This window comes from Zonotrichia leucophrys, chromosome 4A (genome assembly GCF_028769735.1).
Source record: "Zonotrichia leucophrys gambelii isolate GWCS_2022_RI chromosome 4A, RI_Zleu_2.0, whole genome shotgun sequence".
Lineage (NCBI taxonomy): Eukaryota > Metazoa > Chordata > Aves > Passeriformes > Passerellidae > Zonotrichia > Zonotrichia leucophrys.
The window spans coordinates 10,740,772-11,017,380 of NC_088174.1; the positions used below are offsets into that span (position 1 = coordinate 10,740,772).

At 45.7% G+C, this 276,609-nt stretch overlaps 20 protein-coding genes and 1 non-coding gene across 43 annotated transcripts in view; 11 read left to right on the forward strand and 10 right to left on the reverse strand.

Moving 5' to 3' along the window:
- The first annotated feature begins 1,292 nt into the window (after positions 1-1,292).
- On the forward strand, positions 1,293-13,194 carry LAMP2 (lysosomal associated membrane protein 2). 2 transcript variants are annotated; one of them, XM_064712482.1, is made up of 9 exons: positions 1,293-1,479; positions 2,518-2,636; positions 3,140-3,353; positions 3,993-4,154; positions 4,819-5,033; positions 5,540-5,659; positions 5,934-6,012; positions 6,781-6,948; positions 12,736-13,194. In XM_064712482.1, the coding sequence occupies exons 1-9, from the start codon at positions 1,305-1,307 to the stop codon at positions 12,876-12,878; spliced, it is 1,395 nt and encodes a 464-aa protein (XP_064568552.1). In that variant the 5' UTR covers positions 1,293-1,304; the 3' UTR covers positions 12,879-13,194. The 2 variants fall into 2 exon arrangements, with proteins under 2 accessions (XP_064568552.1, XP_064568554.1); XM_064712484.1 differs by lacking the exon at positions 12,736-13,194 and adding an exon at positions 8,099-8,381 and having other exon boundaries at positions 6,781-6,942.
- Positions 13,195-17,082: 3,888 nt separating this feature from the next.
- On the reverse strand, positions 17,083-26,439 carry ATP1B4 (ATPase Na+/K+ transporting family member beta 4). The gene is made up of 9 exons (XM_064712869.1): positions 26,348-26,439; positions 24,501-24,828; positions 23,654-23,816; positions 20,959-21,087; positions 20,035-20,139; positions 19,229-19,425; positions 18,549-18,605; positions 17,789-17,884; positions 17,083-17,329 (listed from the first exon to the last, which is right to left on the reverse strand). Exons 1-9 carry the CDS (start codon positions 26,437-26,439, stop codon positions 17,168-17,170), a joined length of 1,329 nt encoding a protein of 442 aa, XP_064568939.1. The 3' UTR covers positions 17,083-17,167.
- A 2,059-nt stretch (positions 26,440-28,498) lies between these two features.
- TMEM255A (transmembrane protein 255A) lies at positions 28,499-52,733 on the forward strand. 2 transcript variants are annotated; one of them, XM_064712488.1, is made up of 9 exons: positions 28,499-28,711; positions 32,683-32,825; positions 37,246-37,308; positions 41,053-41,142; positions 42,908-42,970; positions 43,954-44,042; positions 46,629-46,788; positions 47,985-48,128; positions 50,039-52,733. In XM_064712488.1, the coding sequence occupies exons 1-9, from the start codon at positions 28,654-28,656 to the stop codon at positions 50,195-50,197; spliced, it is 969 nt and encodes a 322-aa protein (XP_064568558.1). In that variant the 5' UTR covers positions 28,499-28,653; the 3' UTR covers positions 50,198-52,733. The 2 variants fall into 2 exon arrangements, with proteins under 2 accessions (XP_064568558.1, XP_064568557.1); XM_064712487.1 differs by having other exon boundaries at positions 28,506-28,711; positions 46,626-46,788.
- Positions 52,734-53,733: 1,000 nt separating this feature from the next.
- ZBTB33 (zinc finger and BTB domain containing 33) lies at positions 53,734-63,728 on the reverse strand. 2 transcript variants are annotated; one of them, XM_064712485.1, is made up of 2 exons: positions 63,601-63,728; positions 53,734-58,736 (listed from the first exon to the last, which is right to left on the reverse strand). In XM_064712485.1, exons 1-2 carry the CDS (start codon positions 63,626-63,628, stop codon positions 56,695-56,697), a joined length of 2,070 nt encoding a protein of 689 aa, XP_064568555.1. In that variant the 5' UTR covers positions 63,629-63,728; the 3' UTR covers positions 53,734-56,694. The 2 variants fall into 2 exon arrangements, with proteins under 2 accessions (XP_064568555.1, XP_064568556.1); XM_064712486.1 differs by lacking the exon at positions 63,601-63,728 and adding an exon at positions 59,823-59,970.
- On the forward strand, positions 63,671-69,861 carry NKAP (NFKB activating protein). Its single transcript, XM_064712489.1, has 9 exons — positions 63,671-64,052; positions 64,427-64,507; positions 64,870-64,943; positions 65,160-65,279; positions 65,883-65,928; positions 66,317-66,432; positions 66,582-66,657; positions 67,135-67,284; positions 68,546-69,861. Exons 1-9 carry the CDS (start codon positions 63,805-63,807, stop codon positions 68,718-68,720), a joined length of 1,086 nt encoding a protein of 361 aa, XP_064568559.1. The 5' UTR covers positions 63,671-63,804; the 3' UTR covers positions 68,721-69,861.
- Positions 69,862-70,093: 232 nt separating this feature from the next.
- Positions 70,094-72,486, reverse strand: AKAP14 (A-kinase anchoring protein 14). Its single transcript, XM_064712819.1, has 6 exons — positions 72,338-72,486; positions 72,088-72,202; positions 71,924-72,015; positions 71,588-71,767; positions 70,566-70,618; positions 70,094-70,235 (listed from the first exon to the last, which is right to left on the reverse strand). Exons 2-6 carry the CDS (start codon positions 72,191-72,193, stop codon positions 70,148-70,150), a joined length of 519 nt encoding a protein of 172 aa, XP_064568889.1. The 5' UTR covers positions 72,194-72,202; positions 72,338-72,486; the 3' UTR covers positions 70,094-70,147.
- A 1,283-nt stretch (positions 72,487-73,769) lies between these two features.
- NDUFA1 (NADH:ubiquinone oxidoreductase subunit A1) lies at positions 73,770-74,639 on the reverse strand. Its single transcript, XM_064712492.1, has 3 exons — positions 74,403-74,639; positions 74,146-74,235; positions 73,770-73,865 (listed from the first exon to the last, which is right to left on the reverse strand). Exons 1-3 carry the CDS (start codon positions 74,502-74,504, stop codon positions 73,845-73,847), a joined length of 213 nt encoding a protein of 70 aa, XP_064568562.1. The 5' UTR covers positions 74,505-74,639; the 3' UTR covers positions 73,770-73,844.
- A 171-nt stretch (positions 74,640-74,810) lies between these two features.
- On the forward strand, positions 74,811-81,947 carry UPF3B (UPF3B regulator of nonsense mediated mRNA decay). The gene is made up of 10 exons (XM_064712490.1): positions 74,811-75,064; positions 75,274-75,380; positions 75,493-75,599; positions 76,330-76,428; positions 76,776-76,886; positions 77,583-77,626; positions 78,205-78,393; positions 78,887-79,038; positions 79,730-80,042; positions 80,866-81,947. Exons 1-10 carry the CDS (start codon positions 74,885-74,887, stop codon positions 81,010-81,012), a joined length of 1,449 nt encoding a protein of 482 aa, XP_064568560.1. The 5' UTR covers positions 74,811-74,884; the 3' UTR covers positions 81,013-81,947.
- RPL39 (ribosomal protein L39) lies at positions 81,947-83,885 on the forward strand. Its single transcript, XM_064712493.1, has 3 exons — positions 81,947-82,086; positions 82,285-82,388; positions 83,582-83,885. The coding sequence occupies exons 1-3, from the start codon at positions 82,084-82,086 to the stop codon at positions 83,628-83,630; spliced, it is 156 nt and encodes a 51-aa protein (XP_064568563.1). The 5' UTR covers positions 81,947-82,083; the 3' UTR covers positions 83,631-83,885.
- On the forward strand, positions 83,334-83,465 carry LOC135448008 (small nucleolar RNA SNORA69). Its single transcript, XR_010440376.1, has one exon. It is a non-coding gene; the product is annotated as a small nucleolar RNA SNORA69 (small nucleolar RNA).
- A 3,289-nt stretch (positions 83,886-87,174) lies between the features above and the next one.
- Positions 87,175-89,176, reverse strand: SOWAHD (sosondowah ankyrin repeat domain family member D). Its single transcript, XM_064712820.1, has one exon. It carries the CDS (start codon positions 89,040-89,042, stop codon positions 88,038-88,040), a length of 1,005 nt encoding a protein of 334 aa, XP_064568890.1. The 5' UTR covers positions 89,043-89,176; the 3' UTR covers positions 87,175-88,037.
- Positions 89,177-91,768: 2,592 nt separating this feature from the next.
- Positions 91,769-118,418, forward strand: SEPTIN6 (septin 6). 7 transcript variants are annotated; one of them, XM_064712500.1, is made up of 11 exons: positions 91,769-91,872; positions 97,957-98,071; positions 104,949-105,144; positions 106,280-106,466; positions 106,696-106,857; positions 109,207-109,303; positions 109,559-109,727; positions 110,643-110,775; positions 111,298-111,488; positions 113,397-113,440; positions 116,161-116,279. In XM_064712500.1, the coding sequence occupies exons 1-10, from the start codon at positions 91,846-91,848 to the stop codon at positions 113,398-113,400; spliced, it is 1,281 nt and encodes a 426-aa protein (XP_064568570.1). In that variant the 5' UTR covers positions 91,769-91,845; the 3' UTR covers positions 113,401-113,440; positions 116,161-116,279. The 7 variants fall into 7 exon arrangements, with proteins under 7 accessions (XP_064568570.1, XP_064568569.1, XP_064568567.1 ...); XM_064712499.1 differs by lacking the exon at positions 116,161-116,279 and adding an exon at positions 115,149-116,120; XM_064712498.1 differs by lacking the exons at positions 91,769-91,872; positions 116,161-116,279 and adding exons at positions 95,915-95,959; positions 115,149-116,105.
- Positions 118,419-119,479: 1,061 nt separating this feature from the next.
- On the forward strand, positions 119,480-129,636 carry NKRF (NFKB repressing factor). Its single transcript, XM_064712502.1, has 3 exons — positions 119,480-119,943; positions 124,212-124,333; positions 126,320-129,636. The coding sequence occupies exons 1-3, from the start codon at positions 119,741-119,743 to the stop codon at positions 128,308-128,310; spliced, it is 2,316 nt and encodes a 771-aa protein (XP_064568572.1). The 5' UTR covers positions 119,480-119,740; the 3' UTR covers positions 128,311-129,636.
- Positions 129,637-130,875: 1,239 nt separating this feature from the next.
- Positions 130,876-139,665, reverse strand: UBE2A (ubiquitin conjugating enzyme E2 A). Its single transcript, XM_064712506.1, has 6 exons — positions 139,361-139,665; positions 138,959-139,039; positions 138,824-138,849; positions 133,767-133,856; positions 132,695-132,783; positions 130,876-132,320 (listed from the first exon to the last, which is right to left on the reverse strand). The coding sequence occupies exons 1-6, from the start codon at positions 139,402-139,404 to the stop codon at positions 132,192-132,194; spliced, it is 459 nt and encodes a 152-aa protein (XP_064568576.1). The 5' UTR covers positions 139,405-139,665; the 3' UTR covers positions 130,876-132,191.
- Positions 139,666-140,583: 918 nt separating this feature from the next.
- On the forward strand, positions 140,584-144,130 carry STEEP1 (STING1 ER exit protein 1). Its single transcript, XM_064712505.1, has 7 exons — positions 140,584-140,746; positions 141,047-141,164; positions 141,281-141,322; positions 141,433-141,571; positions 142,086-142,175; positions 142,285-142,377; positions 143,092-144,130. The coding sequence occupies exons 1-7, from the start codon at positions 140,623-140,625 to the stop codon at positions 143,152-143,154; spliced, it is 669 nt and encodes a 222-aa protein (XP_064568575.1). The 5' UTR covers positions 140,584-140,622; the 3' UTR covers positions 143,155-144,130.
- Positions 144,131-149,268: 5,138 nt separating this feature from the next.
- On the reverse strand, positions 149,269-151,302 carry SLC25A5 (solute carrier family 25 member 5). The gene is made up of 4 exons (XM_064712504.1): positions 151,110-151,302; positions 150,511-150,997; positions 150,258-150,398; positions 149,269-149,664 (listed from the first exon to the last, which is right to left on the reverse strand). Exons 1-4 carry the CDS (start codon positions 151,218-151,220, stop codon positions 149,507-149,509), a joined length of 897 nt encoding a protein of 298 aa, XP_064568574.1. The 5' UTR covers positions 151,221-151,302; the 3' UTR covers positions 149,269-149,506.
- Positions 151,303-153,377: 2,075 nt separating this feature from the next.
- On the reverse strand, positions 153,378-169,077 carry SLC25A43 (solute carrier family 25 member 43). Its single transcript, XM_064712503.1, has 5 exons — positions 168,701-169,077; positions 166,044-166,285; positions 164,961-165,133; positions 155,512-155,646; positions 153,378-154,472 (listed from the first exon to the last, which is right to left on the reverse strand). Exons 1-5 carry the CDS (start codon positions 168,970-168,972, stop codon positions 154,269-154,271), a joined length of 1,026 nt encoding a protein of 341 aa, XP_064568573.1. The 5' UTR covers positions 168,973-169,077; the 3' UTR covers positions 153,378-154,268.
- Positions 169,078-171,031: 1,954 nt separating this feature from the next.
- Positions 171,032-178,222, forward strand: LOC135447570 (A-kinase anchor protein 17B-like). Of its 6 annotated transcripts, XM_064712507.1 has the most exons (6): positions 171,163-171,830; positions 172,413-172,501; positions 174,984-175,220; positions 176,036-177,024; positions 177,360-177,524; positions 178,002-178,222. In XM_064712507.1, exons 3-5 carry the CDS (start codon positions 175,131-175,133, stop codon positions 177,412-177,414), a joined length of 1,134 nt encoding a protein of 377 aa, XP_064568577.1. In that variant the 5' UTR covers positions 171,163-171,830; positions 172,413-172,501; positions 174,984-175,130; the 3' UTR covers positions 177,415-177,524; positions 178,002-178,222. The 6 variants fall into 6 exon arrangements, 1 of the variants encoding a protein (XP_064568577.1); XR_010440207.1 differs by lacking the exons at positions 171,163-171,830; positions 172,413-172,501 and adding an exon at positions 171,032-171,109; XR_010440206.1 differs by having other exon boundaries at positions 171,156-171,830; positions 176,036-177,557.
- A 3,712-nt stretch (positions 178,223-181,934) lies between these two features.
- PGRMC1 (progesterone receptor membrane component 1) lies at positions 181,935-187,488 on the reverse strand. The gene is made up of 3 exons (XM_064712509.1): positions 187,072-187,488; positions 185,109-185,264; positions 181,935-183,865 (listed from the first exon to the last, which is right to left on the reverse strand). The coding sequence occupies exons 1-3, from the start codon at positions 187,388-187,390 to the stop codon at positions 183,765-183,767; spliced, it is 576 nt and encodes a 191-aa protein (XP_064568579.1). The 5' UTR covers positions 187,391-187,488; the 3' UTR covers positions 181,935-183,764.
- A 5,398-nt stretch (positions 187,489-192,886) lies between these two features.
- Positions 192,887-243,499, forward strand: KIAA1210 (KIAA1210 ortholog). 8 transcript variants are annotated; one of them, XM_064712514.1, is made up of 13 exons: positions 193,066-193,290; positions 198,296-198,472; positions 220,918-220,988; positions 225,820-225,988; positions 228,691-228,820; positions 231,253-231,411; positions 231,958-232,023; positions 233,852-234,055; positions 234,534-234,651; positions 235,389-236,975; positions 237,725-237,873; positions 238,368-238,467; positions 241,263-243,499. In XM_064712514.1, exons 3-13 carry the CDS (start codon positions 220,928-220,930, stop codon positions 241,433-241,435), a joined length of 2,916 nt encoding a protein of 971 aa, XP_064568584.1. In that variant the 5' UTR covers positions 193,066-193,290; positions 198,296-198,472; positions 220,918-220,927; the 3' UTR covers positions 241,436-243,499. The 8 variants fall into 8 exon arrangements, with proteins under 8 accessions (XP_064568585.1, XP_064568584.1, XP_064568582.1 ...); XM_064712515.1 differs by lacking the exons at positions 193,066-193,290; positions 198,296-198,472 and adding an exon at positions 192,887-192,960; XM_064712512.1 differs by lacking the exon at positions 198,296-198,472.
- Positions 243,500-257,926: 14,427 nt separating this feature from the next.
- LONRF3 (LON peptidase N-terminal domain and ring finger 3) overlaps positions 257,927-276,609 on the reverse strand; it is a 22,838-nt gene continuing 4,155 nt past the window's right edge. The window contains exons 4-12 of one of the 2 annotated variants that reach the window (XM_064712518.1): positions 275,757-275,912; positions 274,123-274,366; positions 273,385-273,475; positions 270,121-270,235; positions 269,594-269,715; positions 268,741-268,899; positions 267,572-267,734; positions 266,639-266,788; positions 257,927-265,190 (exon numbers count right to left, since the gene is read on the reverse strand). In XM_064712518.1, coding sequence (XP_064568588.1) covers positions 265,032-265,190; positions 266,639-266,788; positions 267,572-267,734; positions 268,741-268,899; positions 269,594-269,715; positions 270,121-270,235; positions 273,385-273,475; positions 274,123-274,366; positions 275,757-275,912 — 1,359 coding nt within the window. In that variant the 3' untranslated portion in view covers positions 257,927-265,031. Of the gene's footprint in view, positions 265,191-265,780; positions 265,900-266,638; positions 266,789-267,571; positions 267,735-268,740; positions 268,900-269,593; positions 269,716-270,120; positions 270,236-273,384; positions 273,476-274,122; positions 274,367-275,756; positions 275,913-276,609 lie in introns of those variants that run through there. The other variant, XM_064712519.1, reaches the window with a different exon arrangement.

The window sequence follows — 276,609 nt, forward strand, 5'->3', positions numbered from 1 at the left end:
AAGAAGCAGTGAACATCTCTGAGCACAAAAGCCCTTATGTGGGACCCTCATTTGATCGATGTCCTGGTTTCTGTGGTGGCCCTGACATGACAGCTTTGGTTCTGTGACACTCTATGGGAAAGTACCGGATTGCAAGCACACAGCTGAGAGAAATTAACTGCCCTGTGATAACAAATTATTTCCACTTCCTCCAGACTGCATAACTGCTTTCCTATCAACCATCTACACTCCAACTGTCCCATTATCAGGTCAATGTGTTTTATTGTCTTCTTCAGACTTCATCTTCTCCCCCTATAGCTAGGGGTGTCTCTTAGAGCCCGACCATTGAAAATCCTCAGTTCTTCCACGGCATCACAGGCAGGAATATTGCATTCCATGAGGCCCTTCCCTGCTGGGCAGAGCTCCTGTCTCCTCAGGCCATCTCCCAGCCTCAATGCCTTCTTCATTTCCCCTTTCTCTACTAAGCCAGCCTTTCTGACTTGTTTTCGTGGGGTATGGGGTTTTGGGGTTTTTCCCCCTAATCGATAGTGTCAGGGTGCAATCCAGCATCCCTCACACTTTATTCCACCTTCCAGACCCAAATCCACCGAATTTCTTGTCCAGCCGCCTTCTCCCCACTTCGCACCTCAGGCTCTTCTCTCCCTCATTGCACCAAACTCCTGTCGCCTCCCATCGTTTCCTGCCCCACTTTCTGCCTTTCAGCACCAGCAGAAAACGCATTAAAGCTCGGGGTGCAGGTGCCAATCCCTCCCGCAGCAGGGGCCGTGTCTGGAGGGGGTTCTGACCGATCACCGGAGGCACTGAGCCCCGGGAGCCCCGGGCCGGCCCTCATGGGAGAGTGGATGGACAGCACCGACAGCCGGCCCAGGGGCACCGACAGCCATGGCAGGACCGGGGCACTGAGAGCCCCCCAACCCTTTGTATTTACTGCAAACATGGGCAATATCTTTATTCTTTATTTATTTGTTCTCAGTGAAAGCCTCTGTATTAAACTTCTCTGGACGTGCACCGCTTGTAAGGTACCCCTTCCCAGACTGGAGCAGCGCCAGGGCACACCGCAAACACTGCCGAGGGCCAGAACAAGCTGCCGCTACCCTGCCCCTGCAGAGGCCACCGCCGCTGTCCCCGCTGCTGTCCCCGCTGCCGGTGCCGCCGCCGGACCGGGACTGGGACAGGAGCGGATCAAACCAGACCCGCCCGCCCGAGGCGGCGCGCGGCGAGCGGCCCGTCCGCGATCCACGGAATCGAGCGGCGGCGCCGAGCGGCGATTGGCGGCGCGCGGGCGGCCCCGCCCCGCCCCTCACATGACCGCTAGCGAGGTTTTTGTCGCGCCCGCTCGCCCCGGCCGCTCGCCGTGCCCCGGTGTCCCCGCCGCCGCCGGCAGCAGCAGCAGCACCGCCGCCGCCATGGGCCCGCGCCGCTCCGCCGCCTCCTCCCGCGGCCGCCTCCTCCTGCCGCTGCTGCTGCTCGGCGTCTCTGGTGAGCGGGGCAGCGCCGGGGCCCGGGGGAGGGGAGCGGGTCTCGGGTGTCCCCGCGGGCTCGCGCCGCTCCCCGCCCCGTCACGCGCGGGCACCGGGGGTCCCGGGGGGTCCCGGGGCCGCCTCGGCCCCGCGGCGCCTTCAGGGGGCGGCCCCGGGGCGGAGGCGCCGCCGCTGCCGCCCCCCCGCGCCGCCACCCACGGGAGGGGAGGGGACAGCGGCGGGGCCGGGGAGGCCGGGAGCCTCGGGGCGCTTCCGCCCAGGGCCGGGGCCCGGCGGCCGGCACCGCGGGCCCACCCGCGCGGCCCGGCCCGGCCCGGCCGTTCTGCCAGCGCCCCTCGGCGTGGGGCCGCGGGCACGGCAGCGTCCGTGCCGGGAGTCACCGCGTCGGGAGCACAACAGCTGGGGAAAGTTCTCCTAAAAGGCAGAGGGGATTTAACGCCCGTGTGTCTCGAGCTGGGAATGGTGGAAGCGCAATGAAGGCACTGCCGAACCTGTCTCTTGGGGGTCAGCTTGAGCCGCAATCCCTGATACAACACATAAAATAATAAAAATAATAGACCCTGGTCTACAAGCAGCGCATTGTTTAAATGCTGTGTTCATGCCCTTTGGTTTACCCACTGTGTCACCAGAAAGCTGATGCTTATTTCAGAGAGTCAGAATTCTAGGTGGAAAGGGACCTCAAGGTTCAGCTGGTCCAGCCTTTCTTGGCAAAGACATGGTCTAGACGAGATGGCCCAACACCCTGTACAGCCAAATCTTAAAAGTGCCCAGTGTTGGGCAGTCAATGCTTTGTGATTATTAGTTTGTCAAGTAAACAGACTATAAAACATTCTCTTAATTTTTGACAGCTTTGACAGCTTTGTGGTGTGCTTCCTATTTTTGATGCTTTTTAGAAATCTATCTATTCTTTGAACCGTCTGGTAAATTGATTATGGTCCTGACATAATTTACTGCTTTGTGATGAGCTGTCCTCTTAAATGGTTCTAGAAAATTAAGAAAAATCAACGTCTTAATAGCTGATAATCATATCTTACAGGTTTTTTCCAGTCCTATGCAGTTGAAGTAGATATAAAGGATGCTTCCAATGCTACATGCCTGTATGCAAATTGGATGATGAGGTTCTTGATAACATATGAATCAAACAATGGTGATTATGTAAGTATTTAGGAGTAACTCTTGCTAAGAATTGGATTTTGACCTGGATTAAAATTTAAGCTCTTTTACCTAGGGTGTTTGATTTCTTACTTTTTTTTTTTACTAAGTCACTTGAGAGGAATATTCCTATATAGTCCTTATAAAGTAAAGAATAAGTTCTCAGTCATACAAATTACTGAAAGTACTCTGTTGCTCTTACTTAAATGATGTACACAAAACTCACCATGTCTAACCAGTACAAGTGTAGTTATGTTCTTAACCCAAGCAGTAAATGTAATTGCAGCTCAGCATGATCAGGGTTTACAGCCAGGTTAGAGTTGTACTTTTGTACTTGAATCTGATACAGCTCCTTTCTCAGGCAGGTGTCAAGGAGCCTTTACCATAATTTTCCAGAGCAACCTAAAATAATCTCAGCAAGGTTTCAGCTAACTCCAGCAAGTTTCTAATGTTGTCATGGGGAAGAGCTGCATGTGAATGCATTTTAAATTCCCCTTTTCTTCTAGAAAACCACAACCATGAATTTGTCATCCAGTGCGACACACAATGGAAGCGTCTGTGGCAATGACACACAGGCTGCCCTTGTGGCAGTGCAGTTTGGAGAAGGTCATTCTTGGAGCATTAACATCACAAAAAACAATGAAACTTACCAGGGAGACTTCATGACACTGACCTACAACACCAATGACACAGCTGTATTTCCTGATGCTAAGAGAAAAGGTAACATTCAGTTCAGAATCTGACTTGCAAAGCAATCTCAGCCAGAAGTGTCAGACCTCATCTACCTGACCTGGCTTGGCTCCTTCGAAGTAAGGAGCAATCCAGGAGTTAGTAATGAATGTAATGAGTTCTGAACCACGTGCTGCCAACTGCTGCTCCTTGTACCTGCCTGCTGGGTAACAGTGCAGGCCAAATGGCTTCACTGGATGTGTAATTCCTGTAAGTGGAAGAGAAAGGGAAGGACAAACAGCTTTGATCAGTGAGCTGGACAGCAGGCACATGGAAGATTAATTTTAGTGGGCACTGCTTGACCTTCTACCTTGCTAAGCAATACAGTGTTAGGCTGTCTGTGTACTAATGCCTACTAATAATAGAATTGTTTTCTCCTTACAAACTTAAGTAAAAGGGTTCACCTTTCTTATGGCTTGTATAGTTCTGAAAACTTGGTTACTCCTGGCTTTACTCCTAGCATTACCTATCACTTCAGGTCAGGACATACAGGGAGAACATTCAGGAGAGCTGAAGATTGTTAAGCTTAATTATCGCTTAGTCTTTGTCTTATGAAATGATATAAAATGTAACACTACCTCTAAGTTCTTGTAGTTCATAAGGCATTAAAATATTTATGCTTATTTGTAGGACCAGTTACTATTTTTATGAAGGATCCTGCAGGTCCAGTTCAGCTGAACACTGTCTTCGTGTGTCACAATTCCTTCGTTATTGAAGCAGAAAATATAACGCAGATTTTCTGGAATGTTACTGTGCAGGCTTTTGTTCAGAATGGCACAGTCAGTAAAAAAGGTGAGCATTTCAGTTTGTGATAGAGCTTTTTTGTCTTGCACCTTAGTGCAGGGAGCAAAGTCCCATAATAAAAAATCCACCAATTCTAAGATGTGTTGTATTTAATAATATCCATGTAAATATCCTCTAGCTTTTCTTTCCTTGTTCCTGGAAAAATAGCTTAGGAGAACGGATTTAGTAGTGTGCTGTACTATTGGTTGTTTGCCTGCCAAGGTGGGATTCTTCTCAAGTGTGTATTCCAGTAATTGGGGTATTAAAAATAAGCACTTCAGAGCTACTGTTGCTGAGTAAATCATTTGGGTTTGAGGGGTTTTAGCTGACTGCCTTCCACTTGCAGTGGTGGCCTCTGCTGTTGCATTTGAGTAGTCCAGAGCCTGTTGTCTCATCTCCTAGCTCAGGAAAGATACAAGCACAGCATCCTGCTGCATGTAGCCTAATAGGGCCACTAACTTGGCTGACAGCAAATACATGCCACACTTGTTTTAAAACAACTTAATGTCTTTGTGTGTTTTGCTTCCCTGTGTCAGAGGCAAGTGGTACTGAGTGTGGGTTTAAAACTGAGTGTTATAGGATTTCTGAGAATAAGTGGCAATTGTACTTTGTCTGAGTAATGAGACTTCAATAAAATTTCAGTAATGAGATAGTGATTAAAATGTCTTTTCAGAGACTAGATGTCCTGCTGATAGACCTACTTCTGCACCTACTGTTCCACCTACTAGTGCCAATGCAACTACTGCACCTACCACTGCTGCACCTCCTGCTCCAACTCCTCCCAAGCCTGTGGAGAATCCAGACACAGGAAACTATTCTCTTAAAAGTGGAAATAAAACGTGTTTCCTGGCATCTGTGGGGCTGCAACTGAATGTTTCCCAAGACAAGGTGCTTCTTTTTTCTTTTGAAGAGTAAAAGTTGCTGTAGTTATTCGGTGTGAAGTCTGAATGCAGAGTATTGCTGTGTACATGCTGGCTGTCCAGAACTGCTTCTAAGTATTATATGTAGCACCTCTCTGACATCAGAATGGTTTTGTTGCATAATACAGGTCTTCAAAAACCTATGGATTCAACAGATCTTTTTATTGGGAATACTTCTAACATGATTGAAAGTCTGGAACTTTCTTAGCTTTTACGGCTGTTGGTTCCCTACTTTCCCCTCGGAGGGTAGCTTGTTGTGTTAGGGAACAAAGTAACACTTCTCAAGGAATTTGTTTGTTTCAGTACTGCCAGCGTGTAAATTTAACTCAAACAGCCTTGGTTCCATAGCAGCCAAGCTCAGCTCTCCCTGCTGTCATATTTATGACAAGCTCTTCTAACCCAAGACTGTTCCTGACTGAGACAATGTATTCCAAAGCAGCTGAATGTCTTTGATGTGCTTTGTGTGTATTTCAGCCTCTTCTGATCAACATCAATCCAAATACAACTGTCGCAGATGGTGCCTGTGGTAACACAACAGCCACTCTGAAATTGAATGATGGAAATAGCACACTGATTGGTTTCACATTTGCTGTTGTAAGTAACTTCTTTTATTTTAAACTGAATTTATCATTTAACAGCATGCATGGTGATCACTTACAGTAAAATCCTCCTGTTGCTTGCTGGTGGTCGGCAGTTCCTGTATGGGAAGTGGAACTGGCCAGCTGAGTGCCTGAGGACAAATGGAGAACTGGGTTAAAGTGGTAGAAAATATAAGACTGGTAAATGTGTTGGCTTTTGTAAAGCATGTGTTCTTAAATTGACAAATGCAAAATTGCACACTGACACTTGGTTCTTGCTTCTTGAACAGAAAAATGCGAGTGCAAGTGTACAGAAATTTTATCTGAGAGAGGTGAATGTTACTCTGCTCAACCGTCTGAATGGTTCTGGTAAGAAACAGTATCTGTCTTAAACAAGGGTAATACTTTATTCAGTGTCTGCATCAAATAATTCTGGCTTTTCTTTTGTGTTGTTCATGCTTACTGTTAGCTCCTACTCTGTCTAGAAGTTGGTATGAACAAAAATAATAAGCAGAAATGTCTGTAAGAGTTATTTAAACAGTGTGGGACCACTCTACAATTCCTGAAACTTCTGCTAATGGAATCACTGTAAATCAGAAGGGCTTCTTGATAACTCTTTTCAGTAATGTAATTTTTTGTGGTGTGAAATCTAATTGTACCAACCTTGAAGCTTTTTTCCTAAACCAGTTGTTGTCTTCTTTGTTTGAAAATGCTGCTGTATCTTCCAACCACTTGTACTCTCACTAAAAAAAGGCCAGTCCTTCAGAAGCTAAAGTATACTTTTTTCCCAACAAACATATGTTTTCTTTTTTTTTTTAATTGCTTGTCATAGCTACAGCAGTTAAAGAGCATTAAAGCTAAAGCACTTGCAACTCTGCAGCACTGAGATGAGTGGAGGTATAAGGAAAGCCTGATGTCATGTACATGTGAAAGAGAGGTTACTGTAATAACTTCAGTTTCTGATTTCTGATTAAGCTGATCAATCCCACTTTGCACTACTTTGTTTTTCAGACTAGTTAGTGTTGAAGTGTTGGCCCCTCTAGATGCAGCAACTCAGTCTTACTGTATTAGCAACTGTCTTACATTTTAAGTGAACATGCAAATTCTTTCTTTTTTTTTTTTTCCTTCTTTGTTTAGTCATTTCAAGTGCAGATAACAACAACTTAAGCAAGTGGGATGCTTTCCTTGGTAGCTCTTACATGTGCCGAAAAGAGCAAACCCTTCAGATTAATGAAAATGTTCAAGTTCATACTTTTAATCTCAGGATTCAGCCATTCCTTGTGGAGGCAAATAAGTTTGCTACAGGTAAGAGTTATGTTTTTGTTTTTTAGTGATACTTGCAAAATTCTCACTTGCTAAAAAGCACCACCATTAGGTGCAAGCACTTTATCTCAGAAGCTCTTGTTCCAATTTTTTAAACTATGTTTAGATATACATGGAATGAAGAGAAGTTCTGAGAGTGACATTCAAGTTCAAGCAAAGCTTTGTTCTCGCTTAAAAAATGTCTGCTAAGTGTGTGGTTCTTCACAAAACTTGAATGAACAAGAGACACTGAATAGGGACTTAAGGGTTGCTGTGCAGAATAGGTTAGAAGTTACTTGATAACATCTTGACTTGCAGAATTTGTAGCTCAGAACTTTTGCAGAAGTTCACTTTGGGAATACTGTTAGGTGTTTTGTTTCTTTTTACCTGTCAGTCTGAGGAATAGGAGTGTTGGGGAAGAATGAACTGTCAGGGTTTCCTTCAGAGGCAGTCTTGAATATCCAGAACAAAAGAGATTCTGAAATGTTTGTTTGCTGCAATATCTTGATCTTGTCTGGAGAAAACTGAAATGTCTTAAATTACCTCTTAATATTTAGTGCAAACTGGTCTTTGTGCTTAATGCTAATACTTGCAGCACAGTCTTACTGGACTAGACTGATCTGTAGACACATGGATTGAAAAGTTCTGGTTTTAGACAAAAGTAAGATAAACAGTTTAGTCTTTCTAAAGAGTTATGGACCCATTTCACTCTGTAGTTAAAGTTGCAGCTAGCTTTCTTCTAATTATAGTTATTTTATCTGTGTAGCATGTCTTTGTTCTGGATAGATTCTTGATACCAAATCTAGGTCACTTTTTATCCTTAATGAGTGAAAGTACCAACCAGACTTGCTTTAATTATGAAATAGATAAGCCTGGTTTATGAATGTAGAAAAATGGCTTCTCCCTTCCCTAGTGCAGATCTTGTGCACAGGAAAACTTGTACACCCTTAATTTGCTATAGGTTATTAATGCTTATATTAATTAAAATGCTTAAATATGCTAAATGTATTGATGAGACCTCTGCAGTTCTTTCTCACTTAGTTTAAATAATACTTGATTTTTTAATACCTTCATATTAAGGAAAACAGATTTTTATACCACACTTGGGAAGTGTTCTGTCTTTATTTATTCCTTATTGCAACCTTTTTCTCACCTACAGCCCAGGAGTGTTCGCTGGATGATGACAGCATTCTAATCCCAATTGTAGTTGGTGCTGCACTTGCTGTCTTGATTGCCATTATAGTGGTTGCTTACATAATTGGCAGAAGAAAAAGCTATGCTGGATATCAAACTTTGTGAATCTAAGCGTGATTCCTGTTACGATTTCACTCTAAACAAAGCAAGTGCAAGTTCTGAAGTCCAAAAAAGACCCAAAACTTAGGAGTAATTACTAGCCACAGCTAATTGGAGTTGAGAATAAAGGGAGAATGTTTATCTCAGATGAAGCAGAATTACACTTTATTTTCCTGCCCTAAGAAGACCATGTGGGTTTCATAGCTGTCTTGAAGATGTCAAATCCTGGATGAATTGCTAGGCTAAGGATTTTTTCTTGCAAAAGTCCTAAAGCATTTAGGATTTATTTCTGCTTTTTACAAATACTAGCCTGAAACAATAACACGTTCTGAACTGATGTGCATTGGGCATCTCCCAGATTAGCATAGAATTTGTACTTGCTTCTCTCCTCTGCGTTCCTTAGTTGTTGTTGTAATTGTGGGTTAAGCTGGCAGCATTAGTCACCCTGTTGACTTGTACAGTATTTAACAAGGATTGTCTAATGCCCAATAGCAACTTTGTTTTCCATAGGATTGAACTTCAGGCTGGTAATTAAGTGATCTCTGGAAGTGGCAGCAGTAACTTACTTGCCTTTGTTAGGATTTCAGTAATTTACTCCTGCCTTGGTGTAATTTCAGGAATCATTCCTATACCGTGGCTGTACAAACAAAATGGGTAATTTGCCAAATGGTGAATATATGGGAAGACTTCAGTGCCGTTTCCAGATGCTTTCAACAAAAAACCTGTTAGGCACTGAATTCTTTATTATACCTTGGCAATCATCTAAAATACTCACCTAAGGCAGACTTCTGCTAAATTAATGCAAGCTTTTTTTTGCTGGCATCAGTTTAAAGGGAATAACCTTTCTAAATATTCCAGAACTTTAAAGTGCACTTAACTTCATACCATACTCTGCACAGAACTGGTCTGTCTTGTTGCTTTGAATGACCTTGTTTAAAGATGCTTTCATTTAATGAGCCAGTATCTGTTGTTGCAGCTTGAGCTGTTTTTAAATCTTCATCTTGAATGGTTCTCTGCCAGTCAAAGTTCACCTTTAACTGCCCGCCATTGGCACTCTGAATGTTGAATGTTTGTGTTGGGTTGTTTGCGGTGTAGCATTTATTGATGTTAAGAATGCAAAAGCCAAACAAGAGATGGACCCACAACACCTGTTTTTCCTTGCTGTATGAAAAGAATAAGTAGGTTAAAAAAGTGCAGTGCAACTGGACTGTTCTTTAACTGCAGCTCTGTAGAGACTAACCCTTGATGCACAACTTTGCTCTGGGCTCTTTGTGCATATTCTTACTGCATGGAAAAAAAAAAGTCTTTTAGACTTCTAGATAATTGTGGCTTTTTTGCATATGTCATAACATGAGCTGCCTAAGCTAGTTATTTAATGAACATAACATTGTCTCCCCATTTAGAATGAGTTTAGCCTGCATCAAAGCTTCTCTAGTGTTTTATTAGTGTTCTCTAGGGTTGTAGAGATGTCTGTGGCATGTTTGTATACAAATCATAAAATACACTTCTTTCAGTAATGGTTTGGTTTGGTTTTTTCTTTTGTTAAGACAGTTTACTCTTGACACTAGCCAAGGAAGCATGTATGGGTGGATAATGCTTACTATAGCTTGTAGTCTACAGCTTGAATTTTGCATCAGTTACTGAAATGCATTTTAATGAAAGTGGGGAACTGCTATAAGTTTAATCATGAAACAAGCTTCAAGACTTACCATTTTAATTTTAAAAAATGGATCTAATGACTTTAATATATCCTCAAATGCAGAAGTTCATATAGATTTTTTAGCTTTTTTTTTTTTTTTTTTTTTTTGTGAGTGATGTTCAGTGGCACCAGTTAAACATGCATCTCTGTTAAGGAGTATTCATCACACTATTCTTCTGACCTTGCAAATTTTTGAACTGTACACAGTTTCCAAATGATAAAATAGAAGGTTCATGCAAACTTCTTCCTAAAATCAGCACTAGAAATACCATTGCAAAAACCTGTAAGTACATTGGCTCAGAGTTTTAAGTACTCCTAGACTGATGTGCAGGTAACTGGTTCAAAAAACATCAGTTTCACCTGACTTCCTGTTGTTATAAAACCACTAGTTTTCCTGTATGTATTGCTCCGTAGGGAACTGTCAATCTGTTTAACCTGTGCTCTAAAAAAATAAAGATTGTTCTATTTCTTAAGGAAACTTGTTCACATTTTTTAACTGATTTGAAAACAGACGTCTTGTATTGTCTTTTTTTAAAGAAAATAAACTCAATGAGTAAGGTGAACTCTAATCAGTCTGTATCTGAGATTCTGTTACATAGCTGGTTTTGTTCTGGTCTGTGGAAATAACATTTAAATTGTGAATTTATTTAACACCTGTGGATGTGGAATATTAATGTGTATAACCTATTATTGAGTGTGGTTGGTTTAGTACCTTATACACAGTTTACTAAATATTGTATTCTAATGTCCAGGTTTCTGATATTTTAGGTTAAAGATTTCATGCTAATCGTCCTCAAAAGTACCATTTCTAGCCAGTGAATGATGGGATTTGGGTTTTGGAAGGGGCATTTTGTTTGGTCATTTGTTCCTTGTTTTGGTTTTTTCTTTGGCTGGTTTTTAATTTTTTTTTATTTACCACAGTGTTCTCTCTTCCTTAGCATATGTTAATAAAACACAAACATTGGGGCTGTTGGTTGAATCTCATGATTGGAATTAAAAGGGAGGGCAGCTTTTATAGTGGGGCTAAAGAAACTTTGGGCCAAAAATTTCTGACTTTTTTGAATGGAGACACATTCAGCCGCATCAGTGGAAAAAGCTGATCCTGCTGGCCCTGCTGTGTTGGGCTGTAGTTACCAATTCTGCACTTGAAGACACCTCTGGAGCTTCTAAGCACTGTACAGTAGCCATACCTGGATAGATGTGTGCCAGCAAGGATGGAATGTTCCTGGTATGAAACCTTGACCCCTTTTTCACCCTGGGAGTTGCCTGTAACGGTGCCACAGTGTGATGTGTGCTGCAGCCATCTCCTTCCTTTGAAGAAGAGAGGGAATTTCTGTCACTGCCTGCTGGACACCTTCATCCTTAGCAAATCCATTCATATTTAGTGTTAGTGTTTAGTGACCCATTACCCAGCACCTAGCAAATTGTCTGTGTTAGTATTTAGTGAACAGTATTACTAAATATCAAATGTATGTCTCTCTTTAAGATGTTTAAATATTTTCTCAATCAGAATGTTTTGAAATAGCTGTATAAGATGCATAGTTCCTTTCCTCTTGTTTTTTTTTCTTTTCCTTCCAAGTGTTGCTCTGCTTGGCAGTATGTGCCCTCAGATAATCCGAGTTCAGCATTTTCAGCTGTTGAGCCTCCACGTGTTGTTCTCCTTGCTCTTAGTGAAAGGCTTTGTGTGGTATTTCAGGGAGGGGCCATGGCAAGTGTGTGCTGGACAATCATAAACTAAAGCAGGACAATACATTTCCCATACATAATGCTGATTCTGTGAAAAAAACAGCAGCCAACTTTTGAGGAAGCGTTGACTCAGTGTGTAATGCTGTGTCCTAATTAAAAACTCGAACAAGATAGTTGTACCAGGAGTGCTGCCTTATGAAATGCATCTCAAGCAGGCACTGTTCCAGTGCTGGAGAGCCCGGCACGGCCTCCTGCCTCACCCCGGCCCTCCTGCACAGGCAGGTGGAGCTCTGCTCTCCTCGCTAACAGCTTGGAATGCCAAGCCCTGCCCCCGAGTTTGAAACCAGTTCCCAGCGCGGTTTGCTAATCATTGATGGGTGTTTGTACCAGCAGGGAGCTCCTCACCTTTTACAAGCTGTGTTAAAAACCTCTGTAGTGTTACAGATGTCTCTTCCATTTTCCCCTCTGATGTGAATTTCAGTGAGGTCTGTGTAGTTCTCAAGTGAAACTAATAACCTTTTCACAGGGAAAATAAAGTTCCCCACCCCAACAGAGCCTTTCAGTGTTTTCCATGCAGTGCCCAGAGGCACATTTATCTTGGCTGTCTCTTGCAGCTCTCAGTAAGTTTCTGCTTTGTTACTTGGATTGTCCCTTATGCCTTCATGTCTAGAACCCAGGGGAGTGCTGGTGACTCCAGGGTTGGGAAGACCCCTGGGCAAGGCAGCACTACAGCAGTGTGGGGTTTCTGTTGCTTTATTGCTGCTAACTCTGAGGTGTGATCAGCTAATGCATGCTCAGACTGCTGGTTTGTCCTCACATTTCTAATCTATCCTCTGCTTGCTAGAGGAAGCTGAAATTAAATGTACAAATCAGAAGTATATTACCAATATAAAGGATGTGTGCAGTAAATGTGTTTAAAGAAATCAATCTTTCCATCAATTCTTTACTCAATACTGATTTTACTTTACATGTATTATTGTATCTAATACAATGTAATTTCTCAGAAATGCCTGTTTGCTCCTTGCTTTCTTTGGTTTCTAATGCTTGATTTCCCTTACTAATTTATTCTCCCTTGCTTTTTTTTTTTTTTTTTTTTTTTCCTCTTTCTGCAGCTGAAGAATGCCTTGCTGATTCTGACCTGAACTTTCTTATTCCCATCGCAGTGGGCGTGGCACTTGGATTCCTTATCATTCTTGTCTTTATCTCTTACATCATTGGAAGAAGAAAAAGTCGTACTGGCTATCAGTCTGTATAATCTCTTCATTCCATCTCTGTTGCCCACCTTCCCTGTTCTTTTCCCTTTCCCAGACTTCCTGGCCTGCTCCTTAAAAAAAAAAAGAAACAAATTAATTCAAGGTTTCTTTGTTTAAAAAAGTTCAAGTCACTTCATGGCAGAATAACAATAACAATAACTTCATGATAGAATAACATGCCATGAATCTGAAGATGCATTGCAAAAGCTACTGTATGACTTTGGAGAAAGTAAGTGTTCTGAGGACCAGAGAATTGAACAGAGTTGGTGTGTCCCTGTGGGAAATGTGATTATTTTTAGTAAAGAAGACATCTACAAAACTTTCTGTTGTTTAATCTTTTTGTACAAGACAATTTCTAGATGCCTACAGCTTGTCTTGGTTAATGCTACAGCTAAAACTATAATTAAAAGTGTGAATGCTGTGTCAAAAGGGACTGTACATGCAGTGGGAAAATGAATACCCAGCTCTCGACAGACTTCTGTTGGGAGCTTGGCATATGGCTGTTCTTGTGAATCAGCCTGAATTTCCTATTCCTTCTGAATGTAAAAGTAGTACCTGATCTCACTAATAGCCTGACATAATATGAGAAGAACATCTGATTCTTCTAGTGAATTAATCTGTTTAACATCATACAGAGAAGCTGGCTGCTAATGTAGGTTGAACAGTTTTGCACTACCCTGGTGTCTAATTTGCCAAGATAAGGTTCAGGTCTGGAGAACTTCAGCTACTCAGAAAAGGCAACAGTCTGCTGAAGGAAATGTCTCCTGTGCTATTTTGTTGAACTGCATTTTCCTTTTGTTCTGAGCTCAATTGTGAGATGAGGGTGGGAGGCTGGAATTTCACTGGCTGCAGTTTCTCTCAGCTTTGATTCTGAACATAAAAGAAACTACACAGCGTTGGTCCATGTGAGGACCAAAAGTATTTTGAGAGCACTCAGGCTGACTGAGAACACAGGTTGCTCAGATCTTCCTGCAGTTCCTTTGGACAGCTTGCATAGGTGAACAGGGCATCACTGAAAAGCTGTGATCTCTGAAAGCAAGTGGAGATATGAAAGCTTTCAGGTTTGATAGAATTAATCTGCTTTTAACCTCCTCATTATTGCTGTCTCAGTGTAAGAGCACAAAATTTCTAGCATGAGGAATGCTGATCATAAAGCAGGAATGAATATATGTGTAGTGAAGAAAGTGACTTCCAAAGGAATAAGAGCATCTTTCCTGTTTGAAGATGCTTTCTTTGTTATTAGCCATACCTTTGCAATCCTGTGTTCCATATCTAAACTGTATCAAAATTGAATTTAGTCATTGTGGTTGTGTTCTGCTTCGTTCCCATCAGGTCCATGTTGATGGAATGAAAGAAGCCTCTTGCTCTTCGGACCTTTTTGGTCCATCTTGGCAAAAGCCTTTTGCAGCCAATAACCCCTGGGGGCACACAAAGTTTTGTCCTCTGCAGCAAGTGTTTACTAAAGCTGCTTCAATATTTAATCTCCCTGTACATTGACCCTGTATCCGTGCTGTGGGGGAAGCACTTTGAGTAATTCACACACACAAAGGTGACAGTCAGCACTGATGTTTAAGTAATTCACAATAGCTGTGTATTCAGGAAAGGGAGTTTTCCAAAGAGTTAGTTCTGATGTTTGAGAAATGCCTGTATATTCAATTATTCTTGTCCTCACAGTGACCAAAGATACACTCTACCTGATTCTGACAAAAGTGATTCCATAGTACAAATGGGCTCTTGGAACAAGTTGTCCTATTTTTTTTCTTTTTTATTTTTAGGAATGTAAATCAATGCTGCTGAACTGTATGCTTTAGGTTTGGTTGTCTTGGTCTCTTGTATCGTACCTTTGCTCTTGCAATACTTGATTTCCCTACCAGTGTTAAATGGAATTATTTCAAGTGGCATTTTATGAGTACACCCACTTGCCAGTGTGGTGCTTCTCTGCCACCAGCAGATGGATCACAGCTATGTTCTCATGCTGAGATTGCAGACTGAAGTATTTAATATCACTTTTGCAAGGCTATCTTAGTGAAATGTGGTCATTTCCTAGATGCAAACACATACATACATATATATATATTTATTGTATATACATAGAAAGTATTATTTTGAGCTTCAACAGAAGTCAGAAATGGATCCAGCACTTTAAGGTTGTTGCAGCATGAAGAGTGGTATGTACAATTTTCCAGATCTTAAATTACTGTACAAATATGCTGACAGCAGAATATGTGTATGGAAAATAAAGTTAATTATTGTGTTTATTAAGCTTTGTTTCAGTGTAAGTAGACATGAATGCCATTTCTGAGTGCTTTTCCAGAGGGATTGTCAATGTACTTGGATCTGGATGTTTGTGGGGAAACACAAGCTTTTGCTTCTAAGCTGTTCACACATTTACATCCAAATCAGTTGATTTTTGTGTTGATTTGGTCAAAGCATGGGTCCAGCATCTGCTAAAGGACCTCCTCTTTCATCAGAATCCTTCCAACCGACAGACAGGGAATAAATATTAAATAAAGTTTTATCTTGGTGCTAGTGTGAATGCTGTTAATTTGATAGCATGAGACACAGTGAGTTTGGTTTCCTTTCAAGACCCCACAAATTCAAATGCTTTAAAAGAGCTAAAGCAATTGGCAGACAGAGAAATGCTTGTGGGTTTAAATTATTTCTGATATCAAAAGCAGAGCCACTCCCCCAGCAGCATCCTCCTTGGCAGAAGGCAGTTTCTGCTGGTCAGAAGATGCCCTTGCAGATAATTTGTGCAGGCATAATGAATACACTGCCCTGGTTCTATCAGTGCCATCTGGATAATGACAACTGAGCAGAATTAGTTCCTAAACTGCCTCTGGTTCAGGTATTTAATAGTTCTTAAAAAATCCTTTTTGCCAGATAGTTGTGATGCTTGGTGAAGAGTGAGTCTTACTGTACTGAACTCTTTGGCCTGGGGAAGTTTATCAAGTGCTCAGAATTCCAGGATGTTGTTACATGCTGCTTGGAAATTCAGTCCCTAACTGACAGCACAAACTGCATCTCTTAACACCAGTGTTTCAAGAATGCCACCATAGAGTTAACTTTACTGTAGTCACTTTATTTTAAATAGAAAAAAATCACTTCTTAGAGACTGATATAGATCAGGAAATGACAGCAGATGAAGTTCCTTGGCTATGGATGTAGGACAAACATACCCTAATGCCCCTGCTCAGGCAGTAATTTTAGTAAGAGTGCTTTCCCAGTGGTGCTGTACCCCACGGTGCCCTGTCCTGCTGTGGCTGTAGCTCCCAGCAAGCAGAGTGCAGCTGCTCTGTCCCTTCCAGGGAGGCTCGGGCTGCTCAGGGCAGTGCTCCCTGTGCTTCACCAGCCTTCGAGGTGACACACTGATGCCTTCACTCACCCCAGCACTGACCCCTTAACTGTGAGGGGACTGAGCAGTTCCCTGCATTTTGCTGTAGCATTACAGCTGGAACCCCTCTGGAACGGGGAAGAGCAGGTCTGAGAGCTTTGGGCACTTCTGTGCCCGGTCAGGAGGCGCTGCCAACCTGTGAGGTGTGACAGGAGAGCTCCTCTCACTCATCCCTGCCCAAGAGGCTGGGTGAGCATCCCTGGGGCAGAGAGGAGTACTGGAGTGAGAAGGAGAGAGGGAGAAATGCATTCATCTTCCCACTTCAGAAAGGAACAGCTGGAAGGGTTCAAGGGCAAACAATTTTCTGTGGCCCTTGCTCAACACCTTGGGTGTGATCACCAAGCTGTGTAAAATGCTGCGCTCAATATGCTTCTGGGGCTGGAGATCCTAGAAAGCATTTTGAGAGCTGCCATTTTCACTTTTCCACTCTGTTATTGCAGGAATAATCCAGAATGTTTGCTGTTTATTATTTTAACAAGAATAGTGCTAATAAACTACCTCCTTTTTAGCTTTTGCCTGAGAAATGCATATAAAACTATTCTAAAAAAATAAAATTTAAAGCCAGGAAAGATGCATTCCACAGGGATCACTCATAAAAGGCCTTATGAAAATAACATTTGGATACCAGAGGTTTTTTTCAATCAAAAGTGAAATCTTCTGCAAGTTCTGTCCCCAGGGGAAAGCTTCTAATATTTCCTAATAATGATTTACATCAGAAGATGAAAAATGTGGATCCACGCTCCATTTTATCTCATTGGTTTCCTAACTATGAACAAAAATAAATTAACAATAATCTCCATGTGCCTGCTTTTCCTAGCAGAAAAAATGCTGGCTTGATGCTTTAAAAAGGAAAAAGCCTCTGATTGACTTATCCTAAGTGCCTGGAGTTGGCAGGGGCTACTTCCCAATGCTGAGTGTGAAGATGATCCGGCCCAGGAAGCGATCGCTGTTCAGGTCGTTGATAATTCCTTTCCCATGCAGACTGCACTGGATGGGGACCAAGTGATTCCTCTGCACGTCTGTAAAGTGCATAGCCACCAGTGGGGAGGTGTAGTTGACCTGGAAAGAAAGGAGATTTAATTGTCATTTTTGAGGGAGCAGAAAAGCAAGCAGGGCTTTTGTGTTCAGTGAAATAATTTGTAAATGGTTCATGGTTCCAGCATGCTGAGCCTTTCTGTGCCTGTGCCTTAGCAAGATGGATCACTGCACTTTGCCTCTGGGGTCATTGCCCAGGACAGCACCACACCATGGGACTCAAAATGCTTTCTGCTGTCCTAAAAACCACACACACACAGACACACTCACTCACACTCACTCACACACAGTTACACACTCACACACTGTTACACACAAACAGTTTGTCAGAGACAGAAACAGAGCTCTGTAATCCCATAGCCCGTGGCCTCTGTCCTGCCCACATCTGCCCAAAATAGCCTGACAGCACATCTGGAGCCTGTGCAGCAGCTCCTGCCCTCCCATTCCCAAGGAAGCAGAAAGAGATGCCAGCCCTTCACTCACGTGGGTGAATTTGCCATAGTAGGGATAATACATGAGGTCAAATGTCCCGTTCCCAGGGTAGAAATCCACCGACCTGAGGTGACTCTCATTGCCTTTCTGTGAACAGAAAAAAACAGAGGCACACACACAAATACACAGGACATGGGACACAAAATACAGCTCCCCTCAGAGCTCGTCTCAGAGCAAATGTCCCTTGGCAGCCCCTGGCTGAGCTCAGCTGTGCTGTGTTTGTTGTGAACACAGTCACTGCCCTGCTTCCAGCCAGGGGAGAGTGGAGCTGTGGAGCCATGGGCAGGGTTGCAGTTTGCTGTCTGCTGATTCCCTGCTGCACCTTTGCTCTCCAAGGGTGTGATCCAGCAACTGCCTGAGCAGTGGGAACCCTTCCTTCACCCCATTGCTGTTGGCTTGCAGGGTGCCCCCAGGACTGAGGATGCTGCAGAGCAGCTGGAGATGGAAATGAGGAGTTCCTACATCTTCCCACTGAGCTCCAGGCTCCAGCTGGGAGCTGGCACCCAGCCCACAGGCTGCCCCATGGTGGTGCCCATGAGGCTGCAGGAGCAGGGTGGGAAGCAGGAGAGTGGTGCCTCTGTCACTCTCAGCAGATTGGCCTCCAGTTGTGCCCAGACACACGAGCCGCTCTGGGTCCTCTGAGTGTTTGGGGCTAATATGAGGACAAGCTGTGCTGAGCTGAGGTCCCTCAGAAGGAGGAGAGGTTTGTCCTTGTCCCCAGCACCCTGCGGGGCTCAGAGGAAAGCAGTACCTGCACTTTGCACTCCACGCTCACGGGGACCCCGGCGCCAGGGCGGTAGCCAATGATCTGCAACAGCAAAACCATCCATGCTGGTGTGAAATGCAGTGCCAAGCACGTGCTGCCTCCCTTCTCCAGGCTCAAACCTTTCTGGGTGCCAGCCACATTGCTCAGGACAGGACTGTGTGTCCCTGCAGCCACCCCACACCGTGCAACCTGCCCATGGCTGAGGGCCAGGTTGCTGCCTGACAGCACGGGCAGAGCAGAGGATACAGAGAGGGTTCAGACCCCCTGGAGTAACACAGCCTCTCCCCCACATAGTTCACATCCCCCTATGCTTATTTTCCCAGCAGTGAGCACTGAACCACCATGCTATTACTCTTCAACTAAATTCTAAGAAAACTCCCATTATAAAGCATCTGGGGTCTGGGGTGTTCCCCTAAAGCTCAGTTCCTCATGAAGAAGGGCCTGGCAGAAGGCCTCCCAAGCACTAAGGCCTCAGCAAATCAAACGGAACAAATTTTATAGTGGGTTTTAAAAATGTTTTCTGGCAGATATGGCCTGCAGGTTTGGGCTTTCTCGTTCCCTTTTCCCCTGGGCCTGAGAAGTGAAGGAGTTTCAGTCCCTGTTTGGTGTTCATCACACTGGGATGCCCCAAAGGAAGGAATGAAAAGAAGCAGCTTTCTCTGTACCCTGTTCATCTTCAGCAGGATGCAGGGCTGGCCTCTGGAGTAGCCAAACGTTGGGTCCTGGATGCCAGAGCAGTTCTGCAGCAGCGAGCGCTTGAACTGGCACGCCTTCTTCTCCTCACTGTCACTCCCCCCTTGGATGAAGTACTGGCCTGGGACACACTCAATGTTCTTCTCCTCCTGAACTTTGTCATCATAAGCTGGTGGAGACCAACAGTGTTGTATTTGTTGGGTTCCCAGACAAAGGAAGGAATGATGAATCTGACTCCATGTTCTTAGAAGTCTAATTTATTATTTTGAGATACTACATTATATAAAAGAATACTATACTAAACTGTACTAAAGAATAGACAAAGGATACTTACAGAAGGCTAAAGGATAATAATGAAAAACTCATGACTCTGTCTTCAGAGTCTGACACAGCTTGGCCCTGATTGGCCATTAAGTAAAAACAATTCACATGAAACCAATTAAACAACCACCTGCTGGTAAACAATGTCCAAATACATTCCAAAGCGGCAAAACACAGGAGAAGCAAATCAGATAATAATTGTTTTCATTTTTCTCTCAGGCTTCTCACCTTCCCAGGAGCAAATCCTGGGCAAAGAAATTTTTCATAAAATATGGCAGTGACACAACAGACTTGTTAAAACCCCCTGAGGCCTGCACAGACCCAAACTCTCAGAGAACATCCACATGTCAAGGGCATTAAGAAATCACACCTGGAAAGGCTAAGCTCCCTGCACTGCATGCATGTATCCATGGATAAAACCCCCTCCCCATGGCTCCCAGGGTGACAGAGAGCTCACCTGCTAGGAAGTGGTGCATGCTGTCCACGTAGGGCTGCCACGTGTTGGGCTGGGACACGTTGAAGGCAATGGTGAAGCCATTCAAGTATGGTCTGATCATCACTCCTGAAGGAGACAGACCCTGGTAAGGCAGGTGTAGGTGCAGCGTTCATGGGCTTGGGCTGTGTGCTGCAGGGCTGGTTCATGGCACTGGGCTGGGCTGGGCTGGGCACAGGCATGAGAGAGGCAGCACCAGCTCACATCAACTCTGTCCTCAACCTGCTGATCACTCACCTTCATTTCACCCCCAGAGAACTCCATACACATCAAAATATCCCAGGAAACCTGGGAGATATGGAGAGCCTCAGCAGTGCTGTGGGTTAGTGACTGGGGTTGCACAGAGTGGCTGCAGGTCCCCTGTGTCCCCAGCTGTGTGGGCAGTTCCAGCCAAGAGTAGGGCAAGGGGCCCTTCTGTTCCCCACCAACACAAAAACAGGGAAAATGCTGTGTCTGACACAGGGAGAGGATTTTCTCAACACGCTCTTAACAGAACTCCCCCAAATAATAATGCATCAAAGCAACTCTTGATTTACATTTTATTTTGAAGGCATGAGGTATAAAGGGCCAGCAGCTGAAATGCATCAGCATCACCTATGAAATACCTAAACTTGGCTTTTGCCTTGAGAATAATGATAACAGTAAGCAGTGCAATGAGAATAACAATTACTATCATCAGGGTGATTGCTTCTCATGGGGCTTTTTAAGATGTCTGCTCCTGTGCAGAGAGCCTGCAGCTCTGCCAGTGCCCTGAGGTGAGAACGCCCTGTGCTAGCAGGGCTGGGTGACTGTAGGAGGGCACAGCTCCTGCAGGGCTTTGCCTGAGGAGCTGGCCATGCCATTTTGGTGGGACACTGGTGGCAGAGGTGCCTCTGGCTGGGTACATACCTGGCGGGGACACACGGTCCCGGTACCTGGGCGTGTAGGGGCTCAGCGTGAGCAGCATCACATACAGGCAGAAGGCAAACATTCCCGCCAGGCACGTGTAGAAGATGAAGTAAAACAGTAAGATCAAGCCTGCAAAACAGACAGGCACGTTGCTGTTAAGGCAAGCAGAGCACATCCCCTGGGATGTGTCCCACAGGGATGCACAGACGTGCTCAGCACGGCGTCCTCGGCAGCCCTGAGTCCGTGCTGGAGGTGGGAGCTGCAGCCCAGCCCTGCACACACACACTGCTGTCTGTGCCTGCAGGAATTCCAGCTGCTCCAGAGCTGGGGCAGCTGCTCTTTGGCTCTGTGTCCCTTTTGCTGCATGGCCCTTCCCAGAGCTGTGTCAGGAGCAGGTCTGTGTGCCCGCCTGCCTCAGCTGTCTCCAACAGATGGACCCAACATTCCCTCCTGCCCTTCCCACCCCCTCCTGGCATGGCAACATGCAAAGGTACCCCGTGGCTTCAGCCAAACTCCTGCTGGGGCTGTGGGGTGATGCTCCTGCCCTGATTCCTGTCCCCTGGTGCTGGGGCTGAGCAGGCAGCCTGGCTCAGGGCTGCAGCACCACTGACTGTTTCATGGCCCAGACATTCAGGGAATGGGTTTGTTTTTCCTCTGGACCAGGCTGTTGGCTGAGGATGTCTCAAGAGGCCAGAGCCTATGAATAAAACCCAGCAGCTCAGAAAGCAAAGCGAAGCCCTAACCCAAATATTTCCCAGGAGAAACGTTCCGGCAGCTTGGAGGGAGCCCTGGGAACACAGATGTGCTCTCCTGCAGTGCCTCTGCCAGGGCCACCATGCTGGGAACTGCTGGGGCTGTGTCCTGCTGGGGCTGAGCTGGGCCAGATGGGCCAGCACTGTGCTGGTGGCACAGAGGGGACAATGTCCAGCCCTGCCAGAGCGATGCTGGATGGTGCCTCTGCCCCAGCCTGGCAGCAGAGCTGGTGCTTGTTGGGTATCTTCCCACTGCTGCTCCCATTTTTGTGTTTCCTGCAGTGCAGCAGGGAGTGTTTCACCTGCAGAGAGGGAGTGCAGTCCTTCCAGGGGCTGGGGCCTGCAGTGATGACCTTGTGGCCATTATCTCCCTGCAGTTGGTGAGTGCAAGTCCCCTGAGGCCCCCATTCCAGGGGACACCTTTAGAGCCAGCACAGGGGGGCAAATTCCCTCCTCCCCAGCCATGAGCTGAGAGTGGGAAAGTTCAGCTCCACTCACCTCCAAATGCTCTCACTTTAAAATAAGTGTTGATTTTGGTAGTAGCTTCTCCTGCCCCCGTGTAGAGACAAGTGAGCAATGTGTGTGCACCAAGGGCACATGGGGGGTCACATAGCACAGCACAGTGACCCCAGGGGACAGGAGGATGCTGCACCCACCCCAGTGCTGCCAGCACTGCCAGGGTCACATCCCCACCACACTGAGCAAATCCTCTCACAAGGAGCTTCTCAGGACCTGGAGGAGCCTCCAGAAAACCAAACCTACATCACCAAGGACTCACCCTACTGCTCCCACACTTTGGTCTGTGCCTTCCCATGCAGCAAAGAAGCAGAAAAGCTGCTCTGCCTCTGTGGCCAGCAAAGGGCACAGGGGTGCAAACATGAACGTCAAGGTCTCTGTCCCAGACTCATGCTGGCAGGTTTTCAGACTCCTCTGGTGTTGCTGGGCAGCTTCCTTTGTTCTCCCAGCTGCCACCACAGGCTTTGCATAAGACCCAGAGCTCTTGGCAGGGGCATGGGATTGTGTGGGGCTTGTGGTGCATTGCCAGAGCCAGCCAAGGGCTGCAAACACCCAGCAGCAGCCCCTGATAGTTCAGCCTTACACTGATGGATGTGCAGGTGCCTCTGGATCAGGCTGGGATTTTCACTCTGCCAAGGGGGCTGGGTGCTGGCAGAACAGGGCTGCAAAGATGGGTGGCACCCCGTGTGCTTGTGGCACCTTGATTTTGGGCCAAGCCTGCAGCAGCACTCACCCCACAGGCTGCTCTTAACCCCCCTGGGCACCTCCAGACTCAGCAATAAATTTTGCAGGGCACATGGATGTGGATAAAGCAGTCAGGGCACTCAGAACCACCAGAGCTGGCACATCCCAGTGCACTGGCTCTGGCAGCACTGTGGGCCCTGCTGTGGGCGCCCTGGAAGCTGTGGGGTGAGAGTGCTGACCAGCCCTTCCCTTCTCTTCCCAGAGCCAGGCTGATCCAGGCAGGGAGGGCTGCTCTGCCCCAGGGTGTGCCCCTGCACACAACACCTGCCACAGCCCGGGCACCTTCCCCACCAACCTGATGGCACCAGAGCCACTGTCCCAGGGGTTACACAGGCAGGGCAGGAGTGCTGGTGGCAGCAGGGTGCACAGCTGCAGCACACTGACCTGCAGCTCCCATGCTTGCTCAGGCTCTACACTTCTGTCTGGGACACAGTCTGGGCAGCCTGAAATCTCTGCCTTCAAACTCTCCCTCAACATTAACCTCCAGACCAAGGGTACCTTCTGCATGGTTTTCTGCTTGTCCTCCTCACTGGTTATTTATTGAACTAGTTAGAAACATTAGTACTAAAGAAATGGGCAGGGGTGGTCAGTCCAGGCTATCAAGGACAATCACAGGCAGGTGAATCTGTTGTGAAGCAGAAAAGGCAACAACCCCCAAAAGTGGGGCTTGAGCAAGGACCTACCCCAGCTCTTGGCTGTTCTCCCCATGCATGTTCTCTCCTCCGGGTTCCACAAGAATATCTTCATCTCCCCAGCCAGGTCTGCCCAGGTTTTGCTCCCCATGTCTGCCTTGGGCTCGTGCTTCTCTCTGTCAGGATCCTGGACCTTCTCCTCATGCTTATTTTCCTGGAAGAGTTGCAGAACACAACCCCCACAGGCAAGCTGAACTTCTCATTGGCCAAAAATAAATGCAAAAGCACTTAATATCTGGAAAAGTTTCAAATTTCCATTTTCCCATCATCACTCTTGAGTTAAAGAGAGGCAGTTTTGGCTGTTCCAACTTAAGATCACTCAGAACCCAGCATCCATTTTTCCATTACATGTACGTCACTGCTGTCACACTGGGCACTGTCTCCTTGTGCTGGCACTTACAGAAACTCATCTTTTTCCACCTGCATGAACATGACCAGAGAAAACCTGTGGTCTGGGAAGGCTGGGACTGTTCCCACACTTCTGCAACATCTCTGAGTTCAAGTGCACATTCTCTGTGCTGCCACAGACGATAGCAGGCAGCAGTATTAAAGAGATCAACCAGCTTGTTTTCCTTGGCGTGCGAGCAAGAATTCAGCCTTTGAAGAAATCCCTGTGTTGTTACTCTTTTAATTACACCGAGTTCCAGGGAAAAGCATCTCCCCAGGTTGCAAGACTTTGTATTTTGCCTAAGGGGTGAAAACTTGTTTGTCCAGAACTCGGGAACACAAATCCTGTGCCTGGGCCAGAGCCTCTTGAGACACGGAAGCCGTCCCTAAATTCCCCTGGATCCGGGCAGGTCTCCAAAGGCAGGATGAGGGGAGAAGGTGCTGACCTTGCTCTCAGCCCGGGCAGGGCCGGGGAGAGGGCGATGCTGTCCCCGGGATGGCCTCGGCACCTCCGGTATTTCAGTGCGTTCTGCGGCCAGCGGAGCTCAGCCCTCGGGCCGGTCCCGGCCGGACCTGCGGGCTGCTGACCGAGCACGGAGCCGCTCGGGCACGGCCGGAGCCGCCGCTCCGCGGGACCGCCCCGGGTCTGCGCTCCGGGACCGGCACCGGGCACCTCCCGGAGCCGGGACACACGGGTGCGCGATATTTGCAAGCCGCGGGTCCTCCCGGGAGAGCCGGGATGTGGCCGAGGGCTCAGCGAAAGCATTGCTTGGAAACGCCTTTGAATTGGGGACGAAAAATTGAACTCTGCTCATGCACACAAATAGTGCAGCACAGTGAGAATGGGGGACAATACTGACCCCAAAGGCTGAGCGTGTCCCCTGGGGAGCCTGGGGGTTGTAAACCCTCCCCATGCCGCTGGCTGCCCTGATGGGCTGAGTGAAGCTCTGTGGGGCTCTCCGGGAGCGCTGCTGGCAGAAAATGCCCCCGGTGCTGGCAGGGCCGGGGCGGCGTTTGGCACAGACCCAGAGCCCGGGCTGGAGCCCGACCCGAGCAGCTCTGCCTGGCCTGAGGGGCAGGGAACGCAGGGAACTCAGGGAACAGGGCACAGAGCAGCAGGGTTTGGAGCCGGGGAGCAGCAGCCCCAGCATGGTCAGAGAGGGACTGGGACAGGAGCTGCGGGGGCTGTATCTGCCAGGACATGCACAAGGGGAAGAGTGACCAGCAAAGAGGGGGAAGAGGAGGTGTTCTTCTTCCCACTCTCCCCATTAGATAAAAGAGCTACCAGGAGATATTTTGGAAACATTTCCTCAGACTGCCAGGGCAGGGGACACTGCCCAGATGAAGCCCACACTGGTGCCTAGTGCTGCACTGGGAAAAGGCCTTTGAGTCTCATGCCAGCTTCTCCTGGAGGCAGCAAGAGCCCACACTCAGGAGCTGCTGCCAATGCTCAGGGCTGTGGGGGGATATGGGGACAGATTCCCCCGTCATGGGGCCTCACCCTGGGAACTGAAGGAGGCTTCTGTAAGGAGAGAAGTTTCCAGCTTCTAGCTCTCCTGGCTCTGTGCTGTGTGACCCTTCACCAAGTCCTGTCCTGCTGGCTGGGAAAGGCCACAGGGCTCCATGGCAGCCCAGGCAGGCTGAGGAAGCCCCAGGCTCACCCCGTGGGTCTCTGTGGGGTGGCTGGGCAGGATGGGATGATCCCAGCACCAGGTTCCTGGCAGATATCTCTCAGCTCAGGAGCTAGGTCAGGTCTGGAATGGAGCACAGGTGGTGTGCACAGGTTCTCTTTGCAGCCCAGGACAGAGATGGTTTTGGAACAGTCCCTTGCACCTGGACAAGGGGCAGAAGGAGTGGCAAGAGCTGGGACAGGGGTGCAGTGGGGCAGGGAGAAGGCAGAGCCACAGCAGGGACACTGGACAGCCCTGAGTCACTGCTTGCTGTGGGAAGGGGAAGCAAATCTGGGGCTCATCTCTGGCAAAATCATTCTGTGCTGGCTGTTGTGTGTGGCCTGGGGGAGGCCAGGAGCTTTCCCCCATTCTCAGTTCAGAGCAGGTCAGCTCTCAGTGTTGGATTCCTCCTGCTGAAATCCAGGTATGCAGAGGGTCACCCTGCCCGGTGTTCCTGTCCCTTCCAGTCCCCCTCACCACCCAGCATCACTGGCCAGACCTGGCACAGCCCTTTACCCCCCTCCCATACAAAGTGCTTTGCCTAAAAGACAAATCAGTATTTCCCAAAGCAAAGTAGTTATAAATCTATCAGCCACAAAGCAGGTCCTTGCAGCAGCTCCCACCTCACCTGGTGAAATAAGGCCCCAAAATACTCACCACCTTCTGGCTGGGGCTCCTGAGCTGACCCTCCACATCACTGGTGCTGGCATTGCTGGCCATTCTTGGGTGGGAAACAAAAAATTGTGAGTGTTAGCACAGCAGCACTGTGGGTGTGGGTGCTGTGTTGTGCTGGCTCTGAGAGGCTCACAGACAGAGCGAACCCCCTCCCCAGCACTGCTCCCCAGCCCTACAGCACCCCTAAAACAGCAGCTGTGCCGAGGCTGAGGGGAGCAACCCTGCTTTCTCTCCCTACCCTGCAGAACCTTGCTGTCCAGGAGTGGATCAAAAAATAACTTGTTTTCCTAAGGGGGGTAAGCTCCAGGCAGCAGGATCCTATCTTGAGTGCTCTGGCATCTGGTGCCCTTTGCAGCACCCTCACTGCATCCTGCCTCACATTTGAGCTCCCATCTCTGCCAGCCAGCGCCCTACATGGGGAAGCCAGGCTGTTCCCCCAGGAGACCGAGGAGCTGTGAATAAACATTAACAAATCGCTGGGGCTTCCGATGGGAGAAGCGTCAATGTGTGCCTGTCAGTCACAGCGGGGCCGGGGTTAAATTGCGAAATCTCTTTCGCGGTGGAAGGGGTATGAGAGGGGCAGGCGGGTCTATATTTATCCCCGAGAGCAGACAGTAGTTCACAGCCCCCGATTTGAGAGCTGCCCACAGCGTGTCAGACACAATCCAGAGGCACACCTTGCCGTGCCACGCTCGGGCCGGGGCTGGGGATGCTCGGGTTTTCCTCCATCAGTGAATCAAGGGCAGGAGATGATGCACTGGGGGTCGGGGTGGGCGCTGCGCTCCTGCTGCTGGAGCAGCTCCGGCGTGCGGGGCCGCCCGTCCCTGGCCGTGTCCACGCAGCTGTCGAGGAACACTGGGGCTCGTTTTACACCTCTGTCCCAGCCTCAGCTCGGCACCATCCGCCTGCTGAATCTCCTGGCCCCTTTCCAATGGGAGCGGTGACCCTTCCTTTAGCCAGAGAGCCAGGCCCTGTTCCAGGGTGGGGAAAGGCTGCCTTGCCCCGGGCTGGGACCGTGCCCGAAGCACGGGGACAGGGGGACATGTGTGCCAGCCCCCGCAGGGCTGCACGGTGGCAAGGCACCGTTCCTCCCTGTCCTCTCCCGAGCGTGGCTGAAAGCCGCTCACCGGCTGTGCTGATAAACGGGCGCAGCGGGACGCAGAGAGCTCTGGCAGCTGCCCCGGGCTGGCCGGGGCCGCCGCTCGGTGCCCGCAGCCAGCCCGCCGGCAGGAGGGCACGCCGCCAGCTGTGCCCACAGCTGTGCCCACAGCTGGATCTGCCGGCCAGGCTGGCGCCCTGGGGCAAGGGTTGTCTTCCCGAAGCTCGGCAGGTGGAATGGGATGCAGGCTCTCAAATCGCTGTTAGTGCTCACTTTCCCTTTCTCCAGGGAGAAGCTGGTCATTATCCAGTGAAAGTGTGGGGGGTTTAAAGCAGAGATAGTGTCGTTTCTTTTAAGTTGATGAAATATGCTTGAAAGAATTACATGATCTGTACTTAGCACCTCTCAGCCCAGGGCATTAGAGTGATTTACAAGCAATTACGGAGCCTGCTGGGAAGATGCTTTTATCCCCATTTTGCGGATAGGATGTGGAAAACAGAGGTTGAGGGCCTGTTCTTGCTCCTTGGCCATGGACACGGAGATTGCAGATGATTGCTGCCTCCATGGAATAGGGCACAGACAGCAACAGGCATTGCCCTCGGAACGGAGATCCCGGAGTGCCGAGAAATGCAGCGCTGGGCCGGGGCGGTGTCGGGGCGGCTGCCCGGGGCTGTCACTTGCACCTTAGGGAGGAGGGAGATGGGGACAACGGGGCAACAGAGAGGTGCCAGGGAGATTTTGGCGAAGGACAGAATGTGCTGGAGCAGCTGGACTGGAGGAGGGTGGGAGTTGCTGAAGGCAAGGGGATGGGGAGAGGTGGGGAGAGAGGTGGTGAGCGGCTCTGGCCGAGCTGCCGGTGCGTGTGCCGGATCTCCCAGAGGCGGGACGGGACCTCTGCCCTCCCGGAGTCGGGGCGGGAGCTCGGTCTGTCCCTCCCCGAGCCCCCTGGGGACCGGGCTCTGCGCTGGTCCCGGCGGCGGCCCCGGCTCTCGCAGCCGCTCCGGCCAGAGCCGCCCCTCGCTGCTCGCTCGCTCCCGGGGAGCCGGGGCGGCCGCGGGCGGAGCGGAGCGAGGCGCAGGCGCGGCGGGGCCGGTGCCGGTGCCGGTGCCGGGGCTCTGCCGCCGCCGTGGCCCGCGGGCTGCGGCGGGAGCGGCGGCAGCATGCGGCAGTCCCTGACTCAGCAGCGGCCGGCCGGCGTGGCCCTGCCCGACTCCGTGGGTGAGTGCGGGACCGGGGGGATCCCGGGGGACGCGGGGTTGGCCGCGGGGCCGAGCGGGGCTCCGGGGACGATCCGGGGCTGCGGCGGCCGGGCCGGCCCCGCCGTTCCCCCGCCCGCCCCGCCGTTCCCGCCGGCCGAGCTCGGCTCCGGCCGTGTCCCCGCAGCCCCGGGCGCTGCGGCAGGACCCGGACCCGCGGCGGGGCATCCCGCACGGAGCATCCTCCGGAGCGCGGCCGCTGCCCCCGCAGCCCCAGCGGGGTCGGGGACCCCCCGGCCCTCCCCGCGATTTCCCCTCGCTCCCTCCCTGCGGCCCCGAGCCCGCAGCCCCCGCCCGGGCCGGCCGGGCCGCAGCCGGAGCCGGGGGTCACAGCGAGCCGAGGGACGCGTTTGTGGCAGAAAAATGGGACGAAAGGAGAGGGGCTGGGAAGGGGGAGGCTCGGTGCCATCTGCCCCCGGCTCTCCCGGGGTAAAAGTTGGAGCTGGTTTCTTCCTTGAGCTGCTACTCTGTGTCCATTCTTCGCTTCTGGCTTTTCCCCCAAAGAACAAGATGGAGAAGTCGGTCGTGTTTCTGTGCCATCTTGTCCATTTTCTTCTAATAATCGTGGGGAAAAAAATAAAAAAGTGAATCAAGGGCAGTTCAAAGATATGCATTATTGCAAAGTTTTAAAGTAATCTGGAAAAACCTGCTACAGCCTTGTCTTTAGAGTGGCTTATAGGGCAAATATAACAAGAGCATGTTTCTGATGCTTAAAAGAAAAACAATCATTCTAAAACCAGTGCCCGTTTGGAGTGCCATGTTAGCAAAAGCAATAGCCAGGCTATGGATGGCATAAATTTCTTTACAGCTCCCTAACAGAGTTCAGCACAGTGTTTTGGATCACCTTGTCTACTTATATTGTGGTAAGCACTGCAAGTTTTGGGGTATCTGTTTGGGATAAATCCCAGAGAAAAGGCTATTGCTGTCTCTTAAAAGCAGAGATGGCAAAGCTGCCGTAGCTCAGCTTCTGTGCATAAACTGTACCAAGCTCAGGAGCACACAGGAAAATGATCTGGTGGGGGATACTTTCAGCAGAAATTAATGTTGAGGGAGAGGATTTTGTCAGAGCAGCCCTACAGCAGCTATTTGAGAGATACTGGGTATGAGTCTGTATGCTGGAGCAGCTGCAGGCGTACTTACAGAAGTACAAAACCACTTTCTCTCTACACACATAGCAAGGTGTTTTCTGAGAAGGAAAAAATGTAACTAATATCCCAATTTAGAGCTGAAGTGGAAGTAGTCATATTATCTGCTCAGTTTCACATCTCTTTTCAATATCAGTTTAGAAGATTATGGCTGATTTTGTCTGAACTTGAAATAAAAGGTTTTAAGTATTTTTTTTTAATCTTATGAGGAATATTGAAAAGCTTTGAGAAAACTTCCAGTTGAAACCTTATGTTTATGTTCTCTATTGAATGTTGGTGTGTGGCAGTCCGAAGCTGGGAAACAGCACAGAAATTGAGTGAAAACCACGATGGTGCTGAAACAAATACAGCCTCTGTACATGGTGTTTCAAGATGCTCCTTGTAGAGTGGTTTTCGTGGTAACTTTTTGCAGCAGTTGTGATGGCACTGCAGGAGCTCTGGCTGGGGTGTGTGAGTGCCCACAGCACCCCCAGCCATGCCCTGCAGACATCTGCACCCCCAGAGCTGGGTGAGGAACACTGGCTGGGCTCATTTACCCTCTGCTCCTCTGCCACCCCAACCACAAGTTTGGTAATTCTGTGGAAGCAAGATGGATTCGTCCTTTCTCACTTTTCAGAACTCATCTGTGTAATAAACAGCAAATTTTCTCCAGTTTTGGTGCCACTGTTATGGATTTGTAAGATGTTTATGGGACACTTGCATTTAAGTGGTTACATTGAAACTGAAGGGTGGCAAAATGATGGTATTTGTGAGGCAGTACATAAAGAATGGCTTCATATCTTAATGATTTTTGAGTGATTTAGAAGCCTAGATTTTCTATTATTAACTTATTTGGCAGATGTAGGAGAGTAACCCCAAATGTGACCTGCAGCAAACAGTCACATACCTTTATCTCCAGACTGTAAAACATGGCTTGAAAGACTAAGAATCATTGATAAAATATCCAGCCTGAGTCTTGGGGTGCTCGAGCAGTTATTTAATATTTTTTGTTTGAAATTAGCAACTATCTAGCTATTTAATTTAGCTATTAGCAACTATCTAGCTTTTTTGTTTGTTTGTTTGTTTGAAATTCACAACTATCTAGCCAGTTGTTAGGCTCCTTGCTCTTAGGACCAGTGATGTCCCGGTGGTGCAGTCAGACCTGTGCTCTGGGATACGAGCAGAAGGGTTGTGGGTAGAGAGATTTCCTTCCAGAGACAGCAGGTCAGTCAGAAAGGATGGTGCTTTATTTTGTTTTATAAACCTCTCTTGCCTTTTGGGTAGGGCAGGCAGGTTGGACTAGATGACCTCCAGTGGTCTTTTCCAACCTTACCCTTCTGTGATTTTGTGCTCTCCATCTGTTGGGTTTTTAAGCCCCAGGTTTGGCCCTTGTCTGTGATTTCAAGCTCATCAGTGGGTGAAATGACCCAGCCCTGTGCCCGTGGCAGCCCAGAGCATGGAGAGGGAGCCCTGCTGCCACCAGCACAGCCCCTGGAGCTGGAGGTGGTGTGGAGGAGCAGGGGAGCTGCTGGGCTTTCCCTGGGGAGGAAGGGAGATCATTGCTAGCAGCCTGTGTGGGTTGTTGTGGCTGCATCATCGCTGGGTGAAAGGATCTGCTGGGCACAAATACACAGAGCCTACAGAAGGGCCTGGGGCACCTGGGTGTGTGTCTGTGAGACAAAGCTGCCCAGCAGGGCCTGCTGTGCTCCTCTTTCTGGAGAGCTTGGACAAGGACGTTGTGCTTGGCTGGGCCAAGTTTTCCCCCAGGGCCTTTCTGCAGGTGTTTCACCTTCACCTCGCTGTGCCCAGGCTGCAGGGAGCCCATGGGGATTTGCTTCAGGGAATGCACTCTGCAGTGGTGAAAGCTGCTCCTTGTCCCTGGAACACGTTCCTGCCCTTCTCTGAAACCCCCAGAGAAGTGCTGGGAGCTGGGAATACCCTTCCCTGCTCCCAGGGCCTGCTGGAGAGCCCCAGGCTCTGGGAATGGGATTCAGGGTGGCCCAGCTGCCCAGAGGGATTCAGACAGGGGCCCCTATAATCCATTATCCTCTCAGCCATTTTGCAGGTGCTGGGTTGTATCTACATAATATATGGAATATGATCAAAAGGATTGTTCTACAAAGTGACACAAAGATGGCAAAGCACATGCAGACCAAACACACCCTGAAGATGTTGCTGAGTGTAGTGTCACAGCCAGCTTTCCTCTTGGCTGGTGGAATCACTCTTTTATGTTTATGCTCATTTGGGAGATCTATAAATATAGAAAAGAAAAAAAAAAACCCTCATCATTAGGCAGCTGTAGATGAGTTTTACTAATCCACAAATTCATTATTCAAGCATCTAAAAATACCTGGTCCTTGCTGAAAGTAGAGGAGAAGTGGCTGTTACTGGTGATGTCTTATTTGCATGGAAAACTGTGGATGCCTTATGATTACAGTCAAAATTCCCCTCTCAGAACAAGCAGCATGCAGAGGGGTTATTTAGCCTGATGCAAGTAGACAGATCAGAAAGTATATAAATGTCTAATGTGAATATTTCTCATTAGCTCAATTGCTCCAGGCTAGAGGGGCTGGGAGACTCCAGTGTATCTAAATGAGCTTTGCAGAGCTGCAGCTCTTAAGGCTCTCTCCATCTACGTCAGAGCAATGTTAGTGAAGGTGAAAAGTGACAGGCAAACCCAAAAATATTCTCAAGCCAGTAGAAGGGAAATTCACCGTGGCGTGATTGGCAGTGGGAGGAGAAATTTGTGGTGCTGTGACTCTCCCCAGATGGAATCAGCAAATTCTGTTGTGTGTGTGTGTGTTTTTAGGGTCGTTCAATAGAAGAAAAAGAAATTCCCTCTACGTAACTGTGACTCTCCTCATTGTGTCAGTGTTAATTCTAACGGTGGGCCTAGCTGCTACAACAAGAACCCAAAATGTGACTGTTGGAGGTTATTACCCAGGGGTTATTGTAAGTATAGAACTCCTAGGTAGGTCTAGAAAACTTATTGCCTACAAAGTCCCTTGTAATGCTGAAAATGTTGTCAAGGGTGATTTTGTCCTGAATATTTTGCTCAGCTACTTCATTACCATCTGATTTATTTGTTTTGTTATTATTTTGCACCTGCTGCACATTGCCATGCAAAAATCCCATCCAAGTGCCAGCTTCCCCTGAGCTTAGGTAATAACTTGATTTTGAGCTAGTGGGGAGACAGATAAATATATTTTATGTCAGCTGAAGCAACTTTAGAACTTCTTTGTTTACATAGATCACACTAAGCCCAGGCAGAAGTAAGGCAAAGAAGGACCTTACTGGGAAAAGCAGTTGAGAGACCAGGTTTTGAAATACTGGTAACATGAACTTGTTGTCATAAAGTTTCCTTGCAGAAGTGTTTAGCAAATTGGAGTCCCTGGAGGAGGAGCTGTGGCAGCTTGCCAGGGGAGCATGTACCTCAAAGCCATGAGCACATCCATTTCTTCTTTTTTGTTACCAGCAGCTGAAAATGGGAAAGAAACATCTTTTAGCTTCACATGGCTTAATTTAGAGAAGACCACAGGTGTCCAGCCTTCTTTCCTGCCATTAGATGTATGCTCTCTTACAGAAGCACGAGGGCCAGGTATGTCACAACCCTCCTGGCATGAGCAGAGCTCTAACAGGAGCCGGACAGCAAGTGCTGCTCTGTTCCTGTGCACATCTAGGATATGCTGAAAAAGAAGCACTGAACTGCAATCAAATTAGGTGTCTCAGCAGATTAAATGCAGCCAGTAGCCCCAGCTAGAGGCTCCTGGTGTAACAGCTGTAGGATGCTGCACATTTGATTTGGAGCCTTGAATTTGGAGGCTTGAAACCATTCCAGAAAACCAGGTGGGGACTTGTTCTTGTCTTATTGCTGTTTGGCTTATTTGCCATGCATTGCTGGTCTCAGGGAGGTTTATACCTTCTGTGCCCAAGTTCTTCTAAAGCCCCTTTACAGCCATTGCAATGTGGAACAAGGTTACAGGTCATGTTTGCTCTCTTTGGTTTAGGTTTTCTGGCTTGTCCCAGTATCTCCTGCATTTAGGCTGATCTCTTTTGAAGAGAAGTATGGAAGGAAGGTGTTGGGAAGGATGACAGACTGGCTCCAGACTCTCCCCACCTACTCTGCACTGTGCCAGCCTGAGCTGAGCCTCGTGCTCCAGAGCAGGTCCTGCAGATGATGCAAATGGGCAGAGTCTGCTGCTCACGTCCCCCTGACATCTCTGCGCTATTTATGGCCCAGGAACGTCAGCATCCCTTTCGCTTTTCTGAGGCTTTGTCTGCTCAAGGAATTAATGAAGTCCTGGGCTTGGGAAGGGCGTTGAGTTTCTTTATTCAGAGGCACCCTGGCAATTTGTGTTTGTCACCAAATTCCCCACCTGGGTTCATTAATCTGCTCTGTGGAAATGTGTGATGACCTCACCTGTCTCGCTGCACAGGGAAACATTGCAGTGTGCTGCTGGGTGCTTCAGAAGGTGCTTAAAATAGCTGATGTTTCATAACAAGCTGGGATTTCTCCCTTTACTGGGGAAAAAGGGCTGGCTGCAGTGAATGAGTGTTCCATGAGCTGTCCCCAAGCAGATAGAGCCAGAAGTCTCTTTGTAGGCTGGGTGACTTCTCTGTGTGGAGCATTTCCATGGCTGGAATCATCTTATGGAGCACATAAAGAATCATAAAGTCACAGGATACTCTGAGCTGGAAGACATCCATCAGAATCATCAATCCCAACTCCAGGACAGCCCCAGGAATCACACCATGTGCTTCAGGCATTGTCCAAATTCTTCTTGAGCTCAGACATCAGATGTCTCATTGCTGCCATGCCTAAACCACCCTTCCTTCTTTCCTCCTTCAGCTTGTGTTTCTTGGGCAAGCACCTCTTGTGAGAGGAGGAAGATGCAAAGATGTTTGCTTCAATGCAGGGGATTATCTTCCAGGCCTCTGCTTCCGAGGAAGGACAGAACCAGGCACTGGAGACCTTCCACATATCAGTAGGATTTTGTTTGATTGGGTTTTTTGAGGGTTTGAAGTTGTTTTTTTTCCTCTAGCAGCACTGTTCCTCATTGATAGAACTGGAGTAGCTGAAGCAGAGGGTTCAGTAACACCCTGTAGCCAGGGTGCCTTCACCCTCCTCCATGACCACCCACACCTTCCCAGCTGCATCAGGGAATCCCTGAGCTGTGTCTGTGGGAAATGTCCTCACCTGTGCCTGGATGACTGCGCTGGACAGGGGAGCCCAGAGCACAGCAGTGATGTTCAGCAGACAAGAGCGATGCCCAGGTGCAGAAAACAAGGAGCCCTGTGGAAGTGAGACTGTGAGATCTGTTGCTGTCTCTAAGTTCCAGCAGCTGCCAGAATCTGTGTGAATTACTGACCTTTCCTGGGCTTGCTCTGGCAAAGCTCCTCTGTGATGGTTCCTTGCCAAGGATGTTGGCTTGGGGCTTTACTCTGGAAAAGCACATTCACTTTGTGTCCTGTCCTCCTTTCAGACAGATATCTCAGGGGATCACTTCCACCAGCAAATAAATGATGTATCTGAGGAACATTACTGAGATCTCTTTGTCCCATCCATGGAAGAATGAGTAGTTCTTCCATTAGTGCAATGAGAATTCCTGTTAATGAGAATCCACCAATTTATTTGGTCCTCACCTGCTGGATGTACAGACTTGCTCTAATTTCTTTTTTTTGAATTATCTTAAATCATCCAAAACATTTCACCTTTTGTTTTGAGGCTGCTCTGAAACACCATGTGGATATTTCTCTTAAAGCTTAAAGGACACAAAACATTTTTCTTGAGCATTTGCCTTGGGTGTGTGTTACCACACAAGTTCCTTTGCTAAATATCACCGGATTGAAAATTACACCTGGATCTCCCAATTTTTTTTTGCTTGGACTTGAACTATAAATCTGTTACTTGAGGAAGGTGGGGGTGTTGTTTGCCTGAGCTAAATAATAATCCCAGAAGCACTGGCAGGTCAGTGTGGGGCAGTTCAGCAGTGCCCTGGGACTCTGCCCTGCCTGTTTGCCCCCCCAGGGGTGAGCAGACCCTGGCTTTGCTGTGCCAGGTGTGGGGACAGGGCTCTGCAGGGGCTCAGAGTGCCAGCCAGGCAGTGGGGGAGCAGCAGCCTCATCAGCTGCTCCACTTTAATCCCTGCTGCTCCGCCAGCTGCCCTCCCTGCCCGCAGCACTGCTCCAGAGGCTGCTGGGCTCAAACAGGGCAAGGGGAGACTGAAGCCCAGGTTTACATCTCATCTGAGTCTGCTGATCTCTGCACGTGCCTCTGCCTGTTAGCACTGGATTCACCAAACCTTTGTTTTCTGTTCCTGCATCTCAAAGTACTGATTCCAGGTTAGTTGGCTCATTTTTGAATCTCTACAGCTTGTCTCACGCCTTGTTTTTCCTCCTGGGGAGTTGGCCAATTACTGGGCATTCTCACAGGGATCTTCACTGGCCCTTGCTCTGTTGTCTGGATTTGCCTCTCTTTAGTATGACAGATCCAGCTGTAGGACTTTTCCAGTGCTTCTCATTTTGCCAACCCATGGAAGTGGGGTTGAATGTGCTTTACACCAACCAAAGCCCTTTCTCAGTGTGACACAATTCTATATTTGCATCTCCCCTCTTAGTCCATGGTTCCTGCTTGAAGTCCCTATTTCTGTCCTGGCTGAGGTGTGCTCTGTCCTAGAAACTTCTTCTTAGTGTAGATTAAGGCTATGGAGAAGGGAGGTGGGGAATTGCTCTCCTGGCTGACTTCAGTGAGCTGAAATGAATGTTGTGAGTTACAGAACAGATGATGCTTTAGCTGCAGAGCCTTATTCTGTTGGGCCAGTGTGAGCTCTTCTGGTAGAACAGCCTGGTTGATGCATCCTCACCCCTGGAAATGAGGGAGGAGTGAGAGAAGACAGGAAACTGCTGAATCTTCCAAAGTACAAATTTCCTTTATTTCATGCTTCACATTGAGGAATTCTGAGTTGAAAACTGAGGTGGTTGCTCACAAGCTCAGTGAGCTCACAGAATCCTGGTCCTGCAGGTTTTAGTGCACTGTTCCTGCTCGGTTTGCACACGGAGGCTCCTGGATGTTTGTAGGGTTGCTCCAAGACACCAATGCACATCCTCATCCACCAGCCATTCCTCAGCACCACTGGGGGCATGGAATTCAGAACTCATCCTTTTGGTTTTACACACGCTTTTAGTGTCATGTGTGGCTACACCTGATAGCTCCTGCTAGTGAGAGACTCCACTGATTTCTTGCTGAAGGAAAAGAGCTCACACATCAGCAGAAAGTTCTTTTGCTGCTTCTGGATTTAATTGTGTTCTGTCTGTCTGAAAAATATGTTGAGTATCATCCTGAACTAAATGCTAACACTACATTGTTTTTCAGCTTGGCTTTGGGTCGTTCCTTGGAATAATTGGATCAAACTTGATAGAAAACAAAAGACAAATGGTAAGTTCTTTATAAAAACTTTTCTAAAAAAAATGACAGTAACTCAAATACCGCATGTAAAGAGTATTATTTTAGGTTTTCCTGACTCTTCCAGGGTGGTGTTGCATATCTCCTGAGAGCTGGGGCTGGTTCCTGGCAGCCCAGGAGCAGTGAGGTGCCTGCCCCAGGCCCTGGCAGTGAGATCCCTCCAGCCTTGCTGCCCTGGGGCTGCAGAGGGGCTGGGCTGTCCCTGCAGCCTGTCCTGCTGCCTGCTGGGGCAGGGCTGGAGGGGCTCAGGGCTCAGGTTAGCCCCGTGTGCTGCTGAACGAGGCCGAGGCAGGTTCTGCAAGGGCAGATGGGAGAAATTCCTGTCCAAACCCAGAGTCTGCCTCTGTGCTGCTTTGCTTTGCACACAGCAGGCTCCCTGCATGGAGGAGGGGGTGAGGCAGACCCTGCAGGAGATGACATTTGCCTGTCCCCCAGTCAGACAGGGTGCAGGGGAGCTGGGTTTCCCAGTGGATATTTGTGTTGTTTTCACCCTGGCTCTGCAAGAGCAACACATTCCTTTTCTTTCTGCCCTAGCAGGGTTTCAGCCTCTTGCTCATCATGTATTAGCAGCATGTCAGTGTCTGCTTGAGCAATGACCATAGTGTGATATTGTGCCAGTCCTGGGCTCTTCACAGGAGTGGCCACAAGTGACAGTGTGGCTCTGGCTTGTTTGATTATTCTGAAGAGCCCTGGGTGGCCTGAGCTTATTCTTTTCATCTCTCTGTCATTTTGTGTCCTAAAAAACATTCATGACCCAGCTTTGCAGGGATTGCATCACTGCTGCCTGGGCTGGCAGCGAGCTGTCTCCACTCTGATGGCAGAGAGGACACGCAGTAGCTGTCACTTATTGTCCCTGTGCTTTAGTCACATGTCCTCCTTACCCAGGAGCACTTCACAGTGGCAGCTTTGTCCATTGCATGTTTCCATGATACTGCTGGCCGTGGAGGATTTCTTTTTTTTCAACCTCTCTGCACTTCCCCTGTGTCCTGCTTTGCTAAAGGCAGCCTTTGCCTGGCTTGCTGTGCAGCTGAAGGCAGAAAAGCCACAAGCAGCTTGTGCAGCTGTGTTCTGGTACTGTTCCTGTCCTGTAACTTTATTGAATAAAGGAAGAGGCCATGGGTCATTTCCCCTGGGGTCTCTCAAAATGTTTAGGGGACACAGCCTCTTTTTTATCCTCATTTCCCAGCCTCATTTCCTTCTCTCTTTCCCCATTGGCTGAGGTACATGAGAGGTGTTAGACTTCACCTAATACCCCCTTCTAATGTATACCCTGGATATTCTGTATATACAATGTATATTCTTTTTCTTGTGTCTCTGTTCTTTCTCTCTGAATCCAAAGACTTAGCACAGTCTCCAGTAACAGTCTGTGTCAATTAGTGGAATTCCTATGGAATTTATGGCTCCCCCATTGCTTCTTTCTCCTCTCCATATCCGGCCTTATTAACCATCAGGCCCACAGTTTGTTTGTAAAGACATTCTTCTTAAAGATATTTTTTCTTTTTCATTCCTTTCCATTTGTATGTTTCTATTTGCTGTTTGATTTTTTCCTCTACCATAAATTCACAGTGTTTGGTTTTCAGGCTTTTCTTTCTTCTTTCTACATCTGAGAAGGAGAAAACTGTATGTAAATAAAGTGAGCATCATATACTTATCTCTTGGTAGGGCTGTTATGAAAGTATCGTTAACTTTGTATTTATTTTAAACTACCATATTAGCAGCTCCTGTCCTGAGCAGAGATGACTGACAAATTCCCTAATTGTATATATTTAGTGTTTGGCTCACTTCCCATCTCTAAGGCTCATGCTATTTAGGGCAAATATCCTCTTTCATGTGTGTATGAAACAAAAGACAGCAAACCCCATGTTTTCCACCAAAAGTGGACTTTCTGTGCCTGTGTGGTTTCCCTGGTTTGGTAGTGAGACAGTGACCCTGTAATGGATGGTGTGAGTTGGGATCCAGGCATGCCAAGGGTGGGGCTGAGTGGGGCAGAAACGCAGGAGTTCACAGCTGACAGAAACAGGGTCACTCTGGGATCTGGCCCTGGAAAACTTGTCACCTGCTGCCATCTGCAAGCACTCTGTGGCACGGCATCCAATATTGCAGTGGCAGCCTGGTGTGGTCGTGGCACCTTCAGGTGGTGCCTGGGATCCTTCCACAGCCTGCTCTCTCTGCTGCTGCCGTCCAGTGAATGCTGTGCCTTGAATGCTTGCCTCGTCTAGAAAACCACTTTATTTTCTCTCATTTTTAAGTAAACCATTTCCACTGCCTCAAGTGAGCCCTCTGGCATCTCCAGTCGTTGTTCAAGCTGATCTGGTCTGTACATGAGGTTACTGGAACAAAATCTGTTCTCACCTAGGGAGATGTAGATAACAGTGTGATTAACCTAAAAATCCTTAAAAACACACATAGGATCCTTCTGGATTGTATTTGTCTGGGGGGTTGGCTTGTCTCTCTGAGAGCTGGAGCCTTGGGCAGTGGCAGGAGCCAAGGTTTTCAAGCAAACTTAGCACCTGGATCTTTAAAACAAACATCCCCAAGTCAGGAGACCTGAAGTATCTGTCAGTGCTGGCCAGACTAACTCTTAGCTTTGTATTTGGGCTGTAGAGATTTTTACTATTGCTTGCAGTCCCCCATGACCAGAGTCACCTTTGTACTCATGGAGAAATAGTTCTTACAGCTGCCAGCAGCTGACATTTGAAGGTTTCAGTCACCAGAGCTGGAAAGCCACCAGGGAGCTTCCTGTTCTTTACACTGAAATACTGTCAATATATTGAAATAACATGTTTCAATATATGTGAAGTGGCATTGAAAGCTGTCCCCAAGCTGCATTTGGTGACCCTGGCTGTGTGAGTGCTGTGCTTGCCCTCCCCCTGCAGCCCAGGTGTGGCAGGGGCTGTGTCAGCCCTGCTGCAGGCTCCCCCAGCTGAGCAGGGCTCTTGGCAGAGGTGGTGTTTGGAGTGGCATTGTGGGAATAGACACTGCTTCTCATACCTGGACTGGAAATTATTTCTGCTTTACCTGCTGAATGCTTTCACCCTAATGTTAATGGGCAGGATGGGACCAGTGGGAAAGGATCGTGCCTGTGTGATTGCCCTTGTCAAGCTGCAGGTGGAGGGAAGGGTCTCTCCAGGAGCTGGATGGACGGTGCTTGGCACAGCCTGGCACCAGGAGCCCAGCCAGGCTGGGAGGGTGTGCAGAACCCATGGCATGGGCTGGGTGGGCTCTGCCCTCTGCTCTCATGGCTCTGTGCCTGTGCCTGCAGCCAGGGGCTGCTCCCTGAGGGCACAGTCCCAGCAGAGAGGCTCACACTCTGCAGTCTCTGCATCCTCACAGCTCAGAAGTGCTCACAGGAGCAGCTCCCCACGGCCCTGCAGGGTGAGGAGAGGAGAAATCCTCTGTCTCTCATGGGGAGAGTTAAGGACAGCAGCAGCCAGAAGAGGAGGTGTATCCTCAGCCCCAGTTTATCCTATTGGAGTGATGAAAAACCTGCATTACTCTATCAAGTCCCCAGAGAGCCAGTCTGGCACAATGCTCCTATTCCTGCCAGAGCAGACACACACCCAGTGCCTTCAGCCAGGGCAGGATGTCTGGCCGGGCCAGCATCTGGGTCACTGCTTGCTGAGGGCTCATCACTCTGCTTTCCACAGCCCTGTGGAAGGGCGCTGATCTCTCGGTTGTGGGAGGCAGGTGACTCTTTGCTTTGTTTTCCTTTCTCAGCTGGTTGCATCGATCGTGTTCATCAGCTTTGGTGTGATCGCCGCGTTCTGCTGTGCCATTGTGGACGGCGTCTTTGCTGCCAGACACATCGTAAGTGCTGCCAGGGAAACACGGCCCTGCAGTGCTTGCACTCTGAGAAAACAACTGATGGGTCTGCGAGCCTCTGTCAGCCCACATCCAACCCTGTAAATGTGTGTCATGTGCTGAGTGCTGCTTTAAATCACAAGCTTTAGAAAAAATGTATCATTATTTAAAAAATATTTTAAAATGAGTGGAAAGCACTAAGATCTTAAAGCTTTGCTTTGGGTTTTTTCTTTTTTTTGCTTTATGTGTTTATTGAGTATGAGAACACTTAAGATGTAATGTGAATTACAGCTCTTGCCAAGGGACAAGATATGAGCAGTAGCATTTATTTTGTTTTAAATGTTGGCAGAGCTGGTTCTTAATGCAGAGGGAATCACTGGATGTTGTAGTAGAATGAAGCAATTTGATATGAAGCTCACTGAAGCATTACAGTATAAACAGGAAACATTTGCAGTAGGTTCTCAGTTTCCATTTGGTGACTTAAAAAATTATGAGCTACTGCTGTCATGACCAATCCCTAGTACAGTGGAATGTGCAGAAGCTTTAGTTATTAGTATAGAAATAAAGACACAATTCCATTTCAGCTTTTTGATTGAAATTTGTAACTACAAACAGATTTTTGTCCTGCAACTCTGCAGTTTGATGACTTTTTTTTTAAATTTTTGGCAAAAACGGATTAAAAAGACAGATTTGGAGTTTATTTGTATGAGAATGGAAAGGCATCTCAGAAGGTCAGAATTACCCATGAAATGGAAACTCCCTGTGTCAGCTGGCTGGCTATGCTCCTTGTGAAGCTGGCCCGTCTTTCCTGCCCCTGAGTATTCCAGTGTGGAATGGTGGTTGGAGGCAGGATTTGCTGGCAGAGCAAAGAGCAGCTCCTCTCACGTGTGTGATGGGTGTCCGTCCGTCTGTCTGGATGAAACCAGCAAGTCTGGGCCATGTCTGACCCCCTTTGGGAGGGTGTGACCTTGTGGGTTGGGCTGTGGCATGAGCTGGCAGCTCCTCCTGGCTGGCTCTGGGGGCGGCTGAGGCACCCAGAGCTGAGCAGCTGTGGTGACAGAGAGAGGCTTTGGTTTGTGCCTCTTGATGAGCAGATGGGCTGTTGGCCTCACTTTACCACCTGACAGTCCAAAAATGTGACCACCTTGCTGAAACGTGCCCCTGCCATGCCAGCCCAAGGGATTGTTCCTGCTGCCAGCTGCCGCCACTGCCCTGCCAGCCCAGGTTTTGGCTCAGGCACCTGGAGAGCCGGTCTGGCTGCTCCTGGGAAGGGCTCACTGATGTGGATACAGGTCTGGCATTGCTTTCCATGGGGCTTTGCCTTGGAGATACAGCTGCCACAAAGGGAGCCATTAATGCCTGCTTGCAGGCTGGAATGTTGATGATCCTCTAGAGCCTTCCCACAAGACACTGAAGAGCACAGGAAGGACAAATTTGTGAACAATTAATGGAAAATTGCTATGATTCAGCAAGAAGAGCCCTCAGAAATAGGTCAAGCAGACCTGGGATGTGTCTGTTCAGGTCAGGATGGCCATTGTCACCCAAAGAGCCCAGCTCAAGAGACTGCTCCTCCCATGCTGGCTGTAACAATTCCATGGCTCCAAGGACCAGGGTTAAACATCACCCAGGGCACTGGGGTGGGGGCTGTACAGCTCTGGCTGCACTGGGGTGCTGGTGTGAGATCGGGGTCTCCTAAAGCGTGTTCCCTTGCCCAGCCCCTTTGGTGAGTTTGGTTTTCTGCAGGGCTGAGCCTGGTGCTTTCTCCCCGCAGGACCTGCGGCCGCTGTACGCGGGGCGCTGCCAGTACTACTCCAAGAGCACCACCCCACCCGAGGTGAGAGCAGCTCCTGCTGCGCCCTGCCAAGGGCCAGAGGCTTGGAGCAGGGGCAGGAACCTGCTCTGGTGTCCTGGAGGGGATGGGAGCCTGGGCCTGGGGTGGGAGCAGGGTGCTGGAGCACTCGGGAGGGGGGTTCTCCATGTAGAGAACAGAGCAGATGGACAGAAGGGGGTGTAGGATAGGAAAATTCACCAGTTTCTCTAGGTCTTCAGCTGTGCACTAACAGGAGCTGGGTGGTGGGTTAAGGTTTCAGACAGCAATAATTTCTGTGTACTTGAGCAATGAATACCAGCCTCTGCACTTCTCCTGTTGTCTTCTCGAAAGAGAAACCTGTTGGGGATGATCCTGCCACATACTGGTGGTGTATATCAATGTCTGCTGCCTTTGCTGAGCACTGATTGTCTCTCGGAGCTTTCCTCTCAAGCCCACAGGTAGTTAGGTAGTTCTGAATAACCATTATATACCAAATTAGAAGGCCTGCTCGAGGGTGCAAAGTTAAATGCCACACAGCGGTGTGGGAGTGTTCCACTCTCTTTTCAGGCCGAGGACTGTCCATGTGTGTTACCACCCACAGACATGCACAATTAATACTTTGGTCAGTTCTGCACCACTGTTGGGATCTGCTCTCAGTTTGGGCCATGCTGTTGACAGCTCTCTGCTCTGCCTTGCCCTGGGGTGAGGTGGGTTGGTTCAGCAAGGCCCTGGCTGCTGGCAGGAGTTGCAGAACCTCCTTCCTCTGTGGGCACTTGCTGTCTGTGAGCTCCCCACAGAGAGAGGAAACTGTTCTGCTCCAGCCGAGCGCATCTCTGTTCCCACAGGAGGGCTTTGTGGGAGCAAGATAAGGAAGAAAAAATCTGCCTGGGGCTGATGTGGAGATCACTGAGAGTTCTACATGTAGAGCAGGCCAGACAGCAGCAGGAACTGTCTTTGGGGATGGTGTCGTTCTGTGCTTTATGTGGTTTTTTTCTGTGTTCACGCAGGCAGTCTGTCACCCACAGCGCCGTGCCCCCTGCACGCCGAAAATAAAAACCAACACCTGCTTCTGCTGTGACCTGTACAACTGTGGGAAGTAAGCCAAAAATGCCACTCCTGGCCCTGGGAGGGGAGCAGTGGTCATGCTCCTTGCAATAGCTTGCATCTCGTTTGCAGGATAGCATCAGTTAATGGCAGATGTGGGAAGGGACCTTGAGGTGTGTTTGTTAGCAAGGAGGAGTCCCAGACAAAAGCTAATCAAGTAAAAATGGGTGTGAAATACACCAAGGCCATCCCAGCTATGGGTGAGCCCAGCTGGAAAAATGAGAGCACAGGGATTTCCATTACTTTGGTGCTTGGTGTCCTCCTCAGGTTTTCCACCTATTGAGTGTTGCTTAACACCTCCCTTCTCTGTTGGCATTGGGTGTTGTTTTTTAATTTCACAATATCAAAGGTGCAAAAAACCTGGGACACTGTTCTTCTTTGCCTTGCCTCCATTCCATTCCCTGCTAGCAGAGAGGAGAGTTGGCAGCCTGGTGCCGTCTGTGCCTTCATGAGCCAGCGTCCCCTCTGCCCAGTGAGTGTCTGTCATGCTCTCAGGGGATGGAAGGTGAGCCAGCTCTGTGCACTGAGGCAGAAGGTGGTTCCCAATCGAGAGCCACTGCAGAGCAATCACACCACTGAGATCTGGCCACTGTGCCTAAGCCAGCCTAATTTACAGCATGTGCTGCTTATACCTTGTGGAGTATCCAGTGTGTGTTAGCAAGGCATTAATAAATTGATTTTTTTACTGCTGGCTCTTGCCTAGGGCTGTTTCAGGCTTAGGATTTCTCTCAGTACTTAGTTGGGCTGGCCTCCACTTAAATCATTGATTGTGGTGGAGGAAGATCAGAAGCTGCTGCTGGGAGAGGGTGTGTGGTTCCCTGTGCTGGGAAGCGTGATCCTGGTCTCTGTAGGATTTTGTGTGTGTGAAAGAGGAGTGAAGCTCTTGCTTTCCTTGGGTAATTCACAGATCATAATCCCTTTTTACTGGCTGAAGGGAGGATACTGGTTAGAGAGAGAACTGATTGGAATGGAATGGAAAAGCTTGAAACACTTCTGTATTTCTTTTTCTTTTGTTTTTGTTGGTATTTTGTTTTTTCCACAGTCCCGGTTCTGGGACCCGCCCCTGACCCATTTTCCCCTCTCTGATGAAAGATAATCAGTTGTTGTTATTTTAATCTTGCTTAGTACCACACAAACATCCCGCACAGAGGAGGTGCTGGATGGTGTCTCAGTAAGAGAGGCACGGACACTCCAGACTGGTTGGTGCACATGTAAAAGATGGAAATCATGGCAAACGTGACAGCAATCCTGCATTGTTCCTGATGTGGGATCCCTGGCTCTGGCAGCAGGACAAGCCCCTTCCCACTGCCCAGGACACGCTGAACAACGCAGGATGCTCTCACTGAGGGATCCCTGCTCTCACAATCTCCATAGGAGCAGCACTTGCAAACAGCACACACAGGTTTTGTGAGAGGGTCACGGAGAGCTCAGGTTACACAGAAGTTGTGCCAGCCAGCACACCGGTTTTTGTGACCTGTGGTGCCTCGATTCTGATTGAAATCCTCATCTCCTGCAGTGGGCTCCTTAAATGAAATGCGGGAGTAAAAAGGGTAAAGAGGCAGAAGTTGAGTAATCAGCAGAGGAGGGTGACTCTTGTGCAAGGGGCAGTTTCCTACAGGCCTTGTGGAGCCTGCTGAGGAGCTGAACCTGGATCTCCTGCTTCTTGACCTTCAATATGAGCCAGCTCTTCCCCCTTTCCTCAAAGCTCTCATGGGCTCTGCGCCTAACCCTGCATGTGAGCTGGGAGATAAGCCATTCATAAGCTCTTGGTGCTGTTTGTCCCTGATAAATATGTTTTCTGAAGGGCTATTTGCTGCAGGCCACTACATCTGATAAGCTGTGCTGAAGGCCAGCCTGTTCCCTACCCGGCAGTCAGAGAGGTCATTCCTGAAGAATTCTGCTGCAAGACTCCAGCCCACAAACTGCAGGAGTTGCTTTTCCTTTTCCAAAATAATGACCTAACCAGATTTGACCAAGTTTCTCTCTCTTTTCTGTGCGTGGAAAAGGTTCAGAGTGTGAGCAGAAGGATGAGGTGCCAGGCTCCAGCCAGCCCAGGCTGCTGTAGAGCAGTGAGGGGCTGGAGCTGGAGCAGGGCATGGAGCTGGGGCTGCTTGCTGGCCAAGCCCTGTGAGCCAGGCAGGAGCTGTGCTGGCCCTGCATCCCAGCCAGCTGCCCCTTTCTGGGGCTCTGGGGAGCAGCCAGCACTGCCTGGGGGCAGCCCCTGCTCCTCGGGCACGCTCTGGTTTCCCAAGGTAATTCCAGGACCTCTTTGTCCTTGGGAAGCCTCCAGGACCTCTGTGGAGATTTCAGATGAAATAAATAACAGGCAGGTTCAGACACAAAGTCATTTGTTTCAGAACAGAGCAAGTAATTTGTTTCAGAGCTCCCTTTGTGCAGGGAGATTGTGGATGCCACAAGCACGGGATCCAGGAGGGTTTATCCCCATTCCCTCAGCAGTAAGGCCCAGGTTATCACTGAAATGCAGAACGCATTTTACTGTCCAGCAGTACTGCTTAGGTTTTATGATATGTTGTGCATTTTTTTATCATTACTGTTGTTTTTTTCCCTAATCTAGCAGAGTAGAGATTTCTGGAGGGTACTATGAGTACATTGATGTCAGCAGCTGCCAGGACATCATCCACCTTTACCACTTGCTCTGGTCAGCAACAATTCTGAACATCGTGGGGCTGTTCCTAGGGATCATCACAGCAGCAATACTTGGAGGCTTTAAAGACATGGTAAGAGGATATCAATTTCTCAGTGCATTAAAGAAAACAAATCAGGCAAATTGCTTTTAAAAATGATAATGGAAACTATTGGTGTTTCAATGCAAATGATCTATGCATTACATCAGTCAGGGTGGGAAGAAGGGCAAGAAATAACTATAATGAAAAAGTGGAAGTGATTCACTTTTTTGATCTTGTCACCATCTGAGCACAGTTAGAAAATATTAACAGAATTGGGAGACTGTATTTTCAAAAGGAACCACCAGAGAGGCATTGGCAATACCAGGATGATTGAAAATAAGCTCTCTCTTAAAAATTGATCCTTTTCATAGTGTTCACATTCTACAAGGAAAAGTGTGGTGGTTGCTCATTAATTGTTGATTTTGTAGTAGCAGTCTGAGCTTTACAGACTGTGTTAGGCTGAAACTCTCCATCTAATTTCATCACGGTGCAGAACCTGAGAGGGTGAACTGGGGATCAAAACAAATTTCAGATAATGAAGAAAATACTGTTCTAACAATGTGAAATTTGATATATCTTCACTTAACCAGGATGCCCGTTACCTTCCATATGGTTTTGTTCTAAACAGCCCAAAATGAAGGGGTAGAACTGAATGTTCAACAGATACATTTGGGGCTTTTTCAGTCACTTGTGACTCATTTGGAATAACACAAAAACATTCACACAGAAAACAAATTTGTTGTCCTGGCTATATGTTTTTCTTACAAAGAAATCTTGGGCTCTGCACTAAGGGTACCTTGTTTCAGAACTCTGAACTCTTTTCAGACTCACCAATATCTTCCCAAGTAAAACACGAGACACATTCCCAGCTGTGCATCACAGCCCTCTGAGATTTGATCCACACCAGAGAGCCTCTGCAAACAAAGATGTATGGAAATGAACAGCAATGCATCAAATAACAGAGTAATTTTGAAGTAATGAATAATTTCTCGTACTTGTGAAGAAGTAAATCTGTTTTGTGTGAGTACTGGTGTGCACTGAGCTACTGCCAGCTTGTTTGGAATCTGAAACTATCAGTGGCTGTGGAACGAGGTGATCTTGGAGTGTAGCTGCTGCCTGAGAGGGAACTGGATTGCCAGTTCCTAAAGACACACAGTGCTCCTTTGAATAATTTCTGCTTTCATTCAGCTCTCAGCTTTCTGTGACTGGGTTTGCAGCCTCATACTCTCTTCTTTTTGTTTTGACAGACTCCTTCCCTGCCTACGCTGAACTGCAGTGTTGAGGATGCACACCCTTCAGTGACCTACTACTCCAGGCCACAGGTGACATCCTACAACTCCTACTACCACAGCACTCCTCACCTGCCTCCCTACTCTGCTTATGACTTTCAGGTGGGCAACTTTACAGGATGTTTCCTTGTTCAGCAGCAAGGTTAAATCCAGGCAGTCTGCAGGACTCTGGGGGCCTGTCTTCCTGTCATTCACACAGTTTCATTTTCTTGGTCCTGCAGAAAATACCAAATTTTTCCTATTAGGCATTGGTCCATGGCAGTGCTCTCTCTTACTAAGGCAGTGTTTTCCTGAAATCTGTCCTTGAAGTGAAGGCAAGAGGGAGGGCCTGCTGCCTGCCTGCCTGCCCATCACTCACTAGTAGAGATCACATTAAAAACAGGCACTGCCTCTGGCTCTGCAGTGTTTTGGGAGAGAGGCAAAGCCAGGTGCTCAGGTACTAGATTTTATTAGGCCAACTGCTGTGTCTGAGAGAAATAGAAGAGCTTTTGGAAACAAGGTTTTTGAGCTCCTGAAGACTCATGATGCCTGAGAAGCTGATTTGTTGTGGTTATTTTCCACATGCTTCACTGGCCTAAGAGGGGTCCCTGCAAACATCCCCTCTGCTGTAATGCATCCCTTCCTCTTTGAGCTATGGAGCTGTGCAGTTGGAAATGGGGATTTCATGTGAACCTTGCTGTCAACATCAGCTTTCACTTGTTGAAGCAGATGAGGACATTTCCTCCCCTGCTCTTCTGGCGGGTGGATGTTACAACAGGGGTGATGTGAATTAACACATGCACAACCACCACAACAGGAGACTTTTTTTTTTTTTAATTAACAAGAGTTTAAGATTTTGGTTATCAACAAAGAGGTGTTCTCTGTGACAGCCACCATGTCCCTCATCTGAGCCATGCATTAGAGGTAACACAGATTTAAACCTTCCTGGGTCTGCTGCTACTGCCACGGGACAATGCTGTTGTCAGGACTCCTAAATATAATTGAACACTTAAGTCAGAACTTTTAGGATGTATTTGTGAGTAATTTTTAAGATTTAATGAAACCTGGGTCGGTCACTGGTGCTGTATAACTTCCTGCAGTTACAAAAATGCCAACCTCAGTGCATGCCAAACCAAGCTCTGCTACAAAGTCCTTTTCTCAGTTTCTCAGCAGTGCCAAGCTCTGTCTGACCCAGAGCTTGCCAGTGTGGCAGCACCCAGCACAGCTCAGCAGACAGATCAGAGTGTCTGGGTCTCACTGCTGTGAGCACAGGTGCTGGCTCAGGAGATGGCACAGCTGGGCATAAATTCAGCTCATCTAAATTTAATACAGCCAAATCCCTTTTTAACATGAAATTCCAAGTCTGAGCCTTGCATATCTTGCAGGGAACTTGGGGCCTGCATGGGAGCATTAGCTGAGCCTCTGCTGTGCCGACTCCCTGCTCTGAGCCCCACTCTGCTCCAAGCAGTGACTGAACCACCCTGGCCCCTCTCCCCTGACAGCACGTGGAGCAAGCCCTGCCTCTCAAAGCCCTTCCAAAGGATGCACTCCCTCTGGTGCAAGAATGCTTCCCACTCATTCCACACATTTTTCACAGGACAAAAACAACACACCAGAATTCCTAAGGAAGTCTGGGCCTTTAAAAACCTGGCTTTTACACACAAATCTAAAATGGCAGACCCATTTCTCTGGTTTTTGGAGCAGCTCATTCACTATTGCTACTGGCTGGTGTGTGACACCCAAGATTTGAGAGGAACTCATCAGTTGTCCAGTCTTTGTGAAATGCAGCAGGCACACGGAAGTGATGAGAATTTTTTTAAAAATATCTTCAGTTTTGGATCTAAGGAGCCTCATTTTTCAAAACTGTTACTTACAGGCAGTGCTTACTTTGAATACAAGTTTTCTGAAGTGTTATTTGTGTGTGGTGAACCTTGACATATTAATTTTGAACTGTTTGGTAATGCAGTATCACATTGATACAACAATTTCCATTAGGAAATGGTTACATTGCAGCCTTTGCTGTCTCCCTGCAGCATTCCAGCGTGTTTCCAGCCTCCACTCCCTCTGGCCTCTCGGATGACCCCCAGTCCCTGTCACCATCCCCCAGCTATATGTGGGCCTCCAATGCACCCCCGCGTTACTCACCGCCCTATTTCCCACCTTTTGAGAAGCCACCACCTTACACGCCATAAAGAACGTGGGAAAGAAGAAACAAACATATTTGCCATCGAAATAAGTGTGAACATTTTGTATTTATATTTTACTGTGGGAGGGAGCAGGAGAATCCAGAAGATAAATAATAAAAATATTAGATTGGACTGTCCTTTTTTGCGAGACTTATTTCAGAAGTTTTAACGATGGCCTGTGACAAAGACTTCTGATGTTTTAATGAGTCACTGAGCAGCAGGTGACCTAAATTTCAGCCTCTTTGGTTCATGTAGTCCTTGATTCTTAATCAAGTGATCCAACACAGATGACAGATTCTGGTCTGCCTTACTCCATCTTGTGCCAAGCTGAAGTAAGGGTAGCCAAGATCAGTAGTTGCTGGAGATTATCAGTCTGTGTGAGCTGAGGGTGCTTGCAGACAGCACCACTCAACACTGGTTTTGTTTGGCCTTTGGGCTCCAGTTGCTGGGATCCTGGCTGGGAGGACACAGGACCCAGCTCACATCACTTGGTGGCCCAACACACTGGAAAAATTTTGGGGGGAACCATGACAGTGCCTCAAAATGTAACCTTGTTGAAAAGGATAACGTCATAGGATAGCTTCATGCATGTGTAGCAAAATAATCAGAATATTGCTTTTTTGAGGGGGGGGCAAGCTGGTTTTATTTCAGGTTGCTTCTTAAGATAAAAGATGAAATGGAGTTGTCTCTGTCTGAATTCTGTGTAAGTAATGCCGAAGTCAAACAGTTTGGGTGGTTGCACTGCCTAAATTTTCCTTGTATTCCTATAAAAAACATCAGGAACCGTCTACAAGTCACTGAAACAGTGCAGTAAAAATATTATTTATTTATTTGTTTGTTTGTTTATGTTTTCTGTGGTTGGGAATTTCTTTTTAAGCCTGTACTTTTAACTTTTTTAATGGACTGAATCAGCACTCTGAATAAGCACTGGTTTAGTAGCTGTATTATGGGCTGCACATAAGGAATATCCACTACTAGTTCTCCAAGATATAAGTCTCACACAGATGAAATTCAACACCCTGTAATATAGGACAAAACTGAGGAATTTGCAATTACTGTTGTGACTTTCATTTAATCTTCAGCTGATGACTGTGCTGATTGATCTAGATTCCAGCAGATTTTGCATGCATCTTGCATAACAAAAGGTCAGCTTTGATATGTGACACACTGACCTCTAAAGTGTGGTTCTACTGCAGGAAGTGATTTCAGATGACAGTGTTCGGATCTGACCTGCTCAACCTGAGCGTTCTCAACTGCTCACTTCAGGGATAAAAGCAACATTAACATTTTACTCCTTATTTCCTAAAGGTATCATTTCCTTGGCATCAGTTTGTTGACCCTAATCCTCAGTTGCCTTCCTGTACTTGCAACTGATGCAAACAAAAAGGTGCCTAAAAGTTAAATCTGGCTTTCAGAATCAAAATGGAATACATGCTGGTGGGTTGGGGGAGAATCCAGTTGGATTTTAAGCTGTGGCACCTACTTTTATTCTATAAAATAAATTCAAATGCTGTCAACATGAAAAACAAACACTGAAGTCTCTGATCTCACTTTTCAAAGTACACCCACACTTTATAATGCTGTTTTTAATCCTATGCATTTGCAAAGCCTTTAGGCTAGACTATGTATTAACTTTATCATCTCCACTGTCAAATGCTAATCAGTATATTAGTTCATTAAAGGATGACACTTTATCCAGAAGCAAGCGTGACTTTTCTCCAGTAAGGAGGGAAATGAACAGCTGGAGAAAGGAAGGCAGCTCACAGGATTTAAAGCAGTAGTGTATCATATCCTGGTGGCATTTTGTTTTACTACAGAATGTTGAAGTGCAGCTCCTATAAATTTGTGTACTGGAACTAAATTTATATACTGGGGCATCCTCCATTTTATATTATATTTCATGAAATTAAAGAAATGTAAAGAATCTCTTGATGAAGAGCTCGTGGGCAATTTCAAAACAGACAGTACTTCTCTTGATAAAGCTCCCCACAAAACTAGAATCAGAAGGGCACATTAATTTAGTATCAGAAAACATTTTATTGCTTTATCTTTGAAATAAAAGCCAACAGTCCTGTCCCACTTCTGACAAACACTGTACCATTTGTGCCTGTCAACTAAATAGGGCTAGAAGGACCTAGGGACACCACAGGACAGGACTGAACATCCTGAAAAGAACATAACTTAGTGGCAGAGAAACAATCAGGAGATTAATTGTGTCGCTGGTTTTGAGTTGAAAAATACTAACCTTAGGAAGTTATCCAAATTCTCTTTTTTTTCTAAGGAATATTTTAGCAAAAATTACATTGCTGCTTTAAATTCACTATAAAAGGACAAGTACATTTTCACATTTAAAAACTTACTGGTGGTATTTTCTGTTGAATTACCTGTTTCATTCTGCTTGAGTAAAACAAAGCATTTAATGTAACTGCAACATCCTGCACTGTATTTGTCATTTCTTATGAGAATGTCAAGTTTGTGACTCATATGTACCCTTTTATTACTTTGCCAAAGTAAATAAAATTGTGTGACTTTTGTAAACATTTACCAATTCTATTTTACATTTTAGCAGCCTGTTTTACAAGCACCTTTAAGGTTATTTTTTAAAAGTGAGTAAAATTTACATTTAAAGAAATCAAAGGGAAAAAAAGCCCAACGAACAAACAAACAAACAAACAAAAAAAAACCAAAAAAACCAAAACCCATCTCTGTTCTCTGTATTTGAGACATATTTCTACCAGGATTAGCAAAAAATTCCTTAAGTTCTGTTTTTGAAGGCGCTCATGCCCCTGCACTCGATAATTCTGCAGTTTTACCATAACATGGTGCCCTGACCTGAAGCCCTCTAATGTTATTACTGCTGATTTTTCACTTAACACAGATGTGAGTAACCCAACCACTGCAGTCTTGGTGTGTCCTCTGCTTACTTTGGGCATATTCTGTGCTGGTGATGTCAGCAGAGCGAGGCAGAAGCCCTATGCCAAAGAGAAAAAGGCATCTAGAACATAATTTGGTATGTTACTTCTTAAATTGCATTCCCACATGCAATAAGAAGTCTACACAAAGTAACTGAGTATTTCCTGTTGGCCCCAGGTCACCAACAATGGAACTCTCACAAATCACAAGCAGTCAGCAGCTGGAAAGGAGAGCCCAAACCACGAGTGAGCTGGAAGCACAGCACTGGTCACAATGTACAATTTACTGGTCCCTAGGTAGGGGTTTGTTGACTTTGAGCCCATTTGCAGCACCACAGTTGGTCAGAATGTTGCACAGCCTCAGAGCTCCCATCCACCCCATCTATCACAGCACTCAGCTCACAGCACACTGGGGCTGTTGAGCTGATTTGCTTTCTTGGAAAGTGTTCAACAAAACCAATTAAACAGCATCAAAACAAACAAACAAAACTAAAGCCCAAATAAAACCACCTTGCCCGTCCCCCCCACACTGGGTTCCCTGCTATTCCCCAAGACATGCAAAAGGAAGCTACAAATGTGTTAGACTACAGAAACTGAGTTGCCACCAAAAAGAAACATACCGTGCTCACCTTGAGAATTAAACTTTTTTATTTTTGCCATAGAAAGCTCTAAAAACTAATATCACGTGTTGATTAATGAAAAGTAGAACACAACTTTAAAAAGTATGTTAAGGAAAGACTGTACAACTATATACACCACAGACTGGGGAAGCCAAGGAATGTTCACACAGAACATTTCCTAGGCAACCGCTGTAGATCTCAGAACTCAATGTATATAGTTGTCAGCTTCTGCATCTTTTCATAAGCTGCATGCCTTAACAGAACAAAATAAATAAGCAGTAGATGTTATTCAATATTCATTTAGTTCACAGAGTGGAATGTTATGGTATGTATCCCCAAAGAAACCAGACAGTGAGGATGCAGTCACCATTACCATATTCTGCAGCAGATCTGTAAATGGTTTTATATGCATAACAAACGACTGTGAGGTTTGCTACCTTAGTCTGTTGAAATTTTTCATTTCTATATAAATGCTTTGTCAGATTCAACCATTTTCTTCCATCATCCCAAAGCCAATTTCTTAATATTTACATAAGTTTTTTCATTAAGTTAAACTGGAAGTTAAATGCTTACAAAAACAAACAAAAACACAAATGTGAGTGCAATAGCCAGAAATCTAAATATAAAAGCTTACTCATGGCCCCATAAAAAGTTTTCAAAGAATGAATTTAACATGTTTCCAAACCAATAAATACTGGAAGTGAAATTAAAGAAATGCTTTACATACCTCTGGACTTTGGATATCAAAATCACTTCCAAGGAAAACTGAAGACCCTGAGACACATGCAAGCACGAGTCTTCTAGCAAAAATAGTTACAAAGCCCTAATTTTCCAGTTTTCCTCCAAAAAGAGACCTTTACTAGGCACAGTTTAATTTAAGGTTTTAAATATATCAGCAGCAAATAGTGATAGCCATTATGTTTAATTCTGCACTCTGTAATGTATGCTTAATTCCAGATCCCAACACAGGCCATTTACTTAACAGTTGGGCTCAATGATCCTTGTGGGTCCCTTCCAACTCAAGACTATTCTGTGATTAAACATGTGTCATGTCAATAACAAAAATAACATTGCATTTGTCTCCACAAAGTTGAGGAAGTGCCACCACAGCACCAGCCAGCTGTGCAACACAGGCAATCCACACTCACATCCATGAGGAAAATGTGTGCCTGCAGAAGTGCCACCTCAGTTACACCCCACATTCAAAGCATGACCCATCATATTCAAAGGGGTCAGCAATGTGATCTGGAAATAATCAGGTATATCATGTTCTTGGCTGGCAAAGAAATGCTGAGCATCACATGCACCACACAAACAAATCCTCCTCCCAGCAGTGCTCACGTGGATTTCTGGTATTGTTTTGGTAGCTCAACTTAGATTTGAACTGTTTCCCATTCAAGTGCCTTTCTGTGAAGAGTGCTGTATGTCTAAAACCTTTGAGAGTCATAAAATCAAGATACTAACTTAAAACATGAAAAAGAAAAGAGAAACCTGTAACTGCAATTTAAGCAATTGAAGGTTTCCATAACTAGTACTATGCACAATAGTCTTTCCCAGTCACCTCTAGAACTTGAGGATTTTCATATTACCATTTACAAAAATTCAACAAGTCACTAACTCTGAAATGCTAAACTAGGACTCCAGCAAACAGCTGTTTTTCTCTACCATTTCCTGATCAATGTGGACATCTAATTCATCTTTTAACTGTTGTAACAGGCACCAAATGAAAGGAGAGTAAAATGGCAACATAATAAACCCAAACCTGGAGACACCTGACAACTAGACAATTGCAAAGAAATTATACTTTGGGTCATGGTGAAAAAAGGGTATTTTCTGGTTGTTGGTTTAGTCCTCATCTTCCAAAATGTATAAATGGGGGCAAGTGTGGGGTGAAATCCAAATCCCTGTTACACTTGAAGATCTAGCCAAACAGGCATACAGGATCTACAGCAGCCTCAGTGCTAAACCAATACAGCACTTACATGATTTCATAGATTTGAGAAGTCTCCAGCTAAAAACAAATAATATTTTTATAATTTCAAAATTCTGGACTGAAGCCCTTCTTCTTGAAGTGAAAAAAAAAAAAAAGGAACAGCACTTTATATCAAACTAATTACTGGCATTTTTTCCAGCAGTAAGAAAATGCAACAATATTTCTCAAGCTGTAAGAAGGTAAAATTATCTCCTTCCTAAGTGTTCTAAGCTTCTTCACTATTCAGCTTTGTGGGGTTTGGTTTTTTCCCATTGCAAAAAGAGTAAAATAACAAGGTCCAGGACACTGAATACTTAGCTCACCACACTGCCAAGTGTAAGTAAAGTTTGTTCAAGTTAGCCCTAAATGAGTATTGCTTGTAGACAAGACTTTTTGCATGAAGACAGATGATTCATAATATTTATAAAAGCAGAATTAGGATGCTAGCTCAAAAACAGACTACTCCAGTGTAGTAGGGGATCATGTATTTTGGCCCCTTGTTCACAAATGTGAGTTGTGGGATTATTTTTTTTAAATGGTTCCATGACCAAGAGACAACGATGAAAAAATCTTACTGTTTTCTTGGTTAACATCTAAACAGAATTCAGCATTAAAGTGCTAACATGAAAGAAAGGGCTTACATGGTAAATATGGGTACAGGAAATACCTCAATTAGTTTAGAAATATTTCTAGCTCTTTAGAAGGAATTGTACATTTTCAAGCCACAAGTCCTCATGTTTTGATCAAATTTAACATATCTGAAAACTCTGATAGTGCCTTAGAATGTCTCACTCTCTATTCAAGTAAATTTTCTGATTAATTGCTTCCACAAAGCACTGCAGTTAACATGGTCCATCTAAGTGTTACCATTTGGTTACTTGGTAGTACAAGTTAACTTCTTTTGACTTTAACCTTTGATTTTACAGCAATTTCAACAGTTCAGTTAAAACAGCTGCAATGCTCCTGCACGGAACCCTTTTTTCCAGCATTTCAAACATTTCAGTAAGATTCTGGTATCACAAACTCAAATTCAGTACTTCCTTCTGACGGGTTTTGTTTAAAAATCGTTTCATTTCCCTGCGGAACGAAAATGTCATCCCAGGTGATTTGTTTGGCTGGAGAGTTGGAGGCCGCTCCCTCAGTGCCATCCTTCCCTGAGCCCACACGGTACACAACTCCCCCCTGGCTGATGCCCGGCACGCTGCTGGGCCGGTCGCTGATGTAGGCGTACTGCCGGATCTGCAGGGACCGGCAGGGGTGCAGCCGGTACAGCTTGGTGTCCCCGGAGGGGTCCTGGCTGTGCACGGACCTGATGTGGGAGATGGTGATCTGGTAGTTGATGAAGGATTTGCCGCACGTCAAGCACTGGTACCTGCGCTCCCCGGTGTGGTGCAGTTCGTGCTTGGTGCGATACTCTGCCAGGGCAAAGACTTTGTCACAGTAGCGACAGGGGTACTTCTTCTCCCAGGAGTGCACGTTGAAATGTCTCCGCAGGCTGGTCAGGCACGCGTAGGACCTCTTGCACACGATGCAGATGTAGTAGACTCTGCCATCCACTATGAGCTCGTAGTGGTCGTCGTGCTTCACTTTCATGCGTTTCCCCTTTGGAGATTCATCGTTGGACTTTTTGGGTGTGTCATCGGGCTTGGCTTCCCCTTCCTCAGAGTCGCCCTTCACAGGGATGACTATGTCATAGGTGTCCTCACCGATATTTGCGTACACCTTACAGCCTGTGGATAAGCCTCCTATTTCAGTTGCTGTATCCAATGTTATGATTTTCTGCCCATCTGCCACGTTCTTCGATGTTAGACCCGAACTTAATTCCTTGTTGTTTCCAGAAAGGACATCTGAGATTTTTATTTTCAGTTCTCCAGCTTTAGTAGATGGCTCTTGGGAAAATGTAACAACCTGTTTTTTCTGTACACCTGATCCTTCAGTGCTCCCTGCCTTAGGAACAGAAGATTGCTGAACCAAAGAGCTGCTGCTGACCACACCAGGACTAGAGGAGCTAATGATATCAACATCATCTTCAACAACCTCTTCATCATCAACAGCAGTTGCTTCCACTTCAGTTACAGAGCCATTATTGGATGGCTGCTGGTTCTCCTCAAGTAAATTAATTGTAGGAGTCACATGTGTTTGATGCAAGGAGCTGGCACCAAGTGAGGAGTTAAGCAGAGGCTTGTTCAGCACGATGATATTAGGAGTAAAATGCTGCGGCGTTGCTGAGGCGAATGGTTCAGCTCCTGCCTGTGTCTGGCTCGGGCTCAGCTGAGTGGCAGACAAAGTGAGGTTCTGAGGTGCTGTGCTGTTCGTCACATGGGGAGAGCCACCACTGCCACAGGATTTTTGGTCAGAAGCTCCAGCTGGACTTGAGCAAGGCTGGCTCTGGCTTGCAGCGTTTTTGTCTTTAGTACATTCTTTTGGAGGAACAATCTCAGAACAAAAAATGACATCATCATCCTCCTCGTCCGAATCACTCACTGTAATTTTTGTAGTCTCATATTCTATGCCATGTAAGGAGAATGACTGTGTTATAACAGGCATCCCATCTGCTGCCTCCTGGCCCTCTGGCCTGATTACAGTCACCTGTGTTTCAGCATCTCTTTGATTTGGACTAGAAGCTGAAGTTTTTGAAGCACTGTCTTTGACCTCGCTGGGCACATTCTTGCCTTCGGCCGGAGGGATGCCCAGATCAGCTATGAATTTAACACCCAGCTCCTGCCCTGATTTAATCAGTTCATCAAGTAAATCAGATCGGACGCTGATTATTTTGGAACTATAAATATAATTAAGAATTTCTGCAAAAATTTCTGCTCTTACAAAGCTCAGTTCAACCACTTGACCAGCCACTGAGAAAAGCTGGTGAAAATATGTGCTTGAGGCTGAAAGGATGTTTCTGTGAGCTCGAAATTTCCGGTCCTCCACAATGACTGTAACATCACAAAAAAGTCCATGGCCACGTTGTTCATTCAAAGACTGAAGGAGCACGCTAGAATATTGTGTGTCTGTTGCAGAAATAAGTTTTTTTTCCTCCATTCCTACAAAAGGAAAGCAAAAGATATCAAATCAGTAAAAATGCAGATTTACAGTTTTAGCCGCATTACAACACTCACATATTTACTGTCTACTCCTCCTTTAGGAAAAAACAAATCTGAGATACTGTTCAGAAGATTATGTGCCACTGCACCCCGCAAATTTGTTTCTTATCATTGTTTGTCCTTTCCTCTTTCTCCACAAGGTAAGTGGAATTCTGAATATATCCTCTGCTCTTACAAGGTGAGGAACAAAGAAGCAACACCTCACCCTAAGCAACAGCAAGTAAGGTTAATTGTAAAACCAAGAAGATGGAAGTTTTGGGCCCCAAAAGCAGCTTTAAACATTATTAGTAATTTGTTTTTAATTGTGAAATATTCCATAGATTGTTATGAGAAAGCCCAATAGTGTGAAGTTATTTACAGCCAGACACAGGAATCTGTGTGTCTGCATATTACCAGTTAACTGAGTTAATGAAAACACTATGGATAGTGCACTTCCTTCCCCAGAAAAATAAACCTTTCCTTCCCCAAAAACAAACTTTTTTGAGCCCTATATCGTATATTTGCAAGGCTACGTAAGTCAAACTGAGACACTGAAGCAGCACCATAGCAAAACAGATCTGCTAAGTCAAAGTAACCTATCTGCCATCACTGCACAATCAAAGCCCCCAGTAAGCCGCAGAAAGCAACATCAAAATATAGAACAACGAGCCACGGGCTCTAATTTTACCCGTAAAACTTGGATTTCCGCAGGCCGGGCCGGGCCGGGCCGGGCCGGATGAGACACCGATGCCGCCGCTCGCCAGCCCGGGGAGCGCGTCCCGCCCGGCTGCGCCGCGACCCCGGGGCCCGGCCGGGAGAGCCCCGCTCCGAGCGGAGCCGCCGCCGGGGCAGCAACGACCGGTCCGCGGCCGGAGGCCGAGCGGGAGCGGCGGCGCTGACAACGGCAGGCCCGGGGAGCGGCCTGGCAGCACCGGGCCCGGGCTGACGGGCGGCCCCTCCGCCGCTCTCCGCTCGCTGAGCCGTGCTGAGCCCCCAGCGGGGCGATAGGGGCAGCCGAGCCCGCCGTGCCCGCCGAGCCCACGTTACCTGCGCCGCGCTCCGGCCGCGGCCCCGCCGCCTCTCGCACCTCCGGACCCTCCGCACCGCCGCTGGGGGGCGCTGCCGCCGCTGCCCTCGGCTCTGACCCGAGCGGCCTCGGGAACCTTCGGGCCGGGGCGGGGCCGGGCCGCGCTCCCGCCGCTCCGGGCCCACCCCGCGCTCCCGCCGCCGGTAGCAGCCCCGAGGCCGTGGGGCTCCGGACGCCGCCCGGGACGCACCGCCCGCACGCCGCGCCCCGCCTGCTGAGGTGCCGGGCGTGCGGCCCCGAGCCCGCTCCAGCGCAGGCCGTGGGACGCCCCGGCTCCCGCACACGGGCCTTGCTGCGGCCTCGGCAACTCCCGCCGGGCTTCCCCGCGTCCCGGCGGAGGCAAAGGCCGGCACCTGCCCTACGGATAGCGCCGTGCAGACGCTATTTCCCGCCGAGTGTCATTTCCTTCCCGGGGGCACCGGTGCTGCTCTGCCAGCGCTGACGCAGCCGGCACCGAGGGCAGCTCACAGCCACACCTGAGCCCACACCCGGCCCTGCTCCTCCTCCGGGAGCGGTTGTTTGGAATCCTCTGCGCCACAGGGACACGTGTTAGACTCTGCCAGCAGCTGCACAGACATGCACGGCTGTGACACAAAGTGCCTTTGACCAAAATGACTCAAATGCACATTCGACATGTGGCCACCAAAGTGACACATCCACAGCGCGGCCTCTTGGAAACTCTTGCTGTTCAGGAATGCTCAAAGAACACCGAGATCATAAAAGACACTTTGTGTCCTTGGTTACTGATCTGTTCCTTTCCCCCCCCCCCCCCCATGCATTCTGTGGACTTGAACCACAGGGGTTCCTGATTTTAAGATTTTTTAAGATTCAAAAACTTTGACAAGAAGAAATGGCCTGTCAAGTTCAATGAAAACGTAACAGGCCACAGCCACCAGCAGACATGACTGCAATCCTTCACCTCATAAATCAGCAATGAAATGGTCCTGCCCAGGTTTATGAGCAAGAAATACATAATAATCTTTCTTCTAGCAAGAAAATCACCTGCCAGGCTCCCTGTATTTGTATAGTTAGTAACAAAAGTTCCTTTTTGAAGTGAGCCTTCAGATTTTAAATGTTAGAAAAGCAGTTTCTGTTTATTTATAGGCTTTACCAGAGAGTCAATTGAATGAGGATAAATAATAGAAAACACTCATCAGGGAAAACATGGGCTTTTCTTCCTCATATGACCCTTCAATTCTTTTCTCCTTTGATACAGGTTCTTCATTATTTTTACACAGGAGCCTATATTAAATGAAAACAATACTGTAGTTGTTTTAATATTTAATCCAGTGCTTTTTTTCTCCTCCAAAAATGTGTGATGGCCCAAATTAAACAATTTCTTAGCCTTTCATCCTCCAGCTTTAAGGACTTGTCTCCTCACTAACTCTTCCAATACGCAATAACTAACAGGAAAATTTACAGCTACAGATGAGCACTGACTTGGAAGGATCCCTGCTCCTGAGGCATCACCAGATCTCAAAAATCAGGTTTGAACCACTTATTCTGAGGCACAGAAATGCTGCCTGATTTAAAAGCTGCTGGGAGAGCAGCACCATCTCCTTGGCTTTTACCTTTCTCACAGCAGCTTTTCTCTATGGCAACTCCTTCTGTCAGATATAAAATCTGAACCCTGTCACATTGCTGCACAGATAATGCTCTCCCCAGCTCAGCGGGTTTCACTGAAGCTGTCACCATCTTGCTGCACCCAAAAACTGAATTTCAATGTGCCTATTTTTTTTCTTTTTGTCAGCATGCATCTCCTATTTTAGAGGTTGTTTTTTCCACTTTTATGTTTAGATAAGCCAAGAAAGTGTTTGATGATTCAAGGCACATAAAACCTTACAATATAAATACCAGTATAAAAGAACCATTTTATCTAAGATATTGATAAGAAACATCTAGAATACAGAACTACATGTGGTCTTCTTGGAACTGAAAAAATACGCAAGAGACGCAATAGCAACTTTTATCTTATTGTTGAGAAGTGATCAAAAAAACTTTGGGATGGCTTTGGGAGGCTCTGAAAATATGAAGTACAAATTTAAAGAAATTTATGTGCAGGCTTTTGCCAGAAGACAAAAACGAATGCAATTCAGTAACAAGTTTTCAATTAAGCAATTTGAGATGCTCTTTTGGTTTTAAAAAATCCACTTTGTGAGAACAGAAAATTCTTTTAAAGAGCTGACAAATTTAAGAGACAAAGTAACATAGTAATATTCTTCATCATGAAAACATGTATTTTACATTAAAGTAAATTAAATTTTATAAGCAGAACAGTTAAGGGTTTTCAATAAAATTGAAATTCAATATTATCCTACCTAAGACTACCTTAAAGGACAGAAATATTCTTCCACAGTGGGAATTTCAAATAAAACATCACTGCTTCTGAATTACTCTAAAATACAAATTTCCACTGTTTGTGCCTTGAAGAAATCTCTGAGAGTATTTCTCCTGCCAATCCCATTATATAAAGCCTCATATAACTGAATTAAGGGTCCAGTTATCCTTTTTATTGACATTAGTAGTTGTTGTAGATGCTGTTATGTACTGCATGACATTATAACTTGCGCACTTCAAGTCACCTAACAATATTAGCTAACACAGGTGCAGAGTGCTCCTGAGGCAGATGTTTTAGTCACCATTTAGTCAGATTTAAAATAATTTAAAATTATTTGTCAAAATAATCCAAAGAAGGGAGAAACTGTGCTGTCCTCACACAGACACAGGCGACAGTAACGCCACACACATGGGCAATCTCTGGGAAATCTTTTCCCTCCCTGTTCTGCATGAGGATCCTTGCACCCAAAAAAATACACAATTTAAATAGGCTTCTTCCATCTTGCAGAATTTTTTATGCTGCTTATGGTAGGTTTGAGAGCTAAAATACTGTTTCATTTGTGAAAAAGAACTGGCATACCCTGACATAATTTCTAGACAGCATAAACCAGCATGGGTTTCCCAGGATGGAGCAGCTGTCCAGAATGTCCCATTTACCCAGAGCCGGCCAGACCCGCCGTGTTACAGTGCACTGCCAGAGCTGAGCACAAACTCGGGGCTCATTTAAGAAAGCTCCGTGGCAACGTGGTCAAAGCTGAGGGGGAAGGGCGCTCACAGAAGAGTGGGTGTCTTATCTGAATACATAATTTGTATCGTCTTTATAGATAAAGGTTAAGGAAAAGACTTAAGATCATTAACTCCAACCGTGAGCTCAGCGCCAGCACACTGTTCACCATCAAACCGTGTCCTCAAGTGCCATCTCCGAGGGGTTTTTAACATTTCCGGGGATGCTGACTCCACCACTTCGCCGGGCAGCCTATTCCTGCGCCTGATAACCTTTCCCATGAATAAATATTTCCTAATACTCAACCTAAACCTCCCCTGACGCAACTCGGGGCCGTTTCCCCTCGTCCCGTCAGCTTTGCCCCGAGCCGCCGCAGCGGAGCGGCGCCAGCGCCGTGTCAGGCAGGCCGCGCTGGGAGGCGCCGGGCGCCCCAACACCGAGACCGGGCCTTGCCGGGCCGGGCCGTGTCAGGCGGCGCCGGGCGCGGGCAGGAACGGGGAACCCCGCCTGGCACGGTGAGCTGTCCGCGGGGCGGTGCTGCTGCCGGCCCGCCCTGGACAGCTCCCGGGGCCGCGGCCCCGCGCCGGTGCCCGCGGAGCGGGGCGGAGCCGGAGCCGGAGCCGGGCCCGCGCCGCCACCGCCCCCCCACCGCGGCTCGCGCCCCGCCGGTGCCTCACCTTCCGCCGCCGCCGTGCGCGCGTCCATCGCTGCCGGGCGGCCGCCGCGGGGCACAAAAGGAGCCGCCGCCGCCGCCACCGCCGCCGCGTTGCCGGCCGGGCGGGTGGGGCGGTGACCCCGCGGGCGGGGCCGCCCCGCTCCCGCCCCGCTCCCGCCCGGCCGGGAGGGCGCCGGAAGCCGCCGGAAGCGCCTCCGCTTCCGTCATGGCGCCCGCGTCCCGCTCCCGCTCCCCGCCCGCCGCCAGCTCGGAGCGCCGCGGCCGCCGCAGCCGGTCCCGCTCCCGGTCCCGGTCCCGCGAGCGCAATGGCTCGAGGCGCCTGAGCCACCGGCGGAGCCGCAGCCGCTCCCGCAGCCCCGGCGCGCCGCGCTCCTCCGCGCACCACGGGCACCACCACCACGGCAAATGGCCCGAGTACTACGAGAAGGAGAAGGAGGAGATCCTGCGACAGAGGTGAGAGCGGGTCGGGCCTGCCCTGCCGGGCCCCGCTCCCGGGATGGGCGGGTGCCGCCGGGCCTGGTTCCGTACGGCCCCGTCACGGGCTCTCGGCCCCGTCACGGGCTCTCGGTGCGTTCCCCGCGGGCAGGGCCGCCCGGGGGGACGGGACGGAGCCCGGCTGGAAGGGGTAACAGCGGCTGCCGCCGATCCTCTGCAGTGCGGGGAGCTCTGCTGCCAGACTGCCCTGCGAGCTTGCTCCTTGCTCCGAGTTGTTTCTTATCCTTCCTGCAGCTGACTCAGGCCATTAGAAACACTGACGTGTAGGACTGAAAATGTTTGTGTACTGGGGGTTGCAAACTAGGCGTCAGTGACAGTGTTTTCCTTTACAGGAGACTCAATGAGAGAGAGAGAATTGGAGAACTGGGGGCACCTGAAGTCTGGGGACTGTCACCAAAAGTTCCTGACCCAGAGTAAGACATATTCTTTCTTCATGTTCTTTATAATATTAATTACATATCAGTTCAGTTTATAAAAATGCTTTATCCCTGCGTTAGTCATGGTATCACAATATTTATTGTATCAGTTCCTTTCTGAAGCAGCATAATGAGATTAGTATTTTTTCAACCAATAATACCAATTATGCAGTATGTGATTTATTGTAGATCAGGTGACTGTTGTGTTGTGGTTCTGACAGCAGTTCCCAGGCTAAATTAGCTCTTTAATATTTTACTCTCTTGCAAGGATTGACTCAAAATGTCTTTGGCCATATGTATACCTTTGATCTTGAGTACAGCAAAACAGATTTTAAGTAGGAAACTGTTATTTTATTCAGTTCCGATGAGCACACACCGGTAGAAGATGAAGAGGCAAAATCTAAGAGTAGCTCTTCGGATTCCAGCTCAGAAGGTATTTTGTTTGGCTTGCACGGCTTTTTTGAAAATGGGAAGCTACTGTGGTTTAGAATCTGCTGCTGCTGCTTGCAGGAGGTTCCCTGGCTTAGATGGGTGGAAGTGGCTGGGGTGGGCTCCAGCTCAAAGGAGAGCATTGCTTGGGGAAGATTAGGGAATATATATGGAACTAGATGCTCTTTGTTCTCTAATGTTATGTTTGAAAACATTCCAGAGGAAAAGAAGAAAAAGAAGAAGAAAAAACAAAAGAAGAAACGTAAAGCATCCAAAAGAAAGCGCAGGAAACATTCTGAGGACAGTGACAGTGACTCAGAGTCTGAGCAGAACTCCAGTGGTAAGACAAGAGGGTTTCAGCTTGCAGTCTGGCCTCAGGAAAGGAAGTTTCTGACTTTAGCATCCACTGAGCCTCTCATGCCGGAGATGTGTTTGATATGTTCTCTTATGACCAGTACTGCAGGGAGCTTTCTACTAACGCTTCCCAGTATAAACAAGTCCCATCAGGGGTGTACTGGGGCATTCTGGTGGAGGCAGTCAGTGCTGGGAATGGGCTCAGGGTTAGGGTAGTGCTTAGGTTAATTGGTAGAGGTAGTGGTTAGTGTAATTTTTAGCAGTAGGGTTAGAGGAGTGGTTAGGCTTAGCATTGAGAGAGTAAAAGAGCCTATGGCTCCAGGAGCACTGGGACTGGAAAAGGCATGCCAAGGCAATCCCAGCAAGGCCCCAACATTGCTGTTCCTACATCTTTCTGACCTGGAAAACCCATTATTATTGAATTTGGGTTAGGGCTAGGGCTTAGGGTTAGGGTTGAGAGAGTCAAAGAGCCCACAGCTCTGTGAACACTGGGGCTGTAAAAGGCATGACATGTTATTCACAGGGCAGTAAGCTACTTAGTTATAACTAATCATTTATTTTTGATAATATATACACTTTCTTGTTTCAGATGAAGATAAAAAGAAAAGCAAGAAGAGGAAAAAGAAGAACAAAAAGTAAGCGTCATGGTTGCTGTGTCATTTTGGCTGCTGTTGGCTGGAGGGCAGCTCAGTTTTCTTTGCAGGCCCTGAGGGAGCCTGAGGACCTTGGGTAATTTGCAAGAGCTGGCAAATAATATTAATTTGATGGATTTTAGTTAAATCTACACAATTGTGCAGCACAAACAACTCCCTGTAGAGCTACTTTCTAACACTCTATGAAAGTCAAAACAGAACATATATATTGTCTTGGCTTTGCTGTAAAGTGTTTTATATGAAACAGCAGACAGCCATTCTTCCTATGGGTGGAAGTTGCCTTCAGAAACTAATTATTTGAGTATGATTCCATGCACCTTCTTTAATCTTAAATTTTGATAAATAGCATGTCTGTCTGGCTTTATCAAAGGAAGAAGTATAAGAAAAAGAAAGCTAAGAAGAGCAGGAGGGAATCAAGTGATTCAAGCAGCGAAGATTCCGATGATGAAATGCTTCAAGGGGATGATCTCTGGATAGAGAGGTCAAGTAAGTTCACCTCACTTCAAACTTGGGTGGAAACTTCTTGGTGTCGTTTTTGTGAATTCGTTGTTAGGTGTTGCTGACCTGTGTAACCCTTCTGATAACAAAGAACAATGGACACACGATTAATCTTCCTCATTATTTGATTGTTGCAGAAAATACTGAAGCTGACAGTTTGATTGGACCAGAGGCTCCCAAAACTCACGCATCTCAGGATGATAGGCCTTTGAAGTGAGTAGCCAGTTCTAATGGTACTTTGATCAAATCAAGTAAATCAGGTGTGAAAGTTACTGTTAAAAAGGGCTGTTGCAACAATAATGCATGCAGAGGGAAAAATGCTGTGTCAGAAACTCACAGACAGAAGTTCTAATGGTGCTAGGCTTTCCCCTGGCTTGAATTTGGGTAGAAGAGTCTATGCTTTTTAGGGTTGATGCTTTTTAGCCTTGATTCCTATAAAAATCAATTGTAAGTGCCTTTATTCTAAAGATCTGTAGTATTGTGACTTTGTAGTGTCATCAGAATGAACTCAGCTGATAATGTAAGATGTTGTTGCTGGTGTTGCCATAAGGAAGAAAGAGGCCAACAGGTGGGAGAAAATAAGAAGGTGTTTAAAAATGCAGCTGTATATAGTAGTGAAGAGGGAAGTTGGGTGTTTAGCACAGGCTCTCTCTGTCTGAAGCTACTGACATCACCACTTTTGTTTTTTAGCTATGGCCATGCCCTCCTGCCCGGGGAAGGGGCAGCCATGGCAGAGTACGTCAAAGCAGGGAAGCGCATTCCCCGCAGAGGCGAAATCGGCCTGACCAGTGAGGAGATCGCTTCGTTTGAGAGCTCTGGTTATGTCATGAGTGGCAGCAGGTATGGCTTTGATGATGGCAGTGGTTCAGTGGAATTTTCAAGAGCTGCTTTCTCTGCTGGCTGAACAGAAGACTGCTTCAAAGCTCTACTTGCAAGCATGGAGGTGCTCTGCTTGCAATAATCTACACTAAGCTCCCCATTGCTAGGGATGGATAGTGAGTTTTTCAAGGACACTTTGTCCTCAAGAGCAGTTCTTCACAGGCAATACTCTTCTAATTATTTCAGATGAAGAGGTGCTTGTGTCAGGTGGCTCAGAGGTGCTCTGTTTGGACAGCCCAGGGGATGTGCTGGCCCTTTGTCTCCAGCAGGAGACAAATCAATGTGTGAGAGGTTGGCTGCACCATTTTCTCTATGACCAGCAGGAATCTCACTTAAATTGTAGTGAGCCCGCAGCTGACACCCTGGGTGTAGGGGAGGCTTGTGGCTGACTGCCTGAGAACAGACATCCCCAGAAATCAGTTCCTTGCTCTGCCACACTCTTTCCTGGGAAGGTTAGTGTGCAGTTTGGATTATCTAGTTTAGATATCTGTTTTGCCAGTTGGCAGGGTAAGCACAAAAAATTCAGATACCAACTTCAAGGACTAAGTATAATTTGCTACAGTGCAAAAGTGCAAAGAATTACAAAGGATAAGCTAAGTAATGCACCTAACCATTACTGCAAAAGATTGCCTAGAGTGATTAAAAAAGATACATCACCAGTTACCCTATACTTTACCGACATCCAGATCTGCACATGAGCTGGGAGCCCCAGTCACAGTGAGGGATTGGAGAAGCATTCCTGGGAATTCCTACATGGTGTGTCCACCTGTAGGCAAGGCTTCCATCTTCACTGTGGGAGGGCTCAGCTTTTAGACTGTAGAATAAACAAGCTTACACAACTTCTAGTGCAGGAACATTTGGTTTCATCGTCCTCTTGGGTTCCACCCAAAGCCTGGGCAGGGCTCGAGGAGGAACCAAGGGAGGTGGCTTTGATCATATACCTTCAAACAAGGCCAGATGCCTGATTTCATGCCTTTCTCTGGCTCTAAATGCAGAAAGACAAGTATATTCTTACCACTCCATGTTTCACTAATGATCATGGATATTACCTTAGTGAGTGGATACAAATATAACATTTTGTTGGAAGGTTCATCTAGAGCCCAACTGTTGTTCAGGCCTTGGTACTTCAGTACCTTTATTTAAAGCCCCTGAAGACATTCAGGGCTGTTGATGGCTGGAAGCTGTGCCAGGGCACTGCTGATGTACCCCTGTCCCCCCACAGGCACCGGCGCATGGAGGCTGTGCGGCTGCGGAAGGAGAACCAGATCTACAGCGCAGATGAAAAGAGAGCTCTGGCATCCTTCAACCAGGAGGAGAGGAGGAAACGAGAGAATAAGATCCTTGCAAGCTTTCGAGAGATGGTCTACAGAAAGACTAAAGGCAAAGAGGAGAAATAATGCTTCATGTGAGCTGTACACCATAGCTTGCACTGCGTGGCAGCTAGTGCAGTCCAGCTGTGACTTGAAGAGCTGCAGGTGCTGCAGCACCTTTCACCCAACAGGGCCAAGCTCAGGAGTGGATTACTTGTGTCAAGGAAACAGAGTTATTTTCATCAGATTTTCTTGGATGGTTTGTTTACCATCTACAAGGAATCCCTGCAAAGAGAAAGGCTGCAAGGCAGGAACTGGTGGTGAAGATTAGAGGTGTCAGTGATCTGCACTCACTTTGAATCCAACAAGCCAAAGGATCCCATGGGAAGGTTTTGTTACCTAAAGTCAATAAGTGTGATTTTTTTATTCCATTTATTTTTATTAATCGTAAGATCATTTAGCGTGGGAAAGACCTTTAACAAGCTACTAGCACCAGTAGCAAAAATGAAGGAACTCCTGAGTTCCTGTTTTAAGATCCAGGACAGTCCACTATTTTTTCACAAGTCTTTTAAATTTAGGTTTTTCCTCAAAACAGTTGAGTTTGGTTTGTGATTCAAACCAGACATGTACATATATGTAAATTTCATTTGTAATTTAATACAGATGGGCTTCAGTTACTTTAGAGCAAGCAGATGGCAACTGAGGTGTAAAGCAGCAGTAGTAGGAGGCTCTGATATTCAATCACTGAAACACATGGGGAAGAACTGAGTTGCTTGCTTCTTTTTCTCCTATGTTATACATAGGCATCAGTGCAGTGGGGTGCAGTGATTGGAACCCCTGGATGTACACAGGTGGGAACAAGGATGTATCTTTCAATTTATTTGAAATGTTTTCATTTATGGAAGTGTTCTAGATTAAACCCTTGTTTTAACTCCTGTAGTATTTTACTTTGGTCTGTTTCAGCAGTATTACATGGCTTGCTTTAAACTCTCTCCTTGAAGGCTTTGCTCAGGCTGTGCTTATGTGGTGGTTATCTTTGATTCAACTGCATATTTCCAAACATCTCTCCTAGAACTTCTTTTTCTCAAATGTTTTTAAAACAAAATGGTTTTGAGAGATGGGTTGTTCCTTTTTTGTTCTCCTAATTTATTTTTTTTTCCTCTAAGTCTAGCAACAGAGATGTCTTGTATATTTATATGAGGAAAATAAAAGTCCTAAAGTCCTATAATGTTTTCCCTGGAGTTCCATAAACCTGGCATTCACAAACAGCAAATCCTGCCCAGCTACCTCTTCCTATTCACACTCTGGAACCTGGTTCCATCCTGCTGTCCCCACCTGCCAGGGACTGTCACCCACAGCCAGCTGCCATGGCAGGGCGTAGATGATTTTGCACAAGTTCAATGCTTCTTATCTATCCACAAAGTAGAAATACTGCTAAGGAAGAGGTTTTTTTTTCCCATCATGTTTATTTGGTTCTCCACAAGAGAGGACTGGTAATGGTGAGTTGGAGCTGCTCATCGGGAAGCAAGTCTTTCTGCACACAGTACTTTATTTTCAATTATGTCATGAAGCCACTTTTCTCTAAACTCACACTGTTCTGGCCTGGAGAAGGGAATAAAAAAAAAGGTAGATTGTAAGCATAATATTGAATCCAAGTTTGGCCAAGTAAGAGCTGGCCTTTATCCACCATGTAAGGCTATCTGTTGCAATAAAAACCATGTAAAGCAGGGCAAATTTCTGAGAATACAGATGCCCACAGGGTGGCAATTCGTGCCTCTGGGGGTGAGGCTAGTGATAAGCAGGGTCATTTCATGAAGCAAGATTTTGGCAGTTTCCACTCCTCTGCTATTATTGCAAACTTATTTACATCGAGCTCCCTGTTTGGTTTTGGAATGGAAAAGCTTGCTAAAACAGAAGAGTAATAACATTTACCTCCGAATCAGCCTGCTGGACTCCAGTCTGTAGAACACCTCCACAGGTGCAGTCTGCAACACAGCAGAGACAGGGCAGAGGCCAGGTACAGCCCCTCAAAATACAGACATTGTAATTAAGTGAGAGCTACTGTTTACTTTAAAAATAACCTGGATATTTGGTTGGGGCAGAAGGGAAGATGCTGCTCAGGGACTGGACATTATTGGTGAGTGGTGAGTAATTGTTTTTATTTGCACCACTTGTCTTTAATAGTGTTTTTTTCTTTGTTTTTATTTCCCCCAATTTGTTACTATTACTCTATTTATTTTTTAATATTATTACACTTTTTTACACTTACAATTCTCTCCTCCATCCCATGGTGGTGGGGAAGGAGTGAGCAAGCAGCTCTGATGCTTAGTTGCCAGCTGGGGTTAAGCCACAGAATATTATTTGGGGATCCATAGGTGTTAAGTAGAAACACTAAGGTTCAGTATGACTTAAGCCTGGAGGTAAGAAGTCTACTCTGCAATTTATTTCATTTTTTTTTTCTTGAGTTGCAAGAGTTCATTGTACAGGTGCAAACTTCAGGCTGATCAGGAAACGGATTCTGAAACAGCTTGAAGAGTGAAGTGCCACTCCCTCTCTACTGAGCCCTCATTCTGTAACTCACCTCTACTCAGCCCTTCTTACAGCTGCCCAGAACAATTGTGACTTGGAAAGGGAAGATGGTAAGAGCAGGAAGGCAGATGTAGGATCCTGCCAGATTCTGTTTGCCAAGTTCTGTCAGTCAATGATTTGGGAACTAACCCAGCCTCCTGCTCTGTGCCTTGCTCCCCTTGCCAACCAATGCCATGTTTCTATTAGGCCACATCTAAATCTCCTGCCATTGTTCTGGCAATGTCCAGGCCTTGTCAGCGTCTTCACAAGAGCTGCTGGCTCCTTGCCAGCCTCTCCACTGTCCTGGCACTTCCCTGCCTCAGGAATGCCACTGTACTCTTGTCCCTTAAAGGACTAGTGCATCCCCACCATTGCTGAGTACTTACGTCAGGTTTGAGTTTGGAGATCACTATAACGAAGTAGACACTCGCTGTTGCTCGTGGGATGGGTTTTCTGCGTGTTGGGAGGCCCCAGCAAGCTCTGTAATGGTACCTCTTGCTGTCCTTCAGTTCTTCTTCCTCGAGAAATTCTGAGTGGTGAAGCCAGCTTTCATGAATGTCCCATGTCTGTTGAACAAACACATCACACTAAGACTCCCTATGTCGAGTAGAGCTGACTTGTGTATGGTGCTAAAAAGGAACAGAGGTGCTTTGCTTTTATTTTTCATACTTCTTAACAGTGAGAAAGTGTGGCCTTCCTGAGTGGATGGAATTGTGACTCACAGAAATCAGTTCTTCAATTTGCTGCTGTCCTATCTCCACTGTGAAGTTCTTAGCTGTAGTCCATGGGATATTTTTGATAACATGCTTGCTCTCTGAAACAGATAAAATGCTAAAAAATCCTCCTGAAAAGATTCCAGCACGTTCTAGTAGACCAAACACAATACCTTTCTCTTTTTCCTCGTCCTCTGGGAGACATTCCTCTGTACTGCTGCTCTCATCTTCCGGGGGGATGTGATCTTTTTCCTCACTGCCTTCCTTTTCCTCCTCCATTGGTTTCACCTTTAGAGAGATAAACGCGCAAACATGGAGGGAGCGCTGCTCTGAGAGCTGCAGGCCCCGTGTGAGGCAGCGGCGGGCAGTCCCTCACCGCGGGCAGTCCCTCACGGCCCCGCTTCGCACCCCGGCCCCGCTCACCCCGCTTGGCGCTCCCGGGCCGGCGGCTGCTTCTCCCCCGCTTCCCCGGCCAGGCCGGGGGTCCCCAGGCGCGGCGGGGGCCGGGCCCCGGGGCGCTGCGGTCCCGGGGTGGATGTGGGAGCCCGGGCCCGGCGCTGTCCCCGCCGCTGAGCGCGGCCCCGCGGGCACGGGCGGCGCGCGGTCACCATGGCGAGGCCGGGCCTGCCCCGCGGAAACCGCCCGGAGCCGCTGTCCCCGGGGAGGGAGGGCGGTGTGAGCAAGAAAACAGCTCTGGGATCCCGGCAGCTTCTCTGCCTGTCGTATTTTTGCCACTTGGGACGATTCGGGAGCTCAAGCAGCCTCCAGTCTGTGCTCTATCCAGCCCGGTGCGCTGAGGCGCTGCAGGCTCCCAACACCAGCGCTGGCAGCACAGAGCCCTTCAGAGGGAAAGGATCACCGGGACTGTGCGGGAGAAACCAGAAATGTTTTAGCAGATCAGAACTCCCAGCAGCTCCTCTTCCAGAATGACAAGAGGCCGTAGGGCAGGGGGTCGGAACAGAGATTGCCCTGCAGCCCGTGTTACCAGACCACAGTGAGCTGTGTGCCGGCAGGTCCATGAGGGAGCAGAGATCCGCCTGCACCCCAGGAACGAGCCACGCTGGAGCAGGGGGATGTCCCCAGGCTGTGACCCCGTGGGGAGCTCATGCTGGAGCAGAGGGATGTCCCCAAGCTGTGATGCCCTGGAAGCTCATGCTGGAGCAGAGGGGTGTACTCAGGCTGTGAGCCCCTGGAAGCTCATGCTGGAGCAGGCTCTGGCAGGACCCTTTGTGCCCATGGAGAGAGAAGCCCACTGGAGCAGGTTTGCTGGCAGGAAATGTGACCCTGCTGCAGCAGCTGGTTCCTGAAGGACTGCACATTATGGGACTGTGTGGGAACTGTGCTGGAGCAGTTCATGAAGAACTGCAGCCCATGGGAAGCACTCACACTGGAGAAGTTAGTGAAGGAGTCTCTCATGGGAAGGACCCCATGCTGGAGCAGGGGAAGAGTTCTCGCCAGAGGAGGAAAGAGCAACAGAGACATGGGATGACATTGACCACAACCCCCATTCCCCATCACCCTGTGCAGCTCAGCAGGGAGGAGGGAGAAAATATCATGAGTGAGACTGAACCCAGGAAGAAGGAGGAGTGAGGGGAAGGTGTTCTATGATTTGTTTTAACTTCTCATTATCCTGCTGTTATCGGACAATTCATTAAATGAATTTCTTTAAGTCAAGTCTCATTTGCCTGTGACAGTAACCGATGAATGGTCTCTCCCTCTCCTTGTCTCAACTCACAAGCCTTTCAATGTATTTTCTCTCCCCTGTCCAGCTGAGGACAGGAGTGACAGAGTGGCTTTGGTGAGCACCTGGTGTCCAGCAAAGGTCACCCCACCACAGTAACACAAATACAAGGGCTGAACACATGTATAGCTTTATTTAAGAATTAAATCATTTTCTATAGATAGATGAATTTTTCAAAGTGTTGACACCTTAGTTTATGTTCTCCAGACCCTGAAAAAGAAAAAATAACAGCTATATTTATGTCATTCTTGCCACTAATGTGCAATAGGGCATATCTGAAAATTCAGATTTTCAAACTATATTTAATTACCCAGCTTTTAATTAGAACAAAATGAAAATGCACATCCCCAGAGGCAGGCAAGCTGCAGGCACCGAGATCTGACAAGAGCGACCAGCGCCCATCTCAGCGGCCATGCCAGAGCTCGGGGATGGGGGAGCAGCCCCAGGGCCCCGCTCCCCCCGCGGTACCTGCCCAGCGCCCCAGACCTGCCTTGGACACGTAGTGCTTGTTGACACCCGACAGCCTCCGGTCCCTTTCCAGCAGCGTCCACTCGTAGGGATAGCGGGCGATCCTCTTCTCCTGCAGGCACAGAACTTCCCGTTGAGGGTCGGGCAGGGGCTCCCGAGGGAAGGCGGGGTAAGGGATCCCACAGGGCTGCAGGGACTGGGGGATCAGGGTGGCCCCGGAGGGGAAGCGGAGCCCCAGGGTCCCCGATCCCGGGACGGGCCGCCCCGCCCCACGCTGACCTTGCCGCCGTTACACAAGCGGTGCATGAAGATGGTGGCCATGCCGGGGATGGTGAGGCAGACGCCCATGATGGCCATGCCGGGCAGGATCTCGTACCACATCCCGCCGCTGTCGGTGTCGGTGTCGGTACCGCTGCCCCTCGCCGAGTGCCGGGGCACTCCCGGCCTGCCCCGCGCCCTTCCCGGCCTGCCCCGCGCCCCCCCACAACCTAGCGGGCCCGAGCGGGCAGCGGGAGCGACGGCACTGCCCGGGAGCAGTCCCTGGCAATAAATGAGGCCGTGTTCGTGTCCCGGTTCGCTCTCGGTCCCAGTCGCGGGCGGCTGACCCCGCCGGTACCAGCGGCGGCGGGCGCGGTGCACGCTGGGAGTGGTAGTCCGGCGAACGCAGCGGCGCCTTTAAGGCGCAGTCTCGCGAGAGACGGCGGTGACTGGGTGCGCGCGGCGCAGCCCGGGCCGGAGTCAGGATCGGGATCGGGATCGGGATGAAGGAGGACAAGGAGAACGCCAGGCCCAAGGAGCGGCGCGGGGCCTCCGCCGGGCCGAGCGTTCTGCTGCCCGCGGGACCGGGCTCGGGCCCCGCCGCCGGCACGGACGGCAGAGCCGGTACGGCCGAGCTCGATCGCCTGGAGCGGCCCAAGGACAAGAAGGAGACGCTCAGCAAGGTGGGGCCTGCGCGCTGCCGGGAACGGCGCCCTCCCCGGTAACGGGGCTCACCCTCTGTAACGGGCCCCTCCTCCCTCTGTAACGGGACCTTGCCCCGCTAACGGGCCGCTTGCGGGGCCCTCCTGGGACGGGACGTGTCGGGGAGGCGCGGTAATGACTCGTCCCGGGCGCTGCCGCCGCCCTGAGCGCCGCTCCTGCCGTGCCGCAGGTGGTGATCCGCCGGCTGCCGCCCAGCCTGACGAAGGAGCAGCTGGAGGAGCACCTGCAGCCTCTGCCCGAGCACGACTACTTCGAGTTCTTCGCCAACGACTCCAGGTACGGCCGCCTGCCCGGTCCGGGCGCTGCCGGGAGCCGCCGCTACCGCCAGCCGGGCCGCAGTGGCGCCGCCGCCTCGTCAGCGCAGCGCTCTCGGTTTGTGTCTCTGCAGCTTGTACCCGCACATGTTCTCCAGAGCCTACATCAACTTCAAGAACCAGGAGGACATCGTCCTCTTCAGGGATCGCTTCGACGGCTACGTTTTTGTCGATCACAAAGGTAAGTGAACGGCTCTCGATGGATGCTGCTGCTTCCCTGCTGTCTGTGCTGTGCGCTGCCTGAGTTTTGGAGGGGTGGGTGTGAGCAGCCACAGTCTGACTTGTTTGGGTTTAGTGCCTCCAAAACAGTTCCACTACCTCTAGAAATACGTGCATACATAGATCTGATAACATCTAAGTCCTTTAAATGAGCTGGTTTGCAGTGTAACAGCACACTGTGTTTGCCATACCCAGCTGCATTCATGCAGCCATAAATGTAGTGTTCTTGTCAGAAGATAAAGTTTTAAAGCCTGCTTGTAATATGTTGCATTGTACTATACTTTGTCAAAAATTGAGATTTGCCTCAGTTGTATTAACTTAAAATATTCTTTCTTGCACAATGAATGTAGAGGCTGTAGGATGAGGCCATTACATAGTGTGGTGCTGCTGAGGTGTGGAACTGACAGTCATGGGCAATCTTAAATCTAGTATGTCCTTCTTGTCAGCCTGTGAGTTTGCTGGTTTATTAGTATAGTGACAGTGTTAAGGTAATGAATTCTGCTCTCTGTAGAGTGGTTTATTTTTTTATTAAATTGTTTTCTAAATACAATAATGTTTTTATGCTGTGTAAGTAGTCTCTTCTAGTATTGCATATTTCTTGTGAGACTTACCTTTCTGCTTTAGATATGGACAATATAATCGAATTTATATCTGTTTCATCTTTATTTTAATGTATTTTTTTCTCTCAACAGGTCAGGAATATGCTGCCATAGTTGAGTTTGCACCTTTCCAAAAAGCTGCAAAAAAGAAGAGTAAGAAAAAGGATGCCAAAACTGGAACTATTGAAGATGGTATAACAGCAAGCTAGTTTGTTTTTGCATGTGTAGACTTGTAACTCTTAGCAGTAATTTAAATGTAATGTTTTTAGTGTGACACTATAGTTCCACCAATAGAATGTTTGCTTAATTATATGTGAAGTTTATGAGCACTGCTTTGTCAGCTAGAAATCTATTAAATATGATTGTCCCAAACAAACATAATACAGCAGCTCATTTGAGCTGCTAACTTATGCAAAGGTGGCATATAAACAACCCAGCTGAAGTAAATGTAACTGAGCAGTGCATCATGTAAATACTTTTCATGCTACAGTATCTCTTCTTTTTTTCCCCTCCCCTTTTTTCCCTTCTCTTCTGTGTAGATCCAGAATACAAGAAGTTTTTGGAAAGTTACAGTGCAGATGATGAAAAATTAACCTCCACTCCTGAAACTTTGTTGGAGGAAATAGAGGCAAGAAACAAAGAGCTAATAGGTATGGAAATCTATGTACTATAGTTACATTTTCCTAGATCACAAAGAAACAAATATGTTTTGTAATTTGAAGCTCAGCCTGGAGGAGACTGAATTCTTTTGTGTGCCTTCTTACTATTTGTTAAACATTTAGGCTAGTGTTACTGTGTATTTTGTTTTGTTCCCATGCTCTAAATTCTTCTGTAGTCATAGGGTTTAGATGACAAAGTTCTTTCCTGTTGCAGATGTTTGTTAGGCAGAGCAGGCTGTGGAGTGGCTGCATTTCAGTGAGATGCAGTGGTGTTTAATGCACAGTGCTGTGATCAGTGGTGTTCCATGCAGGCACAAGTTAAGAGATAGTGTGGTTGGGTAAAATACCACCAAAAAATGACCAGGTTGCTCTTTTTAAGTATCTTACAGGGATCTCTTTAAAAATGAGAGTGTCTGGAAAAAGCCTAATGCAGACTGAATGTAGAGATAGATGTAAGGGATATCCTATCAATATCCTAAAGAAATTTATAGAATCCTAATAGTTGCCACTGTTTGGAGATAGGTTTGGAATATTTGTGTCACTGCTGTGTTGCTGTGTATGAGAGAAGGGGAATGTAGATGACAGGCAGGGCAATGTGTAAGGCTGCTTCTCTATATAGAGCTCTGTTGTAGGTATTGCAGTATTGGATAAGGCAAGATGTTTATATTTGTTTTATCTGTTCTCCAGCTAAAAAGACTACTCCTTTATTGAACTTCTTGAAAAATAAACAGGTAAGACTTACCTCCAGAATTTTCTTGTTATTTGCAAGTACAATTTGCTCATTGTATGTTGATACATTTCTGCCCTTCCTTTTGAAGAAGGAGCTTTTGACCCAACTTGTCAACTTCTGGTTCATATATTTTAAAGGAGTAGAGTGTTGGAATGGTGGTGCTTTGTGTACATTCTGGTCACAGCAAAACACCTCTTTTTGCATTGGCAAAACAGATTCCATTGTAGTGCTTCCATTTTTAGTGCAATATGGCTGAGGTCCTTGTAGATGATCTTTCTCCTAGCACATAATGTTATTTGATCTTCTAGCAATGGAGAAACTCAGAGGTGGGGCAGATTTAATTAAAATTTTAATGATAAAGGCTGAGCCTAGTGATGTATTTGAGTTTTTTAAGACAGTACAAATTAAGGCTCATGAGTGAAAAAAAATACTGCTGCAACATGTTCAGGTTCACAACAACAGACATGACAGGACTTTTTTTTTATAATAGAGGCAGCATTGAGGTGTGAGTTGTTTGATGGCTTAAAGAGATGTTTTCTGCTGTGGAGGGACACTTTGTCTTTGTTTTTGCATACACAGAGACTGAGAGAAGAAAAAAGAGAGGAGAGGAGGAGGAGAGAATTAGAAAGAAAAAGACAAAGAGAAGAAGAAAGAAGAAAATGGAAAGAAGAGGAGAGAAGGAAGAGAAAAGAAGCAGAAAAATTGAAGAAAGTAGACAGATGCCCAGAAAAAGAAAGAGACAGATCAAAAGAAGAACCAAAGATTAAGGTCTAGAACAGTTCTTTATTATAAACTGTTACACTCCCTTTCCCCTATTATTTGTATATCAGTCTCAAAATGTACTTTGGGTATTGTGTGAAGAATCATATGAGTTTGGTGTTAGTAAATGACCAATTTTTTGTAATATTCAGTAGCAGGCATTGTAAAGGTTTACATGCTGTAATGTTTCATAGTAATATTTAAAGTTTTTGTCATGTGACTGTTGTACATGCTGCGGTAAACAGGATTGTGAATTCACTATGGAATGGAGACTATTTTTAAGCTTTCTAAAACAGCCTGGTTTAGGAGAAAAATCCTAGTCTGCTCTGTGAATAATGCTTACTCATACACTCCAGCTTTTAGAAATACTGTGATTTGCAGTAATATTTCTTTAATGTTTACTTCTTACTGGCCTGTGGTTCCTTTGATGCAATTTCGGTGTTGTGCCAGACAATATGTGTTAGAGTGAGCTTTTTAGTTGAGACTTCTGTTTCCTTTGTAGCTACTTAAGAAGCCTGAAAAAGATGAAAAAGACTTGGAGAGAAAAGAAAAGTCCAAGAAACTGGAAAGAGAGACTCTGAGGGAGGAAAAAAATGCGAGTAGTGCATCTGCCAAACGATCTGATGGGGAGACAAAAGAAGAGAAGGCAAAAAAGTATTCTAGTACTTGCTATAAATATATATGTATCTATAACTTGTTTCCTGATTGTACTGAGGCTTAGGCTGCTCTGCCATGACCATATTTTGAAATTCCTTTCAAATGCTTTTTCTCATATAAGGCATGAGCTGTGTTCTCTGTGCCAGTGCACATCCTCATGATTACAGAAAGCTCTGTGATTTACCTGGAAATTCTTCATTAGTGGACAGATTTTAATGTTTTTACAACTTATTATAGGAACTCCACTAAGGAAGCCTGTGTGTAGGTGAATGCAGCAGGCTGTGAGCACTCTCCTTGCAGTGAGATAATTATTATAACCATGGCAAGAGGAGAGGTGTTCTCCAGTTACCAGTTCCTCTAACTCTTGTAAAAAGTCAAAGTGGAAAATGTAATTCTCAACAGCTCCATGATCTGTTTGAGGTTCAGTTCTGCCATGTGAGAAATACAGATAAGACAGACAAATTCAGATGTTTTTTCAAAGCCAGAAGAGACTAGGCTGGGAAGCTCTAGTGGTCAGTGTCCTCTCTGGCTGTCGTGCATGACTTGGGCTATCACAGCCTCCCAAGAGCTCCCTAGTACCTGCCAGTGTGTCATCTTCCTATTGCACATTTACACCACTATTACATTGATCTCCCAGCTCTGTTTGATGAATCTTTTGAGCTTAATTTTCAGTTTTGTTTTCATACAGATCAGAAGATGAGTGTGTAAAGGACTACAGGGACCGAGATAGAGATTTTGACAGAGACAGAGAATATGAGAGAGCACAGAGAGAGAGACTGAGGCGCCAAGAAGAGGAGCGTCGGAGGCAGAAAGAGCGCTATGAGAAAGAGAAGGTTTTTAGAAGAAAAGAGGAAGAGGTGAAAAAGGAGAGAGACTTACTCAGAGAAAAGGGAAAGAAAAGTGATCTTACAGACTTTACCAGCAGCACGGACAAATCTGAGAAAGTAACCAAAGACGATAAAAAAGAGGATACAATTAAGAGGGATCGTATCAGAAACAAGGTGCTGGATTTCTTTAAATTCATGTGTTGATTCTTAGGGGTCTGTGGTTTTTAGGATAAAAGCACTTTAAGGAAATAACCATATGGTTTCTCTGTTGAAACTTCTCCCAGTTCTGCAGCAAATGCTGCCATTGCTAGAAATGTGCACTAAAATTTGCTTAACAGTGGTATTTCTTATCACTATATAAGAACTAATTCAAGAAAACATGGGTTAAGTTGTAAGACACTGATCCCTTTTTTATTTGCTGACTTGTGCCATAGGCTATCTCTTTAAGGTGTTGGCAGAGTATCAGTAATCTGTGTCTGCTGATCTTATGATGCCTGAAAATGCATCTCAGAGTGGGAGTGTGATTGAACAGGTTCCTTAAAATAGGAAACTGCAACTTGCAGAATATGACATGTGCTCTAGGTTCAGGAAATAATGTCTTGAGTGTAATTTCATGTACTCTACAAACTCTGTTTTTGAAATATCTCTGTGCTTGTTTTCTGTATCACTTAAGACATTGTCAGGTCCAAACGAAACTCAAGGTTTTGAAACTTTGGCCTCTCTGCTGAGAGGATATGAGCTGAACTCAACAGGAAACTCGTTACAAATAACCTCAACTCTGAGCAGTGTTCATTGTGGTTTGAACAGGGATGTTGCTTTTCAACAGAGACAACCTTGATTTGGGACAATTGAAGTTACTTTGCCACCACTGTGGCATAATTAAACTTAGCCTGAAAAGTTTGAATTTGAGCCATTTCTAATACCATAGAAATGATGCCATAATAACCCTGAGAGCAGGGAGTTCTGAAAGAATCTAAATAGTTTTGATTTATTTCAGGATCGCCCAGCAATGCAGCTGTACCAGCCCGGAGCCCGAAGCCGGAGCAGATTGTGTCAGTATGAAGACAATGCTGCAAAACCCCCAGATCAGGGAGTGGAAAAGAAACAAGAGGGTGAGAGCAGTCACACGAAGGAAGAGGAGTGACTGATGTGCCAGCCTTATGTGTTCTGACTGTCTGTGCAGCCAAAGAGCATGTACTACGCAATCCAGAAGTGCCTTCGGAGCGAACAAGGAACAAAGGAAGAAAAGGGGGCATTGTGCTGTTGGATGTTTCTGGTTAAAGAAACTCAGTTGTAGATTCCAAATTTGAAATGTGTTCTCATTGTAATATTTTCAGTTATTTGAACTTATTTTCCCAGCATCTAACTACAGCAGAGAAGAGAATCTTTGCGAAATAGAAAGACTTTTGGCCTTAAGTTTGATAATAAATCAGTTGTGGTCAGGAGGGAATGACACCTGGATCAAAAGCCAGAGCTCTACTCTAAGGCAATTAGAGCCAGTGTTGGATGCACTTAAGCAGAGCAAGCTCGGAGTTGCCTGGAGTTAACACAGGTGTTGCTGTGTCCTGTGGCGCTCCTGCAGGAGGCAGTGAAAGCTGAAGTGTGTCAGTCTAGCACTGAGACACAAACACAGGCTGGGGCTGTTGAGGTACCAGTGGGTAGGAGCCTTTTGGCACGCAAGGAGCAGAACATAGTAACCATGTTAGGGAGGGAGAGACCGTCCTCTTCAGTGGTTCTCTTTATAAAGTAACTTAAGTTGGAGTGTATGAATAAGCTGGCTTAATAGTTGAATATGACTTGAAAAATTTTCATGTAAAGTCTCCCTACATTGAAATGCTTATTTTTCATCAAATGTAGCTGGTTTGGGCATCCTGTTCTTTTCCAGCATCTTCCCTTCACTCAAGTCTGAAAAGTTTCTGAACTCCTGCCCTCTTGGAACTGCTGCCTCTTCCCTCATAACTTGAAGTATTGTTTTACAGCCCAGAACGGGACTTCGCCAGTAGCAGGTCCTCCCAAGCTAGCGAATTTTAGCCATAGCTGTTTTTTGTACTAAATCCAAATAAACTCGCACAAACTTGCTGGGCCGCCGCCGTCCCTCTGTGCGTGCGGGGCCGCCGGGCCGGTAGGGGGCGCTGCGTCCGCGCCGCCGCCGCCGCTCCGCCCTTTCCGCCTCCTCGGACGCCGCCATCGCCGGGACGCTGCATCGCTCCGCGCCATGGTGAGACATCCACCGCCATCCGCGCCCTCCCGCCGCGCCCCGAGCCCTCTCCCCGAGGCCGCTGCGCTCGGGGGTCCCGGCGGGCGGGCCGCGGGGTGGAGGGAGCGGGAGGGAGCCGGGGGCGGCGTTCCCGGCTGGCCGAGGCCTGGCGGCTGGGCCGGGGCTGGGTGAGGCACTGACCGCTGCGCTCTCTTGCAGTCGTCGCACAAGACGTTCAAGATCAAGCGCTTCCTCGCCAAGAAGCAGAAGCAGAACCGGCCCATCCCGCAGTGGATTCGCATGAAAACCGGCAATAAGATCAGGTGAGGAGCTCGGCCGTGCAGCCGGGCGGCCTGGGCGGGCCGGGCCGAGGGCGGGAGCTGCTGGCGCTTGTGCCGGCCAAGGCGCTGTTTGTGCCCGGGAGGCCCTGCAGGGATGGGAGGACAGCCGAGGCTTCCGTGCCATTTTTTTCTGTAGTGGTTTTGCACCGGTGCTCTGCAGGTATCTACACACGTTCAGCAGTGGTATATGTAAAGTGAAAAGCTGAACTGTACGTGTGGATGATTTATTCCAGATTTTGTTCCCTGATAGCTTCTCTGTTCCTGACGTTCCCCTTCCCAGTTCCTGTTTTCTCTCATAGCTGCCCCTCTGGGCTCCTGCATTTTCAAGGAATGGGTCCTGAGCATGGGTGCTCTGAGATTCAGGGAGCAACAAAGGAAGCAAAGGACTTGTTGGGTGTATGGGAAGTCAGATTGATAGTATGAAATGCTTGGCACCTGACTGTAGAATTAATTTGTCTTAGTTCTTTGCTTTCCTGTTGTGTTTGTTCTCGAGTGCTTAGGGAAATGCTGAGTGCTGTGACACACTGGGTGCACATGTGGCATGCATGGTCATGCCTGTCCAAGCCCTCTGGTTGAAAACTGCAGCATATTTTTATTTCACACACACCTTCATGTGGGCTTTTGAAGGCAGCAGAATTCCCTCTTTCTCTCTTAGTCCTAAGCAGTGAGGAGAACAGCAGCAGCAGCACTGGCTGGCACAGGCAGTGACCCAGCACAATTGCTAGTTTCTGTTCTGTAGCTGCTCCCAGCTTGTTTCTAGGTGGGATCAGTGGTTCTTGCACTCAGATGGATGCTTGTCTGCCACGTGCCAGGTTCTGTTTCAGCTGAATTGCAGTTCTCTGAAATACTTGACCATAGGAAAAAATCATGGATTTTTGTCTCCTGGCTTGAGCAGCTGGGCCATGGGTTCTGTCCAAGCTTTGTGTTAAAGCAGGCTGCAATTGCAGTGCTTCCTGCTGTGGGAGTGCTGCCATTTTCCTGCTGAGAGCAACTGTGTTAACACTGTCTGTGCTTTCACCCACACAGTGGTGAAAGCATTTGTTCTTAACATGGACAAGTACATGCTCAGAAATTAATGTGCTTTCATGAAGAAGACTTCTTCCATGTGCTGTTCTGCTTTCATGTTTAACTAATGTGTATGTGCACTTTGCTAATTCACTCTGCTTTTGTTTTAGGTACAACTCCAAAAGGAGGCACTGGAGGAGGACCAAACTGGGCTTGTAAGAGAGACTGTCCCAGGAGCTCTAATGAACATTGGTCTTTCTGTGTCAGATCCATAACAGCCTCAAGTCATTCCTTCTGTGGTGCTGGAGTGCAGTCCCCAGTGTGGGGTTTTTATAAGCTGGTCTGGGATTTGGATGTTAACTGGGAAAATCTTTGTATCTGAAACATGGAGACTGTGTTCTATTAGTGTTCTTTCAGGCATCACCATGAGCATTGGCACTGCACAGGCTTACTAATAAATATGGACCTGAATTACTTTGGTTTTGGAAATTATTTCACGAGGATGTAGTGGGATTGTAACAATCAAATTAATGGTAATATTGGTTATTTTCTCACTTAATATGAGGAACCTTGGTAGCTGTTCAGGTAGAGTAAGCTCTGTCTTCCTTTTCACTGACTGTAAACCTTCAGGAGCAAAGTACCAATTTTTAAAAAAGTCAAAATCAGACCTGAAGAAAATCTCTTGCAAAATGCAGTACTGTAGAGTGCAGTGCATAATGTCTGTGTACTCCCTAGAATATTAAATAATATGAGTTTTGTTGGGGAGTCTGTGTTGGTTTGATAAATCAACACCAACCACAAGTGCACCTTAGTATGAAACATTCTCAGCAGACAGGTAGAAATTTAAGATGGGGCGCAAAAGGAAAGTTTGCAGCTGTTTAAAAAAAGTGAGAGGAAAAAGGGGATTAAAGGTCTCTGGCACTCCAGCTCCCCTGTGCTGGTATTCTCTGCTGGGGCCTGTGAAATCAATTTACTGCAGGGAGGTGGAGGAGGAGCTGTGGCTCTGCACCCAGTCCTCTCTGTTCACTGCTCTGAGCTGGGGTGGCTGCTCTGCTCAGCAGGAAATCCCTGCTGCTGTGAGCCTGTCCTGGGCTGTGGCCAAGCCCATCCTGACACTGGGGGCTGCCCAGGTGCTGCTTCATTCCTGCCTTCAGCCTCAGCCCGTGGGTCCATCCTGAGAGGCAGTTCCTGAGGAAGCTTCAGGCTGCCATGCCTGCTGGGTTGCTGCTTTTCACACTGAGGGTAAATAGATTTATGTCTTTTGTATTGCAACTCTGAGCAAATAACTGGGTGCAGCATGTGCCAAACAGGAAAATGCTCAGAGAAATACACATCTCACTCAGAGGTCATGAGGTGCCTCCTTCCTAAGGGGTGCTGCAGGGTTCTGTAAGTCAGGGTGAGCAAGGCTGGGATTTTTACCAACTTCAGGATACTTCAGCGGTATCCTCCAGCTCCTTATCCTGTCTGGAAAGAGTCTGGGCTCCATCATCAGGGGGAAGCAGTAAGTCATGCAGCAGGAAAGCAGCAAACAGCAGTGCCAGAGGTGTTGGAACAGAGGCTCGTGTGCTGCAGCCGCTCTGACCTCAATGATTTTTAAAGCTTTCCTGCACTCTTTGAAGTGAGCGTTCAGGAAATAACAGCACTGCTGAGGACTGGAGTTCTGCCTTGGCATCCAGCTTACCTCCTCCAGCCTCCACATCACTGCTGGCAGGCAAAGCTGCTCACAGAGTTTCTCTGCAATTGTGTCTATGGGGATCTGGCTGAGGAGGAAAACAGCAATTTTATGGGCTTGAGAATGGAAAGAGACAGTTTTTTCCATGGCATTTGTGGGAAAACTTTCCTGAGCAACAGACTGGACAATTTATTACTATTTATTAGAAAGTTTCCCTGTTACTATCATGACTAATATTCTTATTAGGTGGAAGTAGCTTCTACTAAGGAACTGTTTTGGAAAATAACTCCTTGTATTATTTTCCCTATTTGAATCTGCTTTTAAAGCTGGACATTAAGGGATAACACAAAGTTAATTTAGTACAAATTGAACTTGGGTTAAAATCAATTCTCTGCAGAACCTTAACCAAACAAATATCTCTGGGTTTGAATGTTTTCTGTTGTCTGTGGCAGCTCTCTTTGCCCTCTCCTCCCTGTGAGAGGGGATCAGGAATCTCTGCAGAACTGAGCTAACACATGAAAACAGACATCAACAGAAGCTTTAAAGAGAAAAAAAAATTTGGATATTGTAGTCCATTGATTTTGGTGGATATGCTTTGTTTTCCGAGTGAAAAGCAAAGTTGGAGCTGATTGTATACTTGAGGAATATTTTTCTAAACATGTCTATGTATCCAAATCAGCTGCCTTTCTGTAGGTGTGAAAATGAACCGAGTGAGACAAAGGGGTGGCTCACTGGAAGGAGATTTTTTTTTTTTGCTCAGTGGAAAGGGACCCACCCAGGGCAGGGGGTGACATGGTGAGGATGTTGTAACACATCTAGAGAAGCAGAGTTCTGGTTCTGCTCTGAAGTCCCCACCTAATTTGTCTCAGCACAGAATACTGGGTCAAACCCATGACCAAAGGATGAGGGCAAAAGCTTTCTTTAGGGGGTTTTGGTTATCTCTCAACAGGAGGTAATAACTGAAAATCATGTTGTGGTATTTAGGTGCAGCATTTGTCAGCCAAATTTCACTTGCAAATGGAACATTTAAGTCTGTGTTTCTGGGTGGAGCATGACTAAGCCACAGGTACTATTGCCAAGGAAATGGCTCCTTCAAGGAAATTTTCAATTCCACTGTTTACTCTGTGCCTTACTCAGAGGAGGATGTAAGAGCCATCCTGTGCCCCTTCCCTGACAGCTGTTAAAGGGTAACAGAAGACTAATAGGCAAAAAAATATTTTATCAGTCCTGTCTTATCAACAGCACTTTGGTTACCAGAGCTTGACACTCACCAGTGCTGTTCATGGAGTTTATGCTGGCATGAGCACACTGGTGAGAAGCCAGCCTGCTCTCCCATGGCATGGACATGGCCACAGCAGTTCCAGAAGGAGCTGCATTGCCAATATCTTCAATCTATTAGAGCTAAAGCATTGTAGATTGGGCATTAAATCTAGTTCTAATGTGTTTTGTATGTATCTGCTACTGACCTCAGGGATTAACATGTCCAGACACATCTATAAATCCACCCAGGCACCTGGCTGGGCATTATCCAGTCACTAGATCCCTGCTCACTCATGTGGAGGCTGCTCTTCCACATGTCATTACTGTGGACTGGGTTAGTTTGATGTCCAAGCAGCATTTCAAAACACAGTCTGAATATAACTGGACTTTGCTCAGGATCTGTGAAAGCCCCCAGCTCTAATTCCCCAGAGGAAGTCACCTGTGTGTCTTTCTGCATCAAGATGCAAATGCACCTGTGTAGCCAGCCCAGATCACCTTGAGTCTCTCTGTCACCCCTGCAGGCCCCCTGACAAGCAGCTGGAAAGAAAAGCACAACTGCCCCCCTAAAGGAGTTGTCCCTGCAAGGGCTGCCCTGGGGAACAGAAACTCCCCAGTTCCTGTCTGAGAACCACTTCTCAAACACAACTGCTATTTCAGGGTGTAGGAATAGTCCTGTGCTGGTTAGAAAGAGGAAGGGGCTGTTGTTTTTCTGAAGATATTTTGAAGCAGTACTGGCCTTTGAGAATGTAAAAAGCAACTTGAAATCATCAGGGCAGAACTTCACTTGGTGAACAAAACACAAACAGGCGAGCAGAGGCTTTGCCCTTTTAATGCAGTGACAGACATACATGCACTGTTATGCTGCTGCAGCAATGTTCATCAGTTTCATTTTTGAGCATGACCTCAGTAGCAATAAAAATAATCTCAATCTCACAGACTTCACATACCTTTTCCACAGTTTCTGAGGATGAATCATCTTTGCAGAGCTGTTCCTGAACTCTAATCCCCACAGGGGCCACCACGTGCAGCCTCCCTTGTGTCCTTCCTGCCTCCTTTGCTCTGGCCCCCATTCCTAATGAGGATGAGCATTTCAGGCTTCCTGGGATGGGATCTCAAGGGAAGGGTTGCCAGTGTGAGTTGTTTTGCATTTTGAAAGGCTTTTCTTGGCCTGGACTCTTCTAACAGGGCCCTTAGCCCTTACTCCACTGAGAATCACCTTTATAATCAGCTGTCATAAACAAACATCAACCTAGAGAAGGTGCATATGGCAGAGATCAGGAGATCTCAGAGGAAGCTGGAAGGTGTTTGCAGCGTGAAATCCACACATGGTGGGTCAGCATCCTCCTGACCATCCATGGTGGGCAAGCAGGGTGTTGGAGCAGCTCCCCACAGCACAGCTGACACGTGAGCCCTGACCATGGTGATCTGTTAGGATGCAGCAAGGAGTCCCCATCCATGGGGGCACAGACAGGCAGTTTTTTGGAAGGGCTGTCCCAAGGTACTGCTCCCAATGGCCATGGTGCTCCACACAGCCACTGGAATAGCCCCAAAAGACCACAAGACCCAGGGCGGCCATGGTGCCATGGCTTAACCCTCACTTGGGCAGGATTTTGAGTAGCCAAGTTCCCAGCTCCCTGCAGGCTTTTCCAGCTGCTATCCAGCATGGGTTATTGGTGAATGGAGGCAGGAGAGCTTCAGCGCTCATGGAAGAAAGCAAAGGCCTGTCTAACAAAGCCTCGCAGGGTCGACAGGCCCCAGGAGTGCTGGGCAGCTTTTCCCTCAGCCCCAGAGTCCACACAGTCCTGCCCTGCCCCAGCCTCTCTGGATGACTTACAGTTGTTGTTGGTGTTGTGGGAGTGCAGCTGGACCAAATCTTCCTCCAAGGCCCCTGCCAGCTCCTTCAGGTCCCTGGAGGTGTGTGCTGGCAGGTACTGCCAAGCCTTGCGCCCATTGTGGTCCCTGCAGGTGGTGTCTGCCCCGTAAGCTCCCACCAGCACCTTGATGAGCACCTCATGTCCCTGCAAGGCAGCCAGGTGCAAAGGGGTGAGCCCGCCGCTGGCTGTGGGGATGTTCATGTTCACAGGGTAGCCTTTCTTCTGGGCGTGGGAGATGACCTGGATGAAGCTCTCATGGTGGCCATGCTTGGCAAGCCAGTGGAGAGCGGTGAAGCCTGTCACAAAGTCTCTCCTGGTCAGCAGGCTGGGATCCAGGTCCAGCAGCTTGATGATGCTGTCTGCATCGCCCTCGGCCACCGTCAGCAGCCACGCGTGCTCCAGGGGATCAAGGACAAGAGGCAGCAGATCAGGGCTCTGCTCAGGCTTCTGCTCTTGGTGCAGCCCTGCAGGAACACTGCTGCTGCTGGATGTCTTCTGGGCAGTGGCAAACCGCAAGGTGCTGCCAGAGCTGTTGCTCTGCAGGAGGATTTCCTTCAGCTCCTTCCTCCGGGTACTGCTGGGGCTAACGGAGAACCTGCCTGAAGTCCTACCCCAGCTCCCCAGGCTGTGCCTGCTCCAGTTAGTGCTTTTGTTGGTGTCCGTGTTCTGCGGCGTATGGAAACGCTCCAGCGCGGCGGGCCAGAGATGGGAGCCGCGGGCCGGGCCGCCCGCTCGGGGCTGGGCGCCATCCAGGAAGGTGAACCTCCGGGAGATGCCAGCTACCTTCTGCTCTGCCTCGCCCCTGTCCCGCTCCTGCCGGGCCATGGCGGTGCCTCTCGCAGGGCTGTCCCCAGCTCCCCAGCCTGGCACGGCTCACGCTGCCCGGCACTCACCCCGCACTTCCCCTGCCGGTCCCGGGCGAAGGAGGAACCGATCCGCACGGCGGCGGGGCATGGCGGCGGCGGGCACGGCGGCGGCGGGGCGGTGCGGTGACCTTTGCCCGCTCACGCTGTGTCCGTGAGGCACGGCTCGAACACGGCTGGCTCTGCCCACACGGACCGACACGCTCCCCTGAGCCGGCACCGAGCGAGCGCGGCCGGGCTGCGGGAACGGGTACGAATAGAGGGAAAATGCGGGAATACAGAGAAAGTGTGGGAATACAGGGAACATGCGGAAATACAGGGAGTGTGCGGGAATACAGGGAGCGTGTGGGAATACAGGGAGCGTGCAGAACCGCAGGACCAGACGGAGGCACGGGGGTCCCGGGCAGCTCAGTGCTGACGCTACAGCAGAAATTGCTGAACTGTATTCTCCTGCCTGAACAGTCTCCTTTAGCACTGCTGGCTCAGCATTAGCACCTGAAGCAGCCAAAGCTTTAGGCCGTAAGAGCTGACCAAACATAAACTTTTGATAAAATGATGCTGCTAACACAACAGCCTTGGAATTCAGCAGATATGAGCAGAACGGAGGTGATAAGGGCCAAGGAGACAATCCCAGGAGAATAAGGGAACATCAGAAGGCAGCCAGCCCAGCTCCAGTGAATCCCAGCAAGAAACCAAGATACTGCCAACCAGAATTTAGTGATTGACTTGGGTTGGGTGATGAGTGTCAGGGGTACAACTGAGAGGTGTGAATTGGGGTAGGGGTCCCTCTCTGGAAACACCAGCCTGAGCTGTAACCAAAGAACTAACAAAAAACTCATTGGAAACATTCACTTGAACCCAGCATTCTTAGCAGGGTCAGACTGTGTTACATTGTCTGGTGTCTGTAAATCCACGACACTGGTCCCAGGACACTTCCTCTGACCCCAGCAGCACCCCAAGGTTGTCTCACTGAAGCAATTCCCTTACAGCTCCCCTGAAACAACCCCCATGGCTGCAATGCTTGTCCTCGATGTTGTGCTCAGGAAGGCCCAGGTTACTGCCCCCAGAGCCCATGTTCCAGCGGCTGGTGGGTTTCTCTGATGTAAGGGAAGTGCCTGGGACACTCTTTGGCTCTTTGCCACCCAATGTTTCATCCCACTGGGAATTTGGCCTTTCCCTCTTGCCATAATCCCCTTTGTAGTACAGCCCATGCCTGGCGTTGCTGGCAGCTGCGGCCAGTAGTCTGTACCCTAATTTTGTTATAAATCAGGAATAGTTCTTCTGCTGCAAATTCTTCCCAGTCGTCTTTCTCTCCAGAAGTTTCTTATCCATGACTGCTCTGACACCCGTGGCTGAACTGTCACCAGGTGGTTTTGCAGCTGGTCAGGCAGCTAAAAGCCACAACAGCCCCTTGAAGCTTTTTTCTTTGCCTTCCCTAAGCTTTAGCCCTGCTCTGACTTGCCCTGAGCTGGTCGTCAGCCTTGAGGGCCTTTGCCTTTTTCCAACCACTTGGACCAGTTTTTCTGGGATGTGTGGGGAGTTGGCATAGTCTCAAACCCCAAACAACTGGTGGTAAAAGCGTAATTGCCCCCTTGTTCCCTTTCTGGAGCTGCCTGATTTTGTCACTGGGTTTTGGTGGCTTCTGTGGGCTCAGGGAGGCAGAGAACTTGAACCATACAGCCATGAGATCCTGGTGAACAGTTGAAAACACTTGGGCGGCATCCGGGGAAAACAAGGAGGGAAATAAGGAGCTGCTCTTGGGAATGAATGCATTAATGGCTCAAAGCAAGCCTCCCATTCAGGGCCACCGTGGCCATGGCTGCATTAGGGACTGACTGGACACACTGGTGAGCTCTGACCATGACAAAATCAGGGTGACAACCTCGGGGACTTCACTCGGGAGTCCAGGGGCCCGGACAGTTACTCTGGGGAAGGACTGAGTTACCCTCAGCCTCGTTTGGTGCTTGTGCTGCCATCACATGAAGGGAAACCCAAGCGGCACCAGCTTTGTGCGGCAGCAGTGCTCAGACAGGCCGGGAGCTGAGGCTGCACCGGGGCCGGGCAGGAGCGGCGGTGCCACACGAGGGAACCGGGCACAACCGCGCTCAGCCGGGGCCCGGGCGGGCCCGAACCGTCCAGCGAACCTGGGGCAGGGCAAGTGCGAATCGCACGGACATTGCGCTTGAAACAGCAACCCATGTGCTGAGCCCGGGGAACCCGAACGGACCCGAACCGCGAATCCCAGCCCAGCCTCGGGGCTGCCCGGCTCGGCCCTGGCCCGTGCTACCGTAGGGGCCGCAGGGCACCGGGATGGGTCCCCCTGGGCCCTCCCGAGGAGGCGGCGGGGAACAGCTCCCCGCGCTGGGAGCGGGCAGGGCCCGGGGTGCGGCGGAAGCGGCCGGGCAGCCCGCGGGGCAGGCGGGGGACCCGGTGGGCCGGAGCTCGGTACCCCCTGGCCGGGGCTCGCCTGGCCCCTCAGCCGCCGCCCCGAACCTCCGCCCGCCCCGCCCGCAGCCCGGGCTGCACCATCGCGGGCTGCTGCGGGGAGGGACCGGCGGCCCCGCTCCTCACGGAACGCGGCGGCGGCGGCGGCAAGACCGGCCGGGACCGGTGGGGCCGAGCAGGGCGGGGAGGCGGCGGGGCGGGGCGGGCAGCGCGGGCAGGGCGGGCTCGGGGGCGCGGCGGGGCCCCCCCGCGCGGTGCCGCGGTGGGCGCGCCCGGAGCCGCCCGCAGGCCGGGGCGGAACGTGCGGCGGGCGGGCAGCGATGGCGGCGGCCGAGGTGGCGCGGCAGGTGCGGGTGGCGCGGGGCCGCCGAACTGCGGGGGCCGGGCGGCACCGGGGCGGCGGGCCGGGAGCGGGGGCCGGGAGCGGGCAGCGCCGGGGCGGCGGGCGGGAGAGCCAGGCATGGCTGCGGCGGCGGGGCCGGATCGGGGGCGCCGGGCGGGCTGTGAGGGCACTGGCCTGGGCCTGCCGCGGGTTCCGAGACTCGGTTCGGAGCGGCGGCGGCGGCTCCCAGAGGGTCGGGCTTTGGCGGCCCACCCGAGGGGAGCTGGGGTCGCCTGGGGTAGAGGATGTTGGGATCCCCCCGCTGCAGCCCGGCCCGGCGACCTTGGGCTGCCCGCAGCGCGGCGGGCCGGGGGTCCTGCCCCCCGGTGCCCCCCGGGCCACGGCCGGAGCTGCCGCGCTGCGCGGGGCTGCAGCGCTGGGGAGGCCGGGCCGTGCATCCCTTGCCCAGGGCTGGGTGCCCTCGGCATGGCAATGGCATCCCTGCCTCTCCGGGATGCTGCTCTCCTCCCTGAGAAACCCTCGGGCTCGGTGATGCGGGAAAGGGAGCTCTCCGGTCAGGCACCGTGTGCCGCGGAGGAGCTGCGGGAGCCAAGCACCAGCCCCGTGTCCCCGCTGCGCTTTGTCCCCGAGGGTCCCCGGTCGTGGCACCGGCCGCTGCCGGGCTCGCCCGCCTGCTTGGCGCGGCACAAGATCCCTGTGTGTCTGTGTGCGGAGAATTATCCAGAAGAGGAGCAGAGGGAGTTGAGCCACCTCTGCGCTTGTCAGAGACATGCTAAGGAGGCATCTGTGACGCGTTTGCATGTGGAAGGGTTTTGTCTGTGGTTTCATGGGCTTCCAACTTTCATGTCCGTGTGTTAATACAGAAGTAATAGTTGAGGTGAATGCCTTCCAGTTTCGTCTTCAAAGCAGTATGTTTTAGCATGGACCTAATCTTGCTGAACGGGTAGATGTAGCCATTCCTTGCCAGTTTGTGATGTTATTTCCTCCTGGACATACCCATTGCCTTGTATGTGACTGCCAAAATATGTAAAGTGACTCAGTTGCTCCCCTGTCTTTTAGAGAAATTGAGTGTTATGCTTTCCTAAGACAATGTACAGGAGTCTGAGACATCTGCTTGTGGCCTGGAATGAATTTATGGTACCACACAGCCTTGCTTTGGAGGCAAAAGGGAAAGCTGGCTTTTAGACAGACTTGAAATGAGTGTGCTGCAAATTGAAAATGTCCTTTTACAAACAGATAACTTGTCAGCCAAGGTCTTGGGCATCTGGTCATGTCTGCTTTGTGGAGCAGTCAGCTGTGATGTCCTGGTGGTGCCGAGGGTTCTGTGTGTGCCGACAGGGTTGAAGGTGTGAGAGCTGGGGCTCGGTTTGGGGAGGAGCTGGGGTTACCACCCTGCCATTGTCCCAGAGAGCCCTTGATCAAGCCACACTCACTGCAGGGATAATCTGTGAAACCCCCTTCTCCCCAGGTGGGCAGGGTGGCCTTGTCAGCACCAAGCTGAACCCTTTCTCCTGTCCTCTGCCAGGGGGGAGATGGGGGCACAGGAGCCTCCTGCCAGGCACTGTCCAGCTCTCCGTATCCAGCAGAGGTCAGAAACATTACTGAGACTGCTGATAGTGATATGTATCTTCTAACTTCTGACTTCTGGGAATGTATCCAAACTGCGTGGCATTTCTGCAGCCTTTTGTCAGGGGCATAAAGAAGTGTAATCTCAAGAGCTGTCAGAATTTGAGATTTCGGAAGCACTTGACTGTTGGTGAATGTTGAATGGCCGAGTGATGCAGTGCGTCTGGAGAGGGTGGCTGATGGTCAGGACCTTTGGGGAGACCCTTCTTGCTCTCCATGGGGCCTGATTCAAAACTATTTCCCTCCCACTTTTCTGGTGTTTTATATTCTTGATGATCTTTTGTCAGCTGAGCAAGGAAAAATAACAAAGTCTTTAGATAGACTTTACATTCGTGATTTACAATTATCTCGTAGAGGATGTTTACACTGTCTGCTGGATAATTCTTTCATTACATAGGAGAATTACATACTTGTACAAGTGAGAAATAATTGGTACAAGTGTTGCTCTAATTTGCTGTTTAATCAGAACCAAATGCAGTCTGGGGAAGTGAATGCCATAACTCCAAGGTCATGAGAAGGGATCTGATGTTGTTCTGGCTTAAAGATGATGTGAAAAACTGTGGTGGGAAAACCTGAGTTCAGGTTCTGCCTTGCTTTGCCATTTCACTTCTTGTGCAAGAGCTGTCTCAGGTTTGGGGGTTGAGCCCCAGGTTTCAGCATTAAGGGCAGCAGAGGGGCAGGAGGTGGCTGCTGTGAGCCCTGTGAGTGGTGGAGCTCTGTAAGTGTTGCTTTATTTGATTTCAGTGCAGGATGGTGCTGCTGTGTTGGTTGTGGCAGTTTGGAAATCTTTCTAAGGGAGTCTCCAAGGCCTCAGGGTTTTAAGTGATTCTCATTTGGGAAGAGGTGAGAAATTGTGTCAGAAGTACTACGTGTCAGTTGTCAGTGTCCTGAACAGAAACACTCAACTGGAGAAGTATTGTTCTGCAGCCTCTGAGAGCAGTTTTGTGCTGTGTGGGCCTCATTGGGACACTGGATCCCTTGGGTTCAGAGCTGTAACATTCTTTATTTTCTTTGCTGAGCTCTGCCTGAATATCACCAGGTGTAATCTTTGCCTTTGCCTTGGAATCCTTTCTCATCATTCTTTAGACCTGGGCACAGACACAGTCCCAAGTGCAGCGCTGACATTTGCAGTGAGCAGCCCCATTGCCTGTGCCCTGCCCTGGCTCCACAGAGGCAGTGGCCTCTCAGGGCTCTGGGGACAGGAGGTGACACTGCTGTACCTGCTTGTCCTGCTAAGCAGATCAGGGCACGGATGTGCATTCAGCAAGATTTCCCTCTAATCGTATTTTCATCCCAGGGACCCCGGAGTGATTCAAACTCCTGAAGACTAAAACTTGCCCCTTTTATGTAAACTGATGGTTAAAGGATGGTGCTTTCAGGCTTGGGGTCATTCATTATAACATCTTTGTATTTTCTATATGATTTGGATAGTTTTCTGTAAGAATTAGGGTTCTGTGGCATGGAGAAGCCCTTACAAAAGGCTGTATAAGTCCCTCTGAGAAAGGAAAAAGTAAAATAGCTTCTCCCAGTGGCTGTTCCTTGCTCTCCTTACTTTCACTCTGCAATAGCCCTGCCTGATAATACAGCAAGAGAATGTGTTGCTCTTTTTGTTTTTAATCTTGTTTGTGACAAACACGCTTTACTTCCTCCCAAGCAACAAGAGCCCCTTCTGTCTAGGCAGGGGGCACTCTGTGTGTGTGGGGAAAAAAAGGCATCTGGTATCTTGGTGTGGTGCCAGTGTTCACACTGCCTTTCCAGAGATTCCATCTTTGTCTTCGTTCCAAGAAGATGTAACCTTAAAATAGAGAGCACAAAGGGCTCTCAGCCATCCAGCACTCACTGATGCTCCTGGAAAAAGCCTTCCTGCATGCAGTAGTTACTTTGCTTACCTTGTTGGTACCTCTCTATATGTTTTAAATTTGATCTGGTTTGGAAGATGAATGATGGAAGACAGTCTTGAACACCTTATCAGCAAAAAGCTTATAACATATTCTCCTTCAGTGTGGAACAAGGGGATCCAAACCTACATTGAATATACACCCAGGATGACTAATCAGTGTGTTCATATGTTGTTTATGGTGCTGCTGTTTATATATAGCAGTGCTCCTGTACAGAGACACCACTTGGTGCTCAAAGGCTGGTGCCTTGCACTGTTTCTTGGTGGATCACACAGAAAATGTTTCTTTTCTCTCCTCTGGTTTGGTAATTACTGTCAGCTTTCTGATAAGTGTCAAAGCCAGGCTGATCCTAAAATGTTATTTCTTTTTTTTTCCCTCTACATCCAGTCTCTTGATGCCTTGGCCAAGGAGGCTGTGGATTTTTAGGCAGAGTAGCACAATCTACCTTATGGCTGTGTACTTAACATGGAGGCTTAGCTGCTGTGACTGGAAATCCCATTTTGCAGTAGTTGTTTCCTGGCCCGTACCAGATGTGAAATGTGGTTCAGCTGCATTGTAAAACCACAGGTGACTAGAAAAAGAACCTACAGGAAATGACTTGCATGCTGAATTCTGGGTGATGGCAAATGGCTCCTCTTAGCTGAGAGCAGCTTAACTTCCACAATTTATTTTGTTCCATCTGGATCATACTTATATTTAGGGATGAGGGGATGATTTGTTCTTAATGAGAGCCCACATTCCTGCCCACGCTTCCTGGGGAGAGTAGTGTTCAAGCAGTCTTCCAGTGGTGTGGTTTTAGGGCTGGGTATTAAAAATACACTTGATATTTCTCCTTCCCCAGGAGGTGCCTTGGGTTGTTCTCTCTTACACCTTTGTGGGCTCTGTCCCCCCTCTGTTCTTCACCAGGACTTGGGGCTGTCACTGCAGATCCAGCACTGCCATGAGATTCCCCAGGGCTGGGGTTTTGTTTGGGTGAATGCAGTTTAGGAGGGTTTGAGTCACAAAAATCTGTGTGTCTGACACTCTCACTTTCTTCTGCTTTAGCTGGTTCTGCATTACTGGGTCTCACAGCTGCACTGTCAGTAGGCAAAGCCAGAATGTGCTGGGCAGCCTGAGTGCCTTCCTCATGAACATGTCATTAGGAGGGAAGGTGCTCAGGAATTAATGAAGTGCCACATTTGGTGAACATCTTGTCAAGAAGAGTCAGACTAATACACAAAATATGGCTAAGGGGAAACATATTTACACATCACAGGCTGATAAATATGGTTAATTATTGGAGTGTATTTGGAGCCTCATATCTGAAAAAGCCAATCCAAACCCACAAGAGCAAAACAGTAACATGACAAGAAAACATACTGACAGGCTACTGTAGTAAATGTACTCCTTGGGGATGTTTTCCCAGCCTAAAATACCAGTGCCATTAGCAGAAGAGGGAAAACCAGTATTCCTGTCCCTATAAACAGGCTTTCAAGATATGTGGAAGAATGATTGTGACTGAATAAATTCAAAATCACACCCTATAAACTACTGCCTTTTGGCTGTAGTGTTTTTTACAAACTGATGGAAAGCTAGAGGGAAACTTTCTGATTTTCGCATTTAAATATGTTTTTAAGAAAAGCCTTTGCTTTAGAGAGGGAAATACCTTTTTGGGGCTGCAGGAGGACAGCTCTCCAGTACACACCAATCCAGGGGTGCAGCACTGGCTCCTCATTTTGCCTGGTGCCATTTCTGAGGCTGAGCCTCTGTGTGTTGTGTTTTACTGTTGGCTGGGCAGGGTTGGCACCCAGGCTGCCTTGGCACAGACTGGCCAGGTGAACATTTCTGACTCTCTCCCAAAGCCTGTGGCTGTTCTGGGCTGTTCTGCTGGGCTGGGGAGAGCAGCTTGGTGGTGTTGAGCACAGGAGGGAGCAGGGTGCAGCAGCAGCTCCTCAGGGAGTCCTTTGGGGGGTGGGCAGGAGCAGCCCTTGCCCCCAGCCGGAGGTTTGAGTACCTCCACTCCCAACCCCTCCTTGCAGGCTCCTTCAGGCCTCTGGGGTTGTGAGCAGCTCCCTTCTGGACACTCTGCTTTGTTTTCCTGTAGGTACACTTTCCCTTACTGTTTCTAGCTAATTTCTATAATTGCAGCTGTGAATGGGAATTACATGTGAGTTACAATTCACATAAAGTGAATGGTAATAGCCTTGTAGGAGGTGTCATTAATACATTGCTTTGCACAGAGGATTCTTTTTCTTGTCAGTATAAGGTGAGACTTGAGTTTCTGCATATTTTTTGAAGAAACAAGTGTTTTTCACCTCTTCATTTCACAGCTGTATTTGTGTACATGTTTTGCACATTTTAGTGTTATTCTGTCAGGGCTACCTTCAGACATTTGACAAATGAAATGTTCTATTTGTGCCTCCTGGAATTGTTTTAGAGAGGAATGAAGCATGCTGGCATGATTGATAGATCTGTGCAATTCCCTGCTTGGACTGTGCAATTGATTCCCCTTGGGAGGTCGTAAGGGTTTATACAGAGAAGTGTATTTTGCCTGCAAGTGACACAAGTGTTTCATTGTGTTTCAGGGTGAAGGCTGTCGCACTGTCCCCCTCTCTGGACACGTGGGATTTGATAGTTTGCCTGACCAGCTGGTTAATAAGTCAGTTAATCATGGGTTTTGTTTCAACATCCTGTGTGTGGGTGAGTATTTCCATTTTGGGAAGTTCTCTTGCTGAAAAGTTTTCTGCAGCTGGATGTAGCTCGTAGCTTACAGCACTAACAAGGTAGCTTTGATTTGAATTTCCCCAACTGTTCTATTTTCAGTTACAAGATTTTCTGGGAAATCCCTACTGGGGTTCTGCAGTGTGACTTTTTACCAAGCACTGAAATAAAATGCCTAAAATCACAGGCTGTTATTATGATCTTTCTTCTCCTTATATGTTTGAATTTCACATTTTTAAAAGAAAATAGGTACTCATGCCAGAGTACTTTGTTATGAGGTCTTGTTTGGTTTAGTATTGAATTATTATTATAGTTATTTTAATAAAATGCTAATCATGCTTCTCTTAAATCACTAAAAGCTATTTTTTCTCCTCCATTCTGTGCATATTTGAATTAAGATAGTGTCTGGCCAAGCCTTAACTCTTCTGACAATTATCCAAGCTGCCATGTGGTGTGGATCACAGCTGGGGCCTGGCACTGGAGCAGGACTTGGTGTCTGTCCCTGCAGCTCATCTCACAGGGTTAGGATCCCAAATAATCCCTTCTCTTGGGTAACAGAAGTAAACCCCTGTATGGCTTTGGTACCATCGTTTAGGAAGGTTAATTAGGAAATTAAAAATGGTGAATTAATAATTGATGGTTTGGTGCTGCTGGTGCCCTGCCCTGGGGAGCAGGAGGCTGTGTGGCCATGGCTGCTCAGAGGCAGCCCTGGCTGCAGGTGATCCCAGCAGTGCCTGGTGTGCAGGGGCAGAGCATCAGCTGGGGATATCTCCTGGGCACTCAGCTGGTGGCAGCCCTGCATCCACACAGAGTTTTCTGTCCCCTCCCAGGAGAGGTGCAGCTCATGGGATGGACCTGGGGTTTGCCCAGGACAGGGTTAAATCTGAAACGAGAGTAGTGGAGCAGGGAGAGGAGAGCTGAGCCCTGTTAAATGGAGCTGAGAAGACAGTTTTCCTTACAACCACATCTTACATTCCCCTGAGATGATAAACTTTGCTGACAAGTGGAGGTCACTGTCAGGCTGAGTCTGTGGGTGATTTCCACAGTACATGAATGTGATATGACCTAAGGAAACTCCTGTCCCCAGGACTGAAGTCTAAAAGTGTTTCCTTTTCCACTTACTGAGCTGCAGTGTTTTTTTACAAGTTCTAGGTGTAGCAGTGGGTGCCTCCTGTAGTTACATCTTCACTTTGATGTGTGGAGAGGAGCTGAAGGCCTGTGCTTTCTTCTTTGCAGGGCAGAAATTGAATGCAGTAATCACTTGTTGAGGTGAATAATGAGGATTCACCAAGTTAAATGTACATTAGTTACTAATGTCAGTTTTGTATGAATAGTAATAACACAATCTTGAAATAAAGAAACTTTATATAGAAAAATATCATAAACTTCATTAGAAAAAGATTTGCAAATCTTTGCCCCCACATTTAAACATCCTGGAGAAAGAAAACAAAAATTCCCAGTGTTCATTTATTCTGTTGAATTTCACTTGTACAGCAGAGTTTGGGATGAAAAAATGAAAGAACAAGGAGGCAAATGAAGATTAGATGAGAATCCCATAGAGAGCCCACTAAGCATGACAGAAAGGGATTTCTTTCCCCCCATTTTTCAGCTGTGTGTGGCATCTGTTGGAGGCAAAATCAAGTGATAATTCTACTCTGTGTCATACTGGATCTGAGCCACCAATTCCTGCAGCTCTTGCTGGAGAAGCCAAGGAAAGCTTCAGAAATGACTCTCAGCAGCATGTCCAGAGTGGAGCAGTTTTTAGCTCTTCTCATGCTGAAAGCTGTCTCCCCTGTGAGCCTGGAGCCAAAGCTAGAATGAATGAGAAGACCTCTCATTAAATGTTAGGGGTTGCAGATGGTTTCTCTGATCTTTTATTTCTCAGCACAACCATTTTCTTCCTGAACCTTGCATGATAAATTTTTTAGTTTTTTCTTAGTTCAGTGCAAAGGAGAAGTGTTTAATGACTTTCTGTGCTGACTGTATTTCTCAGTGAGATAGGGGAAAAAGAGGAGGAACAGGCTGCTGGATTTTGATGTAAACTTTCTCAGTTTTTGCCAGGGTGGACTGTAGTTGCATTAAACTAGTATCCCAATTTAAGCAGGATTTTGTCCCTGCCTCTGTCCCAGGATTTGCAGGGAATTTGTTCTAACTGGCCTGTTCAGTGCAATGAGAAAGGCTGTTTTGTGGCAGAAATACTTCTCTCTCCCCCAGGACTGTAGCAAGACTGTTTGAGGTCACTGCTGTGATGTGCAGGGCTCTCACCCTGGGGGAGGGAGGGAGGGATGTGCACAGGATTCCTGGTGCTCTCCAGCAGGCAGCTCTCTGGGGTGATGAGCTGTACAGCCTGGAAATGGCCCAGTGCTCGTTTCTGTGGTCACTGGTGCAACCAGCTGAGGAGAGAACAGTTTCTCTAATCAAAAATCCATCTGTCTCCTCAGCCTTCTCCTGCCCAGAGCCCTGGGGTGGACACCAGGGGCTGGGTGCTCCCCTGAGCTGCTGTTTCAGTGTATTTTGTGAGCCCTTGCTGCCCCCCTTGCCCCTGCAGCCTGGCTGTGGGGAATTGTGTGGTGTCTCTGCGTGCCTGTCAGATGGAGCAAACCATTTTCCCCTCTCTCCTTGAGACATGGCTTTATCGGTCTGAGTTGCCTCAGGGCTTGTCTCAGCAAACCTGCTACATTGGATTAGTTCCCATTTCCACACATGAAAAGGCTGTGCATGCATATACATTTTCTTTAAAATTGAGTTATTTGATATCTGGAGCCATGGTTGTTAATCTTGTGAGGGGCAGGTGCTGCACTCTCATGAAAGGAAGCTCTTGTGAAAGCTGCTCCTGCCTTTGAACAGGGAAATCCTCCAAGGACTCCTCTGTCCTCCCACAGAGTCGATTGATGATGATGTGTTTGGGGCCTCTTAAATCCTGAGTGTTGTGGGAAAGGGAGGCAGTGAGCAGTTCCTTGTTTCACTTAGCACATGCTAGGGAAAAGCAAATTAAATTTCCAGGCACAAAAGGAGAAGGTACAGCTTTTGTGGTGCATAATTCAGCTCACTGCTGCAGCTGCTTAGGATGCTAAAAGTTGTGTGAGAAGAAGCTGTGCCAGTTCATTCAGCAGGAAGGTGCCTGTCTTGGTTTGGGGAGTTAGGAGCTTGTCCCAGCTGTAGGTTTGCAGGTGGTGCCACCACTGTTCATCACTGTGGGATTTGGTGAGGGCTGCCCAGAGCAGTGAAGGTACCACGTGCACTTGGAGCAGGGAATGTCTCAGGAGGATGTGTGGGGAGCCCAGCACAGCCAGGCTGTTGGGCATTAGGAGTGGTTGGTGCTTTCTGGGCACTGATGTAGGGCTGCTGCAAGTCCAGGCCCTGCAGTGGTGGCTCTGGCCATGTTTTAAAATGTCCTTGAAAACTGTCACATTTAACAGCAAAACTCCATCCCATGATGAAAGGTACAACACTCAAGCTTTTCCATTGCTGTCACATCTTCCTGGTGCAGAACTCTGCCAGTAAAGGTCACTCTCTCTGCCCTGTCCTCCCCAGAGAGCTTTGCCAGCCCTGTTTTGGGACAGCAGACCCTGCTGAGTTGCATAATCCCTAAGTACGGTTTTGGAGATAAATCACGTGTCCATAAGCCTGACATCAGGAAATAATCTCCCTGCCAGGGATGCCTCTCACTCAGTTTGTGTACACTGCTGCTTTTTTTCAAAGTAATTCTGCCTCTTTTAATCCCTGTTCATCATTTCTGGTTTTTGGGGAAGATTCCAGTGCCATTGGCTGCAACAAGCACAGACCACTTGTCCTTTTTATCAGACCATCTGTTCCATCTGGACTTCTGTCCTTACAAGAAGCAGTTGGCACCATTCACTTCTTTCAGCCAGCAAAAAGTTGCCTCTGTTTGAGGCAGAAACTCACAGCAGATTCAAAAATTCTTCCTTCTGTCGATTTGGCCTTCAGAATAGCACTGCTCCCTATCTCTGCTCATATTTAACACAGCAGAACCCTTTATTAGTGTCTTTAGTCTTTTACTATTTCATGTCACTCTGTCAGTGCTAACATTCTTTCAGGTGAGACAGTCTGTCCTCTCTACTCTGCCTTCCCTGGCAGGCTTTAATTCTGTGTCAGGTCAATGGGGTTACACAGTGCAGGGACAGGGGTATCTGCTGGCTCAATGTAAATCTGGGAGTGCAGGCTTCACATGAGATGCCATGTTAGTGCCTGGATGTTTTAATCAGGAAGGTGTTTGGATGGGCATCTCCCACCTGTGGAAAAATGCCACAGTTCTGATCTTCCCCTCCCAAAAGGAAAAGCTCAGTGGTTGAATTCAAAGTTGCCTTTGCTGGCCCTGTGTAGCTGGCATGAGGTGGGGTAAAAGCATGTTCTGCATCTCTTAAACACTTCTCCTTCCCTGACAGTTAAAGTTACTCCTGCTGGAAAAAACACTTGAGATGGATTTAAGTAGGCAATGATTAACAGGTTCAGGATGTGCTTAAACAATAGACTTGGCCTCATGTGAACATCTTTCACCCAAAAGGAGGGAGGCAGAAATGAGAGGTAACTTACAAGGTGCTGTCTGCCCAGAAGCCAGTGTGGTTTACAGATGACCTTGTGTGTTCCCTGCAGAGAGCAGCTCCCTGCCCTGTCACTGCTGCTGCTCCCCTGTCACCCTGTCCTGTGGCCTGGGAGCTGCTCCAGGGCCTGCCAGGCTGTGGGGCAGTGCCCCAGGGGGAGCCTTTGCAGGACTGTGTGGGGGTGATGCTCCTGCCCTGCAGGCCTGAGGGGCTCCCCTACCCTGAGATGTCCCATCAGGGTTCCTGGCATTCACAGGCAGGCAGCCAGCTCACTGCTCTGTCCCACCCATCCCTTGGCAGGGCCTTTGGAAATGCTGCAGCCTTCTCAGGCTGTTTAGATTTTTGTCTGTTTTTACTCTGCTGTTTTCCTGGAACCCCTGAGAACGGCCTGGGAGGTCATACAGGCTGTTGCTGTTAACTCTCAATATCCCTGTCCTATCCATGGCAGTGCTCTGGCCTGGTTTGTGCACCTGCTCTGTTTTGGAGGCCAATGGTCCCTGGCAAGTCCAGGCAATGAGATTCCAGGGCAATGAAGGGCTTGTTGGAGCAGCTTATTGTTCCAGTGGCAGAGGTAACCTTGTGCTTTGCTGGGTCCCCCTCCCTTGCTCTGGCCAGTGCTGTTGTAGGTGCAGCTGATGCATTGAGGTGGCACAAGGGACTGCAGCCACACCAGCTCCTGCTGCTGACTCCTTCTTCTCCCCTTTGGATTGAAAACCAGATGGGTGCAGGGAGCAGCTGCCCTGGTGACTGTTCTGGCTGTAGCTGGAGTTGGTTGGTGATGGAGCACCAGCTCTCAGCTGGCTCCCAGGCAGTTCTGCAGCTCAAGGTGTACACTGACTTTGAAATGTTAATGGATCTTGCTGCCTCTGGAAAGGGACTGGAAGTGTCATCCTGGCAGTCAGGGACTGCTCAGTTCCCAGAGCAGGGGACCTGGGGCTTGGAACAAGACAATCTTCCTTCCAACCCAAACCATTCTATGATTTTAGAGTTCTGTGTTTGCCTTGCTCTGCCATGTGCTTCAGCCCTGAGCGAGGAAAATCCCTTCTGAGGCCAGAAGAGGAATTTGCCTGCTTGCAGGAGTGAGGCTTGCAGATTTGGACATTTGGACGGGGGAGGATGGGGAGGAGTTTCCCCTTCTTGAATTGGGCATTTCATGCAAGTTTGGATCTGTTACAGAACTCTAAACCTACAAAAATAAGAAGCTCTTTTATTCTGAGCAAAGTGGGAAAATGGTGAAGTTGTTTTGGTTGGGAGCTGAGGGCTGGGGGAAGGAGGGGAATGCTCTTGCAGCCAGACACAGGCTGCCTGTGGTCCCACAGCAGGCTGGAGGAGCAGCCTTCACAGAGGGTGGGGTTCAGCTGCTCCTGAGGTTTGTCCAAAAGCCATCTGGGCTGCTCAGAAATTGCTGTTTCCCCAAAACACAGCAGCCCTCACAAGGCAGCAGACAGACTGTGTAGGAAGTCAGGTCCTGTGAGCTCTGAGGGCTGGCTCTGTTGTCAGAGCCTGGTAAGGGAGGCTGCCCTGTGGAATGTGTGCACAGGGGATTTGTTTTATTCTTCCTGGGATGTATCTAAAACAAATTCAAGACTGGTCTCTGGTATTTGTCTCTTCCTTCCAGACAAGGGAATAGTTGCCTGTTGATAAATGAAATCCAAATAGCAGTGCAGTACTGATAGAATACTAACAGAATACTGACAGTACTAGCAGAACTTTTGGAAGCAGATTTTGCAATATTTTACAGCTCGTGTAGCCCCTAAGGTACAAAACCAGATATTACAGAAAATGCCCCCTCCCAGTGCAGCAGGCTGATTGTCCAACTTGTTGTGAGAAACCAACTGCACAACTTGCTGTGGGATCCAACCAGCTCTCAGGGTTTCTGCGTGGAAGGAAGCTATTTCTGTGGCTGCTTATTAGAGACATTGATCTGGAGCAGCTTTTTTTGGAAATGGCAGTAAGCCCCATTTCCTCTCCTGTTTTTTAATGAAAACAGCATCTTCTGTAGTGTAGCTGTGGGTTTAAGCAGGATCTGAACGATGCTTTCCCCTTCGCCTTTTCACCTCTTGCTTTTCATCTCTATTTTCTAATGACATTAATGGCCATTAGACTGTGAAATGTCATTTGCCCAGAATACAGAGCTCCCATTGTTCATGGCTTTCTGTTTACCAGACGCTCCCTTGGGAGCATGAGATCTGCTTTCATCTGCTACAATTTCACCCCTGTTAATGTTTGGAAGCTCAAAGGCCAACCCATATTAATATTCAACAGAACGTTTCAACTCTCTTTTTCTCCAATAGGGGAAACTGGCCTTGGTAAATCCACCCTCATGGACACCCTTTTCAACACCAAGTTTGAAGGTGACCCAGCATCTCACTCACAGCCTGGGGTCCAGCTGAAATCCAGTACCTATGACCTGCAGGAGAGCAATGTCAACCTCAAGCTGACTATTGTGAGCACAGTGGGCTTTGGGGATCAGATCAACAAAGAGGACAGGTGAGTGTGGGGCAGAGAGGCTCTATTGTGACCTGGCTTTTCATTCTCCCTGTGCCCTAGTTGGGCCTGACTGCACTGCAGTTTTCCTGCTTGCTTCTTAGGAGTTGTCCTTGTCACCTCTTTAGGTTGGGGTGTGTAGAAGAGAGGATAAAGGCTCTGGAGTGTCAGCACTGCTTCAGCTATAAAGCAGCTTTTCTCATGCTGTCAGAGCAATTTCTGCCCTGCTGGCAAGCTTCTGCCCAAATTCATCTGGTGGGGACACTGAAATGCTGCAGGGCATCTGGGCTTGTTTTGGTTTGTGCTGACCTCAAGCTGCTGACCAAACCACTAGTGTGGTTTAGTGTCTGCTTGGCTTAATATCCACTTTTGGCAGGGCTCTCCCATGGGAAGAGCCAAAGGAAGCACAATAAATGAGCAGTGAGATACCCTGGGGGAATGTCTCTGGCAGCTCAGATCCCAGAGTGGCTGGAGTGTGTTGGTTAAGGGATGTGCAGTTACACCAGGCTGTCTCCAAGGTGCTCTGCAGAGACATTGCTGATGGGATTGCTTTTGTGTGGGTCTGCTGGATATTTTTTTTAAGTTTGTTTAAAATGCACTGATGTCCTTTACATTATGGCTCTGGCAGGCTCTGTATTCCAGAAGGCCTTGCAAGGGAATTGCAGGAATTTCCTGCTGCAGAGCACTGGGCAAAGGTGGTACTGAATGAAGCTGTGTCTCCACCAGCAGCACTTGGGGCTGTGAGAGCAGCAAGCCATTCACTCCCTGAGTGCTGCAAATGAGTCTCAGTTAGCCTTGCTTTAGAAAGTCTCTCACCCTGACATTTCAAAATATGAGAGTCTGCTTTCCCTGGAGAGGAGGGTGCATCTGCTGTCCTCTGCTAAATCCCAGTGTTTTGACAAACAGGCTGCAAGAGTCTGATGAAGGACCATGTGTCCTTGTCAGCAGTGCAACTTCAAAATTTCTTACAGGTGGAGAGCAAGGGAGGTAGAGAGATTTGGTCTCAGAAAGTGGAAAATGGAAAGTGAAATCTATCAACAGCTTGTTACTTAAAAGTTCACAGTCAGACAAGCCAGGGGCATTGGCCTATTTGTTTAGCTCTCTGACTTTTTAGCTTTTTTTTTTCCTTTCACCAAAGCTACAAGCCCATTGTTGAGTTCATTGATGCTCAGTTTGAAGCCTATTTGCAAGAAGAGCTGAAGATCAGGAGGGTTTTGCACAACTACCACGACACGCGGATCCACGCCTGCCTGTACTTCATCGCTCCCACCGGCCATTCCCTGAAATCCCTGGACCTGGTAACCATGAAGAAGCTGGACAGCAAGGTTGGCACAAGGAGCTCTTACTGGGCACATTTACTGTTTGCATAGTGGAAAGGTTGCTGCTTTTGCAGAGATCTCCCCGCCTTGGATAGCCCTTCTGGTGGAAATGGCTGAGTTGGCAGATAATTCTGTAGATTTATTGAGCACTTAGAAGTTTTTGGAGGTTGTATTGTAGACTTAGAGAAACTCCCAGGAGCAAAGTTGATTACTTCATACCTCTGTTTTTTTCTAGGTGAACATCATTCCCATCATTGCCAAATCTGATGCCATTTCCAAGAGTGAGCTGACCAAGTTTAAAATTAAAATCACAAGTGAACTGGTCAGTAATGGGGTGCAGATCTACCAGTTCCCAACAGATGATGAATCAGTGGCAGAGATAAATGGGACAATGAATGTAAGTGCCTCAGTTCTTCCTCCTCTCCCAGAACAGCACTGTCAGCATAGGGGTTGGTGGCCCTTTTTGGAATGTTTCTTAATCTACTTTCCCTTTCATTTTGTTTCTTAAAAACAGGATTTCACAAGAATCTCATCCTTGTAATGTCATCCTAGGCTAGGAGAGCTTTGTGGTAGGCTGCTGTCTCTCTGGTGGGCTTTTCTAGTCTGAAAACACTTTTAATACCCCCGTTGTCCTCATGTGTATCTGTTGAGGGACATGTAAGAAATCACTGTTTAAACCCTTTTCAGCTCAAGGGTTTGTCATTATTCCTGTCCTATACATCACCTGGTGGTCTCCCAGTGGCAGTGAATTACACAGCTTAACCTGCAAGGTGTGAAAAACAGTACACAACCTGGGCCAGACAAGCCTTGAGGTCCCTGCAGGTTTCCAGTCAGGCTCTGGCCTCCCCAGCATCGTGGGTGCCAGTCTGTGGCTCCCTGAGGATGAAACAAACTGTCCCTTGCCTTTCTGGCAGCACATCCTGAGCATGGTGCCTTTTTCCAGAAGGCTTTTCACAGGAAATCAAGTAGGAGAAGTTGATTGCTTTACTGCTGTGTGGGTGTGGTAGAGGTCTAGAGGTCTGATGTGCATTTGTGCCACCTCTTGATTAAGTATTAACAGTTGTAGAGTGTTCTGCAGAGGCCTGAAAGAAACAGGAAGTTTGTCCTGATGTTGGAGCTGTCAGTGGTGGTTCCCTGGTCACAGCAGTTCAGTGTTAGCCCTTCTGAGGGTGGAATGAACCTCTGCTTCTCTTTCCTTTCAGCCATTTACTTGTCTCCTGGGAGGGAACTGCTGTCTTGGGTTGCAGACATTCTGGGCTGTGTCAGTTGCTGCACAGACAAATCAATTCTTACGTCCTCTATTACAGTCAGAATTAGCAGGTTTATGGGGACTAAGCAGGCCAGAATTTGACCAAGGCAATTTTGCAGGTCTGGAAAGCTTGTATCCAAATACTGATATTATTAGAAACATAAGACAGATATTACTCTTACTCTGTGTGTGTCACATGTGAGAGCAGGGGGCTGAGGAATACAGGGGGAAGAGCCCATCTCTGTGAGTTCTTTCTGGCAGTTTTGTTTTGTTTGCAGTTTGACTGTGTGAGCCACACTGTGAAAGCAAAAACATCATCTCTGAAATCTTTTGCTTGTACCAGCTGTCATGAACTTGTCCAAATTTTTGGATAACCTGTGGAATTCACTTCCTGCTCCTGACAGCAATCCAGGGTCTCCATCTTCCATGGAGTTGGCTTCCTGAGGCCCTTTCAATTGTCCAGAATTGATGCACTTTAAAAGCTTTGCCTAACACATGTCACTTCACAAAACTCAGTAGAAAGGGTTGATGCAAGGAGCTGGGAACTCAAACTGCTGAAGCTTTGCACTTGACTTCCTTGCAGCTTGGCAGAATGCAGTATAGCTCTAGGAGAAAGGGAGGTGGGGAGAAATCTCACTCCCCCAATGCAGCAAAGTATTATGGCAGTGTCTGGGGGGTTTGCTTGGCTGCCTGAGTTTTGAAAATAAGAGGACTGTGAGATCTTCAGAGCCTAGATAGGTGTTGGGAGGGTTTCAATTCCAATTTTACTGAGCTTGCACTGGCAGGTCTCTTTTTGCCTTCTGCAGAGATCATCTTTACTAAGAAGTGACTGTTTCTGATTTCTGAGTTTTTGAAAAGCAAATCCCTCTTGTTCTTAGTCAGCCTTTGTGTAATGTGGAGTGCATATCTCAGCTTGAAGAGTGTGACCTTGGGTGACACTGGACACAGTGGCTGGGGACATGTTCAGCCCTTCCTCAGCAGGGCAGAAGCAAGCAGGGAGGAAGGAGCTGTTACTCCAGGAGTGAATGACGGACTTCCATCTCATGATCTGATGGAGCAAGGTGTCTTGTGCTCCAGCATGAGCTGAAGGAGTGGTGGGGGGATAAATCAAGAAGGCTCCAAGACCTCTCACTGCTTGTGTGCTTGTGCAGATGTTCTCCTGAGGCACGGCAAGCCCTGGGACAGCAGCGCAGTCCGAGCCGCAGCCCTCTGTTCCAGCTGGCTCTCTGATGCCAGTCTTGCACTGGCTCATCTCACCTGGGACTCTGTGGCTGGGAGGATCAGCCAGGTAGAGGACATAGAGTGGTAGCACTAACCAGGTTTTCAAAAAAGGACCCACCCTGCTACCCCTTGTCTTGGACTAGTGGCCAGTGACTAGACTCCCTGAGATTAGCATGTGCATAATGACTGTGTTGCTCAGTGGCTGTGCCCATCTCTGTGTGCTGCTGCTCAGCCAGCTGTGAGGGACTAACGTGGATCTCACCCAATGTGTTCCAGGCCCACTTGCCATTTGCAGTGATCGGGAGCACGGAGGAGCTGAAAATAGGAAACAAAATGATGAAAGCTCGTCAGTACCCTTGGGGCACAGTGCAGGGTGAGTTCAGCCCTGGGATTTTCATGGCATGAATGGTGACACTTGTGCAAGTGGGCTCTCATAAAAACAGCAAAAGCCTGCTGGATATGATTATCCATGGGGAATTATCCTTTGGTAAATCCTTGTGCCAGGCCTATAGTGCCAGTTTTCTCTGCTTGGAAGGGCTGTTAAACCTGGAGGAGTAGACAATTGAGGAATGTGGGAAGAGATCTCAGTTTGTGTCCCCATTTTCCTCCTTCCCGTGCATTCCTGCAGTGGAGAACGAAGCTCACTGTGACTTTGTGAAGCTGCGGGAGATGCTGATCCGCGTGAACATGGAGGACCTGCGCGAGCAGACCCACACCCGCCACTACGAGCTCTACAGGCGGTGTAAGCTGGAAGAGATGGGCTTCAAGGACACTGATCCAGACAGCAAACCCTTCAGGTGAGATCCCTGCAGGAGACAGGAGGGCTCAATAGAGACATTGTGGATACACTGTGTGCCTCTGTGTATGTGTGTGTCCTTGGGGGAGCATGGAAAAAACCAATGCAGCAAGAAAAACTGCCAGGTCAGATAAATCCAGACTTCAGCAAAGCTCTGACTGGGAGAAGGTGAAATCACAGGGAGGATCTGCAGGACTGACTGTGAATCTGCAAGTATGGGAGAGAAATGTCTGTGCTGCAGAGAGGCAGTGATGCCTATTTTGAGCTTACCTAGAAACAGAGGCCAGAGAAAGTTAAAAGGATAAAAGTGGATATTTTAATGAAGGGCCTCCAGGTACTTGAAGAGCAGATGAAGCCTCCCCAAGAGGCTGCACCCAAAATGGACAATGGTCACGAGTTTTTCTGACAGATATAAGTTTGGTCTATTTACATATCAGGCATTAATCCTCCAATTATGGCTTCAGGTAATGAAGTCATAAACCCCCAGTTTGCTCCCCCCAATTCACTTTTGTTTATACATTTTGGGGCCTGTAGGGTGTTCTTGGATCTCAGGCCCACAGGGATTGTTTTGTCTGACCAAAATGTGAAGACAGTTAACTAACACTTTATATGGAGTTTAGAATTATGCACTAATGCAGTACAGGATTTAAAAATATAAAGGCTGAAACCTTAAGGCATCAAAGGCAGTGTTCATCTGAGCTAGTGTTTGTTGCCAGCCGGTCTCTTTGAATTTCCCAACATTCAACATACAGAGAAGTGCCAAAAATCATTGGATAAAGAACACCTTGGGCACATATGGGTAGTGAGTAGCAAATGTGTTGTGTGCAAAGCACAGTCATGGTGAGGGACTGATTTCAGAGGGTCAGGGAAGGCAGTTTGTGCCAAGTCTTATCACTGGACTTCCTTTCCTTTTCAGCTTACAAGAAACTTACGAGGCCAAAAGAAACGAGTTTCTGGGAGAACTGCAGAAAAAGGAAGAGGCAATGAGACAGATGTTTGTCCAGAGGGTCAAGGAAAAAGAAGCTGAGTTGAAGGAGGCTGAAAAAGAGGTAAAGACTGCAGTACTTGTGTCTCCATCTCCATGAGTGATAGATTCACTCCCAAGTAGGTGGTTGTTGCCAAAGCACTTTCTTACCAAGAAGTCTAACTTGGATGGGGATGTTAAGGTGTTCAGTCTGTAGGACAAAACTGAATCACAGTGCTTGTTCTGTACAACTTACTGCACCAGGAAAGGGCCAGAGTCTTGATTCTCATGGAGAGGTGCAGTGTGGTAAAAGTCAAGGAGAGAAGCAGCCCTTGAGGTGAACTTGTTTTACAAAAAGTACACCCATACAACTTTCACAGCATTGTGAAAAATCCATGAATTTACTGACCTTTAAAGAGGAATAAGGCAGAGACCCCTGAAGTTGGATTAGGGGTTTTTTTACACTTATGCTCACCCAATCCTCTGTTCTCAGTCTGCACAATGTGCATTACTGGAACACTGCCTGTAAATTGTTGTGGAAGGAGGCTGTTCCCTGCCCTTTGTCTGGTAGTGCCACGTCCTGCTCACCTCTCTCCTTTCCTTTCAGCTGCATGAAAAGTTTGATCGCCTGAAGAAATTGCATCAGGATGAAAAGAAGAAGCTGGAGGATAAGAAGAAGTCTCTGGATGATGAAGTAAATGCATTTAAACAAAGGAAGACAGCAGCTGAATTGCTTCAGTCACAGGCTCAGCAGGCTGGAGGATCACAAACTCTTAAAAGGGATAAGGAAAGGAAAAAGTAAGTTGCTAACCCAGAGGTATTTGCTTTTTGGTAATGGTTCTTCTTTACTATTTTTCTGGGTGTTCATATCTCCCTCCAACATAGCCAGTCCTTATCAGGGGCAGGCTTGCAGCCAGATTTAAACCCCAGTAAGGCTGAGCAGTATCTGGAAGCATGTAACATCTGCTGTCATCCTGAAGAGCAGGGAGCAGTACTAACCTCCCTCTTTGCTTTCTGACAGCATGGGAGAGGATGAACTTGTTTTTATTCCCCAAGATTCCCTGCTCCTCCCTTGGTCACTCAGTGCTTGTAAAGAAGTGGAACAATACTAGCTGCCAAGGCTAGGGTGTGGGTAGCAGGGGTGTCCCATTACCCTCAGAGAGGAGCATGTTTTAGCTCAGGTTCTTACTTGTTTGGCTTCAGAAAATTGTGGAAATTATTCAGGCAGACTAACAGTCTTGAATTCCAGAATCTGCAGAATGTAAGACTGCAAAATAAGGGGACAGGTCATAGCATCTTGTTAGCACTGGTACTGTTCTCCCATCCTAAATCAGCTTTTTGCCCTCCCCAGCAGCAGTGGGAGATACTGCATGGCTGTAGCAGGGGATCCCAGTGCCAGGGACTGGTGTGACAGGATCCAGCCCCTTGTCAGGGACCTGGGCTGTCTGCAGTGCCTGGGCTGGGCTCCTGCAGCTCTACAGTTGCTCAAGAGCAGCGAGCAGTACAGTGAAACAGATCTCTCAGCACTGTCCCAGCACTGAGCAGTTCCCTTCCCTCTCACTGACCACATTTCCCAAAAGGAGCCCTGTGCCACCTGTGCAGGTGTGCAGAGAGACAAACAGGGGTTTGGTTTTGCACCACTGCCATAATCCCCCCCTGCACAGTCCTGGGGCAGTCCTTGCCTGCTCTGTGCAGTCCTCAGTGCATGAAGAAGTGCTGTTAAATTGGACAGTATGGGGCATGCCCAAAGTGCTGGCAGCACCGTTTGTCAGGGAAAAAACCTGGGACTGTTAAGCTTGGGATCAAATGAGACAGAGGAAGAAAGACCCAATTCCAAGAATGAGATCCTGGTTTAGTCTTTTAGTTTAGAGCTGAAGCTGCTTCAACATGAATGTTCTTTGTGCTGAGCAATTAGTGCTGCACTTTTCTCACTCGCCCATTCCTTTCTCCACTGCCTGTTTTGATTTGTTCATTTGAATCACCTTCAGGGGGTTTTAATATCTTTTCATACTGAGGAGTCTGAGACTGACTGGGGACAGACTTCTCTCTGCAGGCTGGACTGTGTGAGGAATACCCAGCTGAGTTCTTTCATGCTTAGAGCCCTTACACATCTGCTCTCTCAGGACTGCAGATTTCAGCCTTGAGATCACTCAGGGTCAGGAATGCAGAAAAAGGAGGCAACAGCCTTATAGTATCAGCAATTACTTGCTGTGTCCCAAGTCAAACTCTTGGTCCCTGAAGTGGTTCTCATCTCAGAACATCTCCTTGACACCTAGCATGTTGATATGGAAAAGCTTTAGTACTGTCCTTATCAGTTAAGGGCACAGAAAACTCCCTGACAGAGATAGGTCAGTGCTTCAGTAAGGCTTGGGAAGATAATAGGAAGCTTCTTTGGCCTCTGGGAAAATTGCTGTGCTAGAAATGGTGCTGCTTTCTTTGCTCTGTAACTGCTCCAAGTGGCCTTCATAGTGGATTTCAGTACTTAGATCATATTTTTTTCTTAACAATCCATGAATTTTGCAAGCTGGAGCTTAATTGTAGCTTGTTTACTACTGGCTGGCAGTACAATAACCTTTTTCTTTCACAGGTGACTTGTTTAAACCCAAGCTCTGTAATTTGCACTAATCATGACTCAGTTTATTTTTTTGTTGTTGTTGTTACATCATTATCATCATCATCAGGCCTCACATGTGTGCTGTTTTACAGTTAGCTGCTGTTTGGCTGCATGGTGCATGAGGCACATTGTCCTGGTAAGCGTCATTAACTCATAGAGCCTCACAGTGGGATCACTTTTTCCTAAAAAAGCAGATCCTGTGCAAGTCCTGAAGCTTATAATTATTATCTCTGTCTTCCCCTGCTTTCACCCCACTATATGTGCTCTACCAGTCACTCTCTACATGTGCAGTTGTAGAAAAAGTATGTAATTATCTTTAACTATTCTGCAAAGTTTAATTCAGAGACTCAGGATATGGAACACAGAAAATTAAGGATCATATCTTCTTCCTTTTAAATCTTCCCAGCACTTCATTGGCTCTGTTCTCTTTATTCCATCTCCCATAAAAATAAATTATATTCTTTAATCACACAGGCCACGTTGACACTATGGCAACAATTGCTATGGAGATGTGGTGCTGATGACACAGCCCAGCAAGCCATGAAATGTCTCTCTCTTTCCTTGCTCCTCCTTCCCTCCCACTCCTCCAAGCTGTAATGTTAACTTGTGCTTACAGTGAAGGTAGATGCAGGACTAGTTTCTGTCATCCTCATTAGGGTTATTAGTTAAACTGCTAATGACAATGGTCTACTTACAGCTAGGTTGAGTGGGTTTAATTGAGCATTTTTAATTTGCTGATGATTCTCTGGTGAGAGGAAGAGGAAACCTCCCACAGGAATGTCTTGCTTCTTGACAGAGCAGCAATACTCATTATCCAAGACAGTGCCCCAGGGGCTGAGGGGCACAGGCCTCTCAGAGAAGGGCCCCTGTTGGAAATAAACTATAAAACACCCTCAAAACTCATCCTTGAGCCTACCCTGCCCTGCAGACAAAGCTAAGACTTACATTCTCTCCTGTCCTAACTAAATTACAGTCTACCCTTCAACTGGGTGAAGCTGATTCCAGGATTCCTTCCCTCTTAACTCCACCAAGAGAAATGGCAAAGCAAGCAAACATTATGCTGCCAGTGAGAGGCATTGGAAAGTCATTTAAATGGGACCTTCCACTTAACAGAAGAGCCTCAGAAGGGTCTTGCACTGCCTCGAGCTGGTGCTTGCAGTCAGCTTGAGCTGCCCAGTTGAGTGAATGTCTCTGCTGCCAACGGTAACTGTAGAACAATGGGAAGAACAATTCTCTGCTTATCAGGCTCTGAATGTGGAAAAATAAGCTCAAAGAATAACAGTGTTCATTCTGGTGCTGAGTACCAAGGCACAGCTAAAGTGCAGCTAGAGTGAACATTACTGATTTTTGTTGGTTTTGGATTGCTTTTGGCAGTCCTCAGAACTGTACACTGTTGTGTGCTGGGCTTTGGATCAAATGAAGTTCTTTGTTCCCACTACACAAATGCAGACAGTGCCTTTTTCAATGGGCATTTGTCATTGCTAAATTAAATATGTATATGTGGTACTTTTCCAGGATTTAGAAAAACACTCTCCATATTGATCCATAAAGTGTTGCAGGGCTTCACTGTTTTGCAAGGATACAAACAAGTCACAGTTGATGAATCCTGTAGCTTGCAAAACTGTGAAAGGATTGTTTTAGAGAATAAATTTGGTTCATCCCACTGCTGAGAGTGTGTGTGTGTGTCTGCATAAAGCATGTTTTGTCATCAGATTAAACCTTATTAACACTTAGCAACATTTTCTTTTGTGTGTGTGTGCCCATTAGAAAAACTTGTATTTTTACTTTGTTTTTTTGTCATTAATCCATAAAACCATTAACCTGCCTTTTTCTTTCATTTTCAGTTCGGGTTTCCTGTAGAACCTTTCCCTTGGCCCCAGAGGCGAATGCCCCACCCTCGGCTGTGCCTGTTTGCTCACCTTTCCCACTGCCCCTCCCGCGCTCCCCAAGGGCTCACACAGAGCTGGGCTGTTCTGTGGGGGACCCTGCTGGCCAGGGGGCTCTGCCAGCTCCCTCCTGCCCCTGGGCAGCAGCAGATGTCCCCTGCTCCTGGCTGAGGGCCCCTGTCCCATTGCTCAGCTTTTCCCTGCTCCTGCTGTCAGAGCTGCTCGGGGGTGCATTCAGCTCCTGCTGGGGTGGGATGTGCTCTCTCCAGACACCGGCTGCCCTCTCCCCATGGTAATTTGCTGTTCCTAAGCCCTCATTACCCCCTCTGCTGCCATGTGTGACTCAAATAACTTGCAAGAACTTTTTGTAAAACTTGACATCCTCACAGGCGTGGGCCTGAGTCCAAGCCTCTAGTTCCCAGGCTTGAGGAAATCTCAAATTTGGATCCATGGTTTGCAACTAAGTGTTCTCTGAATGCTGCAGGGGTCATGAAGGATCTTTTGCCTGGTCTCCCTCTCAGTGTGCTGACCTGGATGCACATCCTGGATCCAATCTCAGGGAAAGCTGGTCACCTTGCTGTACATATCAGTGTTTCTGAAGAAAGACCATGCTGTTTCATTGACTTTCTTCTCAGTGATTCCAACAATTTCTGGTTTTAATGCAAAAAAATACTTTTATTTTTTTTTTATCTGACATCTCTTTAGAACTGTACAGATGTTGACAGGTTTCTTATATTTTCTATTCAGCAAAAGCCTTGTTTTTATTGCAAGATTTGCACTAAAAAGGAGGGGGTTTTGCTCACTGGGCCAGGAGCTCACTCTGGCCAAGTGCAACTGTGGTTTGCCTGCAAGTGTCTGCTCTCTGTATTTCTGGCTGAGTTTTGTTTTTAAATAAAGAGTTCATCGGACAGTGAATTCTGGTTAACATTTACTTCTTTTGTTTTTTGTTTTTTTTGCCCTTCTTTTTCAGTAACCCATGGCTCTGTACTGAGTAATTACCCCTGAATACAAGGCCTGGAATGGACCTTCATTTACTTGTTAAATCGGAGGGTCTAATAAAACATGACAGCATTTCAGCTGTGACCTTTCCAGGGTGTTACCCTTGCTCTCTCCTATGTCCTCGTTGTGATTCTGTCTTTGCTATGTACTGGTGGTTATTGCTTTTATTAAACAATGTAAAATTAGTAACAACAAGGTTCTGGATGCTACAACTTTAAATCCTGCCATTTTTCCCCCCTTGCAATTAATGGATTCCCCTTTTTCCTGGTCTCGTTCCACCCAGCTAAATAAGGGATATGGAAATAAGTTCTGTGAGTTATTTTTGCTGGCAAAATAACAGCGCAGTTTAAATATATTTATTGATGACATTAAAATGACAACACCATCTTAGTTTAATTATCACATAGTTCAGAGATAAACCACTCATTTCTCATTCTATTTGTTGTCATTTTCATGACATCATCTGTCTTTTTTAATTTGCTTTTTTTTTTTTTTTCTTTTGCTAATTCATGCTATCAGAGAACTAGCATGTAAATCCTGGTTCCCATTTCAGACTTGTTTGTTGTGGTCCCATCCTTCAGGGCTTTTGTGTGCTGAACCCAGCTGTGCTGCCCCTGCAGAAAGGTCAGATGAGTGCTGCCCCAGCCAGCCTCCACAACCCCCCAGATCCTTCTGAAGATGAGCACACTCAGGCCTGGCCCTGGTGGTGATGCTGCTCAGTGCCAGCTGCTGCTGAGGTTTTACCTGCTGGGGTTTTACTGGGCAGAGCTCTGTGGTGCCAGGGCTCAGGAGCAGTCTCAGCTCAGGCTCAGCCTAGTCCTGCTCACAGCCCCAGGTCAAACCATGGCTCCCCCTTCCCAGCAGTCAGGGCAGCCCCAACTCTTGGTTGCAATTATTTTCTCAGGTATTCTGTTTCATCACAAATACAATTTCATTTCCCATAGAACTCTTTGATTGCTTTGTGTTTCATTTGGGATTCTTTTTAGCAAGTTGAAATTATTTGAATGTTTTCTTCTTCCTCTGCTTTTGAATGTTTCCCTGCTCTCAAAACCAGTCAATATTAATCTGTCAATGATTTTTAATTATCTGCTAAAGGATAAATGAATGTGACATTTTTTTACCATACTGCAGGTCACTGTCTGTTCTTCCTGACCATTTGCTTTATTAGAATGTTATTTAACGTTATGTGAAATCTTTTTAAAGACTTTAAAGAAAAAAAGGTTTTTACTTGTGTGATTTTGCTGAAGTACTTGAGATAGCACATGGAGGTTCCATCTCTCCTCTGTCAGCTGTTTCCATGTTGCATCTCTTTTTCTTGCTTTTTGAATGTCTTTCCCTTTTTTGCTAATCTTCTGTTTTTTCTCTTTTTTCCCCTTTTCTCTCTCTGTAGCTTTTTTTAATCTGTCTTCGCCAGCTGCACTGTGTCTGAGGGAGAAGACTGCCACTTCTAGAAGAGTCTAAGGGTCTTATGTCTGGGGAGGGGGGAACAAATCTTCAGTGTTAGTGTCTTGGAAAGAAGCTCTTTTACTGACTTGCATGATACTTAAAATTGAAGTGTCTTGTAATTTGTGTGACAAGACAGGGCGATGGGGGAACCGATGACCTGGAATTTTGAAGAGCTACAGAAATGTGATGTTGGGACTAATGATGTAGCGAATACATTTTCAAACGTTGTTATGGGCATATGTTTTTTCTAATGTTGTCTTTAATAATATAAATGTCACGGGCTTCCCTGAGGTGTGAAGCCTAAGGAATATTTTCAATATGCTGGTGGTTTGATTGGTTTTGGAAACCTTGCATTCAGAGTCAAAGCAAATACAAACATGGTGCAACTTGCTCTGTTGGCAGCCACGAAATATTTAATTTTATCTAAGAAATAAAGTAAGAACTGTGTGTTCTCACTGGTGTCCTGCTGTGTCTCACCATCCTGTTAACAGAGCCCCATTGGCTGGTGGATGTGAGTCAAGTGGTGCTTTCTCCTTCCTTACCCCTCCTGCTCTTGTTTAAAGTTACCGGCAGCCGGCGGGGCGGGCTGAGCTCCGTGCCCGCCCTGAGCCCGGGCCCCGCCGCTCCCCGAGCCCCGGCCCGGCCGCCTTTGCTCTGCACGCACGGAGAGCACCGGCACCGGCACCGCGCTCGGGACCGCACGGCAACGCCGAGGAGCCTGCACTGTTCCGCTGTCACCTTTCTAACTTTCATGTACATTTGAAATAAAAAACACAAAAGCCAGCGCTGCTGCTGTGGTGTGTGTGTGTGTGTGTGTGTGTGTGTGTTTTTGATTGTGCACTGCAGTGGGGAGTGGTCTCTCTGCCCGGGAGTGTTGCCAGTCTCAGAAGTGATGTGATTTTAGCTGGGACAGGTGTGTGCCAAGGGCAGTTGTACACCTCCATTTCACCCTATTTTAGCTTTTCCTCTCATTTTCGGTGCATTTCACTTACTTGGCCCTTTGGTATTCAGTTTAAAATTTGGGCTTTTGCTTGGCTTTCATGTAAGTGCATTGCAGGGTTGCAACAGGTGAGGCAGCAAACGGATAGGTGTAAAATGGGGGCTGAGTTTTGGGGAGCAGTTGTACAATCTGAGATAATGCAGTTACACACATCCACGTGACCTGCCCTCTTCCTCCTCCTCTCTTCAGCTGCTCTGAGCAGCAGCACTTTAACAACTCATCCGTTTGTGTCTCTGGCTGCTCTGGGGTGTGCAGCACCCGCTGGGCAGGGCTGCACTGCTGAGGGTGTGGGGACAGGCCCGAGCTGGGGCTGCTGAGCGAGCAGGGGCTGCTGAGTGTGCAGGGACTGCAGGGGGAGGAACAGAGGAAAGGATGGGTATGGGTGTGTGTGTGTGCGGGTGTGCGCGAGTGTGAGTAGTGTGCAAGGGTGTGAGCAGCTGTGCGTGGGTATGAGTGTGCATGTGTGTTTCTGTGTGTGTGTCTGTCTGTCTGTGTGCGTGTGCGCCGCTCGCTGGGCCCGGCGCTCTGCACAGCCGCGGCGGTCACGGAGAGGCTGGAGCCCGGTGGAGACGGCGGATCCCGGCCCCGGGCAGCGCAGCGCCGCCCCTGGGGCAGCCGCGGCTGTTCGGCAAGACCTGGGGCAGATGGGGCAGATGCCCGGGGCGGGCGGCACCGGGGGAACCGGGCGGACACCGTAGGGTCCGTGAGGCCCGTGGGGCCCCACTCCCGGCAGCGGCCGCCAGGGGGCGCTGAGGCCGCCGCGCTGGCCCCGCCATGGCGGCTCTTTCTCGCGGCGTCTCGCGCGATCGTGACGCGCGGCCACGTGACTCGGCGCCGGCCGGGCCGCGCCGTTCGGCCCCGCGCGAGTGACGGGAGCGGAACCGGGAGCGGAACCGGGACGGCACCTGCGGGGCGGGGCCGCCACCGAGCGGGGCCGGGCCGGGGCAGGTGACGGCGGAGCGGAGGCTGGGCCGGGCCGGCGCTTCCCGGCGGCCCGCAGCGAGCCGCGGCCTGGTCCGCACGTGGGGCCTGGTCCCGCCGTTCGCGCCCGGGCCCGGCGGGTGCGCGCCCCTGGCGGGGTTGGGCCCCGCGGCCTTTGCCCGCCATGCCGCCCCCGGCAGAGCCGCAGCCGGAGGCGGAGGCCGAGCCGGCGCTGGAGCAGTGGCGGCAGTACAACGAGACCGACCGGCAATGGGCGCTGCGCCGCCGCTTCATCCTCCGCCACCTCCCCGCGTACCCCGGCGGCGCCATCGACCAGCTGCTGGCGCTCTCCGTGCTCTGGACCAACCACGTCTTCATGGGCTGCAGGTAAGCGCGGACTCCCACCGGGCTCGGGCGGGCTCTCGGTGCCCGCAGGACACCGGGGCTCGGGGCGCTCGGCAGGACGGGCCGTGCCGCGGGCAGGAGCGGGTGAAGCGGAGCGGGACCGGAGCCCCCGCCGGGAGAACGGGCTCGGGCTCTCGTGGGGGCCAAACCTCGGCCCCAGATGCGCTTTAGAAAGGAGCCGCAGAACAGCTGGGGTGGAAGGGGCTGAGGCAAGAGAGCTTCTGTCCCTGGCCGGTTTTGTTCGCTCGAGTGTGCCGGTGTGTGTTCGTGGAGGGCAGCAAGCCGCTGGAAGAGTTGATGGTGCTTTGCAAGTAGTTCTTGATGTCCCGCCCCCAGGACTCGCTGAGCTTGCGGTGCTGTGTCATTTAAATGAGCAGAGAGCGTCCCTGGGAGCACAAAGTCGCCTGTGCAGTCCCCTGAAGGCTCAGCTTTTCGTGGGGAAGTGAAGGGGAATCCTTTCATCCAGCTGTCCCGGCCGTAGGCAGGCTGTGCAGATCTGCACAAACGTCACCCACGTTCACAGACGCCTTTAATGATGAGATTGTTTTGTTTTCAGCTGGACGGAAGCAGTTGCTTAACCACCAACTTCTGCAAACTGTGGCACAGAGATGGACTTTTAATAATGTTCCATCCCGCAGCCTTGTGGGGGAATACTTTGTGTCATCTCTACAGAGCAAAATCAGTATCTTTAAATACACATCTGCCTGTTTCCTTTTTTTTTTTTTTTCCCGGGGTCAAGTACTAAACTGTTCTGCCCTGCAAGCACCAAAATTTAACATAGATTTTAAACAGTTTCAAATTCCAAAGCTTGAGCAATATGTTAGAATTGAATATATACATATATTCTTCATATACAGTTACATACAGTGGTCCATCTTAATGTGTTTGTGTGCTGTCTTAATGGGGACCTTCTCTGTGCCAGGGCTTTTGGGAATGGTGCAATAATCACCTACAGGCTGCTGCTAATAGAAGTGAAAAACTCTGTGGGAAGGTTTCAAATCCCAAAAACCGCTGCAGTTTAAGCCTGTCAGTGCACATACTTTGTGTGATGGACTCCTTCACCTGCAGCTCTCAGGGGAGATGAGATTTGGGCAGGATGCAGTCTGGAGCCATTACCAGTGAAGATGTTTCCCCAGAGCTGGTGTGCCTGGCTGGAGCACTGCGGGGAACATTCTGTACTGTTAAAACAATTCTAGCTTTACTTACAGTTGCCTGGGGCAGGAAGGGACCTGCAGCATTCCCTGGGACTGCCTTTGGTGTTTGGGAAGAGATGATGTTGATTTATCGAGTAAATAGCTTCAAAGTTTGAGAGATTTTTGTTGTTTTCCCTTAGGTTTGTTGGCTGGTGTTTGGTTTTGTTTTGTTTTCCTGATGCCGGTTTCTTGCCAGCTGTTTGTCAGAGCAGCTCAGCTGGTTAGAGCAGGGTGCTGATAATGACAGTGATGTGGGTTCAGTCCCTATGTGGGTCATTCACTTGGACTCGATAATCCTTGTGGGACCCTTCCAACTCAGACTGTGGCTCTGGGAAGAACAGATCAGGGGCTTTGCTATGAAATCTGACTGAGTGCTCTGCTGGGAGAGGGTGTGGAGAGCATCCACAAGGCTCAGAACACATGGTCCGTGAGGAAGGGGTTAAATAAAAGGCTTCATTAGTTTAGGTTTAGATGAGAGAAGGTGTTCCTGTTCCCAGATATGTTAAAGGTGGCTGAGAATGGGGGCAGTGGTGCAGGAAAGCACTGTGCTCCAGAGTTACGGGATCAGGACAAGGGGTGGTCTGTGAAAGTCACAGCAGGGAGACTCCAGTTACTGGAGACACTGGGTTCCTCTGGCCAGATGAGACAAAACGTGTTGAGACTGACTGATCTCCTCCCCACCCCCAGCTGAAATATGAGCCCCAAAAGTCTCCATCCTTTGTGAATAATGACAGGTGTCAAATCTGACACTGCTCTTGCACCCTGCTGGAAATGGACACTGCCCATCACAGGTAATGTCACCTTGTCCCTGTAAGTCAGGAGGAGAAACAGATTCGCACTGCTCTCCCCTTTGGCTGTGAGAGGACAGGGCTGTGTCCTGGTTTGAGGAAGGCAGGAACCTCCCTTGGAATGGAAAATACAACCCCTGTCCTTCTGAACTATTATAACTTTGAAATTGCAGGGCTTTCAGGCAAAGGTATGGGGAAAGGAGCATTCTTTACTAGAATGTGTGTGCACACCCCAGAATGTGTGTGTACATACTGAATGTGTGTGCACAGCCCAGAATGTCTCTGTACATTCCAGAATGTGTGTGTCCATCCTGAATGTGTGTGCACAGCCCAGAATGTGTGTGTCCATCCCCAGTGTGTGTGCACACCCCAGACTGTCTCTGTCCATGCCCAGTATGTGTCCACCCCAGACTTTCTCTGCACACCCCAGACTGCCTCTGTCCATCCCAGAATGTCTGTGCACAGCCCAGAATGTCTGTGCACACCCCAGACTGTCTCTGTCCATCCCCAGTATGTGTCCACCCCAGACTTTCTCTGCACACCCCAGACTGCCTCTGTCCATTCCCTCTGTCCCGCTGCCGCAGCCGAGCCCGCCCCAGCCGCGCTGCCCTCGGTGCAGTTCCGGGCCCGGCCGGCAGGGGCGCTGCTGGCTCCCGGCCGGCGGGGGCCAAGGAAAGGAAACTGTGCAGCCCCAGCGGGGGCTTCGGGGTTGGGTGACGCGGAGTGCAGGGTTAAAGTGTAGCAAAAAAGCCCCGGGCAGCAGAGAAAACACCAGCACTGGGCTGTCCTCCTCCCGTGCCAACAGCGAGAGAAGGAGAGCAGCAGAGCCCAGCCCCTCACCCCTGGCCAGAATCTCATGGTGTCTTTGCCCTTCCAGAGAGAAAACCCCAGGTAAGAGAGTGAGCAAGCTGCACACTTCCCCCACCTTGGCCATTTCTTTAGTCTCTCTTCAGTACTGGTCATTATTTTCTCTTAGTAGCAGATGGGACAAAATTCCATGAGAGAAAGAAACAAAAGGAAAAATCCTAACCCCCAGCAGGGCATCACCACTATCTCATCTCCCTTTGATCCCTCCTGGAATTTTCTTCCCATTCCCGGTTCCACTGCCTCCACTGAGGGCTGAGCTGTGCCAGTGGAGCAGGGACTGCAGTGTTCTGTGCTCAAGAGTTCTCCCAGGAGTTTATACGGATCTAATTTCTGCCTGGTCCTTTAAATGAGGAGCAGAACAAACCTTTCTTGAGTGGAGCTTGAGTAGATTTCCAGAGTCCTTGGAAGAGCAGTATTTAGAAGCTGGTGCAAATAAATCACTGCAGCCCTGGCTGTTGGGACAGCTGTGGGCTCCTGTCTGTGGGCAGTGCCCAGAGATGCTTTCTGGCTTTGGAAGGTGAGCATGCCATGGAACAGGTGCAGCACTGCTCTTCCTCCTCTCTGAACCATGGTGTGAAGCTGTCAGAGGCTGGTGTCAGGCTGTATTTGTGGGCTCTCCTTGGAGAGACAGGTTTGGGTTTCTTTCCTGTTCAGCCTCACCATGCAAATGGCTTGAAATGATGTGGCAGATCCCCAGGGCAATGGAACACTGAGCTGGTGGGGGATGAAAGGCCTAGAGGGATGGGACAGGGCTGTGCAATGCATGTCCTGCTTGTGTGGAGCTGTGGGTGCTGCAGCAGGGTCAGGGTTTGCTCAGAGCCTCTCACAGCCACCTCACCTCTCTCGTGGTTCAGGAACCTAAAACATTTCAGTTGCAGCACCCAGCCAGAGTTTAGTTTGGCTTTTTAAAGAGTGGTCGATGAAGGCTGAGCAGTGCCTGTGTCACCTGACATGGCAGTCGTGGTGTTGGTGACGTGCAGGCTCTGCCTGCTGCCCCACACAGGACTCCAGTGCCACCCTGAGCTCCTGTGCTTGGTTCACTGAAGCTGCTGCTCCTCCCTCACACCCCAGGGTTCAGTAGTGCCCCTGGCAGCTCTGCCAAATTCTGTGTTTTGTCAGATAATGTATTACATTTCAGTTTAGAACACTGTCAGTGTGGTGGCTGCATGGCTTAATGAGAAGTGGGTTTGTGCAGAGCCGGTGTGTGGCTGTGTGTCCGTGGCAGGGGGACAGTGGTCAGTGCTGTGCTCTGCTCCTGCAGGAGCAGAGGAGCATCTCCCCTGCACAGCTGCTGTGCCTCAGGCAGCTTTAGTTCTTGTTGTATGCAATAAAAGCTTGTGTGTGCCTGTGTGCTGCCCCTGGGGCTGGCTCTGAGGTCCTTCCTGCCCTTGGCCCCTCACAGGTACGGAGTGCAGGTCATGGAGAAGGTTCTCAAGATGGCTGAAGGCATCGACATCGGGGAAACGAGGTGCTACGAGCTGGTGCCCAGCAAGAAGCTGAAGAGATACCGCTCTCCATCGGACAGTGAGTACACCTGCAGTGCCACTGACCCTTCCCTGTGCCTGTCCCTGTCCCTGTCTGGGGGCAGCTCTGGGAGCAGGGGGACACCAGTGTGCCACAGGGCCGCCTGTGGGACAGCCAGCACAGCAAACTGGAGGGAAGTGCCTGTGGGGGCTCTGCTGGACTGCAGAGCAGCTCCCCCTCCTCTGACATGTGCATGATTCACACACAGTTCTGTCTTTGCCTAGGAAAATACCATTTTTCATTTCAATTATCAGGACTGGTGTCTGGAATCAAATACCTGTGTGGCTTTGTGTGCTGTGGTGAGGTGTGATGTTCTGACCCCAGGAAGGGTTGTACATGTACATAGTGATGTTCAGCTCATTGCTTTTGAGTTACAGCCTGCTTGGAGCTTTGAGGGAATGAGGAGTAGGCACAATGTGTGGTTTTGGGGGTTTTTTTCCCCCTGCTGGGCCTGGAAGAGTGCTGTATGTCAGCCCAGTCCATGGTTTCAGGTATCAGTGTTGCAGCTGTAGCCTTTCCAGTGCAGGACATGCAGCAGGCAGGGAGTGCTGGCAGTCAGTGGCTCTGTCTGCTGGCTGCTCCATGGCACCTTCAGAGCTCTGGAGAGGGCGGGATCTGTGCAGGCCCCCGTGTCAGTCAGCACTGCCTGTGGGAGGCACAAATGGTCAGGCAGCACAGGACTCCTCTGGGCTTGGGTAGAATTTCTAGCTCTGCCAAAGTTGCTTCCCTTATTTTGCCAGCCAGGAGTCTTTCTGTGCTTCCATGGGCCAGCTGCAAAGCTGAGAAGATGCTGTTGTTCTGTGTTTTGTCTGTCACAGGCAGCAGCCCTGAGGGTTCTCCAGGGCTTGTTGCACAGACGGCACAATGAGCTGTTCTGCTGGCAAGAGCCTTTAGGTGCTGCTGCAGTGCAGCCATCAAAAACAGACAGGGAAGAAATGCAAACCTTGCCATAATTCATCAAAACTGATGGGCAAAGGATTTAATGTGTAAGAGCTTTGTCACCTGATTTCAGCAGGAAGGGAGGAAGGGCTGTTTGTGCTGTGTGCAGGTGTTGTTTTCACCTGTGCTGTGGTGGTTGATGTCTAGACAGCCTGACCTACAGCAAGGCCAGCACATTGGCACTGGATTAGGCAGCACTTCCCAGCACTGAGCTGGCCTTTTGCTCCTGCGATGAAATTACACACATGGACCACGTCAGCATGTGGGTGCTGAATCTTCCACAGGAGAAGCCTTGTGTAACCATCTCTTAGATGTAGCATATTTGCTTGTCAGCTATTTGATTCTCCCCTTCTGCAGTAGCTTTGCACACCAGGATAGTCTGTCTCATTTGCATTTCTTCTGGTGCAGAAACAAGAGGTCAGTCAGTAATGGGGCCCTCAGTCACTGCAGCTGTCCCTTGAGGCTCAGGCAGATTTCTTCATGTTTGCTGCCCTTTAGCCCAAAGCAATTACACTGAGAGAAAATGTGCTCCTATTAAGTCAGTAACAGCCCCGTGTGTTTTGGAAAGGAGGGTTTGGTACCACTGTGTTCCACCTCAGATGAGGAGACAGGATGATAAAGTAGTTTATCTGACATCATCCTGCAATCCTGCAGCAGAGTCAGAGCTCAGGTTCTAGTCCTGCTGTGGTGTTCTGTCTTGTTTACCATAGTTTTACTTATTTTAGTAGATTTGAAGGGATTCACTTCAGAAATGACCAGATGGGTCAGTGGGCAATGCTGGAAGGCAGTCTCACCTGACCAAATATGTAGAGATTTTTGTGTGGTAGCTGTGAAAGTGGAAATACCACTGTAGTGACCTGCACAAGAATGACTGGTTATCTTTGATGAATTGTGAATGTCTTTTGGAAGGAAACCTTTTGGGTTTTGGCTATGGAATGCAAGTCCTGTGTTCAGAGCCTGCAGGTTCCTCTTGCAGATCCCTTTCTGAAAACAGTCTCCCTGTCATAGCACATATTGGTAACTGTGTAATATTCTTCCATCTCATAGGTCCAGAGCCAGAAGTGACTCCTGAGCCACCCAAAAAGGTGGCGCCCAAGTTCCGAGTGCGACCCCGCTTTGAGCCCATACATTTTGTCACCAGCGCTGAGAAGGATGGCAAGAAGGACAATTCTCTGGATCACCAAAGGCAGGAGGTGAACCAGGAGGCAAATACAAACAGCATGGCACAGCCAGCTGAAAACTGTACAAATTCTTTAGTGAATGCACGAGAGGCGAATCCCCAGCTCTCCAGCTCAGCTGGGCTTGGCTTTACAGGCCCAGCAGCAGCAGCAGCCAAGAAGGCTGTGAATAGTGTGGACTCTACCACAAGCAACACCGTGCAGGTTTCTGTTTCCCCTTCAACTGCCCCGCCTGCATCAGAGACTTTCCCTCCATCAGCAATAATGCTGAAGCAGAGCTTTATGGAGAAACTGTCAGCAGCTGTCTGGAAAAACCTTACTAATCCAGATGCAAACACTGGGACAGATAAAATTAACTTCACGTATCTTTTGACGCGTTCAATTCAGGCATGCAAGACAAACCCTGAATATATTTATGTTCCTCTGAAAGAGATTGCCCCTGCTGACCTGCCCAAAAGCAAGAAGCTCCTGACAGATGGCTTCGCCTGCGAGGTGCGGTGTCAGAACGTGTACCTGGCCACCGGCTATGCGGGCAGCAAGAACGGCTCCCGGGACCGAGCCGCGGAGCAGGCGGTGAAGCTGCTGAAGAAATCCGTGGAAGTTCGAGTCGTTCAGCGCAAGTTCAAGCACACCTACCACGAGGACCTGGTGGTGTGTGAGGCAGGTGTGTGTCGCCCAGATTTCCCTCCTGCTCTGAAACCTCACGAGGAGTTCGTAGTTGCCAACAGGGACTGTGTCCCCATGCAGCCCGGTACTGAATCCATGAAGGGTTCCGCACATGCCAACAAAGATTGGACTAGTTTTGTCCTCACAGAGAATGCCAGCGATGCAATAGGAATACTTAACAATTCTGCCTCATATAACAAAATGTCTGTTGAATATAAGTATGAATTAATGCCCAACCGCTCGTGGCGTTGTCAGGTGTATCTCCAAGATCACTGCCTGGCCGAGGGATTTGGCACAAAAAAGACCAGCAAGCACGCGGCGGCTGAGGAGGCGCTGAAAATCCTGCAGAAGATGCAGTCAAATATAGCATCCCTCAAAGTGACCCAGGTGCAGAAAGTGGGCTGCTCATCACGGGGCTCTGGGAGGAAGAAGGACCTGAAGGACCTGGTGATCTACGAGAACTCCCCTAACCCGGTGTGCACCCTCAACGACACCGCCCAGTTCAACAAGATGACGGTGGAGTACGTCTTTGAGAGGATGACAGGCATGCGATGGAAGTGCAAGGTGATGCTTGAAGATGAATTCATTGCAGAAGCAGTTGGAGTGAAGAAATCTGTCAAGCATGAGGCAGCAGAGGAAGCCGTGAAAATCCTCAAAAAGACTCAGCCAACTGTTGTTAATAACCTGAAGAAAGGCGCTGTTGAAGACGTCATCTCCAGAAATGAGATTCGAGGTCGATCAGCAGAAGAGGCTTTCAAACAGAAGATCAAAGAAGACAACATTGGGAACCAAATTTTAAGAAAGATGGGCTGGACGGGCGGTGGCCTAGGGAAGGATGGTGAAGGGATTAGGGAGCCTATTTCAGTAAAGGAGCAGTTCAAAAGGGAAGGACTTGGGCTTGATGTGGAAAGGGTGAACAGAATCGCTAAGAGAGATATTGAAGAGATCATTCGAAACTATGCACGTTCTGACAGTCACATTGACTTGACTTTCTCTAGAGAACTGACCATGGATGAGCGGAAGCAGATACATCAAATTGCCCAAAAATACGGTCTTAAAAGTAAATCCCATGGGCAGGGACACAACAGATACTTGGTGGTGAGCAGGAAGCGGCGCAAGGAAGATCTGTTAGACCAACTGAAGCAGGAGGGCCAGGTTGGGCATTACGAGCTTATCATGCCCCAAGCAAACTGAGGTGAGGTGTCCCCTTTGAACAGAGACTGAGTTTCCTGGACACTCGACTAAAGAAAGAGATGCTGCATTTTTCTTGTGGGTAATAAAATAATGACATTAAAGTCTTTTACTTTGGCAATATAATTTCTAAAATGTTGTTAGGTGTTTAGAACCGACCGAATTCTGTTCGAGCGCATTAGCACAACCCAAAAGCAGTAGTGCTGTTCCTGTATGTGTCTTTGATATTACTTGTTCCTTCACATTTTACTAGTTTTGTAATAGCAAACACATGTCCAATGAGAAGGAATTTGACATAATTTAAAATTATAGGTCCCTTGCTTTTCTTGAGCAAGGAAGGAGAAAAAAAAACCTTTTTAAAAAAAATTAAAAAGCAAAGGAAATGCAGTCTGGGGGCATAAACTTGTATGTAAAATTGGTATTAATTACAACAAAAATAAAGTTTTATTTCTGGAAAAAAAAGGTTTTGTCACACTTTGTATTAAAAAAGTGTGAAAACTGATTATTCTTGAGAAATACCTATATCAAGGTCTTGTCTCTGCTGTGTTTATGTACAGTATGTAAACCTTAACCAGTTCAGTGGCAGTTTTATTCATAGATTTCTACCTTGAGTCTCCCATTCTGAGAGTCACTGACGGCGCCTTCACTGCCAGCGAATGGGACTGAGAGAATTCCAGCGTTCCTACCTTGGAGAACGGTTGACATGTGCAGATACCATGGTGAAGTGTGAAATATAAAAACTGGAGGTAAATGCAGAGCCCACGCTCAAAGATGCTCATGTAGCTTGTGGGGACTGTTATATAACTTATTTTTTTACTTGGAATATCAGCTCTTTAATCCTGAACAAAACTGAATGTGTGCCTGGTTATTTCTCTGCTCCATCCCTGTACCGGTGCTTGTGTCTGGTGAGGGGATTCCCCAGGAAACTTCTGGCCTTGCTCTGACCACGTGTGAGTGTGGAAGCTCTCCAGGACTGGCTTATGTCACTGTCAGGGCAGAGCACTCCCTTCTTTATGGGAGAAGCATCCCTGACCTCCATCTGCACTGCCTGCTGGCAGGGTTACAGGGCACGGTGCTCTGTGAGCCTTGGAGGACTCTCCCTTCATGCTTAGGAAGGTTAAAGGAGAGCAGCTGGCCTTGGAAGAGCCAGGAGTGAGGCGTGCCTAGAGATGCTGCTCATCCTGTCAGCAGTGGGGTCTGCAGGTGCTTCACTAAGCCAGCCCTAAGGCAGTGCTTCTGTCAGGTCTCCTGTTGCCGTGTCTCAGCCATCACCTGGTGTTTTCTGCTGCTTATATTTGCCTCTCCAAATCATGACACCTTCCTCTACTTTTTTTCCCACCTCTTGTTCTGTTTTTAAATGCTCTCAGGGCTGAGGTGAGGATGCCTAACCTCTGGATGTCCTGGTGGTGAGCAGTTAGAGGGATTTTCATCCCTGCAGGGTGATGAGGAAGAGGAGAGACTGCCCTGGCAGGTGAGACTCAGGAAGGAGAGAGCAAGAGTCGTCTCCTCTCTGCTTGGCTGCAGCACAGCTTCTGTCTGCTTGGTCTGCTGGGTAACAACTTGCTGCTGCTGTGAAAAAATAATATAGCAGTAAATTCTGAAAGTAGGTTGTTTTTTATTTTTTTCCCCCTGTTGTTTGAGGTTGGTTTTTGTGCATTTCTTCTCCCTGTGTCTGAATTCTGCTCTCATCAACACTGGACTGTAGCAGATGGTGCTGTAGGAGTGGAAGAAGCCTGGTACTTTCTAGGGAAAGATGAAGCTCCTCCTCCCTAGCTTGGGTCTGCACCAGGTGCTTGGAGTTTGGTGCTGGCAAGGAAGGCAGCGAGAGTTCCACTGCTGTTCATGATGCAAAATGCCTCTTTTGGGAGAGCTGGGGCCTTGCTGCAGTCAGGGTAGCTCAGCAGGGGCAGCTGCCCAGGCTGTTCCTGCCCTGTCCTGGCTGTGACCCCTGTGCCACACACGGGGCTGTGCAGGACCTGCTGGGGGCGCTGCAGTCGCTGTTCCCGGGGCTGCAGAGCCTCAGCCTCGGGGAGAGGCACCACGGGGCCAGGGGGGAGCCTGTGGATAAAGGCCTTGCCTGAGCAAGCCTGGAGGGGGGATTGGTTTTCTTTGGCTGCTCTGTGCCGCTCACTTCTGGCTGCAGAAAAGAGTCCACTCTGTTGTTTTGGGCTTTTTTTTAACTAGTGAAACAAAGAATGGTGGGAAGGCTGCAAGGGCCTCTGTGGCCTTAGAGGGACTTGGTTCCTTGAGAAGGGGTTGTGGCATTACAGCTGTTCCAGGGTACAAACTCACCAATCTCCATTAATTTTTTTGAAAGAGCCCAGCTAATTGCACAGAAACCAGCTCTTGTTTTCTGCCACTCATCATAAATGCTGTTCTCCACCTGCTAAGACAGGAGGAAGGGAAATGCAATTCCTGTAATAACCGAGCCAGCCCTGTCTCCCCCTCCCCGCCCCTCCCCTGCACTACCCCAGGCACGCCTCTGCCCACAGGAGGAAATAGCACAGTGCTGCAGCTTCCCCCCACACCAGCTGCTGGCAGCCCAGTTAAATAAGCACAGTTATACACTTCTTGCCTATTTATACAATAAGCACTAAGGTTACACTTTATTTACAACTTTTGAAAAATGTACAGTTTCTTACATGGGTTACTTGTGCAAAGTTATACTTTTCAACTAACAGACCAATGTGCACACAAAAGACACTGGAACAGTGGACAACACAATTGCAAGTTCCATCCCACACTGCTGCTTAAGGTTCTGTATCCAAAGGTACAAACTTGCCTTACAAAAAAAGTGACTGGACTTACAAATGTTTTTTTCAGAATTGAAAAAATACTTCCATAAAACTGAAGGGAACGAACTCAAGCATGCAGCAGTAGCTCACACAAACCACGCCGTCATCTACGAAGAGCAGAAACTGCAGAGACTCGAGTGCCTACCCTGGACTTAATTCAAACTTCCCACAAGACAAAGTTAGATCCCAAACAACTTATCTTTCTCAGCTAAAGATAAGGGGCAGGAGAAAGACACCGAAGGAGAGTAATTCCATCGCTGGAACAGGTCAGGTTTTACCTCTTCCTTAATGTGGAAGGCCTTTTGCTGAGTACCACAGCTCTGCCTGGTTTTGTCCAGTATGCCTTCGTGACAGGACTATAGAAACCTGCTGACAGTTTCTGTAGGCATGTCCTTTAAAATAGTAATAAAAAAAAAAGGGCTTGTTTCTCACCCTCAGCAAAGATCCAAGTACCACAGCTGTAGTGATTTATGTAGATCTGTACATAAATCTTGCATGTGAAGTGCAGAAGTAACAAGCATTCCAGGGGCTTACTAAATCTTTGAATTGGAATCAATCAAAGTGTTGATTTTTTTAACATGAGTAAAGGAGTTGATAAACCAATACAAAAGGGAAACAAAAGATGATTTCTTCACCCAGTACTTAGAAACGCAGTGGGGTCTAAACCAATAGTAGAGGTGAGTGACCAGCCCGGACACATCAGCACTTTAGTTAATATCAGTTAAAAAATGTGTATGTATATAAACATCCCTTTTATCAAGCTACACATAAGCATCACTGTGTATAACACAATTACAATTAAAAGCTTAGTGTACACTACAGAAATGCACAATACTGCCCTAAGACTGGAGAGGGACCACAGAAAATGAATTCAGCATCAGTAACTCTTTTGCAAGTAACCCAAGTACAGAACGTTTGACTTCAAAGTGGGTGCGTTCTGATGTCCAAGGAGAAGAAGCTTCAGCAAGGGAGGGTGGCAACAGCACAACAGCTATTTTGCTTGCAAAGTAAATGCTAGGAGGAAAAAGATGACTCGGACACTTTGTTTATTTTCCTCATCAACAGAGTGTTCATTTGCATCATCCTGGGTCAACAGTCACGCCAGCTCTGTTCTACTATTGCAGAAACCCGTTTTTCATATTCCCGCTTATTCTCTTGGTATAGCTGAGCTGCCTGGCTGTTTGCTGGGCTGTTCGGGTTGGGCTCATCCAATAGGGACTGTGCAAAGAGAAAAACATCCTTAGGCACTGCCGAGTACAGCTCCCCAGCACACCCTCGGAACTGCCCACGCTGCTCAGAGCAGGGCTGTTACTCCAGGTGCATCCCTGCAGCTGGAAGGCTCTGGAGGCTCTGGCCACCAGTGTCACCCTGCACAGTGCAGGTGACTTGCTGTGACAGCCAAGCATTGCTGGGGCCCTGCAGTGACCACCTGAGTCACTGCCTGGCCAGCTTACACCTGGGAGGGATTCACACTTTGCCAATACTGTTATATTGCTATACTGGCTCTTAGGAGAGGGGGGAAAAAGTTTCCTGAGCTGTTTTTGTCAAAGCACCCTAATGTAATTCTGTCTCTTCATGCAGAGTTCTTTTACCTGTATGGATGTTAAGATGGAGGAGACATCATAAGTGGGGCTCCAGCGATTCTGAAGGATATCCAGACATATACTACCGTCTGCATAGACTGGAAAGGGTCAAAAACACAGCTTAAACCACAACTTGTACAGCCACTGGCTTTTCTCCCTAGTACTGCCCACTCCTGAAAACCTATGTACAGACACACTGCAACAGCCCATACTGCAAACAGGCCTCTAGCTAGGAAGCACTGAAGCTCCTCACCAACAGAAACCTGAAGTATTTAAAGTCAACCCGTGGTTATTCTCTCACAAACTTCTCTGTGTCATTGCAACTGCTGCTGTGGAAAACCATGAACAGATTTTAAGGCAAAAAAAAGAAATTAGCTGCCCAGAAGTGAACCAAACAAAGAACACCCACAAACAGTTGTTCACACTCAAGGTTTCCCCATGAAGTCTCTGCAACAGAGTCCAGTCACCTTATTCACAGCAGCTACCTGAGGACCTTCCCTCCCTGCACTGTACCCACACTTGCCATGGTGGAAGGTTTCTGGTATTTCTGCACAAAGGCAAGGAATAGCTCTCCAGCCTTTAGCTACCTAGGAAGGGGATTAATTAAACAATCTTACTGTCACTGGCTATAGCTGGACCCTAACACTACATTTCATGGTGCATCATTCTTACAGGCATTTAGGGGAAGTGACAGATGACAGCTGCATTCACTGGTGCCACTATGCTATGTCTACAATACATACAGACAGAAGTCCAAAGCACTGCTATTAAAGTACAAAACATTCTTCTGTAAGGCTTAACAGGCAGTTGAGTGTCTCACCAGTACTGTGCTGTAACACCTGAAAGGTAAGAGGCTCCTTTTATTGCCCCTTTCTTTTCAAGCCTGAGCACTGCTCACATATCCATCCTCACCAAAACTACACAACCACTGGAACTGTGCTGCCTCATTAGTGGAAACTTTTATAATAAATAGACCTTTTGTTCAGCAAGCTATAACAAAAAACATCCCAGCCCTCTCTTCCCCCCACCAAACCTCCAAGAGAACAGCAAAACGAAACCCAAGCACTGTCTAAGTACTTACCATTTGGATGAAACATTTTAGAGACAAATCTGACAGTAGGTGGCTTATTTGGGTATTCTTCTGTGAATTCTATTGTAAGTTTGAAAGTTCCTGGAGTTGAAAGAGAGATAAAGCAAGCTTTATTCAGCATGAATTTACACAAGGGATGAGTAAGTAGCAGTTCCCCCACAATACACACTGACACTACTGTGCTCACACAGGCATGATGGACATGGAACACACATTGTGCAATTCCTTCACTCTCGTGGAGTTAATCATTAACACCCCATTCCAAACAGCACTGGTACAAGAGCATTTCCTGGGACTGACTTTTATTAAGCCAGTCAAAAGGTTTATGTAGGGAAATAAATCTGCCCTTGGGGTTTTCTTCCAGAGAGCCTAATCCCAGCACACTGTGCAAACAACAGCAGTGGGTGTAGAACCATCTGTGTACATAACGTCATTGGGTGAGTCCTATCTATGGAATACGCTGTCATAGCAAGGACCTTGTCATTTATTTCCTCTAAATTAAAAAAAGGCATATTTCTCAACAAATGTAAGGTAATCAGGTCTTGCAGAAAAGTAGTATTGAATGCAGCATCCAAATCAAACTTTCAAATACAAACCTGAGCATTTACTTCACGCTAACTGGTCATCCTTAGTGAGAGGCTTATTGAGCAGAACCAGAAAACTGCAGCTGAGTCTCAATCCAACCATTTTAACAGCCTGCACCAAGGTAAGTTATTTTAGCCCTTCTCCTCAGGCTATGACAGTCTGAGAATAAGAAGTCTGTCAAGTAAGCTGCACATATGGGTTCAGGGGACCAAGGCCTGCTCCTGATTCAGCTCGGTCACCAAGGAACTCTCCCTGCTCCATGCAGGCCACGGGAGCTGCTCCCAGCCACGCTCCCTGGTGTGCCCAGAGCTGGAGCAGCTCCACACAAACACACAGCCCTCCTGCAGAAGGGCTGCACCTGACACTAAAGCTGGAACAAGCTGCTGCTGGGGCACATTGCCTTTTCTGAAAGGGCACCTTTATGTATCAGTGATGGATGAGTCAGGTTCCCCACATCCCCCACGCTCAGTGTCCCTCCGTGTTTCCTGTTGTCAGGGAGTTTTCCAGCCCCAACAGAATGAAGTTATTCCTTTGGCTAGCAAACACGTGCCAATAACTGGTAAGCCAGAGAACAGATTTTTGGGTTTTGGTTTTTTTTTTTTTTCAGATCAGCAAGGACCTGCAAGATTTCCCAGGGACTCCTTTCTTTATAAGGAGATAAACTGTAACACTGAGTTGCAAGAAATGAAGGTCATTGCTTTGACGTTCCAGTTTGCAAATGAAGACACAGCACAGATGCTTTAGCACTTTCTCTACAGCAGTGGGAAGTCTCAGCACCCTAAAAATAAGTTTATGCATGTTTGGTTTTTTTATTAGCAGCCTAACAATGTAACAGCAGAGAGCCAACACTATGCTATCTCACTGTGAAACAAACGAGCCAGAACAGCAGAGTTAGGATTGCTCAAATTACTGGAAGTCTGCAGTGGGGTTTTCAAGTAGACTCCAGCTTAGTCCAGTGGCACAGAGCCAGGTCTGAGATCAGCCTGAAACACAGGAGCGAGGAACAACTTCTGCCAGCTGCAAACATCAGCCCCTTAGAAGCAAATGCTTAGAGATTGGACTCAAGGTATTCTCAGCTCTCCCTGCCCCAGTTTGGTTCTCAGGAGCCTCCCCCTGAAGGAGGAGTGACTAAGCAAGCAGTAGGCTGAAAACCAAGCACAAACCACCACACAGGCTCGGCAGCAACAGGAGCAGTTTGGTCTCAGAATCTATTTAAAACCACTGAAAGAAAGGGAAGCTATTGTCCCACAGAGACAGGACAGTGCTACTTTAACACAGAGCTGAGCTCACCTGCAGCAATACCCAGCTGGAGTATCTATCTACCTGCTGGGATTTCCGAGGCAGGGCCCAGAGTGGCAATGGCTCTTTGGAAATGCTCCACAGCATGCAAACCCTCACTACTGAGCTTTACTAAAGGGCAAATCCAGAGATGTGATGCACCAAAGTCCAGGGGTCACACACACTGAAAGCCCACAAAGGTATCACAACACAGCGCTGAGGCCTTCAGAGTCCAGTCCCTCATGTCACTAATTTTAATGCTTTCAACTGGTATTTCTCACAGCTTACCCTAGACAGACATTTTAAAACCATGAATTATCATATTTACTGTCATTGTTGATTTTGGGATCACACTAATCATAGGCAAACATTCTCTTTTCTGCCCTGTACTTACCCTGCTGATCACTCCTGCCTCAGGATTTGAGACCCTGACACAGCCAGGAGAGGTTTCTGCCCAGCCTGTGCCCAGCCCCAGCTACTGCAGAGAGCAGAGCCCGTGTCCCTGCAGGGCCCCTCACTGCACCCCCTCCATTCCACTGCCCTAAAAGCAGGGACAGGCTCTTTCACTCCTGCATGAGGATACAGGATCCACATTCCATGAGCAAGGCATAAACCACACACAAGACAAATGCCTTGTGTTCTCTGCTCAGCCTCCTGCACAATCCCAGCAAGGCAGGGTACAATGGCTGAGCTACTTAAATCTCTCTGAGCCAGGAATCCCACACTAACCACAGCACCATCACCCAGCCTCAGAGGAACAGCACTGGCACAGCCTGGGCTTCCATGGCTGTGCCAGCATTACCACTTCAGATGCCACACACAAACATTCTTAGAAATATGGTGGAGGGAGGATAAATATCCCCAGGGTCCCACTGCAGACACCTGCAATCGAATCCTCTTGAACCAGAAGATGGGAGTTGTGCTGCTGGTCTAAATTAGTGGTTGCTCCTAAGCTGAGGCAGGCTGCACACCGAGTTGTGAAAACACCCTCCAAGTCTGGGGGTGGAGAAGGAGGGGTATCAGCTGCAGAATGCTGCACAGCAAGTAAACAAATGTGCTTCAACTTCAGGTTTGCAGCCCAGACAAACTACACCACCTCAGAAGCTGCAGGCAGAGAAGGGCCTCACCAGAAGGAGGATAAAGAACAGTAACTCTCACAATGTCAGCATCATTATACCTCTAGAATAACAAACCCCCCCAAATTTCACAGGCTACTTTTACAAGAACCAAGCTATCTGAAATTTTACAGTATCACCACACAGTGAAAGAGCCTAAAAATTAAAAAGAACACTGACCTGCAAAGACTTACAGAGTTTCAGTGTATCTTTGAGTCACAAGGGCCTGTGCAGCTGCAAAGCCAGTCCAAACTAACATGCTGTTAAATTAAAATTTCCTTACTCTTACCTGCATGAAGCTGAACTGCATCTGGACTGCACTGCCATGATCTGAACTGTGCTGCTTCACCCACTGAGTGGGAAAGCACAGCTGAGGCACCAGCAAGCCCTATCTGCAGGCTCCACTTAGTGCTTTGTTATCTAGCAAAGTAAGATCCATCCAGGGGGAGGAGATAAGCAGATATCCTGCTGCACAAGCCACATCTGTTTTCCTGAGCACACAGTGGGAAAACACAGCCTTTGCTAAGGAAAGAGCAATCCATCACACCTTGGGGCACAGCATGACATCAGCCCAAGCTGCAGGACAGCAGCAGCAGCCCCAAGCATCTGTCTGAACCTCAGACTGTTGATAGTGCAACACATCCTCAGCATCCAAGATAAAGACTCAATGCTGCCTCAGGAAGCACGGAGGAAATCAATATGTCAGGGCTCTCAAAAGCAGTCCTCAACCTTCTGCAACTAAATGGAAATGTATGGAAAAAAAGCCCTTGGAGCATCTGTTAACCACATGCTGAGCTGGAAGAGCCTGAGCATGGCAGGAACCTGCATCCAGCACACTGCAAGGAGACAGCTCTCTGCTTTAAACTGTGAATCACTCTATTAGCAGCACTGCTCCAAGAGCTAAAGCAGCTCCAGCAACCCCCACAGAAGTTTCAGTGAGCCCTTCTTTAAGGGTTACCACATGAGACAGCAAAACACATTCAGTCTAGCTGCTCTATTATGCAATGCTTTAAGTCCAAGTTCTAAACATCAGACTCCTGAAACAGCTACTCCAGCAAATTTCTTAACTAAAGAAATTAAAAAGAATTACATTAAAAAGAAGTGAGTCTTCAGAGTTTTCTTAGGCCTGAAATATTTGAGGTCTTCAAAACAGTCACAGAGAAATACAGTCTGCAATTCAGAGGCACATCCACAGGTGCTACCTCCACGGATAAACAAAGACAAGGGAGTTAGCCAAGAACAACATAAGAGTTAAGGAATTTTTCCTATGCTTTTGTCATGAGTCATGGAGATCTAAGATTAATTATAGCCTACACTGAAAGTACCTTAAAAAATGCATCACTGATTTCAGTTAGACAGTATTTCATGTCTAACAGGTTTTCACAAGATGCTGAAGTACTCATACAGCATCAGTAAACCTATCAAAGTCAGTAAGGCCAGAGGGAAACTACAGGTATGTCACCAGGACCTATTCAGTCAGCTTTTAAACTTAAAAAGTCTTTTAATCTTAAGCCCTGAATGATACCAATTGCAGCACAGCAGAAATAAATGAGAAGAAAAAGCCACTCTTCTGAACTTCCTCAGTCATTCAGCCCATTTCCTACTTCAGCTGACTCACATTGGAACTTGCTCACAAAACACTTCCAGCATCAGAAAAACACAGAACTCAAACAAAAGACAACAGTTCTATGCCAAGTTATTGATGGCTACCCAAACATGAATGTCCCTAAAAACATGATCCAAAGTTCAACAGAAAAGTTTGTAGAGACCCTTAAAATGACTTATAATAGATACAGGGACTACATACAAGACTGTACAAGCTAATTGCATGTTTTTTTAAGTCAACACAGCAAACTAAATCTACAACACCTTCTGAGAGTAGGATTAGAAAACTAATATTTACAAAAACCAGGCACACACGTATGTGGTCAGGTGAACATGCACCCACGTCCCCCTCCTCCCCCCTTCCAGGCTCACACCTGTTGCAGTCTACGGCAGTGACACCAAGGCCGTGTCAAACCGCAGCATTCATCCCGAAAAGCCAAACACAGCCCCGCACGCCGCACTTACCGTCCTCGAAAGGAGTCCCCTCGGGCCTGGAGAAGGGAAAGCAAAGCACAGCGTTACCCCGCTGGCAGCCCGGCTCCGACCCCCCGGCGGCGGAGCGGCCCCCGCGGCCCGCCGCCCCCTTCCCCGCCGACTCACCCGAAGATGACGGCGTTCCACACCATGATGTTGTTCTCAGAGGGGGCCCCGCTCACCCCGGCCGGGGGATCCTCCTGCAGCCTGCGGGGCACAGGGACGGTGAGCGCGGCTGCGCCCCCGCGCTGCGCAAACGGCGTAACCCGGCCCGGCAGCGGCCGCTGCGCAAGCGGCGTAACCCGGCCAAGGAGCGGCCGCTGCGCAAGCGGCGTAACCGGGCCCGGCAGCCGCCGCTGCGCAAACGGCGTAACCCGCGGCAGGCAGCGCCGCCCGCGCTACGCAATCAGCGGAGCGCGCCTTGCCCCGCCGCCATGTTGTGCTGCCCCCTCCTCCCCCGGTAGCGCTCGGCCCTTCGTCCTCCTCCCGCCCGCCCGCCCCTTTCCCCTCGGCCCGCGGCCTCGGTACCTCTTGAAGTCCCGCATGAGGCGCCTACGGGCCGGAGTGGACATGGCGGGCTGAGGGTTATAGCTCAGGCATACACTGCCGGAGGGAGCGCCGGGTGCGGCTGAGGTTCGAGCTCCGACTGAGGCGGCGGCGGCGCTGAGGGACAGGAGCGATCGCGGCCTCTACCACTACGGCGGGCGCGGGGGGGGGGAGCCTGGGCTGCACCGACTCCTGCGCCGGCAGCCCGACGGTCCCGGGATGTACCAACGGCGCGGGGAGAGGGGGGCGGAGCCGGATGTGGCTGAGCCCCCGGCCCAGCCTCTACCACCACGACGGGGGGCGGGGCCTGGGGGCGGCACCAACGGCGGCGGAGGGCGGGGTGTGACGTCAGCAGTGGCGTCACGGAGGGGCGGTGGCGCTGCGGGATCAAAACAGTTCAGTGGGGAAAGCGAAGGTCGGGCCCAGGAGCGAGCCGGAGTAGGGAGAGCATTCCCAACTCCCCGGGGCATGCAGGGCTCCCTCACACCTAACGGTGCCTTGGGAAGGCAAACACCATCACTACAAACGTGCCCCCCCCCCACCCTTCCTCCTGCCGCAGATTTCTGTGCTGAGGATGAGGCCCCATGGTCTGGGACATCCCTGGGCTCAGTTGGGCTCAGCTGTCCTGGCTGTGTCCCCTCCCAGCTCCTTGTGCACCCCCAGCCTCTCGCTGCTGGGTGGGCTGAGGAGCAGAGAAGGCTCAGCTCAGGGTAAACCCTGCTCAGCAGTAACAAAAACATCTCTGAGTTATCAGCACAAATCCAAACCACAGCCCCACACCAGCTACTGTGAAGAAAAGTAACTCCATTGCTGTCAAAACCAGCACAACACTGCATTCTCTGCTTCCCCAGAGAGTGTTTTCAAGGGAAAAATAAGCTTTTTTCTACGTTTCTTTAACAGCTTTTGGAAATTGTGTAAAGCTGGCTGAGCTGTGTTTCTCGAGTTTATCCTCACTTGCAATTTCATATAACCCAGCTGTGTGGGGAGGCGGCTGAAGAAAGAGACACGGGAGAAAACCCAGTGACAGAAAGTTAACGTTGTTATCAGGCCGCACAGGACCTTCCCCGCTGCACCGGCCTGTGCAGTCAGAACCGTGTGAGCTCTGGCTGCTGCTCAAGAAGGGTTCAATCCAGTTTTGCCCAGCTTTTAGAGGCGGCCGGGCCCTGCGCTCCCCGGAGCCGCCCCGGCGGGCGGGGCCGGGCGCGGGGGCCGGGCCAGGCGGCTCCGGGCCCGCCGCCGCCGCCATGCCCAAGGTGGTGTCGCGCTCCGTGGTGTGCTCCGACACCCGCGACCGCGAAGAGTACGACGATGGAGAGAAGCCGCTGCATGTCTACTACTGCCTGTGCGGGCAGATGGTGCTGGTGCTCGGTGAGCCGGGACCGGGGCCGGGGCTGGGGCAGTCCGGGGGGGCAGGCCGCGGCCCGGTGGCGCGGAGGGCCCGGGAAGGCGGCGGCGGGGTGTGGGATACGTGTGTGGGTTTGGGATGCGGGTGCAGGTTCGGGATGTGAGGTACCGGGTGTGGGTTGGGGATGCGGGTCCGGGATGTGGGATATGGGTGTAGGTCTGGGATATGAGCTACGGGTGTGGCTCCGGGATGCGGGGTGTGGATTGCGGTTCCCGTGCGGGTGCCCGCCGGCCCCGCCGCCAGCCCGGCCCTCGCTCCCGCAGATTGCCAGCTGGAGAAGCTGCCGATGCGGCCTCGGGACCGCGCCCGCGTGATGGACGCGGCCAAGCACGCCCACAAGTTCTGCAACGCCGAGGAGGAGGAGAGCGTGTTCCTGCGCAGGTGGGCCCGGCCCCTGCACCCCCGTCCCTCTGAGCCCGGCCCGGGAAGGCGCTCCCCTCCCGCCAGCCCGGCACAGACAGACCTTGTGTGCTCAAGCGCTGCCTCTCTTTCCCCAGACCCGAAGGCATAGAGCGGCAGTTCAGGAAGAAGTGTGGCAAGTGAGTGACCTTTTTTAGTCTTTTGAGTGACTTTTAGAATATTTTTTTATGAGGAAACCATAGGAACCCAGAATCTGGGTTTCCTGTCAGCTGTGTATTTCTGTTTCCAGGTGTGGACTGCTGCTCTTTTATCAACACCAACAGAAAAATGCTCCTGTGACGTTCATTGTTGATGGTGCTGTGGTCAAATTTGGCCAGGGTTTTGGGAAAACAAACATATATACTCAGAAACAAGAACCTCCTAAAAAGGTGATTTGCTTTAGAGAACAAGGATACCTTTGCTTTTCTAAAGGTGTTGTGTATAAAATAACTTAATGGTGAGGGGAGAGAAAAGAAAAAGGACCTCTGAACAATAACTCAATTTGGTGTCTTGTCCATGTTTCCCTTAAGTTTCCCTTGACAGTGGTCACTGCTGCTTGAAGTCCTAGCAATAAAGGAGAGCAAAATCAACTCTAAAGTCTAGACTGTGCCTGATGTTTAGGCTCAGTTAACAGAAAGTTTCCAGTTGTAAGTAGGTCAGCTTGGTAGTTTGCACAGTGATTCTCAAAGTCTGGCTGACCTACTGTATATCAGTGAGCTTGCTTCTAGTAATGACACCTTTAAGCCCAGAAATCACTGAGCATAATTCCCCTTTACCACCCACAGAGTTCAGGTAATCTTGATGGCTTGCATAAGAAGCCTTAAAACCTTTGGAAGGAGGAAGCAATCCCTACTGGCACAGCTGTCGCCAAGGTTTAACAAAATATTCTTGTTTTTCACGCAGGTGATGATGACCAAACGGACCAAAGACATGGGCAAGTTCAGCTCTGTCACAGTGTCCACAATTGATGAAGAGGAGGAGGAGATTGAAGCGGTGAGTTTCGGATGCCCTTAGTGGGCAGAGGCAGCAGTGGTGTCACTGTTTGGATGAGATGTTGTTCCTCTGGGGTTTGCTGTTGCAAGGTGATGTGTGTCTGTTTCAGAGGGAGATTGCAGACTCATATGCACAGAATGCAAAAGTGATTGAGAAGCAGCTGGAACGCAAAGGCATGAGCAAGAAAAGACTACAAGAGTTGGTGAGTTTTTCTTTGGTGCTGAACACAAAGCTCTGAGATGTGTTGGCTTTTTACACAAGAGCTATCACAGTCTTGCAGATCAGACTGCAGGTATAGAGAGGTCCTGGTATAGTCACAGGCAGCTTGCAGCTTTGTGGGGATGAGATTTCCTTTACAGGTTTTATAAAGATGTTCTTGTCCCCCTGAACTTAAAATTGCATGCCATTGCCTGGAGAGCTAACTGAAGAGCAGCCAGCGGAGTGCCTGCAGGGAGGCTTCCTGTGACCTGCTGGGCAAGGACCAAGGGAAGGGGACATCAGGCCGTGGCTTTGCCAGCCTGTGCTCCCATGCCTGCTTGCAGAGCAGGTCATTGCCATGAGGCTCCTGGGGAGGATCTGCAGCTCAGCTGCTGCTGCAAGGGGCACTCAGAGAATGAATGGCAAGGACATCACAACTGATCTTACCTCCTGTGATAGGAGGGGAGTAGATGGAAAGGGGGAGGAAATGTGCAGCTTCCACCTGAGGATAGAAAGTATGAAATTCTCTCTTGGGCTTTTTACAATTTTAAAGATGGTCCTTGTTTTGAACACATCTGCAAAACACTTGAGCTACTCTTGCTCCTGGTTTTAGAACTGCAAAAGTTGCTTGGTCAGACAAGAAGAGCAGACTTGATTGGAGCACTGAAGGGAAAATTATCCAGACATGATTTAATTCTATCTTAATTTTCCTATTCAGGCTGAGTTGGAAGCCAAGAAAGCCAAGATGAAGGGAACCCTGATTGATAACCAGTTCAAATGAAATGCTGTGTATCTGCTGGGTGTTTGGAGACAGGAGAAAACTGCCAAGAGCTATCACAGTTCTGTCAACAAAGCAGAAGTAACAGACAACGTTCAAGAGTTGCACTGTGCTGCAGCCAGCTTGGAGGATGAGAATCTCTCTGGATCCTCTGTGTACTCTGGGTACCAGTCTTAACTCCAATGGCAATGAAGACTTTGCTCAAACTGCACTTCTCTACAGACCCAGTGTTATGAGCAGGCTGTTGCAGATAGAATATTTACTTTCAAGAAAATCTTTGCTGCGTGCCTTCCCAAGTTCACCTTCAGATACCTGTCTTTTTATTTTGTAGTTTTCAAATGTGTTTCCTTGAATACATTAGGACAACAGGTACAACAAAGAAATCCTTACAAAAGTAAGCTCTATGCCTGTTGTTCATTTTGTTATTTTAAACATATCCAAAAGGTGCAGCAGCCTGAGCCATGCCACTCCAGGATGGTCCGGAACAACTGGGATGCAAAGCTTGGGCCTGGTGCTGCTGCTCACCCTGAGCTGCCAGCACAGACTGGGCTGCTGCACTGCAGGCTCAGCTCCTGCTGAACATCACAAGGCTGCAGTTGTACAGACACACACCAGAGTGGAAAATCCAAGCCTGTTTTAAACTACTGTAAATAAAAACTGCTACTAATGAGTTCAAATATGTGTTTGGAAGTTACTGATACAGCCAGTGATCATTAAAGAATACAGCTGCACATCTGAAGTAGCCCATTGGGCAAAACAGTATCAGTATTTGGAGTTGTGAAATGTGAAGGAAAAATTGTTTTGAATGTACTGACCACTAAGGCCTTGGATGGACAACATTACACACCAGTTTTTAAAGTACCTTGTTTGGGTAATGGTACTCTGTGCCTCTTGCATGATGTAATGACAGTGCTCTCTAGCCCATGGCTTCATTGCTCTACTTTGGATTAAATATCATGTTACAGATTTGAACTAAAAATATCTCTCCTGAGATGTTCTTGCTCTACCAAGTAAATGCATCATAAGATGCAAGCAATGAACAAGATGCTTCCATCTTCCACAATTATTATGGAAAACTTCCTATAATAACTATAATTCCTAAAGATTTTTCATGTGGCTTTATAGCCCTGACTGGGAAAACTCAGATCTGTGTACCTAAGGATCTATCCTCTCTTTCTCAGGAAAACAAGGAGTAAAAGAGGGAGTGAACTCTGCCCAGAGCTAGCAGAGATGGGTTGGTAGATCCTGGGACAATTTAATGCCAGGCTGGTAAGCAGGTGTTCACATTAACTCACCCAGTGCTGATCTTGTTCCCTGCTCATCACCTGCTCATCTGAAGCTGTTTCCAGAAGCTCGTGGTGGTGGGCAGTACTCGGGAAGGGCAGGAGGTGTGTGGGTACACAAAGCCCTTTCCCAGTGTGGTAGCACAGTCCGGCCAGGCGAGGGCCTCAGGCTTCCTCTGGGAGCCATCCAAGCCTGGGCGAGCTGCAGGTCACTCTCTCTAACAATTCAGAGTTTTTTTCCCAAGCAAGAGTAAAAGACTGACATCTGAAAATAGGTTTTGAATCATGTGTGAGGTGCTGGGATGCAGATGCTGAGTTTCCAGTTGTCGAGGGATGAAGTGTAGTCTTGCTTCAGGTGACACCAGAACAACAAGCTGGCTTGGGGATGGTGGGATTTATTGTCAGGGTTAAGGCTGGGAGGGACAAAAGCTGCTCAGCACAAGCTGTCCAAAGTAGCTGTTACCAACTGCCATCAACTCCCTCAGCTGCCTCCTGGAGCCTTGTGACAGCACAGCAAAGGCTTCTGGAAGGCCAGACCATGTTCAATCAGTTTGTCATTCTCATCATTGGAAATCTGCCTAGTTTGGCTCAGGACTTGTGCATGGACAAGGGAGTGCCTTGCATCTTCTGAGGTGCTTTTGATACACTCTAGTTATGCAGGCCATGGCTGAAAACAGCTCCAACACAGAGAATCTGATCCAATACATTATTATTTATTTCTTACTTCAACTGGAGCTAGTTCACAACAGTGTAAATCAAGTAGGGTTTTTAATTTCTAGATCTAAATGAATTAAAATATATTAGCTGACTGTAGCAACAGGAAGCAGGGTTACCAAGTTCCAACAATTGATGAAATGTCCTGTTAAAATAGATAAAACCAGCTGTCCTGCAGGGTTTCCCACAGCCTGGTAGCAAATGGCAATCTGTAGCAGAGTTCAGACCAAAGAAAAGTCAGATTTCATGTTACAGTCAGACATGTAAAAGTTAACATTTGTTTTTATAAGTCTGTAGATACAGGTAAGTGATAGATTTGTTTAACTGAGCATCATATTGTATGTAATAACTTTTCTAGATGCAGATGTATCACAAAATGTGAAATAAAAAGTGAGGGAGGGAGTCTGTTCCAAAAGTAATGGCACACATGGACAGACTTACCTTACAGTATTTCATGACTTACTTCAGACCAGTTTCCAAGCACCTTCACAAAACCCTGGTCTGATTTAGGGTGTCAGAACAGCTCTGGATGTAACAATGCTGCCTGGCTCCCCATAACCTGTACAAAACCTCCACACAATTTGTAAACACTCAAGAGAAGTGGTAACAGTGAATCCAACCTCCCTGTTATCACAGCTGTGCCTGGGGAGCAGCATTGGAGTGAGGGGAAGTTTTAGACTCAACCCTTACAGCTCTCCCTGTACTCCATGTTTGTGCCATTTTACTCAGTGCAGGTGGCTTGCTCTGACTCCCTGGGCTGTTGTATTGATAAATGCACACTGATAAATACACACAATGTGTGTGACAAAGTGATCAGCCTGGGAGCAGCACTAACGGATCAGCCTGAATCTCAGTCTCAGCTTTTGCTGGTGCTGTCCTAAAGAGGCCATGGGGCTTTGCCACTTCCAGGCATTTTAAAAGTATAAAATTATGGGCTTGTTTAAAAGGCTCCATGGCTGGGCTCCAAGGATGGAATGGAAGCCTTGTAACTCCCTGCTGAGGAATCCTTATGACCCTGGCTGGCCACAGCAGCCTGGGGTTTTGGGTGGATTTCAAGGAACAAGTGGCCAATCTCTCTTTTGTTGTCAGCCAGAAAAACTCCATCCCCACAGCAGCAGCCAGGGCTGTAACTCCTGTCAATCCCAGCAGGATCAGAAAGCAACAAGCAGCAAAGCACTGGAGGGATGACACCTCCCAGAACCTCCCTGGGGCTGCCAGTCTTGCTGTGGGGTCTTGGCAGGTGCTGAGGACTCCTTGTTCCCAAACCACCCCCAGCAGCTGGGTATGGCTGCAGGGTATGCAGGGCTGGGGCTGTGTCCTGGCAGGCATGTGACAGCTCTGTCCCCACAGCCAGGCCCCCATGCAGTGCTTTGGGCAGCTGATGGGGCCACCCACCATGGCTGGGCAGTGGCAGGAACAATCCCACTGGGAACTGTGATTTTACCCTGCAGGACAAAGCAGGGTAAAATCCTGCCCCTCTGCACCAGACCCTGCCAGCCATGCAGGCAGCACATTGAAGGATGCTGGGGCAAGGGTGACAAGGCTGACAATGACACAGAGACAGGGGCACTCCTGGCTCCATCCAAAGCCCAGAGACACAGCCTGGAGTGACCCAACGACTGCTGAAGGGGACAGTGGAGTGGGTGAGCTGGCACTCTGGTCTTTTACAAGTCAAGTCCTTGGGGTGGGATGCTCTCCATGGCAAGACTCAGCCAGGCACAGGCCAGCTGGGGCAGGCTGGTGCACACTGAGCCATCCCAGCCATCCCACACCAGTCACCAGCTGCCCCAGGCACTGACAAGTGTGTCACACGATCCCCTGCACAGCCCTGCTGCGTCAACACCTCCTAAGCCTGGATTTATGGCTGCTGGGCCAGGGCTGAGACAGAGGCAGCATTACAGGCATTCACCATCCCTGTTCACCTGCAAAGGAGCTGCTGCACCAGGCTGGACACAGCTGCTGTGCAGGAAAGCACAAGGTGTGGGATTGTTCAGCCCTTCCCACAGGAAAAATCACACTTAAAAGGAAAATCACCCCATCCATGTTGTTCTTGGGGCAGCACAGCCCAGTGAACAAAATGCAGTGTTGGAGGGACTGCACTCAGCTTGCTGCCTTGCCACTGGTGGGCCCCAGTCCTTTTCTCATGCCTCAGTTTCCCCACAAGAACAAAGCCCTTAATCCCTGCACAGTGTGCTCCTGTGGCAGGCAACAGCAGCAGCTGAACCCCCAGCCTGGTCCCCACACAAAGCTGCTCCCCCCAGGAGGGGGGCAGTTCAAAGCCCAGAAGGCCTACCAGGCTGTAGTACCCAACAGTGGAATGCAGGAAAACCCCTTGTGGGCTCTGCCCTGCATCTCCCACCTGCCAGAGCTAAAAAAGCTGTGAAACACATTCTTGTTTCCTGAATCCCCAAAGCACTCAATAGGGCACGTAGCTAAAACCCATTTCACTCAGTGCCAGCCCTGCACCCCAAGTCCAGTGCACAATCTGTAGGTCTTAGGGATGGCCCAGCTCAGCTCCTTTGCAGCCTGGCACAAGAGCCCAGCTCAGTGCCTCAGTCACCCACCACTGTGTGCAGGAAGAAATGATGCACCTACCTTATTGTGCCAATGGCCTGGCCATGCAACCCCTGTGGAGGAAAGGACAGGAAAGGATGCCCCATGCTCAGCATTTCAGAACAGCCCTTGAAATCCAGGAGAGCTTAGCAGCAGGAGGCTGAGAGCCCTTACTTAACAAGCTGGCACTTGTACAACAGGAGAGGGCTCCCTGTAAAGCTGCCCCGTGGCACAGTCCCCTGCCAGGCTGCTGCCTGTGCCCAGCACTGCCCACTGCTGTGGCATTGCTCACATCTCACCTGTACAGCCTGTTTCATTTCCACAGCAGGCACTGGGGGATCTCGCTCTGCAGCAACAGGGGCAGTTGAAACCATCAGCAAGGACAGTGGCCCAGCTGTGAGGCACAGGACTGGCTCCCACCAGGAAGGCCCCTGCCCTCTCACAGGGACCCTGGCAAGCCAAGCCCACCGGCAGCAGGAAGGTGCTGTGCTCTCATGCCTGGCTGCCCTGCTCAGACTCCAGCAATAAAACCAACTCTCACCCTTTGCAACAGAGGTCTTGTTTAGCTGCCTTGGGCAGTGGCTGAGATTGGTTTCAGTGATTGAAATCAACTGCTTTGAGCAGGCCTGGGCAGCCAGAAAGGACCAAAGGCATGGGGGAAGTGCCTCACTTGCTGATCTGAAGGGCAGAAGACCAGGAGAGCCTCCCCTGACCACTCCAGATCTCCAGGCAGGAAACCAGGCAGCTTTGCTAGGGTGACCCACAGACCTACAGAGATATCTGGGTAAAGGCCACACCACACACCTTCCCCCAACTTGCAATTTTCCCCAAACTGTCCCAGCAGCATAAAGGAATTTTCCCCTTCCCCTGGAATTTTGAGCCTTAAGTTCCAGAGGTAGGGAATGAGCTGGGAATGCACCTCCCTGCCTAGCAAGCACAGCTGGTACAGAAGCTGTCTCTGCTCAGCTGCTGCACCCCCACAGCACAGCACCCTCTGGGAGAGCAAGGCTAGCCAGGGAAGCTGCAGAGCAGCAGCAATTACCTGCACTTGTGTCCTCTGGCTACCTGCATGCCCAGTTAGGGAGCTCAGCTCCTAAGGCAGAAAACATGCCAAACTCCGCTCCTCCAGGAGCAGGAAACACCCCCTTAGACATTCTTCCACCTCCCAGGCATTCAGTGCCATAGGGAGTGCTGTGCTTTACAGACAGTTTAGGCACTTGGCACCATCAAAATCAGGTTTCACGAGCTCCAAGGAGCAGACAGGCCAGAGGCAGGACTGTGGCACACACTCAGTCCATCAGCTCTGGTTAGTGGAGGCTCAGGGAGATCAGCTGGGTGAGCCCTTCAGAGCTGCCAGTGCCATTCCAGCCTACACCACTGGCTTCCCTGGGGAGGAAACACTACCCAGCTCCCTTGGCAGCCTGCACTGTGTTTACCTGCCAGCACTTAGCAGGTACCAAGGCTTGCAGGATGAAGGTGGCTCATCTTCCTCCTTCTCTACAACTGCTGAGCCTCCCAACCCCCTCATACTTCAGCTGCTGTAAGAACAAACATGAGATGAGGAAAATTGGTTTCAGATTTTTATTTCTCTGTACTTTTTAAGCAGGAGTGACTGAAATAGAAACCATCATGAGTCCCATCAGGGGGAATAGTTTGATAAAGACAGGGCAAGCAGTCACCCCTGCCCCATGCCAACCTGTACAAACATCAGCTGCCACTGTTTAGTAACTAGATGGTTTTCAAACAAGTCCATGAACAGTCATAGACTACACAGAACAACATGCCAGTTCACAACAGGAAACAACTTATGTATACTTCTTGATTTCATCATACAGGACTAAGACAAAAGCACCACCCATTCCTCGGAGAACGTTTGACCATGCACCTTTGAAAAAGGCCTTGGAGCCCTCATCCCGGGCAATCTTCCGCCAGCAGTCAACAGTGCCAGAGTACATTATGTCAGCTGCAGGAGACAGACAGCTTTAGGAACTGGGTGCCCACCACCCCCAACATCCAAGTCAGAAACAGCCTCATCTATCTACTGGCTTTACAACCTCAAGTGCATCCTATTTCTTGGGTGACTTTCTGCAATAGCACATCTGAGAACGAGACTGCCCAGGAGAGATGGTGCTGCTGCTGCATTGTCTCTGGGAGACACTGCAAGGACCAGTTCATGCAGAACGCAGCAACTCCTTGCTTTGACAGCAACACTTCCAAACCCAAAAGCTATTGCACAGTTGGCCAGGCTGTGCCTGCTATGGAGGCTGTCTTTTCTTGTCCCAGAGACACTGGCTTGCAACATCCAAGGGCGAGTTCTGCTGCTCCTGCCTACTGGCATATACCTGACTTGTGCATGCCACCTTACAGAGGTGCTGCACAACCCATTCGTGCCCCTTCCTGTCACCTGCTTCTGCAGCCCCTCCTACACCCCTTTACAAGAGATGAGGATATCTACACAGGCTGATGAAAGCAAAGCTATCTGCCTTCCTCTCGGCTCCACCACCAGCTATGGACTCAGGGATGCCCAGTAACTCTTACTTAGGAGGAGAAACTCACCTCCTTTCCGGCCAGACTGCATCATCATGCGACGACGAACCGTGTCAAACGGGTAGGAGACCAAACCGGCCACAGCAGTGACGGTCTGAGCAATCATCCAGCTGATAACAATGTGGGTGTTCTTTGGGTCTGGAAGCATGCCTGCAGGAGAGAGGCTTTGATGAGAACGGCAGGCAAGCCACCAGCACTATTGAAATGCACTTCAGGCCTGCCGCAGCCCAGCATCTCCGTTTTTGTGTTTGGGTCAACCTACCCTTGGCAGTGTCGTAGATGCCAAAGTAGGCAGCTCTGTAGATGATGATGCCCTGGACAGAGACGCTGAAGCCTTGGTACAGGCCCCGAAGGCCATCTGAGCGGAAGACTTTGACCAGGCAGTCACCGAGCCCACTGAACTCCCGGTCGGCCCCTGCTTTACCCACATCCGCGGCCAGGCGGGTTCGGGCAAAGTCAAGGGGGTACACGAAGCACAGGGAGGTGGCGCCGGCGGCACCCCCGGATGCCAGGTTACCGGCGAAGTACCGCCAGAACTGGGTTCGCTTGTCCACGCCGCCCAGGAAGATCTCCTTGTACTTATCCTTGAAAGCGAAGTTGAGGGCCTGGGTGGGGAAGTACCGGATCACATTGGCCAGGTTGCCGCGCCAAAAGGAGAGGATGCCCTGCTCGCGCGGGATGCGCACCACGCAGTCGATGATGCCCTTGTACTGCTTGTCGGCGGCGATCTGCTTGCTGGCGTGCTGCACCTGCAGGGGCCGAGACGCCGCCGTCAGCGCCGCTCCCCGCGAGCCCCCGGCCCACCGCCGCCCCCCCTCTCCTTGCGGCGACCTCGGCACGGCCCCGGCCGCCGGCGCTCACCTGCAGCAGCAGCTTGACCCTCTCGATGGGGGCGACGGCAGTCTTGGAGATGGCGGCCGCCACCCCGCCGGCGAGGAAATCCTTGGCGAAGGACACGGCCGCATCGGTCATGGCGGGAGCGGCGCGAGCGGGAGGCGAAGCCGGGCGAAGGAGGCGGGAGGCGGCGCTGAGGGGGCGCCGCAATGGCCGTTAATATAGGGGCTGGGCGCGAGCGTGGGCGGGGCGCGCGTCCCGCTCGCCTATTGGCTGCGCCAGGGGGCGTGGCCGCCGCAGGGGGACGGGGCTGCCGTTGGAACTGGTGGGGGGCACATGGCCGCGGTGAGGGGAGCGGGAGCGCAGCACGAGGAGTCCGGGATGGAGCACACTGGGATAGGACATCCCGGGATGGAGCACACCGGGAGGAGACATGCCGGCATGGGGCACACCGGGACAGGACATCCCGGGATGGAGCACACCGGGAGGAGACACCCCGGGATGGAGCACACCGGGGCGGGACATCCCGGGATAAAGCACGCCGGGACGCGGCATCACGGCATGGAGGATCCCATCAGCACCGCGGGCAGGACACAGATGCGGCCCCGGCCCGGTCACACCGCCTGTCCCTATCCGTACCCCGGGCACAGCACATGGCGGTGACGGAGCCATCCCAGTGCCATGGCGAGAGCAGCCGGGCTCAGCACAGCTGGAGCGGGGCGGGCTCTGGGGCTGCCTCATCCACGGCCGTGCTGAGGCCCCGTCTCTGTCCCCGCAGCCTAGAGCCCTCTGTCAGCCCTCGGGATGCAGTCACCCGCACACAGGGTGACAGTGACCGAGCTCCTTGTGCAGCCCCAGCGCCGAGCTCAGCTAAGATGCTCAGCACAGCCCGGCGGTACCACCCGCCCCCAGCACACAGCGGCAGCCAAACCTCACTCGAACACAACTTCACCTGTCCAGGAGTTTAGCCCTGCTATTGACTGGTTCTTCATGGTCATACACCATTGCACATGCTAGTGATCCACTGATGAAGGTGACAGTGACATGTTAAATATTTTAGTGCTGCCTTTTGGGGATTTGTCACGTGTATTTGTGATTACAAAGGACAGGCTTGGTTGATAAAAGGTTAGTTAGTGCCTGATAGGTCGTAGGAGTGCACTACAATACAAAGGTGGTAGCAACACATCAGAAACAAGTTAGAGATAACTTTTTGACTCACTTGACTCTTACAAGGTTTGAAGAGTTGATCAGACATTCATATGTACCCATTCAATATTTAAAATCTATTTAGAAATACAGTATTAGTAAAAAACATACAGGTATGCTTGGACAAGGCAAGAAATCCTTTCCTCCCCAACATCCTTACAATTCCATCTCCACATCCATACAAGTCCAACAAGTCTCAGTATTATCACCTGTACTGTGCCCATGGGAAAACTGAGGCACAGGGAAAGAAACATGATCACTAGGCAGGTTGATTAGAACCAAAAGCACTTACAGCCTCAGTGTGATGCATGAGCCACCAGATCTGCTCTCTACCATCTTAATGTTTTGCTTTCTATGCCTGCATTTCTTTGCTGAGAAAAAAATCAGTATGAAGCACCACTGCAGCAGAACAGACAAAGCCCATTAAGAGAGACACTGCAAGACTTCAGCTGTAAGATACATCAACAATCAGTTCTAGGTGCAAGTCAGGCCTTAAGTTATCCCAAATCTTTCTGCAAGTTTCTCTCCACAGTTACAGACTGTTCCTGCAAGGATTTGCCAATGTCTCATCCTGCTGTGACATGTTCTAACCAAGCACTTTCTGAGATTTATTTATTTTCACCCATCAGGGATTACAAACAGTGCAAAAACACAGCTGAGGAGCTGTGTAAAGCAGCAAAGGCTGTGCTGAGCCCAGGCTGCAGCCAGTGTGCACACACCTTTGGAGCTGCTGTGACTCCTGTGCTGCCAGGGGCACAGCCAGCTTCCCACATGGACATGGGGTTTGGGGTTTCTCTCAGAAGGCACTGGGATGGGGCTGCTCCATAGCTGAACTTCTACACAGGAATTGGAGCAACACCATGGCTCCTCAGGTATAACACTAACATCAAAGATAATCTTTTGTGGTCCAAAAGCTCCCAAGAGGCCCATCTGTGGCAGTGGCACTGGCAGTACCCTGGTGCTCTTGCAGAGGTTCCTACCACAGGACCTGTATGAGCCCCTGGAGCACAGGGTTCAGGGGATCAGTCACAGCTGGGGTGCATGGTGCTATTCTCTGTGCAAGTTTAGGGCAGCATAGTAGGCTTACATCCGTGCACTGGAACTCAAAAGTGGTTTAATAAAAAAATAGAGCTTTAAAAGTAGATAAACAACATGACAGAGTTTGTGGCTCTGAAATATCTAACACATTTAAGAACTGCATTTTCCAGAAAATATTTCAGTTAGAGGACTTCAGGAAATTATTTTTCAAAGTGTGAAGTAATTCACATACATGCAGTAACAATGCATGAGAAAGAGAGAAATATTTTTGAGTATGCACTTGAGTTTGCAAGATTGTCATTCCAGGGTATTACAATCCATTTTGCACATTACAGTTCTGTCTTAGCAAAAGCACAGCTGCAGCAGCATGCATTCATCTTTATGCTGGAGATTCAGACAAAAATATTATTCTCAAGTACATCTCAAAAACTAAGGAGTGGATTTGGGAGTGTGACTGAACTAATTCTGACTCTCTAGAATGCCATGTCCACACAGTATCACTAAGAAACATGGAGATTTCAGTAGAAATTCTTGCATGTTGCATGTATTTTATTCTGTTTTGTTATTTTTGGCTGACTTGGTATCTCAGATTGTTTTAAGAAAATCCATTTTCTCAATGCTTTTGGAGACAATTTATACTCCCATCTCTATTCTCTTGCCTTTCTGCACCTGGTTTAATCTCAAATGGCTATTCAGTTTTAAAAAGCACCTAAAACAATGCCATTTCAAGTTCAGTAGTACAGAGTTTTCAAACTAGTTGCATCTTTCCTCTTCAGTATGTGCTTGCCTGACATATTCTTTAAATCCATTCAGCAAATACAATACAGATTTATTTTTTCCTGTCACAGGTGTCTCACTGAAGTCCACTGAAATGTCAGTACCTGTAGCTCAGCATGTCTTTCTTGCAAAGGTGTTCCTGTATCTGCAGTGGACATTCTGATGTCAGTTTTCAAGTGCTGATTTCCTCGGCTCAAAATTTTCCCTTCGGAGGAGCTTTAATTCTCTCAGTTCTTGTGGGTGTAAGCTCTGGTCAACACCAGGCATTAGTTTGTAATTTAAAGGAGATTGAATATAACCATTTCTGTAGAGACAAACCCGCTTGCAGAATTCAAAGGTGCTAAACATAACACCGAAGTATGGCACAATCTGATAAAAAAGCAATATAAGAAAAAAAAATTAGACTCACTAGCAGCATCCATAGCTTAGATGTTTTAAAAAAAGGGAACTTCTAGTACTTCAGATCTGATCTAATAATAGATCTTGTCCTCATTTATATAAAATCAGTCCCATCTCAAGCTATGCTGCCAACTGCAATGTGCTAAAAGCAGGAGTTTATTATTGTTACATAACTAATTATAGCAATATTGTGAGGAAGAAGGTGTATGCTACTCAAGAGATTACCAGAACTTGTCAAATACCCAAGTACATCCTAAGCAATCTCAGCAAATCCTGGCAGGAAATGTGGAATTTATTCCACATACACTGGAGTGACTCCACAATTGTCTTCTTTTGCCCCATGCAGAACCAGCAGCTCCAGGGCCACTGGCTTTGTATCAGCCAAGGTAAGGCAGTCACAGGCAGGCCATCACAATCAATCCTACTGTCACTCAATTAGCACTCATTAGCTGACCTGTAGTACTCTATGTAGGTAATCCTCATCACAGCACTGTAAAACGTATTTATGTAAATTTAATTACCTTCTCTTTAAGCTACCATGCTTTATTTCATGCTTTCAACTCAGCAAAGGCTGCAGTAACTGATACACATGCATTAAACACTGCTTTGGACTTCTGGCCAAGTGGCTTACACAAGCACACTTTTTTTACAGCTCACTACAACATGTCAATGACTGGAGCTCAGGTCAGAGGGAGAACTTGTTTAGCTGCCCTAAGTGGATTGCTTGCAATCCCCCATCCACTGCACACCTTGTGTGCTAGGAGCACCCCCTTCTTCAGAGATATTGAAATGAACTTTCAAGTGGTGACATCTAGAAGCCAAGCTTGGATTTAGGCAAATACAACCAAACCAAGTTCCAAAGCTGGTTTATAACCTGTCTTGTCACTGATTCTGTCATCTATAAGCTACTGAGTACAAAGGTATGTCATAAACTTTCTATCCCCAACTGCCCAAAATTGTCTTGATTCCTTCAGGATAGTATTTGACTGGGATGAAAGCAAAACCTCACCTTGAGCAGACTGGGTGTGAGTCCTCTCCAAAGTCCAAGCACACCTTTGTGCTTCACGGTCTGCCGGAAGCAGTCAGCCATGCCAGTGAAATGGACATCAACTCCTCCATAGTGGGGAAGCCAAGGGCTCTGGGCCTGTCAAGAGACACCAGAGGGGTTTAGAACAAGCAGAGAAAACCAAAGGAATTCATTATTTTCTCCATCCTGCTATATAAGGAAGAGTCAATGCCAGGTTTCAAAAGACAGAACTGGATTTCTCCCAAAAGTATCTAATTTGCATTAAAAAATAAATTAAAAAGGGAAAGAACTCACTCTATGACAGGTATGGAAGTGAATAGCAATTTCACACAGTGCCTCCTTTTGTACCATGTCACTACTGGAAATAAATCTCACCCTTTTGAGGACAAAGCATCTGAACCAGAGCCACATATCCCATCGGCCCTATGCCAGCTGCTCAGGTCCAGGTAGAGACATTTCCCACTTGTGGCAGTGGAACACCATGAGAGGGAAGGTTGGAGCCACACTGCCTTCCTGTAACTCTGATCCAGCCAGCTGAGCTGTCTCTGGCTGCTGAGGCTGTTCTGCACTGTGACAAGCAGGAGCTACAGGCTGAGGAGCAGCAGCCCAGCAGAGATGGAATTTCTGGAGATTTCATCCCAGCTGTTTGGGCCCTCCAGGGGCTGCAGGTGAGCAGTTGGTGCCCCTGCTCCCAGATCCGTATGTTCAGCTGATAAGGACTAGCTAAAGTTACCTGGGGAGAATCCCATGGGCTGGCAGCTGAACTTCCAACTGCAGTACAGTGTCTGTTCACATGGAACAAGTATAGTTGGTCATTTTTAACAGCTAAATCCTTTCTTCATTAATCTCCTACTGCGTTAGCACAGACAGGATAACCTGACCTTGAATAATCCCATCCTCATCCATCTGTGCACATGCAGCCATGGATTTATTTTGCATTGACAAATCAGGGTTTCAATCAAACACATGGCAAGTGCCACTTAAGTGTCAGGAGCCCCAGGACACAGACTGATGCCTTGCAAACTGATCATCCTAAGGTAGAAGTTTGATAAAAATGGGGCTTGTACAGTTAATTGATGGATGAATATGGGTATCATAACCCCCACAATGATCTGAAACATCACATAATGTAGTGATTTTTCACTCCTTCTCTAGACTAGCCTGTAGCTCCTCAGAGCTGCTAAGCCTATGACAAGCCTCATCAACTGACAAGTGGTGGTGAGATTTTCTAGGTGCCTTAGCTACAGCATTTCAAGTACTTGGCAACTATTATGCTGGAAAGGCAAACAGATCAAAACTCACACTCTACATACACAAGAGAAATTGTTAATCAAATAGTTATGGTCAAATCTACTGTTAAAATTTAAAGGCTGAAAAAAGCCCCCTGATAATCCCCCCACAAAGGGCATGTCTTATTTGTAAAAAAAATCCACAGATCATAATTTTTTTCTCCTTTTTTTTTCTGCCTGATTGAAATGCATGTGAAATACCTCTTATGGCAGGTAACAGGTAAAAACCTTCTGCACAAAGACTTTAATATCTGTACTGCAGAAGATGCTGAGTGCTCAAACTGAGACTCCAGGAACCAGTTCCATAAGAATGGTGATATTAGCACCAACAATGCTTAGAAGAAAACTGAAATTATTAAAGTATCCCTAAAAATGCAACAGCAGTCATAGGAGAACTGGATTCAAAACCCTGTTCTGCTTTCTTGAATGTCAGTCAGGTTCCACAAGTTTGGGGTTTTTTTGTAAATGCAGTTATGAGCAGCCAAGCAGTAAAGAAAGACAGGTTTCTGAAATGTTTCTAGAACACAAGAATGCCATTAACATGTGATTCTCTTCCTTTTTCAGTCCCTTTGTGGTAGGCAGGGCATGGCCTGTCAGAATTTAACTGTATGAGTTTGACTTAATTCCCTTCATGACTGTACACCCTGCAAAGGCACAGATCAAAGGTTTGATTACAGGACTCCTGCCTGCAACACCAAAAGAAGTGACAAGCACAGTGCAGGTTTCAGTAACAGTAAACACCTCCAGAAGGCAGTTTAAAAGGAACAGGTAAGTCAAGCCTCTAGATTTCCCATAGACACTGACCTTTTAAGAGATTTACTGAAATTATTTATAGTACCATTTCCCATAGATAGAGCTGTTTCTAAGATTTCAGTCTGTGGAGTAAAGTATGTGCTGCCAGCCTTTACAGGAGCTGGATGCTTCTAGGACCCTACACACAGTTATTGAATAACAATTGTTCACAGAATCTCAGAATCACCTACTGCAAGAGGAAAACTAAAAACTGTATCAGTGTTGTAGTTAAAATTTCAGTATTTTAGAACATAGCTAAATGAAGTTAAATGCATTAATAAAAGAATAATGCTGCAAATGTGTTTCATTTGGCATTGTTGTTCATGAAAAAGAGTAGCTGAGGGTTTTGGTGGCTCTTCATCTAAGCATGTCTGCCACACTGCAACCCTCACAGCCACCCTATGGCACCAGAGCCAGAAAATGGAAGGAACAAAACAGACCAAACTGGTTTTTCTATCTCTTTTGCAGAAACCTAGCATGACATACAAATCAAACAGCTAATCTCATCCCCAAAAGGTCAGGTTTGTGACAGAGAATTTAATGCACCTCAAAGCAGCTGGAATTCCTTGCTTTTGATACCCCTTGACACTAAGGTTTCCATACAGCAGCCCATTCTATTTTGAAGACTTCCTTCCTCCCAGCTGCAGCTGTCTCAAAGTGCAGAGGGCTGGGACACAGCTCCCTGTGCTGGTAACAGGGAGCCAAGGTGTTACTCACAGTAGTAGCAGGGCTAAGTTGCTTCTCTTTTTACCTCTGATGGACAGTGGGCTCTCTAAATGATTAAATCACATTAAATGCAGAATTGCCTCCACCTGATCTCTCTCACAAACACAATATTTTTACATCCAGAGCCCACCAAGTTCATTCTGTCACTGCAACACGTCCACAGAGGTAGCACTGTTCTACTGCTACACTCTAAACCCAAGAGAGACATGTACAAAAAATGCCAACTACCTGCATGCAATATTCTTTTAAAAGGAACAAAGTATTTAAATAAGGGTGCAGTGTCATGACTGCAGGTGAATTGTCAGAGGTAATTGTTACCTGAAGACTCTTCAGACACCATCTCTCCCATTGTCTGCATTATGAGGTGACTGCCAGAATAACATAATCCCATTTTGGGAACTGATCTCACAGATCTTTTCAATGACCTCTCCTGTGCAGATAAAAACTTTTCACTTGCTTTTTGGGACATTTTGGTTTGCAATTATTTGTATTCACATGTATCAGAGTCTATGAATTCACATATTTGATTAATGTACTTCCCCCCCTTTTCTCTGTTAATACAGTTTGTTGGAATATATTTACCTTTACATATATTACTATTACTTTACATATATTTGCTATTTATTTTTGAGTAGGCATTACTTTTGGCACAGAGTATGGAAGATAACTAACAGTGAATAGCTGTCATCAGTGGTGTGCTACCCTGATGGTGGATAGAGTAAAACTGCTTGGTATTTACATATTTTCAGCAGATTCAGGTGTCCTACATTTCTGATTGCTTAAAAAAAAGTACAGAAAGACAATTTACACACAGCTCAAGAGTTCACACTCTTAATCTGGAAGCTAAAAAAAGAAATCTTTGCAGTCTGGGTTAATAAGGGCACATGCAACAGGCAAGTGCAGCTGTAGTTCAAAGGAAACTGAAGGTCAAGGATTCAAGTTAATACCACTCCAGTCCACAGAAATTTCACTCAAGTGAAGACTGGATGCTTGAAATGAAGTGGATTTCATTCCACTACAATGAAAAAAATAAAGTGTAAATATGTGTTAATATTTCAGGGGAAAAGGCATCCTCTTGGGCTTAATCAATTCTTCCTCCTAAAGGTCAGCCTTACTCAGCAGTCATTCCCTGTCAGTGCTTTAGTAATGCTGACTTACCCCTGCTTAAAGTCCACCCAAAGGTATTCAGGCACAGAGGAAGGTAAACCATGGCAAGCTATCAGGAAATCAGAGCAGCAGAGCACAGCTGACCTCCAGTGTCCCGCACTCCAGGAACACCTTGTCCCTTCCTCTGTAACCTGAGCTGGGAACAAAGCATGCCTTTCTGGGAAGAATGGCACCCAGTCAGCAAAACAGCTCCATGCTTGGCCAAAAGCTTGACTCTGCTTTAACTATAATCACTAGGCCTGCTGTACCCTGAGGCTCCACAGTTTGTTGCAGAATTCCTCCTTTGCTGCTGAGCCTAAACTTCCTCTGCTTTAACACCTGCTGTGTGAAGAAGTCTTTATACAGAATATAGAAGTCTTGTTCCTCAAGGCAGTGCAAACCCCTTGCATGAGCAGCTTCCAAATGCCTCATGATGGTTCAGCTCAAGCCCTACAAATGGGTGCATCATTTTCATGCACATTAACACTGCTTTATTTAATGGTGCAAACCCCTAGGCAGACTGGCTTGGTCCCACACTTCACAATGGCAATGCTAGCTCCTGCATCTCCTGCTGCCTATCTAGGAACTGAGGAGAAAACTAATTTTTAACAGGACTGGGGCTTTTCATAGGTCATACTTTCATTTGCCTTATGTGGATGAGGTAAGGATTTACACAAAATCAAAATAAATCACCTATAAAAGAATCACAGAATGAACTAGTTTGGAAAACACCTTTTGAGATCATCAAGTCCAACCTATGATCAAACACCTCCTCATCATCCCATGGCACAAAGTGCCAAGTCCAGTCTTTTTTTAAACATATCCAGGGACAGTGACTCCACCACCTCTCTGGGCAGATGATTCCATTGCCCAATCACCCTTTCAGTGAAGAATTTTTTTCTGACATCTAGCCTAAATTTCCCATGCAGAGGGGAAAGTTTAACTCAGTCTTAAGACTGTGTCCTGTCATTGTCAGTTGTTGCCTGTGAGAAGAGACCAACCCCCACCTGACTACAACCCCTTTCAGGGAGTTGTAGAGACTGACAAGGGCACCTCAGAGTCTCTTTTTCCCAGGCTGAACAATCCCAGCTCCCTCAGTTGTTCCTAACAGCTGTACCTCCAGAGACATTATTGCATTAAGGTTCTGTCTGTAATAGCTGTGTGTGAGCAGCAGCAAACCCAGCCTGTGTCAGGTCCTGTCTGCTGGGTGAGCTTATGGAGTTTCAAAAGGTGGGCTGAGTTAACCCATCTGATCTGCTCCAAGCAGATTAAAGAGCTCTCACTCACACCACACTGATGACAAAGCTGAGGCACTGTAAGGGGCTGGCAGACATGATCAGCTGGCACTATCAAACCTGTTTGGGGGCATGGTGGCCACTTTAGTGTCTGGGGAGAGCATTTGGAGAGAATTGCATTCTGCCATCCCTCAGACTTCCTGCACTTCAAACAGGTGCAATGTGTTCTCCTGCTTTTCTTCAGCAGGCCACTGTGCTGCAGTGCAAAGCTAATCTACCTCAAGGTATTACACAATTATCAGACCACAGCTTCTTGCATGAACAGGTTTAGTCAAGGCAGATCCCACAGTTAAAGCAGCCCAGTCCTTCTTCCAATTCTTGATCTACAATTTCTTCCTCTTATCCAGTTTTCCTACTAACACTGTTCAGTGTTCCAGCTTGACACACAGTCAGTCCTCATGGTTTTCTCCTGTGGAAGTCTGGGGACCCAAGAAAAATACTTCTGAGATTCAGATTCATAAAAGCTGATCTAGGCTGTAACAGAAGGCAAAGTCTACATTATGCTCCATAACCTTTTTCAGGCATTGTCTCAACCATTTGCCAGACCAAATACTTCCCTGAACAGCAGAGCAGCATTCTGCAAAAACTTCAGAAAGTGGTATAAAATATCTTTGTAATAACATCAATGAAGCAATAAAAATTGCAGGGAGCTCAAAGTATTCAGATATAGTAAAAAAGGAAAGAAGGGATTTTGTAGAAACATTACCAGTGCTTTCTTAGACCCACACTCATTCAAAATAAAATTTCCCTGCTAAAGGCAGAAAAAAAAACCCCTAAAAAACTGAAAAAGAAAAAAGTGTTCTTGTATGCAAGTCTGCAAGGCAAAAAGGGCAGTATTTCAATATAGCTTAGAAACTGGATTTAACAAAAAAAACTGTATTGTGAGGTAAGGAAAGAAAGCCAAGAATAACAGTCAGAATGATATAAAGATCAGTTAGATTTTGTTCAGAAATTGAAACATCATAAAAGTAAGTCAGGAAAACACTTACTATAGAACACAACCCTCTCTTTCATTAATCCCCTCCTACAGATGCACAATAAAAGCCATATTTCCATGCTGAAACATGCATACAGTACCTCTGAATTCTCTAACATGCCAATCAGGAGCAAAGTGAAAAAGGGAAGACAAAGGAATAAAATTAGGATAAGCACAATATAGAGGACTCAAATATTCATAAGACTCACTCATATTAATTAACATTTCTTTTAAGAAAAACATTCAAGTATGTATAGCAAACACAGCATCTTTTCTTAAAAAATAAACCTGATAACAGAAAAGGTGGAAGAAGCCATGGTTACAGAACAAATCTGACATCATAAAGCATCACCAAAACACAATTCTTCCTCAGAAGAGCTGAGGAAGCAGGAGCTGGCAGTCAGCTCCTACTCCCACAGCTGCCAGTGACAGAAGCAGCCAACGTCAGAAGTGTAGGATTCAGATAGGTAAAGTAAGAAAGGAGGAATCAAAACTATTACAATGGAGATCAAAAATAGCACCTTATCCTTATGAATTCTCCCACAGCAGAATTCATTTTCTGGTCTATGCAAACAATTCAAACATTGTCCAGATCAGGAGGTGAATGGAGCTAACTCTTCTAAGATTGCCTAGCACGTCAGGTAAAGATCTGAATGGTTTGTCCTGGTCTCCTGCCTGTACTCTACCCCAAAATCAATGGAGACAACCTTCTATCCTAGTTTCTCAGTTTTTGAAGCTCCTGAGATTGTCTTACAACTCCCTGGCTCCCCATCACCAGCAGCTTCACTGGAAAAATCTTCTTTAGGAACATAGTCCCTCCATTTGTCAGAATGGTGGAACAAAAGGGAGGGAAAAGGAATCTGATACTGACTTCCACAGTGTGCTGGGTTCCTCTTCATACACCATAAACCCAGCATTCACTGCTTCAAAAAGCCCAGCACTTCTCCATGTGCACTGCAGAGCAAACACAAGGCTCAGAGGTAGCTGAAGGCTTTGGCAGCCCCCTCTTCCTATCAGCCAGAAAGCTGAATCACTAAATGGAGGCTGCTCAGAATAAGATGTCTGAGAAAAACTGATCAGAAGTATCTTCTACAGAACTCTGAAATGCCTTGATGTTTTTCCTTTTCTTTATTCTCTCCTTTTTAGGAGAGAATAAAAGGTCCATCCCTTTTCATGATACTTTTCCTGGTGCTGCACTAGGCATTTCTCTCTTCTGACCAGCACCCTGCAAACTGCACAGACCAACAAACACAAAGCAGAGCTGATCTCTGCAAAGCTGGGCCATACCCTGGTGCTAATTGGAAAACCCAAACTTCTTGGATAACCTTGCAGGAGTTCCAGTGCACTCTTGGTATCAATGTGGGTTGCAATTTCCAACAACAGGTCTCTTTTCTGGAGAACTCTACATGAATTAAGTAAATTCCAGTTCCCAATAAATTGCAGGATTTCACACCTAGGGAGCTTGCTCTTTTGAAATATCTTTGCCTTCTCCCATGCCTTCAGAATAAATCACAGGAGGTGTTTCTCCAAGCTCAGAGAATCACTATTCAGAGCTGCAATGTACTTATGAGGAAGAACCCTCTCTGTTGATGAGCCTTTTGTTTTCACACAAAGTATTTTTAACCTCTCCAAGTCCTACGTATTTAGGCAATAAATCCAGTTCCCGTACTGCTGGAAGTGCCGAGCAGATGATTAAGCTCCCCTCGGTGGAAGAGCACGGCCTGGTGGCAGGAAAATGAAACGCGGGCCTGTCCCACTGCTTCACATGCCAGTCACGACACAGCCCGACACAACACATTGCACCAGCTACAGCCAAAACCTACTTTTGAACTGATTACAAAAGCTGTTGCATCGACAGAAAATATTAAAAGGGAAACAGCACAGTAACTGCCTTTATTTTCTTTTATTCTTCAGGGCAACAATATTGCTGTGAGCCTAAGGATATAAAGTAAAAGAAGGCTTGTAAGGAGTATTTGCTTTTCTTAGATCCACTGGTATAGCTGGAAAAAACAAGCAAGTTTTCATGCTCAGAATCTTTCTGAAATATTTTATAAGATACCTGATGACAGCACTCAGTTTAAACTAGACTTCTGGACACATCAGCCATGAGCTGGTCTGATAAAAGTCCCCTACTCCTCCTGCTGAGGCTCTGTGCTACAGGATGGAGAGAGGGCAGTGAAGGTTTCTGTGACAGCATCTGCACCCTGAAAAGGGGAACTCGGGCAGCAGGAGAGGGAAATGCAGAGTTTCACTGACCTTTTGCTACCTTGTGACTTGCCAGCCAGGCTACCACATGATGAAGGGGGCAAGGACCTACATAAGGCTGCCACAGTTAGTGACTGTTTTTCTAATAAGATCACAAAAGCTTCCCATAAATCTGCATTCCCAGGAATTAGGCTGAAAACCCAAACTTTTATGCCCCTGCCAGAGAATGACCATATGATGAAAGCTATTCACTGTCTCTCTACTGGTGAAGTTCTAATGAAAAGTCAACATCAGCAAGTGAATTATGCCAGTGAGATGGAAGCTGTGGGATAATGGTTGTTTTGGGGGTTTGGGTATTTCTTAGATCACTATTGTTAAAGTTCAGAAGAAAAGATCAGGAAGATATAGTAACTGTTGTTTTGCTGATGCTCCAGGAAAACAGCAGCACCTGCAGCTGGTAAGTCACTTGCTAACCAGAAAAGCCAGAAATAAGAACAAGGATAATGATCCTTCAGACTTTATACTGAGCAAGTTTGTTTTGTGGTGAGGCATAAATGGCACACACACATGCTCTGAAAATCACATGGACCTCATTCATCCTGCCTACCACCAAGGGGACTGAATTTCTCCAGCTGGCAAACTTTCACTGAAGGTTTGCCAGTTCTGAATTTTGAGAATTTGATGGAACTGCTATGGAAAAGGAAAGAAATAAAGCTACAGAGATGGAGTCTGAGAGCATACACATATCCCATGATAATACTTGAACTCCCATTAAAGGTATAACAGCCCATTTGTAGCAATGATTTCCAGAGCTTAAAAACAAAACAACAAACAAATAAAAACCCACTAATGAGCAAAAAACCCAACAAAACCAAAACCAAAGTCTCTGTAGCCCACTGGTAAGGGAAATAAAGTGGCACCCATGATCACCTGGCTAGTCTTGTCCCAAGCTCTTGCACCAAGCACCTACAACAAAGAACTGGTAACATGAATGTTCTGTACCTGCATCTTCCTCTTGACAGTTTCAAAGGGGAAAGAAAGCGTCTGTGCCACAGCAGCTGCCACACAGCCATTTACAAAGTTCTGAAGAGGAGTGAAACGAACTATGGGTTCTTGCCAGATTGTGTCCAGATTGATGTAAACAAAGAATGAGCCTGCAGAAAATGGAACAGCACCTAGAAAGCAAACCAGACAGGATTATATCAACACACTGTGCACTAAGAGAGGAGAGCTGCCCATCACATAACTAGAGAGATGGGAGGAGCTGCTGCCAGTTTACAGCTCACATTCCACAAACCCAATCCAGATTTTGATGAACTTTACTCTTTAGTCCCTGGTTTACCACCAAACACCCATATTGTACCATCTCATGACAGGTCAAGTGTTTTTCCAGGTCCTCTCTTGTGACAAGCTCTTTCCAGTCCAACCCACTCCTAACATTTACACAGGCAAACAGAGCTATGTCTTCAGTCAGGCTGATGAGGGATACTTCTCACCTCTTTTGCTTGTTTCATGCTCTCATCAGTTTTATAGTGGGATTATACATTTATTATTATTGTTATTACACATTTTATATAATGTCGTATTGCGAAAACGTGGACTCAGTTAAATGGCATTTTTAAAGGCTATGCAGAGTAAATACATAATTAAAAATTAATTTCAAGTAAAGAGAGAATATAATTAATCTTCATCATTCACACCTACTATACATTACAGCTCACACTGGTGTCACTGAACAGCTCGGGAGACACTCTCTCACTCGACAGGAATTAGAAGCACTCTGTGTGTGGGTATATTAATGTATTTTAAGAGTTTAATGGTGAAAATTGTGCATCCAAACACAATGAGATAATCTATAAAAGAAGGAAAAGAGTACTTTGCTGAGCACTTAACCATATATAAAATGCTACACACTTGTTCCTAATTTGAAATAATAAAGCTGCAGCAAAGGTTATCAGTGTTGCAGTGCCTTGCAAATCTCCACATCTTCTACAAGAGAACATTCCTGTTTGCTTTTGAAATCAAGTGAGCAAGTGACCACACTGCACAGCTGCAGTGAGGTATTTCACCCCAGCGCTGTTTTACCTAATATTGCTGGTGAGACACCCCGGTAGAGCGCACGGAGCCCCTCCTGGTGATAGATCTGGTAGAAGGCGTGGAGAATGCCTTGGTAGGATGGCTCCAGGCGGTTCTGCACGATGAGGCGCGTTTTCACCACGTCGCTGGGGTGCGTCACGGTGGTGGCCACCATCCCAGCCAGGCTGCCTGCCATGATGGCTCTCCAGTGGGAAATGTGGCCCAGCTCATCCATGGAAAGGGTAACAAGTCTAAAGCAAACACATAAAAGAAGTACTATCAATGACACGATGAAGAAAACACATGAAAAATTAAGGCAGATGATTCTTGATGCAAATTTTCCTATGTCCACAAGCCACTTCAGCAGCAGGAATTGAAATTTTGGCATGTGATTCATCCAAGATCTTATTACATGTAACACCACACAAGCATCCACCTACAGGCTGAAAATCTTTCTTTTGTATTTCCACATACAGGATGAAAATTGCCATGATTCAAAACACATCTGCAAGAAATTATCTGATCATCAGTTAAAGACATTGGTCCAACCTGTCAGTTAAGGTTATCATGTAAGAGGAAATACATAGATAATGACATCACAGGCCTTCTGGGAGCAACTGAACCTTCTTCTGTTACTTATCTTGGGACAGGGAGGTTCCCAGGGACACACCTCTAGAGAAGACCTATGTCCAGGCACTACTATGCTCAGGAGTTTAAGTCTTAATTTGAAAATTTGAAATTCAAAGGCTACACACAAGTCATACATTTGTGGTGCATTGAAGGACTTTTCTATGACAGGAAACTCCTACATCAGGGAGTAATGTCCTGGAGGCAGCAAGAAGCAAGTAAAAACACTTCAGAGTTTTAGCTGGAGGTAAAGAAATGTATTATTCTATTTTGGTAGCATTAACTGAAACATCTAAACAGCACATCTACATTTAACCTGCATGGTGTAGAACAAAATAATGTGCAAATATTTACAAGTCACTGCTCGCTCAGTCAATGTTTTTTCATTTGAATGTGCATTTTCTACTGCATGACAAATCCCTGCATCTACTTGTCTCGAGCCCTGGGAGTGCCCAGGGCAGAAAGCCCAGCCAAGCAGAAGCAAAAGGGCATAAACCTTTCTTCCTGTGTGTCTTATGCAGTTCCTAAACCCACACAGCCTAATTTTCCTGTGTGGGGGAAATGTATGGGGAAGGTGGTGGGGTGTCTCCAAGCACTACCTGATAATATTTACAACGGCCATGGAAAGACAAGAGTGTGTGCAGAGTAATTGCTGAGGGAGCTGGCAGTGCTCACTCCTGCTCCTCCTGGGACTGTTTACCTAAGCTGCCCTCTAACATTTATCTTTCTGTGTTTCTTGCCTTTATGTACAACATTATCTGAGTAGAAAAGACTTTCCCAAGCCCCCAAATGGCGTATCAAGAACTAAGCACAGGCACCTTGTATTTAATTTCCTGAGAGCCTACTTCCACCCTTAATTCAGAACATCCTGTACAAACTAGACACAAACTTTAGCCTTGCAAAAGGAATACACTGTTTCAAGCTGAACAATGAAGTTATTTTGCTCAAAAGCAACTGCAGTATGTTGGTGCAACACACTGCCTTTTCTGTGACCTTTAAATTACATTTAAATTACTCTTTGTACCTTCCCACTTACATTATCTTGCTCTTTGTTTGACCGCTGCGTCTATTATGTCACAAAAAAGCTGCCCAGTTTTAGGGTCACTTCATTTGTGGTCTCCTGAAGGGCTTAGGCAGTCATGGGCAGATGACTTGCTGGGACAGATGAGTGACAAACCCAGCAGGTTGGCAGCACCAGCTGGGCTGTGCTGCTGCCCAGAACAGAATAACTCAGCACCCAGCTGGGTGCAAATGTCATGTGCTACCATGAACAGCTGACTGCAATAAAAAAATAAATAAATAAAAAAAGAAGCCCAGCCCCCAGAGTGGCAAAACATTCTGGTGTGTGCAAACAGTCAGGCACTCCCTGCAAGGCTGAGAGATACTGGCAGCGGAAGGGAATCCTAGGAAACAGCACGGCTGGCAGAGCTCCATCAGCACTGCTCCATGTTCATCTGCTGCAGTCCTATCAGCACTCAGTTTAATATCTGTGTATTATCAAAAACAAGGTCTTAAAACAAACAATGTCACATATCAACGTCAACACCGATCAAATTTGCTTAACAACTCCTGCGTGATAGGGTAAAAATATCTGACTTGTGATCTTGTTATTTTCTTTGATACAGACAACATAAATACTCGAGAGTGTATAAATTAATTAAACAAATTGGTTGCAAAGAACAGATGTGACAGCCACACCTGCAGGCTGCACTGTAACTTTATTTCTAAATGAACCGGAGCAAAAGAATTTTAAGAGACCATCAACCCTTCCTCATGTGAAGAATACCTATGATTATAGAGGCAATTGCTGGCATATTACCAGGCCCTAACAATCGCTAGGCGTTGAACAAATTAGATAAATAAAATTCCAAGCGAGGGTCCGGATCTTTGCGCAGAAGGGGCGCACACCCGGCAGAGACAGACATAGACTAAACCCGGCACTCTCCATCCCTCCCTCTCCCGCTGTTCCGAAGGCCGGCGGGGAGCGCAGGTCCCGGATCCCCCCGGATCCCCGAGCCCCGCGCGGGCCGGTCGCTTACCGGCGGGAGGCGGCGAGCTGCAGGGCGCTGTAGGGGCAGAGACGCAGGCAGGCCGTCAGGTTCCCCTTCCAGAGGGCCCGCACGCCCTCGGTGCGGCACAGGCTGAGCCCGGCGTCGCGCAGCCCCCGCCGGCAGTGCCAGGTGCCCACCTGCGCCAGCACCGTCAGCAGCTCCAGCGGCGCCGTCAGGCTGAGGCTCAGCGCGCCCGCCAGCCCGGCGCAGCCCAGGCGCTGCAGGGCGGTGAGGCGGCCGTCCCGGCGCAGGGTGGCCATGGCCCCGCCGGAGCGGAGCCGAGCGGAGCGGAGCGGAGCGCACGGAGCGGCCCGGCCCGGCCCGGCCCGGCCCGGCCCGGCGCGGCCCCAGCGGCCACAGCCACAGCGGGGCGGCGCCGCCCGCCTCCGCCGCCGGGGGACGCTGTGGCGCGGGGCTCCGCGCGGCCCGGTGCGCGCTGCGGAGGCGGAGAGAAAACCCGGAGCGGAACTTGACGGCCGGAGCGGAGCGGCCCTGGCCGCGGGTGAGCCCGGACGGTGCCCCTGGCCCTGCTCGCACCTGAATTCAGGGATTATTACATTATTGACATTTATGTCGCTGGAAAAAAGCGCCCTCGCAACAGTGACCCAGCTGCACTCAGGACACACCCCTTTCTCCTTACAATTAGTGTTTCCACAGGGGCGAATGCATACATTTCTCTTTACAATTAAACGTGTTTCCAAGGGGGCGAATGAGGCAACGGCAGGACTACACAAAAACACCGAGTTCTCCTCCTGAAGCACTCTGTTGATGCTGGAACTGAGTGACTGAGTGATCATCATTAATAAGATTTACGAGGTCAATTAGTTCAGGTTTTCTTGACGTGTTGCCTGAGGAACAAAAAGGTACAGGGAGGGGAAAGACGAAAGAGGAAAGGAGAAACAAGCTGAGACCAGAGTCTGTGGGGGAGGAGATAACAGCCAGGACAGAGGTAGTAGCAGAGATTTGCTCTGAAACAGGATGTTCTGTTTCTTGTAACAAAAATCCCCAAACAAACAAAACAAAATAAAAACCCTCCCTTCCCCCCCAAAAAACCCCAAAAAACCTCAAACCAACACAAACAACCAACTGAAAAATTCCAGTCAAACTGAAAGCTATGTTCAGTATCTTCTTACAGTGCAGCCAACAGAACAGTGTCAGATGACTCAGTCTGCATTCTCTGGCAAGAATGCTCTGCTGCTGATCCAATGGACTATTCCTAGATCAATAAAAGAGCTAAAAGACAGCTTTCTAGAATTGCATCTCTTTCCAGGAACTCAGCACTTATGGTGTTTTATTTTCTTGGTGAGAAGAAAGCATTTAACCATTAAGGAGGAGAAAATCAACAATAAATGGGTATAACTTGCTATACATGATTATATACATGATTAGAGCTTGAAAACAGAAGATTTCAAACATTACTTCAAGACTTCAAAGAAAAGGGTGATATTTCTTTCAGGGTTTTTCTTTTGTTGCTCATCTGCACAAGACAAACCTCAACTTAAGATTCTTACTGAGCACCGGTATTTTCCATACAGTCTTCCCATTTCCATTACTCATTTTGGGGCAAGTTTTTCCATACTTGTTCTGGCTGCTAAAATGAATCACCAGTTGACCTCAGCCTCCTGCAGCAATCCTCGGAGAAGGAGGTGGTTGATATGAGTCTGTTGGGTTTTTTTTCTCCTTAGTAAAAGGACCTGCCAAAATAAAACCAGTCATACACTAAAAAATTGGGTATGTTCAAGGTCAGGTTGGATAGATCCTGGCTGCTGTGGAGCTGTAGCCGGGGCTGGGTCCACACATGCCCGGGGTCCAGAATGGCCAAGGAAGTGGGGACGGTGCCATCAGCAGCACAAGGGCGAGCGCTGCACCATTGGGAGCCAATAGCCGCACCACGCAGAGACAGGACAGCGCTTTCCCACCGGGAAAACACCAACAAGCCAGTGTAAACCAGGGAAAGGCGGCATAAACCCTCACAGATCTACTATTGGTGAGCAGTGGTGGGTGAACTACCTTTGCTCCAGGACAAAGGAAAACACGGCATTGCACCACAACCAAGCCTTTGCTCTGCCTGAGCGAGGCAGCTCCGAGGAGTAACTTCTGTTTGCCTTATTTTGAATACAATGCACACACACGATGCCCACTGGCCGAAGACGCCGGCAGCAGGCAGCTGCAGCCGAGGCTGTGCAGGAAGAGCAGCCACTGGCACCTCCTGGCACCTCCTGGGCCTCGCTTCGTGAAGATCACCCTGAAACCGCACGCAGCGCCCAGCGGGCGGGCAGGGGCCGCGCTGCGGAGCGGGCGGAGCGGAGGAGCCGCGCCCCGGGGCGGGCCCGTGGGCGAGCCGCGCTCCGCCCCGGGTGGCGGCCGCAGGGCTGGCGGTGCCGCGGCGGCCGGAGGGTAAGGGCGGCTGGCCCGGGGAGCGGGAGCGGGGCGCTGCCGGCGGAGGGCGCTCCGGGCCCGGGTGGGGCGAGCCGGGCCGCGGGGCTCGCTCCGCCAGGGAAAGTTGTCGCGGCTGCCGGGGCGGTTCCCGGCGGCTCCGCTGGGGCTGCCCGGAGCCCTCGGGCCTGCTGGGACGGGCGGGCCGAGCCCCGCTTCTCTCCTCTCCGCTCCGGTGCTGGGGGGGCGGTGGCGAGCTGAGCCGGGAGAGCCCGGCCCGTGCGGAGGGCGCAGCGGGCCTGGGCCCGGGGGTTCCTGGGGCGGGGGCTGCACGGCCCGGCCCGGCTCGGCTCGGCTCGGCTGCTGCGGCTCTCGGGCAGCCCGAGCTGGCTCCGCACCTGGCGGGTCTTGCAGCCGAGGCGGGGTAGCGGGCCCCCGGGCCGCGGCTCCCGCTGGAGCCGCCGAGGGCTGGGCCCTGCCCGCCGGGTGCCCTCGGCCGGCGCTGCCGGAGCTCGGGGACCGCGGCCTTCAGTGGCTCCATGCATTGGGCTGGGGGTTTGTGTTATCCTCGCCTCAGCGGTGCTGGGAGGGTTCAAAACGCTCCTTTATTGCAATGTTCATGAGAGCAGCGGCACTTCTGATCATCGCTCCTTTTCACTTAATTTTGCATAGAGCGGGCTGGATAAACTCATTTGTTAAAAATCAGTTTCAAGCTCTTTAGACTTCTCCAAGTGAGTTTCTGGTAAGTGCTTGTCATAGCATCACTAGGGTTGGAAAAGGCCTCTAAGATCACAGAGTCTAACCAGTAACACTCACTGTGTTTACTGCTAAAGGATACCCCCAAGTGCCATAGCCACAAACCATTTGTAGGCTTCGAGGGATGGTGTTTCCAGCCTCTTCCAGTGCCCGATCACCATTTCAGTGGAAAAGTTTTTCCTAATATCCAATCTAAACCTCCTCTGTTGTAATGTGAGGCCATTTCCTCTCACATTACTTGAGAGAGGTGACCGATCCCCACCTGGATCCAGCCTCCTTTCAGGTGGTTGTACGGAGCCATAAGGTCCCCCCGAGCCTCTTTTTCTCCAGGCTAAACAGCTCCAGCTTTTTTTCTCTGCATGATGAACTCTACTGCTGGGGATCAATACATATGGATGCTACATTGCATTAGCTTATAGTGCTCCTTACATACCACTGCAGAATTAAAATTTTTCCTCTGCCTTGAGCTTCCTTTCACCTCTGCTGGTGGGATTGCTCAGGGACTACACTGTTGGTTGGAGCATGAAAAGTAACCTAGAAAAATATGATATTTTTTTTTCTCTTTAAGATACCTTTATCCTGACCTGGTTGATGGTATGGTCTCTTTTGTGGTGGCCCAGGGCCTGGCATGAGTGACCAGCTGGGAAACTGGGGATGGTAAGAGCTGTTTGAGCTAGCAGTACAGTGAGCAAATGTGAGGGGTGCCTTTGGAACAATTATTCCCACTACTTGCATGTTGCTCATATGGACTATGTGAGTGTTTCAGGTTAGATATTGCCAGGTTGCTAATTTTTCCCAGAAGTGTAAGTTTGTTTTAAAGTATGAACTTAGATTGCACAATTTAGGGTGTTGTAAGATAAGGACAATTCAACCTTCAGTTGTTGTAGTAAATCCTAGTGCAAGGGCAGATGTGTTCCAAAAGTTTTTACCATGGCAGAGTGGCCAAAGGGGAATAATAATCTGATAAAGGAGTTGAAAGTCAAAATCCTTGTGATTTATCAGTTGCAGCAGTTGAGGCAGTGGCTTATTGATATGTCAGGGTTGATTCCAAAAGGCCATTCTGCTGAACAGCAATTCGGTGGGTCAGCCAGTACATAATTCTGTGCCTTGTTCACAGTTATGTAGAGAGAAATTTCTGATGCTTGAGGAGCTCCTGGCTATGAGCACAAGTGGGGAAGAGCAGGGGTAATGGTGTGCACTAGCAAACCACTGTAGCTTACTCAGCTCTATGAAGAGAGTTTAGGGCTTTTAGGTGATTTATTGCAGTATGGTTGCAGCTATGATGGTGTAAGGATATAAGTGAAAGAAGACTTGCAAGGGCAGGATAATATATCAGGATAATATATTGGTTAAATAGATGATCTACTTGCAAAACAGAACAAGATTTTGTATACACCCAGTGGTCTGCAGGCTTGACATTCACATCTCTGCAGGTTGTAACAACAGAGTCCTGGAGGTTTTAGCCTACTGCACCACAAATCTTAGTGGGGTGGCAGAAGTTTGGTTGGCACTAACTTGGTGGAAAGCTTTTTATCTTAATGCACAGTGGGCAGAAGGGACTCTAGAGATCACTCACTGCTTCAGCTTTGTAGAAAGTGCTTTGTGTATCTGCTTTGCTTATATGAGACACTGGAGGTGTGTCTGTGTGCATACACAGCTGTGTGCAGAGATTAATCCTGAGAGATTCAGCCTTGCCTGACAAATTTACAGTTAACTTACTGTTAATTCTGAGTGCATTTGGCTGCAGTTCCCTAAGAGGAGTGATTCAGTGCTCAGTCTGTGCTGTATCTGCTGCTGCCAGGGATTCCTGGTTATTTTATGTTAATTTTAATTGCACTTGCTTTTTCTCCAGTACATGTGTGGGTTTTTTCTTTGTCATTCTCAATAAAGTGTAGTCATTCTCTTTTATCAAACAGTTTTTGTGCTTGTCTTCCCTTGTACATTCCCATGCTGAAGGCAAACAGGCATTTTTCAAGTAATAACAGTATAGTTTATAACCTGTGAAAACCATCTTACAAACTTTTTTGTTGTGTTTCTTCAGTGGAAGCTTTTATGTGGCACTCTTGCAGTTGTCTTTGTATATGTATCTATTTTTTCTCCATTTGATTTAGTCTATATTTATGTTAAAATAGTGTCTACAAAATAAAGAAAAATACAGCATATGGACAGCAATGAAATACACTAAGCTTTACTTGTGACTAGGTGCTGAACCTTTGTGGAAGAAACTGGCACAGATGGTGGTTTGCCAACTTCTGTTTCTTTTTCTTTGAATTTAGGCCTGAAAAGTCCTTGATAACCAGTGGAAGCCTCTCTGTAAACTTTTTATACAATTAATCATGTGAGGAGCAAAAAAACCTAGTGTGACTATTCTGTTTGTACTAGATGTGGGCATACTGATATGGAGCTCAGGTATCTGAACTTAACCCCTTTAATCAAAACCCAGCGTTATACTGTTTAGGTTTCCTGAAAAATTTCTCTGGTAAGCTAAAGGTTGTCAGTATTTTCAGTGTAGTTGGTGCTGAAACTGGGAGATTACCTCAGGAGCTGCTGAGAGTCTGAAAGATACTTAGTTTCTTATTGTTAAATAAAGTAGGTGTAGCAGCTGCCTGGTGATTACTGGCTAGAAAAAGGTCAGTTGGGATCAGCTGTCCTGGCTGGGTCTCCTCCCATTTCTTTGCTCACCCTCAGCCTCCTCACAAAAGGCCTTGGCTCTGGGTAAGCCTTGCTCAGTGATAACCCCTGAATTACTGCTGTAATACCTCTTAAATGGGACCCTCCTGCTAATCTGTAGGGGAGATTTGTTAAATTAAGAATTAGATCCAAATGATTAGTCTCTAGTTGTGTCCTTGGGGACAAACAATCATGTGATGCTGTTGTCTTGGCAGTGCTTACAAAGAAAACCCAAGAGTACAGACCATTTGAAGAGACAACTTTCTAACTGTGGGGATCAGTTGGGTGTGTGTAATTTATGGTTTTTTAAAACATGGTATTTAAGCAAAGGACGTTCCCTGTTAGCCACATGTGATTCTTGATGACTGTTTGCTTATTATTAGCACTTCAAAAACTTACATCCAATTCCCCAGGATGCACAATGTAAAACAAGTGTCATCTAAATTGTCCCATATTGATAATTACCTAGAAAAAGACGTGGTGATGAAAAGAAGTTCAAGAGAGAAAAAGGAAAGCTAAGCACGAGAGGAGAGAAGAGAGGCAGATAGATGGAGATGAGGAACACCCCCCAAAGCAGCAGAAGGAACCAGCTGAAGAACAGCACTGGCCAGAGAATATGCCTGAATGGGAAGAAAGGAAATCCCTGCTAGCTCAGAGAAGAGTGGAGTCTGTCAGACTGCTTACAGTGCTGTTAAATCGTGTGAAAGTAAGACTATTTTAAAACGTATTTTAAACTTTTAAGGATATCTATTAGAGCTTGAATAATTCACTAGACATTTGATATCTTGATGCTGTTCAGGAGACTGCTTTGGGGCTGACTGGACACTGAGAAGGCCTGAGGTCCATATCTTGTGACAGCTCTCAGTCTTGCCCTGAGAGCAAACATAGTGCATTTTCACTCAGAAACTTTGCCTTTGGTGCTTTTTCAAGACCTTGTCTTTCTTGAGTAAAAAATAGGGCTGGAAAAGCTGTTTTGGCTCTATTAGACTTGATCCAGTGTTGCAAGCAAGGAATTTTGGAGTGGAGACATAAGTGATACTCTCTTTGCTTGTTTTGGTCTCAGGTCTACAAGTGACTGAACTAAATTGGCACAGATTATACCCTTTGGATTTCTAATAGCTTCTTCTTTTTTCTTGGCCAGCACTCATTACCAGACTTATTTGATTCAGATAATGTCTTGAGAAAGTCAGCAGTGAAATGATAAAAATTTGAGTGTTTTGCACACAGATTAATGTTTGCAAGTTTAATTTAGTGCTTTGGGCAGAAAAGGTTTCAAATGAAAACAGGGGTTTTAATTTCTAATATGGCTTTGTCTCCACTATTTGCAAAGAAAAAATTGCAGCTTTTAACAAGTGTGTAATGTAAAAGATTTCTAAAGGACTGTAATTTACTGTGAGTTGAAGTCAGAGGCTACCCTTGCCATTCTGTGTGTGAATTTTAGGGCCCCATTACATCTGACATTGGCCTTCTTAATTATGAATGTGATGTCTTAAATAAATTTCTATTTTCTTGGTTTCACAGTTGGCAAGTCAAAAAGTGGATCCTTCACTGGGTATAAAGAAGGACAATTCGTTTTCTGAAACAGCATTTAAAGACATCCAGCAGGAGCTGATTAACTCCCTTTACCATACGCACAAAGAGCTGAAACGTGTGGAGTTTAAGTGCCCATTAACCCAAAAAGGCAGTGCTTTATGCTGTGAGGAAGGAGATGTGAGTACCTTCCATGCACCTGCTTGTCACATAGTGAGGACAATTTTAAATGATGCCTCTGCAGCCCCGAGCTCTGATGGACTGCCTGGCAGAGATGTGTGCAACTCCCTGCTGATCACGGTCACCCAGCACGGCAGGGTCATCCAGCCTCTCCCTGCAAGGCACCACCCAGCACTGGACGTAGGTCACACCCACACAGTGTCTGAGCAAGATGATTGCAGAAAGCAAAAGGTTTATGAGACTGATGAATTCATCCATTATTTACTGAACTACTATCAGACACCACACTATGCACGTGTTTGCTTAGAGCCAAAAACCACTGTGAACAAATCCCGGTGGAAGCGAGTGGTGTCTGATGATGGTGGTGGGTTTGACAGCAGCTTGAGAAACAAACATGGTCAGCACTTCAGAGAGTTGAGTCCTGTACAAAACCTCCACAAGAGAAATTGTAGCAGTGATAGTAATTACAGGCTGGTGATCACTCTTGGAGAATTTGAGTCAACAGACAAAGTGTTAGAAAGCAAGGTCCATGGGGGCAAGCTTGCAAAAAAGCTGCAGGTGCAGAGGAATGACTCACTCACTGTTGATACTGTACCACATGCTGGACTGAATCATTCTTTGGAGTGCACTACTGTTACTCATAATGAGGAATTCAAACAAGAAGATGGTAAAGATGAAGGCACTGTACCATATGGAACACGTAGATCTGCTTGCAGATCAAAGGATTTGCTGGAAGAGATCAGTGATTCTGAGTGCTTTAGAGAGGCATGTGGCGGCTCAGTGAAGAGAGCAGAAAGAAGGTATGAAGAAATTTACAGCAGTTGTAATAAAGGGTGCTTGTCTACAAGAGCTGGGGAAAGAGAATTACTGGTTTGCCATAAAAATGTAGCTCTGGAAGGTCAAGAGAAGGAAACCAGCCAATGTAACTCCTGTTCTAATTCTGTCCATGAGGGCTTGGCAAGGCAGTGTGAACGTAAACTTAAAAAGTCATGCAAGAGGTCTAGTAGTAAATTAAGATATGAAGGAAAGAAAAGTGAGAGACAATCCAGGGAAAAGGAGAAAAATGCTCATAAAATGAAGAAAAAGCGAAAAAAGCTTTCTTCTAATCTTTTATCTGATGAATGTGGCTTTTCAGAGACGGACAGTTGCATGCAGCTGGAGTCGCTCAGAAAGATTCAGAGAAAATGTAAGAAAATGTTGCACAAAAAAGTGAAATTCAAGACACATCACACCTCTATGGCTGCACAAGATGTTGCCCCTCATGATGGCTCACCCCTTCAGGAAACCCTCCAGAGGAGAGGTGAGAGAGGGGGACACCACAGCTCTGTGGCAGGTGAGGTTGCCACAGTTCTTACAGTGATGAAGGGTTTTTGGTTTTAAAAGGTATAAGCATGGCATAAAAAAACCAGTGCAACTTCCCTGCAATTAAGGGTTTGTTCAGTTTAGCTCTGAAAGACACAGCTGCAGCTCAAGAGTAATATTTGTCTAATTAACTTAGCACAGTATCTGTCCTGGGCATTAGCAGGTAGTGGTTATTCTGGTAACAACATGCTTTAGAAAACTAAAACAGTGATAGGCAATTCAATGTGTGGCACAGCTGTGTAGGAAGTACTGTCTCAGGTGAGTAGATTTTTGTACACCTAAAATACATCTGATTTTCATACAGGATTGCTACTCGCTGTTCTTACAGCCTTTTTTACAATTTTCTGTGCTTCCAGTTGGTTGGTGGATACCCTTACAACCTGACAAACTCATTTCAACTTTTTCTTATCTACAGGAGATGAGAGGAAATTAATGTTGAGAAGAGAGATGGATGCAGATGTCAGAGGATGCCCTCTATTTCCTCTTGAGATAATTCAGACAAACCCCTTCTCAGATACTTTCTGTGGAGGAGAGCCCAGAAGAGGATGTTGAACAGCTACTGTATTATAGCTCTGAAGTTTTTATAAACAAGTGGGAGAAGAAAGCCCTTTGATCATTAAAAGAAATATGAACTACTGGGTTGGTTTTTGATTTTTTTTTTCTTACATCATTCCTTTGGTTAGAATATCTAACTGGTGAAGTGAGTCACAGAAGCAGAATTTGTGTTTTCTTTTGGATAACTTCTGGACCAAAACTTTCCCCAGAGCCAGAACAAACTTTCATGGACTAGTGGCTAAAGAACTTGAAAGGACACAGACTGAGATCTTGGAGCATTGCACTTTGATGGAATGCAGAGAATCATGTAAATTACAGTATTTATTAATAATGAGTCATTGGGAAAAAACCTAATTGTCAATCCTAGAGCAAGCATATGAAGTGCCTCCTCTATCAGATTGTTATATTGGTGGGACTGGAAGGTGTGGGGGACATTTATACTCAATTTTGAGAAGTAATAGATTTCCAAATGTGAAAAATGTCCCATCTTCTGTAAAACCCACACTAGAAGAATCCTTGTTTTCTATTCACAATTCTAGAGGTGTTTCTGAAAACTTGCTGCCTTTTGGGAGGTTTTCACTGAACTTCTGCTCAGTGTAGTGCTCCCAGGAATCTGAATGGCTGTGTAAGCAAAGCTCTGGGTGTTAGATAATGAAATGGCAGTGCCTCTCAGCCTGCTGACAGTCCCCATGTAAATGCAGTTGACAGTTCACAAGATTTTGAAGGCACATATAGTGAGGTAGCTGTTTAGTATGAGTTTGCCTACAAATGCTTTCCAGAGGAATTGTGAAATGTTGTCAGAGTTGTGCTGCATGTAGATAAAAATGGGAAAATGCAGTCTAGGAGCTTGAATTATATCCATATTTATTCATCTGGCTATATCTAGAAGACAGCCACAATTGCTTTTGGACAAAGTCCCTTAGCAAGGTACAGAGTTTGAAGTTCAATACACTGATTATTACAGCTTTCATTTTATTATGCTTTATTTATTACATGTCAGTAGACGAAGTTCATGTGAAAATGTTGCCTTCATTACGTAAGATCTTACCCATGTTTGTAAATTCTGCTCTAATAAATAGTAATAAAAATGAATAATTGTAATTGTTTGTGGTAGATAGGTTTTCCCCCAGTCTTCAATACTGGTGATTCCTACAGGCTTCTAAGCCAGGTTTTATCTGTCTTTCTGTTCATATGTTGAGTGCCTTTTCAGGGTCATGAATGACAAATGGTTGCTACTCAAAGTACTGTTAATCTATTCCTTTTATCTAAAAGAATGTTATTTTCTTGACAGAAATATTTTCTGACTATTTTGGAGAGCCTTTATGCCCCTCTTAAGTCCCCCCCTTTAGTATTTTATACAGTTATAGTGAAGAGGGACTATTGTAACATGTTACATGTGACCATGTAAAATGTTTTCAGTTGCACTGATGTGACATACCAAGGGTGTTTTTTCTCTATGCAATATTTGCAGATTAAAGATAACAAAACTTCCCCCCTGTCAATCTATAGACAGTTTTGTGTCCATGAGTACCCATTTCCCATAAGACAGGCTTTTGGTGAAAGGTGAGGAAGTATTTCTTTTTGTTAATCTAGGGGAGAAGGAATTAAAGATTTCCTTCAGTGTAAATTTCTAGTGTTTTATTAACATGCTGTCACAATAACCAATAACAAATAAATACTCAATTCCTGTAATTGCTTCAGGCATTCACCTGTACTGACTGAAACTGACAGAGGATTTGCTTTGTCTCCCAAGTCCTCATTCCATGTAAAGCATTGTTAGTTAATAAAATATGCATGCACTTTAAAATGTGAGACATCATTGTAATCTTCATACCCAAAGAGAACTTCTGTGTTTCCTATTTGACATTTTTTTAGAACCTGATTTCAAGTGTTTAAATAATAATTTCACTTTTCACAAAATCATAGAATGGTTTGGATCAGGACCTTAAAAACCATCTTGCCAAGGGCACGGGCACCTTCCTTCCACCTGCTCCAAGCAGGGTCCAGCCTGGTCTTGAGCACTTCCAGGGCTGGGGCACACAGTTTCCTCTGGCAGGAAGAATTTCTTTTTCCTGTCAGCACATTTAATATGAGCCCCAGTTTTTCATACACTGGCCTGCTTAATATGATTTTATTATCCTGAAGGTTAATCTTTAAAGATACATGTAACAGCTTGCTTTAAAACTTTTAAAATGCATGGCTTTGTAGATTGGATTTTAGTTGTTCTAAATGTCACATCCCACATATGAAAGTTACAGAATGTTTTGGCAATTAAAACATTTATTAGATGAAAATATGCATTAAAAGCAGCATTTATATAGTTCAGCAATGGAAATATAGAACATTTCTGGTATACTTTCACACCTTTCATTCTGAACCTGAGGTGTGCTGTTGTGCCCAGCTGCTGTTTCAAGAGGCTGGGTGCTTTTTATGGAAACAGTTTACTCTGACATGTATGAAGTTGGCCCTGAGACTGCAGATCTTGCCATCAAATCTAATTTTCTGTACATTTTCTGTAGTGAAAATGCCTCTTCATAAAGCTGGTATGAAGAGAAGTGGGCTGAACAATGCTTTGTTACTGAAAGTATGTGACCTGTGGGTTGTACCTTGTGCTGAATGCTGAAGCCAAAATCCTACAGGCTGGTTTGAAAGCAGAATTACACAAGGCCCATTATTAAATCAGTCCATCTGCTTGAAATACAATACAGCAATTATGATATAAAGCCTTTTCTTCTTAATCCAGGGATTCCAGGCAATGCATAGAAATGCCTCACCTTTCATAAAACCCCTTATGTAATTTTCAACAGAAGCATTCAATGCTGAACTTCTTTTTGTTTAAGTGAAACAGCAGGAGGTAAGAGCTAATAAAGGTGAGTACAGGCAGGTGAAGCCCTGGTGAAAGAATATCTGAATTTTACAAAGCAGTTAAGAGTGTGGTTGAAAATAAGATATGACTCAATTGTTTTGATTTGTGCTGGCAAAGATCTTTGTGACAGGTGTTGGACACGTCAGAGGAGGGAGATTAGTGATATTGTCTGCCTTGAATTGGTCATCCTGTCCTGCCTGGTTAATGTACAGCCCGATGAGCTGCCTGCATGGCTCTTTTTGCATAATCATTGCTGCCAGTCACTGTTGAAGGAAGGGTTCAAATTGTAATGAACAGACTAAAAAAGAAGTTAAAACCCATCCATTTTCTTCAGCACTTTGGAAAGAAGTAAAACCCGTGCCTGCTGCTTTATGAGCAGCTTTTGTGACACACTTCTCCTTTCACAAGAAATTCTCTGCTTTCCTTGAAAAAGTAACAATCTTACCAAAGTGTCATACCTCCTCCCCAAGAAGTATTAACAATGAGCTTTTCTTGTGTTACTGCATGTTTTCTGCATCATTTCTGTTGCTATTTCTCTTTGTGATGCATAACGTTCTGATGTACAGATTAATCCTTAAAATAGTTTTTAGTTCCTCAGAAGATGTTACAGAGTAACTTTAGAGTCAGGTGGTTGGGTCCACTTAAGGGTAGGTTACAGCTTTCCAAAGCTCCAGCTTTTGCTCAGTATTAACAATTACTTGGGTTTTTTTCTGCAATAGAGCACATTCTCTATTTAATATTCTGTCAAAATTTTACTAGCAAACAGCATTTACAAGCATTCCATTAGAACATATTTTACTCAATCTATGCATTGGATAATGTGACAGATCAGAGAAAGACAATATAAAACTTGAAACATTAGGGGAGTAATAAATATAATAATAAAATATAACATTTGGTTGCAGTAAATAAAAACAAACTCCACCATTATGCAAGAGTATTTTATTTTCTGCCTTAAACAAATAAAAGCACATTTCCAATTTGAGGTAAACCATTAGTAGTAGTTTGCAAAGAGTATAAATGTCTCTAAAAATAAAACAGCAACACAAAGGTCATGACAAGGCCTATGTGTGTCTCCAGACCTTTGTCAGGTAGTTCATACAGTACCACTTTACACAACTCTGGCTCAAACAACCTTGCTCTTCATTGGAAGGCCCAGTGCAACCAAAAGAAAATCCCAGGATGGTGTTGGGACTGAGGGAGAGTCAGTTGTTCTCACCACAGATGGTCTCAGGCACTTTAATATGTTGTGTCAACTCGTTTGTGAAAGCTGCTGTTGTGCAACACACTCTCCTTCTGAACACTTCTGCCTAGTTTGCACCTACACCCAGGACTCAGTTCCTCATTTTGGGCATGTTGCCAAACTGAAACAACCAGACAGTCGAGTCAGAGAAATGAAACAGAGGGAACTACACCAGACAGGCACCCTGGAGATTCTGCACTAGCAGAATCACCTGGACAAGAAACAAGATCACATGTGATCAGAAAATCATTAGTTATCTTGGAATTTATAAGTTTTATGGAAGTATTTTGGATGATGAACATTTCCATTTATCCAGCCTCTCTGGTAGGAGGGAGGTCATTTAGAAAAAAACCTAGTAATTAAGCATAGAGGTAAGCCAAGAGAGCAAATAAGTAAAAAGCAACTCAAAGGTCAGGTCCACAGGTATAGCACTGCTGGTTATGCATGAGATTGTGTCATTTCTTTGAATGGCAACATTCCAAACCAACAAAGGCCTCAATGCAAAAACAGCTTACACTGTTTTATTTTGTACAGGAAACTTATGTAAGTTACATTGACCAGTAATGTTTTTCTGCTAGGTAAAGGTGCATGTACAAGAGCACTTGCTAATCATGCCATACCAGCAACTTCTTGTTTTTTAGGCCTAGGAATCAAGAGCAGCTGATCTTCCATGTTTAATATAATTCCATTAACATTCATAGGAGCACTTTTTGCTGAGAAGAAAATCAAATGAACAATAGTCAAGTCACACTCCATGGTGTACCTTTAGGGATGCCTAGTTCCACTCATTACCTAAACTTTTGTAACACTATAGATGTGCTTTAAAAGTGAACAGACAATATTAGTCTATGCAGAATTATGCATGTTGAATACATCAAGCATTCATCAGTCTTTATTAAATACTTAAAAGTGATTTAACCTCACAAAAATTCTTAATCTTTTTTAAAAGCAGTTAGTGTTTCATCTGTAAGTCACTAATGCAATGACTCAAAAGCCAAATTATCTCACATAATAATGAATTACACTGCACAACAAATGAGTATGATGCTTTGTGAACAAAATATAGTCCCTTTTCTAAAGGAATTACAACCCAGGTAAGATCTGCCAGATCCTGCAGAAGCTAACACAAAAGAAGATTTAGTGGTGTTTGTGTTGCATATGTGAAGTGAGTCATGTGCTTGTCTCCACAGTGATAGGTTGGTAATGAAAAACTTGATTCCAACCTACTTTGCACTAAATGGTGATAGCAGGAAAACAGTCCTTTATTGCCAAAATTGCAGTTTACTTTTGCACAGACATTTGTCATGCATACTTATTATGTGGGTTTAAAGGAAGACAGATCATAGACCTTCAGAAGCTTCCCACTGAATTTGAAAAGGAAATCTTTGAAAAACCATTCACTGTACCTCTGGACCTTTTGTAAACCTTGCTGCTGCTGCACCTTGTGAAACAGAAGTGGAATGTTACAAATGATCCATTGTGGTTCAAAAATAGATTGTTCCACACTGCAGTATCTACTCTTTCTTTGCATCCTGGGCATCTTTTTCGTCTTCATCAGAGTACACGGTGGGTTCCTCCCCCTCCTTCAGCAGCTTACCAACATGATGGTACTTAACTGGGGAAAAAAAAAAAATCCAAGTAATTTTCTGCCCTGAAGAGACACGTTTATAAACTCCTCCAGCTGTTTTCTGAATGAACAGGATGACTATATTTCAATAAACAGCTCTGAGCAACTTGTTCCAAACACTGGGGGAAAGGAGAAAAGCTAAAATCAACTACTACCTGAACTACTATTACTGCTGTCATAAGAATCAGGTGAAGTGAATATAACTCTCATTTTATTGCCTAAACCAAAAGATGAATAAACACAAACTGAGGGAGTCACCTAGCCAAGGAAACAGAATCCTGGATTAGATTATTTCTCTTGCCAATGTTAAAACCAAAGGCATTGTTAGAATATTTACATTATTAAACATGCACATACGTATGTGCTCACATATACACAACCTGGAAGGGGTTATATTTTTGTAATGTGTATTACAAATATTCAATAGGACAGAAGGGAGATAATTTCTCCCAAAGATAGAGATGGGTCTGTTATCCGATTATGTGATTAAGCCTCTGATTTATTTTATATCTCCTTTTGAGCTTGTAAAAATGCCAAGATATATAAGGACTGAGAGCTATATTATGTTGCCTATCTGTCAACTTCAACAAAGCAAAAGAACCCCCTGATTTCAGGTATTTCAGACTAGCAACGTTGTTATAAATACTTAAACCAACTATTTGCCATATTTAATAGGAACACAGTAATAAAAAGAGTGGACTTCACTGTCAGTCCTGATGCTCAACACTTGTAAAGGTAGATTTTAACACTAGCTCAAGTCATATATTTGATAGCACAGTTCTGGTTTCTGCAACAAGCTTGTTAGCATAATAAACCAGCCATTCAGTGTGGCGTGATTAACAGTCTTAATTAAAACAGGAAGAAGGCCAAAATAGTAGGGGCACATCAGGTCAGGATGGAGATTTCTAATGACATCATGTGGAGAAAACCCAATTGTAGCTGGTTATAGTAAATCTTTCAACACTAGATTTAAAAGGAAAACACATTTTAGTTACACTATACTGATAACTGGTGGACTGGTGTATGCAATTTCCATTATATATATATATATATATATATATACACATACATACATATATATTTTATATATATATTATATAATATGCATATATATACACGTGTATATATATATATATATATATGATGCTTCCAGCTGGTTACAGCCTTTTAACTATTGCTTCCCCTATTACCAGTTAATTCCTTCTTTGTAAATAGGTTAAAAATTGCTTACAAGTGAACTGGGACTCCCAGTCCCTCAAGGTCTCTTGCTGTGTAGCATTGAGGTCAGAGAGGTCATCATAGGTATCCCTCAGTGCCTCCTTGTCCAGGCAGAAGGTGGCAAGGCCTCGGGATGCATCTCTTCCAGCAAAAATCCCATATGGGCCCTCTTTGAAATAAAAACATAAGCAGCATTATTGCAGAGGCAATGGAAGCTATGTTACCTTCATGGATCAGAGTCCCCAGACTAAAACAGACGGTGAGTTTCTACCCTGAGCCATGCATCAGGTGCCTCAAGCTTCTGAAATGCTTTAAAGTTTTATTCTAATTGGTAGTAAGAGAAAACAGAGGAAGAGGACAAGAAACAAAATAATGGAGAAGGATACTACTGAGGTTTGCTGAAACATCAGGACAATGAACCACACAGTGGTGCACAGCACATATAAACTGGGTGAGGATAAGCATACAGACTGGGACACACATACTTAGAATAAGGAACAGAGGAAGGATGTCTATGGGGTGAAATCAAAGTTTTCTAATGGATACTCCTGACTGGAGATGAAAGCATGGCTTGACAGAAAATATAGTGGAGCTATGAGAAATTACCAAATTGGAGGAAACATCTATTAAAACAAAATGCAAGATGAACTCAAATGACCAAAACATTTAACTCACAGCAGATAAGAGACATCAAGATAAACTCTTGCTAAACTTCATTAATGATTGACTTGCTTGCATGACAAGCCAAAAATTGAGATAGTGCATGTTCAACTAGACATTCAAAGTTCTTCTAAAAGGAGCTTAAAGAAGTTAGATATGAATTCTGGTTATTGTAGAGCACATGCCAACTTCCAGTGTGCTTTTTCCTAAATTAATCAAAAGAATCTTACTTTTCCACTAAAATGAAAATCAAACTAGCCAGACATTGTGGTGAGCCATTCAGCAATTACCAAATCAGATGCAACAGACAGCTTTTACTGTCATCAAATAAGGCAGCATCTAAAGCTTGGACCTTATGTCAACTGGATTTTAAGTTGCACAAATACAGAACTGCACATCTAACTCACTGTGCATATCATCCTGACTGCTGCAGAATGCAAAGTTACAGCCTGGTATCATTCAGTGGCAGTCTCGTCTATGTTTGGCCCAAAAGCAGTAACTGATAACACTTCCAAAAACGTGGTGTCTCCTGCATTTTTCTCCTTGTCTCTTAAGTAGCACTGGCAGCTCACTACTGCAGCTACCAGGCTGTCTGGACAGCTCGAGAGTGGTTATGCCAGGCAGAACCTGGTACAAATCAGCAAGCCTCAGTGAGCAGTTTTAACAGGCAGCCTCTGATAAAAATAAAACCCCATGGCCTCGTGGAGGTGATAAAACTCCTTCATCTGGGTGCACGTAGTCCCACCCACCTCATCATTGGCTGCTCTACGAGCATAGGTTATTCAATCTTTGCACGTTTGAACTATGCTCCTGGTAGAAAGCTGGTTTAATCTAAATTGCCAACTATTTAGTATAAATATTATGCAATAGAGTGATACACACTAAAAGTTGAGAATGGAATGTCAACACTGAGAGAATACTTCGCTTCTGCTGCCTGCCATCAGGCAAAGGCAACCCAGGCCCACAAAGCCGCCCAACCTCTTACGGTACGTGTAGATTGCCATGGGAGAACACCGAGAATAATGAAACAACGTAAAGTGGCAAAGCCGGAGTTTCTCCGACGCCGGGGCCCGACTGGACCCGGGCGGCAGCAGTGACCGTGCCCGCCGCTCACGGGCTCGCAGGGGCGCGCAGCCCTCCCGGCACCAAGCACGGGCCGAGCCCTCCCAAAGCTCCGCATGCGGACCGGGATGGGCTCAGCGCCGATCCCCGCCGAGGGAAGGCGCTCCCGGCCAGCACCGGCCCTGACCCGCCCGCGCTTCCCCGGAGCGTGCGGAGCGCCCGGGCCGGGCCCACCCCGCAGCCCCCGCCCTCACCGGGCCCGTAGAACTTCCTGGCGCGGGTCACGTCGAAGACTTTGCCGTTGACGGCCATGAGGATGCGCGGGTCGCTCACGCCGTCGAAGGGCCGCAGCTGCTCCAGGGTGAAGTCGCGGCGCTTCATCTTGGGCAGCGGCGGCGGGTCCGCCTCGCCCGCGGGCGCCGCGGGCCGCTCGCCCCGCAGGATCTGGTAGAGCAGGAAGAGGCAGAGGCCCAGCAGGCTCAGGTTGAGCGGGGAGCCCACGATCTCCAGCAGCAGCCCGCCGCTCTCGCCCGCCGCCTCCTCGCCGGCCACCGCCACCTCCTCGCGGGCCATGGCGCTGCTCTGTGCGGCGGCTCCGCGGGCTCAGAGCGCGCAGCGCGGCACGGAGCACAGAGCACGGAGCTCTCCCGGCCCGGCGGGGCGGACCCAGGGGCGGGCGGTGGGCGCGGCGGGGCTGAGGCGCGGGCGCGGGGCCGCCCCCAGGCCGGTCCGGGCGGGCTCTGCTGGGCGGGCCGGGCCGGGCCGGGCGAGCTCGGCTCCGCGGCTCCGCGCCCGCCGCCGGCGCTAGGTGGTGGTGCGGGATCGGCCGTGGCCGCGGCTCCCCAGATTGGGTCACGCCAGGCCGCTGTGGCGGCACTCGGTTCCACAGAAATTCCGTAAAAAATAACCTCGGGGTGGCGTTAGAGCCGTGTCGGAGCTGCCGCCATGCGCTGTGCGAACCACCCTGCTGGATGGAGGATGGAGCCAAGCTCAGCTCCGTGCTGCCAAACACTGAGGAGGCAGCGGGCAGAAACTGATGTACTGGAAGTTCCACCTGAACACAAGGAAGAAGAACTTCTTTGCTGTGCAGTGATTGCACATTGGAGCCGATTGTCCTGAGAGTTCCTGGAGTGTCCCTCTCTAGAGATTCAAGAACGGTCTGGATGCAATCCTGTGCCCCCGGGCTGACCCTGCCTGAGCAGGGGGCTTGGACCCCCTGACCCACTGTGCTCCCTTCCAGCCTGACCCGTTCTGTCACTCCCTACACTCGCTCCACCTGTGCACATCTTCTCTTTCTTGGCAAGGCAGTGACTTTTCCGAATACTTTAGAAATGTCCAACTTAGCATAGAAGAAAAGGGAAGAATGGGTTTTTCTCATTCAGATATTACCTCCAGGCCTCACAAAACTACAGAAGCAGCAACCATGATGTACTAATATAGCATGAAAAATAAAATTATCCTGTCACAGAGTTCTGTATTAATGTTTCTTCTCAGTGGAGGTTTTGGTGAATTAAAACTTAAGCTGAAGGAAAACTAACTTGAATGGCTCTACTTGGTGTGGTGGTCATAGGGGGGAGCAAAAAAAGGTACAATATGACTGGTGACATCTGCTCCTCGGTATCAAGTGTGAGAAAGCACAAAGTGATGCCTTGGGTCTGAGTAGTCGCCTCTGCAAAACGTGTCCTTCAAAAAGATCACAAACCAATGCCCTGCCAGTGTATCGTCATTCTCTACACGAGTCAGTACCTCAGGGTACACCTAGAGAAGAAATGCAGTGTACCAGCCTTGATCACAGAGTCATTAAAGTTGGAAAGACATCACCAAGTGCCAACCTGATCTCCCATTATAGCTTGGCAGATGGATCATATCCCTGCTTCAGGGGAAGCAGGCTGCTTTCACTGAACCTGGCCCTGGGACACGTAGTCACAGAAAACTGAAAGAAGTGCATTTAGTTTACTTTCTAATTCTCAGAAGGAATATTTTAAATAATAATTCTCAATAACTGTAATAACAACTGTAATAATAATAATAATAATAATAATAAAAATAAAGAATATTTTAAACTCTGTGGGTCACTGCAGATATGGATAATATTTTGTGAAACACGCAAGGACTTGTGTACTAAGATGTTTAGACACGTTGGCTCTTGGTGTTTGGTTCCACCTGCTGTCTCCTTTGGGAAGCTCCTTGTTTTATAGATCAGCTCCTGAACTTAGATCTCTCCTGTCGTGGTATGCACTGACTTTTGCCTCCATCTGCTGTGCAACTTGAACAACTCCTTGTTTCATTGATCTGACAGCTGAGATTTGTACTTGTTAATAAAGTAGCTCTGCATTTTGACTCTATTTCAGATACTAGAGAAATCTCTGAAACTTCAGAATTATTCAAATTCTGAAGCTGTATTACCTAGTTAATTCTGCTCAGTGTAGACCTGACACTGTTACACTTCATTGTGCTGCTATTATGTTGCAGAGGAATAGATGTAGAAAAAAGGAAGAAATTTGGAGGGATATTTTACATTTTTTTTAACAGCGAGGAAAAACCCCAAGACTCCAAAACAATGCCAACCTTGAATCTGACCTTGAACTGGACACTAATCTGGGAAAAGAAGCTTTGTTTATGCCTAATATCCAAGAGAAACGATTCAAGAACAGTTCATTCTTAGATTAAGAAGGGCCAGGAAACATTGCCAAGATTGATAGAATCTCAAGTAATTTGCCATGCGAGTGCTGGTACTGGAAGTGGCCCAACTTTTCAGCTCTTTATAAAAAAATTCATATGCCTTAGAATGCATCTTAAGCAAAAAATAAGAACAGATATTTAGAGATAAAAGGATATGAATAAAAGGTAATACATTGGTCGGAAATACCTAAATTCATGAACCTTTTGTTATGCATTTCCCTCTAGCAAGCCCAATTGGCAATTCCTTTAAAGAGAACTGAGGTTCCAGCCAGAGAGGAGTTTGCCCCAGCTCTAGTTAAACACCACTGGCATTAATTGTGCTCCCCCACAGGTTTCCCTCTCCATTCTATAAACAACAATAGCTTTCTCCTTGAAACTATACTGCTTACATCTGTGAGATGGGTTGATAGCCTCCAGCAGTGTTCTAGCATAATGCTCTCTTCTTATTAATTGAAGAAAACACTGGAACTCAGACAGGTTTCATATCCTTGCAAGTCAGGATAGTTCAAACAGTTTTAAAATTCTCCTACTTGTATTTTTTAAGAAGTACCGTTGATCTGTTAGAGATGAAGAGAAATTAGCTCTGCTACACCTCATCATTCTTCCTACTGTGCTATTTCCACTTTGTATCTTGTCTGGTAGATTTAATGCATCTTTTAGAGCAAATTTAATTATTCTAAACAAAGTGTGCTTTACCTGGGTTCCCCATGATTCTATTGTTGCCAAGCTGGTTTTGGGCCTCATATTCTCTCATTGTTCCCGTGGAAGCCCTTCACAGCAATCTCTTTCTCTGACTCACCTGATTGATCATTTTAATTTAAACTGAGGCTGCAAGTTTGCATAGATTCTAATGCCTTATTTTTATTACTTGTGATTCCCAGAAGTGTTGGTCACCTGGAGCTATTGCTGGTTTTATTTGACCTGCAAGGACCCAGGATTTCCAAAGCAGCAAGAAGGTATCTCAGTCTTTTAAATTACTGAGAACTGGTTATGAATAAAACCACTGGCAAGTTAGATCTTTGCTGCCCAGACAAGTATGATTTGTAACTCCTATTTGAGAATTTGAGACTTCAGGAACATGTTGTAGGACTGCATTGCAAACAGTTTGTGATACCATGGAGCCAAAGAGAGCAGATTTTTGCCTTGTGGTCCAATGGCCTCCTTACGTGGGGTGGGTCTGTTCCAGGTGTGGAACAGGCGCCTGACCCAACAATGCCCTGAATTACACCTAGTCCTCACATCAAAAGCACAGACCATCTTGTTGCTGGACTTGCTTTATTTATTAGTGTTTATTTCCATCTCCATCACGTTTCTGTTTCTTTTTTCAGTTGTATCTTCTGAGTTTCTAGCTATGCTCTCCATCCAGTAATGTGCAAGGAGGAAGGGCTGTGGAATGTGAAGAAGACACTGCTAAAGACTATCAAAATCCTGTCATTCCTGGAGATAAATGTGTAAACACCTGCAGCATAAAATAGCTCCAGATGGGACTTTCTACCAAGTTTCAGAAAATGTGTCAGAGAGAGGTGTTGGAAAGACAGACTGTTTGTGCTGGGGAATTGCTTTGCTCAGAAATACCCTGTTGTGAACTTGCAGCTAAAATCTTTCTCTCACGGGCTTCATCTTCCCCCCTTCCAGGACTGTAGCTTTCGGTTCAATCATGCCAAACAGGACTGACAGTCACTGTAACAAGAAAGCTTGATTGATCAGTATGTACAGCAACCACACTAGGAAGTTTTGGAGGTGTCTTCTAACTACAGATGAAAATCCAAGTGTGAATTCTCAGTATTGGCTCCTTTTTCTAAAAAGCAGCAGATGTCAAAACCAATCTGCATAAGCTGCAGATACTTCTGGAAGAGGTGAAGAAAAAAGAAAGCATAAATCCACATGTGATTCTTGCAATGTAAGTGTCTTAGTATCCCTAGGAAGCACACTCATAGACCCTGAAAGAGTAAATGAAATCCCTGACTTCCTGAAAACAACAACTTGGGTTTCCTTCCAGGTCTAACGAGCCAGAAGGATTTTATATATCAGAAGTAACTGGGTGATGTGAAGGAAAATTGGTGCATGCCCAGATCAAGTCAAACCAGTAGCACTGTTAGAGGGATTAGGAAATGTTGTCTCTGCTCCATTAGTGTTGGATATGGAAATGCTGTTCATGGCATGTACATGTGTTGTTCACAGGTACCTATTTTTATTTACACTGGAGACATTCACTTTGCATTTTGGAGCACATGAGCTGTCTTCACTCTGTCACTGCATCCCTAAAGGAGGGCTTGTTACTTCTGTGCTACTTCTGCAACAGGGCAGGTTGGTCTGTTTCAATGGGAATTGGTAACCAACTTCAACATTAATAGATTCAAAGGTTAGAAGGTGGGAGTGATCAAGAAACTCAAGAACCTCATCCCAGGTGTAACCTTGCAGTGTTTTAGTTGCGGAAATGCAACAAGATGGATGGATTCTCATCCTAGTTTATTTAGCTGAGATCTGTTCAGTCACTGAACTTGATTTGACACAAACTGGGATACTACACAGTGATCCAGTAGAATCCAGTTTTCAACAGGCTAGGGAAGCACTTCACTGATTTCCCAGCCTGACGCATTTCTAGTTATACAATGCCCTCAATGGGAAAATTTTTCAGACCCTCAAAGCCATCCCACAGCCTGAACAGTGTTACCTGAACCATGTTGCTGAGAGGATGCCTCTCACTGTGCCTTCAGCCCTCCAGGTGATGTGCTGGGTGCTGACTTAGGTCAGGCTGAATGTTTTCCCCAAGACATTGTGTCTCAGGAGCTGAGCCCCAAAAACTGTCAGGGAAGGTTTAGGTTAGATACCAGGAAAAGGTTTTCCAGCCAGAGAGTGGCTGGGCACTAGAACAGGCTCTCCAAGGAGGTGGTTACAGGACCAAGCCTCTGTGAGCTCAGGGAGTGTTTGGACAGTGCTGTCAGGCACATGATGTGATTCTTGGGGTGTCTTGTGCAGGGCCAGGAGTTGGACCTGATGATCTTGATGGGTCCCTTCCAACTCAGCACATTCTGTGATTCCGTGGTCACGCCATGGTTGTGCCTTCACAGCTGGGTTGCTGCAGGTGTCTCAGGCTGGAGCCTGTACGATTCCATGGACAACAACAAACCAGTAGGAAACCTTGGAGGCAGCAGGGACTTCCCAGGGCCCAACGGCTTGAGTAAGAGCCAAAATTCCTTCAGTGTCACAGGCGGCGTTTTGTGTAAGGCGCTCTCGCAGGCCAGCGCAGCCCTCGGGCGGAGGCAGCGGGCTGAGCCGCTCCCAGCGGGGCTCGGACCGGCCCGGGGTGGGTGTGCTCCCGCGGGAGGTGGGGCCGGTGCCCGGTGCCCGCTGGGCGGAGACAGGCGGGGTCAGTGCCCAGTGCCCGGTGCCCGCTGGGCGGCGGCGGGAGGTGGTGCCGGTGCCCGGGGCGGCGGGCGCGGGGGGAGCGGGCGCGGCCGGTGAGTGGCGGCGCGGCCGGGGCCGGACCGGGCGGGGCAGGCACGGGGACGGGGACGGGCACGGGCCCGGTCCCGGCACGGGAAAGGCTCCGTGCCGGCCCCCGGGCAGCCGCCGTGCCGGGGCCGCTCTCGGGGCCGGCGGCGGCGCTGGGATAACGCCGCCGAGCGCTCCCCGCGGAGCTTCCCGTGGGACGCTCGGTTCCAGTGCTGTAGTCTCGGCTCCCTACGGCTGCGAACGCAGAGGCTGGCGGCTGCATGGGCATCCTCATCCCGAACTTGCAGGCTTGCAGTCTTCCAGTGTCGGACCTGACGTTTTATGCTCCAAATCAGGTTTTTAACCTATGTTAGGTAGCTGGAGTTAGGTGGCTGGTTGTTATTATAGGCTGGAGTTTATTTGTCTCTTATGTCGTTGGTAGAATTGCTGGAATTGGTGGCTGTTTCCCAGGTGTGAGCACTTAGCCCCGGTGTGGGGGACTGGGAGAATTCCTGTGATCTCAGAGCTTCTGTGAGGAGTGAGTGGAGAGAAGCAGCAGGGTCTTGTAAAGGGTCAGATCCATAAAGTGTTGTAGAATGAAAAGACATTGTGTCATTTCTTTCATGATTATTTTGCTGATACACTTACTGGCTTGATATTAACAAACACCTGTATGCAGGCATAAAGCCTTAATCGCATAACAACTTTGATGAATTTTCTGTGATAACCGTGCTTGTACAAGTCAGAGTGTCTGAGGTAAGGGCTGGTGCTTTCACCCAGGTGATGAGCTGCAGACAGGCTACAAGCACAAAATATCCAAAACCCTCAGCAAACCACCTGCAGTGTTCTCCACTTTCTAGTTCAGCTCCTCTTTTGGAAATACCATTCAAAGTGACCCATTTCCCTTCCAGCCCTTGTGCTGTCCTTACACCACATCCTGTGGAGAGCTGAGTGGATTTCTCTGCCTAGAGCTGTGCACTGAGCAGAGCTCGTCTGATGCATGTTTGGATGAGGTATTACTCATTTCAGAGCTAGTGTAGCAGACTGGAGAAATTAAGAGTTAGCCTGGTACACAGACATTCTGATCCACTTGGGATTACAGCCACTGTGGATGTTTTACACTTCATGCTGTCTTTCTGGTATTGGACAGAAACTGAAAGTAGTTACAGGTAACTTGAAATGTATTGTTTGAAGCCTTTAAAACAGAAAAGCAAGCTTGGTGGCCTTATCTTTTATTAACAGCTTCATGAATGTGAGTTTTCTATTTCTTTTTTTTCTCTCACACAATATAATATATTATAATTCAGACTCCAATATCTTTGCAGATCCATTTTAAGACAGGAAATGCAAATATATATATATATATATATATATATATATTTATCTTGCTGCTATACAACAAATACAATGAAAACTTAATCCAGCGTGGCATAAATTTTTTCACTGTTTGCTCAATTGGTTTATAGTTTGGACCTTTAGTTCTATAATACATGGTCCAGTATATTGCTAATGCCTCAGGCCAATTCCTGAAGAATATTGTACCAGAAAAATTATGTTTACCTAGTGAAATTGCTCATTTGTTTCCAAAGGATGTCAGTAGATGACTTATGATAAGCAGACAACTTATCAAGATGAGCACTCTACATAAAAGAAGCTATACTTCCCCAGACTGATCTCCTATTTAGTCACAAGAAAATACAGCCCTATCACACAGACAGTGTGAGGCTTGCAAGGATTCCAGAACTGTCCAGTCCAATGTAGAATTTTGGTCCAAATCTGCAAAATTAAAATTTGACTTGGTTCTCACTATAGTATAAGAAAGTGCAAAGCACTTCTTACCTTGGACTTGACCTGACTTGACCCAAGTTCAGAATATATTTAGATATTTAGGGGATTTATTTATGTATATAAATGCTTTTTCTAATGTGCAAACCCAAATTACTTGGATGTTATATGAACAAAAAATAAATCCCTCTATTTTTTCCAGATCACTGTGAGTTGGAAGGCTTTTCCACATAAGCTGTTTGCTTATGATTCTGTCAAAGATTTGATGGAAGTTTTCAGAAAATGAGATGTCAGATTCCTGTGACCACAGAGATGGAGACATGCCTAAAGCTGATTTGATGATTCAAAACTCTTTGTCCTTTGGAACCCACAGTACAGGGTTTTTGACTGTATTCAGACATTTGGGAAGTAGATCCCCTTTTAGACTTCTTTTTAGTTTTTCTGGGAGCAATTAAGTGCAGACAACTATCAAAAGGTAAATTTTATCACTTAAGAAATTTTACTGGCACTGGTTTCTGTTTCAAAGTGATATTTTTTCCACTTGTAATGGTTCTTAATTTGTAGGTCAGGGAATTTCCTTCAGATAGATGCACAGCTCTGTTTTCTTTCTCCAGAAGATGATGTATGGCAGAGAAGAAACAAGAAGTTGTACTTAGTCCAAAGACTTGCTCAATACAGGCCCATTTATTTAAATTCTAAACACATTTATTTAGACATCAGTGGGTACTTAGAATATTTCACAAGGAAGCAGTAGCTGCAAGTGCAAATACTGGAATCTTGCATAAGCATTAAGAAAAGGGCTAAGATGTTACTCAGTTTGAACAGCTGTGAAAATGGGTACTCAGGGAGCAATAATTTGTGTATGTGAATATGATACATTTAATACAAACAAACACATCTTTTGTTGTTCCTGCTTAATATCTGCTAAAATCCTCTACAACTCTGACTGGGATGTTTCCTGTGTCTGATACTGTTGAAGTGTGTTAGGCATTCATTGATAGGTATTTATTGATTTGTATGAAGTCTTTCTACATATAAATGAAAAGGAAGTACACATATTTTAAACTGGGGAGCTGATTTTTTTTTTCTGCTGAGGATTTTCAGTAATCCTTATGTTTGTGCTGTGGACAGTGTGCGTGGTGTGGTTGGTCTCAATATCTTTAGTTATGTAACATAAACATCAGGCTGTGCTGTAAGTCAAACAGGGGACAAAGCAGTGTGACTGCAGCCTCTGGTACATCAGTCTGCAAGCTGACTGCTGAGATCTGAGGAGCTGAATTTAGTGGAAAGGGTGTCATTGATTTTAATGAGCTCTGGATATGGCCCAAACTCAGGAATCAGTGGTTTGGTTTTATTGGAGTGGCACCAGCATCATGTTGAGTCATGTGTGCACAGGTACACAGACATCCTCTTAAAGTTTAAAAGGAGTGCCAGTGCCACAAGCACAGATGCCATTGGCATTTCATCATTTTCTCCTAAATGAATTCAAACACATTGCATGAGATTTTGGTACTTGACACTGGGTTTAGTGGAAATGGCAGTTCTCATCATTCCCTCAGATGAGTTTCTATGCCAGTTCCTCTGTCTAAGTTCAATCTATTGTGTAGTTTAAACATAAACAGATTTCTCTCCATTTGGAGAGGTTTATCTCCGTGTCTTCAGCTGACAGCTTCTGTGTGCAATGGGAAGGAGTGCTACAGGTTAGAACTTGAAACCACCTCTTTGGTGAGCAGCAGACACTCACTGATGTTATTAACAACCATTGTTTCAACTGCTGCTCATCCCTGACTCCTGCTGACTATTGCAGTTCTCCCCCAAACTCTCGTAACACCTCATCAGGTCATAGCTCACACAGCCAAGTGATCATGCAAGGCTCTGAACATTATTCTGAGTAACCAGAACTGCAGCAAAACTGCCAAAATACACACTCAGTCACAAAGCTTGAAAGCAGGATCTTTAATGATTCAGAAACTCAAAATTAAGAGAGCACCAAATATTATTTCCAATATACCTACTTGTTTAAGCTGTCTCATAATTTAGCTGCCTCAGGAATGCTGAATTCGGGCTGGCTGCACTATTCTAAGCTCTTAAAACTGCAGGAAGTAATGAGGATCTTCTTGAAATTGCTGCTTAAAAGCCTATGGGGGGAAATGGAGCTTAGTGTGCCTACTCATTTTGCTTACAACTTTGACACCCTCTTTAGGGCTAACCTCAGCAAAATGGCATGTCAAGGAATCACACACCATCTTGTCATTTCACTGCCACTCTTTTCATCTGCTGTTCCACTCATTTTTCTTTCTGCTGAACAGGCATTTCTTAGAATTTACTGATATTTGCCCATAAAAAGGGCTGCCATCATTCATAGGAGTCTGTTAAATATTATTGGTACAATTTGCAGCAAATCACATTACAGTGCCTTGTGGTCAAATGTGTCCTTTCTTTTCTCCCAGTTAATGCTTGATGAGACCATTTTTGTACACCACTAGGTTAAGTGGGAAGGGTATTTGCCAGCACCCGGAGGGTTAATGCTGCTGGATTTGGCTGGTCCATTGCCAGACTTTGCTCTTTTGAGTGCCAAGACTTTTTTTTGTGACTTTTTTTTTTCTTTTTAAAAGATGTGTAGCTTGGTAGAGTTGAGCTGCAGCCCTTACCAGGCAATATGGGGATATTTGTGTCTCCCAAACTGACCTTTTTTCCCAGTTCTGTCACTCACTGCACATGGCTGCAGCCAGGTAACAGAGATCTAAAGCTCTTCCTCACAATGTTAGGGTAAATTTTATCCCATTGTTCAAGAAGCTATTTGTATTTTCCTAAGCACTGGTAATGACAGGAGGGTGAAGTTTTGGAGGAGATACATTCTCTGGTCCTGTTGTCTCTCCAAGAGTGTCAGGATTTCTGAGCTCTCCTGAATTTACCCTGGTTTTTTATATGATAATGATTTCATTATCTCAGGAGGAGGAAGTGAAAGGACAAGTGAAAGGAAACAGTAGAGGTAGGCTGTGTGGTTTGCTTGACATTTGAGAAACGATCCAAGAGTTTCTCTATAAATTTAAGCTCTAGACCCATAGTATAACTTCCCAGAAACCTGTTAGGAGCAGGCAGTGTTTATCTCCAGGCAATATACAGAGCTCCTTGAGGACTCAGTCAGAACCATGCCAGGAAGGATCAGTTCTATTGGCCTCTGTGTTGTGTCCAAAGCAACTGTTTCATGAGAGAAGCTGAGTTTGGTGGGTGAGTGTTGATAAAATCTGCAGAAGGGGTGGGTGACTTTTCAGCTCCATGGTGGACGGTGACAGCTGCTCCCCTTTCTGTTTGGACCTGCAGTGTTGGCTGGCATTTCCCTGTAGGAATACCTGGGTGGAAAGATCCACTCAGTAGCCAGCATGATTTAACACCTGATGCCAATACCAGTGGATCTCAGGAATGTTCTGTTTAAAGATTATCTATAAGGGCTGGAGTGGTGAGGCTGAGAGTGCCATTTATCCTAGGAAATCTGCAGGTATTCCCTAAACTCCATGGTAAAGCAGAGAGATACCACAACAGTGAACTTAACTTTGCCATGTCTCTTAGCTGCAGGTGTTTTGGCCACCACTGATGCTGGGATGATCACACATCAGACACACCCATCAGCCCAGCAAATAGATGAAGTGTGTGCCAGGCTCTGTGGCTGGGAAGGACCAAGTAGAGATTCAGTTTAAACATGTGGTGATGTGACTTAGTGACACAGAACTATGGTTTATTCAACACTTTAAGGTAAAATTCTTCTGCAATTAGCTTATTTCCTGCCCCTGGGTATATATTAGATATTTTCCCTTCCCACTACTGTGAGGACAGTGCCAGCATATTTAAGAGACAATTGGGAGCACAATGGGATATTTAAAAATTGCCAGAACTTGTCTGAGCAATATGTTGTGCTGCTGTGTAAGAACTCTGATGTGCTGTGTGTCTACTCTGGTGAAATTGGCTCAGTATGAGGTATTTTTTATTATGTGGTAATTTTAAAACTCTCAACATGCAGGGCCAAATACTGTTGTGCAGTCACTGATTTCTAATTGAACTCAGCATTTTGATGCCAGTATTCCTGTATGAGTTCCCATGACTGAAGGCTGGCTAGTGAACTCAAAGTTATCTTGGATATTTATAGGGTGGCTACTCTTGTAGGGTCTTTCTGGCTGTCCTTATTGAGCAAGGACTCATGGGGAAAGGCTCTAAAATACAGATTCAGTCACCAGGAACTTTTGAGTTCAGTTGGAGCTTATGGATTCTGGAGCAGTCACTGAATTATTTGTCCTCAGCTCTCCCCACTGTACCTGCAGTAAGGAATAATTCATTCTGTGCAGAGGGGCACAGGTCTGATATCTCACAGATATCAAGTGGTAGGAATAAATTTATTGTTACTCAATATTTTCACTTATTTTGCTGGTTGAGGGATGAACTAGGTACTGTATTCATGCCTTTATACAGAGGAAAGGTAACAGAGAAAACACCCTGTTACCATTGCATACTCATTTGAGTTAAATGTCAGGAGTCTGCAGTTCTGAGTTTTATTTTTCTGTTTGTTTCCCCTTGGGGAAATAAAGCCTGCAGGCAGGACATTGTGGGACTTCCCTGCCTCGCTCTGAAGGTTAATGGTCACCTTATCTTTAGCCTTGTGTTTTCAGGCCCTGGAGCCAGCCAGCCTTTTCCCCAGAGCTGTGCTTCCGTGCTTTCCTGTATTATTGCTGAGATGGTATCAGGGATGACCTCCACTTTTAAAGTTTGATTTCAGCTGCAGCTGGAATCCAGGATGTTGATGATTTTAGGAATATTATTCCAGATGTGTGAGTCCCTGGTTGTCCTCTTGCTTGTACCTGTACAAACAAATCAGAAGTCAGTCTGTTGGGGAGGTGGGCCTACATTAGTGTTAAACTAATATACATGGGAAGTCATTAAGCTTGATTTCTGCTCACAGCACAGGCATTAGTGGCAGCCTTGGTCTGATCTGTCTCCAAGGCAGCTTGGCAAGGACATTAACTTGGAGGACATTAACTGGATCTATCCCTAGAGGGGAATTTGGGAAGAATGGTGTGTAGAAAACTCAATTCATTATTCACATCATCTCAGGATATTTGTTTAGATTCAGTAACTGTTACCTCTGATGTTTGACACTCAGAGCAGGCTCTGCTCCATGTGCCTGTAGCTACACACTGTGTTCTCACATTTCTTTCCAGATGGTCTCGTGTGTTGGTGCCTGCCTGGACACTGAGAAGGAAAAGTTGTGTTGTTGGAACTTAATATTCTCTAACACGGTATTTTTTTAAGTCAGAATGTGCAGAAATAGAGTTCCTTTGTTCAACTTCTGCACCAACCCCACCAGGACAAAAGAACGACAGTTTCCCAGTATATAAAATATTGACCATGCTAGTATTTTCACAGGAAATACCAGCTCTTCCACTGTGTCTAAAATAATCTGGTTTTCATTCAGATTATTTAAAATTTTAGATTTATGGTCCTGGGTAAAAAAAGCAGAGATGTGCGAGGTCTGGTCTGTGTATACAGGGACACTCTTACTTATCTAAAAATAAATTGCATATTTATATGCAAATAAATCCTTGTAGATTGTAAAATGTCAAACAAACAATTCTATTTCTGGATCTGTATTATTTGTTAGGCAATTGATATTTTCTGTCACTGAAGTCTGAGGTTACATCCGTGATCCTGTTGCAAATCCAGGGGAAATTATCTTTTGAATGACACATGGCCTGACCTTCATCTCCAGTTAATCCAGGAAGAACTCACATTTGGCTGGGGAGGCACAAAGGATAGATTTAGAGTGCCAGTATTTTTCTGGACATATTTTAGAATTCAGAAATGCACTGGATAGCCCATAACAAAGTTTTTCTTCACTTCTTTCTCAGAAGAGAAGACAGTGTGTTTGTGATAAACTGCAAGAAACAATGATGACTCAAAATTGCCAAACGTTGGAATCAAAGAGATTATATTATTGCTGCAGTCTTTGAAATATTCTTATTATTGAAGGAGATTGCAGGAAGTCCCTCTAACAGGAAATGACAACAACAAAAATCCCCCAAATCCCACATGTTATACACAAAGTGTGAAAACACACATAATTAGAGCAGCAGAGAGTAATTAGACTCCAGAGCAAGTATTATGGCAGATTTTTCTGGCATGAAGAATTTGTTCGTCCATAGATAAATAAATGCATGAATGAAAAGCTGAAATAGTACATATTTGGATGCCTCTGACTGCACTCTCGACCGTCAGTTTCACAGATAGGCTTTGACCCTCACTTTCCTCATAATATTAATCACAGATGGATGTACAAACTCTGCAAGGCAGAAATCCTCTTATCTCCACTTCTTTGTTGTCTGCAGACTTCTGTGTTGTTCCCAACCCTGTTTGTCTAAAGCTCTGATAGTGCAGCTTTTAACAGTGATGCTGTTTAGTTGTTTCTCTAGAACTGGAGAGTTTTCACAGAAAATTTCCAAGCCTGGCCAATTTGCCAGCCTGTAAATTTCACTTCTAGGAAAGCTGAATCCCTTTGTTTTTCAGCAAAGTGTTTCTTGAGAGCCACATTTGTGTTGGCACGTTGCTGCAAAGTGTTGCTAGGAGTACAAATGCAACATGCTTGTAAGGAACACACAGAGTCTTCATGCCATGAACCACAAATGGCTCAAGGATCAGTATATGATGGCTCACCTTATCACAATGTGACATTTACCTTGCTAAGAAGTCAGTTCAGAGACATCAAAATGTACTGGAAATCTGAAATGCTATGGTCATCACTTTGGCGTAGGATTTTTTCTCCTACCTCTAAATCTGTGTAGTGAAATTCTCAAATGAAACTTTTGTCCCTTTCTGAAAATAAATTTAAAAAAATGTAAACCAAAGACCCCTGTTTAAACACAGTTTGTGAAAGGTGTGATTTCCTTACTGTGTGTCCTCTGGTCCCTTGCTGGTGCTGTGTGTGCTGCTGCCATGCAAGCTTTGGATGAGCACTTTGCAAATGTCGAGTGTTTGCAGTCAGGGAGCTGGGGAGGGGTTTGCCCTTAGAGATCCAGTGGCAAGAGGCTGCAAGAACCACAGTGGCTCTGTTGGACATGAAATATATTCAGGATTGCTGGTTGTGTGTGTAGCTCCTTACACCTCAGCTCTCAGGCTGTTGGCATGTACCCTGGATGTTTGTAATATCTGTGTATTTGAGTTTCCTCCTTTGGATTGGGGATTGCTGTTGGTTACTTCAGTTGAAGAGGCCTTTTCACAATGACTCAAGTGCATGTGAAACAAAGAGCTTGATGATTTTAGGAGCTGTATTTTGGTGCAGGGATTTCTCAATGGTTGGCTGGCTGGACCTTGCTCAGTCTTGTTCCCTTTGGAGAAATTAAGAAACTTGTTGGGAAGTTTACCAGGCTCTGGGAGCTTGCTGCTGGTACCACTGTGGGAGGGCAGGTTGTCCCTGGGACTGCTTGTTCTCCCTGCAGGGGAAGTGAGGCAGATTTGGATGGGGCAGTGGTTTGGATGGGGCAGTGGTTTGGACATGCAGTGATTTGGATGGGGAATGATTTGGACATGCAGTGATTTGGACATGCAGTGATTTGGACATGCAGTGATTTGGATGGGGAATGATTTGGATCTGCAGTGATTTGGACATGCAGTGATTTGGATGGGGAATGATTCGGACATGCAGTGATTTGGATGGGGAATGATTTGGATCTGCACTGATTTGGACATGCAGTGATTTGGATGTGCAGGGGCCTGATGCAATGCTGGGCTGTTAAGGGAAAGCCATGACAGTGAGTTTGAAGAAAGCCATGATTTTCAAATGAAAGTAGGCCTAGACTGGGCTATTTCAATCAAGCCAAGCCACAGACTTTAGAGGAAATCAAGATCTGATTGAAATTTCAGGTGTTCAAACTTGCTCTCCTCCCTATCTTTGAAGAACCTTCTTTACTCTGCTGAAGTCTGTGGTTATTTGGTGTTCCTCTGCCCCCCAGCTGAAAAGAGTTTAAATAATTAACTGGCAGCGGAGCAGCCCATTCACTTCAGCCCTTGACAAGTGGGGAGCAAATGTCAGTGCGAGGATGTCTGGCTCTCAGGGCAGGTACAGCTCATACCTGCTTCCTTGCACTGATTTGCCTGTGGACACAGAGCTGTGATGTTTATCAACATCTAAGATTTCAGTGCTGTATCCAAAATGCTCAGTGTGGAGCCATTTGAAGCTGTGCTGGTGATAAAGAGGCAGAGGAGTGAATAATAAATCTAGCATGATGTGCCTTGGAGGGTGATATGAAGATAGAGAATCAAAAAGTATTAAATCCTGAGGTGGGATAATTATTTTTAATGACTGTTTACTAGTCTGTGCTTCTTAGAAAGTAAGGGGGTTTTGAGATGGTGCAATGTGTATTGCTAGGTGCTGGTTGCTGAGAACAGGACTATGTTTGACCTAAATGGAAGCCAACAGATGAAGTTTTGCATGTCCAAGTAAGTAACTTCAAGACAAAAATGCATGAAAGGAAAAAACAATATAGAAAGGAAGCAAAGACAAGCCATCTGAGGAGGTTTGGAGGCAGGAAATCTGCTTTATGTTAGCAAATATGCTGATTTTTAAGCTTCCAGGCTGTGTTCTATGCCAGTTAAAGTGATGAAATTCTTCCAAAGTCATCAGGATTACACCCTTCCATGAGCTTTAGGAACTGTGCCTTCCCACTGGAAGGCCATTTGATCTTTCCTGATTTTAAAAATAAATGTGAATTTCTCACGAGGTCTCCTTCATTTCTTACTGTAGTACAAATGTTTCTGTTGGCAGCATTTTTCTGAACAAAATGCCAGGCAGATTTCAGATGCAGTCCTACGTCCAAGGTTTTGTGCTTTAAGCCAGTCAGAATGTTTCTCCAGTAATCTCCAGGAATTCCTTCCTGGTGGTGGTTGCCCAATAACTGAAGCCTTGATTTTGCTTTTTTTTTCTTTCTGTGGGCTTTGTCTGATGGATGGAGATTAATGCTGTCTAGTGATCCTTTTTCTGCTGGGATTAAGGGTTCAGTGTGAAGTCATCGTGACAAGTGCAGTAATTCCCAACAGTGAAGCTCATTCCAGTCAAACTTCCTCTAGTGCTGCTGTATTTTTACTGCTTTGTCTTTTCCCAAGAGACAGAAAATGTGTTATATCTGCTTGAGGTCAGGTTTGATCTGCAGATGCAAATGCACTCTGTGGATGGCACTGAAGTTGGCTGCTTGTAGAGGCTTTTGCTTTCCAGCTAAGTGGGAAACTAGAGTAGAATATGATTTGTTTCCTGTTTGTGATGGTCCTTGCACTTGTTTTCTTCTGATATTTGTGTCACAGCTTTCCTATGTCTAGGGGCCTTTATAGAAAATTGAGAAATGGAGTTGTCCGTTCAGAGATGTCAAACTTGTGCACAGTGAGAAAACTGCTGTAGCTGAGCCACTGATGGGATGGACTCCTCACCAGAGGTCCATTTCTCACACTACATGTGCCTCTCATCAGAAAGGCATTAAAGTATTTTTTCCAAGTGTTCAAAAGGGATTTCTCCACTGTAGATCTGGTATTCCTACTACATGTCTTTAAGAAACTCATATAAAAATACTTAATAATACTCCCTCCTACTGGCTTGAAAGACCCAAGTATTTGAACACTCTGTACCAGCTGAGAAATACAAATAAATGTGGTTTTCTTCTGATCTTCTAGGAATGACTGTAAATCTTTGCTTTGCTATTATGAGAGTTATGAACCTCCTACTTTGAAATAGCCATGCAATTTTTAATGAGGAGCTGATATTCTTAGCAGCCCATGTGACTGCAGGAGCAGACTCAGGCTGTGGCACTGAGCTCCCTCCCTGTGTGCAGGCAGCACCAGCAATGTTTTGCCTCCTCTCTGCTTTTACCTCAGCAGAGGCCATGGATAGCCATGATGCAAATTCATTTCCATATGAATTTAATGCAGTGTAATGACAGAAATGTGTAGTACAGCTGTATTGTCCCCAGGATTTGGGTCACCCCTGTGAATGAGGCTCTTGAGATTTGTGTTCCCCAGCATTTACCTGTTCCTACACCCAGTGAGTGACAACTGTTGGTAAATTGGCAGAGGCCATCACCAGGCAGTAACTGCCATATGGGTGTGCTGGCTAATTTAAACTCTTAAGTGTTTTTCCTGACCTTGCAATATTGCAGGGATGCAGTTGTTTGGGTTTTTTTCCTGTTAATGTGCAGAATAGCTTGTTAGAGTAGATTGTGATTTACAGTGAACTGAGATAATGCCTGTTTTGAAAGATCCTGTGCACCCCCTTTGTGCTGGAGAACAACTACAGCTTTTAGTTGTTATTTCAAAGATGTTGCAAGTATTTTCTGTAGCTTTCCTCTGTCTAAAGAATAACAATAACAATTAATCTCCTCAGGGCTTCTTCACATTGTAATTATAAGCAAGCCCCTCATTAGTCCCGCAGGGGGACGGAATCCAATGCCATATGGTATTTTACACTTGGGATGCTGTGCGGTACCAAGAGCTGGAAGGAGAGAGGAAAAGGGGGAGTTAACAATTCATATCCATTTATGGAGCAGGCACAGCCCTCCTTGGAGCCAGTTCAGCAGAGTCTGAGCGCCTCGGATCAGGAACTTTATCTGGCCAGGGCTGCTGCAGCACGCCGGGGCTCTGGGGAGCTCTGCACAGATCCCTGGGCTGGCAATCCCGCCCTGGAATGAATTAAATGCACTCACACCTCCCTGGGAGCACCATGGCTGGCTTCTACGGGTGCCTGAAAAGTGAAAAGTAAGTGCCAAGCTGAGCCCTCCCCTGCACCTTCCCAAAGGGAGCTGGGTCTGGTGGGTGCTTTGAAATTCTGTCTTTGTTGTGTTGCAGCTGCAGACTTGAACAAAGTGGGTTTGCCTTGGGTCTGAAGTGCCAGCCTGAGCACAAAAGTGCAAAAAAAAAGTCCTGGCTAAAATATTCATTTAGTGAAAATTGGTCGTGGATTTTCTCCTTCAGAGGTATACATATGAAATATTGCAAAGGGCATTAAGAACCTTTTCCTGTTTAATTATAACAAGAGGGAAAATTTCCTCTTCCCTAGTGATTAGCTGTATTGTTTCTACATTAACACATAAAAAGGAGAAATACAGAAATTCACAGTGGCTTTTAAAGAATGTTCGGCTAGAAGTCTGGCAGTAAATGCTCTTTAAGAACTTGATGAGCTCAGTTTTTCTATAAGCAATTTGAGGTTTGTTTCTGTAATTGCTCCCTGTTGAGAGATTTGGTTGTATTTAAAAAAAATATTTTTTATTGCTTTGCTGGCATGTTCTGTTGGAGTAAGCTATCAAGGGAAAATAGAATGAGAGAATCATGTTTGTGCTTTAAACCACCATGAAGATGCATTCTGTTTTTCCTTTGACATTCTCCCTGCTGAGGAATTGAACAAAATTTCCTGCTACCAAACCTGAGGAGTGGTTTGATCATGTTTTGCACCAGCAGACTGCAGAGGGCTCTATTCTTGCACCCAGGGTGAGATTACACACAGGGAACATGCACAGTGGAGTGAAATTGTGTCTTGAGGCTTAAGATGTGAATACTGATGGTTAAATGTGTGGGTAAACCCTGGATAGCAGAGGGAGGAAAATAGCTCAAAAGTGGAGCTGGCAACTCCTTTTCCTTCTCCCAAAGGGTTATCCCTCACACCAGCAGTTTGTCTCACATTACTCTGGTGGAAATGTGCATTTTCAAAGGCACACAACTCCTACTGCATTTCTGTTGGCTTTTCCATCCCATATTGACTCCTTTCCTCCTCTGGAATTTGTGACAGGGAATTAATATTTGGCAGAGAAGTTTGATTTGGGTAAAGGGAGAGTGTGCCATCAGAACTAGCAAAAGGGCTGTGAGTGAGTGCTGATCAAGGTAGGTGGATTGGCACTTGAATTGACAAAAAGTAGTAAATTTACATTGTTTGATTTTTCCCCCCCAAATCCTTCAGAATCTAATGCACTTAAAACCAAATTGTAATTCGGAGAGAGGCTGTATAAAGGCTAGACAGATGAAGCTTTTTTACATGTGATAAACCATCTCTTCTTTCCTGATCAATCTCCACCTGACTTATGAGGAACAGGTTTTTTTTTTTGGTTTTTTTTTTTTTTTTGTTGTTGTTTTTTTTTTTTTGTTGTTTTTGTTTTTTTTTTGTTTTTTTTTTTTTTTTTAATTGAACAGTCTTCTTTTTTGATATTTTTCAGTTAGGTCTCTACACTTCATATATGTGCACAGGTTCTATTCTCAGACTGTTATTTCAGCCCTGTGATGTGTTCCCAGGTGAATTAATGCAACTACCAACCCTTTGCAGTCTTCACAGATTTTATGTCCTGATTTGGCTGTGGTTTTAGGCACTTAAAATGAGTTCAAGACACCAGTTGCAGAACTAGTGATGTTTTTACCCTGAGAATAATTTTCAATGAAATTTGTTTGCAGTTTAACATGAGGTATTTATCTTTCTGGACAAAAGTGTCCTTGGAACAACTTTTCCAAATTCTCACGTGGTCATTTGACCCGTAGAAGTTAATTTGCTTTCTGAATGAAAGCTCTTTTGGAATGAAATTACTTTTATGCTTTAAGCAATTGGTTTGGATACCAGCAGGAATTTGGCCCAAGTGAGCTGGAGCTCAGTGCCTGCCAGGAAAGCTGCCATGGGCCTTGGGGAAGGGTTCCCCAGGGCTGGGTCCAGCTAAAGCCCCTGGGGTGTTTTAAAAGCTGCTTTAGGGAGTGCTCTCCTGTGCTGCTGGCACATTGACCCCACTGCCCCACATCTTACAGGAGGAAGCCAAGGCTCTGCCTTGTACACTGTAATAATGTGAAGCTGGATCTGATTTTGTACACCGAGTCTTGTCCCGGTGCTTTGTTAATGTCCTCTTGTGAAATGAAAATAAAAGAACCCAAAGCCTAATCCAGGTAATTCTTCATCACAGTCCCAATCTTGGCTGCTATTTCACTGAAATAAAACTTCTAAATTGATTTCATATTTCTCTTTAACCAGCATAGGCAACCTGAGTAATCTTGAATTGTTCTGCTGAGTTTATCCTCACCCTTGTTGCAGAGTTCTGTTTCTTTCTTGCTCCAAGCATGGTGCAAGAAAAAAATATTAAACCTGAACAAATATGATAAAGTTTCCTAAAGCCTGTGGAGGAATCTTTTCATGTGCTCCTCAGTTTTTTGGGACCAGCCAAGTATGTTGTTATGAGCTGAAAATGTGGTTGCTTGAATAGCAAGGTTCACTGATGGTCAATGCAAACTGCCAATTTCCAAAGATAAATATAGTGTGTTAGAAGCTATATAAAATATTTGGCTGAAGGCTTTATGTGCCAGCTCAGTCTGGTTTCTATAGGAGTCTATAAGAAATTGTATTTAACTGTATTTAATGTGGTCACTCAGGATTTCACAAACAATCTCAGAATTATGGACATTTCAGCTTGAGTGTCTTCTGCTTTGCCAAGCTTTGCACTTCCAGTGGGGTATTGTGTTCTTTTCTTATATCCCATAATTATCAAAAAATGCTGATGTGCACTTTTATCCTGCAAAGAAGTTCAGCACTTGGGTAAAGCAAGTTGATCAAGGAATGCATCAGTAGAATTTTCAATAAATTTCTAGATTGTTTGAGATGAAAGCAATTGTCCATCTAAAATGATGTTACGACCATGAAATTGGGTAAAATATGTTTTCTGGGTTAGGTTCTGTTGCTGTGTTTTGTGTTGATGCCTGTTCAGATAAATGTCAGGAGGAGATTGTGGTGATTGCTGGGTTTGTTCTGAAGATGGCACAGAGCTGTCCACCTGGTGGACAGGCTGTTCACTGCCCTGCACCTTCACCCAGCCTTCTTGTTGAAGAGCCTCATAGGGGATGGTGGAAATCCCAAAAATCCCTTTGTCCTTGCAGCCAGTTGCACTTTTTACAACTTTGACATGTTTGTGTGGCCCTTTGAGCCTTTGGCTCCCCATGCACAGCCAGCAGCTGCTGCTTTAGCTGGGACAGTGATGAGTGGATGGGAAGTGCTTTAAAGCTCCTCCAACTGCTACTGCAGGAGCAGCTTGGGCCAGGCTGAGCCTGCTGGCTCCTCTCTGTCAGCAGCTCCTCAGCCTCCCCTGCCTCCCTCCTGCTCGAGGCTGCATTGCTGCAGGGCTGAGGAGAGGCGCTGCTGCAGGGAGGGATGCATTGCTGCTGGCTGCAGGGAGGGATGCTTTTCTCTTTGGCGCTGTTTTAGACGTGAAGCATCTCTCCAAGACTCCAGGGCTGTTTAAAGTGAGACACTGAGTTCCCTGGCCATCCCTGCCTGTGGCATCCCCCAGCATCATCTCGGCTCAGCCGTGGTCCATGGGCTCAGCTGGCAGCTCTGGAATCAGTGCAGGCTTCCTGGGAGCTGTGGCAGAGCCACTGTCCCTGTGGTGATCTGGGATCTATCTGTCTGTGTGGCTGATGAATTCAGGAGAGGTAAAATGCTTCCCATAAACACTTTGGTATTCCTAAATATGTCTGTTTACATGTCTTTTTATTGTACATCACTTTAGCATATTATTTTACAACACGAGCAAGAATCTCTCATTAACAGCTTTTCAGTGTTGGGGGATTTTGAGATGAAACTATCTGAGTATGATAGGTGGTTTCTGCCCAGCAAAGCAAGTTCACCTGTGTAGGGCCAACCCTTGGAACAGTTTCAAGAAACTGTTTCAAGGTTTTATGGAAAGTGGAGAGCTCTTCCCACTAAGCCAAATCAGAGAGTGTGAGCTGAGGTACAAACACTCCTCAGGGGCTGTGAGTCTCTTGGAGGAATCTTTGCATGCACTGCCTATGAGCATGCTCCTGTATTAGGCAATTGTACAGTGTTTGTACACTTGTGAGGATTTTGTCTTCAGCCCACAGGAGTCATTCAGTGCTCTGTCTGGTATTAAATGTATAGAGATTTAAGTCCTGTTTTCTTATTCAAAAATAGCAGAGAAGGGTGAACAAGAGCAGTTAGGAGGTGTCAGAGCCATGGCACTGCAGGCAGTCGGGCACTGTCAGTACAATGGTGCTGTATTATTAACCAAAAAATCAACTACTTCTCTTTGTGATTCACTCTGTTTGACTCATCTTTGTGCAAGAAGTTCAATTCTGCTCTAATCCAGCAGTGAGTCACTCCCATCTCCTCATTCTGCTCGTGCTTCTCTCTGGATGTGTTTGTTTTTGCAGCCACAGTGGTACAGTGTGTTTGCTGGCTGTAGGCAGAGGAATTCCAAGCAGTCCTGTTTGTTTGGTTTCAGTAGCACAGCCCTTTTGCTATCACCAAGGTTCTGAGTATTCGGCTGATATGCTGTCAGATTGACCTCCACTGCTGCTTGTCCTGCATCCCTTGCAGAGGAGCAGAAGCTTGGGCTGGGACAATCTGCTAAATGTGATTTTCACTCTTCTGCATCCTTTGACCATCAGGTTTTTTGTCTTCATGATTTTGCCAGACTGAGCCATGAAAACATCTTGTCATAATTTTCCCTTGTGTTCTCTTAGACAGAAACTTCTGCTGCTCCAAGTGTCTGGCTTTGTATGCCTAGAGCCAACTGGAGAGATTAATTTGTCATTTCCTCCTTGTGCAGAGTTCTACAGAGTTTTAGGCTTTCATATCTACTGTGATGTGAAGGCCTAGAATTGGATGTAAAAGCTGAAATATGATGATATATGGGACAAAAATGCAGTGGGTTCAAGTTGTGCTTCCAGCAGATAACCTACCTGGGCTGGTGTAGGGCAGCTGGAGCTGATTACCAGCCAGATTTGAGGAAATCTGAGATAAGTCTGTCCATGGGGAAACAGGAAAAAACCCAAGGTAATTCCAAGGTTGATTCCCTTCCACCCCCCATATTTCTCCTGCTGTAAGAAAACAGCTGAGCACAAGGTGTTCTACACTAATGTGATTCAAGCTTATAGCTCTGCATTACATCTGTTATAGTCTCAGGGTTAGTAAAAGCATTATGGATTAAGTAGTTTTAAATATTATTTTGAATACAGAAATACTAACTGCAAACTCTCATATTTTATTTTGTTTATCTTATTATTTATTTTATTAATAATTATTTTTGTCAAGTTCGCAGTTGGCCTCCCACTCCACTGGGGGAGTCATTATATAAACAAAGAAAAACCCCAGGCAGTTGATATCCTGCCTGATTTTGCTTGCAGATGCTGAGCTGTCACTGCTCATCACTGTGCCAAAAGTCAAGGTTGTGCCAACAGCCCAATGTTTCCAACACAATATGTCTGAAAAAGGCCACACACACCCTTATTCATTTCTTTAGCTGTTGTACGTGTGTGTGCTGCTGCATTTGGAGAGGTGTCCAGGTGCCTGGACATTCTGTGCTCTGTTGTGTCCTGTCTCCATGCTACAGCATGTTGGTGCCTTTGTGACTGCTGTGCTTCAACCCCAGCAATTCAGCCCCGCAACAGCCACTCCCTCCCTCTCCCCTGCTGGGCCTGGAGAGAGAATTATTAATTAATTGGAGAGGGTAAATGTGAGAAAAAATCGTGGGTTGAGATCAAGACAATTTAATAGGTAAAGCGATGTCATGCACAAAAGCAAAGCAAAACAAGGAATTTATTCCCCAGGGCAGGCAGGTGTTCAGCATCCCTGGAACAGCGGGGCTCTGTCACATGTAATGGTGACAAGAGGACAAACACCATCACTCCAAATGCCCCCCTTTCCTCCTTCCCCAGTTTTCATATGGTTTGGGACATCCCTGGGCTCAGTTGGGCTCAGCTGTCCTGGCTGTGTCCCTTCCCAGCTCCTTGTGCATCCCCAGCCTCTCGCTGCTGGGGTGGGTGAGGAGCAGGGAAGGCTCTGGGTAAGACCTGCTTAGTGCTAAAGGAAGCATCTCTGAGTTATCAGCACTGTTTCAAACACAAATCCAAACCACAGGTCTATACCAGCTGCTAGGATGAAAATTATCTCCGCCCTAAGGATACTCTTTAGAGGGAATTGTGGCACTCAGAGCAAGGAAACTTGGCTGTGCAGACAAAGCTGCCTGATCTTGCTTTCTAACCATCCATCCACAGCCAGGGTGGCATTCCAGCTTCAATATTTTGTGGTGGTTGCTCCTTTTGGCCTCTGAGATTCAAGGATGTGGTGCTAATTAGTGAGTTAAATAAATGCTTGGCTTGCATTCATGATGAATTAATTTATGCTTATACGTTCTCAGGGTTATGTAACTGTGCACTTCTGCTGGGGCTTCCAAATATCACTCATCTAACAAGGCACCTGTGATCCACACAGTAGCTCTGATGGAAATGAGATGGATTTGAGTGGTCTAGCTCAGAGTTAGGACAGAGACACAAGGTAACCATCAAGCTATCTCTGCACATGGGAAAATACAGACCTGACAGAGGTGTGGAGGAATTGTTTGCTGTTTCACTCCAGCAGCCACACTGCTTTCCATCATTTCATTTCAATGAAAAGAATGTTTCAAAAGCTTAAATTAAAAAGATGCCAAGAGTCTCATTGTTTCTTTTCTTGCAGCCTTGGCCTGTGAATATCTTACAGAATGTCTGTCCCCATCTGATTCTCTCCCCCACGTGCCTGCTTGTCACTGCCCCACCTTGCAGTTCTTGTTGTCTTTGGTGCCAGTTTCTGCTGTCATGTACCATCTCTGCCCCCTGATGCTGCTGTACCACTGCCTTCAAATACAGTGGGAATTCAGCCTGATACTCCATTGGTGCAAAACAGCATTAGCTCAGATAATCTTATTTTAGATGATCCTGTTTTAGAGCGGTATTTGTGTCTGGAATCCCAGAGAAGTAGGATCCCTTTTTAGTAGTTGCTCATGCTAGAGCAAAAGGTCAGGAGCTGTCCTTGGGACAGAAATGGCTCAGGAACTGCCCTGAGCACATGGATGATCTCCAAGAGTTCTTTCTCCATGTGCTTCAAGGCCATTGTACTTCAGGAGGTGCCTAACTGGAGGCTCTAGAGAGAGCAGAGCAGGGACAGCAGGAGGCTTTCTTTAGGATAGAAGAAGGGAGGGGAATCAAACCATCAAACTTCCCACAGAGCTCCCTCTGCAAGCACAGAGGCTGCCTCTGCCCTTCCCTGGTCAGGAGCCAGGCTGGGCTCTGAGCTGCAGAAATGCCCAGGGCAGTGGGAACTCGGGCTGAGCCAGCCACACACTGTGTTCCAACTGGAGAGGAGCTGGCCTTGTTTTTATTTGTTGTGTGTGCAGGCAGCAGATACTGACAAATAGGCTTTGGGACTTCACATGAAGAGAGATTTCCTGAGCTTCCTGCCAAAGGCAGCTTCTGAGACCACAAAGCCTGTGTTTTATTTGCTTCTTTATAGCCAAAAGATGGCTGGCTGGTTTTATGGCATTTTGATCTTCAGAGAAAAATTGTAACAGTTTCTTCCAGCATTTTCTGTCCCTCCCTTTTTAAAAAAAATTTTTTTAAGCGCACTTTGAATTCTAGGCCATTAAATGTCTTTATTATCTCTTGTCCTGAGAAGTTTCATTGTATCTGAAGATTTTTTTTTCCCTCCATCTTTAACTAAAAGTTGAGGGATAAGTGACTGTTTTGGAAAAACCTTAAAAAAGGAGAAAGCCTTAGATATAGCCTGAAGTTCCATGTTTCAGTTCTGGTGTTCAGTTCTCTATTGTTTCAGCCTCGTTTTTCCTGCAATAGTCAGACAGCTTAATTTGGTGAAAATACCTCCAGACTCTTTTCTTTCAGGCCCAGGGTGTAATGGTCCTTCCCAGTGTCTGAGACTGAAATCACTGTGACTCAGATATGGGGGCAAATATGCAGATTGCTCCTGTGAAATTTTATGGGTTTTTTTGTGATTTACCTTCTATGTGTTTCTATCACTTGTGTCAGTCCATGCAGCCCCAGCATGCTGCTCTCCTGCAGCAGAGGTGATATTTAACTCTCCCTCAGGGCTCATGAAGCTTTGCAGGAGTTCAGTGTGACCATGGTGATTCCACTGGTAAAGAAGCTCATGGCTGAGTGATAAATAACCTGGCTCTTGTTAGAAATCCAGTAATTTCCTGATAGAGCCAGGAAAACCAGTGAATTTACCCAAATCCCAGCCCAATAGTCTCCATCTGCTAGAATATGTTTAAAAGACAAGCTCTGTCTCATAGATTTTGCTGTCTAATACTTGTCACCTTCAGAATTTGGAGATATTGGCCATTTCCATGAAGTTTTCTCTGGCTCGCAGACTTTCAGCCCCTGTAGAGCATGTTGAGCCAGCTGATGGCAAACCTCTTTCCTTTGCCACCTTCTGCTGATCCCTACAAAGCTGCCCATGGGCTCCCAGGGCTCTGCACACCCCAGATCAGACCCCAGTCATCTGAATTGATGCTTGAAGGCTCTAGGGGAAACTAAATTAATTAGAAATTTGGAGAGCGGGTAAAAAGCACATGCACAAGCTAGAAAACAATGGCTAAATATGCCCACCTCCAAATCTGGGATGGAAGATTACATTTACTTGTGGAATTTACCACTTGGAGAGGCAGAGAAGTGAGCTTGACTTTTATTCCCACCTTGACTCTGCTGGCATGAGGCTTGTCTGCTGGTCAGTGGTAGTGGTTGACATTTCCTGCTGCTTTGCCTTGAGACCATTTCCAGAGGCAGTGATGCTCTCTGGGGGCAGCTCCCAGCTGGCAAAGGCAGCCTTGGTTACATCCCTGATGATTTTTAAATGCATGTTCCTCCTCCTCCTCCACAGCTACTTCAAATCTATCCCTGTCAAGTGGATCTGAGGGTGTCTCCTGCTGCTGGCAAATGGTTCCTTTAGTGTGGTTGCTGGAAGGCTTTGCTATTCCTTTTCTTCTTTTTAGGAAGAGTGGGAGAAGATCCTCATTCCAGCTGTTTCCTGAAGTTTCCCCAGTGTGTTGGTGTGAAGATAAAGAATTACTACATGGGAAAATCTTACTCCTATGCTATTGCCAAGTGGTGGAATTTAACTGGGTCATTTATTGGCCATTCCTTTAAAATGGAGACAGTCTGGGGCCAAAATCTTGCTGTGGCTTAGATCATGACTATGTTAGAGCCAGTCTTGATTTGGGCAAATTTTTGTCACATTTCTCTGCAAATGCACTGTAAAATCTGTGATAAATTATTATTAGGGATGGGCTATCAAGACCTATTTTCCTTGGCTTTTGGCTAGCAGGTAGATATTTGCTGTATTGTCTGAGCTGATGAAGACTTGCAGCAGAGACTTTGCACAGACAGCAGCTACCCAAGATCATGCTAATAAGCACAGCAGAGTAATTAGGGGCATGAGGAGAGCTTGAAGTGGCAGCAAACCAAGTTAATCTGTCTGGTGTGGGTGCCAAGTGTTACAAAGCTCTGGGACTTCCCTTTGGCCTCCTGAGCTGAGTACAAACCCTCAGGTGTAAGGCACCAGGGCTGTGCTGCAGTCACTCCCCACAGGCAGGGACACAATTCCCTAAACCAACAAGTGGCAGGAGTGCAGGGACTCTGGGGAGATGGGGCTGCAGGGAAGAGAGGAATTGACTCTCAGTTTCTGGACTGGTAACAGAGTGCTTATGAATTTTTCCCATTTACCCTTCCCCCTTCTTATCCTCTTGGCTTCTCACACAATTACAGAATGAGTCTGTGTGACTGTATGAAAGGCATTTCCTCCTCTTACTTTTTTTTTTAAAGTCTGCTTCAGCCCACCAGCTGCTTTCCATTAGTGTTGCACACACACTCACTAGGAGGGCAGGACATAATGCTTCAGGCGCTGGTGAACAGCAGAAATCCTTCAGAGCTGCTGTCAGGCAGAGCCTTCCCAAGGCAGATTGTAGCAAACAGGAGTTCAGCACTTTGGGACCTGTCTGCTGGAGAGTCTTCACAGAGGAGCCAAGGTGTGGGGACCCAGGGGTTGGGGGCAGTGTCTGAATGCAAGGTGTGCGAGCTGGCAACTGATCTCTGCATGGGCATGGATGCTGCTCTGGATATTTTCTCAAGGTTAGGAGCTGAATGTTGTCTTTTGCTATGGGGAATTATGACCCCCTGCTTGATTCTGGGAGGATATCTTATTAATATTAAATATTATCTAATGCTTATCCAGACACCCTGGTGGGTACTGCTGCTGTATTTATTAGTTGTGACCCTTGGACAAGGACCTTAAACCTTCTTGAACTATCCTTTGTTCAGTGAAAATTACAAGGTCAATATTCTTTGACTTTATAAACTCTTCCCCTCCCCATTACCAGTGGAGAGAGTAGCAAGGATCCTGGTGTGAAATGCTGTTTGTGCTGTTCTTTTGTACCTACATTAAACAGCATGGGAGGGACCCCATGGGAGACACCAGCCAGGGGCTGGCAGAAACCCTGGGAATTCCTTCCTAGGAACACTCCATTGTAGAAGAGCACAGTGGGATCAGCTGTGCAAGGTCAGATCCTGGTTCCCCCTCTCCTGTTGGATTGCACCCTGTTTCAACAAAGCTGTTTTGTTGAATCCCACACTAATCAGCATTTTCTGTGCTGTGGGCCTTGAGTGCAGGTCACTCATCTCATGGAGAGCAAAGGGAGCTTTGGTTGCTGAGTTTCTGATATGCTCAAGGGATGTGAAAATTGAATAGAAATCTTGCTGGCTTTGCCATTGCTATGATTGACTCTGGAATCCTGTTTAGTGAAGTTGCAGAGGGTAAACTTTACTTCTTTAGCTGTTATTGGATTAATGAGTTCATTGATAGCTTGTTGGGCTCCCTGAGAGAAAAGCCATCAACCACATTTTGTCGGAACAGGGTCCTCTAATGTGCTTTAATAAGAGAGAAGAAAATTTAACCTCTCATTCACCTTTTGCTGCAGAATGTAATCTGAATATGAAGCCATCCTGCATTCTGTGTTTTTTTGAACCTTGGTTTTCAGGAGAAGTAGAGGAGCTTTCTCTGAGCTCCTGCAATAGCTTGAAGAGTGTTCTGGGGGAGGCTGGCTGCAGGGTGGTGACCTGGAGGAACAGATGGGGTCCACAGGCTCCATTTTCCTGTGCTGATGCCTCTTGCTGTGGAAAGTGTGTGCCCTGAAATCTGGAGCATAAGCTTGATTTCAAACAATTTTTGTAGTATGGAGGAAACTGGTCTTTAAAAGCCCCAGGCAAAAATTTCACCTCTTTCTCTTGGCTGCTTGCCACTGCCTGTGTTCTATAGGCCATGAAGATCCTAGCTGAATGCAGTGCCTTGCATTCTGGAGGCTTTATTTCCTCAAGCACTTATTTGATAAGAAAGAGGCTGTTCAGGGTTCAGCATCTCCTTTGATCACTGGCTTTGTGGGATGCTGATGCAGAACCATGACTGATGCTGAGGAAGCTCTGAAGGTGGGCTGGGAGCTGGCCTGCTGTGCAGTTTCCAAGTCTCCTGCTCCACTGGAGAGCCAGCAAGGAGCCAGTGTCCCTTTTCTGAGGCTGTGTCCCTTTCTGAGGCTGAGCAGAGAGCATTTCCCTTGGACCTTTGTTATTTGCAAGAAACTTGAGTGCTGTACAAAGCAAACTTCCCAGGAGTCCTTAAATACACAAACCAAGCAGTGAAAGGGAATTGTCTTTTATTCATTTGGTGAGATTCTCTCACCCCTAACCCCCCATGTACATATTAAGTCATGTGCTAAGCTCAGCAAAGCCAATGGTCAGAGCACCATCCTGGAGCTTTATTTCTTTTTTCTATCACTGCCCTCCCATAGAGAACTCCAAATATTTGTCCAGTTGGTTCAGTTTGCAAAGGAGAGACAAGGACATTTCTCCTGTTCCTGGAGATTTCTTATTACTTTTCAGACTCATTAGTTCCTGTAATGAGTTGAAGAGCTCTGAGTGAATGCAGCACAGTGGGGTTATCAATGAGAATGTTATGTGGGATAGCAGGGATAACTTGGATCTAAACATCAAACCAAATGGGGGTAGTGGGGACTGCTAAGTTCCATTCTCTGTTTTAGAGGTAAAGCAAATCCTGTAACTTTGTAGGGGTTTAATTGCTTTAAAGCAACCCTAGCAATGAGAATAGGGTCTAATAATGTCAGTATTATTTGTGTGATTGCAGCTACATAGGGGCCACTCTTTGCAAGTAATTAATTAATTCACATTTGTGGTAATCCATACTGTGCAGGGAGAGGCAAACACTGTGCATTTGGTAAACTTTCAGTCTTTCCCATGGCCCCACACAGGAATTGATGAAGTGGATTTACTGGCCATGGCTGACTCTAGATTTGAGGAGTGTGGCAGAGATTCAGCATCTTGTGTGCCCTGTACCTCTGCAGCAGGAGGGCTGCACCTGTAGGGATTGCAAATCCTGTTTGAGAGAGGATTAAGAACATTAGAAAGGTGTAGACGGGGGAAATGCACCCGCTGTTCCACACTGAGGAGAATTCTCCTGCATCCCTGTGCAAGCATCTCCTCCCAGCTGTCCTGTGGCACCTCAGGAGTATCAGAACTATGCTCTAAAGGCCATTTATTTAACCTAATATTTTTATCACTGAAAATCAATACACAGACAGAATTTGTTGAAAACTTTGTCTCTAATGGTGTAATGCTCTGGGAGAGCTCCCAGGGGGTCAGCACAGCTGATTGCACTGGATGTGCAGGGTATTGATACATCCTGACCCTGTGTCTGTCTGCAGTGGTGAATGTCTGGAGGTTTGATTGGTTAATGCCTGTGCACTCATGTGTATTTGTATTGATGGGGTTTTGTCCTTTTTTTCTCCATTACACTGACCTCCAGGCTAGGGCTTGTGGCTTTGCTAACTCTTCTCTGTAAAGTACAACTCTCTGCCACCAGAATTTGAAGTCTAACTGCCACCTAATTGCTGACTTTCCTCCAGGTTTGTCATCGGATTTTCAATGATGGAACCTCCACTTTGCTGGTGGAATATATACACCATATATTTTATGGGTTTTTCCCCTGTAATTCAGCTACTTCAACTGACTCAGAGCTTGAGAAAATCTGTGATGTTCAGTTCACTGGAAAAAGATGATGAGGTCCTAAATGGGGCACCCTTGTAGTTGACATTTGAGCTCCATGTGCCCCAGAGAACTCAACTATAAAATTGAGTTAATGCTGGAGCTGATTTGACTGTGAAGAAGCTGCCTCAGAGCTGAACTGCTTTGCATTGAAGCTCTATTTTTGTAAAAGGTAGACAAGTTGGAAATATGTGCTTGCAGTTACAATAAACACTGCAGTCAAAATATCTTCAAGGGCTGGAAGGATTCTGAGTGAGCAGCTGAGATGATTGAGTGAGTTAAATAAATGTTGAACTGATGCAGACAAATCTGGATCTGAAAGAATCAATTTTATATTGCTTTGGTTTAACTGAAGGTGGAAAAAGCAGAAGTTAGAGGTCTAGATAAGCCAAATTCCAGGTCCACTCACATTCTGTGAAAATAGACTCAAGTCTGGAGACTTGTCAGTTTGTCCTTGTAAATTTGTTGAATACTTTCTCAATATTTTATTTCAAATGCATTTCCCTTTATCTCAGAAAAATCTAATACCATGTGCATGGTGTATAAAGCTGAGAGGAAAAATTGGAACCAAATTTCTTTTTAATAAAAAGAAAGAGTCTATAAGAACGTCTACTGATGACTGCTTTAAAGAAAGTATGCAGGAAATGCAAACATTTTCATAGATAATTGATGAGACAAGGGGAAAAAGGATGAATGGTTATGATCATCCTGAAGGAAACTTGGAAATTTTATTTTTTATTGCTTGTCAATATTTTCTGAGAATTGTTTCAAGAACAACCTCAGTGCAACTCAGTTAGGAAAGGTGTAATCAGTCCTGGTTGTTGCAATGACTTTTTCATTTTTCAACAAGCAGAAGTGAGATTGTTTGGAACTGGATTGTGTTGATGCTCTCCTGTGCCCAGTGCTCCCAGGGGATCTGTTTGACTGCACTTTGCTTCTCTTCTGTACCTCCCCAATTCCTCCCCATGGTTCAGCAGCTTTACATTTTCCATGTCTGTGTGGTGAGTGCAGGCAATGCTTTATTCCATGGCCTCTTTTGTCACAGGAGCCCTCCTGATTTACCTCCATGAGCTGCTCCTTTCTTTCCTCTGACACGCTCCTCTGCCCCTGAGTTTGTGCACTTTATCTTTCAAGGCTGTCTGAGGATGTGGGCTCATAGAAAAGTCCCACTGCTTTTGAGCATGACAGATTTTAGAGCATGTGGGTGATGCAGAAGAAATGGAAGAGTTTAGTGATTGTCCAGCCTGGTACAGAATCACAGTCTTGTTTGCTGTGGAGAGACTTGACTTGGCTGTATTGTTACAGCACTTAAATATGGAAAATTGTTAGTTGTGATCTATGTAGAAAAGAGAGCAGGATTTGGTTGTAAAGATTCTAGGAGTCCTGACAGCATAAGGGAGCCTCTACTTTTATATAAGTACCACTGAGGTACCTTCCATGGCAAAGGACAGTGTTTGTGAGCTGCCCTGCTAAACTGTCACATTCCCATTGTTGCCTGACATTTGTACCTCCTGTGGTGTGCTGCTTCATTCCTTTGTCTGTGACAGACACCCCTTTGGAAAATACAAAGTGGAGCCAGTTACCACTGAATGATGTTAAAACTAGGCTGGACTTCTGTTTTCATCAGGGAGGAAGATGATGCCATCTGCTAATTTAGTTGATCAATAGCCCTGCTGGCGATAAGGTTTCAGAGCTTGTGCTTAAAAGCTGATTGCACTGCATCCAAAATAAATTTGATCTATTGGTTTCCACAAATGTAGCATAGCCTGGAATGATGTTTCAGTGCTGATGCTTAACTGGTTTTAATAATGATGACAGACTAGACTGGTGCCTGCTGTGAGCACACTGTGATGCATGAACTCTGGGCAGCTGAGCACTAACTTCTGTTTTTTACAGTGGTGTGGAGCTGTCGCTCCCTAGCAAAGGTTCATTATTCTAAAACTGGGAAGCATTACAGTGTTTGCTGAGCAAGTGTAATGACATCTTTCCTGAGAGCAACTCTGATTCTGGTCTCTTAGCAAGACAGAGGTGCTGGCAATGATTAGACTGGATTGTTAGTTGTGGCTGGAGAAGTAAGTGTCACTGAAAAAATGAAAAGTTCTGCGGCCAAAGTGCACAAAAGTATGCAAGGCATGGTTGTGATAGCCATTTGGACGTGTAGTTTTAGAAAAGATTCTGCTATGTTTTTTCTTCATTCTGGGTGGGACCATGTTCTGCTGGGGAGATGGACTAAAATTAAACTGATGCTTTCATCTCTGTTTCAGTGAATATATAATGGCCACGAGGCCCACAGAGGTCACACAGTCACCTGGAGACACAGTGGAAGAGTGCACAGGTAAGCAGCTGTTCTCTGAATAGACAGCTGGTTTTGTTTTCTTCAATGACTCAGGTCTGTAGTGACCTGTTTTGCAGTGCTGTTTTTTGGGGTTTCTTTTGTAGTGTAAAGAAAATTCTGGGTGTCTCTGTCAGCTGTCAGTATTATGGAAAAGATGATTTAATGTGCAATACTGGAGTGGCATATCCTGTTGGAGGATATTTCTTTTGATTCTGAGCTGGATTTTACAAGCAGGATGTCAGAGCTTGAAGGGCTGATTGTTGTGCCTGCACTGATGGATCCTGCAGAGGTGGGAGCTGAGCCTGTTACAAATCCTCTGTCTGTGGGAGCTGTGTCAGAGCCCCAGCTGCCTCTCTCTGCCTCTGGCCACAGGCAGACATTTGTGACTTATTCTTTAATCTGTGGCATGGTCTGATGCAAACAATGTGAGAAGTTTGAATAACAGGCAAGAAAGTAAAATATCTTACTTATGCCAGACTTGATTACCTTAAAGGATATCCCCTTTGCCAGTTTGAATTTGAGGGATAGCATCATGTCTGAAGAATCTCTGGAGAAGTGGCTGTCACACCATTTGATTTTTATCTCTTTTCTTTGGCTAATGTTTTGCAATAATCTTAAATGTTTGTGTTTTAAAGGTCATCTTGCTTTGTCCTTTAGAAATATATTTGCCACTATCAAAATATTGTTAGAAGAGATAAGCAAATGGCAGAGAGACTCTTAGTTGAACTCTGCTTGGCAGATGGATAGAGGTGAAGAGAGTGTAATAATGGATGCTCAGCACTCTCTGGTTTTAAGATTTACAATCTAGTTTGTCACACAGTCTGGTGCTATCCCTGCAATCTGGTAAGCTTGTGTGGAGCCCATGCATGAAAATTTTGCATTCAGATTTACTAGGAGATTCAGAAAAGAGATCAAATTCTGACCTGAGTCATAGGAAAAGCAGGACATGGCTCATGATCTGAAGTGTTGCCTCTAAATCCACCAGGAATATTTCTGACCCTAAATGAACATTTTAAGTAGTTAAAGGCTGCAGTGCTGTTGCCAAGGAGTACAGGAGACTCTTGAACTGGACCTGGACAAAGCCAGTTTGGATCTTCTGTTTGCTTCCAAAGGTGATGAAGGATTGTCTCACCTTTCCCTCTCCATAATCACTCATGATGTAAAGGCTCTGGGAGGGTGGAATCCCCACCTTCACAGTGCAGGCAGCTACACTGATTTATTGAGGTTTGCCTTGTCTGTAGTGCAGGGCTCCCAGTGCATGCTGCTCCTTCCCTGTGGCAGGAACCAAAACCTGCCAGCACCCAGTGTTGGTGGTGCTGAATTCCATGATTTCATTGCCTGTCTGCCAATATCTAGTATTTGCATGAAGAATCATGACACTTTCTGAGAATCTTGTCTGTGGGTTGGGATTTTTTTCCAGATGTTCTTAATGTTGAAACTATCTAGTCCTTGGATTTGAGGGTTAAAAAAAAGATAGAAAATACTTCCTGACTGCATCCTAGGAAGTCAGAGACCATAGGAGATCCCCAAATGAATGGTTTAATTTGAATATGATCACTGACGTCCCAAATCAGATGTTCCCTACGCTTTCTGCAGTTTCAATTTTTGCACTGGAAGAAGCAACCTTTTATTTTCTATCTTGTTATAAGGAAAGACTACTCAAAGAGCAGAAACTCCTGAGTTAATTTTCTCTGTGCACAGGAGGCACAATGATATAGGCAATACACATACAGTAAAAAATACAGAATTCACAAACTTTACAGGGAAAGGAAAATGTTTATTCCTGCTTCTTTTCTATTATAGTTGGCTAAAACATAGCATAAGCAACTAATTTTTGGGAAGGCTTTTCCTTTATAGGGCAGTAACCTAGAAATTTAGTATTTTAATTTTAATGCCATAAAACTGAAGATTGGCAACCATAAGATTTTGAAAATCACCAGTGGATGAAGGGGGAATAGGCATGGTTGTCTGAGCTTGGGTTTTTGTTATGCAATGGTTTTTCTCCCATTTAAGTATTGAGGTCCTCTTGTATTTTATTAGTTCAAGTATCATTGGGCATTCTAGCAATTTATTGTTATGTTGGGCTGTTTCACAGTGCACTGAGGTGTAGGCACCTTTAGTTTAAAGGTGGCATCATTTTATTGGTTTGCAAAACCAGAGCACAGCTGTTCCCAGCAGGGAGCAAACAAGAGCATTGCATTTCTGTGCCATGTCCTTTTTGCTCTCTCACAGAAAAGTCCCACAGCTTTCATCTGCACCCAGCACTAAGTGCCCAGCAGTGATTTGATATTTTTTACATAATAATATGGCAAGTGCCAGCCTCTGGAACTGCAGGGAAACTTGCTGTCTTCTCATTCATCTGAGGCAGCTGAATGTTTGCAGCTGAGCAGAGCATGGTTGAAGAGGAGTTATTGCTGGAGGGGATGTACCCCACACACCAGTAATAAATTAGAGTCTAGAGGAGGCACTGAAGTGCCTGATGTGTCTGCATCAGATCCTCTCTGTTGCACAATGGTACAAGAGCTGTCCCATGCCAGCTGGGGATTGCTCCCTGGCAGTGTTTGGAAATCCTTTCTGCAGCCTCCGTTCTACAGTCAGCACCACTTCTGATTAGACAGGTATTTGGAGCAGTACCTTGGCAATGTTTGCTTTTGTGGCAAGACTTATGTCTGTTTCTCTCCAACATCCTTAGGATCACTTGCTGCTGTGTGGTGGGTTTTTTGGTGTGGGTTTTTGGTTTGGTTCATTTTTTTTTAATGCTTTCCTGGTTCTCTGGAAATGCCAGCATCTAATGAAGCTCATCAATAGTGCCTGCGCTAGAATCCAGCTTGCTTTCTGTCTGTACAGCTGACAGTTCTCCAGTGTACATGACCAATGTCCATGTCCTTGTTTCTCATTTAGATGAGAGCTTTTGAGTTGCAGAGCTCTTTGCCTGTCTCAAAGTTTGCCATTTCATTCTTGGAGTCATTGACTGTGTTAGCAGACATTGCAGAATTGATAATTTTGGGGAGCTGCTTCAATTAAACTCCTTAAACTTTTGTTTTGCCTATCTAAGATAAACCAGATCAGCTTTGGCAAGTTTCCTGGAAGAATACCACACATATTGTCTAGTTGTGGATAGGGAAGACAGAAATGGTCAGGATGTTTTCTAAAGGCTCTGAGGCACACTGGCAATGCTTGTTTTACTGGAGAGGCTCTGTGTCCTGTTGTGTGACCTGTCCTCTCCTGCCAGTTCTTGCTCCAGCTGCAGCATGAGGCTCATTGAGCCTTCTGGGAGTCTTAACAAACCCCAAACCCTTGGGATCAGCTCTGGGCCACAGCAATACAATCTGTGTGTTTTCTGTGGCTGTCTCATTCATTTATTGCCTGATAAGCAGCAGTGGAAGATAACAAGGCCTTCCACTGATAAACCCTCCCCAAGAGCAGCCACATCCCGTTGTTATTGAGGGACTGCAGTGAGAGCTCCCTTTCCATGGTTTGAAAGCTGCTTTGGCCTCAGGAGCAGCCCAGGTCACTTGGGCAGCAGCTGCAGGACTTTGGTGGCTCTGCACAGGGGTGGCAGTGTCACCAGGCATGGGGACACTGTGGCAATGTCCTCGTGTGTCCTGACACGTGGTGCTGGCACTGGGCTGAGGAGCAGGGAGGAGACAGGGGGAGTGGATGTCAGTGTCATTGTTTGTCTCTCAAAGTGGCCACTGTCTGCTGCAGCTGTGTGGTGGCACTTTCAGCCCAGATAAGGCCCATTGGCACAGATCCCTGCACGTACAGGGCACACGTTGAGACAGAGCATCACCAACTAAATCATTGCTGGGAGAGAAAATAATTGTCTTGAAATAATGCCCTGCTTATGAAGGAATCCTCCAGCTGTGGGCATGTGTTATGCCAACTGCTGTGAAGTATTATTTCAACAATGAAGTTGGCTCAGATAAGCAATGATGTTATTGCTCTGAGTATGTATTTAAGTCAATCACAGGGGTCTCAGTACAATAGTTTGGCCCAAACCACTCAAAGTGACCCCTCAGTGTCAGGGTCAGGGACAAAATGCAGGACTTGTGTGCTGAAAAAAAATATACATAAGAATGTTGAATTATCTTCGATCCTATTAATAATGACAGATCAGTGATGTTTCATGGTGGGGTTTTTAAATTCTTTTTGTATTTTCATTTGGACTATGGAAAATCTGAAACTGAATTAACACTTTTCCAATTGTGTTCTTAGGGCTGCTCTGTTCGCATGTCCTGCAAGACAATGTCTTAATTTAAGTTTGCTTCTTTGTCCCTGGAGGAGTTGTTGATTTTATTTTGCGACAGTTTTTTAATGTGTTTATTTAATGTGGAAACAGATATTTTGGTTTTGGAGTTTATAAATTTTTTTTCTAGTTTCAATCTTTTTGCCAATGCTGAATGTCCTTTAGGTGCTGTCTCCTTAGAGCACAGAATAAAGAGTAAGCAGAACTAAACCAAACTAAGTAAAGAACATTAATACTTAGACATTGACAGCAATTTTTATTGAAAATACACCAGGCATGATCACCTATCAGTTGCAGATAGATACATTTTCTATATAAAGTATATTTTTGCATAGACTGGAACCCTGGTAGGTACCACTATTGTCAGCTTAATGCCCTAATGTTGCTCTAGAGGAACCAAATGTAGGAACTGAAGCTTCACCTTTCACTGGACTCCAGCACTGAATTATTTACAGAGGAGCCGACTGACACTGAATGGGCTGCTCTGGCTTTGAGGCTTCCTCCAGGATTTGAGAGATAACATTACCCAAGTTAAGCAATACCGCCAACTTTCCTAAGTTTTCTTTTTTTTTCATGTTGCAGGAAAGAAAAAATCCAAATTTCAGACTTTCAAGAACTTCTTTGCCAAGAAGAAAAGGAAAGAACCTCCAGCTCCCAGGGGAGAGAGTAATTTAAAACCTTGCCAGTCCAGCAGCGATGTCAGCCTCGCTGTGCTCAACACTGCTGCACTTCATTCACCGGGGGAGGCTGGGTAAGCTGCCAGGGAAGGAAAATAAATAAAAGTGGACCTCTCACAGCAGTCGGATGAAAGCATGAGTTGGCCCCTTAGGAGCAGCCTCTGTCCAAATTTGTGCAAAACAAGCCCTAATGCTGATGAAGGAATTCCAGGAATTTCCTCTTTCTTTGCTAGAGCTCGAGGAGTCAGCCTGGAGAGGAGGGGGAGGGCAGCAGGGCAGGGTGATCCAACCCTTAGCCCAAGAGTGCAGATAGCCCAGACTGCTCTGATTGTTTTTGGTGTTTGAAATCCGTCCGGGAGGGTCTGGCCAGCAGCACCTTTACAGGAAGAGGATGGTGAATGAGTACTGCTAGTACAGAAAAGACTGTGAAGTTGTGTGGGTGATTTTCAGCATCAGTGATGCCCTCTGTCATGGCTACAGTAAAGAGAAAAGTATTTCTGGTATATTATCAGTGTGTGATTGCTTCTTTAACTTTCTTACCTAGCCCTTTAGGCACAGATAACAACTGAAGGGCCCTGGTTTTGTGTCAGCCACCCCTGCAGCATGTAAGGAGGTTTGCAAGCCTAGAGTCCCATCATTTCCTCTGGTTTGGTGGGAAGCTTGAATGTTGATACGCAGGAATGAATTGAGCATTTGTAGAGGGAAATCAGTGTGGACAGGCAATGGCTGAAACATCTGGGCTTTAGTTAGTGCATCTTTAGCTTCAGCAGAAATATACATATACATATACATATACATGTACAGCCTGGAATTACAGAGGGATGTGGATTTGCACATAAGAGTGTACTAAAGCTGCAGTTAATTCTATATTTAATCCTATGGTTTTTTTTTTTTTTATTCCGGTGACTGCCAGAAGAAAATACAGTAATTCTCTTGCCAACACATCTGATACATATGCAGAGAGAGAGAAAAAGACAAAAAAGACAGAGATCTTGTACTGGCAGTCTTAAGAACAAGGAGACCTCAACCCTTATGGGTAAAGAATTCTCCAGATGGAAAGGCAAATACATCCTAATGCACATACATTCTTTGCAATAAATAAAATATGCCAGCTAATAATGAACATACATTGCAGTATATAAAAGCTGCATGACAGTTTTTCTTAATGCAGTAAAATTATGCCTTGCCCATATGGAGTACCTCTCATGCTGAAAAGGACTATAAAATCAGACACAAAAGAATAGGATGGCTTCATTAATGATGAAATAAGGCAAGTGCCTTTCTTGTGTGTAGAGCTGCTGTCCTGCAGACTTACACAGACATTAACCATGGTGTGTAACAGGAGGAAGCACAAACTCTGACCTGTGCTGTGAGAGAAACAGCTCTGATTGCCTTCAGCACAACATAAACTTACAGCAAATTTATTTTGTCCTGCAGTGAGGCTGTGTACAACTGCAGACTGACTGACTACACCTTTGGGGCAGCAGAAGGGTTAGTCCAGCAGCTAGGAGAGGTGTCTCTGGAGATGTAAAGAAGGGGGATGCAGGAGGAAAAAGAGTAATTTGTTTGGGATTTTTTAATGTAGTGCATTTGCTTAATGAATGTTCGCAGTCTTTCTCAGCTTCTAAATAAAGAGAGAATCTATGGTTAGGTAAAGAGCCTATTTGATTTCCTTGCAGAAGAACTTTGACATACTGAACTTCTCATGTCAGAATTGTGTTCCTAATCATCCTCTGTTCCCCAGAGTCAAACTTTCAGAGGAAAGCATTGCCTGTGCAGGATGTGAGCCAAGGAATCCTTGTCATTTGTATTTGTTAATAGTCTCATGGCCAACAATGAGAAAATATTCTATGATGCTTTCCAGTTCAAGACTGGGATGAAATCCTAGTAGAGGCTATCCTTGTTGTCTTTTGGACAAAGTAATGTACAAACAGTACCTGCCTATGCGGGTGGAACTTGGTTAATAAATTATTTGCAGCTTTCCTTGTTGTGCCACTCAAGTGCAAAAAAAATTTGCTCTGCATAACTTAGTAGCCCAAGCCAAATCAATCTCAGGTAATTACAACTCAGTTAACAGCTGCTGTGGGAACTCATCATTGCTTCACTGGGCTGAACAGCCAACGAGCACAGAAACAGAGCAGGAATGTCTCACCCTACACTTTAACCTGGCCATTGATGGCTCTGTAACTGTAGCCATGGACATTGTCCCATCTACCTTTTTTAATACACCAAAATAATATTTAGGATATGGGTGAATGCAACTGGTTTTATTGCTGGACATGAGAGGATTCGAGTCAAGTTTGTTAATATATCAAAGTTAAATTTTCTGCCCACATTTACAAGAAGGAAAAAAACCAATCCACCACCTTTGGCGGGTATGGCACACACCAGGCTGCAAAAGCTGTGTCCTGAATGTCTCATGTTAGCCACACTGCCACCAAAGGAGGGCAGGGGACTCCTGTTGTCCTTTCTGCACCTTTCTTGGGGTGCTTTGTGTCCACCTCACTCCTAACACGGGATCTGATCACACTGGACTCCCTCTCTAGTCAGCAAGCTGAGCTGTGTGCTCAATGCAGATGCTGAGTGCATTGCAAAGGGACATTTGATCAAAGGTGTTCCTCCTCCCTTCTGATGTAAAAGAAGCAAACAGTGACTGTCCTAACCATGCACAAATCTGAAGTGAAGCATGATGCATCCCACTCTGGCCTCTCTATCCTCCCTCTGCCCTGGTGTGGGGATGTGCCCAGTGCATGACCGCTCATTCCTTCCTTTCCAGGCCCAAGGGTAGCATGGGGAACAAAGCCTTGTCCCACGACAGTGTCTTCATTTTGGAGTCTGCACCAGGAAATGTGACAGGTGATGTCTTGTCTCAGGAAAACAGACCTGGAAGAGTGAGAACTTTGCAGGTGAGAACATCATCCTCTCGTCAGCAGTGCTGCTGTTTGTCAGCTGTCTCCCAGGAAAGTCTGTTGCTTGATTCCTTTTGCTGTGTGCCTTAGGATTTTGCTGACTGAAGTGTCTAAAGTCAAATTTGCTACTTTTGGATCTACTCTGCCTCTTGGAAGCTGAGTTTTTGAGCAGTCCTGGTGCTTTCAGCCTTGCCCAGGTCTCATAGTGTGTGATGTGAATCCAGCTCATGAACTCTTGGAAACTTTCTTTATTAAGTGTGTCCTCTTCCAATGGGATTTATGTTCTTTACTTCATAGCTACTGCCTTTGGGTTAAGGCCATTTATTTATACTGTAGTGTGTCCCTTACACTGTTATTCTTTAAATATTATTTGTGTTACTCTTTTTGGCAGTTCTGGCTCAGATGTTTTCACTATTCATGGTAGTGCCAGTGGCTGTGTGAGTGTGTGGGATGATGGATATGTCAGGATGCTCTGACAGCTTTATTTATGTATTTATTCTCTTGGTCTCTGCTAGCAAAAGATACTGTATTCTGCTGGGTCATTTCCTTCTTCCAAGGCAACACTGAACCCTCCTTGACAGCTCCCTTATAAACTGTTGATTATATTAATTATATTTCACTAACTGCCCAGCTTGGAACACTCAGATAAAAGTTTAAGGTTTTTCCAGAGACTGAATACAAATGGTTGATAAAGGAGCCAAAGGTCATTGAAATTCCTCCTTTGCTCAGTGTGAGCTTCATGTTGCAAAAGACAATTGAGTCACATGTTAAGTAATAGAAGATGCACAGAGGGACTTGTTCCTCTCTAAGGCTGTAAAACAGGCAAAGATATTTTTTGTATAACTGAAGGAGTAGCAGAAGAAAACATGTTTGTATATTACAGAACATTGTTGGGGGAAAAAAAGCTTTTTTCATGCTGTTTGCAGTCCACTGTGCCCTCTCCCCATCCATCACACTGCACAGTAATGTAATACTGCCAGCATTATTTTTGTAGCTCTGACAGACAGGCTTTTTCTGTGAGCTTGACTCTTGTCAGAATAAAAGCCAAGCACTAATAAAAGCAGATACTTTCTTAGCAATGTAAATTAACTTCTACCAGTAGAAGACAGAATGCAAATTCAGTTTCCCCCACACACTTTGCTGTCTGCATGTAATAAATTTAATAAATCTAAGACAGGAAGTTGTGAAAAGAGACCAAAGCAAAATTGACTTTCTGTTTTTTCCTTCCCATTAAGTGCACACTTATGTTGTATGCCTTGTGTTGCCCATATATCACAGTATTGCAATATATTGCCCATAAATTGCAAAAGGAAGCTGTTTGAAGGGGGGATTGGTGTTCTAGACATTTGCTACCCTGTGTGGCAGCTTGATCTATAGGAATTGCATTGTAAATGAACCTTGCTGAATAAGAATTGCAGCTTTTTATGTCTATTTTACAGAGATGTAAATGACTGCATAGATTGCAGGAAAACACAAAACTAGGCTTAAAACTACCCAATATGGTTTAATAAGCAAAGAAACAGAAAAATTAAGTCTGCATGTTTATCTTGGGAATATTCTGCTGAGATGTTTTCAGTTGAAGGACAAAGTTTGTGCTCAGACCTTGTTTCTATTCCAGCTTTGTCACAGCTGACAGACTTAGGCCAAGAATTTTAGTGATGGTGTTTCCTCAGATCTGAACATTTTCAGTTTGAGGGAACATCTGGCTGCTCCTGAGCCTGCAGACTTTGTTGTATTTTTCTAGGGTCAGGGCCGGCCAGAGCATTCTTTTGTGAATCCTGGAAAAGAATCCCCACTCTCCTTTACAAACAAAGTTGTTCTTGGCTGCTGTTACCATTCCTGCTGTAGACCAGGATGTGATGGTGGGGGAAATTAACAAGTAATTCATTAGGGTGGATCAGAAATTAAATTAATTTGGTATTGTATAAAAATTGTGACTCAGCTACTTGTGTGGGAAAAGGTTGTAACAAGCTCTCAGATTTGGAAGGGCTTTGTGAGGGAAAGGTGACTACATAAACCTGGGATTGGGAATGTTGACTGGCAATACTTTGTTATATTTAGTCACATAAATACCTAAATTAATGTGACTAAGTAATTAAATCTGGAATTTGAAAGTTTTTAATTTAAAGGAGTTAATCTGTAGTAAATTTTCTGGAATGGTGAAATTCCTGTCTCCTTTTGCTAAATTACTGAACAAAACTGATTTTACTTTTAATTTTATGCCAACACCAGTTTTAATGATGGGTCCTTGATGAATGTAGCTGGATAAAATTTTATTAATGGCTCTTTTCTATAAATGGTCTGTTTCTTCAAGTTTTTCTGTTAACGAAAAAATTCTGCATATCTTTTAGTTATGCATCTGGCTTACAATGTCCAGAACATCTTTAAATTACATCATTGAAAGTTTATATTCTGTATTTCAACCACAGCTTCAGCTTCAGCAGAATGTCAAACTTGGATCACCTCCTCTTGTTATAACTGGGAAAAAACTGGAAGATGCAGGTGCTGTTTCTGAAGATGATGGTTTACCTAGGAGCCCTCCTGAAATTTCAACCCTTCATGAAGTTCTGACAGATTCGCCAAACAAGGTATAATTGACCATCCATACAGAAAAGAGAGAATCTGCCTAGGGGAGGCAAAAACCATTTTGTTTGTTTGTACATGATGGTACAGATCAGTTAGAACCAGAAGAAATATCCATATGGATTGTGGGCTTTTCGCTCTGAGGTGTATCTAGAAATTGACCCTACAAAACCTTTTCTGTGCACAATTTTCCATGCTTTTATGTAGACCAGAACTCTGACCTCTATCATTAGCAAATGTGTGATTTCAGATTTCAGTGAACTTGTGAGAATTTGTAAATCTGATGATTTTAAAACAATAACCCAAAATAACTTTATGAAATGTACTGCCTCCTGTGGTCAGCCTTCCTGGTGTATCTCAATGCAGGAAATCTCCCCTGCTTTGTTTGATGCCAATGAAGAAATTAAACCCACTGTGTAAGGCAGGGACCCAGTGACCCTTCCTTTATTTTTCCTCTTGTGTTTTCTCATAATTAGCACTGGATATCTAGCTCAAGATGATTCAGTGTGACACTTCCCCTGACTTACCCTCTTCCTCCTTTTATCCCACAGTCCTCCAACCCTGTTCAGCGTCATAGCTCTTTGAGTTTAGGAGGGACAGACAGTGAAGATGAACAGGTAAATAGCTCCTTTTCCTGATAATAAACTTCCCTGAGATGGCATATGTGGAGTCTGTATGGAGCCAGGACAGTAATTTTATTTTTTAAATTTATTCTGGGTACAGTGTATCCTAGGAAACAATTCTTTAAGAGTCCAGAGCAAGGGAAATGATATTTAAAATGTACCTCTCAGGTTTTCAATAAGAAATAGACAGACAGAAATCTATTGGTAAGTAGTTTGTGTGAACAGCACAGAGGCAGCTCTGTGACAGTACAAATCTATAAAGTTACACAAAACACTGGACCAGGCAAAGCTCTTCAATTCTGCTCCCGTATCCCAGGGCCCCCATATCAATCACATCTTCCCATCAGCAGTGGCTTGTGAGCAATGCCTTCCATCTCTCTTATCATGGGAAATGATTGCAGGACCAGCCTTTCCTGATGGCAGGTATTCCACAGGAAAGGGTGTGTTTTAATTTGAAATTTTCTTTGGATGATAAATGACCATGAGAAGCAGCAGGTTCTGCTCTCAGAACAACACAGTCCTTGACCAGATTGGAAAAATTTGCAGAGGTCATATATTTTTGATGTACCTTGACAGTTTTTGTCAATGAGATGTGAAGATGTTTTCATGATCTTTTAAACTCCATTAGCACACGTGTTTGAAATGCTGTGTTACATCCTAAGCTTAAACAAATCTAAACTGCAAATGCCAGGCACAGTGCAATGGCCAAGTGTCACCCAGCTTTATGAATGAAGCTTCTTTGGCATTTTGCAAGTGTTCCAGAAAGTTTGGTCTTTCAAAACAGTAGCAAAACCACTGAAACTTCACTTTTAGGGGGCTTTAGTACAAACATTTCTGTAAACTATTTTGATTGCACAATCCTGGGTTGCTGCTGTTCAGTTCCCCAGAGCAGCGCTGCTGTGAGGATGAGATCCACAGCACTGTCTGGAGGATGGTTCTGATATTCTGAAAAGCATTTGATTTTCCTGAAAGTTGATATTGAAAGACAAAAGTGGCTATGGCAGCTTTCTTAGAGATAATGAGGAGCAAGCATCCGTGCTATTTCTGTGGCTTTTAAATAATGGATTTGTGCGGTGGGTCGCGTTACTGGGATGAAGAGGCAGCTGTACAAAGGGCAGCAGTGTCTCCTGCTGGTGTGTGCACAAACTGCAAAGGGCTTTGCAGATGGGACCTGGGGTGGGGACGGGCTGAGGCTCTCCCTGTGGCAGAGACAGCGATTTTCCTTCTGTGTTACGTGCTGTGTGTTCAGCTGAACTCACAGAACCCAGCGATCTCTCTGCACAGATGACTTAGGCATGCATTTTAAAATGAGGATTTATGCCCGAAACTATGGCCATTTCAAGCTTCTGAAATGGAATGAGCTAACAAAGGAAATGTTCCAGAGATGTGGGGAAGCAAAGCAAAATATACAGAGCATTGTATTGCAAATCAAAGGCGACTCCGACAAAGGGGAGACAATGATGAGGAGGACTCCAAAGATATCAAAAGGCTAATTAATTACTTTATTATACTATATTATTCTATACATCTAAAACAGAATCTGCCAAGCACTCAGCCCTGCATACACTGCACAGAATCTCGTGGCTGTCAGTGACAGTCCCAACACACACACACACACACACCTGGCCCTGGCAGGCCAAGGAAACAAAACACCATCACTGTGGATGAACAATCCCCATGTTGCATTCTACTTTGGCACAAACACAGGCACAGCAAATGAAATAAGAATTGTCTTTTCTTTCTTTGAGGTTCCGAGAATGTGAATCTCAGAAGTCCTCTGTGAAGGGAAATGTGGCAACAGCATTGTATTTCTGTGTTACAGATCCCTTCTGGAGCTTCCTCCAGGCCCATCAGTCCTTCATCCTCTGGCACCCCCGGGGCAGGAGGCAGTAGCTCCCTTCCTGTGGATTTCACCACCCCTGCCAGTCCCCTGGGCTGCCTGGACACCTCCGCAGCCAGGCACAGGATTGCCATCAACCCTCGCAGGCAGAGGGGCTTCACCAACAAGCACCTGCTGCCCCTCCAGGTGGGTGGTTTTTGCCAAAGAATCACTGGGCAGAAGGAAATAAGTGTGAGTTTTTAATTATTATTTTAATTTCTTTTTTCTTTCCTATCCACGTGTGTTTACTTCTTCCATTGGAAGAAGGGAAAACACCTCTTTTGCACCAACCAATCAACCAACCAAAAAAGACTCTGAAAATTTAATATCATGAAAACTGAAAAAGACCACAATTTTTGGTTTTCATTATTTAGCCAAAAATTGTGGGTTAAGCTTCATTTGTAAAAAGACTTCTGGTGTTTGAAAAGCTAAATGTCAGTTTTATAGAGGCCTAAGTCTAGTTTTACAAATCTAGTTCTTAAGTAGAATAGTACATTACCCAGAATGTTGGTAAATTACAGGAGGGAGGCTTTGTTTCTGTGATTTGAGTATTCATAGAAATGCATGTGTATAAACTGCCATTTTTGTGCATAATTCTTTAATTACAGCATCTTCACTTCTTTAGGTGAAACAGCTGGAAAATGAGACTTGTCTTCCTGCAGCTCCAGAAAGGAAGGGAAATTCAACAGAATTACTTGAGAGTGGCAAACATAAAAGTGATGGGGAAGGTAATGAAGACACAGGTATTGCTGCTTTGGGTGCTTGAACTCTTCTGTATAGCACTGACAGGACCTGTTTGAATTGTTAGTCCTTCCAAACTTGGCATCTTTTGGTTCTATAACATAAAACCAATCCTGGCTGCTGAATTGTTGTGATGAAAAAAAATCAACAAAGTGATGCTGAAGTGGTGAGCTTTGAGGGCAGCACTAAAAAAAGAGCTGAAAGCATCATGTTCAGAAGCACATGTCCTACACAGCTGGCTGGACCTCAGTGTGTGAAACTGAGTTCCTTGACACTCAGAAAAACCTTAACCACAGCATTATATGTTGTGTGTGTCAGGTGACTTTGGTTGGCGTCTGTTTACTGGATCTTCCTTTGCCACTCACCCAGAGAGAGTTCTCCCAGTCATTGTAGGTGGCTTTTCTAGGCACACACATGCAGAAATGTCTAGAGAAATCTGGCTGGTAGTCTTGCAGCTAAGGGTATGCACAGGAAACAGCTAAACAGCAACTAATGTGTGCACCTGAAACAGACAGCAACTTTCAGTCGCTCCCTGGATTAGGTGTGTTCAAACTGAAACTTTATTAATCCCTCACTTGGAGAGCCCATTTCTGAACAGGCTCTGAACCAGCTTATTTATCAGTCAGCAGTGCCCAGAGATGGGGCATTCCTGTTAAAGGACTGCACTATCTGCAATGCATACAGATGATGTCTGGATTGTCCCCTTTAAGTGCACACTCTTTTCCTCTGTTTAATGCAGGATTACCAGCCCAGGTGGGACCCTGTGCAAAGGGAGGTTGTTTTAAGGAGATACCAGGAGTAAAATCCTCCTCTGATGCTGCCCCTGAGTCCTGTGGTCCCCCACCTGTGGCAGAAGACCCCTGTGCTTTGCTGCAGGAGCATGGGAGCCTTCCTGGTGTGCGCCATCCCTACAAAGGAGCCACACTCCTCCTGAGGCCTGAGCCTTCTCCTGTGAACCTGCAAGGACACCACGGTGCAGGAGTGATGTGCTCTGCAGATGGGTCTGCTCATGAATCAAAAATGCATCCTCAAAGTACAAGTGCTGAAGCACCTGCACTTCCAGAGCTGCAGCAGCTTGAAGGAGAAGCTGCTGTGTCTCCAGACATACCCACAGCTGACTCGTTCAGCAGTGGTGTGGAAACATCTGGCTTGGATATATTGCCAGATGTTGCACAAAGTTCCTCAGTAAATTCTGTGGATCTAAACATTAAAGCAAAGGAAAAGGGGGATCCCCTGTTCAGTGGCAAAGAAGAACTCTGCTTTGGTACTGCTGGGAATCATTCCAGCCATGCTGTCTCAGATGCTCCACAAGCTGCAGTAGCTGATGCAGAGTCTTGTTCTGACATCAAGACAGGGGCTGATTTGAGGTCTGAAAAGAGTTCAGTAGCAAAAAATGGCAAAGAAACTTGTGAAATTATGGAATTTCAGTTATCCAAGGACAGTGTAGAAAAAAAAATAGACCCTGCTGCATCTGTCTCAGAAGCAGTTTGTGTGGTACCTTGCAGTAAATTGGAAGCATGTTCTAAAGCAGAAATGGTTCCTGTTCCAAAGAACAACCAAGGCAGTCAACAGGGCAACGCATCTTGCGTTTCTGGAAAACTTTCCATTGGGTGTCTCGCCTCTTCAAGTTTGGCTGGCTTGAAGAGTAATATATCTTCTGATGCTGTGAGTAAGGAGCACCAGGTAAGCACTGCAGCTTCTCACAGAAAAGCAGCAGAAGGCAGCCAATCATCAAATGAAAATGTAAAAACTCCACTGAAGACTGCTTCTGCTAGACCAGTCAGATTCACCATTGCACCAGCATGGCAAAGGTCTCTCTCAGGGGGTTCAAACTCAAAGGAAGATTCCTATTCCAGAAGTTCTCCAACATCCCCTATAAGACCAGAGTTCTTTGAAGGAATGACAAAAGAGCCCTCACGTTTTGATGCAGCTCTGCAGGAATCAGCAAAAACCAACTTAGAGAGATTTGATCGAGATTGTAAGGACAGAGATCTGGACTTGAATTCTTTCATGGAGTGGGCTGACCATGAAACACAAAACTTTGAGAGTCCATTTGGGGTCAGACTAAGAAGAACATCATCTTTGCTGAAATACCAGAACGAAAGCCGTGTCAAGCCCCTGAAGCTGCTCCCCCCAGCTGCTCCAGCTGCTGCTTCTGCTTCAGTCAAGGAGGATCAGAAACTGATGGGCACTGGGAAGCCTCATCCAAGCCTTCCTGTCCACACAAAATCAGTTGTTAAAAAACCAGATCTCCTAGAAGACAAAAATCCTGCCAAGGCAAGATCAGAAGAAGTGGCAAAGAAGCAAAATGGTTATAAACCTTCAGGTATTTATGCTGTATTTGTATCCAAACATTGTGGAAAACAGTGGTCATATAAAGAGCCTTGGCAGAGCAGCACAAAAAAATTTTTTAAAATCTTCTTGGCTAAGAACCAAATTCAGCCTTGAGTTCATCACCACTATAATTTAATTGGCTTGATGATTTGGCCAGTCAAGAGAATTCTTGGCTTATCTTAATGAAGGGTGTGTTCCAGCAAGAAGAATGGCTTAATGCCTCTGAAACATTTCTGGTATGAGGTATTTGTACATATAGTTGGAGTTTCAACACAGATTTTTAAAACTTGCTGCAGTTTTAGTTAAAAATTCAGACTGCAGCTGCTCAAACCTTAACTAGGAGTTGCATTAGGTGAGATTATTTTTTAAACAATTATTTAATTTAAAATATTTTAAAAGTGACAAGGAAGCCTGTATATTACTGCCTAAATTAAAAAATCATTACTGTAGTACTCATTTAATCTACAATGGAAGGATGTAGTTTCAAAGGCAAACTCCAGTTCACAGTGATCTCAGTGGGACATCTGCCATTGACTTAGAGAGAAGCACAGTTGAGTCCAACACTGGAGAATAAACAGAAAAAACAGTTATTGCCAAGGACAAAATCATCAGGGAAGGTAATTTTATCTCCACCATGTTCAAAGGGTGTTACAGATGCTGAAGGATTTAAAATGTGAAGAACTAACTTTAGACTGACTTGACCTAAATCCCTTCTTTACTTCAAAAATGCTTCTTTTGTAGAAAAAGTCTCTCCATATTTGGAAACTGCCTCCTCTGAACCAGCTTGGGTCTCCATGGCAAAGCTGAAACGAAAGGGTTTCCAGGACCACCCTCTTGCCAAAGAACGCAAAGATGAAGACAAAGCTTTGGCCAAAGTGGATCAAGGGCAGGTAGGGTACCAAGTAATGCTGCATGGGTGTGAATCCTGCCCCAGGCCGCCTGGGTACTTCTGCAAACTGTTCAGTATTGTCTCCGTGGGAGGTGTGTTGTGAGCATTGCCCAAAGAGAGCTTGGCAGGCCTGGCCCCTAAAACAGTGAGACTGACAAGTGATGCAAGGGAGGAAATGCCTGGGACAGCACTGTCACAGGGATTCATTTCACAGCTGGATTTTCCTATATGTTCTTTTCCTATATGTTCCTTTGCACTGCTCAAACCTGAACATTTCAGAGCTTTCTGATTGCCCAGAGCATGTTTATGTAGCTGCTCTGAGTTGCATTAACTTCCTCACTGCCTTCTCCCTCCCTCCTCCAGGATGTTCCCAGCCACCCTTGCCTGGCCTTTGCTGCATTTCCACAGGCAGGTTTGGGAGTTGCCAGGGTGAGCTTTAGGAGTGCCCATGGCTGGCAGACAGCTGCATTCTTTTCTTCTCTCCTCACTCTGCAGCCAGGGCTCTGTGCTGGTGCGAACACTCTGAAGAAGAAGATGCCTCCCAGCTCTCAGGACAAGAAAACACAGAGAAGGACTGGTGTGTCTGCAGCAGCAGGTATTCTCTTTCTTTATGTAGGGCTACAGTTTGCACCAGTGAGTGGTGTGGGTGGCAGGGATGGGGGAAGAAAGACACCATTTTTATAATCAGCACACTTTATGTAAGGCCTATTCAGACCATGGTTTTTGTGTAAGTCAACATAATGGCTTGTTTGCTCAGCAGAGAGAGCAAGTGAGGAACTCTTATCTCAACTGCCAGTTCATGAAATGGCACATAAACAGTCTAGTGATTTATTACTGGCCAAGATCAGTACTAAAGAATAGAAGTTGAAGTTGGAGAGTGTCCAGAAGAGAGCAGCAAAAAAGGTCAGGTCTTCTAGATCTCCAGTCAGCCAGGAAATGCTGATAGGAGTGGAGTTGTTTAGTCTAGAAAAGACAACTAAATTTTCTGCAGCGGACAAGACTGGTTTTTATGGACAACATGAACTTAACATGCACCAGGGGATGTTTAGCTTAGATGTTAGGAAATACTTTCTAACAATAAGAGCTGTGAGGTGCAGAAGAGCGTGGCATATGGAGAGTGTGCAGTTTCCAAAGCAGGATATGTTGGATAGATAAACATGTATCAAGAATAATTTGATAAACGTGTATCAAGGATAATTTATGTAGAGTGAGCTTCGCCCTCAGGTGAGCACAGAGGCTGGAGGGGCCCTCTCCTGAGCACTTAGCTCTGTTTCTCTGCAGGAAAGATGCAGGGGGAGAGTGTGACTCACTTGGTGACTCACATTGCCTCTTCCAAGGCTCTGCTGGGCTGCAGCTTCTCCCTCCCTGCTCACCAGGGTGCTGCCAAGCCTCAGCAGCACGCTCCAGCTACACACAGGGAAGCCAATCCTTCAGCTCTAAAAGCACATTGTGCTAGCTGAGAGCTATTGATTGCAGATACTGCCTGAGTAGGGAATAAATGCACCCCTGTGCCAGACCTGTGGCTTTCCCATTGCAGATTCCTGCAGCTGACACAGTGAGAGATGCTGTCTGGAAAGAGCCCATGCACTGCCCCTTTTCCTTCCCTGTGTGATCCAGCAGCACCCAGAGTTGTTGTACTGGAGATATTTGGCAGCACCTCTGTGCTACTACCTGTAGTAGTTATTGCTAGAGCTGTTAGCCATTTCTGAACCTGCAGGCTCTACAAAATTATCTTTCTCCCTTAACACAGCAGGTGACTGGCTCAGGGTGCTTGCACCAACACAGAAGCTCTGATGTTGGTTGCAGCTAATTTTGTGTGTGTTTATGTGTGATTAAAATACCACACCTTCTTAAAAAGGGTTCTGCTTGTCTTATGGTTTTAGGTGCAAACTGAGGGAACATAAACAGGCTGATTTCTGCTCAGATGAGGTCTTCCTTTGAAAGGCTGACTGGATTTCTGTATATTGCATCATCCTAACCTTGGAAGCCCAGCAGCCTTTGGTCAAAATTCAGAACTTCACAAATTTCTCTGCTACTTGTTTACTAGAACTTGCAGCCTTTGTTGTGCTTACAGCAGAATTAGAAATTCTCTGATTTGGTTCCCATTAGCCCAACCAGGAGTTTGAAAGTGCTGGTGGTGGAAATGATGTAGAGTTAATATCCAGAGGAGTTATTTATTTGGACTGTTGTGTTTGTTATAACGAAGGTTCTCTCCCAAAATGGGGAAATTATTTTCAAAATCAAAATTCCAGTAACAGTTGAATTCCTACCTCGTCTTAGATAAATCTGAAAATGTCTTGTGTATGTAGAGCTGCAGCCTGTTTAATGGACCTTCAGTATTAAGTATAGTTTACCTCCTGCACAAATTTTCAACCAGCCAGAACTTTTAAAAACCAGAGACCTCCTGAGTGAAAATGGGAACTACTTTGGCTCTGCTCATGGAGAGTGACTAATGGAGCTGATGGATATTTTCCATTGATTTCAGTGTGAGCAAGATCAAGCTTCTTTTACTTAACATGGCTTAGACATTAACTTTGAAAAATTTCAGACAAAGTGAATGGAGCAGGACTTTTCTAGATAGGAACTCAAAGCCATCAAAGGAGCATTATCTGTGTTCCTTCATCCTTTGTGAGGATGACAGGCATCTGTTAGGCTGCATCAAGAGGAACACCCACTACCATCAAAATCCTACCACCATGGCTTACAAGTGGAAGTACATAAAGCAGTGGTTTGATTCCTACCTGGTATTCAATAATATTGCTGGAGCAATATTTGTGTTGGAAGTGAAGACTAAAAGAAATCTTTGAGAAGTCTTCTCAGTATTGGAAAACATAAACTTTTAACTCCACAGCAAGCCTGGGGTAATTCTTATCCTGCAGCTATTTTGTTTCTGTTTTCCTGCATACTCTGAAGTCTTATTCCTAGACTTTCCTGCTCTCACAGAACATAATTAGCCTGTGGAACTCCTTGCTGTGCACTTTATTAGAAATCAAGGGTTTGAAAAATTAGGAGATTAATTAATCAGGAATCTGAGTTAGACAAATAACTGGGGCTATAGTCTTCACATGCTTGAAGAATTTTGAAAAATGTCCTTCATTTATCTGGGTTTAGACACTTGCTGTTTGGACTGAGGAGATGATTATTTTATGGGCACATTACTCACTGTTTAGTATCAAATTTCCTGTTGAAATAGCTGGTCCTCACCATTGCTGTAGCTGGGCCAGAGACTGCCAGCAATAGCCAATTAATAATTCCTTTGCCTTCTTGGTGAGTCACAAGCATTTTGGGCTGTAAACCAGTTTATTTTGAGAGAAGAAAATATTATTGGCAGAAATTGATTTTTTAGCTCTCAAGATTTCTGATGAGTGATGTGTGTCTTCTCATGGGCAGGTAAAGTTGGACCAATGTCTCAGGAAGCTTCTGTGGTTCCTGCTGTTGGAAAGGAAGCCAGGCTCTCCCCTAACCTGCCAATGACACCCTGCAGTCCTGCTGAACCTCCCTGGCTCTCCCTGGCCAAGAAGAAAGCCAAAGCATGGAGTGAAATGCCCCAGATTGTACAATAGCAAATGACAAGACCATCCTTTGCATTGCCAATAGCTGTGTTAACTCCACTTAATCCCTTCTCTACTGTGACCATTTTTTTTTCTTTTGAGAAATAAGAGCCTTAAAACTTTTGATCAGGCTGTTGTATATAAAGACATAATGAAGAAATGCCACTGTGGGCTTAATCTGATGTATTAGGATGCTGAGCATTTCCTACTACCAGACACTAGGAAAATTTGATTCATTTTTTATATGCTTACACATCTGATGGTGTTCTGAAAAGACACGCTTCAGGCTTTTGGAACATTTCTCTAGCACAATATGTTTTTAAAGTTTCTTTTAAAGAAACTTGTTCTTTTAAAAAGACTGTACAGTGTTTTTTAGGGTTTGGCTTTGAGCTAAGAAATTAAGGTATGCTTTAAAATATTCCCAGTGCTGGGCACTGACGCACTGTGAGTCATGGACACTGATGTCATCACAGCTCCTTCTCTGGGGCTCTGTGCTGGGCAGCCTGACTCTGCTTCAGATGGTTAATGATCTCTTTTGTGATAGCTGGGAGGTCTGAACACATCTGAGCTGGAGTGGTTCTGGCTTTTGTGTGATTTGAAGTCTCAGTGCTGTTGGTCCTGTGCTTGCTCACAGATGCTCCCTGGAATGGCCCAGAGCTGCACACTCCATTCTCTGCCATGCACTGGAAAACCACCCCACTGTAGCATGTGTCTGCTTTTAGTTGTACCTTTAGAAATCTGGGCAAATTAAACACTCTACTAAAAAAAAATTCCTTCCTTTCTTTAATTATGGCAAATAGTGATTTTTTGGTGAGATTCCTCAGCCAATCATCTCTCTTAAAGAGTGTGTTAGGGGGAGAACTTGCTCCTTAGAAAGTGGCATCTTCTTTTCAAGAAATGTCCCCCTCCATGTTCATAAGGATGTATATTTAGTCAATTGTATGTGATGTCATAAAAGGGGCATCTGCTTTCCTTCTTGTCTCATCAGCCTTTAACCATTAACTCAACATCAGTCTGAGAATGTGCAGCTGGAACAGGATTATCCTCTCAGGGCCTGGCCTTGCAGTCACTCAAACTCACAAAAGTTTTGCTATTGACTTTGAAGGATGCAGACATTTGAAAATCAAGCTTTGTTAAATGATGTTGGTGGCATAAGAGACAGTGGCACTTACTGGTGCTTCCAGTTCTTGCAGAATTGCACGTTTATGTAGTTTTTGTTTACAGTCAGTGCAAACTTTGAAAGCTGATTGACTGTTTTTAGCTGGAAAGTTGGTCAGAATTTTAAAAGGAAAATATTATCTATGATAGGATTAACTGCAAACCAAAGAAAATTGGTTTCAGATCAGCTCAAGCAAGACTTTAATCTTCCATTTTGGGCCTGAATTTAACATGTAGTTTTTGCAATTTGAAAACAGTATTAACTAGGAGCTAGACTGTGATTTTTTTTTTTTTTTTTTATAAAGGTGAAAACTTACTTGCCCAGGAAGGCTCAGAATCCATAGATACTATTTATTCTGGACTAACACCAGAAAGAATAGGAGTTTCACTTGATAAGGAAACAAGGAGTGCTTGGTAATTAATGCCTATTTTGTAACTTCTTTCTCTCTGCTTTAGGAAGCAAATATTTCCTTACAAAGAACTGAAACTTTTGTATTGCTCTGAAACTTTTGAGTGTAATGTAAAATAATTTACTCAGCTGTGATTCCTGGAGTTCTGTACAGTTGTCATCCCACCACAAGTTACTGACCCTGTGTAAAACACAGGCCTTTCTATATTTAGGGAACTCTCTTCTCATTCTGTTAATGTGGATTGTGATTCTTCACCCAAAGCACTGCAATGGATTCTATAATCTCTCTTTCCCTGTGTTTCCTTTCGATCTTAATATTGTTCCTGTCTTTTATGTTCGGTATGTATATATGTTTTTGTAATCCTTGAAGGAACCCCTTTTTTATTCCATCCCCCAGTTTGGTTTACTATTAAATGCTGTTGCCAGTGATGATGATGATATCATTTCTGGGAAGAGGGATGGATGGCCCTCATTCATTCAGGAAGAAATAAAAAGAGGTCTTTGGTCAATATTGACTCTGTACATGGATAAACTGCATAGATTTTGTTTTGGGGTCATTTTGTGTGAGTTAAGACTGATCAGCAAAGCTGGTCAGACTAAAGAACTTTTCTAAATCTAAGTTTACAGCATCATGAGAGTGCTGATGGCTCTCCTGTTGCCCTGGAGTTTACTGTGCCTTTGTGAAGGGTTGGTTTGAGGGTTGGTCATAGGAAGCCTTGAAAATACTTGTTTATGTGTGTTCAAAGAAGCTGCTCTAGGAGATTTTTGGAGTGCTTTAACAAAGAAGGAAAACACTAGAGAATCATGTGATGTATATTTGAAATTCACTTGCATTCTGCATTTCTGCAGTTAATGTTTTCAAATCTCTCTGCAACTAAGAGAACAAAAAGCATGTAGAGAAAGCATCAAAACTGAGTCTCATGTAATCCCAGGAGGTTAGAAAATGGGAATATTAGATAAATGTTGAAAGATCAGTGATTTATTGTTGCATTTGCAGAAGTTGGTAACTCTATTAGCATAGTTTTGAGTTCTTGTTCTAGTGTAGTTTTTAGGTGTTCAGTGAGTAAAAATAACTAATATAATAAGCTCATTTTGAGTGATTTTTTTCTAGACACAGTCACTGTGTTTGAAAATAAGCTGTGTTGAAGTGCAGAGTTGCAGAATGTCGCTGAGAGGTTCTGTGGCTCGGAGTCTGTAGTGCAGGGTGCAGGAAGCTGTCTCTGCATCCCCTGTGCCTGCGACCTGGCTCTGTGTGACAGCAGAGGGTGCTGGTGCCATCCCTGAGCAGCGCAGGGGGATTTCAGTGGATGTTTGCACTCTCACAATGAGGGGAAAGCACAAACACCAGCTTTCTCATGTAGGAATTTGGATAGAGAGAGCCCCCATATGTATTATGTTATGTCTTCTTAAGGGCTCTTGTCTAAAATAAAAGATGTAATTTGTTTTGAAGTATTACAGTGAAACTCTCAGCTCAGAAAAGCTGCAGTTCCTGAGTGGTGCCACCTGCTCTCCTAAGTGCTTTCCAGATCAATACAGGAAGGATTTTAGCCAGGCTAATATCTGTGAGGGTGCCCTGTCCTTTAGAGCTATTCCTGGAAGAGGACAGATATGAAGGGTACAGGTAACGAGAGCTGGGATTAGCAGCCTAATAAAAAGGCAAACCTTTCTCTTTGTCTTTTCCTCCAATGTTTGATAGTTTACCTACAATTTTCTTAGAGATTTATACTGGTTATAAGATTTGACAAATTTGTCACATCAGTCATCACCAAAACATTAGTAATAACCTCTTGGGGAATCTGAGCATCTGTTTAGGATTCTGACCTTGATTTGCTTGCTATACTATAGAATTCTGTCTCTTCTATGCTGTCAGGAAATATTGCACCCAAAGTATCAATATTTGTTACAGGCTACAGCCTGGGATTGTTCCTGGTGCAGAGGATCCCTGAAACCTCTGTTTGTCATTGGAAGCAGCTTTTTATGTCTTTTATGGAGGTAGGCAGATGAAATAATCTGTAATTCTGGTTTTGGAGCACAAACCCATTCATCTGCCCAGAACACAAAGGTTACTCAGGTATTTCCAGCTGGGTAGTTGAAGGGGCATGGCTCGATGGGGAGTGAAACTTCAGCTGGAGAAATGAAAGGCTGAGAATGGTGAGCTGCAATTGAAATCACCCTTCCATTGTGGGATTGATCTAAGGCCAAGGAAGGGCACTGAAAGGAATCTTTAAATAGTGATTTTTCCTGCATTTCTCCCTGCATGTAAGGGATACCAGAGCTCATTGCTTTGAACAATGCATTGAGCAGGTGAGCACCATGACTGCACTGCAAATCAAAATCTGTTGTGAGCTGCTGATCAAGTCCACACAGAGCAGCAGTTTAAAGGGAATTGCTGTATGATCTGTGCATTAAAAATGCAACTTCTCAGGAGTGAGCTAAGCCAAACATTAGCAGCTTCCTCTGACTTGAGGGGCAGATTATTGACTATGGAAAATGTGAGATGCTATTTTTATTCACATTGTGCTAGGATTGATTTAAAAAGAAGCTATTTTAATAGCTGTTTATTTTTTAGAGGCAGTTCAAAGAAGAAGAATCTAGAGGCAGATTATCTAAACAGGATTATTAGCTGTCAAGTCTTGGACTGATCTGTAAGCCAAGTTAGTCACTAAACAAGAAACAGGTATGGAAATGGGTGAAGCATGGTGTATTTAATTTATATAATTTTCTATGATGTAGAAATAGAAAGAGGAAGAGATTGATTGGCACAATATTCTACATGGAAAAGGTTGTTTGGTACCTGGAAGCCTCATTCCAGCCTTTCTTCTCTCTGCCTCAGAGTATATTTCTTCCCTCTCTAAGCATTCTTACTTTTCATTTTGGGGATCAATTTTTAATCTCTTTTGTAGTCAGTCCAATTTTTACTTAACCTGTTTTGTGGTCAGTTTATGGAATTTTATTTTATGGAATTTTATTTTATGGAATTTGGATGAAAAGCTGACAAATGCAGGATCACCTATCAATACTGGCAACCCTTGTTCAAAGTTCACCCTAATCTGTGTTGTTAAACCAATACTTCCTTGCATTTTCTCTATTATACCATTCTGACTCCAAATTAGTTTTGATTTACAGGTATTTTTCCAACACAGAAGGGTGGGATTAACTGCCTTGAAATTAGAGCCTTTCCACATTACTTAGGAATATGTTTCTGTGGCACTGAGGTAACTTCGCCCAAGTTACACAACGAGTTCCCTGCAGCCGCTTCAGCATGGATGGGAAAAGGTCGAAGTCCTGGGGCTGTGTTGTGTTTCCATAGAGCTGCAATTCCACGAGCAGCCTCCCCTGATGTGTCCCTGGCAGTGCTGGGAGCTGACAGGGCAGAGGGGACGCTGCTGCTGCCTCCTCCAGGGCGGCACTAGGGCTCTGCTGAATGTCCCTGTCCCACCGGTGACATGGGCAGGGGGTAAAGTGACAGTCCCTGAGCAGCAGTGCAGGGGTGACTGCACCCCAAAGGTGCAAATTTACCAGCTCTCCCTGTGGGAGAAATAACTTCCCTGGACTTTGCGAGCTGTAGGAATATGTTTTATTCATACAGGAGTAAATAAAGTGACATTTCTGTCACGGCTAGATGTACAAATTAGGATATATCTACATTAAACTAGAGCTGTGTTTTAAACATAAGAGGCATTTTGGACTCAGTTTGGATCCTGAGTCATGCATATTTCAAAGAGGAGGAATAAATATATGTTTTAGTACAGCATTCAATTTGTAAAGGGAGTTCTGCCCAAAGATGTGTGACCTCATCTGTAATTGCATGAAAAGAAATCAGAGCAGAGCCTCATTTTGTGGGGGTTTTTCTTCCACTTTGACAGAATAATTTATTATATAAGCATCCTTAGTGTTATGATCCCTATAAAAAAATTGTCTCCTTACTTTGCATTGTTTATAAAATAAGAGCTTTGGCTGTGAGATGTACTTCATACTGTGGTAGAATGATCACAAAATAATTGCATTGTAAAATGCCATAAAAATCAATATGAGTTCTCATTTGCTATTTATTTAAGAATTTCAGAGCATTATTTTCTACTAAATCCCAATTCTGCAAGGTGTTCCATGGTTCAGTGTGGGCTGAGGCTTAGACTGACCCCATGGGGCCTGTCCAAAGGCAGATTGTGGTTCAGATCCTGCTCTTCACTGGACAAATTGGATTAGGCCCCTTTTTGGAGATGTTTAAGCAAAGGGGAACAAAAGCTTTCAGGAAAGTGTGTTATTTTTTTAATAGCAAACCACGTCATGCAAATTCAGACAATATAACTCAGGGGTTGATATGGCACGGGCTGATGTGACAAAGTGTAATGTTTCAGTCTTGAGTCCAAGCATACGTGGATGGGAGAAAAGTTGGGTTTAGCACTTACTCCTGGGAATCCAAGCCTGGTAACCAGGCTGGTGGGGCTCTGGGCTGTGCTCAGTCTAATGCTTCTGGGATGTGTGCTTGTCTCAGACTTGCTGGGTGTGAAGGTCTTCACTTATTCCTAGGAAATGCACCCCAAAATGGGATCTGAAGTGCTCAGAAGTTCCAAGCAATCACCTCTAAACCCCCATTCTCAGTCACCCAAGTCCTTTAATCCCCATGAGCAGCAGCTGCTCCATGCAGTGCATTTGCCCCTGTGCCCAGAGGGGCCCGGCCCGTTTGGCTTTGCATTGACAGCAGCTCCCTCCTGCCACACAGCAGCAGGGGTGTTGGTGCAGCTTCAGTTTAGGGCTCTCTGGAGACAGCTGGGGTCAGTCCTTACCCAGACAGGTGAGTTCCATGGCGTGTTGGATTAACCTGGCTCTGTGGGTTTCCTGCAGGACCTGTGGCTTTATGGTTGCAAGGCACTGGTTTGGCCCAGTGTGCTCAGTTCACATGCAGCAACTTCACCAAAGTCACTGGAAGTGACAGGAATTGAGTGAATGTAATTTGTTTATGTTGTTTTTTTATCTTCAATCTTTTTCTTATGGATTTCACCTGTGAAGGCAATAGTGAGAGTACACAGACACACTGCTCTGACTAACTGATTTTTAGAGCACGCCACTCCTTTAGAAGGGCAGTTCGTTTCTCTGCAAGCTGATGACACAGCAGAAGGAGCCGGGGTGGCACGGTGGGATGCCCGGACCCCTCTGTGGAGACTCGAGGTGTGGCAGAGCCGATTCCCATCCCTGCTGGACCCTCCGTGCCCGGGTCAGCAGCCGGAGATGAGCAGCAGTTGGAGATGAGCTGCTCTCACACTGGGGTTAGGGATGAGCTGCTCTCACACTGGGGTTAGGGATGAGCTGCTCTCACACTGGGGAGCAGCGGGGCGGAGCAGGGGCGGGAGCGTCGGGCCGGGTCCCTCTGGGGCTGGCAGCCTCAGCCGGGGATGTCTTGGGGCTGTTCTGCACCCCTCTGCCCCTCTTTGCCCCGTTCTGCTCCGTTTTCCCCCTCTCTGCCCCGTTCTGTCCCGTTCTGCCCCGTTCTGCCCCTCTCTCCGCGGGCAGTCTCGGCTCTCAGGCTCTCCCATCCCCGCGTTTATTTTATTGACTCTCCCCTGGCGTTTCCCTCGCAGTGCTGATGTAACCGGGGCCGTTGCATAATAACCCAGCCCTCAAAGTTACTTTCTCTTGGCTTTTGCCGTGTGAGAGCTGCTGGAACAGCTGATTCTTCTGCTCGGACCAGCTGCTTGTCAGCCTTGCCACCCTGTTTAATAATGGGAGTTTCAGAACTGTGTGCGCACTCTTTTGTATTGACTGAGCAGAAAAAAATGACAATTTTCCAGACAGAACTCATACTTTTCCTAGACTTTTGCATTTGTTTTTATTAACAGTGTGGGCCTGTAACCACAGTACTGCAGTAAAGGTTTTTTATTTTAGGGAGTGACCTAAACAGCAACACTCTTTATGCAATTTTCCAAAGAAATGTGAAATAACAACAAGGATTCCGGTGTTAAGTGGCACTTGGGGCTTTCTTTCAGATCCCAGGAACAACTCTGTCAGACGGGAACAAATCTGCTAAAGCCAATGGAATTAGTTTGGTCTAAATAAGATTATAATTGGGCCTTTCTGTTTCTGCATTGCTCAAAAATAAATCCCAGTAAACAACTTGAGGTCAAGTCTCCTCTTAGCTATGCCAGAACTGTGTTGAAATTGGGGGAAATTGCCCCGAATCAAGACTGCCTGATAGCCTACAGTATAAAAATGGTTGAATATATATCTGTGTTTCCTAGTGTCATGGTTTGACCAGAAAGGAGTGGGAATTCTGGGAAGCTGTGGTCAAACCAATGAAGGTTTTGGGTTTCATACTGACACCTGGTGTAGCCAGTGGGGTTTGGACACACCTCCGAGAATACACAGGGGTTAAAAGCAAGGCACTGCCCTGGCACTTCCTCTTTTGGACATCGTCGGGCGAAGAGGTCAGATCTCTTCCCCGCCCGGCCCGCTGCTGCTGGGCGGGGGAGGGGCCAGCCATGCGGTAGGCCTGGGGCCTGGACAGAGGTGGGGGTTGAGGGGGCTTTCAAGGATGGAAGGGTGGGGGAGCCCCAAGAGACATCGAGACATCGGGCAGCCAGCCCCCCCCCCCCTCCCCCCAGGAGAGCAGCCAGCCAGGAGGAGAAGGAGGGAGACTGCCCGGCCGGAGCGGCAGCGTGTGGGCAGCGTGCGTGGGAGTCGCTCCGGGACCGACAGCAGAGACTGAAAACTTTTAACCCTTTCTTGCATGATTGGGGCCTTGCAGAAAAATGCTAATCCTCCTCGAAGCTGAATAAGAAGGGAGATGAGAGATGAGATGACTTGGCCCGGAGATTGTGGAGATGATTGGATGGGGAGAGATGATTTGGAGTGGCCTTTTGGCTGGACTTTTTCTTGTAGCCATGGACTCAGTTGTTCCTGTGACACAGACTGCATTTAGGGGGAGGCAGTGCCTCAAAACCAGGAGGGTTCATTTGTGAGGACCCCCCGGCCCCAGGGGGTTGGAAAAATATGGGGGGGACAGTTGTCCCAAAAGCAGAGACTGTGCCTTTTTGGAGTGAGACAAGGCATCCTTGAAAGACCACCCTAAAAGCAGCTCTGGCCATGTCTCGGTGGTGAGAGCACTGGGCATGGAAGGAACATGTCACAAGCGGCAAAAGGACTTTTTTTTCCCCGGGCGGTGCCGAAGTGACAAGGAAGCATCCGAGGTTTCAGTGTGTTTCCAGAAGCCTATGGAACAAGAAGGACTCCTTTCCTCTTCATGAACTGCAGTTTGAGTATACTAAAGTGTCGTGCCGGGCTGGGCAGTTGGTGTTTTTTGAGAGAATGTATTGGATTGGGAAAGTCAGGGAGTGGGGAGGAGGAAAAGTGGTTTTTGTAAGGTTTTCAATTTTTTTCTTTTCCTTATAGTCTTTCCCTATTTTCCTGTAGTTTAAGTAATAAAGTGGTCTTTATGTTTAAGTTAGAGCCTGTTTTGCTTATTCCTGGTCACATCTCACAGCAGACACCAGGGTGAGGCATTTTCATGGGGGCACTGGCTCTGTGCCAGGCTCAAACCATGACACCTAGGTAGCCCTTTCAGAACTTGACTTGTAATTAACAGTTCTAGTATTTCATTACTGGAAATAGTTTTGTTGGCTTCTTTGACTTCCTCAAGTTTACATACAGCAGCAGCCTCCTTTGCAACTTCACCAAAGTCACTGGAATTGACAGGAATTGGGTGAATGTCATTTGTTTAAGCTGTCTATCACTGCCCAAGGTGGGAGATTATTTCACAGCCTGACCACAGCTGAGTTGAGGTTTTGGTTCTGTGTGTTGTGGAACTGTAATGCAGAGATGCTGCTCTGGTCTGAGTTTGGATCTGAACTCTCAAAGTGTGGAGGTATTTGGAGGATTGTTTTTATTTTTAAACCCATAGAATTTTCTTTTTCTTATAAACAATGTTAATTTTGGAGTCACTCTATTAATATACAGCCTAATAGCAGAATAGCTGCTACTATCAACACATAATCATAAATATTTCTACTAATAGTCCAAGCCTGACGTTCTGATTCTAATTAATCTGATTATGCTTAATAATAAATTATATTAATGCTTTGGACATATTTTTTTAACTGGTGAGGCTGCTAATCAGTTTTGCTAAAATGGCATTCTTTGGGCTAGGGATTTACCTTGCTTGAAGGCAGTATTAATCCCTGGCTAAAAAGATGACTGTCTTTGTATTTCTGGAATCATCAAACCAACCTTTTTTTACCCCTTTATTCTTTGTAGAGCAGTGATGTGCATTGAAAGAAATCAGTTTATGGGAAACAGTCTGTCTACAGCATGAAAAATACTTTTGTGGTGGGTCTCAGTTTATTTTTGCTCCCTGAAGTCTTTGATGAGTTAACAGCTGTGTGCTTAAAGCACAGAAATGAGAGCAAAACTGGATGGCCTGTGACCATTTATTGTCACAGAAGCAGTGAAGTGCCTGTGTCTAATGCAGGCCTATGTTTGGAGGCAAATTTTCTCTAGCTAGGAAGGGCTGAAAATAGGAAGCAGGTTTCCATTCTGGTTTCCCAGAAGAGTGTGTGTGTTTTGGCTCCAAAGGAGGCAGGGAGCAGACGTCGAGCTTTTGCCTGTTTTCTATAGGGTATCTCATGGGATATCCAACTTCACTCTTGCCTGATACCTAATTAATGGAATATGTTCTGCAAATTTGCCTTCTAGCACTGGTTTGCTATGGAAACTTGTCCAGCATCTTTTATGTTCTGGTGAGACAAGGCTTTGAGAGACCTGCAGGACTTGTGGATGGTTGGCTTTGACCAATGTGAAATGGTGGCTTCACCTTCCACTCCTGCAAACTGCCTCCACAGAATAAACCCAGTGTAAACTTTTCTTAAAGGATTGAGGGAAAAAGTTGGTCTCTGGCAATGAAATGCTGTTTTTATTTTAGGCATCTCAATGTATGAGTGAGGAAGTAATCTGATTAGCACATTTGCTAGAGAAATGAACCAATGGGAAGGTGAAAATATTAATAAAAGATAGAGTTGATTTATACTCAAACTGGCCTTTAAATTTGCAATATATGCTGTAAGAACATGCTTATATAACCTCTATTTCTATTCATAAAGGTTTATGTGGGTCTATATTGAATTATGCATTTAAAATTAATCCACTGAGGCAGCCCACTGAGATGCCACTTCTCATTTAGTAACTGCATTAAGGACTTTGTGCTTCATTTAGAAACTGTGAGAAGCTTGCTTTGTGCTGTGGAGAGGAACTGGCCTGCCAGATTCAGACTGGCTATTATAGGGTCTTTAAAACAACCATCTCTCTGTCTGTCTCTCTCCAAGTTACCAGTAAAACTCTGTTCTTGACTCAGGCAGCTTGGCTGAACCTGACAGACCCAACCGACCCGTGTCAGATTCCTAGAAAAGATTCGTGAAGGTTTTCTTCAGGGCTTGGGAACAGCTGATTCTGCCTCTGCAGGGCTCTGGGGACCCAGAATGAGCAGACACACATAATAGGGTTTTTTACCAGCAGCTGTAATTCAGATTTATTGAGTGTTTTGTTTGTGCAGCTTTCCAGTTCTTCAGACATTGCAAAAGGGTCAAGAGCTCTTCTAGATGTTTACATGGATTTTATTCTAAGAAATCTTAGACTCTTAGTTTGTCTGATTTGCATTCTTCAGAGTGCAATTATGCTGCAAAAATGGCATTGTGAGGCTCTGGGTTGTGTCTGAACTGAACTTCTTTGGCTTAAAAATAAAAGCTTACTAGTTCTGCATATGCACACTAGTGAAAAATACAGATTGACATATCTACAAAGCCTATCTTGTTGGTTACAAAACATGACTTGTTGTGGGAATGAGTGCCCAGGTTTGCCTGGGCAAACCTTTTGTCTCCCTATTCTACTTTGGTTGTTATTATCATTAAGACAGTGCTTTGTGGCCTTAGTTTAAAAACTTGTGAAATACCTGGCAAGGCTTAGTTTGCATTTCTTATTCTGGGAACTGTGCTTATACTGCTAAAATATTCAAGTGTCTTCTGAATAATTAAGAAGTTAATTCTGTGAATAGTGACACCGAAGAAGTTTTCTCTCATACAGAGTTGTGTATCTTCTCTTCCATATTTCCACCACATTGTTCCCTGTCCCTGTATTCTCCACCCACCTTGTAGATAGTCCAGAGCCACCTGGAAGTTCACCAAGTTCTCTCTGTGTGCACCTGTATGTTGGGGGGTTGGCTGGCAGGCTGAAATTTGGGAAGAGGTGGTAGGAATATTTTTTAAAAACTGGTTTAAAGTCTTGTTCAAAACTTCTCAGAGATGATGGACATGCAGGACCATATTGTAGGTGAAGTTCTGTATAAACCCAGGCTAAAAGTATAAATATTTGTAAGAAGAACATTCTCTCTTTTTTACATTGTCTCCACTTACCGAGCATGTTTTGTTTGCTGCTTTACTTCTGTGTGAGAGAATTAATATGTGTGATTTACTAGAGGGAAGCTAAGTTGGAAAATGGGATTTTTATGTAAGTACAGAAAGTGCTTATTCCCCTGATCATTTTTATCTGCTAAAGGATTAAATTCCATAGTCTAGATTCAGCTGCTATAAAAAATTTGTCTCTTGCATGTGTGACTGTGCTCTACTAGATGAAGGTTTCACTGCTGCAGGGCGTCACGCAGCCAGTCCCAGAGAGGACTGAATATCAGGGTAGATACCTTAAGTAAAATGCAGAAGGTAAGGTAATAGCATCTATATATAATAGAGATTTTAAAACAGTCTAGCTTTTGGCAGAGAAGTGACAAAATTAAGACTGAATCCTCAAAGTTATTTAGGTGTCTCATTAATGCAATGGAGAACTGGATGTCTGAATATTTAGGGACCTGAAGTTAAATCAGAAAATAATGAACATCTTGAGGAAATTATTATCAAAGATTAAAATAGATCAGAAATATCTTCCTTTAAGTCTCACCATTTCAAGGACTCCTTACAGGTTTATTTGTGTTGAGATTAAGGGTAAATAAGATGATAAAATTAAATGCTCATTTTGATATGTGAAAAGCAACTGGTTGCATAACTGCTGAGTTATGAAACCTATATTTTTGTCCTCTGCATTCTGAACATCTGTGGCCTATATTTAATTGTAGTTTTCATCTTCAGTTTGAAGAAACAATGTTTAGCCTGAAGACAAAAGTGATCGGTGTAGTGAAATCAGCTAAATGGTGTGGCTGAGTCTCACTTGCTAATGGAAAAGGCATTTTTATACATGTTCTAACTTAAAAATGTTATTCATTTGATAGCTTAAATAGAGTAATGACTTTTATGCTATTCTGAACAATATGAAGAATTAAGGTATTAAGACATGGGGGGATTGTACCTCAAGGGGAACAGGTGCATAAGGACAGAAATATGGGGCCATATTGCACCATCAATTTTTAAGCAGAAATCTGTACTGATTCCAGTAGGAAGTAATTCTGGTTAAATATTGATGAAATGATGTGAATATGACCCACGGGCAGGAAATAAGGAAATGTGCAAAGTACAGCAAGCCAGTAGAATTAGGGAAAATAACATGAAATGAAGAAACAAAAGGAATGAGCAACTTCAGAAGTAATACTCCTGAAAAGTCTGGAGAATGATACAGAAAGAAGGTTTTACATAGGGTGGCAGCATGATAATGTCATCACCTTTCCCTCAGCAGTCCACACAGCCAGAGAGCTTCAGCCCAGATCTGCAGCTGGGATCTGTGTTTTGCAGTTGGTCCAGATCATGAACTGGATGAGGTTTCTGTTTCACTCAGCCTCCTTTTTTGACATGTAATTCAAATCCAAATTCTAATCTGCATTTGTGACTCAGAAATCTCTAAGTGACATCCTTACCAAAGAAAGAAAAGATGGAGCCTTCATGTAGAAATAGAAAGGTGATGTTTGAAGGATGTTTTTAAATTTTTAAAATGCAGGTAGTCAAGAACTTCTGAGGTGTTTGTGTTCAATTTGCTTGCACATTATTGTAGCTGTTAAATTCAAGGTCTCCATAGGCTTCTTAGCCCATGTCTGAGTTGCAAATCAAACTGTCTGCAAGTATACACTGCTGAAATCAAAGCAGGTTAGGAAGTTTTAATTTTAAAACAAATTCTGTTGTTAGATGTAAATCTCGGGTTTCCCAGGTGCAATCTTCAGGAAAGATCTTGAGGTAAAACTACGGTTTTCTCCCAACACAGTACGATTTATTTCCACAGAGGTAAGGAATTCTAAACTCCAGTTTCTGCCTGCACATCTCAGGAAATAGATTGTTGGTTTGTCTGGCTGGGGATGGGCTGCTCAGTAATGAGGTCTTGTTCATAGCCATGGCATTGAAGAGCCCTACCAACAAGGTGTCCCAGTTAGCTGAATTGAAGGTGGAAATATTACCCTCTGCTAGTAAAATGTAACTTCTCATATTCTGCCAGAGACATAATAAGCATTTTGAGAGTTTTCTAACACATTGCCATTCATTTCCCCACATTGGATCTGTAGATTGAAAAGAACACAAAAAAGGAGCCCTCGAACATACGCCAATAGCACATGCATATTTATGCAGCCAGCAGTTCCCTTGTTTAAGAAGAATACTCAAAGAATTAAATTTCATAATTTTCTGAAATAGCAAGGACATTTAAAGAGCATCTGTGGATTAGTCTGAGTAAGTTTGTTCTGTGAATTGCTTGAAAAGAAAACAGACTCTTCCTAGGTATTGCAACAAATTGTTCCCAGCACTTCAGCTTAACACAGTAAATGAAAATTCAGAGGAAGCAGCACAATATTGGATGAACCTGCTTCAGAACATTGGCTCAGGCCACAAAGCAAGTAATTAACAAGCTGAATGAAGCATTTAAGCCCACGCCTTATCATTTATGTAACTAACCTTTGAGTTTTGGACGCACTGGTATGCTGCAGTGAAGCCTACACAGTGTTTCTTTTATGTGTGTGTATTGAGCAAATGGGAAATGCATACCCTGCCATTTGTTTTTCACATTTTCAGCACTTATCAGAGTTCTCTGGCTGAGTGATCTTATATTGCAAAAATGTACGCCTCTTGGTCCTTTTTTCTGTAGTGCAGTATGAATCTAGACAAGCCTCAGCCTTGTTGTGTGTGGGGGGATGTATTCTACTTTTAAGGGTGCTTCTGAACTCGTTTAAAGCATCATTAGTAGCAGTAGAAAAGAATTAATTGAATGTCACTTTTCACTAAAGAAGTGAGCAACAAAAAGAGTGATGGGGATTCTGCAAAATCCTTGTTTATGGAGGCAGCCTTCATAAACAGCATTGAAAACAAATCAGGAATGCTGTGAACCAATGAGGTCCCAAAAGATATAGTGTCCATCCTTGTCACACATCTGGTTTTCCCATCCTGAGAAATACTGGGCATGCTAGGAATGCTGAGACTGCTGATGACAACATTAGTTTCCTACAGAGTCGTGAGATAGAAGTGGAGTGTAACATCACCTCTGCTCTTGGGAAATGAGTCACTTTGCTTATTAATGCTCTCACTTTTGTCTCTCCCTCCTGTTCTTTTCTCCATCACTTTATAACCAGACTTATTTGGAACTCTTGTGAGACAAATGGCATTTCTCCTTGGCGGGAGGAAAATAAAATAGCATACTTAACATGGTTATATAACACACTGCTACGCATGCCTAAAATGAGGTCATTTTGATTAATATATTTATCTGGTGTGCAGCTGGAACAGGACATGTAATTGTGATTAAAAGACCACCGTTTTCTTTAGTCTCTTTGCAATGGCTTTTGGATTTGGTAACTAATATCCCTGAACCTGATGGGAGTTAGCTGCTGGTTATGTCATAATTTGTGCCCTTGGGCTATGGTCCTAGCTTTCCAAACCTCAGAAAATCATAGTGTGGAAACACAATTTCCTTCCTCTCTTTTTCCTCTGTCAGAAGTTAGGTAAGAATTCTGCACTAATTATGTTTATTAGAAGTAATCCAGCAACATATGCATAGAAGGAGGAAAGAGAACGGGGCAAACTTTGGAATTCCTTAAAGTAGGAAACGTTGCTGGATGATAGAGAAAGTGAAAAGATGAGTGATAAAGCTAGTGACAGTGAGCCAGGAGAAAAAGTGGAGCAGCATGCTGCAAATGTCTCTAGTATCATCTGTGGGAAAGAGAGAACCGGTAGAATCTGCTTTTGGAACACAAGCAGATGTATTTTTCTTTTGGGATGTTGAGCTGCCATTCTTCAAAGTTCTGACGCATCCGGTTCTATTTCGGTGTGATGACTCCTAACGAGACACGTTAGGCGGCTGCTGCTCAGAAGCCAGCATTTAAAAACACTGTTTTTCTGTTCCACTCTTTCTGGCAAAAAGCTCGTTATTCAAGTACTTGCTCTAACCTTTAGTTACCCTGGTTGCATAACTGGAAAGCAGCATCCCACCATGCACTTCTGTGACCCAGTTGTGCCTTTCCAGTAGTGACTTTATGAGTTATGAAAGGTGTGTCTGCCACATTGCTACAGAAGCATTTACTCTACTGACCCTGATTTCCTAAATATTATATAGTCATTGTTCACTAAGGAGTAAAAACAATCTAAAAGCACGTGAAAAAAACCTTAATTCTGCTATGTTGAAAATCCCTGTGTTATGCTCTTTAGCCTTGATAGTGTTTGGACTTCTCATTGATAAAAAAAATACTTGTAGAACCAATTTTAAAATCATTAATGCTTCAGTAATCTTTCAAAATGAATTTTAGATGGTACATTCAGTACTAATAGTCACAGTACAAATCATTGACTCATCCAAGGAAGAGCCTGAATAACAATTGCTTTGTTGAACTGATTTGCAGTCTAAATTGTGATGTGCAGCTTTCACATTTTCTAGACTGTCTGCAGACTTGCTAAAATCCTTCCACATTATCGTATCATCTATCACCCTGTATTCTACTCATGATAAAACCTCCCTGTGGATGAGAATGAATTTCTAATGTCTCATAGAGAAAACTGTTTATTGCTAGCATTACTTTCACAAAATCTTTCTGTAGCTCATAGAAAACAAAAAAGAGACATGTGCTTGGTTTTTTTGCCATCACATAATACAGCATAAGTCAGTTATATAAAGTCCCTTACATAAATAGCTTAATTCTACTTTCATTTATATGGAATTATAAATCAAGAGCAGATCTACTGAAACAAAAGATGTTACACCAGCATAAAACAGGTATTGACAGCATGTGCATACTTTCATTATATAGATTCTTCCAGCCAGTGATTTTTGGGCTTTAGCAACTTGAAAATCATCCTGTCCTGAGAAGTAAAGTATTTAGTATGTGTCAGCTGAAGGCTGGTCTCCACAGCAAAGCTTGTCCTTTCCATCAGTTTTCTAGTAGCCTCTGTATATTAATTTTTGGTATCAATACACAATTTATATAAAATAGAACATTACTCTTGTCTAGTAAGCATGATGTAACCAGTTCTTCTGTTGTCTAAGTTTTAGAAGCTTGATATTAGTCACTGATGATAAAAACCTGTTTGAAACTCAGGAAAACCTTTAAAAGCCCATCCTAGCCCTACAACAGTTTAGTAAAGCAGTTTCTAGTCTTCTTTCATCTGTGCATATGGCCAAGAGGCTCAGAGATGGCATTCCTTACCTTATCCTTGGTTGTGAGTAGTATGGAGCAAAGACCAGCCAATCTATGGCTCCTACTGTAGAGGCTGAAGAATTGTTGAAATTAAGAAGTCAGCACCTCTTTTAAAGATAAAACTGTTGCCATTATACCTTTCACCCAGTCACACAGAGAACCATGGCACATTAAGACAAGTTCCAGGATTTTGTGGCATCTTTTAGAGTAAAAACATGTTCCTGACAGGCATTTTGAAGCTGGGGCAGGTGACAGCCAGGAGCTGTCCCATGTCCCTTTGCCCAGCATGGCACAGCAAAGTCAGCACAGGGTCCTGTGTCAGGGAACTGGGCAGCAAAGGCTGACTGGAGACAGTGGCTTTCCTTTAACTGCTTCACAAGATAGAAATCATCCAAAATTGCTAATGATCATTTTAATATGAAGCATTATGTAAGTGTGGATGACTTTAGCATATTTCAAATACCATTTGAATCAATCTGTGTAGGTACAGTTATAAAACGAGGACATAGTGAGAAAGTAGTTGGGAAATATTTTGCTATCCTATATTTGGGTTAAATTCTGTTTCATATTGCATCTAAACCCCTCTTTTTTATAACCACTCTTAAAGATTTTAAAACTAAAGTTATTACTTAAAAACAATAGTTTAAATCAACACATTCCCAAGAAAAGGTCCAGTTTTGACTATTTACTATTTCCTGATGAAAATGCACTTCAACCAAAACTTCCTCTGATCAGACACAAATATATTTTGTTATAGATAATAGAGACCTTGACATATTGAGTTGTAGGCTCACCACAGACCTTAGCCTGTGCCCTGGATTCTAAAGCAGATGCAGAGCCTGAACAAGCTTACATAAGAGGCCAGAAAGGCAACCTCTGCCCCCAGCAGGGGCTGGAGCTTAGGCAGCAAGTCACAAGCATGCTACAACTAGATTAAATGACAAGGCAAAGGAAACAGCCCATACATATGTAACTTGTAAAAAAATTTTAAATCTTCATATTTTCTGTAGAACAAACTCTTAGTATTAGGTTTATAAATAAAGGTGTTCTTTAGCTTTCTCTGTGGAGTTTGATGGAACTTTTGAAGTGGTCATCACTGACAATAGTCCTTTCATCACCACACAGACACAGCTTAGATGTGGCTGGGATGCACTCCTGCCTCACACAGTACATGAAAGGGTTTCCTGGTCACAGGTTTAAATCACAGCAAGCTGTAAAGCAAACAGTAATGCAGCAGAGGAACCAAAGCCCACAGAAGTGCAGGGTAATGCAGTAAGCCAGGCCTTCTTCAGCTCCCATCCTTTTTACTTTACCACAGCAACAAAGGAAGAGAGGAAGGGAAATAAAACCAAGCCCAAAACCCCCCAAAACACCAGCAGCACCCGCTGCCATCTTTTACAACATTTGAGGTTTGAACAACTTAATTTCTATGGTTTGCTTCTTGACTTCAAGTTTGTTGCATGACTGCAGGATATAGGAATTGTTCTTTGCTCCTTTACCTAAAAGACCTGCAAAAAGCAGCTCCCCTATAATATTTGTTTGCCTCTGTAGTTGTTATGCAAGCCAAAGAGTAAAGAAGACAAAAATTTTAATTAGGAAACAACTCTCCACACAGACTTTGTTGGTACAACATAGTTATAAGTACATCTACAAACACATACAGGTTCTTTGGACTATGATTTTTAAAATATATTTTATATGACAATGCAAACAAGTCTGGAAAAAAACAAATTACTTCAAACTTATGTAGAGGTAGCTGAACAGTATTCTGTCCAGTGATATGAGAGTATAACTTAAGTTTCATTTCAAGTTCATTACAGTGCACAAAAGGATGTTTTACAAACAAATGGAATATACAAGTCCACAAAACATTTTATTTAAAATGGCTTGATAGATATATTTCTGGCACTCTTGTAACCACATAGCTTGATGGAATTAAATTGGACAAGTATATGGTTCCAAATTAAGACATCTTACACAGATAGTCTTTTGCTCCTCATTTTTGTACTTCACCTGCTCCTTATCAGGGAATTATAGAAGCTATAACATTGTTTTTGCTACACTTCTGCTCTGTAAACCTTTGTTCTGCAAACTGAATGTAAAGATTAAAAGCTGCATATGTTTTATATTTATAAAATATATGGCTATGACTATTAAAAAGCTCAAGAATGGCAATAACAGAATACAGGCACTTCTATGTGAGGGTTACTTTAGACCTTATGAAAATCCAACATCAGTAAGCACTTCACATGATACCTGGATGAGTAAGTCAATGTAATAGTTCAGGTTTTTATTATCCACCATTTTAATCCTGTCTAAGCAGATTAGTTTCTTTCTTCTTTCAGACAATATTTATTTAGCAAAGTGTTTCAAGAGAGTGACTTTGCTCAAACTACCATTTTGCTATTGCCATAAGACTTCCAGTGATTTGCTGGGCTTTGGAAATAAAGCCCAGCTCCTAAGCTACATGCTGCACTAGTTACAGTTTCAGTTGTGAACTAAATGAGAACTAAGCAGGGGCTGAAAAGAGGGATCCTGTTCATCTGATGTAGGACTTGGGGGAAATGGGGAGCACTACCCTAAGTGCATATAGGTCCATGGGGTTTTTATACACAAAACCCCTATAGATAATTTTCACTTTCTTTTTTAAACAAGTGTTTGTGAACATGTTCTCCATTCCTAAACACTGACTTTAAATACAACTCCTGTCATTGATTTAAACACCAGTAAAACTTCAGCACCAAGTAGAAATCATTAAAGAGAAAAATTTTCACAATGAGAACAATCAATCAGCCATTGGAGTAATCTTCCCAGGGAAGTTTTGGATTTCCCAACACTGGACACCTGTAAGATATGGCTGGATTGCCTGCTGGACCATCTTGTCTAGACCATGCTTTTGCCAAGAAAAGTTGGACCAGGTGGTCCTTCAGGTCCCTTCCAACCTGGGATTCTGATTCTGTGAAAAGACCTTCTAAACCAGAATTCTTTGAAGCTCTTTCTCTACAGCACAGATTAACACAGACCTGCTACATCCAAATCCACATTTTTTTAAGATTAAAACAATCTTTGGATTAATAAATCCATGGTTGAGGTGTTCTGTCAGTGAGCAGTGGTGCAGGACAGAAGGACGGCGAGCCACATGTCTGACAGCTGGTATCTCTTATTGCTACATTGTCATGGAAGATAGCAGCACTTAAAGTAATGACAGAAAAAAAGCAAGAAGAACGTCTACAGCTAACACCACAATGTCACTCAAGACTTAGCATAAAGACCTGTCACACCATTTTATCATTTATTATTAAAACTACTGAACTACTGTCTAGGCAGCCTATGCATTACCTATGCCCACACAACGATTAATCAATACCTCACACCACACAGGAAATGAACTTTGAATCATGATTTGGTTTGTTGGGTTTTTTGTTTTTAGCAGATGAGCAAGACTGGTTATAAAACTGGGTTTGGTGTCTAGAAAAATGTGAGCAGCTTAAATAAAATATTCCCCCAATTAGTATTTTATCTGATCAATGCTATTTCTATAATTAAACTGAAGGTATTTTTAAATCTGTTCAGCTGTTTATTCATGCCTGTGATAAATGTTGCATTTACATGCTTGTACTTATTTATGCAACTGAAAAAAACAGTGGTAGTGTGGCAAACCTAGATTTTTTTTTATTTTAAGCATCATTACTGAAATTTTACCATCTCAACACAATGAAGGCTAAGGGTACTCCTTGTCCAGTTTTTCCTGGACAGGTTTGTGTTCATTAGCATAAATCTTTCTCAGTATTGGTTTTCATTTCTGATGGAATTTTCAGACTTAAGCCATTAACCTAGGATGTGTGGCCATAGAGCAGCCCCAGCAAGAATGCTACTGTACCTGTACAGATGGAATTTTGGTTTGTTGTGCATGCATATCACCTGTTTGCATTACATGCAGTAGGTCCGGTGTTTCCAGGCTGCAACAAATGCACTGGGTGTGCATGCTCACGATGCAGGGCATGGACACAAGTCTCTGCTTGGAAATTCTGGCTGCTTTACTCAAGGCTAACAGAAAAGACAATATTCATCTTTAAAATCAAGGATTCTTTCCATGACATCTTTTCTAAAACAACAAAATAGGCAGAATGAGTATGTAGAAGACACAGCGTGCAGGATAAAAAAATAATTACATCAGTGAGAAAACAGTTTAAATTAGGTATTTAAGCTCCTTTTCTCACAGATAAGAGTAACAAAAGTGGAAGCTTTTTTTCCTGTGGGAGCAACATGAGACACTTATGTTCTGCAAATGTAATGGTTTGTGGAAGAATTGCATTTAATGCAGCTTCACTTCCAAACAAATAGAAATCACTTTGCTGACTTATGAACACAAAATGCCATAGCAGGTGTGAGCCACCATCACTTGATACTGTTCAGAAGATGTAGATGCTTTTATACATTTTTCAGCATGCCAAATACCACTCATGGAGGGAGTGCAGCAATCCAGCAGTATGGAAGGAAGTTACAGCATTTCTAAAGTAGCTCAATGCAAACAGGACACAGATTCCACGTGCACCACAAGGGTGAAACATGTTTGTCTTCCATTTGTTTCTTTGGTACCCTTATAAAAAAGTTTTACAGAATTTAACAAAAGGGGAACAAAGGTAGCTTTATGAAAACTACTTTTAACTAACAAATATTACTGATGAGATAATGGAAAAACATGCAGAAAAGTTACATTAAATCCTACTGCATTTTTTTTCATAAAGGCATGAAATGGCAGTGCTATCCTGCATAAAAAAACCCAAAGAAATTTATAGCATTCCATAACATTCTCACTTCATTCTAGTTTTTGCCACTGAAAGGGAAAACAGTAGCTTAGAATAAAGGCCCAGTTTTGCTCACATTGAAATTAGTCAAAGTCAAAATCAGATGGAGGTAAGAGCAGTCTCAGAAAGTGGTACACTGTAAGCAATACAAGCAGCAAAACAAGTATATGAACTGTTGATTAAAAAAAAAATCAAAACCAAGATATTTCCTGTTCTCATTTCTGCCCTATTTTTACCTGCTTTATAGCTAGAAGTAATCACGCTAAAATTCACTTGCCTTCCTTGGGAGATAACTATTATTAGCAACACTACCCAATCTCTTAAGAGAAAAGCAATGGCTGGGTAGAGATTTGAAGCTAACAGAAACCTGAAGATTGGGGTGAAATAAATAGCATTTATTACAACATAATCCTTCTTATGTGACACAAACTACCCTCTGAGTCCTACAGTTCAAAATAACTCCCCCCTCCCCCTCCCATACACACACTCCAAAGCCAAACCCCACCAAACAGTTAAAAGAAATAAAACTCATCTTAACAGCAACAGGAGTTGATGAAAAAAAATAAATCTATGTATTAACCTACAATGAAATGACACCAGTACTTCCAGTTTTCTCTAGAATAAGCCACTTTCCAAATATTGCAGCTCTTTCTTCGCAGTTGTTTGTAGCCATTGTCCATTTTTGCAAGAAAGAGTTCAGATATAAATTCAACTTCAAGTTATTCTGTTCTGTGAAATATTAGGGGTTAGATCCTTCTGTCACCACTATGGTCAATTCCCACTGACATCAACCATCAGTACTTGAATTTACCCAAGCACATAAACACATGCTTAAGCAGGTGCTTGACTGTTTGGTTGTATCAGGAACCTCGCCACAAGCATAGGATGAACCTTCAACAGCTGTGCTTGAATTAACTCAGACAATCTGTGTAATCAAAGACTTCAAGGCAGGATGTTCTGGGGGCATTCTTAAGCTACAGCAGAACTGGGGATGAGTAGAAAAACATTCAAAGTATTTGAACACAAATAACTGAAAAATTATCAAAGCAGTTGCTTGTGCACTGCAAGAATCATCATTTTTGTCCCCAGTCATAAATACAGGGTAAAAACACTATAAATAGAGCAGCTCACTTTCCTTTAGTGAATGAACACATAAATAATATACATTTTGAAACAAAAAAATCATAGTGCAAAAATAAATTATCAAACAGAAGTTGTGAACATTATTTTACACAATGCTATATAAAACCTGAACCATTTGAATAAAAGACTTTGCAGTTCACTGAAATAACGCATCAACCTTATTATTTCTGCTTCACATTAAACTGCACAGTTTATCCTTTATCCACTAAAAAATAAAATAAATTAAAAAAAAACCCTTAAGATTTTTAAAAGGTTTATGGCAAACAAGATCACTTTTTGTTCTATCACATTTGTTATGAATTTAGCAGTGCAGCGATTGAATACTCGTCTCAGTTCCGAATGGAAACTATTGAAGTATCCATAAACATCCCCTGCTCTTTTTTAAGTCATTCTCTTTGAAACTCAGGGCTTGAAGCATCCTGACACACTCAGATCTGTAAGACATTATTGCAGTTAGCTGGAGTGACAGGGGCAGTGGGAGCTGCCCAGCTCTGGTGCTGGCTGTCACCGCGCCCGGGCGCGCGCCATGAAGGTCAGCACGCGGCGGATGCCGCTCAGGCGCTCCCGCAGCGACTGCATGGCCAGGAAGGGCAGCTGGGCTCTGTTCTCCAGGGGCAGCACAGCCAGGACCCACCAGCACCAGGCTGGCCCGTTGGGGTTTGCCTGCAGGCAGGGGGAAAAATAGAAATTAGAAGTCAGGTGCTGGTATTGAGGGTTTAACTCTGAAACGCGGTTGTCGATAGCCATGCAGCAAGTGGGTTATTTCATTGCCAGCCTAATGGCTTGGCCTGAAACAGGTTACAAACCAGTGGCACCTTTCCTAGAAACAGTATGAAAAAATAGAATGTGTTTCTATTACTAGCAACAATTGATGGGGTGGACTTTCTGGATTTTTTTTAAATCTATTTTTTTTTTTTTTTTCCCTGAGTGACTGCTTGGCCAGGAAGGGCAGCTGGGCTCTGCTCTCCAGAGGCAGCACAGCCCACCAGCACCAGGCTGGCCCGTTGGGGTTTGCCTGCAGTCAGGGGGAAAAATAGAAATTAGAAGTCAGGTGCTGGTATTGAGGGTTTAACTCTGAAACGCGGTTGTCAATAGCAATGCAGCAAGTGGGTTATTTCATTGCCAGCCTAATGGCTTGGCCTGAAACAGGTTACAAACCAGTGGCACCTTTCCTAAAAACACTATGTTAAAATGGGATGCATTTTCTATTACTAGCAACAATTTATAGGGTGGACCTATTTTTAAATCTATTTTTTAAAATTATTTTTTTTCCCCTGAGTTACTGCATGGCCAGGAAGAGCAGCTGGGCTCTGTTCTCCAGGGGAAGCACAGCCAGGACCCACCAGCACCAGGCTGGCCCGTTGGGGTTTGCCTGCAGTCGGGGGGCAAAATAATAAATTAGCAGTCAGGATTCATACAGCTGGTAAGGGGCTGGTTTTGAGGATTTAACTCTGAAAATTCAGTTTTTGATAGCAATGTAACAAGTGGATTATTTCATCGCCTGACTAATGGCTTGTGATTACCGGTTGGCCTGAAACACATTACAAACAAGTGGCACCTTTCCTAAAAATAGAATGTTGAAATAGGATGCATTTTCTATTACTAGCAACAATTTATAAGCATGGCCTTCTGGATTTTTAAAAATTTGTTTTCTTCCCATGTTATTACTGACCCAGATCTTTAGGATTCCTTCTCCATACTTTATGACACTACCTCATATTTAGCCCTTGTTATATTCTGTTATTTTAGGACCCCACCATTTGCAGTTCCCCACTGTTTGCAGTCCTTTATCAAAAGTAAAAGTTTCCAGTTGCCTATTTACTCTCAGTCACTTAACTGGGGAAGTAGAGCAGGCAAAAAAGGCAGTTCAGTCTCCTGGGATTAATGCAGTGAGATAAATAGTCTCAGAAAGTTATCAACATTAAATACAAACTTTTTCTTTGCAACTGTACTTACCACTGGTGTGTGGCAATAAAATTTAGAGGCTCAGCTTATGTGGGGTAAATGCAGAGTATTCATATTTTCATCTTAAAACACAATGCTTGCCAGCTTATCGGATATCGCTGCTATTTCTGTCCCTGAAAGTTACATAAGCCACTGAGTGTGGATACCTGTGGGTCAGGATCCTTAGCTGGCATTGGACCAAAATGACTGAGAATTCGACTTTTGAGTGCTTGCTTGAGGGAGTTAAACCATGTATAGGCCTGATCATAGACAGAGTCATGGAGAACAAGTAATGCAGCATACTCCTGTCCTTGCACCTGCAATGAGAAATGACAGGGGGAAGGTTACTGTTACTTCAGGCTGCATGTTGAGGAAGGCATAGGATTTTCATGATTTTCAAGGTTGGGTAAGGGAAAGGAAAAGAAAAAAAAACATGCCAAAAGAGTTCTGGAATAAATAGTGAGAGCTCATTTGGTGTTTCCTCTTCTGATGATCCTCCACTAACCAAATTCTTCACTTTGCCTGTATTCTAAACCAAAAACATCTACTTGTAGAATTTGCAGTTTCTGGATTTTCATATGAAAAAACCTTTACACAAATAGCACACAAAAACAGAAAAAAAGATTGTGCAAAGCTTTAAAAAAAAAACAATCAGTAGAACCTCAGAGTAGACATTTTATCTTCCCATTACATACCAAAAGCTCTTATGAATTAATGCAAGCAATTTTGAAGGTTATGGTGCACCCAATCCTGCTGCTTCTTACCTGAATAGGGATTTTTAAATTGGCTTCCATACAAATAGTGTAATGCTCCCCCTCCACCCTCTTATAAACTGCAGTTATTCTGTCTAGAAGAGCAGTAAGATCTCATTCTGGATACACTTAGTCTGCTCCTCTGATAAATGCCTCCAGGAAACACTCTTCAGTACTTGGGCAGTGTGTGTGCATGCTTATGCTATTATGTGTCCCACCCTAACCATGAGCAGTTATTAAATACCACAAATTTGTTTTATTGGAAACTTCTACAAAAAAAAGAACTCCCTAAAAACATACATGCTCAGAATTTCACATGTAATACAGTTTAAATATTTCTGAATTTACCTTTTGATCCTCAATGTACTCAATATCTGCTGTATTATATCCATCACGCTGGCTGTGCTGGATCACCTTAAATCTCCTCTTGCCAATGCTGTCTACAACAGAGCGACCATCAGCAAAGAATTCAACATTTCTTATCTCCAGAATGCAGCCATAATCTGCAAACCTATTGAAATCAGAACAAAAGCAAGTAAACAAATCTTATTCTCTCCACCCTGAGTTCCACAGAGCTGCCATGCAGCCAGTCCCTGCCACAAAGGTATTTACCAATGTCAGCTCATTTCTATTGTTCATAGCACTGACCTGCTCTAGTTCAAATTATTCCACAATTGTTTGCAAAACTATCAGGAAGATTCAGACTGTCTAATCTGATTAATGCTAGCTGGATGTTTTGGAATACAGGAAACATCTTATGAAACAGAAAGATATACAGATCAGAAGCAAACTTTCTTCATAATCCTAATATGTTCAGTCAGTTTGTAGAGAAGGACAAGTGCAATTCAGAATATTACCATTATGGAAGGACAAGGAAATCTATGAAGAAAAAAGTTTTTGCACAATTTCAGCATATTTTACTTTGCAGGTGGGTATTTTCTGCAAATCATACTTTTCACAGAGTATACATACCCAGTAAGTTTACAGCATAAAAAGAAGGAAGGAAAGGTAAATAGAGAGTCAAACATTGAAGTCTAATTACCTAAGACTGACTGTAAATGGCTCAATGTAAATGCTCAGCCAGTCCTTATGAAGGTCCTGTTACACCTCTACAGCCTCCACTATAAATACATAAAGGATATAAAAACATATCCTATAATTTAAGGAAATTTAGCCCAAGAGCACACCTTGCTGCCATTTTGATTTCCTTTGCCAAAACAGTCAGCAGATTTAAAAGCAGGAGAAAAATACACTTTTTTTCATGTACTACAGAAGATCTGCAGCTCAGTCACATGTGACACACATTCAGTTCTGAGTGTTTTGAGAGAACAGACTATCCTATTAGTCAGAATCCAAGTCCTCAAGAGAAACACTTCTGTCTCCTCAACCTGCATGATTAGGAAGAAAATTTCTCTACTGGAAAGCTACCCCAGATATTACAGCCATGGACCTTTCTGCACCTCTCCACTGGCTCCAGACTGAGAGGGTGCCTCAGATGGTCCAGGCTGTTCACTCACCCCTTGACAGGGTCGCTGATGCACATCCCAAACTGCCTGGTGCCCGTCTCCATGCACCTGCGGATCATCAGCCGGTAGCAGGGCTCGAAGATGTGCAAAGGACAGGGCACTGTGGGATAGGCCATGGTGCACACAAATATGGGAACATTCTTATTTAGGCTGTAAGAAGGAAAGGAAAAATCAGGTATGCCGTTTTACCAAACTACTGACACATAAGCCTCATATTCTTTAAGATTATGACATATTTAAATAGAAATTATAGCATCTTTAGAACAGAATTCTTAATGGAATAAACAAAGATAAAATTATTGGTAAAAGCTTAATTTAATTCTTAATGGAATGGTAAAAGCTAAAATTATTTTCCCTTTAACTGACTAAATACTCTAGAAAACTATATACCACTTAATAACAGATAATTTTTTCATTAAGCTTTCTGGGCTTGCTTGTGAAAGCATTATTGGATCTCTAGTATTGCTTTTATTTATTTTATTTCCCTTAATCCCATTTCTTCCCTATCCAGTATATTCCAAACCCCATCCTGTCAGACTGCTTCTCACTCTGTGCCTTTCATAGAGGTCCACTGAAAGCAGACACATTGCTTGGTACTTTGTTTATAAAGAGACTTCTACTTCTCTTTATTCTCTTTCTTTTACTTCTCTTTATTCTTTAGCACAGTGTCTAGTTTTTATGCTCACTCAAGCACAGTTTCCCCTGGACCCTGTTCTCTGAAATCACATGGCACACAGAAAGAAGCTCCATCAGCATCTCAGCTCATGCCCCACAGCAGCCAGAGCCACTCCCAGCCAACAGCAGCAGAATCAGAGATGGGATTTTACATAAATGGATTACGTACTTGGAAAGCTCTGCTATTTCCTCTTCATAAATCTTTCTCCTTTCAGTGAGTTCTTCTGGAAGATATCTGGCTATTAGCTCCTCCATTAGCACTGTTTTACAATATTTCCTCATAGCCAAGCACTGCAGTAAGAACACACACAAGCAGTTAGAACATCCAGCACTTCACAGAGCATGGTGCCTGTGCAAAGGACATCACCCATTACACCTCCATTTTCTGATGTCTGTGAGTCTATCATCTGTCAAACTTGCCACTGAAGAGTTGATTTTTTTTAACTATTCCCTGTGTTACAGACATTCACTTCAGAAATCTGGAAAGCAAAAATCACCTACAAATTTTTCAACTACAGGCCTGGTCCTAAGGTTTGAATAGAGACTAACCATGTATGGCAACTCACAAGAGCATTTTAAAATTCACATTCTTCCTGAGTTATGCAAGATTTCTTTTGTGTTGGGAAATATCAAGGCTGTCTGAAGGTGAAGTGGTTCCTATCACTTGAACTTATGCTGAAAAAATCCGAGTGTTACCTCTGAGAGCCCTTCCTTGCACAGGGGACATTTTGGGTTGTGATCCAGGCATCTCTCCAGACATTTGAGACAGAAGGTGTGTCCACAAGGTGTAGTGACAGGTTCATAGAAGAGCCTGGATTGGAAAATCCAAGAGCAAAAAGACAACAATATCGTGTACTAAAGTAAAAGAAAAAAGTTGCTACCAAAAAAAGCTGAATTTATTCACTAACTTAACTACTGACTACTACAGGGACAAAGTCTCTTCTTGCTTTTAATTTCTTCAACCAACTTTTGTATTTATTCAGCCTACAGACTTTGTTATTGCCATCCAACATGAAAGGCAGCCCATGAGCTCTGACTTCAGTGAATGTGAGGGACAATATTATCATGAACTTCCAACAAGCCAGCATTTAATTTTCCTCTGTGTGAGCAATAAACAGACCCAGAAGTTGGACCATCTGACTTCACTAATGAAATTGAGCAATACTTCCACAACTATTAATGAAATTTTGTGATTACTTGTATGTGTGGAGCTAAGAACAAAATACCTACTTGCAGTAATAGCCCACAAGAGTAATTACAATAAACTGGGACTTGGCATGAGTCTATTATTGCCAGCTCTAATGGGTATTTTTTTTAATAGAGTTTTTAACCTTCAAGGGATGCTTTTCTGGAAAATGAGTGACAGAAGGTTCATATATATTTAAATATTCTTCCTGATAAAATAAGTCCAGTTATTCAAATTATCATGGTACCTATTCTTTACCCATTTCAAGCACCTCTATGACACTTCATTTCATGTAAAGATTTTTTCCTTATTATGATTATGCAATACTGCAAAGTCATATTTCCTTGTCAATAAAGACCTTAAGGAGATGTAAATAACACAGAAGTTTTTTTAAAAATAGAAACAATTCAAATCTAGAAACTAAATTGTCTGGAATGTACTGTATTTTATAACATACTGTCTGAACATTTTAAGGTCTTAAATACTAGTCTCATTATAATTTAAGTGAATTAATAGTTTTTCTTAAAAGTATTAGTTTATCAAAACAGTACACTATGTTCTGTTAAACATGTGTAAATTAAAATAAGTAAACCCACATTTATTAGCATCTTTGACAAGATGAGTGTATTTAAGAATGCAATTGGCTTTTAACAAGACTGCTATAGAGAGCTCATTAAATGTCATTAGTTACTAAAAACACTGACATTTAAGCAATGGAACATATGAAATAGTATCTAAAATGCCACACCTATCTTATTGCAATTTGATGGTGTAATTGAAAGCACTTGTTAACTGTTTCATGAGCAGAAACCTCACTTAAACCATGTGAAACACTGAATTCTACCCCGTGTTCCAGTAAGCACTGCATTGCATATGTAATTATTTGGTAGGGACTGACTTCATCTGAAACACAGCATAAAGACAAAATACTCCTCTTAAGATTCCTGAGCTCTCACAAAAACCAGCAGCAGCTTTTCCTAACAACTCTAAGAGGACCAGGACAAGCTCCATGACTTGCAGAAAGAAATACTACACACCAAGACTTGCCATGACATTATTTTGAGCTACTGCAACACAGAAACTAAGATGCTGTGGAAGAACACTCCTTTTCTCATTAGTTCCTTGCTTTGAGTACTTTGTATTTTCTGCTTGCTGCTGGAGCAAAGGTAGATCAATAACATTTTTGCCACTCCATCAGACAAACAGGTTAATAACAGCTCCTGCAGTTAATTGTGAGCAGGTCAGTAGGTTACTGGGTAATTAGACCAAAGCACTCAGGAACCAAAACCCCAAAAGGCTTCTGAAGAACATGGCAGGAAGTAATTACAATGGGTCTGCATAAATAACCAGGAAGATCTGAGGAGAGCTTTCCTGAGCACAAGCCCTCCTTGTGCAGTGATGTTACAAAGCCAACATCCTTCTGAAGGCAAAGTCTGCATTTGGCACTAAAATTCCAGGCACAGCACCTATACATCCTCTATTCTATAAGGGAAACAGTAATCCCTGGGTTAATTCTTTTACAAATGCATTGCAGTCTGGCTGTTTCTGATTTAACATAGAGGATGAGAAAGTAGGATTAATTAATTTTATTTAAAACATCTGAAAAATGGTTTGTGGACACGATGATAAACAAGCAGAATCACCAAACCATCTAAGACTAATTGTGTGGCTTCCTGTTAGAGGAAAGTTTTGCTCTTTGCACTATTGAGTGTTTTGACAGCTGCACAAACTTTTGGAACATATTTCAGCTGTAGACAGGCAGAGGGAGAGGGGGCAGATCTGATTTATTGCAAGCAGAAGCAAATCAGACAATACAGCAGTTGGCCCTCAAAGCTTTCAGTTTGTCTGAAACAAATTGAAGCCTCCTCCTCTGCATATAAACAACAAAATCCAAATTTCTCAAAACACAAGCCTTCAGAAGTAAATCCCTAAAGAGGCTATTTGCTATTTAAGAATTTTAAAATATTGTGCAAAACCAACCCCAGCATGAATTATACATAAAGGTGGGTAATTAAAAAAACCAAACAACTTAAGCAACACCCACTGCAGCAAGTGAAACACCTTCCCAATATTTCTAAGGCACTAAACCCCCTCCACATAATGTATTTGCCAAAGTGAAAATGTTTTGTACAAAACAAGTAGTAAAATAGGTGCAGTTGACAACTCCTACTTGATTTACTAAGCCATTGCTGTTCCCAAGAATAACTGCTGTTCTATTAACAACAATTTTCTTTACTGGAAGAAGAAATCTTCAAGCAAATGGAGTGACTGCCTCAGTAAAGCGAGGAACACATCCCTAAAGCAAGAGTTAAAGCACACTTTTGCTTACTCACAAGATCCTCCTATGGCAATAGCAACAACCCAGTATTTCACATGCAAACTCAGAATATTCACTGGATGTGGTCTCTTTAGGTATTTTATGCTTTTCTGACAAACAGCTCCACAAATTCCCAGGTGACAACTGTGGGTTTGCGCACTGTGTCAGTGGTGAGAGCAAATCTTTCAGACACCTTCTCTAACATGCTGAACCCCCACGTGACTGTGTGCCCTTTCCAAAGCAATCACCAGCCCAGAGAAGATCAAAGAGTGCCCATTCATCAACAGTGCTCAGAACCAAAGGTCTAGAAATGCATCACTGGAGTGAAAATCACAGCCAAAGCTAATTTCATGTCACAGGCAAAAATAAGTACCAAGCAAGCTAGAAAATCTCTAGGTCATAAAAGGGAGGAAGATACAGCTGGAAAGCTAAAGATATCTGTGAGAAAAGAACACACCTCATACACAGGGAGCAGTCCAAATCTGATGGATCCACAACTTCAAATGGAATATGTTGTCCAGTACTATTTTCCCTAATATCAACTATGTCTATCAATAAGAAAAAAAAAAAAAGCAGTTGAACAGAACCATGCAAGCACAATGCCATCTCATGTATTTACACCAGCATCTGATATTTGCAACTTATTGAACCATGAAGCATCATCACAGTAATTTCTAATCAAAGCTTCAAATTCAAAAGCCTTGGCACAAATCAGCACATCTCCCCTTAATTTTGGTCACATTATAGCCACTAACAGACGGATCAATCTGGCCTTGCATTGGCAAAGTCCAAATACTTTGTTAGTGCTGAAAGTCTAAAGTGAGACAAGTTCTTCTCCTATACCATTGTAAATACATTGCACAGCATGAAAACAAGGCCAGATACCAAGAACAAATAGTTTGTACTTTTAAACTTTTAGAATTATTACAGAAAGTGCTAAGAACATGTGCAACACTGATGTTCTTTAAAAGATTCAGAGCTCTGCTGAGAAAAGCACATGACCCAACTTTCTTTGCCCCTATTTACTTTTTTTCTCTCTGCACACAGTAAAGCTTCCACAACATGCATCCCTTGATTAGACAAAAGAGAAAATATAAAAGGCAAAGTGGAATTTGGTCCCTCTTTGTCTGAATCTTACAGAAGAAAAGTTTCCATGGATGGCCTGCCATGGAACTTGTTCTGTAATTAAACATACCTTTCTTCATCAGCTTGCAGGGCACCTCAGCATTTCTCATCTCCTCTGAGCAGCACTTCCTTTTCAGGAGGCTGCATTTCTCAGAGAGGAGAAAAGTAGACTCTGGCATGGAGGTGAATTTATTCTCCTCCTCTGAGCAGTCCTTTTTGCTCTCTGTAATTTGTATAGGTTTCCTCAAACTACCAGAAGTAGTTACATTTGGTTCCTCTTGAATGGAAAAACCCTTTTTCTGTTCCACATTGACCTGTGTGAAGACAGGACTGACATTAGACCAATTTTCCAACAACTTGGTAGGGAGAAAACTCAACCTGTCAAAAATCTTTAATATTATAGATCACCAAGAAGGACTTTGTGGGTCAAGAAGCAAGAGTTTGAGAACTGCTAATACTAATTTTAAAAAATTAAACCCCAAAAAGCAAGCAACCAACAAACTTGATTTCCCCTCCCCACCATTGAGGGTTTTCAGCCCTTTTGTGTGGCTTTAAATCTCAAAGGTTGTGAAACTGGATTCAGTCAGAAAGGTGGCTAAATCTCATGTTAAATATATTGTTATCACTGAACCTATGGGAAAATGCATATTGTTTACATCATGGTGATGGTATCAACCAACAGATCAAAACAATTCAGATCATTTTAAGGAAGCAGTAAAAACACACAAAATTTATTAGAGAGAAAATGCCCAGAGCTTCCTCTTGCAAGGCAGATTCCTTTCTCAGAGGATAAACCATTCAGGGTTTATCTGCCATGGCCACAGGACATCCTGTGAGCAGCCCCTGCACTGACATCACCTGTCAGCTTTGTAACATCACTTCCCTGGATGGACCCAAACCAGACACTGGATTGTGATGTGAGACATGCAGGAAGATGAGTGAACTGTCCCCTGAATGGCTTTGTGGAAGTCATGCAAAAGGGTTTCTTGGCAGAATATCCTAACAGCCTTTCCATGGGGCAGTGTCACTGATTGTTTCTTATCAGTCTCAACAAGGCAGCTAAAACCTCCACCTCCATCTGTAAGGACTAGCCAAGTTTTCTCCTGAATATACAATATATGCAAACCCCATCCCAAAGTTCAGGTCTCAGTGAAGCAGAAGTGATCCTTACAAACCTATGAATGTAAACTTCTGCAGACCTTTACACAACTACAGCTGCAAAACCAAAGTTATGAAGTAGCTCACATATCTTATGTGGCTCTACAACAACCTGTAAGTATTGTACAGAGTATAGAACGACTTCATTACTGGCACACCAGATATAGCTCAAGTTGAAGCTCTAGATTTTAGCATTTCAAGTTGAAGCTCTAGATTTTAGCATTTCACAGCATTTGAGACTATCTAAATCCAATCTACAGAGGCCCCTTTCCACTACCAACTACTTGGAAGACAAAGACAATTACAGGAGTAGAACCCACTCAATTCTGATATAAAATTTATCAGAACAGAGGACTTCCGTTAAAGAAAAAAAGTCAAATAAGGAGACTTCAGTAAGTTAACACTGTTTTGTAGGTTCTGAAATTCAGTAAAAATTTGAGAAAATGTATCCTCCTATCTCCCAGAGGCATAAAGGAGAGAAGGCTTCCCAATGTGAACACAAAACACACAACAAATTAAGAACCACACATCAGACTTGATCTTTACCTTGAGCAACCTTTGTAGGTTATGGCTGGTGCCTCCAGATCCCACTGAATTTAGGAGATTCCCCTTTAATCTAGAGTGATGTGACAACAGCTGCAGGATATCGGGTAAGTGTTCCTGAGCATTTCCCGGGATCAGTGAAAACAAACTAAGTAGAAGCTGTGATATAAAACAGAACACTTCACTGCTTAGTTCCTTCCTTGCAACCTCTAAATGAAAAAGCAAGTAAGGGAACAGCTGAAAGAAGCATCCAGGATTTTGTTAAAACCATTTAAAGAGCCCTTTAAAGGAGGGTAGGAACAAAAAGTGCAAGAGCTAATGCAGTACAGGCCAAACAGACAGCAAGAAACATTTTCAGAGTTAAACAAGCCCACAGAGTCATTAACCATTCTCTGTGATGTGACACACACATGCCTTTGTACTCTTTGTCCTGCAGTTCAGGGCTCACCAGAAATTGCTGACATCTTTCTTGAATGTTTTTGGGTCGTTGTTTTGGTTTGTTTTCTTTTTTTTGCTGCACATCATCTTTCAGTGGAGTTTACTAGTACAGAAAGCACTCATCTCACAGGCTTAATCCAAGATCAGTTGGGTAAATGTGTCTGATATTGTAAACTGTAGCTATTTTTAATTCACTTATGTGAGAATACAAAAAAGGTAGGCAGTAGAAAAATGCCATTTTTTCATTTTTCTATAAGAAAATAAGTGAATCTATTTCAAGTAGCAGCTTGAAGCCTCTTGTAAGGCATAGATTATCAGATGAATATTTAAGGAAAGAAACAGACATGAATAGAAGATTCACACTTCAAAAACTAATTTCAACATACTACTGAGGTGATCCTGCTGATGCCTGAGGAAG

Excerpts from the sequence above, each read along its gene's own strand:
- ATP1B4 (XM_064712869.1), bottom strand. The coding sequence starts at position 26,439 with ATGGCCAGCAATGCCAGCACCAGTGATGTGGAGGGTCAGCTCAGGAGC. Across the intron at positions 20,140-20,958 it reads GGACCGTGTGTCCCCGCCAG|GAGTGATGATCAGACCATAC; the intron begins GTATGTACCCAG and ends TGTCTCCTTCAG. Across the intron at positions 17,885-18,548 it reads GCGTGGAGTGCAAAGTGCAG|AAAGGCAATGAGAGTCACCT; the intron begins GTACTGCTTTCC and ends TTCTGTTCACAG.
- PGRMC1 (XM_064712509.1), bottom strand. The coding sequence starts at position 187,390 with ATGGCCCGCGAGGAGGTGGCGGTGGCCGGCGAGGAGGCGGCGGGCGAG. Across the intron at positions 185,265-187,071 it reads CAGGAAGTTCTACGGGCCCG|AGGGCCCATATGGGATTTTT; the intron begins GTGAGGGCGGGG and ends TTTATTTCAAAG. Across the intron at positions 183,866-185,108 it reads CTGGGAGTCCCAGTTCACTT|TTAAGTACCATCATGTTGGT; the intron begins GTAAGCAATTTT and ends TTTTTTCCCCAG.
- SEPTIN6 (XM_064712494.1), top strand. The coding sequence starts at position 95,930 with ATGTGGTTCAGCTGCATTGTAAAACCACAG. Across the intron at positions 109,304-109,558 it reads CCCTTGGGGCACAGTGCAGG|TGGAGAACGAAGCTCACTGT; the intron begins GTGAGTTCAGCC and ends GCATTCCTGCAG. Across the intron at positions 111,489-116,160 it reads AGGGATAAGGAAAGGAAAAA|TAACCCATGGCTCTGTACTG; the intron begins GTAAGTTGCTAA and ends CTTCTTTTTCAG.
- LAMP2 (XM_064712482.1), top strand. The coding sequence starts at position 1,305 with ATGACCGCTAGCGAGGTTTTTGTCGCGCCCGCTCGCCCCGGCCGCTCG. Across the intron at positions 5,034-5,539 it reads TGAATGTTTCCCAAGACAAG|CCTCTTCTGATCAACATCAA; the intron begins GTGCTTCTTTTT and ends TGTGTATTTCAG. Across the intron at positions 6,949-12,735 it reads GGCAAATAAGTTTGCTACAG|CTGAAGAATGCCTTGCTGAT; the intron begins GTAAGAGTTATG and ends CTCTTTCTGCAG.
- SLC25A43 (XM_064712503.1), bottom strand. The coding sequence starts at position 168,972 with ATGGCCACCCTGCGCCGGGACGGCCGCCTCACCGCCCTGCAGCGCCTG. Across the intron at positions 155,647-164,960 it reads CTGTCAAGAGGAAGATGCAG|GCCCAGAGCCCTTGGCTTCC; the intron begins GTACAGAACATT and ends GTCTCTTGACAG. Across the intron at positions 154,473-155,511 it reads TCACACCCAGTCTGCTCAAG|ATTGTGCCATACTTCGGTGT; the intron begins GTGAGGTTTTGC and ends CTTTTTTATCAG.
- KIAA1210 (XM_064712510.1), top strand. The coding sequence starts at position 205,437 with ATGCACTCACACCTCCCTGGGAGCACCATGGCTGGCTTCTACGGGTGC. Across the intron at positions 228,821-231,252 it reads GAAGAGTGAGAACTTTGCAG|CTTCAGCTTCAGCAGAATGT; the intron begins GTGAGAACATCA and ends TTTCAACCACAG. Across the intron at positions 238,468-241,262 it reads TGGTGTGTCTGCAGCAGCAG|GTAAAGTTGGACCAATGTCT; the intron begins GTATTCTCTTTC and ends TCTCATGGGCAG.
- NKRF (XM_064712502.1), top strand. The coding sequence starts at position 119,741 with ATGCCGCCCCCGGCAGAGCCGCAGCCGGAGGCGGAGGCCGAGCCGGCG. Across the intron at positions 119,944-124,211 it reads CACGTCTTCATGGGCTGCAG|GTACGGAGTGCAGGTCATGG; the intron begins GTAAGCGCGGAC and ends GGCCCCTCACAG. Across the intron at positions 124,334-126,319 it reads ATACCGCTCTCCATCGGACA|GTCCAGAGCCAGAAGTGACT; the intron begins GTGAGTACACCT and ends TCCATCTCATAG.
- UBE2A (XM_064712506.1), bottom strand. The coding sequence starts at position 139,404 with ATGTCCACTCCGGCCCGTAGGCGCCTCATGCGGGACTTCAAGAG. Across the intron at positions 139,040-139,360 it reads CTCATGCGGGACTTCAAGAG|GCTGCAGGAGGATCCCCCGG; the intron begins GTACCGAGGCCG and ends TGTGCCCCGCAG. Across the intron at positions 138,850-138,958 it reads TGGAACGCCGTCATCTTCGG|GCCCGAGGGGACTCCTTTCG; the intron begins GTGAGTCGGCGG and ends TCCCTTCTCCAG.
- STEEP1 (XM_064712505.1), top strand. The coding sequence starts at position 140,623 with ATGCCCAAGGTGGTGTCGCGCTCCGTGGTGTGCTCCGACACCCGCGAC. Across the intron at positions 142,176-142,284 it reads AGGAGGAGGAGATTGAAGCG|AGGGAGATTGCAGACTCATA; the intron begins GTGAGTTTCGGA and ends TGTCTGTTTCAG. Across the intron at positions 142,378-143,091 it reads AGAAAAGACTACAAGAGTTG|GCTGAGTTGGAAGCCAAGAA; the intron begins GTGAGTTTTTCT and ends TTTCCTATTCAG.
- AKAP14 (XM_064712819.1), bottom strand. The coding sequence starts at position 72,193 with ATGGAGGAGGAAAAGGAAGGCAGTGAGGAAAAAGATCACATCCCCCCG. Across the intron at positions 70,619-71,587 it reads TCTCCAAACTCAAACCTGAC|ACTGCACCTGTGGAGGTGTT; the intron begins GTAAGTACTCAG and ends GCTGTGTTGCAG. Across the intron at positions 70,236-70,565 it reads TCCAGCAGGCTGATTCGGAG|GCCAGAACAGTGTGAGTTTA; the intron begins GTAAATGTTATT and ends TCCCTTCTCCAG.
- UPF3B (XM_064712490.1), top strand. The coding sequence starts at position 74,885 with ATGAAGGAGGACAAGGAGAACGCCAGGCCCAAGGAGCGGCGCGGGGCC. Across the intron at positions 75,065-75,273 it reads AGAAGGAGACGCTCAGCAAG|GTGGTGATCCGCCGGCTGCC; the intron begins GTGGGGCCTGCG and ends GCCGTGCCGCAG. Across the intron at positions 75,600-76,329 it reads CGTTTTTGTCGATCACAAAG|GTCAGGAATATGCTGCCATA; the intron begins GTAAGTGAACGG and ends TTCTCTCAACAG.
- SOWAHD (XM_064712820.1), bottom strand. The coding sequence starts at position 89,042 with ATGGCCCGGCAGGAGCGGGACAGGGGCGAGGCAGAGCAGAAGGTAGCT.
- ZBTB33 (XM_064712485.1), bottom strand. The coding sequence starts at position 63,628 with ATGGACGCGCGCACGGCGGCGGCGGAAG. Across the intron at positions 58,737-63,600 it reads GCGCACGGCGGCGGCGGAAG|GAATGGAGGAAAAAAAACTT; the intron begins GTGAGGCACCGG and ends TTCCTTTTGTAG.
- RPL39 (XM_064712493.1), top strand. Across the intron at positions 82,389-83,581 it reads AAAACCGGCAATAAGATCAG|GTACAACTCCAAAAGGAGGC; the intron begins GTGAGGAGCTCG and ends CTTTTGTTTTAG.
- LOC135447570 (XM_064712507.1), top strand. The coding sequence starts at position 175,131 with ATGCCTGAATGGGAAGAAAGGAAATCCCTGCTAGCTCAGAGAAGAGTG. Across the intron at positions 175,221-176,035 it reads TGCTGTTAAATCGTGTGAAA|TTGGCAAGTCAAAAAGTGGA; the intron begins GTAAGACTATTT and ends TTGGTTTCACAG. Across the intron at positions 177,025-177,359 it reads GTGAAGAGAGCAGAAAGAAG|AGACGGACAGTTGCATGCAG; the intron begins GTATGAAGAAAT and ends GTGGCTTTTCAG.
- TMEM255A (XM_064712487.1), top strand. The coding sequence starts at position 28,654 with ATGCGGCAGTCCCTGACTCAGCAGCGGCCGGCCGGCGTGGCCCTGCCC. Across the intron at positions 41,143-42,907 it reads TCTTTGCTGCCAGACACATC|GACCTGCGGCCGCTGTACGC; the intron begins GTAAGTGCTGCC and ends TTCTCCCCGCAG. Across the intron at positions 42,971-43,953 it reads AGAGCACCACCCCACCCGAG|GCAGTCTGTCACCCACAGCG; the intron begins GTGAGAGCAGCT and ends GTGTTCACGCAG.
- NKAP (XM_064712489.1), top strand. The coding sequence starts at position 63,805 with ATGGCGCCCGCGTCCCGCTCCCGCTCCCCGCCCGCCGCCAGCTCGGAG. Across the intron at positions 66,433-66,581 it reads TCTCTGGATAGAGAGGTCAA|AAAATACTGAAGCTGACAGT; the intron begins GTAAGTTCACCT and ends TGATTGTTGCAG. Across the intron at positions 66,658-67,134 it reads CAGGATGATAGGCCTTTGAA|CTATGGCCATGCCCTCCTGC; the intron begins GTGAGTAGCCAG and ends TTTGTTTTTTAG.
- SLC25A5 (XM_064712504.1), bottom strand. The coding sequence starts at position 151,220 with ATGACCGATGCGGCCGTGTCCTTCGCCAAGGATTTCCTCGCCGGCGGG. Across the intron at positions 150,399-150,510 it reads CATCTACGACACTGCCAAGG|GCATGCTTCCAGACCCAAAG; the intron begins GTAGGTTGACCC and ends TCTCTCCTGCAG. Across the intron at positions 149,665-150,257 it reads GCAGTCTGGCCGGAAAGGAG|CTGACATAATGTACTCTGGC; the intron begins GTGAGTTTCTCC and ends TGTCTCCTGCAG.
- NDUFA1 (XM_064712492.1), bottom strand. The coding sequence starts at position 74,504 with ATGTGGTACGAGATCCTGCCCGGCATGGCCATCATGGGCGTCTGCCTC. Across the intron at positions 74,236-74,402 it reads GCTTGTGTAACGGCGGCAAG|GAGAAGAGGATCGCCCGCTA; the intron begins GTCAGCGTGGGG and ends CTGTGCCTGCAG. Across the intron at positions 73,866-74,145 it reads ACAAGCACTACGTGTCCAAG|GGTCTGGAGAACATAAACTA; the intron begins GCAGGTCTGGGG and ends TTTCTTTTTCAG.